The sequence below is a fragment of the Pseudorca crassidens genome, chromosome 2, assembly GCF_039906515.1.
Source record: "Pseudorca crassidens isolate mPseCra1 chromosome 2, mPseCra1.hap1, whole genome shotgun sequence".
Classification (NCBI taxonomy): domain Eukaryota; kingdom Metazoa; phylum Chordata; class Mammalia; order Artiodactyla; family Delphinidae; genus Pseudorca; species Pseudorca crassidens.
The window spans coordinates 16,299,336-16,539,971 of record NC_090297.1 but is presented as its reverse complement, the minus strand read 5'-3'; the positions used below and the strand labels follow the sequence as shown (position 1 = coordinate 16,539,971).

The following is a 240,636-nucleotide window of genomic DNA, read 5'->3' as shown; positions in this document are numbered from 1 at the left end:
GGCAGGGGGAGGCAGGGGCTCTGCCTGAGGCTGCTGGGCACTCCCCACCGGGACAAGGGCACAGGCCCAAGAGGTCAGGATCTCCTGACTGACGCCGGCAGCCCTGCTCCCTCAAACCTTTGCAGAGTTACAATCCCGACTCCTGCTTTCTGCTGCTCATCCGGCCCAGTGCGCGGTCGCACTGCCTGCCTTCACATCCTTCTCATCTCCTGTTAGTTGTGGGACTTCACAGAAGTTATCAGATTGCTCTCTGCTTCCTTTTCCTCATCTGTAAACCAGAGACAGTAACAGTCCCTGCCCTCGGAGAGTGGTTGGGCGGATAAATGAGTTAAGTGCGCTGTGAAGCACTAGGAAGGATGCTGGCGCTCAGGGAGCACCGTGGAAATGTCCACGGCTGTGCCTGTAGCCAGTGTTTCCAACACCTCAGCGACTCTAAGCCTCGGTTCCAGTGGGCAGGAGGGAGAGCCAGCACTGGCCGGTGGCGGCCCCACGCCCCGCCTGCCCCTGCTGGGCTGGTGGGTCATGTGCGTGCCCCCCATCCTGAGGTTGCGGGCAGATGGCCGAGGAGCCGGAAAAGAGCCTGGAGCCATGATCAAGGCAGCATCACAAGGAGGCCCCAGGAAGCCACACAGGAACTCGGAAGCCCAAATCCTCTTCTGAGAACTTAATCCCCCACCCCACCCCCAGATCGGCTGGTACTAGATCTTGGTGGGAGGTCTCAGGGTTAGCCACCAGGGCTAATTATAAACGCTGCTGCTTTGGGGATCTCACTACCTGATCGAAGGGCTTCTGTGGCTGATGGGGCTGGGGTTGTTTTCCTTGGAGAGATTAGCGCCTCGGAGGGCCTTGGAGGAGGTGGACTGGGGGTCAGGCAGACCTGGGTTCAACTTGCAGCTGTCACTAACAAGCCATGGAACAGGTCCCTGTGCCCTGCCAAGCCTCAGCTTCCTAATCTGTAAAATGGGGATGATATTGTCCAGCTCACAGGATGGTGGTGGGGTATGTGGATGTGTCTAGCATCTGGGGATGCTACTAACCGTCCTACAACTTCACTGCCATGTCTGGGGTGCTTAGTAGGGTGTGCGATGCATTGTAGGTCCCCTGCTCCCTCCTGCCTTCAATCTCAGAGCAGTAAGTTTGCTGACAATCTATCCACTTACATGCTGGTCCAGTTTCCTTCTTCACAAACAGGACTGAGACTCTCAGGCACAGGTCTGGGGACTGCTTCCTCCTCCCCACCTCCATGACCCCAGCTTCCCTTGCCTGGCCTCTTGCAGCAGACTTCCTTGTTGGTTTCCCAGCCTCTAATTCTTCTCAAAGCTGGCAGCCAAGATGATCTTTCAAAAATGATGCTCATGTCCCAGCTCCAGAATCTTCCATGGCTCCCCAGGGTCTTCAAGGTCAACCCCCGGCTTCTTGGAATGGCATTTGAGGCCCTCCTGCCCATCTTTCCCGCAACATTTCCTCTGAATTCCCCTCTGTAGCCTCATGCCTGCCTCAGTCCTCCTCGCCTTGTCAAGCCCCAGTTCATTCTTTGCCTTCTGTCTGTGCCCACCCCACTTGTGCCCCCAGCTGGTTAGGTGCCCCCTCCATGCCCCCACAGTTCCTTGCCTCCCCACTGCCCTGGAATTCCCCCTGGTGGTCTCTACCATGAGACATGAACTTCCTGAGGACAGAGTCCTGGGGCTATTCGCAGTTGTCTCCCAGGCGTGGCCCAGGCTATGGCCCAGAATAAGGCAGGGGCCACAAGCTCAGTTTCCACAACGACCAGACAAGTAACACCAGTCCAGAGGGGCTTTGCATAGGGTCCAGGGAACCCTGGGGACTGAGGCAAACAGGAGAGGTACCCCCAAGATGGGCAGCCGTCTCTCTGCTCCAGCTGACTACTGCCTTGCAGAAATGTGGGGCAGTGCCAGCACACCTTCCAATTTTTCAAAAAAAGCCAGAAATTCAAATCTTTTGTGCAAGTTCCCAATGTTCTGAAACACTGTGAGTTGGAAGGTGGCCTGAGCGTAAGTGAAGCTAAGACAAGACAACCCAAGCTTCCTACACCCCTTCCTTTCTGTGGAGCAAAGGTGCTCATTGTTGAGTGGGGTGGGGGGCAGTGGTCGCATCCCCTAGAAATCTAGTGAGGAGGGGCTGGGCATGTTGCTAACCATCCTATAATGCACAGGACAGTCCTCACAACAGAGCAGCACCCAGCCCCAAGTGCTGGTAGTGCCGCAGTTGAGAACCTGCTAGAGTTGTTGGTGGGAAACAGCCACTCAACTGAAGACTACATTTCCCAGCCTCCTTTGCATTTGATGGGATCATGTGACTAGTTCTCACCAATGCACCCTGAGTAGAAGGGACATATGTTACTTCCAGGAAGAAGTGGTTAAAAAGTGGGTCCCTCCCACCCCCCCATTGGTGAGCTGGTCAGATAGACGTTCTGGTTAGATAGAACATCTGGAATTTAGAAGACAGCAGAGCCACATAGTGGAAAGAACCTGGGTCCCAGGCACCTGACCAGAGGCACCACCAGCTGTTTGAGATAGAAATAAACTCTTATTGTGTTAAGTTCTAGATTTCTCTTTAACAGAAGACAGGGTTATCTGGATGACTAGAAGAGGACTTGTCAGCTTAGCTTCAGTCTTCCTCCCTGAGAAAGCATCTTACTGTCACCCTTAGCTTCTAGTTCTGCGGGTGGATGGGTGGAGCTGGGACCTCTGTCTGGACCCCTGGCCTGGATTAGGACTCAGAGCCACCAACAGTTAGACTAAAGGGGTGATGAGTGACGTGAAGGTGTGGGGTGCAGCCTGGGTGAGGGAGGCATGGGGAAGACTCTGGAGCAGTGGCGCCGGAGCATCCTTGATTACCCTTGAAGCAGACATCAGCCCACAGCCTGGACTCACGGCAGGAGGAGCTCCTTGTTTCTCATGGGATCCTAAAGGCTCAGTATGTGTTCAGCATGGTGCTGGGACTGTACATTCAGATGCAGGAATGGAACGTCAGCGAAGTTAAAGAACTCTCCTGAGCTCATGGCAACGAGAAAGTGATGGAGCAGAGACAGGAACCCCTATCTCTCTGACTCACAGCCCATGCTTTTGAACCCATCCCAAAGTCTAACAGATGTGATGGTGCTTTGTTTGTATCCTTTGAGCATTTACTGTTCTAGCACATGCTTGGGAGCTTTGTCTCAGCCCTTCCAGGGGCCGGTTGGAAGGGCCAGGGTGTTCATTTTCCTGGGAGCAGCCCTCAGCCAACGAGGGATTAGAGCTGGAGAATAAATACCCCAGCTCCCTCGCCCCACAGTGGTATAACTCTGAGATACATCTTCTACACAGTCTCCTGGAGGCCCACAGTGGGACTGAGCCCTAGTTGTCCAGAATGGTAACCTGCTTAATAACATATCCTTCCCTTTCCATGCTGACTCCCTCACTCTGCCTGGTGCTTTCTGGGTTCCTTTTATAAACCAGTTGTACTCAGATCCTTGTCTCAGAGTCTGCCTCTGGATAAACCCAACCTAAGAAGACACAAAGGATGGTTTGCATACCCCAGAGACGTGTAAATTGATTTTGGGTGGTACTGGCGAAATTTTTTAAAATTTATTTTTGGCTGCGTTGGGTCTTTTTTGCTGCACATGGGCTTTCTCTAGTTGTGGCGAGCAGGGGCTACTCTTTGTTGCAGTGCGAAGGCTTCTCATTGCAGTGGCTTCTCTTGTTGCGGAGCACAGGCTCTAGGCATGCGGGCTTCAGTAGTTGTGGCGCACAGGCTTAGTTGCTCCACGACATGTGGGATCTTCCCGGACCAGGGCTCGAACCTGTGTCCCCTGCATTGACAGGCAGATTCTTAACCACTGTGCCACCAGGGAAGTCCCTGGCAAACTTTTAAAAACAGACTGCTTAAATGTGAATTTAAAGAAGTGTTTAGGGGGACTCCCCTGGTGGTCCAGGGGGTAAACACTCCATGCTCCCAGTGCAGGGGATGTGGGTTTGGTCCCTGGTCAGGGAACTAGATCCTGCATGTATGCCGCTACTAAGACTTTGCATGCCCCAACTAAGAAGTCCGCATGCCGCAACTAAGGATCCTGCATGCCGCCAACTAAGACCCGGTGCAGCCAAAATAAATTTAAAAAAAGAAAAAAGAAGTGTTTAGGAAATGATAGTACAGAGATACGACAAAAATTGTGAGGATGGTATGAGAATAACAAATGAAAATGCTGTAATGTACAGCTGAAGATGAGGTCTCCGTCCTGGCGAGAATGTAGGCATGTAGTTTAATTTGTTATCCCAGCATCAGCTCGGCTGCGCTTCCCTTTTTGCTAGGACTGCTTGGAAACTCAAAGAGAAATCTGCTCAGCTGCATTTTCATTCTTGAAGGATGTCTGCTTCTGACATACAATTTCTCATCTTTCCAAGTTCATATTTAACTGGCCCCTGTTATGAGTCATTAGTATTGGCTGCCTCAGAGCCTGGTTGGCAGGAGGTCGGAAATGCATTATAAAGAAATAAAGCGTGTCATTAAGTATGGGAACTTTGTAATCAAATTCCAGCTCCACAACTTGAGGGACCTTGGGCACTCACATCCCCTCCTGCACACTTGGCTTCATCATCTAGAAATGTGGATGATGGAGGCCTACTTCCTAGTGAGGATTAAATGAACTGAACGCATACAAGCATCAAGCACAGAGATCGGCAGATGGTAAATGATCAATATTAATTGTTAGGATTAGTATCATTATTGGGACTTTGATTCTAATTGAGGAAAGAGGAGCAAACTTGGGCAACTCTGTATACCCCCAATATCGGGTGTAATCTTGAGTCTGGTACCCGGGCTTGACAATCAGGAATGGAAAAATCACAATCATCTAGGCTGAAGCTCTGTGAGGGCAACCACTAAATTCTTAGGACCTAGTACAGTGCCTGGCTCATACTCAATGCTTATTGAGTGAATGAATGGAGGAACAGCTACAATGGGCCAAGGTGGGCAGTTGTTTGTGAGCGCCATGCAGCAAGGGTGTCCCAGGGCCCTTGAAGGCCTTCCTGCCGTGGGTTTCAGGGCACCGAGGCAGTCTTCTTTAATCTTCATGGCAACCCCAGAGTGGACTGCCTCCCATTTTACAGATAAGGAAATGGAGAGGCAGAGACACAAAGGACTTTGTCCAAAGTCGCCCAGGTAATGAGCGGTGAAGTCCCCAGGTCAGCAGGAGACCCCTTTCTCCCCGTCCAACCCCACCTGTGCTCCTGGGCCCTGAGTCCAGTTCTTCCCAGAGGAATGATCTTATTTCAGTCTCTTCCTCACTGACCACAAAGACTCAGTCCTGTCCTCAGAAATATTTGGAAAGTTTTATTTAAATGTTTTGTGTTCCCTTTTAACCAACATCAAAAAGAGAAAAATTTTTGGCTGCTCCAAACAGGAGAGTCACTTCAGAGAGGAGCTGGCATGTGTGTTCAGAGCTGGGAAGTGTCTGCTCTGCCAGGCTGCCCTTCCCAGCCTGGGCCACCCTGGGCTGGATGGCCAGTCCCAGGAGCTGACTTCCTGGGAGCCCCAGGCGGCCTTGGAATGAGTGAGCAAACCCCCATCCTGAGGAGAAGGACTTGGTCTCCCCTGCAGTTAGGACTGGGCTTGGGGACAGGGACATGAGCCTGGTGGGGCCTGGTGGCTTCCAGAGGGAAGGAGAGGGGAGTGGGAGGGTCAATCCGGAATGTTCTGTAGAAGCTCCAAGGCCTCTGGGTCTGGAGAAATACGTCTGCTAGAAAAATCAGATGCTTTGAGAAGTTCTGCAGTCTATGCTCTCTGCCTGCCCAAGAGAAACCTACCCTGTTGGCCAAAGGGGCAGCGGGTGGGGGCAGAGGCTGGAGGCCAGCAACTGGTGGAGATTTCCAGCGGGGAGCGAGGTGGGCAGCAGGCAGACTTTGGTTTCCTGGGTCCCCTTTCTGGCAGCTGCAGAGGCTGTGGAGGCCTCTGCCTCCCCCCCCCGGAGGTGTGGGCTGCCGGGGGTGGGCAGCACTTGGAGAGGGAGGCCAGCCATCTGTCGTGGGCTGGTAGATGCCCAGGCCCTGGGCCCTCAGAACAGGATGGCCAGGGGGAGCAGGGCCAGCAGGAAGAGCAGAGGGCCTGGGGAGGGGCTGCCTGACAAGCTGGCGGAGGCACAGTGGTCGCGGTTGGCACCGATGCAGGCTGCGTAAGCCATCACGTGGGGGATGTAGTTCTGCTCGTGGACGCCGTGCAGCAGGTGTGCCATGGGGCCCTTGGCGAAGACGGCTACATCCTCCCCGCCATGGGTCTCGTGGCGCAGGGGCACGGCGGACTGTGCCTGGTAGTTGTTGTGAGCTGCGGGCCAGAAGAAACACTTGCTGAGAGCCTACCAGGGGCCTGGCACTATGCAGTAGCTTCCCCGTGCCCCTTCCAGGTTGGCTTGAATGCCCCCATTTTATAGAAGAGGAAACTGAGGCTCACTGGAGGGAAGTCATTTCGCACCAGGCCACAGGATTTGGGCCTGAGTCTGTTCTGACACAGAAGCCTGCACTCTCAACCCCCAGACCTCATCCGGGCTGTCTGGATTAGAAGGGAAGAGTCAACCCAGGAGAGCCTCTTACCATTGGCTGTGCCATTAGGCCCCCAGGGACCCCTGGGGACATCATGAACAAACATCCAACAATATGGAATTGCACAAGCAGACTGGGAAGACTCACACGCTGGAATATTATACAGCCAGTAAAAATGACAGTGTAACATAGCAAGTACCTACACATGCCAGGTACCACGCTAAGCTCATCAGATCTATCTAGTCCTTCAGACAAACTTGGGAGGCAGATATGGAGGAAACAGAAGCTGAGGAAGGTGAAGTTATTTGCCCAAGGTCACAGAGCTGCTAGATTTTAGGAGGGATTCAAATTAAGGTTGTTCTGACTCAAGTCCTGGCTATTCTGAGACACCCCCCCCCCGAGCCTTAACCACAGGACTACACTGTTTCCAAGCTCATCCCTAAGGGGGTGCCCTGTCCCCTCCCAACTCTGGGCCTTGCAGTCTTACCATAGTCCACCATGGAGACATTCTCTCGCTCACCGCCTACCACCTTGTAGCCGGGCCCGTTGCCATACAGGATGGCAGTGAAAGGCTTCTTGTCTGTGTCACTCACCATGGGGGCCAGACCTGCACAGGGAGGCACTGGTCCAGGGGTCATGTTGGAGTACAGTCCCCAGCCCCCAGCTTGGCAACCCCTGGGTCCCCTTTCAATGAAGTCGCCTTCCAAACCCAATTTATTTCCAACCAGCCACCCTTCAGTTTTCACTGTGCCCACATCCTCCCATCTGTTGGTCTGTCCTTCCATCCTTCACATCCATCCATCCATCCTCTCCTCTCTCCTGTCCATTAATCCATCCTCCCTCTCATTTTTCTACCCATCCATCATCCAGGTGGCCACCCATACACCCACCCAGGCATCACTTCACTCCATCCCCCATCCTGTGTTCCCCCACCTGTCAGTGACTTCTCCTCCCTGCCCAATTCTGAGTCTCACACGTGCCAGGCCCTGGGCTTGCCAGGTCTCCCACCCCACTCCTGCTCCCAGAGGGCAGACCCTGGGAGTGCCCAATGCCCACCCCAATGGAGGCCCACCTACCAAAAATAGAGTTGCCACGGGGGGTGTACCCGCCAAAGGTAAAGACGTGGGAGTGGTCGGCGGTGACAACGGTCAGCGTGTCTTCCACGGAGGTCATGGCGCCTGCCTGCCCGATGGCCCGGTCCATCTCCACCACCTCGTGCAGTGCCTGCTTGGCTTTGCCCTCATGGTGCCCGTGGTCAATCCTTCCCCCTTGGGACACCAAGGCAAAGGCCTCCAGTGAGGGGGCAGGGAAGGAGATCTGACCCCCAATTCCCATCCCATGATGGCCAGGGGACTCCCCTGGGCCAGGCACCACACGAGGCACTTGACACAGCCATTCGACCTTCACAGCACCTCAGAAGGCGAGTTGTTGGACCACAGGCCCACGCATGGAGAGTGCAAAGCCAGGGTTTAAAGCAGCCCCACCACCCCACTCGGCTCCCAGCACTGCTTCTTCAGCTTCTCGGGGTCCCTGAAGACCTCGGAGAGGGAAGGAAGGGACCCAACATGCCTGAATGGCTACTAGGTGCCAGGCATCATAAGCTGATGTCTTGTTTCCCTTTCACAACAACCGTGGGCAGAGATGGGTACGATTAGCCCCGCTTACAGATGGAGCAGCTGAGGCCGGGAGTGGGAAGTGATGTGTCCAAGGTGGGATCTGCTAGGATTTGATTTCAGGCGTGACTCGCTGTAAAGCCCTGTTTTTCCATCTCCGCTTTGAATACATCCCCTCCGAGGGTTAAGCACGCTCCTAAAGGGGAAAAACCCTCCATGCCTGGGCAGTGCCTACGGCAGCCTCCCATAAAGGCCCGGGGAAGCCTGCACCTCATGCCACCTCCCCAGACGAGCACAGGAGGCCTGGCGTTAAGCCTGGCTTAAAGGTCACGGCTAAGGCTGTGTGACTTCGGAGAACACCTTCCATCTCTAACAGGAAGACGATGCCTGGTGGACACTCCCGTCTCTGAGGCTCCTGAGCCTGGGGGCCTGGCCGCCCTCCTTCCTGCTAGCCTGGGCCTCACCACTCTGGCCCGGCAGGCTAGCAGGGTGGGTCCCTCCTTTGTTGTGGCTCTGGGAGCAGCTGGTCTGGCAGGCCCAGTCTTGGCCGCGCTCACAAAGAAGACCGCTCCCGGGGGAGCCCGTGCTCACCACTGGTTCCTGGTTGGTTCTTCGGCATCAGAGGCCCGTTCAGGGCCAGGCCGAGACCGCCGTGCTTCAGTGGGAACCCCGGGGCTTGGCAAGAGAGCCGCCGAGTTGGGCTGGCGGCCGCTGGCCTCTGGAGGGCGGAGGGGCCTGAGCGTGTGCGTATGTGTGGTGACAGGATGTGTGCAAATACGTCCGTGTGCGTGTGTCCATTTAGAACATGAAAGACAATAGTTGTTAGAACCTTGGAAGATTCTGGAAACTTTATCATTTCCTCTCACTTCCTATTGTGATTGACTTAGCTACTGTGTAATCATAATAATGATAATAACAGAAGCATAAAGGATTTATTCTCTTTTGGGCCCTGCTCCAAGTACATTATGTCTCTGAACTCAATGGATGCTAATAACCCTTCTTGGAGAGGGGGACTATTTTTGGCCTCGTTTTACAGAAATGTACAGGTAGAGGTCACAGAGCCAGTGGGTGGCAGCATCAGGACAATGACTCCAGGGCCTCACAACAGTGCTGGGAAACCCCAGGAATGTCGGCATACAGCACCGCTGCCTCCTGAAGGGTCTGGCTCTCCCAACCCAGGGGACCCCGGGATATCCCAGGGCCCGCCCTGGGCCTTCTCCTCTCTGACCTTGTTCCTACACGGGCCCAGTAACATCAGAGGTCTGCTGTCCAGCTGCGAGGGTTCCTGCAGACCGATGGGCACCTACAGAGGAGGACCCTGGGCCGGCGTCCTTGGGCCCAGCCAGGCAGCTGCTAAAAGCACATTTGTCTACCGGGGCCTGCTGATTTGTCTTTTGGGAGGAGTGAAGCTGAGGGGCCTGCACACCCCTCCAGAGCCAGGCCTTGGGGAGGTATTTCCAAAAGGAAGAAACTTGCCTCCTCTCTCAGGAAGCCTTCCTGGACTAGTAAGCCAGATGTGCCATCTCCACGCCCAGAGGAGAGCTGCTTGTTGGGCTGGGAACTTCAGCACCGCCCCCTTTTCCCCCCTCCCTCCACAACCCATCTCCCTAAAGGAATCTCCCTGCTCATCCCCAAACTGGACAGTTCTGAGAGCTGGACCGCCCTACCCCTGAACCCATCTGGAAGCTGCCAGGGAAGTGGCCCTGCAGTCAGGTCCTGGACCCCTACCTTCCACCAGCAAGAAGAAGCCTTTGGGGTTCTTGCTCAGGATCTTGATGGCCGTCTCCACCATCTCGGAGAGTGAAGGGTCAGTCACGTTGTTCCTGTTGAGCTCATACTGCATGTCCCCTGGCTCAAAGAGACCTGAGGAGGACCCGGGAGGATGTGGGTGTCTCCCCACACACAGCTTGGGGGTAAAATGGGGGGATGGAAGCTCATCTGGGTGGCTCTTGCGGGCCTGACTTGTGCCAGGTGCTTTGGGCGCACTTCCTCCTTTCATCTTCTTAGCCACGCCATGGTGAGAGGGACCACTGTGTCCATTTCACAGAGGAGGAGACTGAGCCTCAGGTGTTTAGTACCTTGCTATTTTCAGCTGCTAAGTGGGAGACCTGGGATTCCAATCCGTCAGCCCACCCTGAGCCCATAGAGCCCTGGACATGGCAGAGGATTGTGTCCTGGCCTCCACAAGGCAGCCTGGGCGTGTATTTACATGTCATTTACAGGTCAGCCTTGAAGGGCTCAGTGCCCTGTGCAGTGAAACAGAAGAAGGGTTGGGGTCACTGTCCCTTCTGTTCACCGAGCTCGGTTTTTTCCCTTGTGAAGTAAGGAGAGTGATTCATTTCTTACCCATGTCACAAGATTCCACAAGTACTGGGTTGGTGCTTCCAGTCCTGGATGTCCTTCCAGAACACCTTGCCCTTCCATAATTGCACGCAGCCAAGCAAGGGCTCCGATGAACAGAGTGCTTACTCTGTGCCACACGCTGTCCTATGTGCTTTGGAAGCACTTAGGCGCCAGCCTCCGAGATGGTGCCCAATAACCCTCCCTCCTGGAATTCATGCCCGCGTGTGCCCCTCCCTCACTGACTAGGGCTGGCCGGTGTATCCAACAGAACACTGTAGAAATGATGGCGTGTGACTTCCAGGCCAGGGCATAACACACTGTGGCCTCGGCCTTGCATACTCTTACATTTCTGGGGGAAGCCAGCTGCCATGTTGTAAGGACACTCAAGCAACTCAATGGAGAGATTCACGTGGCAAGGAGCTGAGGCCTCCTGCCAACAGCCTGCACCAAGTTATGAGCCATATGAGTGGCCCACCTCGGAAGCCCCAGCCCCAGACAAGTCTGCAGATGACTGCAACCTCACGAGAGACCCAGCTAAATCACTTGCAAACTCTCGACCCAGAGAAACTGTGAAGGAATAAACTGTTCAACAATCATTATAAATAAAACAACTTTACAGTTGTTTTAAACTGTAAAGTTTTGGGATAATTTGTTATGCAGCAACAGGTAACATGTATTAGCTCACTTAATCCTCATGACAACCCTGAGGGAGGCCCTATTGTTATCCCCATTTTACGGAGGATTCATTATCCTTATTTTATAGAAGAGAAAACTGTGGCACAGAGAGGAGAAATCACTTGCCCAAGGTTGCACAGCTCATGGGTGGTAGGAGCTGGATTTGAACCCAGCACTCTGGCTCTAAGATCCATGAACAGAACTTTCTTGCTCCATGGGTACATGCATAACTCTACACAGCCAGTGTGGGGCATGGGGTGTGTGCTGTGTGAGCCAGGCAAGTAGAGAGCTGTGTGTGTATCTGAGGGATCCTCCAGGTGCCCAGCTCTAAGCCCATAACTTCCAGTGACACACCCAGGACCCAGGGGCTGTGCTCCTTGAGAAAGATTTGCAGGAGGTCTTGCCACCACTTGCTTGGCCCAATAGCCAGAAGGGAAAGAGGACCCAGATGTCTGCATGGTGGCACTCAGGGTCTCATTCCACCTGGCCTGGAGCCGCCCCCAGGCCCCACACCTGTTTCCCATTCCCTGGGGAAATGGGGGTACCCCCCCCCCAGTCAAGACCACTGGCGACAATCTAGCTGGCTTCTGCCCTGGCAACGCAGCAGGGCTGGCTCTGGGTCCCCTTGCTCCTCAGTCTGGGATCTGTTTAAGTCCCAGCTCCAGCCAGGGTTCAAACTCACCTGTGCCCTAATTCTAACTGGCTGTGTGGCATGCCAGAGGTCGCTTCCTTTCTCTGAGCTTTGTTTCCCTTTGTGCTCAATGGAGCTATTCACCCTGCACAGCCAGCAGATTTCAGGTCTAATTCTATGAACCAGAACCCCTCCCTCACCCCTCCCAGGTCCTGGAGCCTGAGGGCGAAGGTCCCTAAGTAGCAGGGCAGCCTGGGACCTCGTCCCCGGGGCACCCAGCTGGATGTCCACTCCACCCCCCTCCACTTACCCAAGAGGTAGTCCACGGTGTAGGGGTCGAGGGCCAGGAGTTCGGTGCGGTTCCAGATATAGTGAGAGTGCTAGGAAGGAGGGCGGTGTCAGCCATGCGGGGCTGGGGAAGTCGGAAGGACTAACCCCAGCTGGTCTCAGAGTCTGCGGCATGTACTGGTTCTCTTCAGTCATTTAAAATCCCTCCCCGAAGACCCACCATCCCTGCCTTCAAGAAATGGCAAATAAATGGGAACATTTAATGCAGGGAGATGAGAATTTGGAGACCAGAGACCACTGTGAGCCTTGAGGCAGGATCAGAGACAGCTTCCTGATGTCCTAATGGGGCCTTGAAGGACAAGCAGGAATTGATCAGCCTGGGGTCAGGGAGCAGAGTTCCAAGCACGGGGAGGCATCAGGGAGCAAAGAGGGAGGCGCAGATCACAGGCGGCCTTGAGTGCCCACTGAGAGGTATGGGCTATGTGTATTCTGAGAGCTGTGGAGAGCCAGGGAGGAAGCAAAGCCCTAGCTCTGCCCTGGGGACCCCCTCCAAGGAGGAGATAAAGGAAGTGCTGTTTCCCCAGGGCATAGAGGCCATGGGAAGGGCTGGCCAGCTTGCCTGGTGATGGTACCATTCAGGCCTAGACCGGGGGGTCCCGAACTACTAGGAATCAGCTGTGTGTCCATTAGAGAGCCCCTTGCCTTCTCTGGCCAATGGCATTGGGATCAGAGGTTTCTGAACCTCAGGGGCTGCTTTGGGAAGGAGGGTGGGAAGGCTAAGAAAGTGGAGCTCCCCTCCTTCACTGAGATGATTCTCCTACGTTATCTCATTTGTCCCTCACATCACCCACCCAAGGTAGGTACTGTATTCTCATTTCACAGATGGGGACACTGAGACACACAGATTAGCCCATACTAAGGCACGATTTGCAAAGAATGTGTGGCTTATCTGAAACCTCAAAGTGATACCCTGTTCGGTCCAGTGATGTGGGTGCCTCTCTCCCTCTTGGTGTCTAGACTGAGTTCCAGGGTAAGCCCCCTGCCTGGGCAAGAAGAATTATAAGCTCCGGTCCCATGTTCCAGGTAGAGAAACTGAGGCTGAGAGTGGCGGTGTCTCTCTGACTCGGGCTGGGATGGGGCTCTGGTCCAGCCTGAGCTGACTCAGGAGTGGGAAAGGTTCAAAGCAGCTCAGTCCCACCCCTACCAGCCCCAGGGGGCCGTTTCCCAGCCCCTACCCCCCACCTCACTCTTGGCCCAGCCCTATCCCACAAGGCCTCCCCGGGGGCCAGTCCTGGAACCCTCAGAAACCCAACCCCAGAGTGACATCAAAGTGGCTGCCAGGCTGCTTCCCACTGTCTTCAGCCCTGACCGCAGTCATTTCCAGACCCCAGCTGCCCCAGGCCCAGCGGCCAGCAGATGGATTTTAAGGGCCAGAGCTGCTCCAGGGAGCCAGCGCCCAGGTCTTCCCACGCTCCGGCGGGCCAGCACGTGCCCGGCCCGGCCCCTCCCTGCCACCTCTGCCTGCAAGACCCTCCCAATATTGCCTCCTCCCCCTCCTCCCCCTTGTCAGGGCTTCTCAGCCCCACCCTTGTGGTCTGTCCCCTCTGGGTTCCCGTAGCTCCTGGGCGTCTCGCCATCCAAGCACACAGCATTCCACGTTTCCTTAACCATCTGACTCATCCTTTGGACCTCATGCCTAGCCAGGGGCCCTGCACACAGTAGGGGTGCAGGTGGACTGAATGTCTCTGCAGGTTTTCCTTGGCCTGCCTTCCTCCTTACCGCCTGAAGGTATTTCACTGTGGTCTTGAAGGAGGGAATTGATGGGCACCTACTATGTGCCATTCATATATCTGTAAGGCCCTCTGAGCCCGCTGAGGTAAGAATTATGACCCCATTCTACAGAAATGAACACGGATTCAGAGAGGACTCCCGCAGCCCTGCCCACTGCAGGCGTACCCTGCAGCCATCAGGCCCCCGGACAGGCTACCTTGTGTTTCGGTTTGAAGCTCTTCCAGATGTCGATGAGGTTCAGGCCGTCCAGCCTCGTGCCCCTGGCCTTCTCGTCCATCTCATACTCCACATCGGTTCTATTCTTGGGGAACATGTACTTCCGGCCGCCCCCCATGATCACCTAAAGGGGACACAGCCATGAGGAGCCCAGGGCGCCATGACATCCAGAGGCTCCAGAGGCCCCGCCTGGAGAGCTGGGCTCCTGGAGGCCCGGCGGGTGGAGTGGAAGCTTCTCCAGCATGGCGAGTCCTGGCTTCAGTCCACGCTGCCCTCCCCGAGCCTCCACGTCTCCAGCTCGGGGGCAGGGATGAAATCACGAGGCTATTGGGACTGTGATTCGGGCTTCTGGGTGAAATATTGGAGCTAACCTCCCTTATTCGGCTTTCCAGAAGCCCGACGCATAACTTGGGCTTCTGTGAGAATAATACCGTGTACAGAGTGTGTGTCAGGCACTAAGGACTTGAGATACATGATCTTATTCAACGTCATACCAAGGCTGTAAGGGAACCCGTGTCACCTGTTTTCCAAATAAAGAAATGGGTGTAGAAATGTGATTTCTTTCCCATAAGGCCACACGGCCAGTGAGGGGCAGAGCCAGGATTCGAACCCGAGCCTCCTCCAGCCCCGGCACCAGGGCCCGGCGGCGTCCATGGAGCTGAGGATGGGGACTCTGAGAGCCTCCTCCCCCCACAGCCAGGGAGGTCTTGGGGCAGCCCAGCTGGGAGCCTGGCAAACAGAGGACCAGTGCTCACGTCTGTGTAGTCACCGCCAGGCTAATTTTACCCACTGTGCTGACCCGCTTGGGCAGACGGACGCGGGACTGTTTGTTTTCCTGGGGAGTCCGTGTTTGAAGTCCTGGCTATTTTTAGAACGGAGGCCAAGAGCATACTAGCCGCCGCCCGCAGTGACCACCGCACCGGTGTCCTCCTGTCACCATGGGCGTCAGCCCAGGCCGCTGCCCCTGGCTGACACCTTGGGAGAGCAGACCCAGTGACAGCTGGCCTCAGATCCACTGGCATTTCATGCGCACCCTTCTCAACCTTCCATTCCAGCTCCCTCCTCAGAACCCAGGTTCCACAGGGTGGAGGGGGAGCCAGGAGTCCAGGCCGGTGGTACAGGTGGTACAGGTGAGGGGTACACGCTGGCCCCCAGGACCAGCCTGGATCCTGGGGAACCAGAAAGAGCTCTGAAGTCAGACTTGGGTTTGAATCTTGACTCTCCTGCATCTTGACCAAGGGCTTGTCACTTAAGCTCTCTGCACCTCAGTTTCCTCAACTATAACATGGCAGTAATGCCCACGCACAGGACCGTCCCAGCCACTGGACTGTCCCAGGAGGAAATGCAGTGACGCAGTGCAGTCCCGGCACCTGGGGCTGGCCTCCCGTGGAAGGTATTCTCAACGGCCAGAAGCAGTAGAGATCCAAGTAGTTCCAAGTTCCTCACTGCCAGCTCCAGCCAGGAGCTCTGGGGGCAGGGCAGGCTGTTAAAAAAGGAGAAGGGGACCCCGGGTCACTGGTCCCCCGCCCCCCCCCCAACTGTTCCCACAGAACCTGACCCCTTGCCATTTCCAGAATGGAAAATGAAGCCCCCAATCTTGTTGCCTGGAGCCTCATCATTTCCAGCCCCAGCACGCACTTCACACACTCATTAAACTCCCAAATAACAGACTTGCTGTTTGGCTTTGGGGTTTGGGTTTGTGTCTTTCATTTTTCTTTTTCTTTTTTTTTTTTTTTTTAGCAAAAGATATTTATTTTCAGGGCGGACACTAGGATTTTTGTTTCATGTACAGCCTGGGGGCTGGGGGGCTTTGGGGTGGTGCTGGTGCAGGGGCAGAGGGGAGAGGGAAGGACGAGGAGGCTGAGAGAGGACAGGGAGGAGGGGCAATCCTCACAGCTGCCCCACCTCCACACTCACGCCCTAGCTCATCCCCCAGTGGCCTCTGTGGCTTACCACCCCCCTAAACCCAGTTAACACCCCTCCCCCCCCCCAGAAGCCCTCATCTAAGCTCCTGTCCCCTTCTCAGGCTGTCGCTGCCAATCTCTCTCAAGAGCAGCCCCGTAATTACACCCTGTGCTTGTACAACAAATGTTCGCACGCCCGTGACCTCATCTCAGCCTCCAGTGGCCCTGGGAGGGGGCAGGTGGGGCTCTCGGCCCCTGTTGCACAGGTGGGGACACTGAGGCTTGGGGAGGGGAAGCGACTTGTCCCAGGACATGAGTCGGGTACAGGCAAAGTCAGAACGGCGGCTTTGCCTGACACGGTCGCTTGCTAGGAGCGATCAACGGGACTACGTGTCCCGAGAGGGGCAACTCAGTCCACTGCTCAGAAAAACAAGGGGTTGGAAGAGGAGCCACGTGGCACTTAGAAATTGGGGGGATGGCATGGGGGGCAGAGGGTGGGTCTGGGAGCCAGGAAGTTTGTCTGGTGGGGGTAGAAACAGAGGTAAGGGGTAGGAGGGACCTGGGGGCTCTCTGAGCCTCACTGAACCCCCATTCTAGGCTTGGGGGCCGAAGTCCCCTCACTCCCTCACCAGCCCCTGGCAGTAGGTAACAAGAGTCTGAAAAGGGAACAAGCCAGAGGTTCTCATTTAAGAACAGAGAGTAGGGACCCATCTGAACATCAGGTGGACAATGCTGGGGTGCACATGTGCTGAGCCTGCCCCGTATGTCAAAGCTGGTGTTTCAGGGCAGGGACATGAGGCTGCTCGTGCATAAATGCTGCCACTTTCTGAGCACTCACTCGGCACTGGGCCCAGGGCTAAGCTCTACAGGGATTATTTTATTTAGATCTTGCAATGGGCTTATAAGGTAGGTACATTTCACAAAAGGGCTGTAGAAGGGAAGGCTCAGAGAGGTTAAGTAACTGACCCAAGGTCACACAGCTAGCAAACAGCAGGGCAAGGATTGGAACCCAAGTTTTAAAAGTAAGAGCTCGGGCTAACCACGGCCCACACCACCTTTTCTCTGGGCATGCTGCCTGAGTGCACGGGACGCGTGCCTGTCTGTGCACGTGGGAATGTACAGGGCAGGTACTCCCCTGAGATGGCACTGTGTCACCCTCACGCTCCAGTGCAGTGCCAGTTTCCCATTTACAGAATAATCCCTGGGCATCTGGTTCTTGAGGTGTGGTGGCGGCCACATCAGGATTCATCCCTCAGCCCCACTGCGGAGAAATCCTACAGTGCCTCCCTGCCCCAACCGCAAATCCCCTAATGGGCTGGGAGCCCTCCCAGGTGTGTGGGGAGCCAGGCCAAACTGCTTTTCCCGTGCCAGTCTAGGCCTGAGGTCTCGGACCCACAAGCCCCTACTCTGACTGCACTCCCGCACTCGCCTCGATGTCCCTGACGTTGTGCATGAGCTGGTAGGCGATGTCCTTGCAGCCCTGGCTAAGGGCCTCCGGGGGCATCTCGTTGTCCGAGTACCAGTCCCGGTCAGCAGAGTGGGCGTAGGCGGCGCTGGGGGTGGCGTGGTTCACTCGCGTAGTGGTCACGATGCCCACGGATTTCCCTGGGGTGTGGGAGAGGAGGGGTTGGTTTCGCCTGGAAATGGGCGTGTCCAAGCTGTCTTCCCCCTCCCTCTCCTAGCTAAAGACAGGTTAGTTCTGCTGCCTGACTGGGCCCCAGTCTCCGCATCCGTACTAAAGGTGGGGTTGGTGGCTTCCAAATATCCCGGCAGCTCAGATACTCTGCCTCTGTGACCCTCCCCTGTCCTGAGGGCCCTTGAGCTGTGAACCCCTGGGCTGGAGCCCTCCCTTCCACCAAGGACCCTGCAGAGCCCCAGCCTGCAGGAAGCCCCCCCGCTGCCCTGCAGGAACACAAGGGCCCCTCCGAAGGGCTCTCAGGTGGAGTGTGGTTCCGTCACCTATGTCAGCCAGCCTCATAGCCTGACTCCAAAGTCCCTGGGGGCACGTGCCAGGGCCTCCCAATTCCCAGGAGGAAGGGAGAAGGGGTAGACATTTACTGGACTTCCACGGGAACAGTGCTGGGCTCGTTCCTGACCTCCCTCACACTAAACCTGGGAGGGGGCTACATTTTCATGCCCATTTCATAGTCAAAGGAATAGACTCAGGGAAATGAGCTGGGAGCAAACGCACACCTGAGTGACCCCCTAAACCACTAGCTTTCGCTGTCATGGAAAGGAATCCATGACTATTTCACAGAGGCCCAGAACCTCAGAGCTGGAAGGGCCCTGGAGAGCATCTTCTTCTTCCCTCTCCCCGTTGTACGGTTGGAAAGAGGCTCAGACAGGCCACAGAGCCAGGCCCATTCCCCACCACTCGCCCCACTCACCTGCGTCCTTGGCCCAGCGCAGGATGGAGGTGACCTCGTTGCCCTGAGTGGTGTTGCACTCGGTGCGCTGGGTCGCTGCGCTCACCCCCACGGTGCCCTCGTTGGCCTTCACCCCACACAAATAGGCGGTGGCGGTGCCTGCGCTGTCAGGGACCTGAGCGTTGGTGTTGTATGTCTGCAGGCGGGAAAGGAGGGTCAGGAGGTGGCCCGGCCTCGGCCCACTCTGCTGCCCTCCGACCCCCACTCACACCATGGGGCCTGGGCATGAGGGAGACACAGGCCTCCTGCGGCCTTGGCCGAGCCCTGCTACCCACCGAGGTCCCCCCAGAGCCACAGGATCACCTAGCTGCCTGCTTCCTGCCCACGCCCAGTGCCCTGGCAGCCAGGGTTGCAGGAAGGGGCGGGAACGCAATGTTCCAATATGTGGAGACTCGGTTGGCAGAGAAATGGGGGCTGGGTCAGCTCTCTCTGGGTCTGGGGCTGCAGAAGCCAGTAAGGGGGAGGGGGAGGCAGGTGAGCCGTGGAGAAGGGAGACGGAGAGGGTTCTTGAGGGAGTGAGGGAGGCTGGGGAAGGGGAGGGAAAGTTAGGGGGAGGCAGGATCTAGGATGGGGAAATGGGGACCCCCCCACTATTCAGACCTCTGGTCTGAAACTATCTGCCCGTCTCCCTGCCCCACCAGCCTGAGAGCTCCTTGAAGACCAGAAAACATTACGGTCCCTGCTTTCCCCCAGAAGGGAGCCCAGGGCCTGGCCCAGAGTGTCTAAAGGACCTTTATTATGTGACACCACGGCCACCAGCAATTACAACACCAGAAACAAAGCTACCACTTTCTATCTGAGCCGCCTTGGGAGAGAACGAATGTAACAGAACCCCATGCAAAGAGTACACACTGCGTGAACCCATTTACGTCAAGTACAAAGGCAGGAACAGCTAAGCTATGGTGTTAGAAGTCAAGGAGCAAGGACTGGAGCGGGGTGCGGGGGGACCCCTGGCTGCTGTCATGTTCAGTTTCTCACCTGGATATTGGTCATACAGACACGTGCCAAGTTTGTGAAAATTCACTCTGTACACCGGTGCACTTCTCTCTATGTATGTCATGTGTCAATAGATTTTGAAATCAATGAGCTGAAATCCCCAGAGTCTTAGGAAGCAGCCGCTACTGTCCTCAATTCACAGAGGGGCCACAGAGCCCCCGGGAGGGCTGACTGCATTGCCAGCAGGTTTGAGGGCTCCAGCGAATGCCATTCCCCTGCCCTTTCCTCCTGAGAGGTGGGAGGCTTGGGGCTGGAGCTCACCTTGGAGAGGGCCACGTAGGGAAACTTGTCCATCTCCAGCCTGGTCTCCTCCCCTGGGCTGTGGTGGAGCTGACCCTTGAGGATGCGGGCCGCCGTCACCGTGGAGACGCCCATCCCTGTGGCGGGGGGTGGGGAACGGGGGTCAGGGGGGCTCAGTCTCTCGGGCTCCCAGCCTCTCCAATCAGCTCTCTTGGGCACCCAGAGCTCCCTAGAGTTAGGTGCCAAGGCAGGCTGAGCAGTGGGCACCAGAGCATGACTGGGTGGTCCCTTTCCTCCTTCCCTCCCGAGACCCTTGGGGTTCACAGCCCGGCTCTCCCATCCTCTTCAACATGGCCCCAGGGCCCCAGCCTCTACAACACAGCCACCTTCACCTCTGCCTGGCTCCCTGGGCCCCCATCCAGCCCCTCCCTTTGGCCCCCAGGCCTCACCATCTCCAAGGAACATGATGACATTCTTAGCCACGTTGGTGTTGAGAGTCTGAAGCCTCAGGGCATTTTTCAGGGTCTGCTGAGCTTGGTCTCTCCAGTACTTGGGGTCTTTCTCTTTCTCTGTACCGACAGAGAGGCAGAGTTATTTGGGAGGGGGTGGGGCAGCTTCCCATCCCCAGCCACTACAGACACCGACTTCTCATTGCAGAAGGCTGCCTGGACTCGGCAGAGGAAGCAGTAGCTGTCCATCTCAGACAGCCATTGTGAGATCTGCAAAACCTATGCCAGTCCCATCCTCCAAACGAGCCTGTGGACCCTGGGTCTTCTACCTACAACTGAGACTGGAAAAACCAAGGCTCAGAGACACCAAGCGACTTGCCCAAGAAGGCCACACCGCTCTGGCAGACACTGGCAGAGCTGGGCTTCGCTCCAAAGCCCACGCTCTTTCCTTCCACCCAGCAGAGAGACATTGTGCTACGGCAGCAAATGAACTGTGCTAGCACAATTAGGAGGGTGATGTTTAACTCACTCAAGAGAACAAACTACTTCCAACTGCAGGAGCCCCCAGATGTATCCAGCCATCAATTATAAACCCTGCTTGGCTTATTCATTAAAGTAGGCTCCGCAGGAACCTGACTTAGCAACAGCTATTTAGCTGTGCTGGAAAGCAAGACTTGCCTGTTGTTTAACGTATCAAACTTAAAGTAGCCAAGAACAGCCTCCCTCCTGTAAGGATAAGTTAGCAAAGACGTTCTGTGTCCCTAATCTTGAGAAAAACTGGGAACCAGGAATGCCCTCTCCTCTCTCTCTCTCATGTCCATGAGTCTAGTCGTCAATTCTCCAGTGGAAAGAACACTCTAGTGCCCGACAGTCCTCAGTTAGAACCGCATCTGTGCCAAGCAGCAGCTGTGTGGACAAGTGAGTTCCCTGGACCTCAGTCTCCTCCCCGTCAGATGCAGGTGTTTGTACCTTCCTCTCGGGGTCTTCACGAGGACGGGATTTAGATAAGGAAAGCGACACACCTGACCCACAGGAGAGGATCGATGCCCCCCCACCCCAGTGAGTCCTGGAATCCCCTTTTCATACAAGCAGAGGCCCAGGATCCCTTTCCACGGGGGTGGGGGTCCCTGCCACCATCTGCTGGTTTGTCTTCTGTACTTGGGCCCCATCAAACCTGCCCATCAAAATACAGAAGCCTACAGAGGGGAGCTCCTTGGGGATTCTCTCTTTCAGTGGCCTCCATTGCATGGAAGGAAGGCTGAGGCCAGCAGAGGTGGGAGGGTCCTGTCCAAGGCCATGTTACACATTCATAGGCTGAAGACACAGGCCTCATCCCTTGGCCCAGCTCAGGCCCATGCTGTGCGGGTGAAGAGCACAGCTCTCCTTTCTTACACACTCATGGTACCCAGGCTCGTGCCAAGTGCCCCGTACACGGCAACAGTGCTTTCCCCTCCCCCCAGCCTTACAGGGTGGCTACCATTACTTCCTCCACGTTGCGGAATGAGGAAACAGGATTCTGAAACTGAGCCGCGGGGGAACCCACACATCTCCATGGCTGTGCTCCTGCCTGGGGCAGGTAGCGCAGGCAAGGAGATGGAAGGAAGCAGTTCTCCACCTCAAGCCTGGGACCTACCACGCCCCACTCCTCCCCCTAGAGGTCCCATCCCCACCCTGATCCCTTAGTCCCCCACCTTCACGCTGGCAGCCCCCCAGCGCCACATCTCTCTTCTGAAGCTCCCCAATTTCAGACCTCACGGGCGGAGGCCCCTGGCTGGAGCCCGGAGAGCCCTGGCCCTTCCATCCAGCTGTGCACCTTTAGGCAAGTTCCTGCCACTCAAGTTTCTGCCCCAGAAAAATAGGAGGACATAGCTACTCGCAGGCAGTTCTAGGATCAAGTGAGGTAAAGCCTGGGCAAGTGCCCTGAGCCAGTGTTTTTTTTTTTTTAAACTTGGGTTTGTTTTATTTCCAAATATAAGCTTTTCTTATAAATTTATTTATCTATTTTTAATTATTTATTTTATTTATTTATTTTTGGGCTGAATTGGGTCTTCGTTGTTGCATGCGGGCTTTCTCTAGTTGCGGCGAGCGGGGGCTACTCTTCGTTGCAGTGTGCGGGCTTCTCATTGTGGTGGCTTCTCTTTGTTGCAGTGTGCGGGCTTCTCATTGTGGTGGCTTCTCTTTGTTGCAGAGCACGGGCTCTAGGTGTGCAGGCTTCAATAGTTGTGGCACATGGGCTCAGAAGTTGTGGCTCACGGGCTCTAGAGTGCAGGCTCAGTAGTTGTGGCACACGGGCTTAGTTGCTCCGCATCACGTGGGATCTTCCCGGACCAGGGCTCGAACCCATGTCCCCTGCATTGGCAGGAGGATTCTTAACCACTGTGCCACCAGGGAAGTCCTATAAATTTATTTTTTAATTGAAGTATAGTTGACTTACAGTGTTGTGTTAATTTCTGCTGTACAGCAAAGTGAGTCAGTTATACACATAGATACGTTCTTTTTCATATTCTTTTCCATTATGGTTTATCCCAGGATATTGAATATAGTTCCCTGTGCTATACAGTAGGACCTTGTTGTTTCTCCATTTTACATGTAACAGTTTGCATCTGCTAACTGCAAACTCCCTGGGCTAGTGGTTTTCATCAGGGATCCCACTAGCTCTGGGCGGGTTTCAATCTCCCTCCTGCCTTCCTCCCACATACCACGGTGCCAGGGCTTTGGTCAAGGAGCTTCTTTGGCCATTTGGGTGCCATCTGGGTGGTGATGAACTTCTACCCACCTTGCCCTCCCCCAGCACCTGGCACAGCACCCCCGGGGCTGGGCTGCCATCAGCCTCCCCATTCCCGTTGCTACTTCTCCAGGTGAGCCCTGTTACCCGTTTGCCAGTTCCCTGCTGTGCCTGCTCCCTGAAGGACTGGGACTCGGGCAGAGCCCTTGTCTTTTTCACCAGCACCATCCCAGGGTCCGAGAAGGGTTCAGTGGGTGTCAAACTGACTTTATTGTCAGAGGACTGGTTTAAGCAATGGTGGCTTTGGACAAGTGAGTATCAGGAGGCCATTGTGTTTGGAGACCATTAAATGACACTCAGAAATGCTCGTGCTGTAATGAATGCTACGTGAAGAGTGCTTGTCAGTACGTACTGTATGACTCCATTTATACAAAGCTCAAAACAGGCAAAACTCGACTAAGGTGACAGGAGTTAGCCTAATCACTTCCTCTGGCTTGGGGCAGGGCAGGGCGGGGGCAGTGGTTGGGAGGGGCACAGGAAAGCCCTTGGTGTCCCATGATCAATATTCTTTCTTGATCCCAGTGATGGTTACATGGGTACAAAAATATGTCAAAACTCATCAAGCTATACATTTAAGATCTGTGCACTTTGCTGTAAGTTACACCTAATTTTTTAAAAAAAGTTAAAGACCATGATGTAACACCATTACACACCCATCAGAATGACTAAAATGAAACATGCAAAAAACTGAAGTGCTGAATATTTGAAGATTTTTCGTTTTGTCACTTTTTCGTCTTCTCACATTTCATCCATCTGCTCACCTTTTGCTCAGGTGGGTTGTGAGTGCTGAGAAAGCAGGGACTCGGTCCCAGAGTGACCTTGGGCCCCCAAGGACACAAGCCGAAAGGCATCATGGGATCGCAGAGGGAGCAGTGGCCTGGGAATCTAGCGGCTCAGGTTCAGTCCCCAGGGCTGCTACTGACTTGCTGTGTGACCTGGGAGGGCCAGTCCCTTCTCTGAATCCCAATTCCCTCATCTGTTGAAATATATTCTTCCTACGAGCACCCACTCCCTGCCTGCACTGTGACTGTCCCTTATAATTCCCACAACAGCCCTAAGGAGGAGAGATTATTATCTCCACTGGACAGATGGAGAAATTAAGGTTCAGGGAGGGCAAGTGGGGACTTCCAGCCACATGATGGACTGAGCCAAGGAGGGCTCCTCTCCTCCAACAGACACTAAAATGTTGAAAAAAAAAAAATCAAGAACAGTATATTACTTGAAAAAGGAAGAAAAGGGGGAAGGGAAACCCCCAGGAGGCAGAAATTCAGAGGGTATTCAAAACCAGAAAGGTAAACAGGAGCTGAGGCCGAAGGACCCTTGCAGTGTCAGACCAAACACAAGTCTAGGCTGAAACTTTTCAGGTACATGTTTTGCCTGGGAGCTATGGAAGGGATGGGGACAGAAAGCCAGTCATCAAAATGTGAACTCAACTCCAAATCTGCGCCTGAATTTATAGTGTAAGAACCAAAAACTGAGAAATTAACATAAGTACTCTCATAGAATTAGTTGAAGAATCAAACACAATACTGCACTGTAGAAACACTTTTGTACGAGTTTACAACAGGAAACAAATACAAAACGACAACAACAAAAGAACTGTTGAAGGTGAGTTTACAAGCAAGAATTACAAAATATAAGGAAATGTACTATCATGAGGGAGAGTTAAGCAGACGAAGCCAACAGGAGACTTAACATACCGCGACTTGGAAGAGTTTATAGAATAAAGTTCTATTTCAGATTCTTTGAGTTAAGAGAGAATAGAAACCCCAATTAAAGAATAATAAAAAGGGAAAAAGAGTGACCTTTCCAACACTAGCACGTGTAGAGGCTGGGATTTCCTGCTCTGAACATTTGTTTCCAGCTCTTAAATACTTTGGATGGTTCTATGACCCTGAACACAGACACTGCCCTCATCCTATCCTACCTGCACCATGTCTCCCCCTCCCTCCACCCTTGCCCCCAATCCTACCTGGCACTAAGGAGTTGGTAAGGCAGGTGCCAATGGCCAGCACTAAGAATGGTGAAATCATGGTGCACTCCAAGACCTGCTGTTTCTCTGGAGCCCAGAGGTATGATGGATATGGGTGGGAAGGGTGGGCTGCCAGTGGTCAGTAGTTAATTGATGTTCCAATCCTAGAAAAAAAAAAAAAAAAGACATGAAGGTCACAGCTCCAGAGTTCATTTGTTCATTCACTTATTTATTCGTTGATTCATTCATTATTCACCTATTACAAGACACTAGGCATTTAGATGCAAAGCCTAGGGGGTCCCTCCCTCAAGAAGCTTCATCACATAAACAGTTGTATAGACATAAATGAGTTCCATGCTGCAAAGCGGTTCCTTCTCCTTTCCCAAGTGAATTCCCACTTTCAATCCACCTGAAGCCCAGAACCCACCAGAGTTCACGTTCTGTGTAGTGCTTCTCAAACTGCAGCATGCATCAGAATCTTCTAGAAGGATTGCTGAAACAGATTCCAGTACCCTCCACCCCTCGCCCAGAGACTCCAGCTGCATTTCTAACAAGCTCCCAGGTGCTGCAGCTACTGCTGCTGCTGGTTCGTGGACCCCACTTTGAGAAGCACTGTTCTAGAACATCAGCCTTTAGCCTTGAATTACCCATGTCCCAAGCACATCAGAGACAAAACCAAGAGTCCACCTTTTCTTACAGGGACACCTACATTTGCTCTTACAGGACAACTGTATTTGCTACGTTCTACAGCTTGTCATTTATGGCGAGAGATATAAAAACTATAGGAGGGACATACAGGAAAAGATTCTTATAAATGTGGCCATTTCTGGGCAGTGACATTTTAGATGACTCATTATTTTTTCATTGTCTTTTTTGCATTTTCCAAATTTTCCTTCTGTGTTGAGATGTTACCTTTATAATTTTTTAAAAAAATGTTATTAAAAAAAAACTGGAAGGAAATACACCAAAATGTTAACTGGTTTTCTCTGGGCAGTAGGACTGTGAATGATTATTTCTTCTTTAATTTTTTTTTTGAATTTTCCAAATTGCCTAAAATGAGCATGTATTAATGGCCTAAGAATGTTTTTAAACTGTGGTCATCCTGTTAGGATCACATGGGATAATCCCATTGGCAGCTGCGAAATGTAAATACTAACCATGTTGCGTATAAATGTTACTGGAAGATGAGGAATTTTAAATGGTAAGAGTTTCACTGGGAAATAATGTTATTATTTCCACCAAAATCAAGAGAAAAATGATCATTTCATTTGTTGTGGGAAATGGCAGTGATACACAACATTCTACCATTAGACAGAGTGGGCTGTTAGGTAAGAAACCACTCTAACTGGAAAAAGGGCTTTTGATTCAACCTTAAAAATGTGCATGGAGGGAATTCCCTGATGGTCCAGTGGTTAAGACTCTGCACTTCTACTGCAGGGGGGCACGGGTTCGATCCCTGGTTGGGGAACTAAGATCCCACATGCCATGAGGTACGGCCAAAAAAAATTTTTTTTAAGTGCACTCCGGTGCTTTTCTACTGCGTTCCTTGTCCACCTGGCTCCTTACAAACCTGGCTTGGGGCAGGGACAGGTGGCGGGAAGGAAAGCACAGGAATTGAAAGGAAATACCTTTCATCTAACGTCTAACAGCATTTAACTCTGAGTGGTGGGATTTCAGACGACTTCTAATTCTTTAAGTCTACTTCAGTTTCCAAACATTACTAGAGTAAATTCTAACATCAGAAAAAAAGTTATTAAATTGATATACAATATCGGTACAATCACTGCATGTACCTCTCTGTTTTGAAAGTAATTCCTTCCTGGTCCATCTCACCTACCACACTGGGAGCTTCTAAGAGCAGAGACTTTGCCTTGTTCGTTTCCACTCCAGTGCCTGGCATAGTAAGTACTTACATCATCAGTTGAAAGTCAGTGCTCTAAGAAGTGGAGGTAGGGAGGAATCACCCCCAAATCCTCCCTTTGTGTGTGAAGAAAAGTCCAAGTGTTGGCAAGGAATTGGGACTACCAGAGCATCTGTTCACTGCTGGTAGAGTGTAGATTGGTACAACCACTTTGGAAAACTGACAGTACTACCAAGGTGACACCATACACATGCCCTCTGACCCATTTAACTTCAACAGAAATGTACATGTGTTCACCAAAAGAATATATAAGAATGTTCATATCAGCCCTGTTCATAATGGCTTCAAAACTCTGTCCAACTTCAGCAGGATGGATAAATCCATTGTATGGGTTCACAAGAAGGTAATCCACACACAACGAGAATGAATAATTGAGAACTCTATACACCAACATGGATGAATCCCGCAAAGGTGAGGCTGAGCGAAGGAAGCTGACCCGAGAGTATATATAGTGTGATTCTAATGATATAAAGCAGGGGTCGCCAACCCCGGGCCTCGGACCGGTACTGGTCCTCAGCCTGTGAGGAACCAGGCCACCCAGCAGGAGGTGAGCGGCGTGCGAGCGAGTGAAGCTTCATCTACTGCTCCCCATCGCTCGCTTTCCCACCTGAACCATTTCCCCCCGCCCCGTGAAAAACTGTCTTCCACAAAATGGGTCCCTGGTGCCAAAAAGGTTGGGGATCGTTGATATAAAGTATAAAACCCAAGGGGGGGGAGGGGCAATATAGGGGTAGGGGATCAAGAGGTACAAACTACTATGTATAAAATAAGCTACAGGGCTTCCCTGGTGGTGCCGTGGTTGGGAGTCCGCCTGCCGATGCAGGGGACACGGGTTCGTGCCCCGGTCCGGGAGGATCCCACATGCCGCGGAGCGGCTGGGCCCGTGAGCCATGGCCGCTGAGCCTGCGCGTCCGGAGCCTGTGCTCCGCGGCGGGAGAGGCCACAACAGTGAGAGGCCCGCGTACCGCAAAAAAAAAAAAAAAAAAAAAAGCTACAAGGATATATTGTACAGCATCGGGAATATTGCCTGTATTTTATAATTATAAATGGAAAATAACCTTTAAAAATTGTGAATCACTATACAGTACACCTGTAACTTACATAATATTGTACATCAACTATATACTTCAATTTAAAAGAATTTTTTGAAAAGTATAAAAACCAACTAAGGGTATTACAAGACAGGATAAAGGCAGAGGGAGATTTGACACAGAAGAGAAGGCTGAGTGAGGACAGAAGATTCATAGAAGGAAGATGCTAAGCGACTGGCTTTGAAGAAAAAGGCCACAAGCCAAAAAATACAGGCGCCTCCAGAAGCTAGAAAGGCGAGGAAGTGGATTCCCTCTGGAGCCTCCCCAGAAGGGAGCGGCCCCACCAATGTGTTGATTCTCAGCCCCAAAGACTCTCTTGGAGCTCCTGACTTCCAGAACTGAGGATAACTTTGTATTGTTTTAAGTCACTGTGTTTGCGGTCATTTGTTATGGCAGCGACAAGAAAGTGAATATTGAACATCAAAAAAAAAAAAAAAAAAAAAGGCACTCTGCCTTATATGGGTGGGTTCAATCTGAAAATCCAACATGCTGTCAATTGAGGATATAGACATTTTGCTGTATGTATGTTATACTTCAATAAAATGAAAGCACTACTCTCTCAGATTATATGAACAATCCCTAAAGGACACTGATAAAATGTTCACCGTAATAACTTATGTGGTAGACAGAGCTGTATGATCTCCTTTGTAGATAGGAAAAACAAGGCTCTGAAAGGAAAAGTGACTCGCCCAAGGTTACAAACAAGCAGGTAGCAGAGCTGAACTCTAACCACTAAGCTGCCAATTACAAAATTAGCAACGAGGTTACCACGGTGATCCCCCAAGGGTGGGATCACCAACTACAGGTTCACCAACTACAGGATGAAGGTTCTGAACTTTAACACATGGATAGATTCGTGGATATGGATATCCACATGGATATCCACCACAATCAGGATAGAGAACAGCTCTGCCAGCCCAAAAAACTCTCTTGTGCTTTCGCTTTGTAGTCAGAAGCTGCCCATGCCTGTACCTGGCAGCCACAGGTCTATTCTCCATCACTATAGCTTTTTTTTTTAACTAATTAATTTATTTTATTTATTTATTTTTGGCTGCGTTGGGTTCGTTGCTATGCGTGGGCTTTCTCTAGTTGCAGTGAGTGGGGGCTATTCTTTGTTGCGGTGCGCGGGCTTCTCGTTGCAGTGGCTTCTTGTTACGGAACACAGGCTCTAGGTGCACAGGCTTCAGTAGTTGTGGCATGCAGGCTCAGTCGTTGTGGCACACGGGCTTAGTTGTTCCGCTGCATGTGGGATCTTCCCGGACCAGGGCTCGAACCCGTGTCCCCTGAATGGGCAGGAGGATTCTTAACCACTGTGCCACCAGGGAAGCCCCATCAGTATAGTTTTGATTGATATTGTATTAAATCTGTGGATCAATATGGGGAAGATTTGCATTTTGACAATATTCAGTCTTCCAATCATGAACACAGTATGTCTCTCTGTGCGTTTAAATCTTATAGTCTTCATCATACAGATCCTGTTAGATTTATACTGTTGTATTGCACTTTGGGGGAAGCTATTAAAATAGCATTGCTTTTTTTTTCTTTTGGCCACGCCATGCAGCATGTGGGATCTTGGTTCCCCGACCAGGGATCGAACCCCTGCCCCCTACAGTGGAAGTGCAGAGTCTCAACCACTGGACCCCCAGGGAAGCCCCTTTTCTGTTTTGTTTTCTTTTTGGCCGTGCTGCGTAGCTTGCAGGATCTTAGTTCCCTGACTAGGAACTGAACCTGGGTCCTTGCCATCTTCTGTGTAGTCAATCATGTCATTGACAAATAGGGACAGTTTTAGTTCTTCCTATCCAATCTTTATGCCTTTTATTTCTTTTTCTTGCTTTATTGTGCTGGCTAGGACTTCCAGCACCATGCTGAATAGGAGAGGGAAGAGTGGACATCCTCACCTTGTTCCTAATCTTAGAGGAAAAGCATTCAGCCTTTCAGCATTTGGGGCGGTGTTTTGAGGTGTGAGGTGGAGTAAATTTGGTGGGGAAAATCAGGAACGTGGTTTTGGACATGTTGAGTTTAAGATGAAGTGGAGATGTTAAGCGGAACATTGCATATAGGCATCTGGCAACCGGGAAAGAGTTCTTGGCTAGAGGTATACACTTGGGAACCCTGGGCATAAAGGTGGCATTTAAAACCTTAATCAAACTTACAAGATCATTTAAGAAGAGGGAATGGGGGTGTACAGAACTATATGATAAAAGCCCTCAGAAAACCAGGAATTGAAATAATATTTTTAAATTGATAAAGACTTTATATATCAAAAAAACCCTACAGAACGATCATATTTATTGAAGAAACTTTTGGCGTGTTCCCTTTAACACTGGCTTATGATTAGAAGATTTGGGGGCAACCTCTAGGTCCATAACTAGGGGAAGGAAGTTATAAAGAGTGGTGGGGCAATAACTATGTGGCAGGAGTATTAAAACTAGAAGTAAAACAGTAGGATCGGTGGAGTTTAAAAACACAGGATTTCAGTAGTTCGTATGTCAGTGTAAACCACACTCATATACACAACACAGCGTTACTTGCAAGGACACTTATAAATTCAACAACATATTAAATAAAGCATATTAGCATGAAGACCTTTGGAGGGTGATGGGATTGGTACTGGGGAGCAGGTATGAAGGGGAAAATGAGCAAATAAAACAAAAACTGAGCTCATGATAGTACCCCACGCACTGAGGAATATGACTTGTTCAACCCTCTGCACCGCAGGTCCAAAACAAACACATAAATAAGGTCCAAAGCAAACACATAAATAAGGAAAAATAAAAGTGAAGCGTGGCTCCAGGAGCTCTAAAGGGCTCATGCAGCCCTGCACGGTTATTCTCATTCGTCTCTCTTCTCTGCTAGCCCGACACTCTGTGCGAGTAAAGACCATCTCTTCTCCATCTCTGACTCCCAACCCCGTGCACATAGAATCAGCTCTGAAAATGCTAACTTCATGAAAAGCTCCATGATTCAGGCTGGAATGCTTTGAATTTTGGCCCCAGAGATGTGGCATTGAGAAGGGCCTGTTCTGGAGACACTCAGGTGCCTTCTCCCATTGCCTCTGCCTGGAAAGGAGAATCTAGGAAACCCTTCAGGAGCCAGAGTCTCCCCTGCTGGCTCCTCTTCACGGCCCCCGTCCCTACTCAGAGGCTCCAGGTCCGCTCTCTGGCAGCCCTAGATGCTGGGCTCCGTGGGGCCCAGCCTGGGGCTGAGGGGCCCCAGCTGCCCACCACCCTCTGCCAATGCTCCACCAGTTCATAATGGAGCCTCCGGGTGTGTGCCAGCCCCATCGTTCCCCACCTCCCAGCCGAACCATCTCTGCCAGGCTCCCAGCTACATGCCCTGACTATTCATGACAAGTGTGCAGAAGCCCTGGCTGCGCTCTGGCCTTGGAGGAGAAACAGCCACTTGGCAGGTCAGGGGAGGGAGCGGAGGCTGGGCCTTGCCCCTGGGGACTGACTCAGCATCCTGGGACAGAGGGCACTGGAGCCCTTTGGAGCTGGGCAGAAAGCCAGCCCTGGGCTGGGTCTCAAAAGGTCCAGGACAAATGACAGAACAATAGGACTGATAAGAATCACTACCACTTCTTGGGCATCTCACTTGATCCTCACAAGTGTTATTAACTCCTGTTTTACCGTTTAGGAAACTGAGCAAAGGATCTCAGCTCGTCCATGGCCAAGTGCAATTCGATCCCAAGCTGACTCAACCTCTCTGGGCCTCAGTTTCCCCACCACGGAGAGGGAGAGAGACCGGCGCCCACCTTTCCACTATCCCTCAAGAGCAAATAGAAGCCAAATGAACTTAGGGCGGGAGATCTGGCAGAGGAAGGGGTCGGGCCGGGGTGAGTTCTACCTGAGCGGCCTGGCCAGGCGGCAGGTGAAGAAGCAGACCAGGCTCAAGGTCAGCGCCAGGAGGAGAAGGCTGAGGACCGCTGTGAGGACCACGTCCATGGTGGGGAACGGGAGGGCCATCTTGGGTGAAGAGAGCCCCACGGAGTAGCCAGCACAACCTGCAACACCTAGTCACAGTAGCCTTGGATGTCTGCTCCAAAGCTCTGGGTCAGTGGCGGTGACCTGGCTTTGTTCCCTGGGGTTAATCTTTGGGGCTTAGCTCAGGAGGGGTGAAATGGGAGGGAGGACAGTCCATGGGGCTCCCCTCCCCCAGCCCAGTCCTTCCCCACCTGAAGCTTGTTCATTCCTCTTTGTCCATTTATTCTTTATTCCCAAACATTTACTGAATACTTGCTATGTACCTGGCTCTGTTCTAGGTACTAAGGACTCAGTGCGGAGGAGGACAGACACAGTCTCCCTCAGTGGGGAATGGGAGGGGAGTTGGAGGGGGTCCTGCAACATCAAACTGGGCTGCAGCAGCTGCTCGGGGAGGGAGTGCCGCTAAAGGTCAGCCCAGGAACATCTCACCTGCAGGGTCAGAGAGAGGGAACATAGAACCGCCCAGCGCCTCCGGCAAGCCTTGCTGGTTGGGACTCTGTTCATTCACTGATGGAGTCATTTATGGCTGCCATAAAGCAGCCTCTGGGTGAAGGGCTCTGGAAGGAGTGTGTGCTGGTCAGAGTAGGCTGCAGGTCAGACCCAAGAAGGGACTTCCCCAGAGGGTGCTAGGCCAGGTGTTGGCATAGAGCAAGGCTCAGACCTCCAGCCGCTGCAGACAGCACCCCATCTCGACAAAAAAACAGAGGCGGGAGCGCCTGGGGAGGCTTGGCGTCAGCCCTGCCTGCTGCCAAGCCACTGCATCTTTAGGGCTGTGATGACAAGCCAGCTGTCCCTCTGAGCACCTCCAGCCTCAGCACCTCTGCACACTGCGTTCCCTGGTCTGGAATGTTCCCTGCTGTCCACCCGATAAAGTCCTCCCATCACCCTTCCCCCTTGACCTCAGCTCTGCTGGGCTGTCCTGCAGCCCAGCCCCAGCCCAGGCGGTAGTTACAGTTCCTCCCCAGTCTCCCAAAACCCAGCCGCTCAAGACCTTGGTCACGTTTATCAGAGTTGGAGAACCATGGGGTGAGCTCCTAGAGAGCAGGGATCTTGCTCTGTGGATGCTGGCAGCCCCACGGCTGGCAGAGCCGGGTGCACAGCCGGCTGGCCGGGCAGGAATGTGGGTAGGTGGGTGGAAGGGTGGCGGGTCAATAGTGAGTGACCAAAGAGGCAGCACGGCAGCAGGAAGCACGCTCTGGAGCCAGGGCTCCAGGCTCAGATCCTGCCTCTGCCCCTCGTAAGCTGAGTAGCTCAGGGCCAGTGACCCCACCCCTGGGGCCTCAGGTTTCTCATCTGCAAAGTGGGAGACGAATAAAATCCATAGGGTCCTTGTAAGGATTATATGAGTTAATGCACAGAAAGGCTTAAAACAGGGCCTGGGACACAGTAAGTGGGCAATGAATTCACCCAGCAGCCGTGATCACCGGGCAGGGGAGGATGGAGTGAGGGGTAAGTGGGCAGGTGAGGGCCTGGAGCTGAGAAAGGACAGACCCTTCTCTGCCCACTCGGCCAGCAGCCATTTACCCTTGTGCTCATCACAGACCTGCCCACCTGGAAGGCCCACAAGGTCTTTCCAGCTCCAAGGCTCTAGAAACCAAAAAGCTTACCTGGCTGCTATGCACCTCCACTTGGGGGAGGGGTTAATTAGGGGGTGGAGGTTCCAGTTCCTATACTCAAGGGGCGCTACGTTTCCTGAGAGGACCAGATTTTCTGTCTGCCTGTCTCTCTCTCACAGACAAACATCCCACCAGGAGGCCAGATGCTTTCTCTTCCTCTTGAAGGAGAAAGAGAAAGAGACCACCTAGGGTCAGCCGGGAAGCTTCCATGGAGTGGGTGGGAGGAGAGCCAGGCGGGAAGGATGGTAGGGTTGAGATGAACAGAGAGAGAAACAGTGCTCTCTACAGGAGAACCTGAACGTGCAAAGGCAAGGAGGTAGGAATGAAGTACTTAGAGGTCGGGGAGAAAGGCAGGAGCCGACAGCTGGTGACAGAGGACAGAGAGGCAGCCGGGACCGACCACAAAGGGCTTCTTCGCTCCCTGAGCTCAGCCTGGTCAAGAGCGGGCGCTTGGCGTCCCCGCCTGACTTACACGTCTCTTGCCAGCCCATTTCACAGGTGAGGACTTTGCAGCTCAGATGGTCTGCCCCTCGCCCAAGGCCACACAGCAGAGCTGGAATCGGAAGCCTCAGCGGTCTGGGTTCCAGAGCTAAAGATCTTTCTGTGGCTTCCTGGGGTGCCTGGCCGGTCTGGATGCCACAGACTGGCTCTGTGGGCAGAGGACAGGAGCCAGTCAAGGTTCATCTGGTGGGAGGAGAGCTGGCAGCAGGGAGGCGGGGGAGGGAGATGGCAGGGCCCAGAGGCACCGTGCCTGGGGTGGCTGGAGCGCCCGGGCAGAGGGGTGTCAGGGATGGCTGTTCCACGGGCACACAGGCTCCCACCATCCCACGCAGAGGACATGTTCTGTCCCAGGCCACCCTGCTCTGAGCCAAGCCTGGGAGCTGAGTGGTAGGATCGGGGGAAGGAGCATGTGCTGTGTTTGTCATCCCCTGCACTCTGGTACCTCACCCAGCACTCCTGCAGTGGGAGCCCCTCTGGTACCAGGAGACGTCGCTATCACAGTGGACAACAAGAAAAGGAAGGCACAGAGAGGGTATACAACCTGCCCAGGGTCACACAGCAATCATCAGCAGGGATAAGTCTCCCCACTAACCAGCTAAGATTTGGGAGGCTATTACCAGAAGCACAAGGGAGTCTGTGAGGCATAGCATGGATACCAGCGTCTTGGAATTCCCGAAATCAGTGATTTCTGTCAACTGAAAAGAACATTTCAAACTGAGGCTACTCTAGAGAAACCCTTACTTGATATACTTTGTCACTGTATTTGTACTAATAATAGCATACCTTTTACTATGTGCCAGACATTGCTCTAAACACTTTACCTATATTAACTCATTCAATCTCCACAACAACCTACTAGGTAGGCACTATTATTATACCCATCGTACAGGTAACAAACAGAAGCACAGAGACATCGTGCTTGCTCAAGGTCACACAGCCAGAATTCAGCGTCACCTGTAGATGTTTCTGTCCCAGGGCCAAGTATAAACTCCTGAAGCAGTCGGTAAGACTGAAGACAAACCACATTTGTTCTATCTGCAATATGTACATTATATGTTTGTAGATGAATGGAATACACACACCTACCATTTGACTTATACACTCTTCCCAGATGTCATTTTATTGCATGTGCATCACAGCCCCCTGAGGCAGGGCTTCTCATCCCCACTTTATGGAAGAGAGGTGAGGTGACTCGCCCCAGGTCACATAGCATGAGAGTGGCCAAGGACTGACTGAGTCCAAGTCCTTGATCACAGGTGGTCTGCCCTGCGGTGTGCAGCAGAGACGGGGGGCGGGGTGGGGAAGACCTCGGCTGGAGACCTGGCTCCACCCCTGGACAGGCCAGTGACCCTGGACACACCCCTCCTCCCCCACAATCTCCTACTTCAGCTGGTCCCCATGCAGGACCCTGGACCACCGTGGCTCTTCCCCCCTCCCTGCCCCCGATGCCCCATGTGCTCTGGCAGCCTTCCCCTAGGAGATGAAACCTCCATTCCATAGACAGCCCCACACAGGCCCTGTAAGAAGAGGCTGAGGCGGCTCTGGACTTCAGGGAAATAGGCCATGAACTTGTAACCTTCTGAGTGGCGGCCAACACAAGCAGTATCCCTGGGTGGCAAGTGCCCGGTTTCTCGAATGCCCAGCTTGCGTCAGAACAGGGAGTACACAGATGTTCCCAGAGACAGGTCTCACTGCCCTGGGCCCATGGTAACAGCACTCCTCGTATTCCCAGAGAACCTTCCAGCTGGTAGAGGCTCCTGGCACTATTACGTTTGATATCCATGGTGACCCTGGGAGGTACAGGGCAGGGATGCACCCCAACCTCCAGGCAGGAAATATGGACCCACAGAGGTGAGGGTCTCACCCAAGGGCGCACAGCTGAGCAGAGCCCCCAGATTGCTTACTGGCTTTATGACCTTGGGCACATCACTTCCCCTTTCTGGGCCTCAGTTTCCTCACTGGTCCAATGGGGATAATCACAGAGAGTGCCTATATCACTGTGCTATTATAAGAAGGATAATTGCACAATAAACAATGAGATCAAGGCCCAGGGCTTGGCCCATATTAAACACTCAAAATAAACGTTAGCTAGTAGTAAAGGTGATAACGAGTGTGCCAGGCACTGTTCTAAGTGCTTTCCAGGCATTCCTTCATCTACTCCTCACAACACCATGTGGTGGGTGCTATCATTGCTCCCACTGCACAGAGAAGTTAAGTAACTTGGCCAGGGTCACACAGCTATTAACAGGACACTATGAAGGGGGAAAAGGAGAAACTCAGAATGAATGAAGCCCCTATTATGTACTGGGAGGTTTTTGTTCAGCCTTCTAAGAAACCAGTCATGTGGGAATTATCAGCCTGGGTCAGAAGAGAAAACTGAGGCTCAGAAGGGAGAGGGAAGTGCGGGGTCACACAGCAACCATGTGGGAGAGCTGGGATGCAGGCCAGGCCTGACTGGCTCCGTATTCAGTGTGTTGGCTCCCCTGTCTCAGTCACATGCCAGAACAGCTTCCATCATGGTCACCATTATGGGCAGCAGACCCCAATGCCTTGGCCACCCCCGGTACAGGGAGCCCCACGTCAGTGTGTCACGTGACCTCCCTCTGCCTGTGTGGCAGTGTGCGTGTGTGAGTTTGTGTGCACGTGTATGCGCGCACATGCTGGGGTCCTGGCAGTGAGCGAGGCAGGGCTCCCATTGTGTGTGTACCCAGCCCCGTGACCAGTCCTCACATCAGGCTGTTCCCTCTGCCCACAGACCAGCTCCTCCTGGGCTTTCACATGATTGCAGCTTCCTGGGGACCTCTCATATCTGGAACGGGCGCTCCCTCTGTAAGGGGAGGGCCTTCAGTCACACTGGCTCCCTCCCGCCCAGGTCAGCCCCTCTGGGTTTATAATTTTACACAAAGAGGCTGAGGTGGGTGGGGGCAGCTCGGGGTTACAAGTCAGAGTCCTGGCCAGTTACTCAAGGGCTGTTTTCTCATCTGCAAAGCAGTGATAATAAGTGCCATTCTGCTTCCAATATTGGCTTCTTAGGAGGGAAGGAACTTTGCAAACTGTAAAGTGCTATGCAGATGTTTCTATGGCTTTCTGTTGTTTCCCCTTCTGATGACTGTAGTAGATACGTGCTATAATTTTTGGCCACCCAGAATCCATTCCCCTTTCCTAACAACACCACAAAGTTTCCTTGGGAAGTGGCTCTCCCTTTTCCAGCCAACTGGTTTGGGTAGGGCTGATCCTACCTCCAGCGGCTCCAGGTGGGTCCTGACTGACTGGCTTAAGCTCAAGGCTCTCTCCACCTGGATGGTGTGTTGTGAGGGAGTGAGGCGATGGGAGGGGCACTGTGTGCAGCCTGAAGATAAGGCAAGCTCTCAGAAGGTAGAGTAGAGAGATGCAGAGAATCTGAGTCTTTGATGATGCTGCTTGAGCCCCTGGATGCAGCCACGCCTGAAGCCTGCTTCTGAACATTCAAGTTACAGGAGCTAATTAATTCCCCATATTGCTTACCTTGGGTTTTCTGTTACTTGGAACACAGAGTCTGACCTCAGAACTCCAGTTCAGCCTGTTTTTCTCAGCCCCTTACATTGTAAGCAACCACATCATGTCACTCATCTAGTTGTTTCTACCAAAGGAAAAATCTTGCAAACAAGCTAAAGATGGGTCAATAAGTTTCCAGTGCATGGTAAAATGAGGCCAACCAATACAAGCTTGGTTTTCTTCTTGGAATCTATAAACTTGTAGAATTGTAGGAGGTCCTTGGGCAGGATTTGCCTAAAAGCCCTACTGTGTGCAGGACTCAGACCCTCCCCTTCCAAGGTTGTTGTCAGTTGAGTTTAACAACTCTTTGACCACTAGGTTCCAAGTGTCTACTGTGTGGCTGGCCCTGCACTAAGGGCCGCAGGTACAACTTCTGCCTTGTAGGCCCTTCAGTCTAGTGATGATTGGTCACAATACACATTTTTACTGTATTTTACACAAAGCCCTAGGAGGCTGGCATACAGGGGGGAAACTGCTACACCCATTTCACAAGAGGAGGAAACAGAGACTCAGAGAGGTGCGGTGATTTGCCGAACATCCCTCTGGTAAAGAGGGGCAGGGCTAGGCCATAACCCCGGATCTGCCTGCCTCCAAACCCAGTGCTTTTTCTTCTAGCCTTTGTGGTGGCAGGGATGGCACTGGGACTGACATTTCTTTGAGGTAGTCTGTTCCACTTAGGGGCCATCAGAATGGTTTAAAAAGCTAAAGAAAGCAGGGAAGCCAAGTATCATGGGCTTCCTGTTTGCCCCAAGAGTCTTGGCTCCATGAGAAGCCCCAGTACTCAGGCCCATCCAGCTTTACTCTCCTAAAGGACTCACCTCCTACAGGCTGTGGCCAGAGACAGCCCAGCCACAACCTTAAAATCCAGGCCCCAGTTGCTTTCATGGGCAGCCCTTGGCACCCCAAGTGAGCTGTCCTGGCTTCTCTCGTGCCTCTGTCCTGCATCTCTAAGATCCAACTGACACGGCCTCAACATCCCCTACCCCCTAGGGTCTTCCCTATATGTTATTCAACCAACATTCATATGACCTCTGTTTATTGGGCACCTACTATATGCCAGGGGCTGTTCTAGGTGCTCAAATCCCTGCTGGTGGGGTGAGCAGACAATAAGAAAGTAAGTAAAATCAATAGGATGCCAGGTAGTGGTAAGTGAGATGGAGGAAAAGAAGTGGGGGAGGAGAGGTGGTATTTGCAGTTTTAAATAAAGAGATCAGAGAAGGTCTCACCACGAAGTCATCTCACTGGAGGCTTGCAATAATCCCACGCAGGCAAGAATGTGATTCCCAAACTGCAGATACGGAAACTGAGGCTTCAGGATTAAATCGAGCCTACACATGCCAATCTAATCAGCTGTGGAGCTGAGGTTCTGGTGCAGGGCTACTGCCGCTCCCCCACGTACCCTCTCCCCTACCAAATGGTACTAGCAGCCCTTTTGCAGGCTCTGAGAGGTAAAGCCACGTATCTGGACCAGCAAGAGTACAGGGCGGGGCTGGAGTCAGCCCTAGTGCCACCCTCTGGAACTGCCTCTTAGCAAGACCTACATCTGCTTCCACAGGCCTCGCTCTTCAGCTTCAGCTCTGGGCTTGCTGAATCTCAGTCCTCCTCTTCGCTGACTCCGTGTCCTCCAAGACCACTGCTCTCTTTCCCAGAGCCCCTTTGGCTCTCTATCCCAGGTCACATGAGACGCTAATCGTCCAACCCACCCTTGTTCTGCCTCCTCAATTAACTTCTGGCCCATCATTAAATCTGCATTTGCATGAAACCTACAAAATACATCTTGTGGCCGGCCTAGGCGCACAGACAGCTGGCGTACATGTGTAACGGGGAGGGGGAGTTTCTCACCAAGCTTTTCCATCTGGATTTGTTCAGTAATCTCCCAAAACCCCAGACTAATCTTTCTGAACACTGTGGCATAGTGGAAAGGCCTTGACCATGGAGGAGCTGGATATCGGGTTAAGTCCTGGCTGTGTAGCTTTGAAAGTGACTTTATGTTTGGGGCCGCAGGATCCTTATCCATAAAACAGGGTTACAGATCCTCATTCTGCAAGGTTGTTTTAAAGATAAAATGCAGGGACTTCCCTGGTGGCGCGGTGGTTAAGAATCCGCCTGCCAATGCAGGGGACACGGGTTTGATCCCGGTTCCGGGAAGATCCCACATGCCGCGGAGCAACTAAGCCCATGCGCCACAACTACTTAGCCTGTGCTCTAGAGCTCACGAGCCACAACTACTGAGCCTGAGTGCCACAACTACTGAAGCCCGCACGCCTAGAGCCTGTGCTCCACAACAACGAGAAGCCACCGCAATGAGAAACCCTCACTGCAACGAAGAGTAGCCCCAGCTCGCCACAACTAGAGAAAGCCTGCGCGCAGCAACAGAGACCCAACACAGCCAAAAAAAAAAAAAAAAAAAAAGATCGGACTTCCCTGGTGGCGCAGTGGTTGAGAGTCCGCCTGCCGATGCAGGGGACACGGGCTCGTGCCCCGGTTCGGGAAGATCCCACATACCGCGGAGCGGCTGCGCCCGTGAGCCATGGCCGCTGAGCCTGCGCGTCCGGAGCCTGTGCTCCGCAACAGGAGAGGCCACAACAGTGAGAGGCCCGTGTACCGCAAAAAAAAAAAAAAAAAAAAAGATAAAAGGCAAAAGAGAGTATCTGTTAAGGAATAAAATTTGGTAGAATTTAAAAAAGCATTTAGATAGAGCCTGGCAGACAAACATCAAGATTTTGTTGAATGGAATGGGAAGTCTGTATAATGGTGAACAACCACCAACAGCACAACAGCTGCATTTATTGTGCTCCTACACTTGGAGGTAGGCACCCTTAATATCAACATTATTTTACAGAAGAGGGGAAAAAAAAGCACAGGGAGGCTCAGTAACTTGCCTATGGTCACACAGCAGGCAAGTGACAGAGATGGGATTATGAACCCAAATTGTCCAACCCCAAAGTATAAGCTGTTAACCATTATGCTAGGTTAGTAAATGAGCTTGAAACACAGCGATTAAGTCCAGAACTTTCTTTTTTTTTTTTTTTTTTTTGCCATACGCGGGCCTCTCACCGCTGTGGCCTCTCCCGCCGCGGAGCACAGGCTCCGGATGCGCAGGCTCAGCGGCCATGGCTCACGGGCCCAGCCGCTCTGAGGCACGTGGGATCCTCCCGGACCGGGGCACGAACCCGTGTCCCCTGCACCGGCAGGCGGACTCTCAACCACTGCGCCACCAGGGAAGCCCAGAACCTTCATTCTTAACCACTGTACTAGCTTGTCAGAGCTGAAAGGGGTTCTAGGACTAATCTAACCCAGCACTCTCATTTTTTTCCAGCAGGAGCCGAAGGTCCAGAGAGGTAGTGTGACTTTCCCAAAGTCACACAGTCAGTTAGTTGAAGAATAGGACAAGCACCCTGGTTTCCTAACTCTTGAACCCCATGCCATCACTGAGTATCGCAATGACCGTGAGAGGCCTTCAGGGAAGGAGTCTCGAGGATGTACCAGAATTTTTCCAGCAGAAGTGTAGGGAAGGCAGACTAATCAGAGGGAAGAGCCCATGCAAAGGTCTGGCGGCCATGAAAGTCTTTTTTTGGAGAAGAGTGAGCTGTGAGGTGCATGCAAAGGTTGGGGCTGGAACAGATGATAAGGCTGGTTTTCATATTAAACCATATTTCATATTTCCACATGGTTCTTTTATTGTTTAACACTTTCTCATTCTGTCTTATGTTGCTAATATACTTCCTTATTTCTTTCGTATGTTTCTAATGTTAATTAAAAATTCTTGGTCTATCTGTTTTAATGTCGCTGACTCCAGCGCTATCTCAAGTCAGTTTGCTGTTTTTCTTTTGAAGCCTCTGTGCTCCAGCTGCTGATACAGTGGGGTTGAGGGTGCTGCACATACCATCCCTAGAAACAGTGAGGGAAGACATACGGCTCCCGGCCCCTCATCCTCAAATCAACACCAGAGTAACAATAGAGCAAAAACGTCACTAAGCCTAGGAAATCCTAGAGAGACACGGAATCTCCTGCGGAGACGGAACGGGGTTTTAACTTGGTGTGTGCAGCGCTGGAGGGTGGGAACGCAGCAGCCAGGAGAAGGGGCAGGGCCTAGTCTTTAGCAGGTGGAGAATATTGTAGAAAAGACAATCGGATTTGAGCTCTGCTCTTGCCTCTTTGCATCAAGCCTTCCCCAGCACACCTCCCCACACCCCCTGCCCCCAAACATGCCCACGTGCCCTGGAGCAATCGAGGCCAGCATTCTCACTTGCACACGCGGGGCCCAGGCAGACGGTCCAAGTATATGCCGGAGTAAAATCAGGGCCGTGCAGCAGGCACCGTGGAATTGCAGAAATCAAGAGGGAACTAATGAGCTGACAGGCCTCCACGGTCACTCCACCACCCCTTCTCTTCTGGACCTGGAGGCTGGTGGATTCTGACCTAGGCAGACAGCCCTCTCCCTTGCTGCTTCTTCCTGGCATCCAGAAAGTGAGGCTCAATGCTGTAGAGTTAGTTACTTGGTGGGGGGGCTGGGGGTGAGGGTCCTGATGACAAACCCAGGGACGAACTATGCAGTTCTGACACCTGGGGGCCTCCACTCTGGGACTGTCATCTCCTTGGGCTCATCAGTGCTGACAGAGACCAGGGTCAGGCTTGGATTCTTACCCCAACATGCAGCACCAGACAGAATAGATGAAACCCTCCCACCCCGAGGAATGAGCTCACGGGTTACAGAACAGGGAATCCGAGGAGTACACTGGCTTCAAAAGAAAAACAAACCAATTAGAGATACCACTGGAATTGGCTGTGTTCAACAGATGGACTGAGAATTTTAAAATAAGCATTAGAAACACGCCAAAGAAATAAGGAAAGATATTAGTGAAACAAAACAGAATAAGAGAGTGTTAAAGGACCCAAGTGGAAATATTCTATATGAAAAAACAGTTGAAATAACAAACATAACAGGTAGAATTAACTGCAGAATGGATACTGCAGCTGAGGAATGAAATAGGGAACTGGGATATCAGACGGAGGAATATTTCCAGGAAGAAGCCAGGAAGGATTAAGAAATCGGAAATATGAAAGAAATGGTAAAAGATCTGTTAAAAGTTAAAACAGCAGCCCCAATCTTACTCCATTAATTTGAAATGGATCATAAACCTAATTGTACAAATCTTGTTTGTTTGTTTTTTTGGCCGCAACACAGAGCATGTGGGATCTTAGTTCCCCAGCAGTGGAAACGCCGCGGCTTAACCCCTGGACAACCACGGAAGTCACCATAATCCTAACTATAAAAGCCAGAACCATAAAGCCTCTAGAAGATAACATAAGCAGATACCTTTGTGACTCTGGGGTAAGGCAAGGAGTCCTAACTTCATTAAAAAAAATGATAATTTGGACTTCATCAAAATTTTACATTTCTGCTCATCAAAAGATACCATTAAGAAACTGAATAGACAAGACACGTAATGGGAAAGAATACGCACAATACACATAGCTCCCAAAGGACTTGTATCCAGTAAATAAAGAATTCCTGGGCTTCCCTGGTGGCGCAGTGGTTGAGAGTCCGCCTGCCGATGCGGGGGATGCGGGTTTGTGCCCCGGTCCGGGAGGGTCCCACATGCCGCGGAGCGGCTGCGCCCGTGGGCCGTGGCCGCTGAGCCTGCGCGTCCGGAGCCTGTTGCTCTGCGGCGCGAGAGGCCACGGCGGTGAGAGGCCCGCGTACCGCAAAAAAACAAACAAACCAAAAAAAAACGGAAAAAAAAAAAAAGAATTCCTAAAGTTGCCAATAAAATGATTAACAACCCCCACACACACAATGGGCAAGAGATGTACTCACTTCAAAATGAAAACATACGAATGACCAATAGTTCATGGTGCTCCACATAATTACCATCAGGTAAATGAAAATTAAACCCGTTTCACACCCACCAGAATGACTAAAACCAAATCAAAATGACTTGCAAAATCAAACATTGGCAAGAATGTAGAAAAACTCATGGTTATGTAATAAAGTACACTGACTTTGGAAAAGAGTTTGGCAGTTAAACCAACATACACTTATCACATTATCCAGCAATTCCACTCCTAGGTATTTGCTCAAAAGAAATGAAAATACACCCAAAGGGCTTCCCTGGTGGCGCAGCGGTTGAGAATCCGCCTGCCAATGCAGGGGACACTGGTTCGAGCCCTCATCCGGGAAGATCCCATGTGCCGTGGAGCAACTAAGCCCATGCACCACAACTGCTGAGCCGGTGTGCCAACAACTACTGAAGCTCGGGCACCTAGAGCCCGCGCTCTGCAACAAGAGAAGCCACCACAATGAGAAGCCCGCACACCACAACAGAGTGTAGCCCCGCTCGCAAGCAACTAGAAAAAGCCCCTGCGTGGCAATGAAGACTCAACGCAGCCAAAAATAAATTTATTAAAAAAAGAAAGAAAATATACCCAAAGAGTCATACATTAAGTGTTCATAGGAACTTTATTTATAATACCCCCAAACTGGAAACACGCTATTTATTTAATTTTTGGCAGCATGACATGTGGGATCTTAGTTCCCCGACCAGGGCTTGAAGCCACGCCCCCTGCATTGGAAGCACGCAGTCTTAACCACTGGACCACCAGGGAAGTCCCTGGAAACAGTTTAAATATTCACTAAGAGATCAATGAATAAACAATGGTGGTATATTAATTCAACGGAAAACCACTTGACTGAAAAAGGAGAGAACTATTGAGGCAACAAACATAGATGAATCTCAAAAACATTATGCTAAGTGAAAGAAGCTAGACATAGAAGATTATCTGCTGTATGATTCCACTTACACGAAACTCTAGAAAAGACCAATCTAATATATGGTAAAAGAAATCAGAATAATGATTGCAATTTGGGAGGAAAAATAAACTGGAAACGGTTGTGAGGGAACTTGCTAGAGAGATAGAAAAAATTTTTTAATCTTATTTTAAAAATTAAAAAAATTTTTTAAATCTTATTTAAGAAAAATTTTTAATCTTATTTTTAATCTTATAATTATTATTATTAAAATAATAATCTTATTTTAATCTTATTTTGGGGTTATGGTTACAAGGTAATGTAATTGGTCAAAATACCACATTGAATCGAACACTTACGATCTGTGCATTTTATTGAATGAAACTATACATCAACCAAAAAAAAGAGAGAGATGGAAATATAAGCACCAACATCTAGATATTAGGAGTCCCACGAGAGGAAAATAAATCCAAAGAAGAGATATTTGAAGAAATAATGAAGACAACCTTGGAACTGAAGAAAAATGATAGATCTCAGTTTGAAAGAATCCCAAATACATCAGACAGGATAGATAATGAAAAACCCACACTCAGAAATATTAGAGTGAATATCAGAAGACACATTCTCAAAGTCTAGAGAAAAACAGATCACTTACAAAGGAATAAGTAACAAATTGAATTGACCAAAGTACCAAAGGAAAAGAATTTGAACTGAGAATTTTATATCCAGCTAAACTGCCATTCAAATGTTAAAGGCTAAAAAAAAAAACATTCAATGACTCAGGTTTATACAAAAAGACACCCCCCCCAAAAAAAAATTTTGAAGTAACTACTTCAGTAATAGAAACAAATTCCACATATGATACTAAAGATATGTGAAAGCTGAGCAAATAACTTAGTTTAAAAAAAATCCCCAGATCAAAGAGAAGAACAAGACAAATATATAATATCTAAACAACTGAGAACTGTAAAACCGAGACAGTTTTAATGTGCTGCCATGGGGACTCAAAGGCATGTCACTGAAGAGTATAAGGGTTGAAAGGGAAGAGAGAGACCAAAGGGTATAAGAAAGCGCTAATCTTGTCTTTGCAGGGAAGAGCTACAGCTAACAATTCTTTTAAAGTAATAAAATATTAAAATGAAACAGAAAAAGCAAGATAAATTGAAATTAAAAAGTAGGATACACACATACTTTTCAGGAACACACAAACGTTTTAAAAATTAATCACATACCAGACCACAAAACAAGTCTCACATTTTAAATAACAGGTCTTCACATAGTCCACATTCTCTGACCATTAAATTTGAAGTTAGTTTTTAAAAGGACAAACAATTTTCCATACACTTAGAGATTTAAAAATCCCTAAATAACTCATAGATCAAAGAAATGTCATAGTAGAAATTAAACACCACTTAGAACTGAACGATAATAAAACACTATATATCAAAAACTGCAACGCAGCAAAGGAAGTCTAAAAATTAATGAGCTAAGTTTCCAATTTAGGAAATTAGAAAAAATAGAAACTCGAAGAGAATAAAAGGAGATTACAAAGAGCAGAAATCAACAAAACAGAAAACAAAGATTAAACTGAGAAGATCAAAGCCACAAGTTGGTCCTTTAAAAAAGTCAATAAACTTGAGGCAAGATTAATTTTAAAAACTAAACAGAGGGAGAAAGAGATAATACACAATTATTACGGAAAAGAGGAATACAATAAGAAAATGCTATAAGCAACCTTACACTGATAAATATGAAAATGCAGATTAAATGCATACATTTCTAAAAATACATATATAACATACCAAAACTGACTCAAGAAGAAATAAGGAAACTAAATTTAAAAATTGAAACAGTAGTTAAAATCTTTCCACAAAGAAAACAGGCCAAGGTGATTTTACAGGTGAGTTCTATCAGACTTCAAGAAGCAAATTATCTCAATTTTACCAAGACTTTTCCAGAAAACAGTAAAAGAGAAAATATTACCATCTACTTCTGTGAAGCCATTATTATTGCAATACCAAAGCCAGAAAAGCACAACATAAAAAATGAAAATTACAGACCCATTTTATTCATGAAAATTGATAAAATAATTCTAAACAAGATATAAGAGAATAACCAATATACAAGTTAGACTTATCTTAGGGCTGCAAGGATGGTTTAATATTAGAAGATCAAATAAGTAATTAACTACATGAACAGATTAAAGGAGAAAAACCATATAATCATCTCAAGATACTTTTTGAAAGCATTTAATGCAAATTAATTCAACACAAATTATTATTTTTAAAAAGCTCTCGGTAAGTTATGAATAGAACAAAGCTTCCTTAACCTAAAAAAAGCAATTTATAAAGAATCTTTAATACATATATATTAAATGGGGAAACATTAGAGCATTATCTCTAAAATAAAAAACAGGACAAAGATACCTAATACCACCTTTTAAATGTTTAAGATTGTACTGGTAGTCCTAGACAGTGTAATAAGATGAGAAAAAAAGTTAAAAGCATAAAGACCTAAAAAGACAAAAGAAAACTATCATTACTTGTAACTGATTGTCTGCATAGGATCTACAGACAAATAATTGGAAATAGAGTTTAGCAAATTAGCTTGATAAGATCAAATGCAAAAAAGCCTATTGCATTTTCATACATCAGCTACAAAGAGAACTGGAAAACATAAGAAAAAATGGGTACCCAGATGGGAAAAAAGTTGAATTGGATCCTTATCCTACACTATACACAAAATCAACTGAACGTGGATCAAGGTCTTAAATGTGAAAAACAAAACTTTGAAACATTTAGTAGAAACTGTAGGTGACAGCTTTCTGATCTTGGAGTTAAGGCACACTTTCTTAAATAAGATCCAAAAAGCACTAAATATTAAATAAAACAGTGCTAGATTCGACTCTATTAAATTTTAGAATTTCAGTTTCCAAAACATCAGTAGACTCAGAAATATAAAGAACTATTACAAGGGAGTTCCCTGGTGGCCTCGTGGTTAGGATTCCGGGCTTTCACAGCCGTGGTCTGGGTCCAATCCTTGGTCAGGGAACTGAGATCCTGCAAACCACACAGTGGGGGAAGGAAGGAAGAAAGGGAGGGAAGGAGGAGAAGGAGGGAGGGAGGGAGGAAGGAAGGACTATTACAGATCAATAAGAAAAGAACAAAAAAAGGACAAATAGAAAAATGGGCAAGGGACTTCCCTGGTGGTCCAGTGGTTGGGAATCCACCTTCTAGTGCAGGGGACGTGGGTTCGATCCCTGGTCAGGGAACTAAGATCCCACATGCCTCGGAGCAACTAAGCCTGCATGCCTCAACTATAGAGGAGTCTGCAAGCCTCAAGGAGGAGCTGGCGCACCGCAGCTGGGACCCGACACAGCCAAAAATAAATAAATAAATATTTTTTAAAAAAGAAAGAAAAAAATGGGCAAAAGACATCTCACACACACACATTCATACACACTTCTTCAACCTCATTGGCAATCAGGGATATGTAAATCAAATCTACAGTGAGAAATCGTTATGCTTGTTGGGTTGGAAAAAATAAGGAGTCTGACAACACTTATGGAAGATGTAGAACAACAGGATCTCTTATATGTTACTGGTGGGAGTATAAACTGATACAATCACTTTGGAAAACAGTTTGCTCTTATCTTGTGATACTGAACAAATATTCATATACCCTATGACCCCACAATTCCACTCCTAGTTATATATCAAGAGAAAATTTCTATATATATGCATTAGAAAGCATATACATGAATACTCATAGTGCTTTTTCTACACTAGCAAAAACCTGAAAACAACCCAAATGCCATCAACAAGAAGTTGACTAAATAAAAACTGTGGTGGGAATTCCCTCGAGGTCCAGTGGTTAGGACTTGGCGCTTTCACTGCCAAGGCCCCAGGTTCAATCCCTAGTCGGGGAACTAAGATCCCACAAACAGGGCAGCACGGCCAAAAAAAAAAAAAAAATTATGGAATACTCAGTGGAATATTATCCTGTAGTTAAAAAAAGGAATTACAGCTACATGCAACCATTGGATCAATCTCGGCAACGTAAGATTGAGTGAAAAAAGCAAGTCCCAGGAGATTATGTAAAGCATGATACACTTTCATAAAGTAAACAAATACATATTTTACATAATGTGTATAACACACACATATATATGACTTTAAATACTAATCAAAAAAAGGCAAAGCGAATGAGAAACTTCATATGTGTAACACGTATATCTGTGTGTGATAATAATACTAATAAAGTATTAATCAAAATTTTAAAATAATAATTTTAAAAGGCAAGGGAATGAGAAAGCCCAGACTCAGAAGAGTGGTTACCTCACATGAAGAAAGGTGGATAGGAGACAGATGGAGGAACCCAGAGGAAGATGTAAGGTATTGGATGATGGCTCATAGGCATTTAAAATTTATTTTTAATAATAAAATAGGGACTTCCCTGGCAGTCCAGTGGTTAAGACTCCACGCTCCCACTGCAGGGGACATGGGTTCGATCCCTGGTAGAGGAACTAAGATCCCACGTGCCACGCGGTGCGGCCAAAAAATAAAAATAATAAAATATACAAGAGGGCCATTATGAACCAGTGATAAATGTGCTTGAACAAGGATCATGATTAATCCACTGAGAGATCCCAGGGTCCATAAAACAACTTAAATGAAAATAAAAATGCTCAGTAAATATTCACATTTTGTCAAGCGCTATAGAAACTGTTCAACACGCTTCATATCTCATTGAATCCTCAACAGTTTTACGAGCTGGAAACCATTACTGTCCCCATTTTATGAGTAAACTGAGGTTCAGTCACTCGGCCAGGGTCAATCATCTGGAACCCAGGTCACCTCCTCCTGTCAAAGTAGGCAAGATACGTAACTTTCTTGGCAAACAGTAAGTGCTTAATAAGTGTTTGCCTTAATTCAGAGGGGCTGTGTGGGCATATTGGAGAGAAACTGGTTGGTGGCTAGGGGACCCAGATACAGTCCTACCACCGCCCTTCACGACCTGGGAGGGTCACTTTCCCTCTCTGTGCCTGGAGAGGGCTGGAGTGGCAAACCCCAAAGTCCATTCCTGCTTAAACAACCATTTAAGGGGCCACCCAACAAACAGGTCACCCTTACCTTACTTCTCCTGGCAGGCCCTGCTGATTCTCCCAGAGTCGGTCTGAGGTCTGCAAGCTTTGGGTCCAGCCCACCTTCTGACATCACCTCCTGGCCCCCTCCGCTCACCACTCAAACCTTCTGTGCTCTGTTCTCAGGGTTTTTGCACGGCCTGTTCCCCTGCCTGGAACACTCATCCCCAAGGTCTTGCTTGGATCACTCCTCATTCTTCAGGTCAAAGGCCACCTCCTCTGAGCTCCTACCGCACCCCAGTCTCTCACTATTTCACAACCCTGCTCATCGCTGGCTGAAATTAACCCAATTTTATTGTGTGGTCTGTCTTTTGCATTACAGAGGAGCTCCTGTATCCCCAGCGCCCAGAGCCACACCTGCCTGCAGAAGATGCTCAGTATTTGTTGGAAAGAGAGAGGAAAATAAAAAGGATGCTGCCTCCCGCAGAAACGCTTTGTGGTTGTTCTGCCTGAGGCTTGGTTAGATGGCTCCTCTGGTCCCACAGCTCTTGAACTTTCTCCTTCACCCTACACCACCTGGTGAGTGTGTCTGAATGTGTCTGTTTACATGACCATCTCCTGCACACACTGGTTGATCTTTGAAGGAAAAGCTAGACCAGATTCGTCTGCGAATTCCAGCAGCCAGCCTGGGGCCTAGAAGGCAGCTGGGCTAAGGAAATGTTTGTTGAATGAATGAATGAATGAATGTTCTGCACCCATCTTTCCCCCTTCCTGACTCTGCTCCCTCCTTTTTCCAGCCTGACAGGCGCCAAGAGGTGACACCCAGGTGAGCTGACAAGAAAGGCCACTCCAGCGTGAATTTTCTGAAGTGGGGACAGCCCCTCCTTCCACCAACCAGTAGTCACTCCAGACAGTGAGGGAACAAAGCCCAAGGTCAGCCCTGCCTCTGCCACAGGAACCATCTGGGGCCTGCCCAGCAAAGCCAATGGGACAGGCTTTTCTGTGCATCTCAGCCTCGCTGATTAGAGCGTGCTACAGGATGGGGAGGCTGGCAGGCCTGCCTCAGAGCCCCAGTGAGAGGCCGTGCCAAGTGAGCTCAGCCTGGCCAGGGGCCAGTGGGGAAATACTTGATTATTCCAATTAAGTCGCCACGCAAGAGGAAAGGATCTGCTTCCTCCAAAAGGACGAAGTGGGGCAGGCAGGCCAGTCCAGGGACTTGGGTGTCGAAGGGGGAAATTGCAGAGCACAGTTCTCACACAAACCAGGGCTCTGAGATTTGCCACCCCAGGAAGACTCTGGAAGCCTGAGACGGAACTCCAGGAGGGTGAGGTCCAAGGCCAGAGCCCTGGACTGAAGCTGGGGCCAGTCCCCCACTGAGGATTCTCAGTTAGCAGTAGCTCCAGCCAGGCTAATTACTCTGGCCTCCTTCTGACCCTGGTTCTGGAGACACCGGGACTGCCCCCCTGTGCTCCCCACCCCTGTCCGTTCCTCCCTTTGACCAGGATCACACAAGGGGTAGATAAACTCTGCATCCTCGGCTCAGGGGGCCAGGGAGTGTCCCGCAGTCTATTCCTGCCACTTGCTTAACTCCTGCCTTGCACCCCCTCTCTGAGTCAGGCTCTGGAAGAACCATCAGGTGCAAGAAGAGTTTATACATCTGACCTGCAGAGATTTATCTAATACTTATTAAGTGACTCAGGGCCCACACTCTGGAGCCAGGCTGCCCAGGTTCCAAGTCTGAGCTGCATGACCTTGGGCAAGTCCCTTCCCTTTTCCGTGCTTCTCCTTTTCACCTGTAAAAGCTGGGATTGGAGTACCTACTCGGTGGGAAGTTTAAGAGGACCAAATGAAAAAGGGTGTGTAAAACACTTATTTAGCAGGCCATACATGGGGATTCAGCAAATGACAACTCTTAGTATTATTAAACAAATTAAGATTGTTTGGAGGCAAGCCTAAGTCTCTGGACCAGGCATCCCCAAGACAGACAATTTTTCCCTCACCAGAGGCAAAACCAGTCAGCTCAGAGCAGACTGAAAAGCAGAGGGGAAAGCCCCCAGACTCTGGGTTCAAATCCCAGCTCCTCCACCCATCAGCTCTGCAACCCTGGGCAAGTTACTTAACCACACTGAGTCTTGTTTCTGCCTCTGTGTATTACAGACCACAGTAGTACCTCCCTCAGAACTGTCACGAATCTTCCCCATCGTGGGGTGGGGGGGATGTTAGTCCCTGTTGCTGTCGGCTCTGAGCAGTGCCAGGGAATTAGGGAGCTGACACGTGCAGGGGCTGCCCCAGGCAGGGGTAAGGTGATGGGCTGGTTTCCTTTCCTGAAAACCTCCGTCTGGGCCCAGTCTCAGGGTGTGATGTGGGGAAGGCTCCCCAGGAGGTGGGGAAACTCTCCTCCACTGCAAGGATCATGTAATATCAGCGTGTACACTCACCCAGGCCTGCCTGCCAACAGCCAGCCCTGAGCAGAGGCGAGAGGAACTGACAAGCAGGAAACTTAGATGAGCCTTTCCTTACAAAAGGAGGCAGTACGGCCAGACTCTATAGCCTGATGGCTGGGATTTACACGCCGGCCTGCCAGTTGCTAACCATTTCCCCGAGCAAGTGAGTTCGTTTCTCTGTTTCCTCATCCATGGGGTGGGGATGATTAATTATGGTGCTGCCTCCCACGGCTGAAGAGTTCCTACATCTAACACACTCGGGGCAGTGTCTGCTCCTAGGAGGTATGAGCTGATGCTATTATAGTCATTCAGGACTGCTTTAATTTCTTCTTGAAGGATCTCTTGGCTTTCTCCAGCAGACTCAGGTCTCCCTCCTTCTATACAGGGCAGGATCCACGCCTGTTACACGGATGAGGACCACAAGATCTACTATGTGCTCGGCACTGTGTCTTAACACATTTCAGCATATTTTATATCCATGGAGATGTTTCCTAGTCAGGGGGCAAAACCACCACTGGACTCACCTACTACTTATGACCACAGGCTCTGGGGCAGGGGCTTCTGTGCTATGGAAAGAGGTTGGGGGAAAATGGCCACCACATTATATTACTTGGAATACATGTGCCCTGGAAGGTATGAAAATATTTGCACTTGGTACCGACTGTGTGACTTAGGAGACATTACTTAGACTCTCTGGGGCTCAGTTGTGAGGAAAAATGAATAAATATAAGTGAAACACTTAAAACAGAGCCTGGTCCATGACATATTTAAAACAAATATCTATTGATATATATGTATCAATCACTCCTCCGGGTACCTCTCAGGGACAGAGGAGGAAACAGGCACGGAGGTCATACAAGGTCTTAGTTCCTAAGAGATGTTATTTCCTGCAAGTATTCACTCACCCATTCACCATATATGTATTGAGTGCATGCTATGCACCAGGATGCATGTTATATAGATTCGGCAAATGATGGCTGTTCCTATTTTTAAAGAAATTAAGGTTATTGGGCACTGAGGGTCCATCTGTGAACAAGAAGATTGGTCAGAGGTATGACGCTGGGGAAACTCATACCTGACTAAGGGTCTGAGCCACCAATAGGGAGACTGGATTGTCCTGCTTCCAATCATTAACCAATCATTCATGACCTGATGTCACTGATGGAGAGAAGAAGACACCAATGCAGATGCGGGAAGGGCAGCCAGGCTCAGCCTGGAGTGGCTCAGGTGTTAAACCCAGCGGGACAGCCTTTTCAGATTTCCCCATGGGAACCAAGCCCAGCTGGGCTGCAGAAACCCCTGCCAGGCGGGGCAGCCTTTCATTACGTTAACGTCATTGGACGCTTGCTGAATGAGGGTACCTTGCTAGACACTGGGATTCACGAATGGCTCAGCTGGGGTTCCTGCCCTCCAGAAACTCAACTCACACAGAGCCAGACACTACCTGGATGATCAGATTACAAAGGGCTGAAGATTTCCAAGCAAGATCTAGAAAAGCAGCCATGATGCCAACTGGCAACACAGGCAGGGAGGACACTGCAGGGGAGGGGACAGCAGGTACAAAGGCAAAGATGGGACAGGTTGGGGGACACATTTGGGGAAATATCTTTAGCCTGTGATCCTGACCTGAGTTTGAGGGCTGGTTCTGCCATCTGCTTGACCTGAGCCTGTTTCCATTCTGCAAAATGAAGATAATACTTTATTGGGCTGTTTCAAGGATTCAGCGAGTTCATGAATAAGAAAGAGCTTTAAAAATGGAAAAGTATAAGAGTCTGGATACTGAGGCTGGCAGTATCCAGTATTAAAGTTACTATTAAATGAGTGTTAACGTGACTCATCTGCGGTCCCATGGCTGATTAAAACAGGATCTAGTTTTGGTTCATCCAGGATGAGGGGTCAGCAACTCAACCCCACCTCAGCTGCAACACTCCCATGTTCCCATCCCCCAACCCAGGCTCCCCTGGCCAATCCAGGGCCCAGGGATAACCATTTCCTCACCGTGTGATCCCAGGCCCAATTTTCTAACCTGCAACATGGAGATACCATTTGCTGTGCTACTCCCATGTGTACACGGAAGGCTCTGCACGTGGAAGAGCACTTTCCACAGGTGAAGGAATGTCAGGGTCACAAATGAGAGGTGATGATGGTGAGTGAGGAAGAGCCAGTGTGGAAACTGAGCCAGGGAGGGGAGCCAGCTTCAGGGCTGGACGGATGTGAAAATTCCAATCTCAGCAACTCCGCTGGTTCACCAGCTGAGGACACTTGGGCAAATTATTTCACCTTCGAGTCATTTCCGTCACTTGAAAAATGGGCTGTTATAAGGATTAAAAGCATGAATGTATATAAAGCACTTAGTAGAGTGGCTTGGTGCATAACAAATATTCAGTAGCTGTTAATAACTCTTATTACTACTATTACTACTACTACGGATATTATCATGGAGGGTGGGGGAAGGGGTTAGCGAAACTCTTTCCGGGACGATCTGAAACCAGCCTCTTCCTTCTCCTTTTTACTTTAAGCCTGAGTTGTGACAGCCCCAGAAACCATTCCCCACCCTTCCTTGAGGAGTGAACCAGGGACACAGCTCCATGGAAGGTCTGCACCCTACACCAGAGGTGAGTTCTGGCACAGCCTAGCTCAGGAGTCCTCCTGCTTTCCCAGACCAGGAAAAGAAGACTGAGGAGCACAGTGACACCGACCTGGGCACCACCCTGGGCCTGTCCCTTCTCTGCCCCTGTTCACACAATGCCTAAGTCTAATTTGGTTCCGGGATGTCTTTCCATCTTGTGTGCCAATTCTAATGAGTGGATAATGGCTGCCTGTAGGACTGCATTTAGAAGGAACTTAAGGTTTAGAAGGAAAGAGAGCAGTGGTTGATTAGTCATGTCTGACATGTACAGGACAAGAGGGTGACAGCATGCATGCCAACTATTTGCCACACGTGAACTAGAAAAGTCCTAACCTTGCCTCCCTCAAACAAGCCATAGTTGTCAGGCAGGGTAACTGAAAGCCAAGAGGGAAAGGGATGTGTCCAAGGTCACACAGCTTGAAATGGCAGGGCTGGGATTCAAACCCAGGCTCCTCTGGCTTTCTGAGGATGCATCCTGCTAGGATTGTCATTTCCTTCCTCTTGACCAGAAGAGGAGGTGTCCAGGCCAAAACCCATTGTCTGGGAGAACAGAAGCGTCTATCCAACCAGGAGTGTGCCTGTGCTTGGTCCCCTCCCTCTGAGACCTCCCATATGACTTTGCAAACCCTAGAGACAGATGGTTCCACTGAAAACAAATATATACAGCAAGGTCCCCTGAGGGCTTGTATCCAGACAAAAAAATTGAATCCAGATGCTAATCTGATTGGGCAGGAAGGCATGAGACCTAAATTTGGGTCTCACCGCCTCTTTCTGGCTGTGTGACCTTGAGAAAGTTACTCAGTTTCTCTGAGCTTTAGTTTTCATCTCTATAAAATGGAGAGGACAACAAGTTAAATAGAATAAGGTCCTTAAAAGTGATTTGCTCAGTTCCTGACACAGAGTAAGACCTTAAATGTTAGTTGGAAGGATGAGGTCAAGGGGAAAAATGAAAACTCACAGCATTTTCACAAAAACTACTCAGGTGATTAAGGCAAGGCTCAAATGAGCTTTTGAGAGGAACTTGTTTATCTTTGATATCCTGATAGGCTAACTGAAGCTGAAATATGAATTACTATATTTGATCATTTCAAAATAAGCAACCACACTCTTCTAGGGAAATAGGGTGTGTCATTCATGTCACAAAGAAGGAAGTAACCTTGAGTGGGTGGATTGGCAATGGTAGGGGATGAGTGTGTATATTTCCGACTTTCAGGCTGAGTGATTTTGTGCCTCAGTCTCCTCATCTGTAATGGGATAATTGCACTTGCCACATAGGGCAGCCGTTAGACCAACTGAACAGTTCCAGGACAAGCACTGAGTACCACATGGTATGTGGCATGGCAACGTTAGCGGTGGTGTGTGGAGGTGGGAGGGGGGTGCTCGCTTAATGAGGCAGAGGAAACAGAGCAGCTATACAGGTGCTAAGAAGGAGCGAAGGAGGGGAGGGGGTCTCAGAGTCAGCTGACACACTTTCCACCCAGAATGGTGGCAGATGAGTACGTTATTAACTCCTGTATGTTAAGAGGCCAGTAAGTCAAAGTGGGAACAGGTGGAGTAGAAAGAGACAAATGATACTCAGAGAGGCCAAGCCTGACACAGCCAGCTTAGAGGATTATAGGACATGGAACTGACAACCTCAACCTGAGGTCTGGGAGAGTGCCCACCCTGCTGTTCTGTAGACAAAGTAAAAGGTGGATCAGAGAAGGCAAGAGCTTGACTTCACAAAAAGTCACATGGCAGATCCTTTTAAAAGTGAGATTTACGGGGACTCCCCTGGTGGCGCAGTGGTTAAGAAACCACCTGCCAATGGAGGTGACATGGGTTCAAGCCCTGGTCCGGGAAGATCCCACATGCCGCAGAGCAACTAAGCCCGTGCACCACAACTACTCAGCCTGTGCTCTAGAGCCCGCGAGCCACAACTACCGAGCCCGTGTGCCTAGAGCCCACGCTCCGCAACAAGAGAAGCCACCACAATGAGAGGCCCGTGCATGCAGCGAAGAGTAGCCCCCGCTCACCACAACTAGAGAAAGCCCGCGTGCAACAACGAAGACCCAACGCGGCCAAAAAATAAAAATTTCAAAAATTAAAAAAAAAATTTTTTTAAGTGGGATTTATGGTTTTTCAAGTAAAATCCACCTAAACACTTTTTTAAAGAACATAAAATGTTAGCTGGGCCTGGCCGGCAGCTTGCAGACCTGGCCAGCGGAAGTTCACCCACCTGAATCACAAACTGAGATCTGGGAAGATGAAGACGCTTCTCTCAAACAAGCCCTGGGTCAGTGCCTCACTACAGGGTCTCAGAGGAAATAGCCTCCCAGCCGCCATTCCCCTCTCTCCCTTCTCTGGGTCAGGGCAGGGTGACTGAGGCACCTCGGGAAGGGGTTTGGACCCAAGGTGTCCATCCCTTGAGTCTCAACTGCCAAATGGCAGGGGGTGAGGGGTAGGTGAGGTTCAAAGATGATGTGGAAAGTGCCTGGTACCCAGCGGGTGCTCACAAAATGCTACTTCCCACACAAGGTCATTCCTAGCACTCCTCTGCAGCTGCAGGGACCAGGGGCCCTGTGGCTCTGTCAGGAATCAGGGCTCCCCCTTGTTCATCTTGTACCCCGCAGAACAGCTGGCTTGTGGAGACCTTCTAGGATCTCATGCTAGACAGCTGACTCCAGAGCCTTCACCGTGAGCTTTAACCATAAGGTTTCATGGCCTCCTACACTGCCCTTGAGCTCAGACACGGCGATTTGGAGATCTGTGCTACAGCGGGGCTATGGCCTGTCCTCAACACCAGGCCTTGGCCCCCAGCAAAGGGGGCAGAACAGAGAGCTGTGGGTTCAGAGTGCAAGACGGTGTTTCCTGTCTGCGAAGTGACACCAATGCACAGGGCTACTGGGAGTATTAGGTGAGGTGGCAGATGTAAAGGGGGTCCCTCCCCTCAGGGGGCTGCATAATCTCTAGTCTGAAGCACCCCAGGTTGCCTGTCCCCTAGGGGGTGGGCCACAGGCCCAGCTTCCTAAGCACTGACAGGCTGATGCTCTGTTAGCCCCCAAACTCTAGAGCCCTTAGCCTCTTCCTGGGACCAGAAAAGCAGAAAGGAAGCTCCCTCCTCCTGGCTGACATGTTTCAGAGATGCTGCCAGGCCCCGGAAGAGGGGTTGGTGTCTATGTGTCCCACATTCCTAACCTGAGCCTCCTGAGGGCTGGCCCAAGCCTCATGCACCTAGCCCAGAAACTGCAAACTCAGAAGGCAGGCAGGGAATGGCAATGAAGCAAATGGGCTGGGTGCGAGAGCAGGGCACAGTGGGGACTGCGGTCAAGTGGGTGGAGCAGCTGCTAATCAGCTCCAGTCATGGTGGCCAGGCAGGGATGCAGCCCAGAGTGGCCACATCTTTTGATCTTTTGAGAGAAGCCAGAAACCCTTATTTTTATGTAAAATGCAATCACCAGCAATGAAATCAACGTTTTAAAATCACTGCAGGAGACTTATAGACATCGAAAACAAGCTTATGGTTATCAAAGGGGAAACGTGGCGGGGAGGGATAAACCAGGAGCTTGGGATTAACACATGCACACTACTATATATAAGATAGATGACCGACGGGGACCTACTGCATAGCATAGGGAACTCTACCCGATATTCTGTGATAACCTATATGAGAAAAGAATCTAAAAAAGAATGAATATATGTATAACTGAATCATTTTGCTGTACACCTGAAACTAACACAACATTGTAAATCAACTATATTTCAATAAAATTAAAAAAAAATCACTGCGGGAGTCAACAATGCCCCCACCCCCACCCTTTTCTGCCTCAGGAGGGCAGTTTGTGACTGACCTGCCATAACCTAAGTCACAAATGTTTGAGGACCAACTCAAATTAAATCAGACCCATTCCAAGTCTTAGGGATGTCCCAACCCCCCAACTCCTGCTCTTCAGGCAACTTGGTTTACAGATGAGGACACTGAGGCTCAGAAAGGGGAAGGGACTTGCCCAAGGTCACACAGGTAGTATATCAACAGTTCAAGGGCTTAAACTCTGCTCTGAGTTGCGGATCTTTTTCTACCAACTCACACCACCTGTATTCTCCCTTCAACAATTCTTTCTTTTTAAAAAATAGATATATTGGGCTTCCCTGGTGGCGCAGTGGTTGAGAGCCCGCCTGCTGATGCAGGGGACACAGGTTCGTGCCCCGGTCCGGGAAGATCCCACATGCCGCGGAGCGGCTGGGCCCGTGAGCCATGGCCGCTGAGCCTACGTGTCCGGAGCCTGTGCTCCGCAACGGGAGAGGCCACAAAAGTGAGAGGCCCGCATACCGCAAAAAAAAAAAAAAAAAAGATATATTAAGGATATGCTATGGAAATGATACACACCAAAATCAAGATAGTGGTTACTTTTAGGACAGTCATGGGTGACCCTGAGCAAGCCGTTCCCCTCTCTGGACCTCAGTCTCCCTGGTCTGCAAAGCAGCCGGTTGACAGAGGCAGCCTTTAAATGCCTTCCAGCTCTGAGGAATCTATGAGGTCTCGTCTCTGGCCAGTACTTTGTGACCTCAGATGAATATAAAATAGTAATAATAATAATAATGGGGAGGGCTAGTCCACGGTAGCCAGGAAGGAACACTACAATTTTAAGTGAAACTTGACTCCTGGTTACTGGAATTCAGAAAGAATGATCTTAATACCCAGGCAGTTTAACCACCATCCAACAGTTAAACAAAAACACATCTGGTTTAACTTCATTTTCCTCATCTCCTCCCCCCCACCCCCTATCCTCATCTCAAATTTTACCTCTTAATTTGAGAAGTCAAATTAAATGCAAACAATTGATTTCATGCCACAGTGAGGTTGAGAATTTCAGCATGGAAAACTTTAAGCATGAAGTTTTTCTGGGAGTAATTAGTAAATGTTGGGGGGTGGTACGAGGGGGGTGGAAAAATATGGAGACTATTCTTGAATGTTCTTTGGACACTGAGCATCAGAGAAGAGTTCCTGGGGGCCTACTATGAACCCAGCACTCAGAGAGGCCAAGTGACTTGCCTCAGGTCACACAGCTAGGGATTGGAACCCAAGATGCTGATCCCAAAGCCACCACTTTCCCTCCTGTCTAGGCCTTTGTAACCTACATAGGGCTTTCCCTCTGGCCCTTATGGATCACCTGGTAGTGGCAAAGAAACTGTCCCATAGGAAATATTAACTTCTCAACAACAATCTCCAACAGTGGGTCAGCCCCAGCTGAGCCATTCCATGGTGAAAAGCCATTTATGATTTTGCTGGCCCCACATATCAACTCTGCAAAGTACATATTATTAACCCATATTACAGATGATTTCCTTACCTGAGGCTCAGAGAGGGAAATAAACTTGTCTAGGGTCACACAGCAGTGCTGGGAATGAACCTCCAATCTACTGCCCACAACTGCCCTCTAAAAGTGAGGCCATCTCTAAAAACAAAACAAAAAAACACACCGCGCAGCTTAGCTCCAGCCTGCTGAGGATGAGGACGACGACGTAGCACGGGAAAGCTGAGTGTGCATTCCTGTGGCCACGCGGAGATTGCTGGGTGCCGGTTCTCAGCTCAGCTTGCTCACTCTCCCCGTAATGTTCTCTTCAAGCCCTGAGTTTTGTATTAATAACTCAAGGTGAGAACTCTGAGCTATGTCACGGGATCCTACCCCTCGATTAAGAGGCCTCATCCCCAAAGATGGGTACTCGTGAAGGTCGCTAGAGTCATCACCAGGGCTCCAGCCCCAGCTCCCCAGGTAGCATCTGTGTGTCCTTGAACAAGTCACTTCCCTTCTCCAGGACTGATTCCTAGTTTGCAGGGAATGTTGGGTATGTAAGCCATGGGACAGGCAGGGCTTGAGTTTGGTTTCACCTCATTTCAAAGCTGGGACACACAGAGGCAGAAGGCACTGTGGAGATAACAGCCCCAGGCCTGTTCCCAGCAAGGACCTCCAGGCTCCTGGCCAAGGCTGAGTTTAGGATGACAGGAGGTGGCACCTGAGTGTGGGCAAGGAAGACGCCATGCCACTCCACAGCACAACCCATGAGGGAAAGGACAGGGCCTAGGCAGGGGGGTGACAGGTTTCCAGGGTTCAGGGGCAGCGACATAACCCTATGCCCAGTCTCAGGGTTGCATTTTCTGCTGAGATTAGAGCTGATTATAGACAATATTTTCTTAGGCACAGACACCAGCTAAACACTTTGCATACATTAATCATACTATTTATTGATCTCCTCAACTTAAAGGAGGAGACTGGGGCATGACAGAGAACAGAATTTGTCCCAGGTCACACAGCTAGGTTGCCTTTTCTATTAGTGAAAACCAAAGGCTGGCTGATCAGTTTTACCCGTGTTATTGCATTTTAATCTCCTTCCTTGTGAACTGCTTAATTCCAATTCTAAAGTGTCAATTTCAGAGCCTGAAAACATTTTGTTACACAAGCGTCCAGATGGCTGTTTAATTTACCCGCTGCATTCTCAGCACCTAGAACAGGGCTTGGTGCATTCACAAGTATTTGTTAAATGAAGATAGCATTTTGTTTCTGGCCTCAGTTCAGTTTTTTTCCTCACAATAGTCTCATGAGAGAGGCATACTCCCTATTTTCCAGGTGGGGCCACAAATACAGACAGGGGCCATCACTCAAGTCTGTCTTACTCCAGGGGATGGGAAGTTAGGAAGCCATGTCCAGGAGCCTCTTCTGCTTAGGGAGTTCAGAGGCATGAAGTTCAGGAAGAAAAAAGGAGGCAAAGGGACAAGAAGAGCAGGGGCAGGGAGTGGAGTAGGTGGTGGGGGGGGGGAACAACACAGTGGGGAGGACTAAAGATTTGAAGAAGGCAGGTCTAGAGCATGGGCGGAGGTAAGCCTGAGCACCAGCAGGGCCAGAAGAGGAAAGGTCAGCCCCTCATCTCTTGGGTCACATAAAGGAAGCAGGAAGGGCTTCCCTGGTGGCGCAGTGGTTGAGAGTCTGCCTGCCGATGCAGGGGACACGGGTTCATGCCCCGGTCCGGGAAGATCCCACATGCCGTGGAGCGGCTGGGCCCGTAAGCCATGGCCGCTGAGCCTGTACGTCTGGAGCCTGTGCTCCGCAACGGAAGAGGCCACAACAGTGAGAGGCCCGCTTACTGCAAAACAAAAGAAAAAAACAAAAAAAAAGGAAGCAGGGAGCTAAGGTTGTAAGGTTTAGAGTCTGGGTTCACATCCTGGTCTCATATTTACATAACTTCCCCAGGCCTCAGTCTTCCTATCTGTAAACAAGATGATGCATGTGAAGTGTTGGAGTCTGGCACACAGTAGGCATTCAATAAACAGTTGCTGTCATCTTTGCTGGTGTGGGAGCCAACCCCTTGCTCACCAGGGAAGCCCGGCCCACCGGAGGAGTCTTTCTTTCCCAGGGCCCAGAGGCCCTTTCTGGCCTGAGAATTGCCCCCTTTTGATCTCCAGGGTTTTCCCCCTCCACCCTCAGGCCTTTGTAAAGCCCCCCCTCCCCCAATCCCATTACGCTTGGAAAAAGGGTCAGAAGGGACATTGTATGGGAAGGATGGGACTTTCCTTAGCTTCCCGCCCCACCATTGTTACCATGCCTTTAACACTTTCTTATCGAGACTAGGCTTGGGAACCAACCCTGAGCTATCTGCTCACCTGCACATGCCCAGAGATGGATCGCAAACTCCCTCAGCTTCCCAGGCTCCGGAGCTTTGCCCTAAGGCTGCTGTGGCCACCCCGGACTCCCAAACAGACTCCAACACGCCGGATGTCCGTTCCCCCACTCCCACCCCCCTGCGGCTCCCGGACCCAAGTGCCTCCCTCCCTCTACTGTTCCCAGCTCTGGCCCAAAGTACTTTGGAGCCCACCCAGGCAGACCAGCCCCCTCCCCGACTACTGTGGCAAGATCTAGAGATTACTAGGTGGTTGGCAGTTCTGGGTGGGCAACCTGACTCGCTTGATCTCGGACACAGGGGGTTCCGTAGAAGCCGCTCAGTCACGGAGCACCGGGAGGAGGTGCCTAGACTGAAGGTGGGGGTCTCGGGCAGCGGCCTCGGAGGTAGGAGACCCCAGGGCTGCAGCAGCGGTCGCGAGAGCAGTCCCCTTGACTCGCCGGCTCCGCGAGCGCCAAGTCTGATTTCCAGCCCGGCCCAGCGCGCCCGCCGGGAGCCTCGGATGCACGCGAGCACGGGAGCGGGACAGGTGGCTGGGGAGTTCCGAATGGGCTGCCTTGGGAGGTGTCGGGGCGCAGAGGTCCCTGCCCCGCCACTGATATCCGACCTCGCCACCGTCCCCAGGCGAGGGGAGGATGTGGGAGGGGCCGGGGAATCGACCACATCCCTGGGGCCGCGGGGAGCCTGGAGCCAGCGTCGAGTCTTTACCTGCGCAGAGTTCGTGGGCGAAGGTCTGTCCTGGCACAAGTGACGAGAGGTCGGTGCGCTGGGACGGAAGGCGCGGAGTGGCGGGAGCGCGACGCTACCGGGGCCAACTCCCCCGCGGGCTTATAAAGGCGACCACGGGGCCCGAGCGCGGCCGGGGCAGCCCTCCCCTGCTCCCGACCCCGCCCCCGGCCGGGGCCCCGGCCCTCTCCGCCCCCGCCCCGCCCCTCTCCGCCCCCGCCCCGCCCCCGGCCCCGGCTGGAGCGATACCCGCCGGTCCGCAGCGTGGCCAGGGCGCCCCCTGCCGGGGAGTGGGGGGCACCCTCCCCCTTCCCGCGCCCTGGCTCGGCTCGGGTCCCGCGTGGGGTTGGGGAGGGCTGGGGTGCCACTGTCTCCGTGTTCTCCTGCTCTTTCCGCCTCCGCGCTTCTCTCTCTGTCTCTCTCTCTGTCTCTCTGTCTCTGTCTCTCTGTCTCTCTCTCTGTCTCTCTCTCTGTGTGTCTCTCTCTCTCTGTCTCTCTCTCCCTGTCTCTCTGTCTCTCTCTGTCTCTGTCTCTCTGTCTCTCTCTGTCTCTCTCTCTCTCTCTACTTTCTCTCCACGAGCTCCAGCTCTGATTCCGTCTCTGTGCACGACTCTTTGGGGTTGTCTTTAGCTTTGGATCCAACTTCCTTCTGTGTCTCTTTGTGGCTGTCTTTCTCGTGCCCTCTGTCTTGTCTGGCCCTTTCTGTGTGTCTGCCTCTGTGTCTGACAACCTGTCTCTATTTGGGTCTCTGTCTCTACCCATCTCTGTCCACGAGCCTGTCTCTCCATCTCTGTGCACCTGTGTCTCTGACTCTCCTCACTGTCCCCTCTCGCCTTCCCACTCCAACCAGACCACTAGCCTGTCTCTCTCTCCCCTGCCCTTGGGCTGAGTCTTTTGCTAGGGGCTGAGGAAGCAGAGGGAGACCTAGAAGGGGGTGGCTTCGGGGAGGGGAGCCTCCCCTAGACAGGGCCAACTCTCCTAGACAGGGACTGTTCCCTCTTTCTCCTTAGAGCCAGCTAGGGTTCCTGCAGACTGCATCCCAGCCAGATCCTGAGAACCTGTCTCCTGGGTGACCAGAGGAGGAAGCCAACACGCCCCATGCAGTAGAAACAGACAGCCCAGGTTCAAGACTCCACCCTGGTGACCTTGGGCAAATCATTTGAGCCCTGTGGCATGGCCGGCCCCTTAATAGGCAGACATGATCTCCCCTGGCTTCCCTTATCACATGCTGAGAGGCAGATTAATATGAGACAGGGTTGAAAAGTGCACAGGAAACTCTAAAGTTCTAGATAAAGGGGGTTGGAGCTGGGACTGGAGGGGATTGAGGCCAGAGCAGAGCAGAGAAGGTGTCAGCACCAGCAGAACCAATACCAGCCCAGAATTCTCTCTCTTACCTACTCCATGCCAGCTCAGAGCAAGGCATCTTGCATACTTTATCTCCCAACAGCCCCATTTTAGGGAGGAGAAAACAGAGGTCCAGAGAGAACATGCAGGCGGCTTGTCAGTATAATTGGAACAAGAGCTGGGGCCTGGCACCAGAAACCAAGAATGTATTTATTTTTCTTTTTTCTTGTATTTTTAGCAACTGATACTGCTTCTTTATTTACAGGAGTGATATGAAGTTTCTTTTTTGACATAAATTTATGTTTTTAGAAAGTGAAGCAAAACATTCATTAAATATTATTTATTTATGTATTCAGTGGGTTAGATTATTATGGCAAAAATCATGGAGGTGGTAAATGACTCAAGTTTGGGAAACAACACTTTTGCATAAGAAATTGTGGGTGAAAGCATCCAGGACGTGGGAGGGGTTCTGTAATTGCTCACAAACTCCAAGGAAGGATTCAGGGATACGAAGAGGCTTGAGATGGTGTCATCCTCAGTGAGCCAGGGGTAAATCCCCAGGTATGGGAGGTCTGCCTGTCCCAGCCTGAACAGAGGCTGGGGGGCTGAGGCAACAGGGAGTTGGAAGGACCCCATTTCACCAATCTTGGGCCTCCATGCCTGCCCCTGACTTCTGAGCTCCCCAAGGCTGGGGGGGATGGACACTTCTGGTTGCACCACGTGGCCAGCATTGGGCCTCCTGTGTGTCGATGGTTTTTCCCCAGGTACCACCTTGGGAGCAAGACGGACCACTACCTTGCCAGTCCTGCTACCTTCCTCCCTCTCTCTCCCTACCCTGCTCCTGGGCTCTGTGCCCCAAGAATTCAACTGAGGTGGAGTCACCCAGCAGCCATTGCCTCCCCTGTTCCCTGGATGCCACCCCTCCTGGTGCTGTCAACACAGCAGGAAGGAGGCCCGAACTGGAAACCAGGAGCCCCATCTTCCAGCTCTGCTTCCTGGGTGAGCTGAGCAATCTCTTTCCCTGTCCAGGCCTAGATTTCCTCTGGCTGGCTGGACTGGACAATCTCTAGAATTCCAGGACTCCTGGACCACTCAGCTGTGAGAACACAGTTCATTATATTAGGTTTCTCTGCATCTACACATACCGTGTCTCTGGGGATTTGTTTCCTTCTAGAAAAAATAAGCAAATTGGACTGCGTGACCTCCAAGCTCCCTTTATTCTAAGAGCTGATGATCTCATTTGATTCTTACAACAGTTTTTTAAGGTGGACAGGGAAGGCATTTATAACCCTCATTAGAGATGAGGAAACCGAAGGCCAGAGATGTTAGTTACCTAATGGTCAGGGTCAGAGCTGGGGCTTTTCCTACTCATTCATTCACTCCATGTTTATTAAATGCATGCCATGAGCCCCCTGCCTTGAGCAAGGTCTGAAGCTCACCAGGCATCAGAAACTGAGTTAGAGGTGAAAAGACCCAGGAGCTCAGAGTTTTCTCATTTCCACTAATCCTGGGGAGGTTCCTACAGGGATAAAGGCTGAGATGGAGATCACAGGGATGTCAGGTCCTCAAGGTGAAGGATGAAGGAGAAAGGATGGAGAGAGAAGAACAAAACTCCAAGGCCTATTTATGGGTGGCATCGAGGAGTTAGCTGTGACCCAGCGCTGGAGGATGGAGCGCCTGAAATCTAGGGAGATACTTAAAGAGGAGGGAGTCTGGAAACCCTTTGTCTGTTTTTAGCCTTGGATTTGAGGAATCATTTTATCTTAAGCTTAAGCATAACCAAAGGTTCAACGATTTGACTCCCAGAGTCACCTCCAGCCTCTCCTTCAACTCAATAAAACAAGGACCCAAAAGCCTGAGATGGAAGGAACTAAGGGTGGTACTGCCCAGCTGACCTCATGTGAGGCTCTGACCTAATATGAGGCTTTGTACATATTAATCCAGCTAACCCTCACAACAACTTTTATTCCCACTTTACAGATGAGGAAACTGAGGCATATACGAGCTGTCATTTGCAGAAGTGCCCGCCAGCCTGGTGCAAAGCTCTTCACAGGCGAGATCTCATTGGCTCCTCCCTGCAACACCGAGGCAGCATCATTAATGTCATCCTCGCTTTTCTTTTCTTTTTTTTTATTAATTTATTTATTTCATTTTTGGCTGCGTTGGGTCTTTGTTGCTGTATGCAGGCTTTCTCTAGTTGTGGCCAGCAGGGGCTACTCTTCTTGTGGTGCATGGGCTTCTCATTGCAGTGGTTTCTCTTCTTGCGGAGCACGGGCTCTAGGCATGCAGGCTTCCATAGTTGTGGCGCGCGGGCTCAATAGTTGTGGCTCACGGGCTCTAGAGCGCACGCTCAGTAGTTGTGGCGCACGGGCTTAGTTGCTCCTCGGCATGTGGGATCTTCCTGGACCAGGGCTCGAACCCCTGTCCCCTGCATTGGCAGGCGGATCCTTAACCACTGTGCCACCGGGGAAGCCCTCATCCTCGCTTTTCAAATGAGAAAGCTCTCGGCTCAGAGAGACTTAACAACTTTATTCACTCAACAAATATCTATTGGATGCCTGCTCAGTGGCAGGCACCGTGCTAGGATCCGGGGACACAAGTGAACAAGATAAAGATTTCTGTCCTCATGGAACTGACATTCTAGCTAAGGAAGACAGATAAACAATAAACAGTATAATTAAGTAAATTATATAGTAAATGAGAAGATGTTAAGGGAATGAGTAAAGAACGAGCACAGATACAGGGGGAGGAGGAGTGCCAAGGGGGCCAGATGGTGGCATTAAATAGAGTGTTCAGGGGAGAGAAGATGGGATCAGAGCGAAGATGGAAGCCGAGAGAGGGCCTGCCTGAGACCACCCAGACAGTCAGGGAAGAACCCAGGCCGCCCATGGCTAAAGCCTGTGCTTTGAGCAGTATACATGCTCTCCCAGGACCAGCTCTAACCCCCAAGCCTCTTCCCAGCTTCCCAGCCCTGGCTGCAGCCCCAGGCCTAGACTTACCCACCCGCCCCAGTCCTGCCCTGGTCCCTGTGCTGTCCCGTCTTGAGGCTTGCCCTCGCTCAGCCATCGTCTTCTCTCTCTTAGGCCAATCTCTCAGGCAGTATTAACTCAAGCACACTTCCAGCCCCGTCTGTAGTCCCAGGCCCCACCCTCCACCACCACCCCCACCACCCCCGCAGTCAGCTCAGTGCTCAGGCTGAGACCGGAGGGTGTCCTCCAGCCCCGGCTGCAATTAAAGGAAGTCTTCCTCACAAAGGCCTGGGCAGCCCAACCTGTGAGAAAACCCCATTGTCCGAGGAACAGTGTCCCCATTTTGCCCTTTATTTCTAAAGGGACTTGTGAGCAGGCTCGAAGCTCCAAGAGGGAGTATGTTGCTTCCTCTTCTCAGCCCCTGAGAAGGCTGCAGGCCAAAAGGAAGGGTCAAGGCTGTCTGCTGGGGGCTGGATTCCAGAGGTCAGGGCAGATTCAGGCAGGCCCAGCCATAGCAGTTCCATGGCATTTCCAGAATGAAGGCAGGAAGGAAGCCATTCTGAATAAGCAGAAAGAGAGTTTGGCCGTACGCAGGACGGCGGAGAGATCTCCTCCACCCTCGCCCCCCTCTCCCCCATGCATATAATGGCTTTTATCATCACTGATAAAACCTTCCTGAAGATTCACCCATCCTCCTGGCTGTGCATCAGTCTGTCCATCCATTTCCCTGTCTTGGATGGACACTCCTGAGATGGGCCTTGGAGATGCTCTCCCTGGGGGCTGTACCACTTTAGCATCCCACTTCCTGTTAGATGCAAATTTGGGGACCCAAGAATACTTTAGGCCTTGGGCAATGGCAGGCTGATAATGGGCAGATTGGGGATTACTTTAGCAATGTTCTAAAAGGCTCAGTAGGTGTCTGACTTATTTGCTTTTAGCCAAATACATGGAGACCTTTGCCACTTATCTGTGTCTAGGACATGACCTGGGGATATTCGTCTCCTGACAACTAACGTTGGGCTCAGTGCACGCCCCTGCCCTTGGTTTAATGGATGGCTTCTTCCTTGACGTGTCAGAGCCATAGCAGGTGTGGAGAGATATTGCTAATTGACCTCTTGTCCAGAGTCTGCATCCCAGCAGAAGCGTGAGAGGAGGAGTTGGGTCTCCTTGTCAAACAAAGAATACTTGGGAATTCCCTGGTGGTCCAGTGGCTAGGACTCAGCACTTTCACTGCTGCGCCCCAAGTTCAATCCCTGGCTGGGGAACGAAGATCCCGCAAGTCGCTTGACGCAGCCAAAAAAAAAAAAAAAAAAATCATCTCAGACAAAGAATGCTTAACGGGATGAGTTTGGGAAGGACCTGAGGGGTCTTCAGCTTTATCTCCTGCCAAGTCCCCCGCCTCCTGCCTCTGCTTACACTGAATATAGCTGGGCATGGAGAATTCAGCTCTTTGGCTGTGATCCTGGACTCACTGTTAACTTGGATCACAGACCTCAGGTCTAAAGTGTCTAGTTCTTCTTTATCTTCTTTCAAACAGGCCAGTTTCAAAGGAACCACGCACGTCTCTTGTAGGAATTTACTAAAGACTACAAGACATGAGCAACCTCCAAAATCCTGAAATTTTCCCACAAGTCTCACAAAAGAGCAGCCTTGGAGGTACCTTGGTTTGAATTCCAAGATTCCGACTACAGCCTAACTGACTTCTTCACCACCAGCTCTTTGAGAATTGCCAACCTCCCAGGCAGAAGCCCTGGCTCCGCCTACACCATACCTCCCTCCTCAGCCCCACAAGTTCTGCACCACAGGGTCTATTATTTGCCCTATCCCACTTCAGGTCCCTGTTTCCTCATAGTTAGGAAGTTGTAAATAACAAAATCTAACTTCGCAAACCGGTTTTGAAAATAAAGGAAATTTACTGGCTTGTGAAACAGAAAAGTCTACATTCAGGAGAGGCTTTTTTCCCCAGCGGTTCAGTGATGTAATCAGGACCTGGTTTCCCTCTCTTTCCATTTCTCAGCTCCTTTTCCTCTCTTTTGGCCCCAATTTCACCCAGGTGGAGGTTCCCAGGTGACATATGGATGTGTGTCCCCTATAATATATCAAAAACATGGAAATCTGTTTCCCCAGACAAACACAAGCCTTGGAATTAAGTCTCGTGCACCAAACCTCCATCACGGATTCCCTAATCCAGTCACCACAGTGATTGATTTAAGCAGATCCAGGCCCACCTGTGGAGATGGGATAAGGTTTCCACCTACCCAATCTGCTCCAAGAGGAGAAGAGGGAAGTGGATGTGGGAGAGGCAACTCACAAATGGCCCCCCCACATGACTCTAGGACCTGGACAAGTACTCACACTCTACATTTATGGGCTCTGTACTTGCCAAAGCACTTTGAAGTAAATAATAATAAAAATATTTTATATGTGTAAAGTAAGATATATATATATATATATATATATATATATATATATATATATATATATATATATATATATATATTTAGCGGTACACGGGCCTCTCACTGTTGTGGCCTCTCCCGCTGCGGAGCACAGGCTCCGGACGCGCAGGCTCAGCGGCCATGGCTCACGGGCCCAGCCGCTCCGCGGCATGTGGGATCTTCCCGGACCGGGGCACGAACCCGTGTCCCCTGCATCGGCAGGCGGACTCTCAACCACTGCGCCACCAGGGAAGCCCGTAAGATATATTTTTAAATACATAAATCATCCATGTTCATGTCAGAAAGTTTGAATCCAAAAAACAAAAAGTGAATTAAAATGCCCTGTAGGCTCATCACACAGGGATATCCAATTTAACGCCTTGGTGTTTATCTTTCCCAATTTAAAAGCAAAACAGAACAAAAACTCTAAGAATGCGATCGTAGGATACATATGAAACAAAAAAGTCTACATTTAGGTGAGGCTTTTCCCAGTGGCTCAGTGATGTAATCAGGACATGGTTTCTCTCACTTATTGAGGAAAGCACAAAGGCCCCCACTTTTCTCACTTAATACATAAACATTTTCCCATTAACCTATTTTCTCCTCTGGGTAGGGGTTATTATAACCCCCATTTTACAGATAACAAATCCAAGGCTTGGAGATCAAGTTAGGAGCAGGCAGCCAGGGTGCAATTCCCAGCCCAGGCCCCTCACCATGGTGGCTTCAAGTGGGAGAGAGGATGCGCTGCTGGTCATTCGGGAAGTGCCCAGAAGCAATTCTGGAAGGTGAGAGTGACCACGTGCTGCACCTCCCGAACAGTCTTGTCCCCTTTCCAGCCTCCTTCGAGGTGGTTCCAGAGGTCTCTGGGCACTCAGAGGAAGGAAGACCAATGGGTTTAATGTTTACCACCCCAAAGTGCAGTGTCATGGAAACCCAGGGACTCTGGACTCTCCCTCTACTTCTGGGGGTGGGGTAGGCAGGGCAGGGGGCAGAGGGCAAGCACTCCCCCTCAGAGGCCAACTCCTCCAGCTTGAGTTTTCTGTGTGGGTGCAGGGCTGGAATGAGCATGTGATGCGGGGGCAGCTCAGAAGGCCTGAGTCCCCACCTCCCAGCAGTCTCAAATGAAAAGGCTGTCATAACGGACAGTGGCCCAGACTCTGAAGCCAGATGACCTGCGGTCAGATCTGGCTCCACTAGCTGTGTGACCTTGAGCAAGTGAACCTATCTGTGCTCAGTTTCTTCAGCTGTGAAATGGGAATAATAATACATACCCCTACAGAGTTGTTGAGGGGTTTAAATAAGATAATCTATATTAAACCCCTTGGGAGAGTGTATGGCATATAATAAGCATTCAATAAATATCAGCTATTATTATTATTATTTTATTAAATATATGTGTTAATGAGTATTCTAGTTGCAGGCAATAGAAAACCACTCCTGCTGGACTAACAGAAAAGAGGAATTTATTTATTTATTTATTTATTTTTTTGCGGTACGCGGGCCTGTCACTGTTGTGGCCTCTCCCTTTGCGGAGCACAGGCTCCGGACGCGCAGGCTCAGCGACCATGGCTCATGGGCCCAGCCCAGCTCCGCGGCATGTGGGATCTTCCCGGACCGGGGCACGAACCCATGTCACCTGCATCGGCAGGCGGACTCTCAACCACTGTGCCACCAGGGAAGCCCCAAAGAGGAATTTATTAAAGGGAAGATTGTCATGAAGGTAGGCAGCCAGGGTTCCAGAAGCGACTGGAAGCAGGGATTTTTTTTTTTTTTTTTTTGGCTGGGGGAAACATTCAAAAGCCTTTGTATTCAATTCTTTTTTTAATTGAGATATAGATGATGTACAATATTACATAAGTTTTAGGTGTACAGCATAGTGGTTCACAATTTTTGATGTTTCACTGCATTTATATTATTGTAAAATATTGGCTGTATTCCCTGTGCTGCACAATATAACCTTGTAGCTTATTTATTTTATGCATAGTAGTTTGTACCTTTTAATCCACTACCCCTATCTTACCCCTCCCTGTTTTCCTCTCCCCACTGGTAACCACTAGCTTGTTCTTTATGTGTGTGAGTCTGTTTCTTTTTTTGTTATATGCATTAGTTTGTTTTATCTTTTAGATTCCACATGTAAGAGATATCAAACAGTATTTGTCTTCTCTGTCTGACTTGTTTCACCTGGCATAATACCTTCCAAGTCCATCCATGTTGTTGCAAATGGCAAATTTTCATTCTTTTTTATGGCTGAGTAGTATTCCATTGTATATATATGTACCACATCTTTATCCATTCGTCTGTCGATGGACACTTAGGTTGCTTCCATATCTTGGCTATCATAAATAGTGCTGCTATAAACATTGGGTGCATGTATCTTTTTGAATTAGTGTTTTCATTATTTTTCAGCTATACACTCAGGAGTGGAATTGCTGGTCATATGGTAGTTCTGTTTTTAGTTTTTTGAGAAACCTCCATACGTTTTCCACAGTGACTAGAAGCAGGGATTTGATCAGTCACCAGTTCAGACCATTTTCAAACTTAGTTTCTTCTCTCTGTACCTGCTTCACTCTGCCCTCCCTGCAGACCCACTTTCTCTTCTTGCCAGTCGTTGCGGCAGGACCTGGCCCCCCAGGGCTATCTGGCAAGTACACTGAGTCATTGCAGTGCCAGCGCCCAGGAGAGAAAATTGGATAGTCCCGTCTGGGTCACATGTCTACTCCTGGTCCAGTCAACTATGGATGGGGTCGGGGTCATGCAGTGCCAACATGGCAGCTCTTAAAGAATTAGGGACTGGCCTGTGAAGGGGTCTGTACACTCAGATGATGAGAGGCTATCATCCCACTTCCTTCTGTTACAAACCACGTTTGCTCCTTGGTTCTCAAATTGAGAGAACAAACTCTCATTCCCACTCGACCACACTTACTTAGAGGGCCTGCTTGCAGCATCCCTCATCCCAGGGGAAACCCTACCACAGCATCTGTTACTCTAGGTAGCCACCACAACACACCCTTTCACACACACACACACACACACACACACACACACACACCCCTCTGGACGTAGCTGATCAGCTCAGGTTCAGCCAATCCCTAGACTTGTCCCCTGACTCCACAATCAATCAGAGTCTGAACCAAGAAGCACTAATGGGAGGGCAGTTGTTGACCATGAGAAAGGGAAGGCCAGGTTCTCCTGGGTGCCAGGGGCCATGTGGAGCTATGTGGAATCTGAGCAAGTGGAGTGTGTCCGCTGGATGAGAGGAGAAGGGAGCAGTTGCTCAGAAAGAAACTGAGGTACGAGAGACCTGCAGCCCAAGACACTGGGCAGGTAGCTTCAGTCTCCAACTCTCCAGTTCGCATGTCCAGCACCAGAGGGACCTGGCTGCGTTTAGCTTTTCTGGGCCCATGGAGCTCCCTGGAAATTCCCATATGGCCTCACAATGCCCTCCACCCAAGGTTTTGTTTCATGTCACCAAACGTGCCCTGCCCAGAAAAAATTCACTTTCTTATTTCTCCCTAAAACAAATAATCCAACTTCCTTATTTCTCCGAGGAGAGAAGACGCCACAACCAACCCACCCCCTTATTTCTCCTACTTAAAGCCCCATGGACATGTGTGCATAGAGCGTGTACCAGAAACACCCATTTAAGGACACTTAGAACAATGGTTGGTGCCACAATACTCTCCTTGTCCCGACGCCACCTGACCTCCCCCAGTAGAGAGAGGACAGAAAGCAACTTTGCCAAAATGGCCAGTAGAAACAATCGTTATGACTGCCAACTCCAGATTGTGGGCATGGCATCCCTGGGGGCAGAAGGGGAAGATCCCCAGTGTGCACGGCCCTTCTCCATGCCTCAGAGCTGGGCTGGTCATGGCACGTCAAAGTGGGGCCAGAGTAGGACTTTGAGGAAAATATCTCCTCCGAAGCACCACTCTCAGTGCTTCTGCACTTAATTAGATGCAGAAGTTGTTTGTAGACTAAGCAACCATTCACTGGGAGGGAGGTGGGTTAGAATCTGCCACGGAGGCCACCCCTCTCTCTCTCTTTTTAATATATATTTTATTTATTTATTTATTTATTTTTGGCTGCGTTGGGTCTTCGTTGCTGCGCGTGGGCTTTATCTAGGTGCGGCGAGCAGGGGCTACTCTTCGTTGCGGTGCGTAGACTTGTCATTGCAGTGGCTTCTCTTGTTGTGGAACACGGGGTCTAGGCATGCGGGCTTCAGTAGTTGTGGCACGCGGGCTCAGTAGTTGTGGCTCGCAGGCTCTAGAGCGCAGGTTCAGTAGTTGTGGCCCACGGGCTTAGTTGCTCTGCGGCATGTGGGATCTTGCCGGACCAGGGATCGAACCCGTGGTTAAGAATCCGCCCGTGGCAGGCGGATTCTTAACCACTGCAATACTGGAAGTCCCTAGAGGCCACCTCTCTCCCCACCACGTTCCCACCACGGGTAAGTAGCTCAACCAAGACCTGGTTCCAACTCCTCTCTCCTGCAGCAAATCAGAAGATTTATTTGAATTCAGTGATGATTTTTTTTTTTTCAGCCCATGGTGTGCTAGGACCTGCCCATGATTAAATTACACACATGCTAATTCCTCCTCGGCAGGAGACACTGTTAACACCGAAATCTTATTTCCTTATTTATAAAATGACAAGGTTGGACAAGGTATGGTCTCAGGCCCCGACTTGCTCTGATGGTCCAGAAATGAGGTATCTCATTGCTACCGTGTGTTATGACAGTGGATAGTAGACTGTTTTATTCTTGGGCCATTTTCTACACCTGTTTCCTGATCTCTTGGTGTCCCCAACACAGAGAGTCTGTGTGGAGTAAACTGATAATTGCTTGCTGAGAATCCAGCTAGTGCCTGTGAGATGAGACAGGTTCCTGTTTGGCTGGCTAAAAGCCTGATGTCAGACTGACAGCACAGAGTGATCCTGACAGGTGACATGGCAACATCCTGAGCCTAGGTGCAGCGGCAGTCCCTGGGCTGGGCCGGGTCACACTCCCACCTCATCTTGCTCCACACCCACCCTCCCTTAGCAGCTAGTGGTTAGGTGAAAAAAATGTGGCCAGGGTGCCAGAAAAGTGAAAGAAACACCCCCAGTCCAAACAATACCCGAGAACAGAAGTTCATTTCAACAATCCTATTCAAATTCTGCCATCAGTAAGTTTAAAATATGGAAATATAAGCTAATTTTAACTTTGGCCTATGTGTTAGGTGTTTGTGGTTTAATGTTATTTATATTTCAAATTACACGGGAAGAAGGTAGTAAGGGGCGCCACAGTGCTCAGACAACTAAAGGTCTAAAGCGGGCCCTGGTGCTGGAATTCGGGTCCGCAACCTTGGAACTGGTGGCCCCAAATCATCGCTTTTCTCTTTCTCTGGGTGGACGGCCCTGTCTGTTTTCTTATCACCATCTCTTAAAATATCTTAAGACCGTAGTTGCAAAACAACGCTCAACTCACCCAAACAACACTTAACTAGTTGAATCCAAGTGGCTTTGTTTATATTAACTTTTTTTCCCAGGAGGAGGGGTTGGAGGGAGGAAAACAGTCCCTGCAGAAATTAATACCAAGGTTGTTAATTGCTCTTTATCCCAAGCAGGTTGAGTTGATCCCAGACCAAAAGGAAAATCCTCCGTTCTCTGGAGTATTTTGGAAATAGGTGGGACAGGGATTCCACGGGACAGTCAAGAGCCTGTGGGGCTGGGCGGAGAGAGCTTGTTTCCTTTTGCTTACCGCCAGGTGGTTGTTGGCCTGTGTGGGTCACCACCTGTGCTATTACTGGTTGATACGCTTCTTCAAGTGGGTGCACGCTTACATTTTTCTAAATTCCAATAGATTCATTTTAGAATTAAATCACTATTTCAAATGGGAAACCAATTTCATTTGCCATAATTAGAAGCTAACCATGACCATAGATTCAATGAATGCTAGCTTGAATCTGTTGCCTGCCAAGGGCTTTTAACAAATGGTGGGGAGGTGGTGATGATGTATTGGCCCAGGGAGAGTGAAATAAAATTGAAAAAGGAAAGCTTTCTCAATATGTGATTTGAGGTTATTCAAGATCACATCTGGATACCACCCCAGATGTGATTATGGGTCATTTTTTTTTAACATCTTTATTGGAGTATAATTGCTTTACAACGGTGTGTTAGTTTCTGCTATATAACAAAGTGAATCAGTTATACATATACATATATCCCCATAGCTCTTCCCTCTTGCATCTCCCTCCCTCCCTGGGTCATTTTTATGAGGCTGTGAGCTCCCTGGGAGAGAGAGGTGGGTTGATGTCCTTGTTAGCAGAATGTCTTACGTATATTGAGTGCACGGTAAATATGTCTACGTGTTGGGTGCCCTGAGCACGAGGGCAGCCTGCCAGGGCTGTGACAGCCCAGGGGCCAGGTCCTCCCTCAGACTTCTAACTTGGTGAGAGGTGGAAGAGCCTATGGGTAGGAGTGGGGGATGGAGCTTCACGATCTTGAACTGCCAGTAGGTCCCAGGGTCTTACAAGCAGGGCAGGGCTGGGGTGAAAGTTCCCCACTTGCCTCACCCTGGTGTGACCCAAAAGGGTCTGGAGAACTGGGTGAGGCCGACCTCTTTTCTGGGAGAACAACGCCCAACACAATCCATGAATTGGCCTTTTGGTATTTGTAATTCTTAAAAGAACAATAATTTGTTGCCACTTTTCCTGTGGCCTCCAGCCAATGTTTGCTTTCTGCCTATTTTCAGCTTTCGCTGCTAATTTGAGGCAAATTGCCAAGTGTTTGAATAGGATGGAGTTACATTCCCAGCTTGCGAATTTTATCTCTTCCCCCACCACCCAGGAGCGGGGGAGGTGTTTTGGAACTTGAAATTCAACTTTGGCAATTATATTTCATCTTTTCAAATTTCCGAGCCCTGGGGGCTTCAGAACCAATCTTGACCTCTTTGTTCTGATACCTAGTTCCTGCCTTGGGTAGAGTATCAGCCCCGAGGCCCCCAGCCTGGAGGCTCTGGGCCCCCCTCAGCAGAGGGCCTTTGCTTACTGAACACCTACTGTGTACCAGGCACTGTGCACTGTCAGCCGGGTGGCTACTGCCAGGATATTCTTGTGCTCTTAGGAAACAGTTTCTTGGCTTCGTTCTCGCTGGCTCTGTCGTCCATCTGAGGTGTGAAGTTGATTCCAGAATGCCCAGACAAGAATGCTCCCAGATCTTAAGCAATGGAGCATTTCTAACTACCACCTCCACTCCCCACCCCACCCCTACACGCCAGCTGGAAATTTCCTCAGGCGCAGCAGGTGTTCAGAATAGCATTACCACCCATCCCCACCTCATCCTGCCATCTGGCCATAACCAGTCCCTTTACCTCACAGAACCTTGGCTTCTTCAGCTCAGAATGGTCTCCCGACCCCTCAGGTCTGGTCCCCACTAGGAGTTCCTACCTCACTGGCGTTGCCTTTTATCCATGGCTCACACCAGTGTCCTCCCTGGCTCTCCCTCCTTATGTCCAGACCATCTCCAAATCCTGTTTGTTTTACCTGATAAATCCCTAAATATTTCTGACCACTCCCCTTCATGCCCACCACCACCATCCTGCTCCAGGAAACCAGTTCCTCACCAAGATGAGTGCAGGTCCTCCCCATGGTCTCAGGATGTGACACTGCTCTCTCTTCTCAGGGCAGATCTGATCATATCATGTTCCTGTGCTAAAGACCTGATTTCTAACTACGGCTGCCTGAGCCTTGTGAGGTCTGGCCCTCACCACCTTCAGCCACATCTGGTCCTTGCTGTAGCTACCTGGGCCTTCCTTTGGTTCCTTGAATGCACCATGCTCTTGCCTGCCACAGGGCATTTGCACATCCTGTTTCTTCTTCCTGGAAAGCCATCCTTTACTCCCCCAAAGCCTTGCTTCATTCTGTCCTATTTACTAAGTTTTTAGCTAAAGGGTCACCTCCTCCTCGATGCCCTCTCTGATCAGCAGCCCTGAGAGAGTCAGGGCCTCATTATACCCTCTCAGAGCACTGGGGACTTCTTCACCTTACTCTAATGTGGTTATTTGATTAACCATCTTCTTGACTGTAACCTTCATGAAGGGAGGGACAGTGGCTATTTAAAGTCACATTGTTGTCCCAGAGCTTAGCACCTGACACACAGTAGTTGAGTGAATAAACGATCGTATGAAGGCTGTTCTGAGAAGCAAATAAAGAAGAGGGAGTGGGAAATGGAGAGGGAATTAATGTTTGGAAGGTGCCCACATGGTGCTAGGTGTTTCAGATACATTGTTCTAACTAATTTTCACGAACCACCAATTTTACATCTGAGAAAACTGAGACTTAAAGATATTAGGTAACCCACCCATAGTACACAGCCAATAAATGGTAGAGTTAGGATAAGAGCATATTCTATTTAACTCCAATGCTCATGATCTCCCCTGTTCCCCAGTCTGCCTCCAAGTTAAAAACGTGAAAGAATGTGTTTTGCAAATTCTTGAGATAAATATTAGTCTTTTATGACCATCCCCAGAGCTATCATTACCATATTCATAATAGATGTGGAGGGAGGAGGGGGAGTTGTTGGAAAGAAAAACATTCGGGGTAATGGAAAGGTCTGTATTCTGTTTGGAGTGGTGGTAGCACAGGTATGTATATATTTATTGTAATTCATTGAAATGTGCACCTTAGAGCTGTAAATTTTACCGTATATGAATTTTACCTCCATGCCACAGCTATGAATAGTTGGTACTACTGAGGAAATTTGACTATGTCTCCATTAGCTAATATTATTGTATCAATGCTAAATTCTGTCAAAGTTTAACCACAGAGTTACCATGTAACCCAGCAATTCACTCCTAGTACCTAAGAGAATTGAAAACACGTATACACCCACACACAAAAATTGTACATAAATGTTCATAGCAGCATATTCAGAATAGCCCCAAGGTGGAGATAACACAAATGTCCATCAGCTGACGAATAGATGAATAAAATATGTTTTTTTTAAAGTAGAAAGAACATGAACAAATAATTTTCAAAGAAAAAATCTCAACCTGAAAAAAATAAAAGTAAAACAAAATGTCAGCTACATATAAAAGAATGAAATTAGAACACTTCCTAACACCATACACAAAAATAAACTCAAAATGGATTAAAAACCTAAACGTAAGGCCAGACACTATAAAACTCTTAGAGGAAAAGGTAGGAAGAACACTCTTTGACATAAATCATAGCAAGATCCTTTTTGACCCACCACCTAGAAAAATGGAAATAAAAACAAAAATAAACAAATGGAACCTAATGAAACTTAATTTGCACAGCAAAGGAAACCATAAACGAGATGAAAAGACAACCCTAGGAGAAAGTATTTGCAAATGAAGCAACTGACAAAGGATTAATCTCCAAAATATACAAACAGCTCATGCAGCTCAATATCAGAAAAACAAACAACCCAATCCAAAAATGGACAGAAGACCTAAATAGATATTTCTTCAAAGAAGACATACAGATGGCCAAGATGCACATGAAAATCTTCTCAGCATCACTAATCATTAGAGAAATGCAAATCAAAACTACAATGAGGTATCACCTCACACTGGTCAGAATGGCCATCATCAGAAAATCTACAAACAGTAAAGGCTGGAGAGGGTGTGGAGAAAACGGAACCCTCTTGCACTGTTGGTGGGAATGTAAATTGATACAGCCACTATGGAGAACAGTATGGAGGTTCCTTAAAAAACAAAAAATAGAACTACCATATGACCCAGCCATCCCCCTTCTGGGCATATACCCAGAGAAAACCATAATTCAAAAAGAGTCATGTACCACCATGTTCATTGAAGCACTATTTACAATAGCCCGGACATGCAAGCAACCTAAGTGTCCACTGACAGATGAATGGATAAAGAAGATGTGGCACAGAGAAGCAAGAAGAACTACAATCCTACAGCCTGTGGAACAAAAACCACATTCACAGAAAGAGAGACAAGATGAAAAGGCAGAGGGCTATGTACCAGATGAAGGAACAAGATAAAACCCCAGAAAAACAACTCAATGAAGTGGAGATAGGCAACCTTCCAGAAAAAGATTTCAGAATAATGATAGTGAAGATGATCCAGGACCTCGGAAAAAGAATGGAGGCAAAGATGGAGAAGATGCAAGAAATATTTAACAAAGACCTTGAAGAATTAAAGAACAAACAAATAGAGATGAACAATACAATAACTGAAGTGAAAAATACAATAGAAGGAATAAATAGCAGAATACCTGAGGCAGAAGAACAGATAAGTGACCTTGAAGACAGCATGGTGGAATTCACTGCTGCAGAACAGAACAAAGAAAAAAGTATGAAAAGAAATGAAGACAGCCTAAGAGACCTCTGGGACAACATTAGACACAACAACATTCACATTTTAGGGGTCTAAGAAGGAGAAGAGAGAGAGAAAAGACCTAAGAAAATATTTGAAGAGATTATAGTGGAAAATTTCCCTAACATGGGAAAGGAAATAGCCACCCGAGTCCAGGAAGTGCACAGGGTCCCAGGCAGGATAAACTCAAGGAGAAACATGCTGAGACACAGAGTATCAAATTGGCAAAAATTAAAGACAAAGAAAAATTATTGAAAGCAGCAAGGGAAAAAAAGACAAATAACATACAAGGGAACTCCCATAAGGTTAACAGCTGATTTCTCAGCAGAAACGCTACAAGCCAGAAGAGAGTGGCATGACATATTTAAAGTGATGAAAGGGAAGAACCTACAACCCAGATTACTCTACCCGGCAAGGATCTCATTCAGATTCGCTGGAGAAATCAAAAGCTTTACAGACAAGCAAAAGCTAAGAGAATTCAGCACCACCAAACCAGCTCTACACAAATGCTAAAGGAACTTCTCTAAGTTGGAAACACAAGATAAGAAAAGGATCTACAAAAACAAACCCATAACAAGAAAATGGTGATAGGAACATACACATCGATAATTACCTTAAACGTGAATGGATTAAATGTTCCAACCAAAAGACGCAGGCTAGCTGAATGGATACAAAAACAAGACCCATCTCTATATAGGCTGTCTACAAGAGACCCACCTCAGACCTAGGGACACATACAGACTGAAAGTGAGGGGATGGAAAAAGATATTCCATGCAAATGGAAATCAAAAGAAAGCTGGGGTAGCAATACACATATCAGATAAAATAGATTTTAAAATAAAGAATGTTACAAGAGACAAGGAAGGACACTAGATAATGATCAAGGGATCAGTCCAAGAAGAAGATACAACTACTGTAAATATTTATGCACCCAACATAGGAGCACCTCAATACATAAGGCAACTGCTAACAGCTATAAAAGAGGAAATCGACAGTAAGACAATAATAGTGGGGGACTTTAACACCTCACTTACACCAATGGACAAATCATCCAAACAGAAAATTAATAAAGAAACACAAGCTTTAAATGACACAATAGACCAGATAGATTTAATTGACATTTATAGGACATTCCATCCAAAAACAGCAGATTACACTTTCTTCTCAAGTGCACATGGAACATTCTCCAGGATAGATCACATCTTGGGTCACAAATCAAGCCTCAGTAAATTTAAGAAAATTGAAATCATATCAAGCATCTTTTCTGACCACAATGCTATGAGATTAGAAATCAATTATGGGGAAAAAAACGTAAAAAACACAAACACATGGAGGCTAAACAATACGTTACTAAATAACCAAGAGATCCCTGAAGAAATCAAAGAGGAAATCAAAAAATACCTAGAGACAAATGACAATGAACACACGACGATCCAAAACCTATGGGATGCAGCAAAGGCAGTTCTAAGAGGGAAGTTTATAGCAATACAAGCCTCCCCAAGAAACAAGGAAAATCTCAAATAAACAATCTAACCTTACACCTAAAGGGACTAGAGAAAGAAAAACAAGCAAAGCCCAAAGTTAGCAGAAGGGAAGAAATCATAAAGATCAGAGCAGAAATTAATGAAATAGAAACAAAGAAAACAAGAGCAAAGATCAATAAAACTAAAAGCTGGTTCTTTGAGAAGATAAACAAAATTGATAAACCATTAGCCGGACTCATCAAGAAAAAGAGGGAAAGGGCTCAAATCAATGAAATTAGAAATGAAAAAGGAGAAGTTTTTCATAGGAGAGAAAAACAAATACCATATGCTAACACATGTATATGGAATCTAAAATAATAAAAAATGGTTCTAATGAACCTAGGGGCAGGACAGGAATAAAGGCACAGACGTAGAGAATGGACTTGAGGACGTGGGGAGGGGGAAGGGTAAGCTGGGACAAAGTGAGAGTGTAGCATTGACATATATACACTACCAAATGTAAAATAGATAGCTAGTGGGAAGCAGCTGCATAGCACAGGGAGATCACCTTGGTGCTTTGTGACCACCTAGAGGGGTGGATTAGGGAGGATGGGAGGGAGACGCAAGAGGGAGGGGTATGGGGACATATGTATATGTATAGCTGATTCACTTTGTTATACAGCAGAAACTAACACAACATCATAAAGCAATTGTACTCCAATAAAGATGTTAAAAAAATGTGGTATATCTGTCTAGTGGAATATTAATTGGGAATAAAAAGAAACAAAGAGATGTAGTGAAAGCAGTGCTCAGAGGGAAATTTATACCTATATATCCCTACACTATAAAAGAAGAAAGATCTCAAATCAATGACCTAACCTTCCACCTTAAAGAACTAGAAACAAAGGAGCAAACTAACCCCAAAGCAAGCATAAGGAAGGAAATAAAAAAGATCACAGTGGAGATAAATGAAATTGAAAAGAGAATAACTATAGAGAGGGTCAATGAAACCAGAAGTTGGTTCTTTGAAAAGATCAAATTTTTTGTCAAGAGGTTGGCAAAGCTTTAGCTAGACTGACCAAGAAAAAAAAAGAGAGAAGACTCAAATGACTAAAAATCAGAAATGAAACTGGGGACATTACTACCAAACTTATAGAAATAAAAAGGATTATAGGAGAATACTATCAACAAATGTATGACAATAAATTAGATAATGTAAATGAAATGGAAAAATCCTAGAAAGACACAAACTGTCAAAAAAACTAAAGATAGCACCACTATATGACCCAGCAACTCCACTCCTGGTTATGTATCCGAAGAAAATGAAAACACTAATTTGAAAAGATAGATGCACCCCAATATTCATAGCAACATTACTTACAATAGCCAAGATAGGAAGCAACCTAAGTGTCCATCAACAAATTAATAGATAAAGAAGATGTGGTATATATATATACAATGGAATATGACTCAGCCATAAAAAAGAATGAAATTCTGCTCTTTGCAATATCGATGGACCTAGAGAGTATTATGCTTAGTGAAATAAGTCAGACAGAAAAAGACAAATACTGTATGTTGCCACTGGTTTGTGGAATCTAAAAAATAAAACAAACAAATGAATATAACAAAACAGAAACAGACTCACAGATGCAGAGAAAAAACTAGTGGTTACCAGTGGGGAGAGAGGAGGAGGAGGGGGACGGGCAATTATAGGGGTGGTAGATCAAGAGGTACAAACTGCTATGTATAAAATAAGTTACAAGAATATATTGTACAGCACAGGGAAATATAGCCATTATTTTATAATTTTAAATGGAGTATAATCTATAGAAATATTGTATTCCTATGTTATATGCCTGAAACTAATATATCAATAATATTGTAAATTTAAAAAAAATCTGAATAGATACATAGTAAGTAAGGAGATTGAGTCAGTAGTCAAAAAATTTCCGGCAAAGAAAAGTTCAGGACTAGATGGTTTTACTGTTAAATTATATCAACATTTCAAGGAAGAATTAGCCAAAATCCTTCCAAAACTCTTCCAAAAAAATAGAGGAGGAGGGAACACTTCCCAGCTCATTCTACAAGCCCAGTATTACTCTGATACCAAAGCCATTACAAGAAAAGAAAACTACAGACCAATATCCCTATGAATATACATGCAGAAATTCTCAACAAAATACTAGTAAACCAAATACAAACCAAATATACCGTGACCAAGTGGGACTTTTCCCAGGAATGCAAGATTGGTTTAATACGCAAAAATCAATCGATGTAGGGCTTCCCTGGTGGCGCAGTGGTTGAGAGTCCGCCTGGCAATGCAGGGGACACAGGTTCGTGCCCCGGTCCAGGAGGATCCCACATGCCGCGGAGCGGCTGGGCCCGTGAGCCATGGCCGCTGAGCCTGCGCGTCCGGAGCCTGTGCTCCGCGGCGGGAGAGGCCACAACAGTGAGAGGCCCGCGTACCGGAAAAAAAAAAAATCGATCTATGTAATATACCATATTAATACAATAAAGGGAGAAAACCACATGATCATCCCAACTGATGCCAAAAAAAAGCATTTGAAAAGCTCCAACATCCTTTCATGATAAAAACACTCAACAAACTAGGAAGGGAAAGAAATTTTCCTCAACCTGATAAAGGGCATCTGTGAAAAACCCACAGCTAACATCAGATTGGTGATGCTTTCCGCCTAAGATAAAGAACAAGACAAGGATGTCTGCTCTCACCACTTCTATTCAACATTGTACTGGGGGTCCTAGCCAGAGCAAATAGGCAAGAAAAAGAAATAAAAAGCATACAGATCGGAAAGAAAGAAGTAGAATTATCTCTATTCTCAAATGACATGATGTTATATATGGAAAATCTTAAGGAATCCATTAAAAAAACTATTAGAACCAACAAACAAGTTCAGCAAGGTTGGAGAATACAAAATCAATATACAAAAATAAATTGTATTTCTATGTACTAAGCAATAAACAATCCAAAAATGAATAAGAAAATTCCATTTACATTTCATTGAAAAATAAAATATTTAGGAATAAACTTAACAAAGGAGATATAATATATGTACGCTAAAAGTTACAAAACATTATTAATAGAAATTTAATAACCCTTAAGTAAATAGAAAAATATCTCATGTTCATGGATTGGAAGACAATATTTATATGATGGCAATACCAGATTGATCTACAGATTCAATGCATTTCCTATGAAAATTCCACCTGATATTTTTGCAGAAATGGACAAGATAATCATAAAATTCATGTGGAAACTCAAGGGACCCAGAATAGCCAAAACAATCTCAAAAGAAAAAAAGAACAAAATTGGAGAATTCACAATTCCTGATTTCAAAACTTACTACAAAGCTACAATATTCAAGACAGTGTCGAACTGGCATAATGGAACAGATCTGAGAGACCAGAAATAAACCCATAAATCTATGGTCAATTGATTTTCTACAAGAGTGCCAAGACCTTCAATAGGGAAAAATGGTCTTATCAATAAATGGTGCTGGGACAACTGGATATCCACATGCAAAAGAATGAAAATGAAGTAGAACCCTTATCTCACACCATATGCAAAAATTAAGTAAAAATTGATCAAAGACCTACACATAAGAGCTGTAAGCATAAATTCCTAGAAGAAAGCATAGAGTTAAATCTTCATGACCGTGGGTTTGGAAATGGATTCTTACATATGACACCAAAAATACAAGCAACAAAAGAAAAACTAGGTAAATTGGATCTCATCAACATTAAAAAAATTTGTGCATCAAAGGGCACCATCAAGAAAGTGAAAAGACTTAACACAACATTGTAAATCAACTATATTTCAATAAAAAAGGAAAGTGAAAAGACAATCCACAGCATGGGAGAAAATATTTGCAAATCATGTCTGATAAAGTTCTAGTATCCAGAATATGTAAAGAATTCTTACAGTGCAACAACAAAAAGACAACCCAATTACAAGATGGACAAAGGACTTGAATTGACATTTCTCCAAAGAAGATATACAAATGGCCAATACCACATGAAATGAGACTCGGCATCATTAGTCATTAGGGAAATGCAATTAAAAACCATGAGATGCCACTTCACACCCACTAGGATGGTTCAGGTGTAAAACATTTCTATCATCACAGAAATTTTTATTGGCCAGTGTTGATATACATAGAGATAAAGCAAGTGTGGTAAAATGTTAGCAAATGGGAAATCTCGGTGAAGCATATATAGGTGTTTCTTATATTTCTGTCAACAGAGGATAATAAAATGGCAAAGAATTTCCAAAGTTCATTCCATGGGCCCAAGCACCATGTGAATCCAAGTTCTTTGGAAATTCCGAGATCCTTGTCCCAACAGCCTGTTTTGCTTATTAACGCGTTGTTCCCAGGAGCCTCTCCCTAAAGTGAGGTATGTGCATAGTACACAATGCTCTTTGTGCCCCTGTTCATCTACTTCCTTAGAGAGGAATTACAGGGTAGTGGTTTTGGAGCTAGTCAGACTCAGGTTTAAATTTCTGCTCTGTCACTTAATTAACTGTGTGACCTTGGTCACATTGCTTAACCTCTTAGTCATAGGTCTCTCACCTGTAAAAAGAGGCTGAGGATAGAGATTGACTCTTGCATTATGGAGGACACTTAGCTTTGGTCCTAGCACAAAGCAAGTGTTTCTTACAAGCAGCTAGGCTTGCTCTAGGGTGATGGAGAGATGGATCGGCTGAGACTGCGGGTTGAACTGCCATGGCTTCTTTGGTTTTTTGTTTGTTTTGTTGTTGTTTGGGCATTTTGTTGGGGTTTTTTTGGGCATTTCTTTTTTAAATTTTTATTGGAGTATAGTTGATTTACAATGTTGTGTTAGTTTCTGCTGTGTAGCAAAGTGAATCAGTTATACTAATATATATCCACTCTTTCTTAGATTCTTTTCCCATATACGTCATTACAGAGTATTGAGTAGAGTTCCCTGTGCTATACAGTAGGTCCTTATTAGTTATCTATTTTATATATAGTAGTGTGTATATGTCAGTCCCAACCTTCCATTTTATCCCGCCCTCCCTTCCCGCCTGGGTAACCATGAGATTGTTTTCTACATCTGTGACTCTATTTTTGTTTTGTAGATAAGTTCATTTGTACCTTTTTTTTTAGATCCCACATATAAGACATATCATACAATATCTGTCCTTCTCTGACTTACTTTACTCAGTATGAGAAACTCTAGGTCCATCCAGGTTGCTACAAGTAGCATTATTTCATTCTCTTTTAACGGCTGAATAACATTCCACTGTATATATGCACCACATCTTCTTTACCCACTCTTCTGTCAATGGGCATTTAGGTTGCTTCCATGTCCTGGCTATTGTAACGAGTGCTGCAGTGAACATTGGGGTACATGTATCTTTTCAAATTATGGTTTTCTCTGGGTATATGCCCAGGAATGGGATTGCTGGATCATATGGTAGCTCTATTTTTAGTTTTTTAAGGAACTTCTGTATTGTTCTCCATAGTGGCTGTTACCAATTTACATTCCCACCAACAATGAAGAAGGGTTCCCTTTTCTCCACACCCTCTCCAGCATTTATTTTTTTATTTTTTATATCTTTATTGGAGTATAATTGCTTTACAATGTTGTATTCATTTCTGCTGTACAACAAAATGAATCAGCTATATGTATACCTATATCCCCATATCCCCTCCTTCTTGAGCCTCCCTCCCACCCTCCCTATCCCATCCCTCTAGGTCATCACAAAGCATCGAGCTGATCTCCCTGTGCTATGCAGCAGCTTCCCACTAGCCATCCATTTTACATTTGGTAGTGTATATATGTCAATGCTACTATCTCACTTCATCCCAGCTTCCCCTTCCCTCTCTGTGTCCTCAAGTCCATTCTCTATGTCTGCATCTTTATTCCTGCCCAGCCACTAGGTTCATCAGTACTGTTTTTTTAGATTCCATATATGTGCGTTAGCATACGGTATTTGTTTTTCTCTATCTGACTTACTTTACTCTGTATGACAGACCGTAGGTCCATCCACCTCAACACAAATAACTCAATTCCATTCCTTTTTATGGCTATTCCATTGTATGTATGTGCCGCATCTTCTTTATCCATTCATCTGTCGATGGACATTTAAGTTGTTTCCTTGTCCTGGCTATTGTAAATAGTGCTGCAATGAACACGGTGGTGCATGTGTCTTTTTGAATTATGGTTTTCTTGGGGTATATGCCCAGTAGTGGGATTGCTGGGTCATATGGTAGTTCTATTTTTAGATTTTTAAGGAACCTCCATACTGTTCTCCATAGTGGCTGTATCAATTTACATTCCCACCAACAGTGCAAGAGGGTTCGCTTTCTCCACACCCTCTCCCGCATTTATTGTTTGTAGATTTTCTGATGATGCCCATTCTAACCAGTGTGAGGTGATACCTCATTGTAGTTTTGATTTGCATTTTTCTAATGATTAGTGATGTTGAGCATCTTTTCATGTGCATTTTGGCCATCTGTATGTCTTCTTTGGAGAAATGTCTGTTTAGGTCTTTTGCCCATTTTTGGATTGGGTTGTTTGTGGGTTTTTTTGATATTGAGCTGCATAAGCTGTTTGTATATTTTGGAGATTAATCCTTTGTCAGTTGCTTCATTTGCAAATGTTTTCTCCTATTCTGAGGGTTGTCTTTTCATCTTGTTTATGGTTTCCTTTGCTGTGCAAAAGCTTTTAAGTTTAATTAGGTCCCATTTGCTTATTTCCGTTTTTATTCTCATTACTCTAGGAGGTGGGTCAAAAAAGATCTTGCTTCGATTTATGTCAGAGAGTGTCCTACCTGTTTTCCTCTAAGAGTTTTATAGTATCTGGTCTTACATTTAGGTCTTTAATCCATTTGCCATGGCTTCTTACCTCAAGGAGTTTCTAGTCTAAAACAGAGGTTAGCCATCTGCCGGGGGACCAGGGTAGCTGTGCTGACAATTGAGCACATAATTTTGTCAGCAATAAAAGAACAAGTGTTATGACTATTCAATAAAATTAAGTATGCCCCTATGCTTGCATTAAAATGACCTTAATTTCTGGACAGATGGAGCTAGGTTGCCAGGAGTTGTGGTTTTTAATGACCTTATATGGCAATTCTACGTAAGTCCCTGTGTCTTTTGACACTGTACAGTCTTGTGAAATCCCAAGTCTGGGAACCACTTACTCAAAGGACACCTGAAGGGGGCTCAGTGGACAGGGAGAGCCAAACTTCCGAGTCAATAAATTGAATTCACTCAAGTATTTGCATGTTTATAACCAGTCAGTGAAGTAGTAGACATTTGCCTGTGGGAACGAGTTCCTAGGAAGGTTTTTTTTCTATTATCTTTTGCTTGAACAATTGTTTCTCTGGGGCTGGCATTTCCTTCCTGTGTCTGCCTGCTCCCTGTTACCCAGATTTGGGACAGAGAAGGGCAAGGGTGAGGTGAGGCTCTGCAGAGCAGGAAAGAGGCAAGGTTAGGAGAGAAGGCTGAGCTGGACCCCAAGGTGTCAGAATCGTATCCTGTCACTCTCCTGCTTTGTGATCCAGGGAACTCACTTCACCTCTCTGGGCCTCCATTTTCTCATCCATTAAAATAACATCTCTTCCCAGTGTTGGACAGTTTCTGCTTGTATGCTGAATTTTAAGGCTTAATTTCCTCAGCTGTAAAATGGGCATAAAAATCTTACCCACCTTATAGCATGGAGGTGAGGATTAACACTTTAGCACAGTTCCTGGCACATAGTAAGTGCTCAGGAAATGCTTGCTAATGCTGGCCATTAGCTTTTACTACAGATCTACAATCCCTTATCTGCAATTTGAAATTCATAAAGCTCTGAAAACGCAAGTGTTTTTGTAACTTGGCCACCAAAACTCATTTGATGGCAGAACCTGATCTGAATGGATGCCAGGCTATTTATAGTCTTAATGGAATAACCCACTGATTGTATGTTAATGTGGTGGATTACCAGGTGTGGTCCCAGAATAGGCACCAAATCACCTTTTTACAGTCTGAAAAATTTTGAATTCTGAATCACCTCAGGCCCCTAGAGTTTAGATAGAGGACATTGAGCTTATAGTAAGGGAGATATGATAGAGACATAAAATAATGGCTGGTTATAGCCAGGACTTGCTGGCTGCAGGGAGGGGGAGATCCTTTGTGCTGCAGGAGCCTTAGAAGTGAGAGAGAAGGACAACCAAGAAGGACCTAGCAGAGGGGGGTCTTGGTTACAACAGAAACTGACTCTGGCTAATTTAAGGAGCAAGGAGACTTGTTGGAAGAGTATCGGATTCATTCCAGGGTATTGGTAGGAGGGAGAACCAGGCTCAGAGGCCTCAAGGCCAAGAAACTACCGAAATCACCCACAGAACTGGCTAGGTGGATAACAGCCGAACCCCAGAGCCACAGCCTGCAGTGCCAATCCTGACCCACAACTGGTACCAGATGAGGGCAGCCACTTCCAGCCTAGCTGCGGCTGCCCCACTGGGCACAGTCTCTCTGTCCCTGCTTTAAATTCAAAGTTTAGAGTGGGAACATCTGATTGACAGAACCAGGTGACGTGACCATGCCCAGACTGCAAGGGAAGCTGGGAAAACAAACATCTAGAAATTTTTGCTTTTAAAATGGGAGGTAGTTCTGCCTCCTCCCACGACTCCTAAGGAAGAGACTCCTCTAGAATAGGAAAGAGGGTTCAGATGTCAGGCAGTCAAAACAAATAAGAACAGGCAAAGGCTCAAGCAACAGTTTCTCAGAGGAGGCATTGATTCTACCAGCGCCTTGAAGAGTGATCAGACTTAGTCTGGAAGGGGTATGAAGGGTGGAGGGGTTCAGACCAGGGCAGGGGCTTACGTGTCTGGCTGGAGAGTGCTTACTAGATGACAGTCACTGAGCTCAGCTCTTTATTCATACCTAATTCTCACAAATGTAGGCAGCAGGGGAACTATTATTAGCAACATTTTTCAAAGAACCTGAGGGTCAAAGTTGTTAGGTCAACTTGCCCAAGATCATACAGCTAGAAGGTGGCAGAGCTGAGATCTGAATGCAGGCAATCTGACACCTGGCCTATAATCCCTACACTCTACAGGAAAAAGGTTCCCTATTGAGGTCATACTCCTATCAATTGATAGTGGCTGCCTGGAGCCCTATGTTGAGAAGGATTCTGAGGTTGCCTCTGATATATAATGTAAGAAGGGCTGTGATCAATTAGTGATATTTTCTTAACAAATTTGACCTGAGAACTCAAAATTCACGTTTTCAAGTGAACATGCAATATTTATCAAAATTGACCATATACTGGCCCATAAAAAAAGACTCAACATATTTCAAAAGATTGAAATTATTCAGACTATATTCTCTAACCACAAAGGAACTAAACTATAAATCAATAACAAAAAAGAAAAATTAAAAACCCCAAGTGCCTGGAAATTAAACATTAAACTCATCAAAGGAGAAATCAGAAAACTTTTTGGACTGAATGATAATAAAGATACCTCATATTAAAACTTGAAGGATGTAGCTAATGCAGTTCTTAAAGGAAAATTTGTAGCCTCAAAATGGGTATATTAGAAAAGGAGAAAGATTTGGAAATTAGTGATTAAAGCATCCATCTCAAGAAGCTGAAAAGTAACAGCAAAGGGAAAAAAGAAGAAAAAAGGAAAGAAGGAAACAACAAAGATAAGAGCATAAATCAACAATGCTAATAGTTGGTTCTTTGAAAGTATCAATATTAACAAAAAATTGAGTAAGTCGTATCTATCATAGACAGGGTATTGAGGTAATGACAGAACATGTGCCAGAAAGTACCTATCCTTGGAACCCTCTACCTTTTATATGGTATATGCTTACAACAGTATTAGTTAAACTGAATTTGAACAAGAGCAGAGAGACACAATATTTAAGGGATGGTGAGTAATTCAGTTAAGTTGGAGTTGAAATGCTGTGAGGGAGACGAATTAGACTGGATTCTGTTGTAGGTGACAGAAGCCCATATCAAATTGACTTAAGCAAATAAGAGACTTTATTTGTTTGCATAATTGAAAAGTCCAGGGGGAAGTCTGGCTCTACGCACAGTTGGCTCTAGGTGTTTAAGTGCTGCTGCAGGAGTGGCTCTTTGTACTTTTTATCCTCATCTTTCTGTATTCATTTAGTTCTCAGGCAGACTCTCCAGCCTAGGCTGGAAGGGCAGTGAGCTACTTGGGTGTTTTCATGGTGATGGCAGAAGTGCAAGAGAACAAGGGCACAAGCATATTTCAGGCAGCTACGTGTGACTCATTTGCCAATACACTATTGGTCAAAGCAAGTTACATGACTAACCCCAAGGTCTAGGGCTTGGGAAATTCTCTCTGCCCATCCTGAGGTTGTGGCAAGGATATAAAATAAATAATTAGGAGCACTATTCAGTCTACATAGATTCTAACTCAGCATTGGGCTTTCTGAGTCATAGGGTACGTGCATGCTTAATTTCACTTACAAACTGCCTGACTGTTCTCCAGAATGGCTGCACCAGTCTACATTCCCACCAGCAATTCACAAGGGTGTCTCCCTGAATCCTCACCAATGCTCAGCATTATCCACTTCTCTCATTTTTTGCCAGCCTGATGGATGTGAAATGGCATCTCACTGATGGTTTACTTTGTGTTTCTCTGATTATAGATGCATCTAAGTATCTCTGCACCTTGTTAGTCATTTGGATTCCCTTTCTGTGAGTCGCCTAATCACATCCTTCACTCATTTGCCCTCACGTTTTGGTTCCTTTTCTTATTGATTTGCAGGAGTTCCATGTATAGTCTAGATACGAATCCCTTGTCAGCTTTTGACATTGAAAACATCTTTTACAAATCAGTTTTCCATCTGTTAATTTTGTTTACAGGGTCCTTCACAGAACAAAAATCTTTGATATAATCAAGTTCAACATTTCTTCTCATGGCTTTTGCTTTTTGGGTCTAGTTTAGGAGGTGCTTTCCCCCTTTCTAGATCACAAAATATTCTACATTTTTTTTCTTTCACGTCTAGGTCTTTCATACAGCTGGAATCCACGTTTGTGGTGGCCAAGGGCAAGGAGTCAGTTTTGTTCTAAAAAGTCTGTTCCTTCCTTCTTTGATTCATGGTGCCATCTTTGTTATATATCAGATCTGTCTATCATTTATTTTTATCTATCTATCATCACCATCATCATTGTCATCATCTGTATCTATGTCTATCTATCTGTGTATATGATAAGACAAGTTCTCCCATTTAGTTTTTCTTTTACAAAGTTGACTTAACTCTTTGTGGACCTTATTCTTGCATATAGAATTTAGAACAAGCTTGATGAGTTTCTCCAAAATGAAATCCATCTAGAATTTTGCTTGGGATTGTACTGATTCTGTAGCTCAATTTGAGAAGAACCAGCAAATTTATGATGTTAAGTTACTCTAACCATGAGTATGGAGTAGGTATCCATTTATATCTTTTTTTATATTCTTTAATAGAATTTTAAAAATTTCACCTTAGGGATCTTTTGCATTCCTTAAGTTAATTTCTAGAGACTTTTTTTTTTTTTTTTTTTTTTTTGAGGTACGCGGGCCTCTCACTCTTGTGGCCTCTCCCGTTGCGGGGCACAGGCTCCGGACGCGCAGGCTCAGCGGCTATGGCTCACGGGCCCAGCCGCTCCACGGCATGTGGGATCTTCCCAGACCGGGGCACGAACCCGTGTCCCCTGCATCGGCAGGCGGACTCTCAACCACTGTGCCACCAGGGAAGTCCTAGAGACTTTTAATGTAAATCTTAGGATTTAAAAATTTTTTTAAATAATCTTAAACATACAGGAGAGTTGTAAGAACAATACAAAGAGTTTTTTTCCTGAACCACTTGAGTTTTTGTTGCCAATCTGATGCCCCATCATCCTCACATACTTTATTGGGTATTCCATACAAACAAGGACACTCTTATACATAGCCACCCTGTAACCATCAACGTTGGGAAGTTAACACTGATGCATTACTATCATCTCATCCCCAGACCTCATTCAAGTTTCAACAATTGTTCCAATAATGTTCTTTTTTTAAAAAAAAAAATTTATTTATTTTATTTATTTAGTTTTGGCCGTGTTGGGTCTTTGCTGCTGCGCGCAGGGCTTTCTCTAGTTGCAGTGAGTGGGGCCTACTCTTCTTTGCAGTGCGCGGGCTTCTCATTGCAGTGGCTTCTCTCGTTGTGGAGCAGGGGCTCTAGGCACGCGGGCTTCAGTAGTTGTGGCACACGGGCTCAGTAGTTGTGGCTCGCGGGCTCTAGAGCACAGGCTCAGTAGTTGTGGTGCACTGTCTTAGTTGCTCCACGGCATGTGGGATCTTACCGGACCGGGGATCGAACCCGTGTCTCCCGCGTTGGCAGGCGGATTCTCAACCACGGCACCACCAGGGAAGCCCCCCAATAATGTTCTTAATGGCAAAAGGAATCACATGTTCGGAACACGTCTTGCATTTGCTTTTCATGTCTCTTTAATCTCCTTTGGTTTGGAACTGTTCCTCAGTCTTTCTTTGACTCACATGACCTTGATACTTTTGAAGATCACAGGCAAGTTATTTTACAGAATGTTCCTCAATTTAGATTTGTCTAATATTTCCTCATGATTAGATCCAGATTATGCATCTTTGGCAGGAACATCACAGAAGTGATGCTGCATTCTTCCTGTGGCATCCTCCCAGATGGTTCAGTTTGTCCTGTTGCTAATGGTGTTTACTTTGATTGCTTGATTAAGGTGGCATCTGCCAGGTTTTGCCATTGTAAAGTTACTCTTTTTCCCTTTGTAATTAAAAGTATTTTGTGGAGTGGTACTTTAAAATTATGTAAATAATCTATTTTCATGAAACTTTCAATTTATTCATGGTTTTCATTTTATTCAGGCCTTTATTATCATTATTTATTTTGCTCTCAGTTTGTCCTATTTTTGTCTAGTGGAAGCCCTTCCAAGTTGGACATGTCCTTTTGGCATGTCCTCATCATTCTTTGAGCCCTTCCTTGCTTTCTCTTATAACAAGATGATCTAGGCTCCTTTTCTACTTTCTCTGCCCGAAACCTGGAATCAGCGATTCATCTAAAGACACCTGGTTCCTTTTAGTGGAGAATAGTATTTAGAAACTAAGAGCTGAGAACAGGTGTGCTTATTGCTGCTGGAGTATCACTGCTCCCAGGCCCTCTCAAAGCTAAAGAATATATGTTGCTCTCTTCACCTGTCTCAGGCCCCAGCTTCTCATGCCAGGCTTGCCCCATGCTGGATGCCCTCCTCACCCCACTTGGGCCCCAACACCCCACACAGGCTGCCCCTCTGCACAGATGTCACTTTTCTGTGTGCCGCCTAATGGCTTTAGGACTGAATTTCTGGGGGAAGGGCAGGAAAACGAATAAAAAGGGAGAGGAAGCTAATTTCCCTGTTACTTTAGTATTTTATTTTCCTTTATATTTTTCAGTTGGCTATTGCTGATATGGAAAAATGCTTTCACTTTTTATAGGCAGGTCTTTTATGTGGTGATTATTGCATGGTTTTTCTGTGTAGGTGATTAGTAAATAGTCTGCACGTAATGACAGGTTTACCTGTTATCTTCTAATCCTTACATTTCTTTTGCTTTTCTTTGTAATGTGGGCTTAGAATCTCAGGGCTAAGTTATATAGTAGCTGTGATAGCAGGCACCTTTGAGTTGTTTCTGGTCTTAGAGGCATCTAAAGTTTGTCCATTAAGAATATATTTGTTGGACTTCCCTGGTGGCGCAGTGATTAAGAATCCGCCTGCCAATGCTGGGGACACGGGTTCGAGCCCTGGTCTGGGAAGATCCCACATGCCGCGGAGCAACTAAGCTCGTGCGCCACAACTACTGAGCCTGTGCTCTAAGACAGCCCATGAGCCACAACTACTGAATCCCGTGCTCCTAGAGCCCGTGCTCCGCAACAAGAGAAGCCACCACAGTGAGAAGCCTGCACACCACAACGAAGAGTAGCCCCCGCTCGCGGCAACTAGAGAGAGCCCGCATACAGCAACAAAGACCCAATGCAGCCAAAAATAAACAAATAAGTTTATTTTAAAAAAAAGAAAGAATATATTTGTTCTAAATTTTTGGCATATAATTGTTTGTTTGTTTGTTTGTTTTGTTTTGTTTTTGTGGTACGCGGGCCTCTCACTGCTGTGGCCTCTCCCATTGCGGAGCACAGGCTCTGGACGCGCAGGCCCAGCGGCCATGGCTCACAGGCCCAGCCGCTACGCGGCATGTGGGATCTTCCCGAACCGGAGCACAAACCCGTATCCCCTGCATCGGCCGGACTCTCAACCACTGCACCACCAGGGAAGCTCCTGGCATATAATTTTTATCAAAATTTGCAGGTTATTTTCTATTTCTAGTTTGTAAAGAAGAATTTTTTAAATCATAAATTATTGCTAAATTTATCAAAACCTTTTTTTGTGTATATGTGCCTATAATGAAACAAATACGATTTTTCTCCTTCAGTCTATTAATTAACATGGAAAATTTAAAGAAATAATTTTCTGATGGTTAATTCTCGTTTCTTTTTTTTTTTTTGTGGTATGCGGGCCTCTCACTGTTGTGGCCTCTCCCGTTGCGGAGCACAGGCTTCAGACGCGCAGGCTCAGCGGCCATGGCTTACAGGCCCAGCTGCTCCGCGGTATGTGGGATCTTCCCGGACCGGGGCACAAACCCATGTCCCCTGCATCGGCAGGCGGACTCTCAACCACTGCGCCACCAGGGAAGCCCAATTCTCGTTTCTTATATGTGATAAACCCCACTTGGCTGTGATTTTATAACATCAACAACATAGGATCCAGTTAGCCAATATTTTGTTTAGGATTTTCATCTTCATGTTCATAGGTGAAAGAACCTATAATTCTTGTCGTTTATTTTTCCAATTTTGAAAGTAAGATTATACCACCTCATCAAATGTCTTAAACAATTTCTTCTCCCCCTTTTCTCTGATCCCTCTGCTTGAGAATTGAAACTTTGATACCCAGAAAGAGGGATGGATTTAACAAAGATCACAAAAAGAGGAGAGTCTGTGACGTTTTCTACCCTGAAAAAAATCCCTCTTGGACATGTCACCCACCTGGGCTCCTTTGTCAGGCAGAAGTGCTCCAACCACTGCGTGATTATCTATACTTTGTGTGACCAATCAGGTAGAACACTGGGGCCTCAGGTTCAAGTGCTTGCTTTGCCGCAGGACTTTGCCTCTATGACCTTGTGCATTGCTTTCCTCCTCCTTAAAATGAGAACACGGGATCAGGCAACCCTGAGCCTGTTCTATCCCTGACAGTTGAGGCCTTTGTCATTCTCAGACACCCTCCTGGGGTTTTAGGCCGAGCTTTAGGGCACAAATAGAATCTGGTGAAAAGGGAAGTACTTGATGGGAGCATCATCTCCACGGGCAGCCAGGGCCTTGTTTGTGATTCCAGTCTTGGCCTTGATGGCAGCCGTGTGTGGATCTCCACATCTGAGAGAATGGGCTCTGGGTGATGTGTCTGCTGAGGCCATGGGCAGGGGAGTGAAGGACCTGGGAGAAGCAGCAGGAAGAACAGACTGCCTTACTACTGACTAGCAGCAGAGTCAAGCCTGCTGGAGCACCGGCCCCGCCCCAGGACCTCCCTAACCCTTCAGAGGCCTCGTCTGGGTAGAGGAGTGCTTGAGGCCAGGGGAGGCCAGCTCAGCGGGGCTCCGGCTGCTGGGTCTGGGACTCCAGCAGAAAACTGCATCTGGGGCCTGACTCTCCTCGAGGCCTGATTGGTTCTCCCTGGCCCTCCTCCTTTGGCACCTCCACCATGACTCCCTGCCCTAGCTCCTGGATGCCAGCTCAGCTTTCCAACTCCCAACTGCAAAGCCCATTTCACACCCCAAGCCCCAACCCCCAAATCCCAGCCTAAACTCTGCCCTTTCAATCCCAGTACAATTCCTTCCCCCAGACTTACCTAAACAAGGCTCATTCTTAACTGAGTTCTTCATCTCATTCTCCCCAGGGTGTCCTTGGTCACCCACACAGGTCTGTTTTGGGCCCAGGGAAATATCTAGTGTTGATCTACTTCCCTCTTGACTCATCCAGGCTGCCCATGAAGCTGTCCTAGCTATTCCCAGGGACACTCCATGAGTCTACCCGCTGGCTCCCACCCCACCTGAGCTGGGGCTCCCCCTCCTCTGCCACTCCTAACCTTATTACCTACCAGACTGGGGCTCCATGCTGGCCTGGGCCCCCTCCAGCCTGCGTCATTGCCCCCTTGAGTATACTACAACCTGAAGATTTGCACCAAGTCCTTCCCTCCATGGACATGCTGCCCCCTGCTGGTCAGTTGGTTATAAAACATGAACGGTTTTCCAGGCCCAGGGAGGCTTGCAGAGCTGCCCTGCTGCGCTCTTACCACAAGTTGTAAGCACTTAATATGCTTTATCTAATTGAATCTTCACAGCAGCTTCATGAGGAAGGTTCCGTTATTACCCCTATTTTACACATTGGGATGAATGGAGCTGGTTTTGCACCCAGTACAACTAGGAATAAGAACGAGAGCAGCTCATCAACCCAGCTCTTCCTTAGGATTCAGAACTGCATCAGGCCTTTCCAACGTGTTGTCTCCTTAAAACTTCTCTCCCACTTTCCACAACCTGGTATCAAAGGTTCTCCATGGGCCCCACACGGCAGCCACCCCGTCCACAAACACAGCCTGCATGGTCTCCCCTGCTCTCAGCTAGGGACCCTCAAACTGCCCACAACACGTGCGAAACTCCCCACACCTGCATCCCTCCTCAACTTCCTTCCCACTACCCACCGCAGGCCAGTCTGCCTCGGTCCCCTGGGTCCTATTCCTTCCTGTCGCCAACTAATTATCCCTCTTTCTCCAGCTCCTTCCACCCCCCATCTCAACCAAAACTTTCCCGGAGACATTTAAAATGCTGAAGTCTTTCTCCTCTTAAAAATATAAGCAAACATCCCTGGTGATGCAGTGGTTGAGAGTCCGCCTGCCGATGCAGGGGACACGGGTTCTCGCCCCGGTCCGGGAGGATCCCACATGCCGCGGAGCGGCTGGGCCCGTGGACCATGGCCGCTGAGCCTGCGCGTCCGGAGCCTGTGCTCTGCAACGGGAGAGGCCACAGCGGTGAGAGGCCCGCGTACCGCCAAAAAAAAAAAAAAAAAAAAGCAAACAACCCCTCCGCCCCCTGCTCTTGAACTCTAGCTACCCTCCTATTTCTCTGGAAGGGCTGTCTACACTCACTGTGCTCATTTCATCATTTCCTCCTCATTTTTCAGCCCAGGCCATTTTGGCTTTTGGCCCACAGCTTCAGCAAAGCATCCTAAGGTCACCACTCAGGGGACATTGTTCAGGCTCTGGGCACTTGATTTCTCTCTCAGCTGCGCATAACGCTGTTGGCCACACCCTCCTCTGGCAAGAGTCCCTCACCTGTGTTTCTGGCTTCTGGTTCTCCTCCCACCTCTCAAACGTCTCCGCCCCAGCCTCCTCTGATGGCCTGTTATAATTATCTGGCCATTAGATGCTGGCGCTCCTCTACACTCGGTCCTGGACCCTCTCCTCTTTTCATCCCATTCTCTCACCCTGGGTAATCTCATCCGCACCCATATAGATGCTGATGACTCCCAAGTGTATACCTCTAGCCCAGGGTCCCAACTGGGAGCAGTTTGGCCCTCCAAGGGACATTCAGCAATGTCTGAAGACATTTGCGGTTGTCACAACTATGGAGGGATGCTACTGACATCTAGTGGGCAGAGGCCAGGGATGCTGCTATACATCCTACAATGCACAGGACGGTCCCCACAGCAAAGAACTGTCTAAGCCGTCAATGTCAGCAATACCCAGGCTGAGGACCCCATTCTAGCCTAGCCCTTCCTCTGAACCCCAGGTTGGTACATCCAACCACTTGTACCACATCTCCACTTGGATGTCTCAAACATACCTCAAACTCAACTTGTGCAAGTTGAACTCGTGATCTACCCCAACCTGATTCTCTAACAATCTTCCCCACCTCAGTTGCACCCTGTTATGTGAGCTACAAATCTGGGAATGTCATCCTGGAAACCTCCCTCTCCCTTGCCTCAGTATCCAGTCCATCACCAGCTACTGCCCATGTTCTCTTACCATCTCTCCAACACCCTACTCCAGATACCATCATCTCCTGCCTAGGCTTTTATAAAAGCATCCTGTCTGGTCTCCTGGCAATATCTCAGGGGATTCCCTCCAATCTTTTCACCACACAGCAGCCAGAGTGGTCCACATCAAACTGCGGATCTGATTGTGACACCTCCTTGTTTGAAACACTGAAGGCTTCCCATTGCTCTTTGGATTAAGACCCAAAATCTTAACACAGCCTGCAAGGCCACATGTTCCGGACCCTGGCAATTCTCCAGCCTCTCGTAAAGCCCTTGCCCACCCCCCTCTCGGCACTCTAGTCACCATTGCTCTATTTTTCAGTTCTTCAAATCCACTGAGCTCCCTCCCACCCCAGGGCCTTTGCATATGCTGTTCCTCTGCCTGGACTCTTCTTCTGCTTCCATTCCCTTCACCTAGTTCACTCCTACTCATCCTTTAGATATATCAATAACTTCAGAGGTCACCACTTCAGGGAGATATTACATGACCCCAGCATCTAGGTCAAGTTCTATGGTAAACCCTATCAAAGAGACATGTTTCTTTCCTCACAAAACTTAGTTCAGCACGTAATTTCCCTGCTTATCCATGCAATGACCTGGTTAATGTCTGTCTCTCTGAGTTGATTCTGTGCCCACCAGGTGGGACCACATCTGTGCTTGTTCACCAGCCCCTAGCATAGGCCGAGCACTTAGAGGGGGTCAGTACAATCTCTGAAGGATAGAGTGAGTGAAATCTGATCTTTCCTTCTGGCAACACAGTGAATCACACCAAGAAGAAGCATCTGAGTCATCACCTTCTCTTTTCCCCTGAAAGGCATTGCTTCTATTCCTTCCTTATCACAAAAGCAATCCATGCTTGTGATGGTAAAATCAGAAATACAAATAAACAAAAGGAAGAAAATATAATCCTGCTGCACGTACTATTTCGCAAACTACTTTTTAACCTGAGCAATAAAGCATGAACAATAGGTATAGAGGTGTGTCAGGAGTTACATTTCTTTATTAATGCTTTTCCTGCATAATATCCCATTATGTACAGTGTATAGATTCTTTCTCAATGGACCCGCTGCATTAGAATACCAGGAAGCTCTTTAAAATACAGATTTCAAGCTCCATGCCCAGGAGACTGATTTGGGAGGACTTGGGTGGGTCCCAGGTATTTCTACTTTAAAATTTCCCCTGGAGATTCTACTGGGCTTGCCAGGGTTGGGAACCACTAATTGAACGAATCCTATATTTGGGACCACAAAGGGAGCACCCAACATTTTGTTATTCCTAGTTGTGCAGCAATGAGAATCCTTATGTCTGCACTAGCAAATGATCTCAGTTCTTTCAGAAAGCTGGTTCTCGGGGTGGCCTTGCACAGTGGTAAGCCTGGCTGGGCCATGCCGCCAAACCACTTTGAGTTTTCAATCCCCTTTCTCTTGATCAGGTCTCTTCTCCAACGTCAAGTCAAGACTGACTTGATCTGGGGAGGGTAAAGCAGTGGTGGGAGAAGCATGATTTTCATTTCTTTACTTTATGCCCTTCTGAATAGTTTGATTTTGTGATGACTGGCATGTATTTTTTAAATTACTTTTACACTAAGACTTGGGATTTACTTTATTTAATTTTAAATGTTTTATTTATTTTATTTTATTTATTTATTTTTGGCTATGTTGGGTTTTCGTTGCTGCCCGTGGACTTTCTTCTAGTTGTGGTGAGCAGGGGGCTGCTCTCTGTTGCGGTGCATGGGCTTCTCATTGCGGTGGCTTCTCCTGTTGCAGAGCGTGGGCTCTAGGCACACAGGCTTCAGTAGTTGTGGCACACGGGCTCTAGAGCGCAGGCTCGGTAGTTGTGGCTCGCGGGCTGTAGAGCACAGGCTCAGCAGTTGTGGCGCATGGGCTTAGTTGCTCCGTGGCATGTGGGATCTTCCCGGACCAGGGCTCGAACCCGTGTCCCCTACATTGGCAGGCGGGTTCTTAACCACTGCGCCATCAGGGAAGCCCGGCATGTATTCTTTTTGCAATTAAAAAAAAAAAACAAATAGGATTTTCTGAAATGTCAAATGAGCTTCCAGCCTGGATAGATTTCTTTTGCTGAGCTCTGACCTTGCTCTCCAGATGCTTCCTCGTGACCCTCAGTTGTCAAACAGACATCTCAAAATTGACACACATGTGAAAATTAACAGAGCCAAACTCATTCTCCCCTCTCAGACCTGCTTCGCCACAGCAAATTGTACCTCCGCTCACCTAGCTGCTTGGACAGAAGCAGGGAGCCCTCAGCACCCTCTCCCCCAATATCCATCCTTCCCAAGCCCTGGGGATTCTGTCTACAGATCCCATCTCACACTGGTCCAGTTCTCTCCATCCCCACCACCATCATCTTGGTCTAAGCTGTCTTCATCACTTGCTGGACTTCTGCATCTCACCCCCAAACAAGCCATTTTACCCGTGGTAACCAGAGTGGTCTTTCAAAACCTAAGTTATATCAAGACAACCTGACTCAGGATTTTCTGATAACTTCCTGTTGTACTTAGGATGAAATCCAAGTCTTGAAGGTGGCCTACCAGCCCCATGTGGTCTGGCCCTTGCCCACCTCTTCTTACTTTACTTCTCTCTCGGCTGCAACAGCCCTGGCCTCCAGTGACTCCTCCTGACAGGAGGTGAAGCTCCTTCCCACCTGAATGTCTTCATACATCTCTGGAACATTCTTCTCACCAAGCCTCACCTTCCCTTGGCTCTCAACTTGAGGGCCCTTCTCCAGGGGTTTCTCTGACCTGATCTAGAGTAGAGTCCCCCTCCACCTTCTTTCTAGCTGCTTGTGCTTCTTCATAACCCTCAGCCTCCATTGCAATGATATGTTTAGGTGTCTGATAATTGGCTATTGTTGGCTTCACTTACTGAAATGTAAGCTCCCTGAGAGAGTAGAGACATGGCTGTTTATTCACCGTGAATCCAGCAATAGCACAGTACCTGACACATGTAAGTTCTAAGTACATGTTCATTAAAGACGTTGAAGGACAAGAGTATCATTCTTCCTGTTTTAAAGGGGAGACAATACGGGCCTGAAATGTAAAGGGACTTACCTGATGTCATACAGCAAGTCAGTGGAGCTCAGGGAACTCACCCTGTAGACCCTGGATGCAGTGCTCCCCTACCATTTTAGGCTGCCCATCATTTAAACTTACCATAACTCTGAGAGAAAAGGGATGGTCTCCTCATGTCACAGGTAACTGTGCAAATTCAGGCCCACTGAGGTCATGTGACTTACCGAAGGTCACCGGGTTAAGAGAGTGGACACTGTACTCACACCCAGTCTGTTCTCTCTCTGTTCTTTCTCCTACAACAAACTACAGTCCACACATTTTTACTGAGTACCTACTAAGTGCCTGGCACTGAGCTGGGAGCTGGGGAAGTGGAGTGAACCAGAAGACACATCCCTGCTCCCCTGGCACTCACATCACTGTGGAAGGAGGCAGGATAGCACCGCAGAGAAAAGCCCACTAATAATTATGAGTTGTGATATCAGGTTTAGAAACCCAGCCAAGTGCTTTAGGCATCATCCCTGCCACCACCTCTGTCTCTGGACATCTGGAAGTTCTTCTGCTCCCAGCCCTTCCCCAGGGCCTCCCTAGCTTGCCAAAGCTGGCCCCTTACCAGAAATAATAAAGGTCAGAGTGGAAATAAATGAAATAGCAACTAAAAACAATTTAGAAAAGATCAATGAACAGAGCTGGTTCTTTGAAAAGGTAAAAACAAAATCAACAAAACTTTAGCCAGACTAACCAAGAGAAAAGAGAGAGGACTCAAATAAATAAGATAAGAACTGAAGGAGGAGAAGGTACAGCTGATAACTTAGAAATACAAAGAATCATAAGAGACTACTATGAACAATTGTACACCAATAAATTGGACAAACCAGAAGAAACGGATATTTTCCTAGAAACATACAATCTTTCAAGACTGAAACATGAAGAAAGAGAAAATCTGAATAGACTGATTACTAGTAAGGGGATTGAAACAGTAATCAAAACTCTCCCAACAGCAACAACAACAAAACCCCGGACCATATGGCTTCACTGGTGAATTCTACCAAACACTCAAAGAAAAATTAATACCAATCCTTTTCAAACTCTTCCAAAGTAGAAGAGGGGGGAATTCTTCCAAACACATTTTATGAGGTCAGCATTATCCTGATACCCAAAGCAGACAAAGATACTACAAAAAAAGAAAACTACAGGCCAATATCCTTGTTGAACATAGATGCAAAAATCCCCAACAAAATATTAGCAAACTGAATTCAACAATATATTAAAAGGATCATACACTATGATCAAGTGGGATTTATTCTAGGGGTGCAATGATGGTTCAGTATCCACAAATCAATTAATTTGATACATCACATTCACAAAATGAAGGAAAAAATTATGATCATCTCAATAGATACAGAAAGAGCATTTGACAATATTCAACATCCATTTATGATAAAACTCTCAATGAAGTGACTATGGAGGAATGTACCTCACCATAATAAAAGGCACATGTAACAAACCCATAGCTAACATCATACTCAGTGGTGAAAAGCTGAGACTTTCCCTCTAAGATCAGGAACAAGACAAGGATATTCACTCTTGCCATTTGTATTCAACATAGTATTGGAAGTCCTAGCCACAGCAATTAGGCAAGAAAAAGAAATAAAAGGCATCCAAATTGGAAAGGAAGAAGTAAAACTCACAATTTGCAGATGACAGGACTCTATGTACAGAAAACCCTAATGACCACCAAAAAATATTTAGAGCTAGTAAATGAATTCAGTAAAGTTGCAGAATAAAAAATCAATATACAGAAATACATGACATTTCTATACACTAATAATGAAATATTAGAAATTAAGAAAACAATCCCATTTACAGTTCATGAAAAAGAATAAAATGCCTGGGAATAGATTTAACCAAGGAGGTAAAAGACCTGTAAACTGAAAACTGCTAGATACTGATGAAATAATTTGAAGAAGACACACACAAAAAATGGAGAGATAGTCCATGCTCATGCATTGGAAAAATTAATATTGTTTAAAATGTCCATACTACACAAAGCAATTCACAGATTCAATGCAATCTGTATCAAAATTCCAATGGCACATTTCATGAACTAGACAAATAATTCTAAAATTTGTAGGAACCACAAAAGACCCTGAATAGCAAAAACAATCTTGAGAAAGAAGAGCAAAGCTGGAGGTACCACAATCTCTGATTTCAAACTATACTACAAAGCTATAGTAATCAAAACAGTATGGTACTGACACAGAAACAGACACACAGATGAACGAAACAGAATTGAGAGTCCAGAAATAAACTCAAACATATATGGACAACTAATTTACAACAAAAGAGCAAAGAATATACAATAGAGAAAGGATAGTCTCTTCAATAAATGGTGTTGGTAAAACTAAACAGCCACATGCAAAAGAATGAAACGGGACCGTTATTTTATACCATACACAAAAACTAACTCAAAATGGATTAAAGACCTGAAACCATAAAATTCCTAGAATAAAACATAGGCAGTAACCTCAATGACATTGGTCTTAGTGATATTTTAGTGGATCTGACTCCAAAAGCAAGGGAAACAAAAGAAAAAGTAAGCAAATGGGACTACATCAAACTAAAAATTTTGCACAGCAAAGGAAGCCATAATCAAATAAAAAAGGCAACCTACTGAATGGGAGAAGATATTTGCAAATTATATATCCAATAAGGGATTAACACCCAAAATATATAAAGAACTCACAGACTCAACAATAGAAGAACAAACAACCCTGTTAAGAAATGAGGATCTGAAATAGACAGTTTTTTCCAAAAAAGACAGAGAGATGGCCAACAGGCACATGAAAAGTTGTTCAACATCACTAACTACTAGGGAAAATCAAATCAAAACCACAATGAGATATCACCTCACACCTAATAGAATAACTATTATTGAAATGACAAGAAATAACAAATGTTGGAGAGGCTAGAAACCCTTGCACGCTGTTGGCAAGACTGTAAATTGGTGCAGCCACTATGGGAAAAGGTATGGAGATTCCTCAAAAAAAGAATAGATCTACCATATGACCCAGCTATTCCACTTCTGGGTATTTATCCCAAGAACAGGAAAACACTAATTCAAAAAGACATATGCACCCCTATGTTCATTGCAGCATTATTTACAATAACCAAGATATGGAAACAACTTAAGTGTCCATAGATGGATGAATAGGTAAAGAAGATGTGGTATATATAAAATGAAATACTACTCAGCCATAAAAAAGAGTGAAATTCTGCCATTTGCAGCAACATGGATGGAACCTGAAGGTATTACGCCAAGTGAAATAAGTCAGATGGGGAAAGACAAATACCATATGATCTCACTCATGTATGGAATCCAGGCAACAACAGCAACAACAAACAAACAAAAACAAACTCACAGATACAGAGATCAGAGAAGTAGTTAGCAAAGAAGGGTATTGGGAGGTGGACGAAATGAGTGAAGGGGAATCAGCTGTATGGTGATGGATGGTGACTAGACTTGTGGTGGTGATCACTTTGTAGTGTATACAGATGTCAAATGATAATATTGTACACCTGAAACTTATATTAAAAAAAAAAAAGCTGGTCTCTTACCCAGGTCTGTCCCCACCATCACATTTCCACATCGGACTACCACCAGGGGGCAGTTGTGCTCCATCTCAGATGGTTCCTCCACCAGCGCGGCTTGGGATGGGGAGAGAAGGGGAGAGAAGCAGATATCTAGGGGACAGAAGGGAGCTAAAAGGCTGCTAGACTCCCCAGCTATCGGGTGTCTTAGGGAATCGGCTGCCCAGATCTAGAGAAAAGTTTCTCAATTGTTTTTCCTCCCTTGTCTCCCTCCTACTTTTATGTCTCCTCATTCATTCATTTAATAAACTTTTAAAATAGGTTTATTGAGATAATTTCTATCCCATAAAAGTTCACCCCCTTAAAGTGGACAAGACAATGATTTCTAGTATATTTACAGAGTTGTGCAACTGTTACCATAATCCAATTTCAGGACATTTTCATCCCCCAAAGAAGCCTTGTACCCATCAGCAATCACTTCCCAGCTTTCCATTCCCTGTTCCTCTCCCTCCCTGCCCTAGGCAACCACTAATCTACTTTCTGTCTCTATAGATTTACCTATTCTGGATGTCTCCTATAAATGGAATCATAGAATATGCAGCCTTTTGCGACTGGCTTCTTTCACTTAGTGTAATGTCGTCAATGTTCAACCATGTTGTAGCGTGTGTCAGTACTTACTTCCTTTTTATGGCTGAAAAATATTCCATTGCATGGATAGACCACACTTGATCCATTAATCAGTTGATGGACATTTGGGTTTTTTTCTACTTTTGGGCTATCATGAATAACACTGCTATGAACATTAGCTTTCCAGTTTTTTTAATTGAGGTATAATTCACATACCATAAACTTCATCCTTTTAAAGACTACAATTCAGTGGTTCTTAGTATATTCACAAAGTTGTGCAACCGTCACCACTACCTAATTCCAGAACATTTCATCATCCTACAAAAGACCCCATACTCATTAGCAGTCATTCCCTATTTCCCCTTCCCTCTAGACCCTGGAAACCACGAATCTACTTTCTGTCTCTGTGTATTTGTCTATTCTGGACGTTTCATGTAAATGAAATCATACAATATGTGGCCTTTTGTGTCTGCCTTTTTTACTTAGTTTTTTTTTTTTTTTTTTTTTTTTTTTGCGGTACGCAGGCCTCTCACTGTTGTGGCCTCTCCCGTTGCGGAGCACAGGCTCCGGATGCACAGGCTCAGTGGCCATGGCTCACGGGCTCAGCCACTCCGCGGCATGTGGGACCTTCCCGGACCGGAGCACGAACCCGTGTCCCCTGCATCGGCAAGTGGACTCTCAACCACTGCGCCACCAGGGAAGCCCAGTGTATGTTTTTGAGGTTTGTCCATGTTGTAACGTGTATCATTACTTTATTCTTTTTGTTGCTGAATAATATTGCATTGTAATGATATACTACATTTTATTTATGTATTTGTCAGCTGGTAGACATTTGGGTTGTTTCCAATTTTTGACAATTATGAATGGTGCTGCTATGAGCATTCATGAACAAGGTTTTGTGTAGGCATGTGTTTTCATTCGCTTGTGTATATACCTCGGATTGGAATTGCAGCGTCATATGGCACACAAAACAGCCGCACCATTTTCCATTCCTACCAGCAATGTACGGAAATTCTAATTTCTCCGCATCCTCGCCCTTTTGATTCTGGCCATTCTCGTGGGTATGAAATGTTATCTCATTTACTCGATACGCTTTTACGGAGCACCGAACTATGTGTCAAGCCTGTTCTAGGTGCTAGAGATGAGCAGTGAACAGGACAGAGGTGGCCCTGCCCTCATGGGGGCCCAAGACCTACTATCGATTTAGATATTTAAGGAGTAATGAATACATTAACCAGACAAGTTCAGGAAGTGCAACGATGACTTGAAGCAGAGTATGGGTGGCAGGGCAAGGGCAGTGGTGGCGGAGCTGCCTCATCCGGGGGATCAGGGGAAACGGTGCCGCTGGGAAGGTGACATTTGTGATGAGACGTAACAGGTAAGAAGGGGCCATCCTGCTCAGCGCTGGAGGACAAGGTCCCGAGTACAGGGAACAGCAGGGGCAAAGGCCCTGAAACCTGATGAGTGTGGTGTCTTCTAGGGACAGCAGGAGAACAGTGTGGTGGGAGCTAAGTGAGCAAAGGAGAGGAGAGGAGGTGACAGGGGCTGTGCAGGAAGATCGCTCATGCCTTTGGAGGCTGCCATGAAGAGCCTGAATTTAATTCTGAGCTTGGTGAGAAGCCACTAAAGTTTTGAGAGCAGAGTATCTACATTCTCAGCATCTCCCTCTTTCTGCGTGTGGGGAAGTGGCTCTCGGGAGACAAGGGCAGAGCAGGGAGACTGATGAGGGCACCATTTGCACAGTGCAGGAGAAGGATGGCGGAGGCTGGGAGGGTTAGGCCTGGTCTGGATATGCTTTGGAGGTAGAACTGAACAATTTACTGGAGGATTGCATGTGAAGGATGAAGAGAGGAGAAGCGTGTTCTTTCTGGCCCCTCGCATTTGGCAAACGTGCAGTGAGGCCTCAGTGTACTGATTCGATCCAGTGGACCCACCGGGACCAGAAGAGGTACATCTTCTGCCTTCAGCCCGGAGAGCCAGGACTCTCCCCCACCAGAAAATTGCAGGCTGGCGGCCAGTCTTCATCAAGCTTCTGTGGCATCCTGGGTCCTACCCTTGGCACTGTGAGGGCTCAAAAGAAGACCCTTATTTTTGCCCTTAGGAGTTCAAGCCTCATGCCAATCCTACGCTAACTGCTTCTGGTCATCCAGAACACGCTGCCCAATTCATCTCCCTGGCGCCGTGCTCCCACCAGCTCATCCCCGACTCGGAGCCCTTCAGTAGGTCGCCGTGCCCCTAGCTGTGTTTCCCAACTTGAGTAATGTATAGGCAGGCTCTCCAAAAAGAAGCTGATCCTCCCATGCCAGATACTGTTGATTTAAAATGCTTTTTTTATACTGTTCCTTAAGATATAAAGCTAGGTCCAAACTCCAAGGGCTCCTATACAACCATAAAACCGAGTTATAAATTCAATACAAACACACTACAAACCTGGTAACACTCAGACGAATGTTGTTCATTTAATGGGCTGGATGATGTGGTTTTGCAGAATCAAAATCACCCCCTTGCAATTTTGAGCATTTTATTGGCTGTGCCAGTGTGGTGTTCTGTTTTGTCTTTGTTTGTTTGTTTGTTTTTACTTTGGAGCTCCTACACAACTGTGTGGGCTGAATTGATTTGCTCACTTCTTTTCTCATGTGGGTGAGGGGAACCCTCTCAAAGGGTGAGCACATAGCCCATCTTTTGGCTCCCTTGCTGTGGCCATGTCCATTCCTCTGTGTTTTAAGCCCGGGACTGTTACAAGGACCTTCATGGGCCCCCAGAATTCTTACCTTTGGAGGCTCCACCTCACCCCCTGTCAAACATATGAACATGTACCCACACTTCACATCAACTATACTTTTCCTTTTGGCTATTAAAAGGGATTTATTTTTATAATTCTGCAGTTGAAATTATTTCAAGGAACAATGTTTGCGGGTGTGTCTGTTATTTTAGTTGTTGTTGTTTGTTACTTCAGAGTCATTAACATTCTTTTCTCAGATGTGAAACACTGTCTGGGCCCTTGGAATTCTCCCAGGCCCAAGGGCTGAGCTCACAGTGCTGGAAGATAAACCAGCCAAGCCGAGGCCTGCTTCTTTCTCTCCTCATCAGCCCAAGACTATTAAAGTGGGGCAGTTGGCACCAGCCTGATCCCAAGCACAGACCAACACGGGCATGAAAATGGGGTTGGCTGCTCTGGGTTACGAGACCTGGGTCATTCAGAGGAGTCAGAATTATGCTTGTACTCGTTTTTAGATTATCAGTGAAATGAAAGCCCTAAATTATGAAAACCCTAGTGAAGCCAGATTACTGGGAACATGCCTGAGGTTCCCCAGAGGTCAGAGACCCCAGTTTGAGGCCCCTGGGCCTTCAAGGTCAAGTCGCAGCACCTTGGCCTGGGACCAAGTGCTGCACATTGTACGGCTGGTTCTCCTTTCCAGAGGTTTTGTCCTCATCACTCCCCTACCCGATACCAGATACAGGAGCTTCTCCACAGCCAGCCTTTGATCCTACTGTTGTCTCTGCTCAAAATGACCCCCTTACAGTTTTCAGACTATTTTATTTTTTTAAGGTTTTAAAACATTGTGCGGGTTATACATGTTAACTCTAGGAAAATCAGAAAATACAGGTATAGGAAAATAAAAAAATAAAAATGATCAGTGATCTCATCTCAGAGAAATAATCATGATGAACTGATTATTTGCTATATATACTCTTTAACTTCAGTTTTCCACATGCATATATTTATATTAACAAAATATAATGAGTGTGATTTTTCAAATGAAGTATCATAAGTAAATAAAAACAGGGAGAGTACTATAACATGTACTCCTCACAATAGAGTTTTGATAAAACTTAACACTTTTAGCATATTTGCTTCAGCGCCTTAAAAAAAACAAAAACAAAAACCTGACAGATGTGGCTGAAGCCCCCTCTACCCCTGACCTAGTGCTCTTTGGCAATCCCTCCCCTGCATCCCCCTACCAGAGTCAATCTCTCTTACAAATTTGGGGTTTAGCTTTCCCATCCACGCTCTAGATATTGTTAAACTTCAAATGAATTGCACTGTTGTGCATATATCCTTCTGAAATCTGCCTTTGGGTCTGACACTATGTTCTATAGGTGCGTTCGTGTTGACTCATGTCACCTAGTTTGTTCATTCACACTGCCATTCACAATTCCGTGGAATGAATGGACCACAGTTTCTTTACCAATTCCACTGATAATTGATTGTGCAGACTGTGCTACAGAACACCTTGGTACGTACAGTCTTCTTGTGTTGGGAACATGAATTTCTCTGGGATCAATACCCAAGACAGAATTGCTGAGTTGTAGGGCACATGCAATATCATAACCTTCCTTTTTCTTACTTCACTCACAATTCATGAACAGTTTTCCATTTCAATACCTATCCCACATCAATATATTTTGTTTGTTTGTTTGTTTTGTTTTTTATAAATTTATTTATTTATTTTTGGCTGCTTTGGGTCTGCCTTGCTGTGCGCGAGCTTTCTCTAGTTGCAGTGAGCAGGGGCTACTCTTCATTGCGGTGCGTGGGCTTCTCATTGTGGTGGCTTCTCTTGTTGTGGAGCACGGGCTCTAGGCTCGCAGGCTTCAGTAGTTGTGGCATGTGGGCTCAGTAGTTGTGGCTCGCAGGCTCTAGAGCACAGGCTCAGTAGTTGTGGCACACGGGCTTAGTTGCTCCACAGCATGTGGGATCTTCCCAGACCAGGGCTCGAACCTGTGTTCCCTGCACTGGCAGGAGGATTCTTAACCACTGAGCCACCAGGGAAGTCCTAATATATTTTTAACAGCTATAGAAGTTCTGCCCAAAATTTCTCAACATAATCAAGATAGGCATAATTAGTTTCTATTAAAATCTACTCTGTGAGGGAGTATCTTTGCAGCTATATTTTTATAGCATATCTTTATTTCTGTAGGAGGAACGCATAAAGGTAGAACTTCTGGGTCAAAAGGGATATGTATTTTCAAGACCAACTTCCCTGAGAATTCTTGAACCAACTGCTCCTTCCACCAGCTCCCACCTCCTACAAGGGTACGAGGGCCTGTTTCCCCTAAATCTGGCCCAGTCGCACCCTTAAAGCTTTTGCCTCTGGAAATACTGTCCTTACACCTTCACCTCTCCTGCCGCTTCTCCTCTTCCCTCGGCCAAAATCTGGCTTGCGGACTTTCAAAGCCCTTAATAACTCTTGTTTAACATTCATCACTTTCTCATTTCCTCCACAGCTATTTTGGTGTGTGATCTATCTTTGCTCCAGATATAAATATTTTAGTATCAGGAATTCTATTTTCTTCAATGTTATTCTTTCATAATTTATACACTTCCAAGTAACATATACAACATCTATAGTAAACTACACATGCAGACTGTTAAAAAATACATGGACTTCTGGAAAATATTTGATTAAAATGTTCTAAGTCAGTGAAGTTACTGCATTTCCATTCCATTCCACCCAACCAACATTTGTTGAGAAAGCTCTCCAGGATAGGAGCTGTGCCAGGCCCCAGGGAACCAGAGGCAAATAGGCCCTGGTCCCTGTCCTCCAGGAGTTCACAGTCAATTAAATGTTGCCCTGAGCATCCTCTCATGCAAGGCAAAAAGGGAAACATGATGTATTATCTCCAACTCATGATTAAAGAACGAAGGCTATTTCAGCTGTGAAAGACCCTTTAGCCTGGTGTTAAAGTACAAGAAGGATTTTTCACGTAAGTGCTGCTATAAGAACCTATGTTTTGAACAATCTCTTTAGCAGTCTTTTAGAGACAATGCAGAGATGCTCCGCTCCATGTGGATTTAATTCCTCCATCGTACGTCAGAGAGGCAAGGACATACTATCAAGACATCATTCAGGCGCTTTCCTGGTGGCGCACTGGTTAAGAATCTGCCTGCCGATGCAGGGGACACGGGTTCGAGCCCTGGTCCAGGATGATCCCACATGCTGCAGAGCAACTAAGCCCGTGCGCCACAACTACTGAGCCTGCGCTCTAGAGCCTGCGTGCAACAACCACTGAAGCCCACGCGCCTAGAGCCTGTGCTCCACAACAAGAGAAGCCACCGCAATGAGAAGCCCGCGCACTGCAACGAAGAGTAGCCCCGGCTCCCCGCAACTAGAGAATGCCCACGTGCAGCAACGAAGATCCAACACAGCCAAAAATAAATAAATATTTAAAAAAAAAGAAAGACATCATTCGGTAAAGGTCCTTCTGGGGGTTGAGGCTGGGGTTCCACCAACGTAGCCTGGGTATAAAGTGGCTTAATGTCTGCTGGCTTAATGTCAACCGCAGAGGAGGACAGCCACTGGGTGATTAGCACAGTGTTAGACGCCTAGTAGGGGTCTAACCACACGCCAGTTCAGCCAGCGTTTGTTTACTCACTTACTTAACTGACTGCTTACTCTGTGCCAGGCATTCAGGCTAAATCCTGGGGACATTTTGGTAGATAAAAGACATGTTGCCACCTCATACACTGCTGGTGGGAATGTAAAATGATATGGCCACTTTGGAAAAGAGTTTGACAGTCTCTGAGGAAGTTGAACATACACTGACCATAAAACCCAGCAATTCCATTCATAGGTATCCAGGTATTTACTCCAGCAAAATGAAAATGTGTGTCCACACGAAGACTTGTAGGCAAATGTTCATATCAGCATTATTCTATAGAGAAAACCGGAAGCAATCCAAAATTGAAAAGGCGAATGGATAAACAAAATGTCGCACAACCATGTTAGGGAATACGACTCAGCAATAAAAAGAAACAAACTTCCAATACTCGCAATACGGATGAAGCTCAGACTTCATGGTCAGTGAAAGAAGCCAGACACAGAAGGTCTCATATTATACTGATTCCATTTATGGGACATTCCCAGAAAAGGCAAAACTGGAGAGACAGAAAGCAGATGGGTGATTGCCTGGCGATGAGGGTAAAAGCAGGGATTAACTGCAGACAGGTCTGAGGGATCTTCTGGGGGTGATGAAAGTTCTAAAACCAGATTGTGGTGATGGTCATGCAATTCTGCGAATTTACTAAAAATCATGGAATTATACACTTAAAATGGGTGAGTTTTCTGGCATGTCTTGTAAAGAGACATGACAAAACAGAAAAGACACAGGCCCTGCATTCATGGGTTTTATCATCTAATTAGGGAGAGAGTAACCAAGCACCTAAGTATAGAATAATAAAGTCTGTCAAAGAGAAGGAAGGAAATACAGTGGGTGCAGTGACAGAGAATAAAAAGGGGAAGCTCCTTGGAGAGGCGGCCAGGGAAGGCCTATCTGAAGGGGTGTCATTTGGATAGAGACCTACAAGGAGGACAGATGGGAAGGGCACTCCAGGAGAGGGAACGGCATGGTCAAAGTCAGGGTTGGAAGCCCATGAGCTATACTTTTATGCATATTTTGTAGTGCTTCAAAGAGGTGCCCCGACCTACTAACCACATGGCGCATGAGCGATGGGGCAGGTGTTTAAAAGAAGGTCTGCCTGTGCCTTAAGTTGGCATCAGTTTTCCTGCCTGTTTGTTCCTGCAGCCATTGCGACTGCCCCAGTTACACAGAAGCTGCCCAGCATGTCCACACTGGCCTGCCACTGCCCAGGGCTTGGGACACAGTGGGTAGTAGAGGTGCCTGGCCACATGCTAGGCAAGGAGACGGCCAAGGTATGTGTGACCTGATGCTACCCCAGCACCTGCTTCCCAAACTGTAAGTCACGGGACAGGGATGACTGCAGGGTCCCCCTTGACAGACTCTGCCCGGGCTCAGGCAGTCCAGAGGGCCAGGGGAGCTATAGGCCTCAAGTGGACCTGCCTGCCTGCACCTCCTCTCCATATCTAGACCTAATGCCCCTGAGGGCCGACCTGGATTCAAACTGCCACAGCGGCACTTCTGAGCTGTGTGACCTTGGACTTCACTGAGCCTTGCTCTCCTCCTTTGCAAGATGAGGACGTTGGGGTATGGGAAAGAGCAGATCCAGGATTAGAACCCACACCCGCTTGGTTCTGAAGCCCTGGTTTCTCCGCCATGCCAGATGGAATGGCTTCTTGCAATGGGCCTCACTGAGGGGCTATCTGGATGTTCTCAGCCCTGACCGTGCAATCAGATCACTGGGGAGTTTGATGGACTTTGGGATCCACCCTCAGGGATCAGGTTTAATTGACCTGAGGTGGGGCCCAGGCGCCAGTACATTTTAAAAGCTCTCCAAATAATTCAAATAAATAGGCTGCCAGGGTTGAGAATCACTGATCCAACCCCTTCATTTTCTTTCCTTGTTTAAACCCCTTCATTTTAGAGATGGGGTGACTGATGCCCAGAGATTCTGAGTGGCTGGCCCCATCCCCAAGGTCCTCCAGCCATTTGAAGCTGAGCTGGAGTCTTTTGAATTCTCCCCTATGTGTGAAAGAACTATAGTGAGGACATACAAAGCCTCAGTCCAGAGCGGGACCTTTGTAATCAGATAGAGGTGGGTTCATTTCCAAGTTGTCACTTACCTACACACTGTGTGACCTGGGGCAAGTCACTTCACCTCTCTGACCCTCAGGAACTTCATCTGTGAAAATAGGGGTTATGTGAAGTCTAAAGCAGATAGTGTATGCAGAGAGGAGGTGCTCGTTAATCAGGCGGCATCCCCTAGAAGAGACCGTCAGTACAGTTCGATAGACATTTATTGAGCACCAGCTATAGGCTGGTGCCTGTTTCTGGGGCCACAGAGCTGGGATCAGACAGGGGAGACCGACAGAGGGAACACAGGAAACAGACTGGGCTAGACAGAGTGGAGGGGCGATGTTAGCAGTAACATAGGCTGTGGGAGCACAGGCGTGGGAGCCCTAATCACACTTGAGATGGGGCAGGGGTGTAGGGTATGGGGATGGTTCCATCAAAGGCCTCTTTCCTAGTACCCTGGGTTTGGGGAAGTGAATGTTCGTTGAAATAACTACTTTATGTTAAGTCTTTTGCTTTTGTCTACTCAGGATAGGTAACATTACTTGCATTTTAGAGATGAGGTTCAGAGAAGTACGGAACCTTGGCCAAGGTCCCTCAGCTGAGGTCAGAATCCACTCAAGGAGTCTGACTCCAGAGTGGAAGCTCATCCCATGGTCCCCAGCCCTAGTCACATGGCGTTTTTGGGGGGGGTCTTAGTCCACCATCCTTGGTTCTGACTGGCTGGGCAGCCCCTGGGGAGTTGTCCCCTGAGTCAGTGGGGCTGAGCAGCTGGTCTGCTTCAAGGGCACCTGGCTCGATGCTTTTCTCCTACCTGCACCTGCTCCCCCAGACCAAAGTCAAAAACACCCAGGAGTGGGAAACAGCAGCTCCCTGGGAAACCTCCTGAGAACACAAATATTCAGCCCTTAGGATAAAAGACACCTCCCTGAGTGGCAAGCCCTGGCTTGGCTCTACCACTCCCAGCCCCAGCTCACCACTGTCCTCACTTCTCTAAGCACTCCAGCCACTGGAGCCTTCTTCCTGTCCTCCAGCACCCTTCCCACTTCCGGGTCTTTGCACAGGTTGCTCCCACTGCCTGAGCCCTCTTCCCTTCTCTCTGGGTGTGTGACTCCATCCTTCACACTCAGCTACTCCCTCTCTAGTGCCCCTGACCTCCCCACCACGTGGAATATCTCCAGCACCAAGCACCTATTCCCCATGTGACCAAAGATATTTGCTAAGGGACTTCCCTGGTGGCGCAGTGGTTAAGAATCTGCCTGCCAGTGCAGGGGACATGTGTTCGAGCCCTGGCCTGGGAAGATCCCACATGCCGCAGAGCAAGTAAGCCTGTGCGCCACAACTACTGAGCCTGTGCTCCAGAGCCCGTGAGCCACAGCTACTGAGCCCGCGTGCCACAATTACTGAAGCCCGTGCACCTAGAGCCCATGCTCCGCAACAAGAGAAGCCACGACAATGAGAAGCCCACACACCGCAACGAAGAGTAGTCCCCGCTTGCCATAACTAGAGAAAGCCCGTGTGCAGCAACAAAGACCCAACAGAGCCAAAAATAAATAAATTAATTTAAAAAAAAAAGATATTTGCTAAGATGGTCTTGACATCCTCTCCCTCCTGCCTGATCCACCTTCCCCCACCTTGGCCCAGTCCAGTCCTATGCCCTATCCTATTTCTCTAGGACCCGACTCTCTCCAGTTGTCAACCAACAAATTCACATTACAGAATGTTTTTGTTTATGATCAAAATCTCCTCCATTTACAAAAATTCAGTGGAGCAGCTGCTCGGTGGTAAAGCAAACATTATAAAACATGGATTTAAAAGAGACTGAGGGCTTCCCTGGTGGCACAGTGGTTGAGAGTCCGCCTGCTGATGCAGGGGACACGGGTTCGTGCCCCAGTCCGGGAAGATCCCACATGCCGCAGAGTGGCTGGGCCCGTGAGCCATGGCCGCTGAGCCTGCGCATCCAGAGCCTGTGCTCTGCAACGGGAGAGGCCGCAACAGTGAGAGGCCTGCGTACCACAAAAATAAATAAATAAATAAATAAATAAATAAATAAATAAATAAATAAAAGAGAGATTGAAAGCTACTAGAAAGAGATAGGGAGAAATCTATCAGGCTTCTGTACCAAATTAGTAACTGAGGTTCAATATATAACTTACCTAAGAGCTTCCTAGCAGCCAAAGCAAAAGGGGAAATATACTGGGTTAGAGTAGTCTGGCTCTGGGGTGACTTGGTCTCTTGAAAAAACACATCCTTACTCCCCCCACTGAGAGGGGCTGTATATAGAAGAGCTGCTATTGGCAGGGAAGGCCTTTGAGCCTATGTCACTCAAATGCTCTTTCAAAGCTCAGCCTGCACTGTTCTTACCTCCTTGGTCCCTGCTCTAGCCTCTCCCATCTTTTCCCATCCAGCAATCTCTGCCCTTTCTCTCCTAGCTTGTTTGTTTCCCCTCCCTCCTCCTGTTACTTGGAGGGAGTGGTTTTCCATTCTCTCTGCACTCCTGTCCCTGCTGGCAGTCTCCGTGCTTGTCCCAGCTAATTCTCAAGCATTTCATCTGCTTCACCGCTCCAGCCTGGCCTACTTTCCCCGGCTCTGGGCTCCGCAAAAGTAGTGGGTTTTCCATCAGCAGAGGTGTTCAGACTTGGGCCATGTGACCTCTGTGGGGGAAGCAGCAGAGGAGATTTATAAATGGAAAGAGGGACTAGAATAGATGACTTTTCACATCTCTTTCAGGTCCAGCCCACAGGGTCTGTGACTCTGTGCCTGGGTGACCGAGATGTAGCCCAGATCCCCACCCCAGCTCCGGCTCCTGTATGGTCCTTCAGAGAAAACACAGTTGAGTTCAAATCCCATGACACAACTTAAAAGCTGCCTTACTCTAGATTAGTGAGCATGTCCCACTCAGCTTCAGGTTCTTAACATAGAAAACAGGGGTAACACTGACCGCAGGGAATTGTGGGGTCAACGACAGCGCATGCCTAACTTTTATTTATGTATATTCTTGCCCAATCACAAGCAGAAAGGGGTTTGAAGCTCCTTAACAAATAAACACACAAATAACAACGACAACAAAAACTGAGCAACTACATACCAGACGATTAAAATAATGGAAAAATTATCTCATCCCAGCTCCCCCACTTGCTGGCTGTGTGACCTTGGGCAAGTTGTTTCACCTCTCTGAGCCTCAGCTTCCGCATTTGTAAAATGAGATAATAGTAGTACCTGCCCCCATTGGGATATTATAGAATTAAATAAAGTAATATGGAAGAATATTTAGCACAATGCCTGGCATATAGTAAATAGTCAATACATTTTAGCAATTATTAATATTATGTAATCTCATTTTTTTGTTTATAAAAAAGTAACCTGGGTACAGCTGAGCCACTTTGAGGACAACCTCAAATCACTATTGAATTAGAAAGAAACACCAGTTCCTCCCCTCCCCCCACAGCAACAAAAAAATTGAAAGGCAATTTAAAGGGCTTTTTTTTTTTTTTTAATTTATTTTTGTCTGCGTTGGGTCTTTGATGCTGTGCGCAGGCTTTCTCTAGTTGCGGCAAGCGGGGGCTACTTTTCATTGTGGTGCGTGGGCTTCTCGTTGCGGTGGCTTCTCTTGTTGCGGAGCACGGACTCTAGGAGAGCAGGCTTCAGTAGTTGTGGCACACGGGCTCAGTAGTTGTGGCGCATGGGTTCAGTAGTTGTGGCACATGGGCTCAGTAGTTGTGGCGCATGGGCTCAGTAGTTGTGGCACACTGGCTTAGTTGCTCCATGGCATGTGGGGGTCTTCCCAGCCCAGGGCTCGAACCCGTGTCCCCTTCATTGGCAGGTGGATTCTTAACCACTGCGCCATCAGGGAAGTCCAAAAGGCAATTTAAATATTTATTCAATTCTTTTGAAAATGTTAAAGGTGATTTTATTCATAATCTCAAAAAAACTTCTTAACATTCCTTTTCCTCTTTCTGTTTCTTTTTCTTGTCTTCCCTCCCACCCTCTGCAGACAGCCTCCAAATCTGTATCCTGAGTCCTTGAAATGCTCTCTCAAAGCTCAGGCTGCACTGCTCTTACCTCCTTGCCCCCTGCTTCAGCCTCTCCCATCTTTTCCCACCCAGCAACCTCTGCCCTTTCCCTCTTAGCTTGTTTCCTTCCCTTCCCTCCTCCTGTTACTCAGATCCACAGAATAAAACCAGGCTGAAGCTACCTGAACTACAGAGTTTTCTTCCTCAAAGGCAGGGAGGAAAGGAGGCTATGAACAGGTGAATAATGTAATGTTCTTCCTCTCACAAAACAGACATACATCTGTTAATACAGCTAAATGCAGAATCTCATCAAGGAGTTAACAGTGGTTGATGTTTGAGGAGTAGGATTATGGGGGACTTTTTCCCTATTGTATTCATTTCCATATTGTTTACACTATTTTACAGTGAGCACATATTAATTGCACTTGAAATCAGGGAAAATAGCAGAAAGAGTAAAGCAAAAGCAGGGATAATGTGAGTATCCAAAATATATTCCACTGGTCCTGTAGTTAAATCATGCAAAGTGCCAACTATGGGGCCCAGCACACACTTGATAAATAGCAGCTATTGTTAGTCAAGACCTAATGGACCTCCAGCCCCTCATGGAAACTCAAACTGCCCAATTGAATCAGAGTAGCTGGTGGCCCAAGGAGAAAGGGATCAGGCTGCGACATGCCGGTCCCCAGCCCCACCCCAGGCAAACTCTCTGCAGGGTTGCAGAAATAGTCTGATTGGGTCTGACAAGTTCTGCTTGCTCCTCCCGGACCAGCCTCCTAACGGGCTCTTTCTGATGCTTACCTGATTATATCCTCCTAGGCTGGCGGGTGGATGTGTGTGATGGGGGAGTCTGTTCCTGGAGAGTCTGGTGATGCCCCCAGGAGCTCTAGACTATAGCTTCAGTTCAATTATGGAAGACAAAACAAAATAAAAAATTAAATAGTTCTCATAATGAGTCTCATCCTGTCTGCAGGCCATGGGCTGTCCAATTTGTCCAGACTCTCTCTGACTTGGTACATGGCATCAGCAACCCCCCACTCCCCCAAAAAATCAGTCAACCACTAAGGATTCTTTGGGTACCTACTGTATGCTAGACATTACTGAATGTCTACTCTGTACAAGATGATGACAGAGGCAAAGCAGAGGAAGAAGAATACCAATAATAACGGTTGCCATTTATTGAAGGCCTATGAAATGTAAGATTCTCCACAAATTCGGGAGGATTCTTCTTGGACCTTGGTGAGTCCTGAGGCTGGGATGGCTAGAAATCACAACTAGACTCAAATGCCAGGTACCTCTGAGGCCCTCACTCTCCATGGCCTGGCCAGTCAGAACCCTCGGTCACAGTGACTGGCCAAGGAATGGATACATGTCTCAGTAAGAGCCAATGAGACTTGGTTTGAGGAATGTTGTTGGAACTGTTGAGGCAAGAGTCCCTGTTTCTGTTGCAGCTGCTGAGAGACTAGGATGCCTGGCTGGTGCTGCTGGCAGCCACCCTGTGATCATGAGGAGAGAGTCTGCCAGAGGACAAGGCCAGCAGAGAGGGAAACAGTCTTGACAGACCAAGAGAATGACACTGAATCCTGACAATCATCTGAGCTCCTCAATGCAGCCATGACTAAAGCTAGCTCTACCCCTGTACTTTTCAGTTTAAGGGAGTTTTTCTGCCAGTTTGAGCCCAGATGCTCTGACTGCTGTGCCCAGAAACCTGAGTATTTGGAGGAAGCACCCTCACCATCCAGTCTATAGGAGCCTGACAAGGGAAACATGTTTCCTTCCACACAACCACCCAGGTTTCTGTCAGAGAGCACAGCAAGTCCACAAATGTCAACAGAAGCAGCATGATGCCAGCAAAGGACCAAATCCTCTTAGACTGGCTGTGCCACCTTGGGGAAGTCACTTTCCCTCTCTGAACATTAATTTTCCTCACCTGTAACATGGGGCTGGGGTGGGAATCATAGCATCTATAGAATAGAATTGTTCCTAGAAGGCTGTTTGGTGGAGGTGAGCTCTGAGGATCCTCAAGGAGCTGGAGGTTAGGGTCAGAGTTAGCAGCAAACCTTCTCACTGTTCTCCCCTGAGCAGCATAAGACCAGGGCCTGTCTCTCCCAGGCAGCCTGGTGGAATGGAAGAGACCGAGCCATAGCACTAGGAGTCCTTCATTCTAGTCCTGGTTCTGCTGCCAGCCCAGGGAGTGGCTCTGGGCAAGCCCCTCCCCTGCCAATGTGCCCCCTTCAGAGGTGAGAAAGCCACGCCCTTTCTCCTCTTTTCTTCATAGAGTCAGGATCACATCATGTTCACTGTTGTATCCCCAATACTCAGCCCGGTTCCTGCCTCGTTGATAGAGTATTCCAGAATGCCCATCGTGTGAGTGAATAAAATGTGGTCAGGATGCCTGACCTTTCTTTTCTTTTTTTTTGGAACATGTTGTTGTAGTATAACATATACAGAAAAAAATGCACAGATCCTAAGGCGTCTTCACAAACTGAACACAGCCCTGTCCCCAGTCCTTCCATCCCAAAACCACCTTACCAGCAGCCGGAAGTTCCCCTGTTGCCCCCTTTCCAGTCATTCCCTCCCCAAAGGCAACACTGGCCAGACTTCTGACAGTATCGAAGTGCTTTGAACTTCATATAAATGGAGAAACGCTTAACATTTTCCTGTGGTTCATAGCTTACAGAGGGCCCACGTGTACATTAACTCATTAAATCTTCACATCAGTACTGGGGGGTAGGCAGGAATTACAAATCCTATTTTACAGAGGAGAAAACTGAGGCTCAGAGAGGAGAAGGGAATCCCCCAGAATCACACCGCTGGCAAGTGGAAAGCTAGGATAACTGGTTCCATTTTCGTGTCTCCCTGGATTTCAGAATGTCCCTCCAGGCATCAGGAATGGTCACGAATCTGAAACCAGGAATAGTCAGGAATCTGAAACCAGTCCAGGCCTGGGCAGCTGAGGGTATAAGCTACCAGTCCTCCAGGATGGAAAGAGGGTCTGGGCATCCAAGTCCAGAGAAGTTCTGGTCACCTTTTGGGCAGGGCCCACCCCTCATTTCTAGTCTGTGGCACTCAACAAGCTTTGTAAATGCTGACAAGTGGCCTCTTCCCTGTCTCCCTCCCTCCACACTGGAGAATTCAGAGGGCTGTTGAATGGAAACAGGGAGAGTTATTTCCACAGCTCCCTCCCTGCCCTCCAGGTGGCCACACACACTGCCCAGGAGCAGATGGTCCCTTTGTAACCTTGCACTGTGTGCCCAGACCCCTCCTCTGCATGCTCAGAATCACTCTGGGCCAGCTCCTGACCACAGTGGCTGGCAGTAGATGCCCTGTCTTCCAGAATCCACCTCTGTCACCCGTGACTGGTAGGCAAGATTCCCCAGGTCTTTCCTTCTGGCCTCACGAACTCCTATACATCCTTCAAAGCCCAAACACCATCTCCTCTGGAATGTCTTTGTCTCTCCTAAACATCCACTTATCATGGTCCCTGCATATTAGTTTCTCTTTCTCAACACAACATAGAGATAATCACAAAGTCACATAAACAAAACACACATTTTCACCTCACCCACAATCTTTCTCTCTCTCTTTTTTGCAAACTGGGCTACACACACAGTTGTACCAAATAACAGCCTTGCCCCTCTCATGTGCACATGCTACACCACAACACCAGAGGGGTTTGGGCTCCACTTGTTTACAGCAGGGACACAAAGTCTCTTTCTACCACACCAACGTGCATGCAAAACAGGCCCCAAAAGCACAGATCACACATTCATACAAATACACAGACACACACCTCTTTCACTCAGGCAGTTACACAACCACATGTAGAGACAGTTTCTCCTCTGACATACAAACGTAAAGGCATAGAGAAACATCCATCCTTCTCTCTGCTTCCCTTCTACCTTCTCCTCTCAACCCTCTCACTCTTACACACACACACACACACACACACACACACACACACACACACACACACACACACACACACACACACACACACACACGGAAGCAGGCAGTAACAAACTCCCAAAATAGTCAGTCTCTGCCTTTCCGTCACACATAAACAAACAGGCACGCGGGATCCATCCCCCCTCCGCTTTTTCTGTCTCCTCCTCCCCTCTTACACACACACACACACACACCCCCCACATAAACACACACACGAAGCTGCAGCACGCTGGGTCACACTCCTTGCTGGCGCCAGGCAGGAGACAAAGGTCGCCGAGGCTCCCGGCGCCGCGCACCTGACACAGCTGAGCCGCTCCCCGGGCTCCGCCAGCCCCGAGCCGGTCTCGGCGAGGTCTGGACCCCGTACCCTGAAGCCGGAGACCCAGCCCGTTTCTGCCCTCGGGGGTCAGCACGCCACCTCGGCCCCGGCCCCAGTCCCAGCGCGCAGAGGGTTAAGACGCGGGCGCGGGCGGGGCAGGCGGTCCCCGGGCGTGATTGGCTGAGCTGCCCGGGCCCCGCGCCCCGCCATTGGCCCCTCGGCGGGCCCGCCTCCTGGGACTCGGCGCCGGTGCCGCGCTTAGCCTCGGGGCCCCAGCGCGCCGCCGCGGCACGCAGCCGCTGCGTCCGAGGTGTGCGGCCGGGAACTGGTAGTGGGGCCTGGGGAGCAGCGCGGGGCCGGAGCGAAGCGCGCGAGCTATGGTGAGTGCTGCGCCCGGCCCGCCTTGACGGTCCCCCGCGGCGGCGCCGGAGTGGGACTCGGGGCCCGCCCGGCTCGCGGGGGCTGGGCGCAGGCAGCAGCCCTGGGAGGGCGTGGAGTCGGGGGGCGCGCGGGCAGGGCTCGGCTCGCCTGGCGGCGCCGCGCTCGGTCCCGTCGGGGGCGGCCGCGCCGAGTTTGGTTCTGGGCGGCTGGACCCGGCCGGGTTTGGAGGTCTTGGGGTGGCCGATTCGGTTCGGGGTCCCTTGGTGCGGTTCTGGGCTGGGGCGTCCGGAAATCCCTGGACCCGGCTGGGCTTGGAGACCCTCGGCTGGTTCCGTAATGGGGTCGGGGGCAATCTGAAGAGGCTGTATTCGGGCCTCTGAGGTGGTTCCGGGGCTCGACTTGGGGCATCGTGGGTGGCGGCGCCGAGCGCATTCATAAGACTAGGTTGGGCGCCCTGGGACTGTGAATCCAGTATTCCCCTAGGGGCTTGAGAGTGGAGGCTGGGCAGCCAGGTTGCGGCTGTCAGAGTCCAGGGGCCACTTGGGGACCCTAGGCCCAGTGATCTGGTCTCCCCAGCATCTCCCGGTAATGGGTCTTCAGAGGAGGGGGTTGCTGAGACCAAGCACTGACTTGGATGGGCAGTGGTACCGGGGAGAAGGGAGCTGGGCATGGGGATTTCAGGGGGGTTTCTGAAGCCTTAGGAGAGAAACCCATTTGGTCGGGCCGGAGTTGTTGAGGCTGTGTTAGAGAGGAGGGTTGTCTCTGGAAGGAAAGCTAAGACCTTTCAATATCTCTCTGGGGCCCAGTGATCACGTCTCCATCTTGGGGGCCAAGGCCACCTACTTCTCTGTGGCTTCTTTCCCCAAGGACAGGCCCCTCTGATTCTCTAGTCCAGTTCTGTACCCTGCGGAGTGGATACAGGTCACCACGTAGGGCCTGAGGAGGGCACGTGCCAGTGATGGTGGCTGCCAGTCCTGGGGATGCAGCCACCTCCACTTCTCCGTGGCAATGCTGCCAAGCCTGTGGGGGCCCGGGTGGGGGCAGGATGGGATCCCCTGTAGACTGACGAGTCCCCCCAGGGGCTCCCCAGGACCAGCCCCTACTCTGCCCAGGGCTGGAGTGCCCTTACAACATCCCTTTCATCTTCCCTCCAAGCCAGTCCCCTCTTTTCTCGCTCCACGAGTGTCCGCCTCCCCTGTACCACCTGCCTCTCCGGAGTCAGTAGTAATGCAGGTATGGCTTGACTCTGCACCCAAAGGTGCTTAGAGACCATCTTGGATCCAGCCCACCTCGTAGATCAGGAACCTGCCCCTGGATTGCTCTGCTTGGACTCCCCGCGGACGGCACTTGATTTAAGGTCTCAGTATATGGGAAATAAAAGGGGTGTCGTTGAGGTTGAGGTCATATCATCCACTTTGCCTCCAAGCCCACCCTGACCTAAGTTACTCAGAAAGAGAACTGTTTTCTCCTTAAATATCAGTAAAGAAAGAGAGGTCACCTTGCGTTGGTGACACTTTTCAGAGCCTTACAACCTAAGAAGCCTCCCAGCCTGTCAGAGGGGCCCCTGGCTTTGGCATCAAACAGATTTGGATTTGAATTCTAGTTCCTCTACTTCCCCAGAGGGACAAATTACGTCATCACCTCCCAGTATCAGTTTCCTCATCTGTGAAGCGAGATGATGGGTCTTATCTCACAGGGATGGTGTACAGATTCAGTGAGATAACCCAGTGAGAGTGCTTTGCTCAAATACAGCTAACTTTCCTTTCTTGTACAACCGTAAGCTCAAGGTGGGAAGTTCTGCCTGACATCTAACCTATTTGCTAAGTCTGGAAGAAGGATTAAAATTCATCATGTTGTGGGGAGAAGGGAAGAGTGATACTTAGAGAACGGGTCATTGGCTTATCTTTTAACAAAGATTTATTGAACACTTACTATATGCCAAGCGCTGTCTAGGGAGGGAAAAACAGTCGTAAACACTGTGTCAGGAGAGCTTCCACCAGTTCATAAATGTCCACGCGATCCTCAGGCTAGGTGGCATATCTTTAGGAGAGGTAGAGAGATCCTGCCAGGTGAGGGCTCCCTTCTGTATGGAGAGGTGAGAGAAAGCTTCACCCAGCAGGTGGCATCTGAGTTGGAAAGAACATCCCAGCTAGGGGAACCTGTGTGAGCAGGGGACCAGAGGTGTGGGAGTACGGGAGAGGCCTGAATGGGGCTTGCCTGACACCTGGGCATCGGAGAGGCAGGAGAGAGGAGAGAGAGTGGGCAAGGGATGCTGATGGGGCTGGATGGCTGGAGGCTTAGGCAGACCGAGGAGCCAGAACTCCACTGTGGACTGTTGGTCCACTGCATGTGGGTGCAGAGGAGGCTGATGTCAGGCCTCCTTGGCCCCCGTCATTTTGGTTTCCCCTAAACCCTAGTCCCTGTGCTCATTCCTGAGGTGGGGGTGATTCAGGGCCGCTAGAGTGTTTATTCCTTGGATCTCCTGCTCCATGGGTTTTAAACAATTCAGCGTTCCCTCCATCGTTGCCAAGTTTCCCCTGGCCCCTGGGTTCCTAGTGGGGCTCCTTTGGAGAGTGTGTGGGCTGTTTCCTGTTGTCCTGGCTCAAGCTCCCTGATGGTTCCAAGCTCCCCACCCAGGTCTCTAACCCCTTGGCGGGGAGTCAGCGCTGTTCTCAGAGACCTCAGGTAGACCCCCCCAGTGCAGGCTTGACATGAGGGTTCTCAGGAGGCACAGCAGCAGGCACAGAGGGGTGAAGGAGATTGCCCAGGGTCACACAGCAAGATAGCGCCAGAGCAGGCACAGACCTCCTAGATGTTTGGAGGGTTACCAGATGGACAGGTTGGGGGAAGGAGGCCCAACCCGGCATTGCCAGTCCACTCTTGTGGCGCCTTGAGAATGTTCCTTTACATTCCAAACTAGGGGCCGAGCACAAAGCCACAGCTAAGGGTTGGGAATCATCTTTACCGTAAGTGGCTGAGTTGAGGACAGGTCCAGCTCCTAGGTTTGAATACTGGTTATACCACCAACTTGCTGCGTGACTTTGCATCAGTTATTCTCTCTTTCTACACCTCCTTTCCTACCAAATGGGGCAGATCTGCTCCTTCTGTAAGATACAATGTAGAAATGCTTCATTGCCTATTAAGCACTTGAGGGAAAAAGTATTATTAATTAAAGGTGGGAGGCCAGCCACATCCCCCCTGAACCAGTCTGTGGAGGGTTCCCGGAACACAGAAGTACCTTTCCCGGTGTGGCCAGAGCCTGTGCTCATAACTGGGTTATTGCTAACATTTTAGTAAATAGGCATGTTGTTAACTTTTGTTAAAGAATAAGTACGTTGTTTCCCAGACAGAACTGGAGAGACCAGGAGAGCAGCAGGATTTGAGGAGTAAGAGGGCTACAGGGTGGATTCAGCAGAAAGTTTCAGGCGTCAGCCAAGACATAAGCAGGTTGGCTAAAGTCCACACTTCGATGACAGCGAGGGAGGAACCATCAGCAAATGTTTACGACTTTTCGTTCCCCTCAGTTTTTTCTTTTTGGTTGACTAGCTAAGCACCTCGCCCCCGTCAGAGTGCTGCATTCATTCATTCATTCGTTCATTCATTCATTCACCAAACAAGTATGCGTGGCATAATGCCAGGAGCTGGGGCTGTGGGTGGTGTGAACGAGACGGGTAGGTCTGTCTTCCACAGTCTGGTGGGCAGGCAGATATGGAGCAGGAAATTACCAGTGTGATTTCTGTTACCAAGGAGACTTGCAGGGTGCCGAGGAACAGATAGGGCAACCTGGCCTGGGGATCAGAAGAGGCTCCCTGAGGACGTGACATTAAGGTTGTAGCCTAAAGAATGAACATTCTAGGCAGAGGGAGCAGTAAGTGGGAGATGGGACAAAACATGGTGCACTCGGGAGTTAATTCAGTTGCAGGCTGGGAGGTGGCCCCGGGGCAGGCGCACGCAGGGAGGGCCAGGTTAAGAATTCGGGGCTCGATCCTAAGGGCAGTGAGAGGAGTGATGTGGTCAGGTCTGCGTTTTGAGATGATGGTACAGGCTGCTTTCTGGAGAATGGGTAGGAGGGGTGAGGCTGGAGGCTGGGAGACCATTTAGGAGGCTGCCAGAGTGGCCCTAGGAGAGATGACAGTAGTCTGGACACCAGTCACTGCCCCATCCACCCCACCCCACATCCCCATCATGCTGCCCAGAATGGGCAGTGAGGAGAGGAGGGAGCTGTGGCCACAGAGGTCCCACAGCCCTGTGGACACTGACCTTTCTCTTCTCATGCTTTCATGCAGATAACTAGCGGGGCTCCTGGCCTCCAAGAACTTTGACCTAAAAGAGAGAAAGGTGAAGCTTCAGAATGGCTCTGAAACAAGGTAGAAAACAGGGATGCAGCTCCAGAGTCACCCTGGCCATGGAGGTGTATCAGGGAAGTCTTCCCAGAGGAGGCGGCATCTGAGCTGCTTCATATGGCAACAGTTAGTGGAATGGAATGCTTCCTAGGAGCCAAGCTTTGGAGACATGACAACAAGGAGATACTCTTCTGTCCTTAAAGAGTTATAGTCTGGGGGGCAAAGTTTAATGAGCAAGCAACACTGACTGAACCCCACTGCCAGTGAGAGGTGCTGGGGGTCTAGGCCCTGAGGGTTCTGCCCTTTCCCCAGCGGCCCTGAGGATGGGGTGCCTGGGATATCCGCTGGCCTGTCTCAGCTCGCTGACAAGCCTCAGAATGGCTCCCTCCTCCCCACAGGCTCCTGGAGAGGTGGGCGGTGGGGGGCGGTTTACCGACAGGGGAGATGGAAACAGAGGAACAAGTTTCTGGAGAACATTCAGGAAATTAGCTGAGGGAGGACCCAATGTCAGGGCCCAGAGATAGGGAGGTAGGCCTGGCTGCTAGATCTTCTTAAAACCTCGAATGCTTGTGTTAAAAGGGGATTTGTAACCGTCTAATTCAACGTCCCCGTTTTACAGGAGGGAAGACTGAGGGGTACAATGAGCCTCTACCATGTGCCTGGCACTTAAATGTAACCCTTTTGACTGTCACACCAACCACAGGAAGTAGGTTCATCCCCATTACAGAGCTGTGAAAGCTGGTGCCCAACGGCCACTTAGGGAATTAGGAGCTGGAACTGGGCAGCGGCCTCCTGATTCCTCAAGATTCTGGCTTCAGTCCCAAACTACCACTCAATTTAGCAGAAACTTCCTTCCTGGGAAAGCCCCCTGAGGACCTGGATGGGACTCCTGGGCAGTGGCCAGAGGCATTGGGAGCTGATTGGGGCCAGGCTGAAATACTGATTATCTTTCACCTTTGCACAGCACTTGACAGTGAAGTCCTCTCCTCCCCACTCACCAACTGTCCTTGAGTCCCACTGCCGGTCAGTGGCAGAGCTAGGACTTCAACCCAGGCCTGTGCTTCCCCGCCCAGACCCCCAGCTCCCCAGCTCCCGGCATTGCCCCAGGGGCCCTGGCCCACGTCTCCAGTGGCCCCTGACTGGAGATGTCCCAAGCTTCCTGACCACATGCCCCCGTGAGTGTGAGCCTGACACATAAGCCTCGCCTTCCCTGGGCTCCTCCCCACAAGCTCCTTTGCCTCCTTGGCTGTAGGCAGGAGCGGGGCGGGTGGCAGCCAGGAGGAGTAGGGTTACAAGTGTAAACACCGTCATGTCAATATTTACCTCTGCCTGGAACCAGAGCCTCTGCCTCCCACACGCTGCCCCTCTGGGTGCACATGGCCTGCTCCAGGCCGCTCTGGTCACTGAAGGCAAGGCCAAGGGTGGAGATACATGTAGCTTCCAGCCCAGCTCTGCCTCTATCTTTCCGTGTGGCCCTGAGCAAGACACTCTCCCTTCCTGAGCCTTAGTTTTCCCATCTGTAAAATGACATGGCTGGGATAGACCGATTCAAGGGGCCTTTTCAGCTGTGACCTGTAGGATCACAAGCGTAATACTCTGGTTCAGAGCACAGGCGTGAAGTTGGCCAGACGAGGGTTGCATCCCAGCTCTGCCGTTTCCTCACTGTGAGATTGTGGGCAAGTCAGTTAACCCCTTTGAGCTTCGTTTCTCCGTCTGTAAAATGAGATCCTAACATACCTGTTTTGGAGGGTCGTTGGTGAGGGTTAACGAGATGATGCATTAATGCGCATGGCTTTTGGCACAGGGTAAGAACTGAGTGATGGTGGTGGTGGCCGTTACTCCAGAGAAACATTTTATGATTCTCTGAATCCAGACGCTGGGTTGCGTCACTTGGGGACTGGAGCCAAGGGTGGGGACTCTAACCTCAAGCCCTCCTAGTACTCTGGGGCCACTGGCTGGGCTGGGGGGACCCAAGGGTTGGAAAATCCCCTTGGTTAACACCACACACACACACACACACACACACACACGGACACACACACACACACACACACACGGACACACACGGACACACACACACAGCTGAGGGTCCTTTTTTTGGATGGAGGTCCAGGACTGACCTCCGAGACTTGTGGCAGTGAGAGCAGCAAGGAAAGGTGGAGGAGGCAGAGCGGGGAGGAAGGATGCATTTCCAAAGCAGCTATTTCACAGAAGCTCCGAGTCCAGTACACACAGGACTGTTCCCTCCAGCCCTGGAGAGGAGGAGGCATGGGATGAGGCAGCTGCCGGTCAGCAGAAGTGGACCTACAGACCAGTGGGCCCAGGTTCAAGCCTGGCTCCCACGCTTTTTGCTCTGTCACTTTGGACAGCATGTCGCCTCTCTGAGCTGTGTTTTCCTCGTCGCTAATATGGAGATGCTGGGGCCTAGTTTGTACAGTAGTTGGAACAGTTTCGTCAGGTGCTGTTTCAGAAGAACCCAGCTCAGTCCTGGCACATGCAGGGGGCTCAGCCGGTATCAGCCTCACGAGAACCACACGCCAGTCCTGGTGCTGCTTGTGTGGGTGCTTCTTGAGGACAAGATTGTACGTTTTTTTAAAATTGTGGTATAATTTGCATAAGATGCACACATCTTGTACAGCTCAGTTTTTACAAATGTACACACCTACATAATCACCCCCTAGATCAAAACGTAGAAGCTTTCCACTGCCCCAGAAAGTTCCCACGTGCCCCCTTCTGTCAATCCCTGCTACAGGGGGCTGCTGACCTGCTTTCTATTCTCTGTTTTGCCTGATTTTTAACCTTATCTGCATGAATTCATATGTATGTACACTTGGGTCTGGTTTCCTTCAGCTTCAGTCAATACTGACCGTTTGTAGTTCTTTCGTGCTGTTGCCAGTATCTGGGCCTTTTTAGGCTCTATTGCATCCCACTGGGTAGATGTGCATGTAGATGTCCGTGGATGAGAATTTGAATTGATTCCAGTTTGGGCAGCTGTGACATTCCTGTGCGTGTCTCTTGGGTGGGTCTTAGGAGTTGAACTGCCGGGCCGTAGGGTCAGTGCGTATTTAACTTTCCTAGAAACTGCCACACAGTTCTCCAAGGAGGGTACTGTTCACCTCTTTGCCCAGGGCCCCATGGCCTAACCTAGAGTACTTTCGTGATGAATGTTTTTAGAAGCAGGATGGAATTTGAGTCCTTTCTTTGTCTTAATGCTTCAGATCCACACTGTCGGCCCTGCCTCTGCTGTCAGGGCCTGGCAGCCAGGCTGGGGCTCTGCCTAGACCCTGCCTGAGCTTTCTCTAGGCGTCTGTCATTTCTCAGGGCAGGGAGGGGGTCCTGGCCCTGGAGACCCCAGGCCATGAGGCTCTACCACTGATTGTCTGTGTGACCTTAGGCAAGTCCCTTCCCCTTCCTGGTCCTCAGTTTCCCCTTCTGCAAAACACTGTGTGGATTGAGGTTTCCGCAGCTCCCCAGTTTCTGGTAGGCTCCCCTCATTTGGGAGCCATTTGCTCCCAATTGCTCTGTGCTTTTCCACCTCCAGGGTTGCCCCTGTGCCACCTGTGAACCCCAGCTGTCCCGTATCTCTGAGAAAGGACCATTTGGGAAAGTGTGGGTAGGCTCTTCATCTTGGTACCCTCCCTACGCACCTCACTGTGAATCAGTCCTCCCTGGGTGAAAGCCCCCCAGAGCAGGCCTCTGGCCGTGGGAGCCCCACCCATGGAGGCTTTGCAAAGGCGATGGAGCGAACCCGGGTCTGTATCCTGCCACTTTGGGCTTTGTGACCTTGGGCAAGTCTCTCCACCTCTCTGAGCTCCTGAATCCTCATCTGCAGGGTTATAAGGACGAAATGAGGTCTTGCATCATTGTGGGGACAGAGGTGGATGGGGCAGCAAAGTCCCTGCCCTTAAGGAGCTACATTCTAGCGGAGGGAGCCAGAGACCAAACAGACAAACCAACCAACCAGAAAGATCACTTCAGAGAAAGGAAAGGAAAGAAAACAATGTGGCTGTGCGGTGGCGGGTGGGATACTCTAGACGTCCGGGAAGGATGAGGAGGGGGAAGCCAGGCAAAGATGCGGGAGAGGAGAGTTCCAAACAGAAGGAACAGCAGGTGCAAAGAGCCTGAGGCAGGGACGAGGGATTTGGCACGTTATGAGTGGCAGGAAGGCCGATGTGGCTGGGCAGAGGAAGCAAGGGGGAAGTGGGTAGGAAGAGGTGGCGTGGAGGGGCCAGGTCCTGCAGGGCCTTGTCAAGCACGGGGGGAAGCTGGCATTTCATTTTTAGAGTGACGGGAAGCCACTGCAGGGCTCCAAGTAGGGGATGACTCGCGTTTTGGTTTATGTTTTAGAAAAGCCCTGGCTGCTGTGTGGGGGGATGGCCTGTAGGGGGCAGGAGTGAGGCAGGGAGGCCAGTGTCTGGTGAGAGTGGGCCTCAGTACTTTCTCCTGTCCTGAGGGCAAGGAGGCTTGTGTTACTCTAGGATGTGGGATTTTAGCAGCTACTTCAGAGGACGGGCGAGCAGTAGTGGGGGCGTCCCAGGTGCTGCAGGATGTTCCTGGCAGCAGAGCATGGTGGGCAAAATTTGCCTTTGGAGCCAGATAGACCTGTCTTAAAACCTCCATTTGAACTCAGCCTTCCAGGGGGAGCTTGGGATTCTCCCAAAGTGACCCCTTTCCCACCACCCCAGGCCCTGAGGACCCAGGGACATGGAGCCAGAAGGGCACAGAGCCAGGGCCTGCCTCCCCCGCTTCCGCACACCCTGCCGAGAAGTGAGGCGGAGGAAGTGATGGCCTCAAAGGCACGCCTAGCCCCTCTGCCCTCGGGCTGCTGCTCCCACGGCCCGGCTCGAGGAAATCCTGTGGCTTGGTGGTTCCTGGGTGTCCCGGGCTGGTCTGAGGCAGGAGGCGGCCACGAGAAAGCAGTACTTCATTTTTCTCTGCCCCTGAGTGGGTGGTTACTCGGTATCCTGCTGGGCTTCCGCGGGTGGAGAGAAGGAAGAGGGAGGGCATGGGAGTTCACAGAGTCTCAGAAGATCTACATGGAAGTGGGACGTAGACATCATCTAGAACAACCTCTTCGCGGGGAGACAAAGCCTCAGAAAGGGAAAGAGGCTTTGCCTGAGGCCACACGAGTTAGAAGCAGGACTTAGACCCTGACTTCCGGGACTCCTAATTCGGTGCTCTTTCTGTTAAGATGTGGGTCTCAGAGCCAGATAGACCTGGGTTCTAGTCCCAGCTCTGCCACTTAATCCTAGCTGGGTGATCTTGGGCCAGGGACTGTTTCTGAGCCTCGGTTTTCTCCCCTGTGGAATGGGATGATAGTAATTCCTTTCTCATGGTGTTTTAAAGAGTGGTTGAAATGATTCTTGTAGAGCTCATAGGATGTGCACATAGTGGGTCCTCGGTAACAGGAGCTGTCAATAACGTAATGTTAGTAGGATTGAATAACGTGGCTATTGCAGTTCTGTAATTCTGAGCCTCGCGAAGAGCTGGAGAGACCTGCTGCGTGCTAGGCTTCGCTTGTGCTGTTTTCTAGTTCTGGTGAATGCAGTTAGGCTGGGGAGGTGAGGAGATTCCCATCATCAGCCTATCTCACTGCTGGTTTATTTTACTTCCCCATATAGTTGGGAGACCCTTTAACAAGGCCCTTAATTATCACCACCACCCCAACACACACACACACACACACACACAAACACACACGCACACACACACACACACACACACGTGCATGCATGAAAGGATTAGGTGGGGTGGAACGATTCTGTCTGCCTGCAGCCTGAATAGGGAGCAGACAGGCATTAAATGCAGGCCCGGGATGGAACCCTAGGCAGCTCCCACTTTTTGCGCCAGGTCCCTACTACACACTCACTGATTCTTGTTTGTGCAGCATGGCCTTGGGGCCAAGAGCAGGGGTTGAGGTATCAATTTGAACTTGAACCCTGGCTTCACCACTTATTTGTTGTAAAGGACCTTTGAGCAGGTAAGTTTTCCTCTCTGAGCCTTGGGTTTCCCATCTGTGGTGTGGGTAAACAACCTGCTCCGGGGCGTTTGCAAACATTAAACGGGGGAAGCTGTGCTCAGAGCACGTGTGGCATATTCAGCACTTGACTCTGCGAGATGGGCGTACTAATTACAACACACATATGTATGTCCCAAACCCGTTAGCCTGTTCCTCTTTCCACAGCTGTTCTCAGAAACTTTCTTGACAGTCCCCGGCCCACCCATCCCCTTTGATGGACGAAGGAGACTGTCCCTCAGCCCCCTTCATTCCCCACCCCCGACTGCCTTCTATCAGGCTACAAGTCACCTTGGACGGAATTTCCTGCTCTTTCTTGTCTCCTGCACCAATGCAGATCAGGAGCCGGTCTGCCTGGGTTTGAATCCCAGCTCTGCATTTACTTGAGCAACTTTAGGCAAATCCCTTTAGTTCTTAGCCTCTCTTTCTGCCTAACTGAAATGGGAAGAATAATAGTACTGAACTCATACAGCTGTTTAAACAAGCAGTATAATTCTTGTAAAGAGCCAGAGTCTGTGCCTATCATAATCTGGGATCCATACCATAAGTGCCTAGTAGATGTTAACTGATTTTATTATCGGATGGAGTTCTGAAGGAGCAGAGCCCCTACCTCTTTACATCTGTATTCCCAGCACCTGGCAAGGATGGGCTTGGAAGGGATTTGGTTCTGTAGGGATTTGCACCATGGGCAACAGAGAGTTGTATTGCCTTACCAGTGAATTGGGCCTCCCTGAAAAGACCTTTGTCAGGGACTCGGGTCATATTGTGAGCTTGTTTATGCCCATGTTGTGGGCAGACATTTCCCACAAGCCTACTCCGCATCACCCCATGCTCTAGACGGTGTGGGAGAAGGTGCAGACGCAGGGCTGCCTTAGTGAGCTCACAGTCCACAGGGGAAGCTAAGCACCATGGTTCTGATCCAATTCGAGCATGGTCAGCACTGGCCAGGCAGGCGACTTCAGAGAAAACTTCTGGGGTTGGTGACACTTGATGATTCCTTGGGAGAAATGATGTGTTAACTTCTGCCTACCTTTGATTTTTCTTCCATAATCCTTTTGTTCTTTCCTGCCATAGCGTTTACTGGTCTCAGCTATTACATAAAGATAATCAGGCTATCATCAAAAAATCCACAAACAATAAATGCTGGAGAGGGTGTGGAGAGAAGGGAACCCTCCTGCACTGTTGGTGGGAATGTAAATTGGTACAGCCACTATGGAGAACAGTATGGAGGTTCCTTAAAAAACTAAAACTAGAGCTACCATATGACCCTGCAATCCCACTCCCGTGCATATATCTGGAGAAAAACATGGTCTGAAAGGACACATGCACCCCAGTGTTCCTTGTAGCACTGTTTACAATAGCCAAGACATGGAAGCAACCTAAATGTCCATTGACAGAGGAATGGATAAAGAAGATGTGGTACGTATATACGATGGAATATTACTCAGCCTTGAAAAAGAATGAAATAATGCCATTTACACCAACATGGATGGACCTAGGGGTCATCATACTGAGTGAAGTAAGTCAGGCAGAGAAAGAGAAATACTGTATGATATCACTTATATATGGAATCTAAAAAGAAATAATACAAATGAACCTGTTTACAAAACAGAAACGGACTCACAGACTAGAGAATGAACTTATGGTTACGGGGCAGGGTGAGGGGAGCGGGGGAAGGGTGGGGGGAAGGGATAGTTAGGGAGTTTGGGATTGACATGTACACACTGCTATATTTAAAAAGGATAACCAACAAGGACCTACTGTATAGCATAGGGAACCATGCTCAATGTTAAGTGGCAGCCTGGATGGGAGGGGAGTCTGGGGGAGAATGGATACATGTATATGTATGGTTGAGTCACTTTGCTGTGCATCTGAAACTCTCACAACATTGTTAATTGGCTATACTCCAATAGAAAAGTTAAAAAAAAAAAGATAATCATGTTTCTTGAGTATTTACTGTGTGCTAGGCACAGTGCTAAGTGTTTTATGTTATCAGTTCTCTTAACTGATAACATCAGCCCTATGAAGTATTTATTATTATCCCCATTTTAGAGGTGGGGAAACTGAATCACAGAGAGGTAATGTATCTCTCTGAGCCAATAAGTGGTAGAGCAAGATTTGAACCCCAGACAGTTTGGCCAGAGCCCAAGTTCTTTTTTTTTTTTAGGTGTTTTAGGTATTCTTTTTTTAAATATTTATGTATTATTTTTGGCTGCGTTGGGTCTTCGTTGATGTGCACAGGCTTTCTCTAGTTGTGGACGGGCTTCTCATTGTGGTGGCATCCCTGTTGCGGAGCACGGGCTCCAGGCACGCGGACTTCAGTAGTTGTGGCTCACGGGCTCCAGAGTGCAGGCCCAGCAGCTGTGGCACATGGGCTTAGTTGCTTCGCGGCACGTGGGATCCTCCCGGACCAGGGCTCGAACTCATGTCCCCTGCATTGGCAGGCGGATTCCCAACCACAGCACCAGCAGGGAAGCCCAGAGCCCAAGTTCTTAACCACTACACTAGAGTGCTTTGTCTGTAACTGACTGTCCCCCACAGTCCTATGACTAGGCAGTCTCACAGATCCTGACTGCTTCCCCTTCCATGGGAGTCCTTTGCAGCCAGCAAAGATTAAGAAGTTAATATGAGGTCTTTCTGTATATCCTCCCTTAAGCATCAGCTCTGGCTTGAGCTGATGTCCTTTCAGGAGAAAGGGATCTGGAAGTTGAAACCCTGGAAAACAAAGGGCTTGTATCTGAGAGAGGAATAGGGATTAGAATAGAGGCGTTTAGTGGGGTGAGGAAGGGAACTCAGAAGGCTGAAAAAGTTGGAATTCAGACTGAACCAATATTTGCTGAATGCATCTTCTGTGCCAGGTATGGGGGTATCTCTGCCTTCAAGGAACTCCTAGCCCTGTGGGAGAGATAGACAAGTCAACTGGCCACAAGTGAAAGGCAACAGCCTTTAAAGGCTGGAGGAATGGATGACTAACTTGGCCCAGGGAGGTGATATTTTGAGTTGGGTCTTGAAGGATGATTAGGAGTTCACCAGCCAGGCAGAGCCAGTAGTGGCAGAGCCAAAATTTAAACCTGAAGAGTCTGTCTCCAGAGTCTGTGTTGTCACCCACCGTGGCATGCTTGGCTCCACTGCCCTGCGAGGCCTGGCCTTGGGAGAGTGATTCTTCTGGTCCTGGGCCACTCAGTGCGGGCCCTGGGCAACTGTCCAGCCATTTCCCATCCAACCCCTGCTTCTGTCCTCGCAAACCCTGCTACGTACCCCTTCTGCAAGGGTGGTGGGTGGTTGACCAGCCTTGCATGGAGAGTCTCTGCCCTCTCTAGATGGCCAGGACTTGTGTCCTGAGAAGGACACACAGATTCTACCTCCGGTGCACCTGCGGCATCAAAAGAGGCATGAGGAGTCGGTGAAGGATTTCCTGTTTTGTTTTGCAGCTCTCCGCATCTCCCCGCCCCCCAGCACCTGAAATGAGCTTTGCATAAGGCACTTCCTCAGATCATTTCCAGCAACCCCGGCAGGTAGAGGTTGGTTGTTACCATTTTACATCTGCAGAAGGCAACAGAGAGAGGTTGAGCTGCATGTCCAGGGTCACACAGCTACTAGGCAAGTAGAGAGTCCAGAATTTGTTCCTCAGCTTGTCTAACTCCAAGGCCTGTGCTCATGTTTTTAAGCCACGAGGAAGCAGAACAGTTCATGATAGGCCTGTGCCTTTCTGGTGACAGATGCTCTCACTCCCATTCCACATAACCTATGGGCTCCCAATCAGGGCCCCGGGAATTGCAGGTTAGTGGTAACAGTAAGACTGCATTGACTGCAGTGCTTCTCAAGCCCAAGTGTACATGAGAATCACCAGGAATTCCGGTGACAAATGCATATTTCATTGCCCTTGTCACAGACATTCTGATTCAGTATGTTTGGAGTGGGGTACAGGAACCTACATTTCCAGCGAACTTCCTGATTCTGACGCTGGTGGGCGAATGATCACACTTTGGAAATCCTGACTTATTACACGTATGCTCTGGGCCCAGCCCTGTCCTGGGCCTTTTGTTTTGTCACTTCAGCCATCAGAACATTGCTTGGTGAGGGAAATTGATGCAAAAGGAGGTGGAGAGTCTTGAAAGAGACCTCTACCAGTCATAATAAAGACATTTGTAATCAACGTGCTGTAAGTGTTAATTTAATCTTTAGATTAATTGGCTAGGAAACTGAGGCTCAGAGAGGTTCGGTGACTTACCCAAAGCCAAAAATCTCATCGAACAGAGCTGGAATTAGAACCCAGATCCCTCAGCTGCTGATGCCTGTGTTCTTCTCAGGCCCCCACACGGCCTCTTTTGCACACTCCCCCACATAGATTCTTAGAGGCATGGAATCTAGGTAAATATGAGAAGATTGGTGGTGGTGGTAACTACCATTTATTGAGCAAGTGCTCTGTGCCAGGCACAGGGTATAGAATGGTGAACACACAGAAATGGTCTTAGGTAATTGCATAGATTTCTGATTTCGAGCAGGATACTGTGTGACCTTATGTCTGAGGAGCCCGTCCCAGGCAGGGGCTGGCGGGAGAGCAGTGGCAGGGAAGACATCTCTCAGGAAGAAACATTAGAGAAGAAGTCTGAAGGGTGGGTTAAGTATTAACCAGGCAAAAAGATAGACAAGGATTCTAGGCTGAGAGAATGGCATGTGCAAAGGTCCTGAGGTGGATGACCTATAGCATGTTCAGCACAGCTGGAGTAGAAAGCGAAAGTGACCTAAGGTGAGGCTGAGGGGTCACCAGGGCCTGGGCCTCATGGGGTTATGTGGACCAGGTGAGTGTGTGTGTGTGTGTGTGTGTGTGTGTGTTTCAAATCAATAAAGTTTAGGCTTAATTTTCTTCTACACCGAAAGACCCCACTTAAGCCTGCAAAGGAAGAAAAGGCAAACATCTATAACTGGAAGGGTGGAGGGTCCACCTGGCCCTGCAAAGAGTGCCAGCAGGGAGATGGCAGGACCTGAATTGCCTTTTTTTAAACTCTCTCTGGCTGCCGAGTGGAGATGGCCTTGGGTGAGGGGGCAGGAATGGAGGTGGGAGATGGTGGTCCAGCCCAAGCCCGTGGTAGTGGTGAGGGAGAGGCAGACAGAGACACTGAGGGGTAGAGTTGACAGTCTTGGTGATTGATTGGGGCGGGACAGGGCATCCAGCCCATTGCTTTGACAGGTGAGAACTGAGCCCAGAAGGATGCGTGAGCTGCTCTGGGTCAGGGTCACACAGCTTGGTAGTGGGCCTTCCAGCTAAACTCTGACTCAAAGCCCAGCTTCCTGCTAGCTGCTTTTGCAGCTCTTCTTCCAGGCCTTCTGGTGGCTATACCCGCTCCCTGTGCCCCCCAGCTCTCCCACTGTGGAGTCTGCTGGCTTCAGAGAAGGGGGAGGCTTTATGGGCACAGATTCTGTCTTTGAAGCATCTAACGGGGGAGGAGCAGCTCTCTGCCCTCCGGATTCTTTCTCTGTGACCTCTGCACCCCGCTGCCCTCCCCAGACTTTGAAGGAGTCCACAGAAGTCGGGCTGGGGTGGGGACTGGAGTCGCTGTGCCCACACGGCCCCTCACTGGGCAGGGGTGGGGGCCTTCCAAGGACCTGAGGAGGCTCCCTGCCGTGGAGAGAAAGGAAACACAAGGGCCTCAGCCTGGGCCTCAGCCGGTGAGGTTTCCCCAGAAGTAGGAGATGCCCCCTCATCCAAACCTCTTGTACTGGAAGCTGGCCCTTTAAGATTTCTGTCCCCCTCCTGCCCCCTCCTCACATTAACTCTCTGGCAAGTAAAATCTCTGAGATGTTCAGTTAAATGAATTTCTAGCTCTGCAGGCCTCTCCCCACCTCCCCATCCTGGTCTAAAGTATCCGCTCTCGGGATCCAAGATAGCCATAGCTCCCCTGTCGTGGACCTCATTCCCTCTGTATCGGAGCCCCCATTTTCCTCTTTGGGGCTCAGGCTCCCCCTTTTTCTCTCCAGGTTCCAGAGCCCATTTTCCCTTCAGGATCCTTTTCCCTGGGAATTGCCCCTGGACTTGGACCCAGGCCTGCTCTCCCTCTGGGGACTGGGTCCCCTGCTCTCCTAGAGATGAGACACCTACACACACACACATGCGCACGCGTGCGCTCACACACCCACACCCCAAGAACTGGCACACAGTAGGTGTTCAAGAAATGTGTTCTCTTCCTCCTGCCGCCACGTTTTCCAGGCCCACCCCCACCCCCACATGGGTAGTTTTGCTCCGGGAGCTGCATGCGGTGTGGCAGCCGGTCCTGGGAAGCAGCTACTGTTAACTCAGAACGTCGGGTGGAAGAAAAATGAGGGCTGAGAAGGGACAGGGAAAGAGCTCAATGGTACCGGCTCAGCCCCCTGGTCCTGATGTCCTGTTGGATCGGGATGAGGCAAGTTTGGGACAAGTCGGAGGAAGTCCCCTTCCCACGGCCGGGAGCTCATTGTACTGGGATCATTGCGCTGGCAGGACATGGGCAGCAGGTTTGGAAGTGAGGTGGGGGGGGGTGGCCTAACAGTCACTGGCGGCTTCCTGGAGAAAGAAGCCAGGATCTCCTCGAGCCTCTGGCCGACGTCAGGAAGACAGTACCCTGACCCCTGGTTTGGTGCAGCTCTTTGTGGCACCTCTTCTCTCTGTCCTCTTTCCTGTCTGCTCCGCAGAGCAGGAGGGAGGAGCCGTAGTTTGGTGAGCGTTAACTTTGAGCCAGGCTCTGTGGCAAACGATATGTGTGCTGACTCATTTCATCAGAGTCAGATCTAAAGAGATAGTCCTCTTATGTCCCCATTTAACAGATGAGGAAGCTGAGGCTTAGTGAGGCGAGGTGACTTGGCCAAGGCCACACAGCTTAGAGCTGTAACTCCAGAGCCAGGAGTTTTTTGCAGGCTCCTCTGGAGCGTCTAACTTCAGGGCAGGGACTGGGTGGGCTTGTGGCTCAGAAAGGCTTCAGGCAGTGAAGAGAGAGGGGCCAGCCGAGGAGGACTAGAGGAAGGTTGCTCTGGAACTCCTCCTCGGGATCTCTCTGGAGGGAAGCAGGTGGTCCCCTTCGGGGAGGGGCCAGGCAGCTGGAAGCAAGTTTCGAGCTGCATGAGGAACTGGCACTGTTCTGTCCTCCGGGCACTCTCGCCCTTTAATTGTGCCTGTTACTTCTCTGCCCCAGAGGGGAAGCCCTGGAGGGCAGAGACCCTGGCTGTCTTGGCCCACCTGCTCTCAGCAGACACATGTGAAAGACTGAGTGGAGGGAGGGTGCCACCCCACAGGGCTGGAACAGGGGAGGGGGCGGGATGGGGAACAGCCTTCCTGTGCCAGGGCGACAGTCCTGGAGCCAGTGCATGGTTCATAGTGTTATTAGAGACATGTCTCTAAGCGTTAATGCCAGCTAACGGAGAAATAGAACTCAATATATGTAATTGCACTTTGCAAGCAATTCTGACCCCCATCTATTGTGTAATGTGTTTCTTTAAGGAACAAAAGCTGGAACAAAATGTCAGGGAGCATTTCTGCCGGTGATCTCGGATCCCTCCATTGAAGAGGGATTTTTCCTTCTTTGGTGATTTGTGAGTTTTCTTGCTGTCCCCAAGTGCCAGTGATTCAGCCGTAAAGCTCATTCAGGAAAGTCCAGAGGAATTTTCCTTCTCCATCAGGTTCCATTTGGGCAGTGCCGGGACACCCAGTGACACACTCGAGGTTGGGTGAGGAAAGCCGGGCACACTCCACCAGCCACTTGTCTCTGCCACCTCCACCTCCATTTGTCTTCCCTTCCTGGGGCCCAGAGCCATCTCAGCTGGATCAGGCAGGCAGGTCAGTGACCCAAGGGCTCTTCCAGCCTGACTCGGTACAGCCCTGGCCCTCTCTGGGGGAAAATGAGTCACTTCTTCAACCCTGACATGTTTCTCTTTATGTGGAAAGGAGTGGGGATGGGGAGAGCCCCTCTTGGTTCCCTCCAGACTTGTTTCTCTGGCCGTGGAGGGAGGGATTCCAGGGCGACTTGTTGGATGGGGCAGCCAGACCCAGGGAAGTCAATAAACTGCAGCTTTGACAGCGACCAGGGTCACCCTGGAAGGAACTGTGCTGAGCTGAGCAAATAGAACATCCCTCCCCTTGAGCGAGGCTGATCCCTCACCCCTTCCTCTGCCCACCCAGTGCCCTCGGGGCGGGGGGCATGCCAGTCCTTTCTACCCCTTAACCGGTCTTTAACCTGGTCAGATTAAGGAGGTATATGGGGGTGGGGGGTGTTAGTTAGCAGTGACTATTCTGAGGATTTGGAAATCTGACTTCAGCAAGGGAGAGAGGTGTGATGGATTCCATCAGTTGGTGATGTCTGCCAGGGCCTGGGGACAGGGGTGCAGGGTGGAGACAGGTGTTCCTGATCACCTTTCCTGGAGAGGAACTGATGGGCCTGGGTTCACTGCTCTCCCCCAGTTTCCCTGTTATTTCCTAGGTGACCTTAAGTAAGTCGTTTTACCTCTTTGAGACACTCTTCTCATCTGTAAAACAGGGCAAATAATACCACCCACAGTTGTGAAAAATAAATGAGAAAGCATCTACAAAGCAACCTCATTTCCTTTGTGTCGTTACCCAGATGTCACTTTCTCAGAGAGACCTTCCTGGCCACACTACTGAAAATCGTCCCTCCCCCCATTTTCTGTCCCTTCCCTGCTTGATTTTTCACTTTAGCACTCACTACAATCCAAGATACTCCGTATTTTATTTTATTTTTTTAAATTTATTTTATTTATTTATTTTTGGCTGTGTTGGGTCTTCATTGCTGCACGCGGGGGTGAGAGGGGGCTACTCTTCATTGCAGTGCATGGGCTTCTCATTGCCGTGGCTTCTCTTGTTGCGGATCACGGGCTCCAGGCGCACGAGTTTCAGTAGTTGTGGCACGTGGGCTCAGTAGTTGTGGCTCGTGGGCTCTAGAGTGCAGGCTCAGTAGTTGTGGCGCACGGGCTTTGTTGCTCTGCAGCATGTGAGATCTTCCCAGACCAGGGCTCGAACCCATGTCCCCTGCATTGGCGGGCGGATTCTTAACCACTGCGCCACCAGGGAAGCCCCTCCCTATTTATTCATTTTATTTCCTCTGTCTCTTCCCACTAACCTATAAGGGTTTCTGTGTGTCTTGTTCCCTGGTTTAGCCACCTAGAACAGTGCTGCTACATGGGAGGCACATAAATATTGGTAAAAAGAATGAGTATGTGAAAAAAATGAATGAAAAAATGAATGAAGGCACCTGAGCCTGGGCCACAGTCTGTAGCCAGTCGTAGGGCTCGGGTACCTCTTCCTCCTTCTCCAGCTGCGTTATTCTAGACAACAGAGTCCTTTCTCCCCCACTCTCCCTAGGTCAGTTGTCCACTTTTGAGGTTTCATACTTTGTATTTGAGCGTTTCATACCAGTGCACGAGATTGCCCTGGGGAGTACAGTGGGGGACATTTATAGTGAAATTAAAAGGTACTATTTTGGAGTAGAATGCAGAATTGGCATGAATTTTTAAGATTTTTGTTTAAATGAAGCTTCAACAAAGACTTTTTATTGTGTCCTCAGACCTCCCTGGCTACAGGGTCAGTCTCTGGGAACCTTTGGGAAGGTGTGAGGAGACTTGGTTTTGGAAGTGACCCCAGCCTCGAAGCCCCATGAAGCCATCCCTCCTGAGCCCCTGTCAGGGATTTCAGCAAACGTGCACGATTTCTACAGGGAGCAGATCCCAGCGCATCTAGTCATTCCCTGGGAATGACTTTATTTTTTGTTTTAAATAAATTTATTTATTTATTTATTTGTGGCTGCGTTGGGTCTTCGTTGCTGCATGTGGGCTTTCTCTAGCTGCGGCGAGCGGTGGCTACTCTTTGTTGCAGCGCCCGGGCTTCTCATTGCAGTGGCTTCTCTTTGTTGCAGAGCACGAGCTCTAGGCACGTGGGCTTCAGTAGTTGTGGCTTGCGGGCTCTAGAAGCGCAGGCTCAGTAGTTGTGGTGCACAGAGGCTTAGTTGTTCCGCAGCATGTGGGACCTTCCCGGACCAGAGCTCGAACCTGTGTCCCTTGCATTGGCAGGCGGGTTCTTAACCACTGCACCACCAGGGAAGTCCCGCTGAAACCCCCTTTCTTTATTTTATTTTATTTATTTATTATTAATTAATTAATTAATTTGGGGGGCTGATTGGGTCTTTGTTGCTGCACACAGGCTTTCTCTAGTCGCGGCGAGAGGGGGCTACTCTTCCTTGTGGTGCGCGGGCTTCTCATTGCGGTGGCTTCTCTTGTTGCACAGGCTCTAGGCGCGCGGGTTTCAGTAGTTGTGGCTCGTGGGCTCTAGAGCGCAGGCTCAGTACTTGTGGCGCACGAGCTTAGTTGCTCCACGGCATGTGGGATCTTCCCTAACCAGGGCTTGAACCCGTGTCCCCTGCATTGGCAGGTGGATTCTTAACCACTGCGCCACTAGAGAAGTCCCCCCCCTTTCTTTAAATAAGCATTTTATTTTGGAATAATTTTAGGTTTACAGAAAAGTTGCAAAGATGATACACAGTCCCTGTTTACCCCTCACCCAGCTCCCCCTAATGGTAACATCTCATATGACCATGGTAGGTTTGTCAAAACCAAGAAGCCATTATCGGTTCATTACAGTTAATTAAATCCACGCTCTGTTCCGATTTCACCAGCTTTTATACTTTTCTGTTCCAGGATCCCATCCAGAACACCACATGGCAGTTTGTCATCATGTCCCCTTAGCCTCCTCTGGTCTGTGGCCGTTTCTCAGGCTTTCCTTGTTTTTCATGACCTTGACAGTATTGAGGATACTGGGCAGGTATTTTGTAGAATGTACTGTGGCCTTCCTCTCTGTCTGCTGCACACTGGAGTGGTCCCCAAAGCCATGGCCTTCTCCTCTGCCCTGGACTCCGCCCATCCTCTCTTTCACTGATGCTGTCCTTCCATGGTGAAGGCCACCTCTGCACCCACCCTCCTGCCTCCCGAACCCGGCTTTGCCTGCCCTGCTTTCTCGGTCAGCGGCACCTCTGTTCACAGTTGCCTGCATGAAGTTCCAGGTACCAACCAGATGCCTTCCTGCCGTAGTTCAATCAGTATTCTGCCTCCCCTACACTTCTTTCCACCCTCGCCCTCTGTCAGCCTCCCTCTTGCCTGGATTAAGGCAAAGCCTCTTGCTTGCCCTCCCTGCCTCCAGCCTTGCCCCTCCAACCTTGCCTCCTCACTGCAGCCTTAGACAGCTTTCTGAAACACATGTCAAGCCCTGTTCCCATCCTGCTTAAACCCCTTCCAATGCCCCCCATTGTCCTGGAGGAAGTCAGACTCCTCCGTAGGAGGAGTTTTTTGTGACCTAGTCCTTGCCCGTTTCTCCAGCATCATCTCTGGCCTTTCCCTACCCTGTCCTCCCTGCTTCAGCCAAACAGAAATACAGTCTCCCCTCCCACCCCCCAGTGCAGCTTACTCTGCACTCCCACCTCTGCCCCTTTGCTTAGACTGTGCCATCTTTGTCTGTTTCCTGCCATTAGAATGTGAATTTCATGAGTATAGAGATCTTATCTGGCTTGTTCTCCACCTTCCTGCAGTACCGTGGACAGCACCTGCCACATAGTAGGTACTTGATAAATACCTATTAATCAATATAAGAAGAGCATGGAGGTAAGAAAATTCTTTATCAAATAATCTCAGATAAGCATGAAATTGCAGCAGTGACAAATACCATGAAGACAAGGGTCCTGATGCTGCACGTACCTGTAATAGGGGGATTTGACAGTAAAGGTTAGAGAGGGCCTCTCTGCAGATGTGACGCTCTAACTGCAATCCGAAGGAGAGGTGGTGTAACTAGGAAGGAAGGGAAGAGCGTTCCAGGTACAGGGTGTGTGCAAAGGCCCAGTGGTTTAAGGGAATGAAGGACTACAAGGAAAGCAGAGTCACTGGGGCCTGGGGTAGGGAGGGGGAGGGCATATTGTGAAATGAGGGTAAACAGGGTGGTGGTGCCAGAGCCTGGGGTGCTTGTAGTTTTATCTTTATCCTCAGAGCAGTATGAGGCTTTTGAATGGGATATGAAAGAGAGAGAGAGAAAAGTAGAGGGAGAAGACAGGGAGAGAGAAAGAATCATGATTATGTCTAGGCTGTGTGACCTTGGACAAATCATTTCGTCTGCCTGAGTGTCAGCCTCCTTGTCTATAAAATGGGGACAGAACCACCTACTTTGCAGGGTCATTGGGTGCATAAAATGATATAAAGCACTTTACCGCATTATGGTGCATATTTGGGGACCTGATAAATGTCCCGTTTCTTACCTCCCTCTGTCACGCACCGCACCCCCCTCCTGCCCGCCACCCCCCACCCCACCCCCACCCCCACCAGCTGCAAGCTGTGAAAGAGACATTAACAAGCCCTGTTCACAGCCCTGCCATCCTTTGCTCATGGTCCTTCCCCTTTTCCCTCCCATCTCAGGCCACCTCCAGCCTCTGCCCTGAAGGGAGGAAGGCAATGCCTGACTGTCCCTCCCAACCCAGACCCACCTCCTGCTCTGACCAGTAAGATGCTAGGATCCCTATTGCTTGCCTCTCCCTGAGTCCTGCAGGGACCAGTGAGCTACAGGAAAGCCAGCCGATCCGTTCGGCTCACTCTGGGGTTAAGGGGTCTGGGTGTGGAAGGGCTGTTCCTGTTCTGATAACTCGGGAACCTACCCAGCCCCTTCCTCCTGCCCACTTGCCCTCAGAGCGCCACCTGTCCTGCTCTGTGGCCACCATTTCTCAAGTCCCCTGCTGGAGATGCTCTGGAGTCATTACCCTGTTTAAGCCACAGGCATTCATGCAGGGGACGAATCAGCGTCCCCTTTTCACAGATGAGGAAACTGAGGCCCAGAGAGGTGACATGATATCCCCAGGGTCTCATAGATTATTGGTGGCAGAGATGGATTGAAAGCAGGTATACCTGACTCAGAGACCCGGTACTGTGCACTGCCTCTTGTTAGATTTGGAGGTCAAGGGCACTGGGAGGGTCCTTTGAGGTTAGCAGCCATTGCCTCTGAATGCAGGCACTCTTGGCATTTTGAGAGAGACAGTTTTTTATTATTTTGCAGGATTGTTCCACATATAGCAGGAAGTTAACAACTGTGGCCCCCAGGATTAAATGCGACTACTCCCCAGTCATTTGACAACTAAAAATGCTCCCACATATATACAAAAACCCCTTAGAGGGGCAGAACTGCCCCAAACTGAGACCTGCTGATAATTCAATAAAAAGTATGGTAATACTAATAGCAACTAATATTATTGAGAGCCTAGTATGGGCTAAATGCTTAACCTACATATTTTCATTTAATCTTATCAGATATAGGTACCATTAATAGACCCATTTTACAGATGAGGAAATTGAAGGTCGGAAAGGTTAAGTGATTTGCCCAAGATCACTCAGCTCGTTGATGGTAGAGCCAGGATTTGAATTTACGCTTCTGCTTTAAAGAGAAGGCAAATGATTTGCTCAGTGTCACACAGTAAGTGAGCATCAGGGATGGGTTTGAACTCAGGACTTCAGAGCAGTGCTCTTTTCATTCCACCTGATGCTTAGAAGGACAAGATGAGCCCCACTGGCTGGCAGCTGGCAGGAGAAGCCACTGGCCTACGGTCAGGGGAGGGTGTCCACCTCTGTAGCTCGATGCCTTGGGTCCACCACTGTCCCCTTCACCCAGACGACTTTGCTGTGTTTGCCTGCATCCCCTTTTTCTCCCTCCATCACCCCTGACCTTGTACCCTTGGGCTGGGCCCATCAAGGCCCTCCTCCAGCCTCACTTGCTCTCCTCATTCTTGGAATTTATCCTCATTTTTCATAGAGTGGGACAGTTTAGAGGATCGGGTGACAAAACTAATGTGAAGAAGATGCTAGTTTGATGCCAGGCATGTCCCACAGGCTCAGGCAATGCTTTCTAGCTCTGAACCCCGTTGTCCTTCTCGACTCCATTCTCTGACTGTGCCTCCGTCTGTCCTTCTTCCTCTCCTCTTCATCTCTGAGTTTTTCTGTCCTCACCTGGCTAGGTATTTAGGCCAGTTTCCAACTCCTAGTGCCAAAACGGCACCACCTCCCTGTCTCCTATGCCAACGGTTGGCACTGTCATTTTTGTCACAGGGCCTGGGGCCTTGGGGTGGAGTGCGTGGGAGGAGGGGCCCTGGCAGTCCCAGCTTTTGCCTTCGGCCTGCCCTTTGCACTGGCCAGGTGAGAAAGGCTAACTGGTCTCCTGCCCTTAGAGCATCCTCTGGTGTTTCCATGGCAGCCGTGCAGCCAGGATCCCTTGGCTCTTGCTGGACAAAGGGCCACCAAATTCCCCACACGTGCCCATGGTCCTGGAACGGAAGCATCTGTTAGGAGGCCAGAAGTGGGCAGCACTGACTGACCTGCCCCCAATTCTTGGAGAGGGAAGCAGTACTCAGTTCAGGCGGGTTGTGGGGTCTTCTGGTTTCATCCACACACACCCCGTCCCCAGTCCATCTCACTGGGAAGCTGCCTGTGACTTCTCTCAGCCTCGGTTTCCTCATCTGTAAAATGGGGATATAATGCTGATCTCAGAAGTCTTTCCAGCTGCCCACATGAGCCAGATGGGGACTGTGGTCAGTGAGCCTGGAGAAGCTGTCCTGGGAGCCTCAGACAGAGCAGGAGGGAGGCAGGACCAGACCAAAGGGACACAACTCTGTTTCATTAGGACTTGAGAATCAGACAGATCTGCCCCTTCCAAGCAGTATGGTCTTGAGGAAGCACCCTTCCTTCTCCAAGCCTCAGTTTCTCTTTCTCTAAAACGAAAATAATTCTTCCTGTATGACAGGATTGCTGGGGAAATGGCCCAGTATACAGTAGGTGCTCATTAAGTGTTGATTACCTGTGAAGGCACTGGCCAGTCACAGCCCCTCAGGGCAGGGTATTCCTGTGGTCAGCCCTGTCTGCACAGACCTGGGTCTTCAACAGACCCCCTTCCTGGGCACACTGCTGGGCGCCCCCAGGATGTGCTCTTCCCATGGGGAATTCCTCTTGTGTTATTCATACAGACTTCCCCAGGAAGGCCCGAGCCCCTCTCTGTAAATGTCCCCAGCCCCTTATCTGGCTTTCCCTGAAGGCCTTTATCGCTTTCTGGTTTGTGTTAGGTTGTTTGTGTCCTGTCTTATCTCCCCCAGGAGACAGGGGCAGCCTGCTGAGTCAGAGTGACCTGAGTTTGAGTCCCCAGCTCTGCCACTGATTAACTGGGAGATGCTGGGCAAGTGCCTTCACCTCTTGGAACCTCAGTTTTCTCTTCCGTAAAATGGGGATGATAATCCCTCCAGCACAGGGTGAGCATGAAGATTACATGAGAAAATGTCATTCGGCGCATCGCACGGGGTAGATGATGAGTCAGTGACAGCCCATCCCCCTCTTTTCCAAACCAGGGGCCCCGCAGCCGCGGGATCCTACAGGCTCTGACCCAGAGCCAGGGAAGAATGATCACAGATGATCAAGTCACCACCCAGGCAATGGGCAGGGGTAGCTGCACAGCTGAGCCTGCGGCTGCTGGAAGTTCCCAGTACCCCCATGGCCTAGAGGAGGCTGGGACCTCAGGAAGCTTCCTCAGAATGAAGGAAGGGTGGGAGGGAAGACACAGATGAGGCCCCTGCAGGGATGTGGGCAAGGGTAGAGGTTAAGAGCACAGTTTCAGGATCAAGCACACACTTCCTCCACCTACCAAGGGCTGTGTGACCCCATATAAGTGACTCAACCTTTCTGACCTCAGCATTCCACCTGTGAAACGGGTGATAATGATGCACCCCATCTCCTGGGGCTGCTGTGGAGGTGATGAGATGCTGCATGGAAAGTGCTTGGCACAGTCTGGCCAAAATTTTCCTATTATTTATTTTTAAGAAGTGTTCTCAAGGGCCCACCAACTGCTTAGCCAGACTCCTCAATTAATTACCCATAACATTTTTTTTTAATTTTAAGAGCTTATTTTTCTAGTACCTTTCAGGAGCCAGGCACTGTACTCTGTGCCGTCATCATGTCACCCCATGTATACTTCACTGTCACCTGTTATCCCCATTTTGCAGATGAGGAAATTGAGCCTCTGAGAAGCTGGGCCTCCTGTCCAAACCCACACAGCCCTTGACTCCCAGAGCTTGGCCCTCTCTCACTTTGCCCCTGTTCTGGAGACCATCAGGGCCTGGGTTAGGGTGTCTTGCCAGGTATCAGCTGGATGCAGCAAACCCCAAACATAATCCGTGGAGAGAACCTGTAAACAGAGGATCTGGAGTGGGCTGGAGGCTCCTGTGAGAGTGACGACCAGCCTGGGAGGCAAGCAGCCTGTCGGGGGCTGGAGACGGGAGCCTGTGAGCACGTGTGTTTATTCAGCCTGTTCCAGGCAGGGGGCCCTGGCTGGCCAGTGTAAACATCCGGACTGCTTGTGGGCCTGCTGAGGGAGCTGAGGCCGCCGGGGAACCAGCGTCCAGGGCCTCCTGGTGCCCGATGGGACAGCACTGCCTGAGCACCTCGTATGTGTCATGTCATTTACACGCATCTTATCCCTTTTTGGTCTCTTATTATGTTTACCTTACTGATGAGGAAACAGAGCCCCGGGAATGGCACAGCCCCAGCTGTCAAAAGCCCACAAAATTTGGTTTGCTGAGAGGGTGAGTTTGTGAAAGCCTAACAGTATTCCTTTGCATCTGCCTCTGCAGGTACCACTCTTCCCATGCAAACTCTGTTGAGACCCTAATTCACTTTCTCTCCCGCTGGGTTGTGCCCACCTGGGAGCTGTAGTTCTTGCTGTAAATCACCTCCTCTGGTTTAGTACTTTTTAGCGCATCACCGTGTGTGGGACTGGCCGGGCTGAGGAAGGCCAGCTCAGGGGTTTTGCCCCTTTCTCACCCAGGAAAGGGGATTTTGCTGACTCTGGTTATGCAGCCTTGTGGAGTGAGTCTGACAGATCAATAAGACCTTAGGTATCATCCCACCCATTTTATAGATGGAGAAGCAGGAAGCCCAGAGAGGAGAAATGTTTGTCCCAAAGATTCACACTGAGTGGCCGAGGCAGAACTGACGCCCGGGTCTCCAGGGAGGATGCCCCTCGTCCTCTGTTAATGGGGGTGGGACAGGGTTAGGAAAAGGCAGGGATGAAGCAAACACGTTCCCCAGATGCTTCATGATTTCACAGCCGCCCCCCTCCCTTCTTCGGCCCTCTCTAAGCTGTGCCCCAGAAATGCCCTTGGGCTCTCGGAAACTCTGATAAATTCCTGTGCTTGTGCCAGCAGGGTGGTTTCACTTGGTTCCAGTGGCTGGAAGCCCATGCCGGGCCCCCTGCTCCCCGCCTCCTGCCACGCTCTGCCCCGGATCTTGTCCTGCTGTATATTCACACGTTCCCCTGCCCGGGTTCATCTTGGCGTCCAGCAGAACTGCCACTTGGGTTGTGCCAAAGCCAGAGGAATCATTTAAATGTGGCAGCAGCCTGAGCCTGGGCAGCCGGAGTGACCCATCTAACACCTGTGGGGTGCAGCAGGGAGGCGCAGGTGTTCCCCGCCCCCACTGTGAGGGGCGGCGGTGGCCCCGGTCGAAGGTTGGGACCATTGAGGCCGCACCCTGCGCCTGGATTTGAACCAGGAGATGGACGCCCGGGCTCAACTCCCTTGGCCACACCTGTTGGAGCCTGGGGACCTGTGGAAGTCGCTCCAGAGGGTTTGTTTGGGTACAACGTGGCTAGGACTCCACCTGGAGAATGAGGAGTAGGATCTCGGGAGAGGCTGAGGAGAATTGGGCAGGGAGGGAGCCCAGCATTCCTGCCCAACTCACAGCAGGGACAGGCACCTAGAAGGCCAGAGACAGAGAGTCTGAGTAGGGGTGGGGCCCTAGAGGGAGTCCAGCCGGCCCAGGCCCATGACTTTCTTTTTGTGTCCTGGCCAAGGGACCAAGATTACCCAATCCCCAGAGCCCCATATGCGTCACCAGTTAAGAATCACTGAAGGCCAGCCTGGCCTTGGGAGGAGTAAACCCTTTTCTCCCCTTGATCTGAGGCCTGTGGACTGGCCCTTCACCTCCGTCCATTCATTTTGGGAGACTCTCCTGAGAGCAGTAAGAACAATAACAGCTGCTGTGCACCAAGCCCCCCAACAGTGCGCCAAGCCCCCAACGGTGCGCCAAGCCCTGCGATGTGCCAAGCCACCGTGTGCCAGGCCGTGCTGTGAGCCATCCTATCCCGCACTGTGCGCCAGCCCACCTGCCCCTGCACTGTGCGCCAGGCCCTTTACAAACACAACCTTGTTTGAGTCTCAGAAGAGTCGTCGTGGGAGCTAGCAGAGGGGTCTTATGATTCCCCACTTCACAGAGGAAAAAACAGCTCACACAGCAGCAAAGCCCGATTCCGGCTCTCCATCCAAGTGTGTCTGCCTCCAAAGCCCATGCCTTTTTTGGTGTGGGACAAAATATTTCAGACATATAAAAAGCATAGAGTTCAGCAAAAACAAATACTGGTGAACCCACCATCCAACTTAAGAACTAAAACATTCCAAATGCAGCTGAGTGTCCCACATGGGTCCCTCCCTGATCCCATTCCCTACCCACCCCTCTTCCAGAAGAAACTGTTTTCTTAAATGACTGCCTGCATTCTTTTACTAGATGTTTCTGTCCCCCCCAAATGATGCATAGCATTGCTCATGTGTTTTAAAACTTTAATTGGTACAAGGCTCTGTATTTCCCTCTGCAGCTTTTCTCTCTGCATGTCATGTTTGACTTTGTGTCCATGTCATTGCAGTGCCGTGTCATGTGTTTTGTCACATGAATCTACACAGTTATGCAGGCTGTGAGAGGTGGCCGTTTAGGTGTTTCTCATTCACTGTTTTTTATTTTAAACTTATTTATTTTATCGTATTTATTTTTGGCTGCATTGGGTCTCTGTTGCTGTGCACAGGCTTTCTGTAATTGTGGTGAGCGGGGGCTACTCTGTTGCGGTGCGCGGGCTTCTCACTGCGGTGGCTTCTCTTGTTGTGGAGCATGGGCTCTAGGCGTGCGGGCTTCAGTAGTTGTGGCACTTGGGCTCAATAGTTGTGGCTCACGGGCTTCAGTAGTTGTGGCTCGCGGGCTCTAGGTCACAGGCTCAGTAGTTGTGGCTCATGGGCTTAGTTGTTCCGTGGCATGTGGGATCTTCCCGGACCAGGGCTCGAACCCGTGTCTCCTGCATCGGCAGGCGGATTCTTAACTACTGCGCCACCAGGGAAGCCCTCTCATTCACTATTTAGATGATGCTGTGGAGCTTCCTTGTCCATGTCCCCTGGTGACCACGGGAGAGTGTCCAAGGTGTATATATGTTATTTATGTTACGGAGGGGGATCCAATAAGTCCACTGTATCATAGGACTCTTTGCTGAGAGAACTGATCGATAATTTGAGGAGGGTTGCTCTAAGAGTTTAAAAACCGCTTAATGGGGCTTCCCTGGTGGCGCAGTGGTTGAGAGTACGCCTGCCGATGCAGGGGACACGGGTTCATGCCCCGGTCTGGGAAGATCCCACACGCCGCGGAGCGGCTGGGCCCGAGAGCCATGGCCGCAGAGCCTGCGCGTCCGGAGCCTGTGCTCCGCAACGGGAGAGGCCACAACAGTGAGAGGCCCGTGTACTGCAAAAAAACCAAAAAACCAAAAAACCGCTTAATGACAGGAGTGTTCCTATTTTGTCTGCTGCTGTGAACAGCACGAAGAAGAGTGTCTGGCACATAGTAGGTGCACAGTAAATATATGTTGACTGAGTAAGTGCGTGTTCCAGGCCCTGTGTGAGGCCCTTGATCTTAATCAGTCTGCTGTGAGGAAAGGTTCTTCTCACTTCACAGATGAGCTGACTAAGGCTTCAGAGGTTGAGTCATGGTTCCAATGTCCCACAGCCAGTAGCCAAGTCAGTCAGCTCCAGAGCCTGCTCTCTTTCCTAAGCCTAGGCATCCCCTGAAATTATCTGTGTAGCCAGGGAGTGGCTTCAGAGGCCGGGAGCTGCTTCTAAAGCCTAGCTGCCTGGATAGACATGCTTTTAAGGTGGTCCGGAGACTGGTAGAGTGAGGTGGGCCCAGCTGGTTGGTCCCCTTTGTCCTGGAATGCCACAGTGGGGTCGGGGTGAGTAACATCTCACCTCTGGGGCTGATCCATGGGGGAACTACAAAGGTTGGGACCATGCTAGGCTCAGAATTCTAGTGCAGTCAGTGGGAAGGACCCATCATGGGGGAGGCAGTCTGACCCCACCAAAGAATCATTTGCGTGGGGCTTGAGCAGACCCAGATTCAAATCCCAGGACTGCCACTTATTAGCTGTGTGACTTTAGGTAAGTCTCTCAGTCTCTCTGAGCCATATCATCTCCATCTGTTAAATGGGGATATTAACTTTCTCTTGCAGAATTATTGGTACATTTAGAATTGAGTGTAACAATCTTGCATAGAAACTACAGTGCAGGAGGGAAGGACATTCTGTTAGCAATACATACAAATCACTACAGGTGCACAGAGATGGGATGGTTTAGGACACAGAGGAGGACTTCATGGAGGAGATGATATTTGATCTGGGTTCTGAAGGGTGAACAGGAGTTCTCCAAGCCCAGGAGTATACTGTGAGTCAAGCAACTTCTATGTGTCCTGACTAGACTTGGTGTTGAGAGGAACATCATAGTGTTGCTTGGGGAAAAAAACAAAACAAAACAAATGCGAATTGCTTACAATTTGACAGAGATACATGATCCTGTGACAGTGGTATAGACCAAGTGCTGACTACATAGACAAAGAATCAGGAATCAGTGGTATTGGGATCAGAGGAACATGTGAAAACTGTGGGCTAGGGCAGTCAGGAAGTCCTGGGGGTGAGGGGTAGGGCTTGAATGAGAAAGGAAGACAAGAGGGAGAGGGGCTGCCTGATTCTTGGTTTCCTGGCTGGGCTGGGTCAGGAAAGGGGCCTCCCCAGCCTGGCAGGGGACTAGGGACCGATCTCATGGGTTCCGGCAGAAGCTCTGCTGTGTCCGTCTCACCAAGGCTTGTACTGTTTTCTCCTTTGGAAGAGAAGAAAAGTTGTTCCTAATTGTTAATTGTGCAATTGCGAATTGGCTCCTGAGCCAGGCTGAGCAGAAGCCAAGACCCAGAGGGAAGGAGGAAGAGCCCAAGCTGGACGGCCACAGAGCCAGGAGTTTAGGGGCCCAGGAGGGGGTTTGGGAATGCTGCTGTGTGAGTGTCCCAGGCAGGGACACGCGCCTGGCCTAGTCAGGCCTCCCTGCCCAGAACTCCCTCCATTCTGCAGGATCCTGTGGTGCCCAAGAGTTGGGTAGACCTGGGTTTGAATTATATCCTCACCCCAGCTATGTGACCTTGAACCAGTTACTTAACCTCTCTGTGCCTCTACTTTCAAATCTCTCACCTGCGGTTGCTGTGATGGTTAAACCAGAAAACACATGTAAAGTGCTTAGTAGCACAGGGCGTGGATGAAGTCATTGCTCAAGGAATTGGTTTTATTGCTGCTGCTGTCATAGTTGTTGTGATTCAGCAGCAGTAACAGCAGCACCCTTGTGGCCAATACCCGCCATCACGCCTCTGTGGCCCAGGCCAGGCTGTTGCTCAGGGTGAAGCCCGGGGTCATCCCAGCTGCCCCTGCCATCTCCTCATGAGCCGGGACATTCCTGTGCCGTCTTATTAGCGTCCAGCATCACAGCCTGTGCCCTTGGCAGTGCCCCTCTTAGGAGGAGGTGGAATTTGAGTTCCTGTGTGCCTTTTCATGGATTACCTCTTATTTCTCACCCTGTGAAGTAGGTTCAGATGACCGCATTTTATAGATGAAGAAACATGCTCAGAGAGGTGAGGTGACTTGCCCAGGGTCACACAGCAGTAAATTACAGGATTCAAACCCAGGTCTCTCTGCTCTCAAACCTTTGCTCTTCCCACTCCAGGATGGGGGAGTGGCTTGTTCCCATAGAAAATGAGCCTGGCACTCTCCCTTCCCGCAGTCACCCTCCACTCCCTTTTTTGTCACGTCCCCCCCGTCCCTGCTTCTCCACCCCCTTGGCTCTGCTCTGCGCCTGGGCACCACTCTGGGCCAAGACTGCAGATGGGGCAGCTCGTGTCTCCTGGAGCCAATACAGCCATCGCTCCCCCACTGTCAGCAGGAGCCAGGCCTCCTCTCCCCACCAGGCGTTTCCTCCCGGGCTCCCCGGGAAGCGTGACACATGTGTGCTGAGGGGGGGTAATGGGGACCAGATGGGAGGCTGAGCCTGGGGTGGGCTTTGTTAGGCGGACATTCCTGATCACTGAGGCAACGCCAGCTCAGTAGCATCTGGTTTGGCCGAGGGGCCACCCCGATTGGCTGGGGCTGGACTTGGGGAGTTGCCCTCCCATGAGGCCTTGGTGTGGTGGCAGGTGGGGACGAGCACTTCCTGCTGAGACAGGATTTCAGAGTCCAGGAGGGAATAACAGGGAGCAGAGGGGCAGAGAGAGAACAACAAGGAGTTCAGAGTCAGACCTGGCGCCCAGTCCTGGCTCTGTCACTTTCTGTCACTGTAACCCAAGCAAGTCACTGCCTGTCTCTGGGCTGCAGTTTTATCTTCTGCAAAATGGGAGACAGTGGTAGTACTTACCCCATGGATGCATGAGGGACTCAAATAAAAAGCACCAGGGTCAGAATGCTTTGTATATTTTAATTCCTTTCATCCTCACAGCCACCCGTGAGAGTGGTGCTGTGATGATCTCTGTTTTACTGATAAACCGAGGCACAGGAGGTCATGCCACTTGCCCAAGTCAGACTGGTAATAGGAGGCAGAGCTGGTATCTGAATCCAGGCTCCCTGGGTCCCAGGTCCACCACGCTCTGCTGCTCCACTATCCTGCCTCTCGGTGATGTGTGTGATGACATAAGAGAAAAGTGCCGTTTCGGCGGGCGATGCCACATGGTCTTTTTCCTGCTTGCCCCAGAAGCCAGTGCCTTCGGTGGCCTGTGGGACAGGCCTGCTGAGCTCATAAGTGGGTGAACAGAGGAGTGGGTGGACGCTGGGAACATCCCTGCACGTTGGGCGAGGGGAGGCACCAGGGCTGTGACTCTCAGTACTCTGCGGTCTGGGCAGCCAGTTAGACCCACTGGTTACCCTGAGAGGAACAGGGAACCCAACTCTGGAAGCAACAGCCCCCATCCCTCAGGCCCCGGCTTCACTCCACATACTTTGTCCGCGTTCTCTTCGTCTGTCATCTTGCCCAAGATCGTAACGTGTGTCTTCGGAAGAAGCTGGTTTTGAACATAAGTCCAGCTGACTGCAAAGCCAGAGCCCTACCCCTACAGGGCACCAGTCTGGGGTCCATCTCCTGCTTTCTGAGGGATGGGTTCCAGTCTCCTTGTCAAGGAGGGTTTTTCTGAAGATGATTTTTGATGATTGTGGGTGGAGGGAGGAGGCTGCAGGGTAGGGTCAGAAGAGCCTAGACAACGATTCGCATCCAGGTTGGCCCCTCGGGTGACCCCTTTTACTTCTTGAGCCTCTTTTCCCTCGTTTGTTGAAAGTTTCTTACAATTAGAGGGCAGAGTTGAGTGCTGGAGGGCCCAGATGACCAGAGCCGTGGCCCTTGAAGATTCCATGGCTCAGTGGGCAGCACAGCCACATACCCAGTCCCCATGGCGTCCTGTCATCCGGTAGCAGGTGGGATCTGGTGGAGGGGTGTGCAGAGTGCCAGGGGAGCACAGAGCAAGGAAAACTTGCAGGGCCAGGGTGTCAGGGGTGATGGCATGGACACGGGTTGTATCCGTCAGCTTCCCTACCCACTCTGTCTGCTAACAGCAGCCCCTTCCTTTGGAAACTGCTCCTCCCCCGCTCCTTGTGCTATCAATTGGGTGCCAATCACAGGATCTTGCCCCACCTCTTCCCAGGGAGGGCACACGAACCAGGCCTGGCCAATCAGAGTTCTTCCCTGAGACTTTATAATTCAACACAGGGAGAGAGAAGGGTTCTTTTCTCTAGGGCTCTTAGCTGCCAGTACGTAAGCCTGGCCCAGTTCTCTGGGCCTGAAGGATGTCTAAACTCAGGAGATAAGAAGGAGGGTAACACACAGAGGGAACTTGAGGGATGGGGTCAGACAGAGGGAGAGACCCCAGCAGCAGCATCTGAACTGTATCTCCTCCTGCCTGATGCCTGATCCTCCCTCCGTCCCAGGCATTGCAAGCCCAGGCGTTTGCTTGAACTGAGTTACAAAACTCAGTTCAAGCTGGGTTTCTGTCACTTACAACCCTGAGGGGCCTGACTGAGGAGGCTTCACAGAGGAGATGGCATTTGAACCACGTGTCAAAGGAGTTCTTGGGATAAACAGCAATAGTGAGGTTGTTCCAGGCAATGGAAGCTGGTGGGAAGGGCCCAGTCGCGACTTGCCTGGGTGATGGCAGAGGGTGAGGTCTGGGCAGTGCCCAGTTACATCCTCCTAACAACCCAGTGAGGTACGCACTATTATTTTACCACTTTACAGATGGGGAAATGAAGGCACAGAGAGGTTAAGTAACTTGTTTAAGGTCACATAGCTGGTAAATGACAGAGCTTGCATTTGAACCCAGGCAGTCTGGCTCCGGAGTTATTTTATTAATCACAGAGTGGAAGTGACCACCCCGTGACTGCAACGCCCTGACTGCAGAGTTCTTTTCGTGGAACTCCACGTCTCGTGGCCCATTGGGGGTGGAACTGCAGTGCCCATGCTTGGGATGTGGCTCCAGGACCCCAGAGCCCCAGTGTGGCCTGGGCAATGGGGAAGAGATGGGGGGGAAGGCCCTGTGGATTCTTTCAGAGGACGTGGGTGCTCTTCTGGCCCAGTTGCATCCCAGGCTAGCAAGGAGCTGGGGCTAGGTTCCTGCCAGGCGCCCTGCCGTTTCTGTGAGCTGTGATGATGGGCTCTGGCTGCGCCCAGCTAAGCCCTCAGCAGGAGCTCAGTAACTTTAAGAAGCTCTGGCTTCTAGCCAAGGTGCTGGAGAGTTTTCAAACCACTCCCAGCAGGTGAGGCCCTGGGCGGGCAGGGAGGGAAGAAGTACTCCGAGCTGCGGCCTTTGAGAATGGAGCCCTGGGAAGCGTCAGCGTCAGTCCACAGCTCCAGGTTGCCTCAGGGTCAGGCATCTCCCGTGTGTCAACAGCTTTTACCTTATACCTACGGAGTTAAGGAGCATCAGCCCCATTTTACAGGTGAGGAGGTTGAGGCTCAGCAAGGCTAAGCGACCTGCCCAGGGTCACACAGCCAGAGTTCCCAGGTCTGGTCTATGTCCAGATTTCCTGGACAGCCTCACTCCTGCCTCTTTGGCCTCATCCCTGAACTCAAGGATTTCTGGAACACATGCCAGAGCTCCCTCAGGTCTCCTGGCCCTTCCCACAAGACACCTTTTTTCTTCTTACCACAGGACACCTTCCTTCTTACCACCAATTCCACAGAAGGGATTTTTTCCCCCATGAGACAGGACTTTCCCATTCCTCCAAGGGAGGAGCCCAGCAGCCCCTGGGATTCCTACACAGGTGGCCTCTGGGGCAGAGGCTGGGAACTAAGGCTTCCAACTGTGCCCCCGTGTCCGGGCCCTGGCAGGATATGTGAAAGGGAGCCAATCTTGCTTGTTAGACTGAAGCTCCGAGGAAGGATGACTTCAGCTGGGGACAAAGGAAAGGCCCTTTAGGCTGAGCCTCAGGTTAGTCCTTAGAGAGTAGAGCAAGGAGCGAGGCTCTCCAGGTGGAGGAAACGGCGCAAACAGAGGTCCAGAGGTGGAGAAGTAGGTGTGCTCTAGGGGGAGGCTGGCAGTTCCCACGTGGGTGGAGGGGCTGGATTGTGGCACCAGGCAAGAGCGGGGCAGGCACGTTTCTAGAAGGATCCAGAAGGTATGTGACCCACTGGGGTCTTAGGAAAACAGGCTCCTCTCCTGTCCTGGCCCAGATCTCTGCCCCACAAGGATGCTTAAGGTGGGCTCAGACCCGCAAGTGGACAGGGGCCTCTCCCCTGGGCCTGGCTGCCTTTCCCAAAGGCTTATCTGTTCCTTCCCGTTTCCTGTCGAGCCCGGAGCCCCAGAGCAGCAGCCCCCTTGTGGGCACAGCCTGGCCATCACAGCAGGTCCGGTCCCGGCCGGCAAGGCAGAGAGAGCTTCCACCTCCGGCCCTCGCTTGTTTTCCTCAGCGGTGCAAAGAACCCCAAACTCTTTGCTCTAGAGCCAGAGTTGTAGACCGGGTGGGGACAGGTAACCAGAAAGTCTCCTGGGGTGCAAGGAAAGCTCTCCTGGCTGTCCTCGTGCCCCTGACCTCCTCCCATCAGCGACTGTGACGATGAGCAATGCCCTTTCTGAAAGCCCTGCTCTGTGCCTGTCCCTGCGCTTGGCACTTTCCACCCAGGGTCTCATTGGACACTCAGGACAACCCTGCCAGGAAGCCACTGCTCTCCTCCTTGTGGGGTGGGGGAAACTGCAGCTCCGAGAGGTGACGTAACTTGCTCAACATCATCGTCAATGAACAGCTAAGCCAAGTGCGTCTGACGTCAGTCTGTTTTCCCGTCCATGACGTGGCGATGCTAACTCCGAGCCCTCGGGGTTGCTGCGCACAGCAGAAGCAGACATAGAGGAGTGATAAAGCAGGGAGTCCAGTGTTGTGCAGCCTGGGCTGGACAAACGGGGACAGGTGACCTGAGCAGCGAGTCCAGGAGCTGACACACTGGACCTAGAAGGAAGGCGGGGATCTGGGTGCAGGGAGACAAGGGCCCATCAGCGGCCCTCAGTCATCCTAAGCCCAAGTTGGCTCCTTCACCACCACCGAGCTCTTAGCAGCCGTGGCACAGGCATGCGGGGCTCTGGAAGGAGTGTCCAGAGGCCTGTCTTCTGGTCCTGGCTGTGCCCCTGGTGCAGCTTACTCAGGGGACTTCCTCTGGACCTCAGCTAGTTCATCTGTAGAATGGGATGGCGTGGGCGTGGGGGTCGGACAAGGCTCACCCCTCCGGCCACACTGCCCTTCTTCCTGCTCCTCGATCTCTGCTAGGTCCTACCTCCGGGCCTTTGCTCTGGCTGTTGCCTCTGCCTGAAGCAGCCCCCTCACCGCTGACACCCCATCATTCTGGTTTCACGTGACGTGTCACCTGCTCACAGAGGTCTTCTCCACTCCTCCGCAGAGTTCCCCACCGCACCGCCCTGCTGTCCTTTCTCTGTAACACAAGTCACTCTCTGAAATGAGGCAGTCGAGGTACTGGTTAGGGTTAGGGACTCCAGAGTCAGACTGCCTGGGTTCAAATCCCAAAGTTCACCACTTAGAGCTGGGTGATCTTGGCTGTAACCTCTCTGTGCCTCAATTTCCTCACCTATAAAACAGGGTCAATAATAATATATATTATTATTTTTGTAAGGATTAAATAAGAAATGCATTAAAAAGCACAGTGCTCAGCACACAGTAAGCACTCATTACATGTTAGATGCTATTATTATAATAACTCTTAGCAACATTGTTTAGGGTCCCTCCTATTAAACTTCAAGCTCGTGAGGGCAAGGACTTTGTCTTATTCAGTGATATACATCAAGCGTGGAGCCATTTCCTAGCACACAGTAGGTGCCTAATAAATATTTGTTGAATGAATGAATGGACAGATGAGCGCTGACATTCCCAGCTCTTAAGAGGCTCTGTATGGCTGGATATAGAGAAGGATGGATGCAGGGAAGACGACCCTGGGCCAGCCCCGGCTCAGGGCCCAGCCCTCTCTGCTCCCAGCAGCCCGCATGGTGGGCCCCATCCCGGCCTGCCCGGCTGGGAGTCCACCTCCTGAGGGGACAGAGGGGTCTCTGGGAATGGCGGTGGCTCCCTGTACCAGACACCCTGACCACAGCCACGTCTGTGGGTGTCCGATGCTGGTTCCCAGCTCAGATTCCGGCAGCCGGGCATGGGGGCTAATGCAGATGTTGCCCTGTGCTCAGCAGCCCTCCCTCTCAGACCCACAGAGCTGGGCCCAGCTTGCCTTATCTTTACCGCTGCCCGTGCCCACCCATCCCACCCCAGAGCATTTTCAGAAACAACCCTAACAAACAGAAATGCCCCCAGCCGCCCCTCCCGCCACTCCCATGCCTCCTACTTGTTCTAGAATGTTCAGAGGGGGACTGCTGGCACATCAGTTCCCCTGCAGGCCTTTCTTGGCTTCCGGTTCTCTGAGCACCCCGAGAACATCGGGTTAAGTGCCCAGTCCTGAGAGCGAGGGAGAGCTCGCTACTGCCCTCTGTACAGACAGCACCGAGGCTCAGAGGGCAGGTTTGCTGGAGGCCCTGCAGTTGGCGAGGGCCAGGGTCAGGGTTCAAACTCAGGTCTCGCCATTTGCTGCTTCTATTCTCATTCATTCATTCAGCTCAGTTACTGAACAGCTACTGTGTGTCAGGCGCTGTGCAGCAGTGATCACAGTGCCTGCCCTGGCCTAGGGCCCAGAAGTTAGCCCAGCTACATAGCCAGCGTGTACACCAGCGCTGTCCAATAGAACTCTCTGTGCTACGGAAATGTTCCGTATCTGTGCTATTAACCATGTCTGACTATCGGGCACTCGAACTGTGGCTAGTGCAAATGCAGAATTGAATTCTTCATTTTAATTTTATTTTAATTTCAGTAGCCACATGCAGCTAATGGCTACTGGGTTGGACACTATGGGTCTGAGAGTCCTTTGAGATCAGTCATTCGTGGCCTTGGACGGTAGGTCTCAAGCTCAGATGTGAGCAGGGGCACTGCGTTGATTTCCCCGGGGCGCACCTTAGGTTCTGTCTTCTTTCCCAGCTGTCAGTATATTAAACTCACAGGTGTTTGCTTCACACCCACAAAGGAGTCAGACAATGTTTTCTTTGAAACACGAGACCCTCCTAACCCATTTTAAGGCTTCCACTTTTTTTTTTTTTTTCTTACTGAGGTGTCACTTGTACAGAGTAAAATGCACGGGCCAGAAGCAAACAGTTTGACGAATTTTGACAACTGTAGACACCCGTGTAACCACAGTGGAATCAAGGTATAGGACATTTCCAGAACATTTGCATTCCCCCAGAAAGTGCCCTCGTGCCCCTTTCCAGTCAGTCCTGTCCTCAGAGGCAGCTGCTGTTCTAACGTCCGTCACCATGGATTAGTTTTGCCTATTCTTAAGCCGCACAGAAATCATTTTCCCACTTTTGACTAAGCCAAGATGATAAGAAATATCTCTTTTGTCTTTGTTGAAGTAGAGTACCAGCATGATGAAAAGTGGCAGCTGAGCCTGGGCTACCATGAGGAGGAGACAAGAAATGGGGAGGGGTGGGGGGCTGTAGGACCCTGGGGATTCGTGGTCGGTCCAAAGGGCACAGCCGCCCCTCAGCTCCAGCTGGCTGTTGCCACTTGAGAATGTGGGCCCAGCACTGCCAAGTCTTTTTTTCTCTTTTTTTTTTTTCTTCTGCCAAGTCTTTTTTAAAGGAAAGCTGAAAATACTGATTTTCATGTACAATCTCCTTAATGTTGGTATTTGGAAACCTGTTACAACACTACAGGCCAGATATTTCACACGTGTGGGCCAGACTTGACCTGTGGACTGCCAGGGTGTGCGCTGGGCCTTGGGCTGATCAGAATGTTACTTACAATAGTAGCTGGTATTTGTGGACTGGTTCCTTTGCTTCAGGTCCTGTTCTAAGTACTCAATGCTGTTAAGTCATCTAATCTTCCTAACAGTTTATTAATGCATCCATTTTACAGATGAGTAAGCTGAGACGTAGAGAGGAATTAAGTGACTTGGCCAAGGTTACAGAGTACTTGGCTGGCATTTGAACCCCGACTGTCTGCTTCCTGGGTCCCCGCTCTTAACCACTACAGAAGCGGGGATGGAGGGCGAAGCTGCCTGGGATGGCTATACCATTTGGGGTGCAGCTTTGCCAGCCAAGGGTGCTACCACCCTGAACGAGCGGTGAGAGAGGCTCGGCCCCACCCGCTGGGACTGCCCTGGCACAGGTCGTTTTCAGGTCCAGGCACCTTGGCTGTCAGTTGATGGAGCCCCAATTTTAGGATGTGCTGGGAAAGCAGCCAGGGGTGGGGTTGGAAGGATGGAAGCATGGCTGATGCTTGATGAGGGTGTCAGGGAGCACTGGGCAAGTAAGGACAGAAGCAGCAGGAACCTGGCAGGGAGAGGGCCCAGGCCCAGAGGGTGGCAGGGGAGAGGAGGAGGTGACAGCAGAAGAATCAGCCAGCCGACCCAGGGCCAGGCCAGGCTGCCGCTGCGGAGAGCTGGTGGCTGGGGCATCTCCACCCACAGGCGCTTCGTTCAGACAAGCCTGTCCCCTGGGGAGGTTGGAAAGGGGAAGATAGGATCACCAGGCCGAACAGTGCTGCATTTCCACTGACCTCTAGCACATCCGCGGGAGAGGAAACTGAGGCTCAGAGAGGGCACAGCCAGGACCAGACCTGGACTTCTAGCTCCCACTCCCGTGCTTTTGCTGCTCCATTTGGCCGCATTCCTCAGGACCCGGAGTTGTGGGGAAAGAAGGTCTGTGGTCACTGCAGGGAAGTGTTCCAGAAGCCTGAGGGACATGACAGGGAGAGGCCAGACCCTCCCCTCTGGCCCTTGCCTGTGTCACTGAGCCAGGACCTGTCCTGAAGTAAGTGCTAAATAAGTGTTTGCCGTTATTTTTTTTTTCCAATTAGGTCTTCACACCCACTTTTGAGAGATGTACTCTTATTATTACCCATATTACCAATGAGAAAGCCGAGGCTCAGAGAGGTAGAGATCACTTCCAGAAAGTCGTTGGTGGGATTGAATGAGTGATGAATGCAGAGTGCTCACAACCGTTCTGGTGCACAGCAAAGGGTCGTGGGCCGTGGGCTGTAGGAGGGATGACATGGCAGGGCTGGGCTGTGTTCACTGGCAGGGAAGTGTTTCGGAAGCCTGAGGGACATGACAGGGTGAGGCCAGAACACCACTACCCACCAAAACACCAAGTAACATGGGCTGGTACCCCAGGGCCCTCACAAGCCTTCCAGCAGCCTCCACACCAGGGGAGCCCCCTGGGCCTGGCTCCAGATCCTGTGCATCATGAAGGGGCAGCCTGGCCTTGAGGTGCTCATGTCACCTCTCTGAACCTCAGTTTCCTCATCTGTCAAATGGGTACAGTGCTACCTACCATGCAGGGTTATGGTGAGGGCCTGGCATATGATAGGTGCTCAATATCCAGGCATCACAGAACCTCTAGGAAACAGCTATTGAATTGAATTGGACTTTAAGGACAGAGGACAGGCATATCCCCAGTGTAGCCCGGGAAAGCTTGCTCCACACTTCAGCGCAGAACCAAAAAATCTCAACTACAGCTTTTGAACTTGCATGCTTTACAGGGTCAAAAGGAGCCACTCACCTCTCTTCAACTATGTCTACACTGGATGAGGGCACTAGGGAGCAAGTTTGCCGTTAGTTATTGTTCCCCGCACCAAGAGCAGCAGACACTTATTGAGCACTTACTGTGTGCCAGGCACTATGCTAAGCCTTTCCTTTATGTCGTCATTTTACACAGGAGGAAACAGGCTCGATAATTGGACCCTGGGCCCTCAGCCAGTACATGGTGGCATCGAGATTTGAACCTACATAGTCTGGCTGCAGACTCTGTGCTCTTAGGAAGGGAAAATAATCTACCAGAAATAAGTGAAAATATTGATTTGGGCCAGTCTTTCACAGTTGCAAAGCCTTTACATGCATGTGGTTCAGTTTGGTCCTGATGTCGCTAGATGAGAACGATGTTATCATGCCCATCTTATAGTTGAGGACAGTGAGGCCCAGAGAGGTGATGCGACTTGACCGAGGCCATGTGGCTGGGCTGGAATGTGGGTCCATCCACCTGATTCCAAGTCCAGTGCTCTTTCCCCTGCTTCTCAGTCACCTCTTGGGGAAACAGCTATCTAGCTTGAATGGTGACAGCCAACAGGCCCCAGTGAACTCTGCCATAGGTGTGGCCCAGTCTGTCCCACCCACACTGGGTGACACCATCCCAGCCCCAGACCACCATTGCCTGCATCCACCTCACTTTGATATCAGAGCTTTAGAACCATTAATTCTCAGAGAGAAACATAGATGAGGGATTTTTCAAACTCTCTTTCTTGGAACCTCTGAGGAAACCAGGCTCAGGGTCAGGATATGGGGTCATTGAATGCGTAAGTGGCAACTCCACTTATATCTCTTTGGTATTTTGGGTTGCAGTGTTAAGTTTTTAAAAACAAAGGGCTCTGGGAATTCCCTGGTGGTCCAGTAGTTAGGACTGCACACTTCCACTGCAGGGGACCGGGTTTGATCCCTGGTCGGGGAGCTAGGATCCTGCAAGCCGTATGGTGCAGCCCAAAAAAACAAAACCAAAACCAAAACAAAACAAAAAACAAAGGGCTCTACAGGACCCAGACCCACCCACCAGCAGGCCAGCAGGCCCTGCACAAGGCAGGGCCTGGTAGCCAACTGGTCCCCCACCTACCCCACCCACAGTAGTTGGCCCTACCACAACAGAAGGGCTCACACAGCCCACAGAGGGGGAATCCCTAGAGTATACAGCTCTGGTGACCAGTGGGAGTGTTCTGCTGGCTTCATAAGACATCTCCTACAAAAGGCCACTTCTCCAAGATTGGGAAATGTAATAAACCTACCTTATACATGGAAATAAAAACAGAATTATGCAAAATGAGGCAACAGAGGAATATGTTCCAAACAAAAGAACAAGATAAAACCCAAGAGGAAGAACTAAGTGAAATGGAGATAAGCAGTCTACCCAATAAAAAAATTCAAGGGAATGATCATAAAGATGATCAATGAATTTGGAAGAAGAATGGACGTACACGGTGAGAAGTTTAAGACAGAGTTAGAAAATAGAAAGAGGAACCAAACAGCTGAAGAATACAAGAACTGAAATTAAAAATGCACTAGAAGGAATCAGCAATAGATTAGATGATTCAGGGGAATGGATCAGTGAAGTGGAAGACAGAATAGTGGAAATCACCCAAGCTGAAGAGAAAAAAAAAGAAGAATTTTTAAAAAATGAGGTTAGTTTAAGGAACCTCTGGAACAACATCAAGCACACTAAGATTCACATTATAGGGGTCCCAAAAGGAGAAGAGAGAGAGAAAGGGGCAGAGAACCTATTTGAAAAGATAGTAGCTGAAAACTTCCCTAACCTGGGAAAGGAAACAGATATCCAGGTCCAGGAGTACAGAGTCCCAAACAAGATGAACCCAAAGAGGTCCACACAAAGACATTGTAATTAAAATGGCAAAAATTAAAGATAAAGAGAGAATCTTAAAAGCAGCAAGAGAAAAGCAACTATTTAAGGGAACTCCCATAAGATGATCAGCTGACTTTTCAGCAGAAACTTTGCAGGCCAGAAGGGAGTGGCATGATATATTTAAAGTAATGAAAAGAAAAACATACAACCAAGAATACTCTACCTGGCAAGGCAGTCATTCAGATTTGAAGGAGAGATACAGGGTTTTACAGATAAGCAAACGCTAAAGGAGTTCAGCACTACTAAACTAGCTTTACAAGAAATGTGAAAGGAACTTCTCTAATTGGTAAAAGACCACAACCAGAAATATGAAAATTCCAAGGGGAAAAATCTCACTGGTAAAAGCAAATATACATAAAGGTAGTAGATCAACCACGTATAAAGCCAGTAGGGAGGTTAACAGACAAAAGTAGTATAAATCATCTATATCCACAATGAGGGATACACAAAGCAAACAGATGTAAAATATGAAGTCAAGAACATTACGTGTGGGGAGGGGAATTAAAAATGCATGGTTTTTAGAATGCATTTGAACTTAAGAGATCATCAATTTAAAATACTCATATAAATATCATATTCATATATGTGTGTGTGTGTGTGTATATATATGTTGTTATATATAAACCTCATGATAACCACAAACCAAAAATCTGGAATAGGTAGACACAAAAGAAGATAAAGGAATCTAAACATTAACTCTAAAGATAGTCATCAAATCATAAGGGAAGAGAGCAAAAGAAGAAGAAAGAAACAAAAAACTACAAAAACAACCAGGACACAACAACAAAAAAAATGGGAATAAGTACACACCTGTCAATAATTACTTTAAATGTAAATGACTAAATGCTCCAATCAAAAGACATAGAGTGGGGCTTCCCTGGTGGCTCAGTGGTTGAGAGTCCGCCTGCTGATGCAGGGGACATGGGTTCGTGCCCCAGTCCAGGAGGATCCCGTGTGCCGCGGAGTGGCTGGGCCCGTGGGCCGTGGCCACTGGGCCTGCACGTCCGGAGCCTGTGCTCCACAACGGGAGAGGCCACAACAGTGAGAGGTCCGCGTACAGCAAAAAAAAAAAAAAAAAGACATAGAGTGGCTGAATGGTTTTTTTTTTAAAAAAATTACCCATATATATGCTTCCTACAGGAGACTCACTTCAGATCTAAAGACACACAGACTGAAGGTGAGGGGATAGAAAAGATATCCATGCAAATGGAAATGGAAAGAAAGCTGGGGTGGGGAATTCCGTGGTGGTCCAGCGGTTAGGACTCTGTGCTTTCACTGCTAGGGGCCTAGGTTCAATCCCTGGTCAGGGAACTAAAATCCCACAAACCATGCAGGGTGGCCAAAAACAAACAAACAAGACAGCTGAGGTGGCAATACTAATACCAAACAAAATAGACTTTAAACAGAGACTGTAAAAATGAAAGAGACACAGAAGGACATTACATAATGATAAAGGGATCAATTCATCAAGAAGATATAACAATTGTAAATATATATGCACCCAACATAGGAGTACCTAAATATATAAGGCAAATATTAACAGACATAAAAGGAGAAATTGACAGTAACACAATAATAGCAGGGACTTTAACACTCCACTTACAGATTATCCAGACAGAAAATCAATAGGGAAACACTGGCCTTAAATGATACATTAGGGCAGATGGACTTAATAGATATATGTATATAGAACATTCTATGCAAAAGCAGCAGAGTATACATTTCTTTCAAGTGCTCATGGAACATTCTCTAGAACAGATCACATACTAGGCCACAAAACCAGTCTCAATAAATTTTTTTTTTTGCGGTACGCGGGCCTCTCACTATTGTGGCCTCTCCCGTTGTGGAGCACAGGCTCCAGACACACAGGCTCAGCGGCCATGGCTCACGGGCCTAGCCGCTCCGCAGCATGTGGGATCTCCCTGGACCAGGCCACGAACCCGTGTCCCCTGCATCGGCAGGTGGACTCTCAACCACTGCGCCACCAGGGAAGCCCCCAGTCTCAATAAATTTAGAAACACTGAAATCATATCAAGCATCTTTTCTGATCACAATGCTATGAGACTAGAAATCAATTACAAGGAAAAAAAACTGCAAAAAACACAAACAATGGAGGTAAACAATATGCTACTAAACAACAAATGAGTCACTGAAGAAATCAAAAAAGAAATTAAAAAATACGTGGAGACAAATTAAAATGGAAACACAATGATGCAAAATCTATGGGATGCAGCAAAAGCAGTTCTAAGAGAGAAGTTTATAGTGATACAAGCCTACATCAGGAAACAAGGAAAAATCTTAACCTAACCTTACACCTAAGGGAACTAGAAAAAAGACAAACAGGACCCAAAGTTAATAGAAGGAGATAAATCACAAAGATCAGAGCAGAAATAAAGAGAGACTAAAGAACAATAGAAAAGATCAATGAATACAAGATGGTTTTGAAAACATAAATGAAACTGATAAACATTTAGCCAGACTCATCCCCCCAAAAGAGAAGAGAGCCCACATACATAAAGTCGGGAATGAAAGAGGAAAAGTTACAACCAACAGCACAGAAATGAAAGGATCTTAAGAGATTACTATGAACAACTATTTGTCAATAAGGTGGACAACCTAGAAGAAATGAATAGATTCCTACAATCTCTGAAGACTGAATCAGGAAGAAATAGAAAATATGAAGACCAATTACCAGTAATGAAATTGAATCAGTAGTAATAATTAAAAAAAAAAAAAACCTCCCAACAAACAAAACTCCAGGACCAGATGGCTTCACAGGTGAATTCTACAAAACATTTAAAGAAGAGTGAACACTTATTCTTCTCAAACTATTCCAAAAACCCTTGAAGAGGAAGGAATGCTTCCAAACTCATTTTAGAGGCAAGTATCACCTTGTTACCAAAAGCAGACAAAGACACCGCACAAAGGAAGGGAGGGAGGGAGGGAGGGAGGGAGTGGGGGGGAGGAAGGGAGGAAGGAAAGAAAGAAAAGAAAAAAATTATAGACCAATATCACTGATGAACATAGAAGCAAAGATCCTCAGCAAAGTATTAGCAAACCAAATTCAACAATACATCAAAAGGATCATACACAATGATCAAGTGGGATTTATCCCAGGGATGCAAGGATGGTTCAATATTTGCAAATCAATCAATGTGATACATCGAATTAACAAATTGAAGAATAAAAATCATATGATAATCTCAATAGATGCAGAAAAAGCTTTTGACAAAATTCAACATCCATTTATGATAAAAACTCTCAATGAAGTGGGTGTAGAGGGAACATATCTCAACATAATAAAAGCCATATATGACAAGCCCACAGCTAACATCATACTCAATGTTGAAAAGCTGAAAGCATTTCCTCTAAGATCAGGAACAAGACAGGATGCCCACTCTCACCACCTTTATTCAACATAGTATTGGGAGTCCTAGCTGCAGAAATCAGGCAAGAAAAAGAAATAAAAGGAATCCAAACTGGAAAGGAAGAAGTAAAGCTGTCACTGTTTGCAGATGACATGACACCATATATAGAAAGTCCTAAAGATCTTATAAAAAACTATTAGAACTAATAAATGAATTTAGTAAAGTTGCATGATACAAAATTAATATTCAATAAATTATTGTGTTTATATGCACTAACAATGATTTATCAGAAAAAGAAATTAAGAAGACAGTCCTGTTTACAATTGCATCCAAAAGAGTAAAATACCTAGGAATAAGTTTAACCAGGGAGGTAAAAGACCTACACACTAAAAACTGTAAGACACTGATGAAATAAATTGAAGAAGACACACAAAAAATGTAAAGATATACCATGCTTATGGATTGGAAGAGTTACTGTTGTTAAAATGACCATACTGCTCAAGGCAATATACAGGTTCAATGAAATCCATATCAAAATACCAATGACATTTTTCACAGAACCGGAACAAATAATTCTAAAATTTGTATGGAAACAAAAAAGACCCCCAGATAGCCAAAACAATCTTGAAAAAGCACAAAACTAAAGATATCATGCTCCCTGATTTCAAACTATAATACAAAGCTACAGTAATCAAAACAAAGAACAAGTGTTGGCAAGGACGTGAAGAAAAGAGAACCTTCATGCACCATTAGTAGGAATATAAATTGGTATAGCCACTATGGAAAATAATACGAAGGTTCCTCAAAAATTCAAAAATAGAACTACCATATTATCCAGCAATTCCACTTCTGGGTATTTTTCTGAAGAAAACAAAAACACTAATTTGAAAAGATATATGCACTCTAGCGCTCATTGCAGCATTATTTAAAATAGTCAAGATATGGAAGCAACCTAAGTGCCCATTGATAGTTGAATGGATAAAGAAGATGTGGGGGCTTCCCTGGTGGCGCAGTGGTTGAGAGTCCGCCTGCCGATGCAGGGGACACGGGTTCGTGCCCCGGTCCGGGAAGATCCCACATGCCGCGGAGCGGCTGGGCCCATGAGCCATGGCCGCTGAGCCTGTGCATCCGGAGCCTGTGCTCCGCAATGGGAGAGGCCACAACAGTGAGAGGCCCACGTACCGCAAAAAAAAAAAAAAAAAAAAAAGATAAAAAAAAGAAGATGGGGTGTGTGTGTGTGCGTGTGCGTGTGCGTGCGTGCGTGTGTGTATATAAAATGGAATACTACTAAGCCATATAAAAGAATGAAATCTTGCCATTTGCAACAACATGGATAGATCTAGAGGGTATTATGCTAAGTAAAATAAGTCAGACAGAGAAAGACAAATACAGTGTGATTTTACTTACATGTGTAATCTAAAAAACAAAACAAATGAACAAATGTAACAAAACAGAAACAGAGTCGTAGATGCAGAGAGCGAACAGGTGGTTGACTGAGGGAAGGCAAGTAGGGGGATGAGTGAAATAGTGAGGGAGATTAAGAGGTACAGACTTCTAGTGGCAAAATAAAAGAGTCACAGGAATGAAATGTACAACATGAGGAATATAGTCAATAATATTGAAATAATTTTGTATGGTGACTGATGCTAGCTGGACTTACTGTGGTGATCCTTTTGTAATGTATAGAAATATCAAATCACTATATTGTACACCTGGAACTAACATAGTGTTTAGGTCAGTTATACTTCAAAAATAAATAAAATTAAAACAAAATAAAAACTGGATGTGTTAACTAAAAATAATAAATAGAGGGCTCTATGGGGTTAAAAAGCATATGCTTTCAAACCACTGTTTGAATCCAGTAACTACCTCCCCATTTTACAGATGGAAAAACTGACTCCAAAGCATGTGCCTTTCCCATAAATGATGATAATATTCAGGCATTGTTCTGAGTTTTTTAACTTAACCCTCACAACCCTATGAGGACAATACTGGTCTCCATTTTACAGATGAGGACACTGAGGCTTAGTTGGTTAAGTGGCTTGCCCAGAGCTTAGAATCCCAGGAGCCTAGCTCCCAAGTTCACACTCTCAGCCACTCCCAGCCTGACAGGCACACTTTCTCTTTTTGTCCTGCAGAGGGGAAGTCACTAGCTGAGGCCCAGGGTAAGGCAGTGTTGGAACTCAGTCCAGAATACAGATCTCCTGCCTCCCAGCCCAAGTCCTGATTACTTCCTTATGTCTAGGACATCACTGGGCTGGAGGGGAAGATGGGCAGGCCTGTATGGACCCTGGCTCTGTTCTTCACTGGCTGTGTGACTTTGCACAAGTGAAAGGACCTCTCTGAACCTGTTCCCTCGCCCTAGAAAAGGGATAATGGGGCCCACATCATGGAGTTATCATGAAAGATAAACAGGATTATCCACAGGAGTCGGTTGGCACAGGACCTGCCACAAAGTGTGAGGGCCCTGGCCACCTCTGTTTAGGGATCCAAGGAGTCCCCAAGGCTTCCTGCCCCGCCTGCTTCCTCCCCCTCATCCCCGTCATCAGCATCCCACCTGTGTAACACAAATACTAATTATAACCAGTTCCATGAACTGCTTCCTGGCTGCGCCTAATTACTGGGCAGCTCAGTCATCACCATTATAAATATCACTAAGGGAGACAGATTAGCTTTGTCCGAAGTTTTATGTGATTATATCGACAAATGCTTGGGCATGCTTGGTCTTCCCGGCCTGGGACTTACCCAGCCTGGTCATCCTGCACAGCTTAGTGCCCGCTGCATGTTCCTGGTCTGCCTTGAACTTGGTGCTTGGCTGTAAGAGTGGACAACCCAGCCCCTTTAACCCGGCCAAGAGGTGGTGCCTGAAGTGGTAGGGATGGAGCAGGTTGGGGCTGACATCGTATTTGTCATAATGGCAAAACCACAAGTTTTGGGAATAGATACACCTGGGCTCCAGCCCAGGCTTTGTTAGTTACCAGAAGTGTGACTTTAGGGAAGTTTTAGACCTTCCTTGTATTACAGTAGTTTTACGCTATGTAACCGGGAAGAGTCAAGGAGACCAGGCGCGGTGCCTGGCGTGTCATAGGTCCTCCCAGTTCCTCCTCTTCCCATCTTCCATCATCTTCAGTGTGACCTGAAGAGCCAGCCCTTTCTGAACCCACCGCCACACACACTAACATCTACTGAGCACTGCTTCTCTGTGAGGCACTGGACTGAGGACTTTATGCATCTTGTTGAATATGTATAAAGACCCTATGGAGTGGATGCCATAATCATTTGATAGATGAGGAAACCAAAGCGCAGGAAGCTTTGTCAAGGTCACACAGCTGCACTTGGCTGCTGGTCACTCTGGTGGGATGAGATGCTAGAAGGCTGTGTAGCTGCCTTTGGGTAGCATAGAGCAAGGGTCACAGTAAAGTCCAAGAAGGCTGCCTGTAGGAAGATGCCTGGGAGCTGAGGGGTTAGCCAGGGGAGGGAGGAGAGCAAAGGCCAGGCAGAGGCTGGTGGACATGCAAAGGCCTGGAAGAGGAAGCATGGTGTGTTTAGGGGGCTGACCATGTTTTACTGAGGTTCGAGCATGCGAGGGAGGGTGAGAGAGGCTGGAGAGGCGCCAGGAGCCGATCAGGGCCTGGGGTGGGTGGGGGGGCAGTGCTGGAAGCCCAGCCAAGGCTCATGCTTTCTTCTGCCAGTTCCAGGAAGCCTGCGTGAGAAGGAGAGTGACTGGATCGTATCAATTAGTTTAGAAGGTTCTGCTGGAGCCAGCTGGGAGATGGCGGACTGGGGGTCTAATCAGGGAAGGCTTCCAGGCAGAGGCGGGGCAGAGCCAAGTGGGCCTGGACAGAGGGGCAGAGGTGACAGATGGAGACCATCAGGACGGTGGGGTGGAGAGAGGCATGGTAGGAGCCTTGCAGGGGGCCTGAACGGTCGGTGGTGTGGTCGGAGGGCCTACGCGGGGAAGAAGGAAGAGGTTGCTAGCCAGGTTTGGGGCTTGGGTGTGGGCGGGCCTCCTGGGCAGGCGCTGAGGCATGGTCCGTCGGCAGCACTAGGTAAGGCTCTCAGTGCCTCCGGGGCCCCCAGGCAGGTGAGTCAACACCAGGCCAAGTAGGTGAATGTTTTTCAGTTCCCGGCATGTGTAGGCAAGTCTCCCACTGCCGGCACGTTAAGGGGAGCCCAGCCTGGGACTCTGGTCCAGACTAGGGTGATCGACTCATTGGCCGGCAGGGTTGCTGCCTCCCAGGAGGAGGTGGTTAGCAGCCTTGACCTCCCATGTATGCTCTGTGCCCTTGGCCTTCCAGTCTTTCTCACCTTTAGGCCTCCCTTAACTCCTAACAAACCTCTCCTAACTGCACCCTAGCTCCTGCCCACCTTCCTGCTTTCCATGCTCAGGCCTCCAGCTCCATCTGGCACAAAGTGGAATCTCCCTTCCCAGCCCCCCACCCCCGCCGTTATATCCCTCCCTATTTCCCACATCCCGAATGGGCAGCCTACAGTCTCCAGAAGAGGTCAACCTGAAAAAGAGGAAGAGGCCCTGAGAGGGTCAGGAAGATCTGGGTTTGAGTCTCAGGTCTGCCACTAACAGGCAAGCTGCTTCCTTTCTCTGGCCTCAGTCTCCTCATCTGTAAAATGGGGATCCCTGGGCTTATTTCACAGGGTGACTGATCATGAGACACAAATAAGATGAGGGTATAAAAGAACCTTGAGAACTGGGCAGTGCTGGGCTTGTGTCAGTGCCGACAACTTTGTTTTCTGTTTTAGGGAGCAGCCAGTTATTTTTTTTAACAAATGTTTTATTTTGGAATCGTTTTAGATTTATAGCATTATTGGGAAGATAGAACAGAGAGTTCCTTTACGCCCCACACCCAGTTCCCCTATTATTAATATATGGTACATTTGTCACAATTAATGAACTGACATTGATACATTATTACTAACTAAAGTCTATACTTGATTCACTTTTCTTTAAGTTTCTGCCTAATGTCCTTTTTCTGTTCTAGGATCCCACTGAGGATACCCCATTACCTTTAGCTGTCATGTCTCCTTAAGCTCCTCTTGCCTGTGGCCGTTTCTCAGACTTTTCTCGTTTTGATGACCTTGACAGTTTTGAGGAGTCCTCAGCAGATATTCTATATGTTGTCCCTCAATTGGGATTTGTCTGATATTTTCTTAGGGTTAGACTGGGGTAATGTGCTTTGGGGAGGAAAGCCACAGAGGTAAAGTACCATTCTTATCACATCGTATCAAGAGTACATACTATCTTTTGGTAATTAGACTTATTGCTGATGTTAGCCTCAACACCCAGGAAGTCAGTTGGTTTTGCCTGGAGTACAGCAACAGAGCTAAATTCTCTCCAAATGTCAGCTGAACTAAGGCCAAGATCAGAAAACCTGGATGAGAGCGGAAGCAAATGGGAAAGGTGACGAAGGAAAATAAAGAAAAGCAATTTATGAGGTGGGTGCTGTAGTGTGTCCCCCAGGTGCCAGGTCACTTGGGAGTGGGACACTCTATGCCAGGCAATTTGTTTCAGCTCATTTAATCTTTACACTGAACCTTTTCATAAATGAGGAAACTGAGACCTTAGAAGGGAAATGACATGGTCACATGAGCCAGGGAACCTGGAGTTGGGCCCAGGTCTGTCTTTATTGCCTCACTCCCACTGTTGAATAAATATTTTGAAGTTGCATTCCCAGGAGAGTAGAGTAGGGAAGGTATGTTCCTGATACAGGTTTTTTCTAATTCACTTTATTCCACAGAGGATTCCTGATGGGTTATAACTGAAACACATCCAATATAATGATATGCAATAGAAATGAAAAATCAGGAGCAGAGAAAATAGAGTGGAAAATGTGGACAAGGACAAAGCTGAACATAAAGACCAGAAAAGTGCCCATAGGTGAGCTTCTGATCTGGCTGTGAGCTTCCTCAGCCAATTCCTGTGATTCCTGTAATCAAAGAGCTAAGAAGCAGTTCACTCCTCCAAGAACTTGGTGGTAAATTTAAAAAGAAATTAATCACATGGAAATTTCTCATGCAAAAGACACTGAGCAATGTCACAGATAATGTAATGGTCGTAATAGATGTTACATGGTGTCATCTTCAGGAGTGATGACTATATTTTTACTATATGCCCCTTGCCCACAGTTGTCCTATTTGAATTTTACATGGTCATCAAGTAACTAAACTCCACTGTTTCTTCTTTGCTGAACTCACAGATGCCTTTGCCTTGGTGAAAATCTTGGCTACAAATTAACCAGTTATCTATATACCAGGTTCTGTGCTGGACACCAGGGATGGAGGGAAATAAAATGATTGCTGCCCATCCCCCCGAGGTCCATCCCTGGGATAAAGACAGCGAGACAGAAAGGCCTGAACAAAATGCAGGTGCTATGCCGGGGGTACACCAGAGGGAAGGGCATAATTCCCTCTGACTGAGGCGGGGGACTTCATGGAGGAGGAGGTAAGCCAGTCATGGAGAGCAGTAGTTGGGGTGGAGGGGGCACAGTCTTGGGAAACATAGGTCCCTTGAGGGTAGGGACCAAGTCCTGCTCAGGGCTGCCCCCTCAGCTTGCCGCACAGGGCCTGACAAACATCAAGGTCTCAGAAAACTCCTTTTGAGTGAGGGATAGATCAGGGGTCAGGGTGACGGCCACACACCTGAGAGGTACGTGGAAAGGTTGAGTCTGGAGAGGTAGGTTTGGGCCAATTGCCAGGCGGCCTTGAATGCCAAGCTAAGGAGTTTGGGTTTTGTTCTTTAGGTGGTGGGGATCTATTGCAGGCTTTTGAGCCTCGTGTTTGATAAGAATTGATGGTACAAATAACAACAGGTAACACTTGGTGGGCACATGCTGTGTGCCCAGCACTGTTGTAAGCACTTTATATTAACCATTTAAGTATCACAACAGTCCTACGAGGGAGGTGCTATTATTTTCATCCCCGTTTTACAGATGAGACAGCTGAGGCACAGAGAGCCTGTGTCACTTGCCCGGGCTCACGCAGCTGGGAAGTGGCATAGTGGGGATCTGAACTGAGGTTTGGAACTAGAGCTATTACTCACTCTATCATTGTGCTTGTTAAGTGTAAGTATTTAACTAACATATAACCTGAGTGTGTATTAGATGACATGTAAAGATTCAACAGATCTCAACTAATTACTGGCACGAGAGGCAAGAACTGATGGGGCCTTTGGCCACAAAGGGCAGCATCCCTAAGGAGCTGAAACTTAGAAACAGAATGTGAAAATGGCTCAGAGGATGTGGCCACGGAGTCGCAAGCCTCTGAATTTCACTTACAGCTGCCTCTGACGGGCTCCTAGATTTCTTGGAAGATAGCCCCGCCCTTGAGCAAACCAACCCCAAGAGCCATCTGAGTGACTAACATAGTCGGGGCAAATCCCCGGTGGGATCACACCCAGTGCCCTGCCCCTGGGCCAGAGGCCTTTGTCGTCAGAAACACACGAGCATTTGTAATACTTCTCATTTCTGTTCACCCCAGGCCTTTGATTTGCACAGGGTGGGGTTTCCAGAGCTGGGCTTTCCTCACCTTCTCTGTGTAGCGGGAGGACTGGGGACCATGGTTCCCACTCCTCCATTCTTGGTCTCCGCCAAGCCCTTCTCACGCGAACACCAGGCCCACATTTCACATCCAGGGGCTCAGCGGAGCTGGGAGAGGAGCGAGCAGATCGAGGCAGAGACTCCCCCCAGAGCAGCAGAGGTTCTTCCCCTTCCCTGAAGCTCCCTGGCTGCGGGCATCCCCACAACCGCAAATGAGGAAATTAGGGAGAACGGCGCTGGCTGCCCTGCCACTCAGCGCCTCTGGACTCCACGAGGTCCCACCTGAAGAAGCAGCTCCCCCTCCACAAAGAGCACGGGACCAGGGGGCCAGGACCCAGGTTTCAGGCCCAGCGCTGCCCCTCACTAGCTGAGTGCCTGGGGTTCTCTGGAGGCAGCGTGGTGAGGTCACATCCCGGCATCTCACTCTCTAGCCAGGTGACTTGGGGCAGGGGTGGGGGGCAGTAGGGGCGGGGGACGGTGTGTGCCGCCACCTCCCCAGTCCTCAGTCTTCTCCTCTGTAAAGTGGAGGTGGTGATCGCCACCTCACAGGGCTTCACGGGGTCGGGAGAGATACATTGGGCCCAGTGGCTCATTCTAGGTGTCTGGTCTGCCCAGCCCCTCTCCCTGCCTAGTCCCCTCCCCCTTCTAAAAGGGAAGTGATACCTGCTGAGGTTGGGGCTCTTGGTGGGTGTGGGGATCCAGCAAGACATTGTGTGGAAGGCCCCGCCCAGAACCTGGCAGGTAAGAGATAGGGCTGCCCTGTCGTTGGAATGTCACTTGCTGACTGGGGCCCACTGTGCTCCCCATGGGGCAGAGCCAGCTAAGCCATTCCCACGTCTGAGGTGGGTTCAGTTTCACTCCCCAGCCCCGGGCCGGCAGCATTTCAGGAAGGGCCCCTCATCTTTTGTGTGCTGAAAAATAAACAGCTCTTCATCTCCGCGGATTTCTGGATTTCTGCTCGGGAGGTATGTGAGCTTCCCTCGTCACCCCTCCACGGACAGGCTGGCCTCGGCCCCTGGGATGGGCTGCCAGCCTCCTCCTTCGCTTCTCACCTTCGCTCAGATGCCTGTGGAGGCTCCAGCCCCCGACTAGGCCTTTGGGGATGTAAGGCCTGACGAGACCCAACCCCTGCCTTCAAGGTTCTCCTACTTAAGGTGCTGTGCGCTTTCAGCAGAAGGAAGCATGGGATGGGGGGCTTGGGGAGGCGGAGGATACAGAACAGGAGGCCAGATGGTGCTTGGGATCAGAGAAGAACGGTCAGGAGAGCTTTCCGGAAGGGCTGACCTCTGAGCTGAGATGGAAGGAGGAGCCGTTGCTTCACTACCCCTGGGCAAGTTACTTCCCCGAGCCTCAGTTTCAGGTTCTGTAAAAGGGGCCAGGAATACCTGCTTCAGAGCCAAGAGCTTAAATGAGATGACGGATGTAGAAGAACTGACAAACACCTCATACCCCTAGGTGCCTAGGAAATAGTAGCTGCTGTGCCAGGCAGTAGAGACGTTTGGTGACTTGAATTTCTTTTTCAAGGGTCTTTTCCTGGGGCAGGTAACACCTGTGGCTTAGCGTAGCTGAGAGTCCTGATTTCAGAAAAAGCCCAGCTGTAGCCCAGCATGAAATGAAGCAGCCTGGGAGCCCTTTCTCTCTCTCGGGTGGGTAATGGGAAGTCCTGCACCCAGTGGGAGTGGAGCAGAAGACCCCAGAATTCAAATTCTCCCCACGCACCCTGCCTCTCCCAGGGTGCTTAGACATGTTTCCTTTGTCTTTGGGCAGTGCAAAATTAGATGCACAGGGATTCAAAGGCACTTCCCCAGAGTAATTTTCACTTCCCCTCTAATTGTTCTACCATTCATTTTAAGTTTATTGAGCACCTGTGGTATGCCAGGTGATGGGGATTCTCTGTGCCAGACAAGGTCCCAGCCCTGATAAAACTCACAATTCTGGGGAGGGGGAAGGAGATGGACCTAAAAACCAACATAAATAAATAAATAACAGAGTGCCGTAAATACTATGAAGGGGAAAATGGGGTGCCGTGATCGAGAATTTGGGTGTCTACTTGGGATGGTTGGGATATTTGAGGAGGCGACATTTAAACTGACATCTGAAGCAGGAGCCGGCCGTGGGAGGAGTAGAGATGAGGAAAGAATGTTCCAGATAGAGGCAACAGCGCTATAAAGGTCTTGAGGGAAGGAGAAACTTGAAGAATCTGAGGAACAGAGGAAGGGCCAGAGAATTTGGGGCCTGAGTGAGTGAGGTGGGAGCAGCACAAGATGAGGGTCAGGGTGAGCAGGGGCCATGGGGGACTGGTAAAGGGACTGTCCCTGCAGAGTTTGAAGCAAGGGTAACAAGATCAGAATTTCCTGTTAAAGGCTCGCTCCGGCTGCAGAGAGGGCTATAAGAAGGCAGAAGGCGAAGCCAGGAGACCTCAGGAGCTGTTACTGTGTCTGTGACCCTGGATGTCACCTCAGCCCTCTGTGCCTGTTCCTTCACACACGTGTGACTGTGAGAGTCAAATATGGGAATGAACAGAGGCGCACTTTGGAAAGCTGAAAAAAATGTATAAATGCGGGGGATCCCAGGTCTCACTGGATACGGAGGGTCCTTTGGGAAACTGCTGGGTAGGGTTGTCTGGGGTCTCGGGTGGGAGGGAGAGTGCCTGAGCACCCCACATCTGAGGGAAGGGTCACCTTCCTGATTTTCAACTAGGCCCCAAGCTGTTAATGTTTTGAGGGTAAGGTCACACCTGTGAGCCTGGAGACAAGCATGGGATTCCCCTCCAGCCACCCAAGCGCACACACGTAACATTTTTCATTCTAGGTCAGGAGAGTTCTCTGGAATTTTCTGAGATCATCATGAGCTCTGACTTAAAGACCCCTGAGCTAGAGGATGGCGGAAATGAGAGGGGAGACACATGCCTTTTTTTATACCACCTCTTTTTTCCCCCCTAATCTTTCTAGCTCCAATGGGCAAGACCGCTCTTGGGGCCCCTAAGGGACAGTGGTGAGGAACCTCTTTCTTGACTGTTGTAGGCCAAATTAGGGGCACTTTCCTAATACCTGACTTTTGGTATCTGCCATAGAGGTTTATTTGAAGGGGAATTTAATGTTTCTTCGAAGGAGGGGCTGCTGCGAGCCCCCTTCCTGCCTGCTGGGGTAAGGCCCCTCCACCCCATCTCTGGGAAAGGGAGCAGCCTCCATCTCCCCGGGGACTCCGGCCCTGGGGTGGTCTCCCCCGCGCGGCCAGGGAGGGAACCGGAGCCGCGCCGATCAGGCCCCGCCCGCGAAGGTGGTGCGAAGCCTGGCCCAGCCTCACATACGGGCCCGCCCGGGCCAGACCCGAGGGCGCGCGGCGGCGGCGGCGGCGGCGGCGGCGGCGAGGATCCGGGCGTCGCGGGGGGCACCATGCGGAGCCTGTGGCCGCCGTGGCCGGTGGCAGCCGCGCTGTCGGCGCTGGGGGTGAGGCGCGGTGTTGCATAAGCGGGGAAGGGGGTGGCGGAGGGAGGCGGGAACCCCCCTCCCCCGCCGCGGGCCGGTCCGTGGGCCGGTCTCGGTGTCCCGGCCGGGGCGGGGCGCGGCAGCGGAGGCGGCGGGTGGCCGCTTCCCCATTCGGGCGTGAGAGCCATGGAGGCGCTAAGAGAGTCCGTGCTGCACTTGGCCTTGCAGATGTCAACCTACAAGCGGGCTACGCTGGACGAGGAGGACCTGGTGGACTCGCTCTCCGAGGGTGACGTGTACCCAAACCACCTGCAGGTAGGAACCCGGGCCCTCTGTGAGCCCCCAGCCCAGGCCCACCAGGCAGTCGCGCTGTTGCCGCCCCCGCCCCAATCCTGCCAGTCGGGAGGCAGGGGGCCAGTGCCAGACCGGCAGCTCTGGGCTCCTTGTCGAAAAAGTCTTTCTGGATTAGGAGTGCCCCTGAGGCTCTGGACTCCCCCCACCGGCCTCCCCTCCCCAGCCCTGCACCTCCCCAAACCCTCCTGACGACCACCTGCTACTGGGGCTACAGGCCAGGTGGCAGAGTTGAAGCATCCTGTAGAGGTGAGCTGGTCCAGTTCTCTTTTCACAGAAGAGGCCGTCCCTGAGTACTGAGAGACCTGCCCAGGGTCACACAGCCCGTTACTGGCAGAGTCTAAAACTGTCCCAGTTGTAGCATGGAAAGCCCTGGAATCCCATCAGTCCTCGGCCAGCTGGGGTGGTTGGTCACCCTGTCTGGTGGGCATTACCCCATTCTTCCTCTTTCCTCCCAGTCCCTGAGTTTGCTGAGGGTTGGAGCCCATCCTCTGCTCCCCCTTTCCCTGCCCTTTCAGCCTCCTCAGGAAGCCCAATTCCTCCCCCACCCAGGGTCTGCCCCTATGGGATTCCAATATGCCCACTGCCTCCCTGCCTGGTAGCAGACCAGTGAGTGTCACTTCTTTTGCTCTTCTTCCCCTGTGGGGCTGAGTTGGGACAGTCCTGACCAGGACCTCAGCCCTGGTTGGGTTTGGACTCAGGCAGGTGGATGGGAGCGAGTTGGAAATATGAAGGATGCCCAAGGGGGGCCCTGTGACCTGACTTCTGAAAAACTGGCTTAAAGAGAGGCTGGAGCAGTCCAGGAGGACTTCTGCCAGGTTGACCAAGGGGGGCATTGAGGAGAGTATTGGGGCTGCCCAGTGAACTGACAACAAATCACAACTCCTCTGAAGGGCAAACTTAGGGTGTGTGGAAACTTAGGCTGCCAGGCCCAGCCCTACTCAGGCTCTTAGAAGCTGGGATAATAATATTAGTAAAGGGAAACAGTGTTGATTGAGTCCCTCCTCCAGACTGGTTAAATAGGCCCAGGGAGATCCAAACTCATGATCCCAAGTGGTCTGCCCACTGGAATAGAGCACCTTTACCTACATCATCCCACTTAATTTCAGGACCACCCCCATGAGCTATAGGGATTACTGTTCCCACTTACAGATGAGGAAACTGAGGCTCCAGAAGGGGAGACAATTTGCCTTAGGTCACAGAGCTAGAAATCTGGGAGTGAGAAATCAAACCCAGTCTGTCTAGACCCTCTTCCCCGTAGACCCTTCTTAAGAGGCTAAATCCAGCAGGAAATTAGATTCCTGTGGCAGCACTTTTCCCTTCCCAAATCAAAACAGAGTCTAATCAGCAATCTTTTTCAGTCTCATCTTTCACAGAAGGTTCTAAATATATCAGCACAGAAGCATTTTGGAATTCACAACAAAATAATATGCTGTGTTGTCATCATCACAACAGCAGCCCACGTGGGTATAGCCTTTTTTCAGGTCACAAAGTACATTCATCCGCCTGAGGCTGCCTGGCAGAGTGGAGGCAGCCCAGTCTCTGAAGCCGGGGGCCCACCTTTGAATTTGACACCACTTGTGATCTTGGGTGAGCAGCTTAATCTCTTTAAGGCGCAATTCCCTCATCTTTAAAATGGAGTTAGAGAAAATGGATGTAATACATATTTCTGGGCCTGCTAGGATTCTTGTTTTTTCTTCTGGTCATGAGGTAAGGGCCCCTGTGGCTATGCTACACATGACAAAGCTGACTCTCAGAGAGGTTGGGGACATTCCTGTGGTCACACAGCTATCATGTGGTTGGAGTGCTAACTGCCACTGGTTGGCAGTACACCAAACTGCCAAACTGGGTAAATCGCCCATTTTTACTACAGGAAAAGCCAAAAAGCTTGCCCCAAGGATTTGGAGGCATTTCTGTGGGTACCCAGCCTGGCTTTCCTTGAGACTCCCCGACTTCCCTAAAGCAAACATGAACTAGCTAACAATCGTTCTTCTAAGAGTCAAGAACCTATTTATCTCATCTTACAAAGCAGAGTTTTCTATTAATTTTATGTTTTTAATCATAGGGATTTTTTTTCCAGTATAAAAACTTTGCATGCTCATTTGTGGGGAAAAAAAAAAAGAGTCAAGTATAAAAAAAGATTTACAAAGAAACAGTAACCCCACCACTCAGAGATAACCGCTTCTAGTTTTTCACATTTGCTTATATATATTTTAGAATATAGTTGAGCTCACTCTAAGTACACAGTATTTTGTCCTGCTTTTTTCATTTAGTGCCACTTCATAAGCATTTTTCTATGTTGTTAAAAACTTCGAAAACATCAACTGTACCTCAATTTTAAAAGTACTTCCAGGGAATTCCCTGGCGGTCCAGTGGTTAGGACTCGGTGCTTTCACTGCCGAGTGCCCAAGTTTGATCCCTGGTTGGGGAACTAACATCCCGCAAGCCATGTGGTGGGACCAAAAAAATAAAATACAATAAAAAAATACTTCCAAAACATGCTACCAATAAAAATCATAATACTTTACGGTACCAATGTATAAAAGTATACTTACTCAATCTGCTACAATTGGACAGTAGGCCCAATATCTCTAACACTGTGGGTGACCATTTTCTAGACTTTCGAATAATTTCCTGTGAGTGATGGCTAGAAACGCAACTGCTCCCTCAATTTTAGGCTTTTTAAAATGGACCCAGTCCCCCCAAATCTCCCTCTCTTGACGGGCAGCTATAAAAATCAGCTGCTTGATTTTTTAAGGTTTGGAAGCCCATTGGTTCTCGGAACTTCAAAGTCATCGATACCAACACTAGTAAATGAAAACTTGCATCTTTCAGCCAAACTTGCCACCTTTTTGCCTGAACATGCTGACAAAGTGCTGTATTTAGCTGGAGCAAATTTCTACCTGTACCTCACCTGAAAGAAAGGATTTTTCTTTCCCTTGATCTCATATTTGAGGTACAAGTTAATTACAGTCAACTAAAATTAGTCACTGTGGACTGAGTACAGAATTGAAAGCCCCATCTCTAACACGGAGCCCCAGCTTCGCCTCTCGTGGGCTCTGAGACCTGAAAACTACTCACTTAAACCGCTTTTTTTGGCAAGATGGGGTTAATATTAATCCACCTCTCAGAGCTGTTGCAAAGATTGAAATGAGACAATATAAGTGAAAGCACCATGTATAATGCAACAGAAAATGCATTTGGTTGTTACCAGGATCATTATCAAAACTCACCAGGCATGGTATCTCAGGGATGCCCTAAATATAATACCTTTGCCTCTGCTCTGCTCAAACTGGCTGCCTGGTCTCCCCACACCCCAGTGGCCCAAAGAGAAATAGCTAAAGATACACTTGCAGCCTAAACTGGGGAGCAGAGGGCCCCAACTGTTTACCAAAACCTTTGAAACTCATCCAGTTAATCCTAAAAATCAATTTTTTCAAGAAAAAGGAAAGTTGAGATATTGAATTCTTAGTGGTGGTTTTCTCATTTTTCTACCCCTGCCCCCCGCCATGCACAGAGCTGTCTTTAGCAGGTGATTTCAGAGACAGTCCCACTGAGTGCTTTACAGAGACCTTTTTGCTTACCAGGAGACCCTTTCAGCTCTACCTGCCTGTTAGATCTTTATGCTTCTGGCCTTCGAGTTGTTCTGGGATCTGAGCTGGTCAGACCTGGCACCTCATCCAACTTCCTCATTTTAAAAATAGGTGACTGAGGTCCAGAGGCCGCCCAGGGACGCATGAGGGATCTTGAAAAAGTCAAGGGTGACCTTTGACTTCTCGGATTGGTGCCCTTTCTCCAGTGCCGTCGTGTCATCAGCAGCTGGGTGTTTCTCTGGGAAGCAAAGAGAGCTGGAAAGTGCTTCTTTTAAATACTAGACTTTGATCCTGTTTATATATAAGGAGTCCCCTCCCTCCCAACAGGTACTATACTATAAGCTGTTCTCAGTCATTGGAAGAGAGTCAGGCACAGGGGCAGAGGGGCAGGTAGGGCTCAGGAGGGAAATGGGGAGGACAGGAGGGCATTCTAGTTTCCCTCTGGCCTGGCCCCAGTGGCCTCAGCCAGAAGCTCACCGTATAGAAACTGTGCTAGAAGAAACTTCCCCAACCTGACACCCTGACGGAGGCAGGATATCACGCAGGGCCAGGCTGTCCTGGTCTGTCTGCTCCAAAAGGCTGACTTCAAGGCAGGCAGCCAGACCTCCCTGCCAGCCCCCACGGAGTGGTCTGGCCTTCGGGCTGCAGCGGGTGCGCTCCCTGCCAATCCTTTGGCCAGACTGACTCCTGTGCGCTGCTCCACTCAGCCAGGTCGCTGGGGGGCCAGGCGGTGACTCAGGAAAAGACTCTGCCTTCCCTCTGGAGCCCCTGTTTCCTCTGAAAGCCAGGCTCCCCGCGCCTTCTGCTGGCTTGTCTCCTGGGCCCCGGGCGTGGTGTCCCATCCTCGCCTGCAGAACTCGTTCTTGCAGAACCTTGCCGCACCAGGCCCTCACTTCTGTAACCGAATATCTGTCCCTCATCAGGGCTTTGTTCCCTTGGCTCTGGAAACCCTGGGAACTCCTGGGCTGGACAGCTAGACAGTTCCTCCCTCTTTCTCATTCTCCAGCTCTGTTTCCTTCTCGGTCTCCCTCTCCACCTGTCTTGCCGGCGCATCCTTTCCTCTCTGTTTCATTCTCTCTCTGCCTCACACGACAGTCGCTAGGATGTTAAGCCTGCCAGTGAGCTGAGCGTTCACGGTCATCCTTACCCCATCTTCCAGACGTCAGCTCTGCGCCTTAGCTGATGCCCCTTCCCTGTTACCTCTCCAGAGACCAAGAGGGCTGCCCGTCACTAACCTCCCGACCCTCCACGTCCCTGCAGACCCTTCTCTCATGATCAGCACGCCCTCATTTCCAAAAGGCCGGCTCTGAAGGAGGCAAGGTGGGGACAAGAGGGGCTCAGGGAGGAGACAGCACGGAGCCAGACGGCAGCTCAGACCCACAGCCCCGGCCCCGTCCGTTGCACCCAGGAGTTGGACAGGCTCTCCTGGAGAGGCCCCTTGATCCCGGCGCAGTCTCCCGGTGACTTCTCCTGCCACGGGAGGATGCCTCTGGATTTCTGCCCTCAGACGTGAGGCTTGTGCAGAAACCACGAGGCCCGTCAACCTGGTCGTTCAAGTCGAGCAGAGAACAGCACAGAGGCTAAAAACCCTATTTTCAAATTCCGTTTGCCATTTCTGCCTAGAAATAGGAATTTTTAATTTAATTCTGACTTAATTCTGTTTAAGTTTTGCAGCGAACACCATCTGTTTGTTTGACGTTAAACAATGAGGCTCAGCTCGGCTCGCGGCTCCTGGGGGCAGCGTGGCCACTCGGCTGAGGCCGTGGGTTCGGGAGGGACGTGGGTTTTCTCACGCTGTCTCCTCGCCCCACTTCCTGTGTTTCTTCTGGAGCTAGTACTCATACCTACTCTTAGGGATGTTGTGAAGATAGAATAGCATCATCTAGCGACAAAATAGAATGAACGTGATGCCAGAAGCACAGAAAGCCCTCAAACAATCCCTGCCATGATTACTCTTTTTTTCCTTCCCTCCCTTTGTCTTTCATCCTCTCCCTTTTATTTCTTCTTTCTCTCCCTTTCACCTCCTCAGCTTCCCTGCACCTCGGTATTGCTCTGTCCACATAAGAGAGGGTTTTCTGCTTCCCCAGCCCTGACGGCTGTGATCCTTGGCCTCCGAGGGGACGGGATACCTGTTACACCAAGATCGCTCCATCTCTTAGCTTTTCACCCCTCTCCCCCCACGAGCTGAGCCTTGGTAATGGGGGCACTGAGAGGCCCAGAGTGGGAGGCAGAAGGTGAGACCAGCTCAGGGGCCCAGGAAAAGTAAATGTCAGCATCCCCAGACAGGGCAAGTCCTTTGGGGGCCCTCTGAGATGCCGGTGCCCAGGGTAAACTGCGTGAGAGAATTGATGCCTCTGAAAAAGCACTTTATAGACGTCGATTGCTGTGAGCATGTCAGCTCGTCCCAGGCTGTGTCTGCACCAGTAGCGTGGTCAGAATCTGCATGTCTCACGCTTTTAAAAAGGTTCTTATGGGATTCCAGGAGGCGACCTGCCCTGACCCCCGCCTGACACAGCTGCTTCTGTGTCCGAGCCTCCCGGACCTCCACAGCATTGTCACCAAGCCTCAAGTTCCTTTTCTCGGTTGTAGGACCCACCTTTTTTTTTTTCCACAAAAAGTTCTTGTCTTCCTCTTTCTCTAGAGCAGTAACCCCCAGTCATTTTCTTTCTTTTCTTTTTTTTTTGCGGTACGCGGGCCTCTCACTGCTATGGCCTCTCCGTTGCGGAGCACAGGCTCCGGACACGCAGGCTCAGCGGCCATGGCTCACGGGCCCAGCCGCTCCGCCGTGTGTGGGATCCTCCCGGACCGGGGCACGAACCCGCGTCCCCTGCATCGGCAGGCGGACTCTCAACCACTGCGCCACCAGGGAAGCCCCCCCAGTCATTTTCTGTTCACAAAATAGCCAGTGATGACCGTGAGGCTGTTCAATGCCCTTCCCTAAGGTGACCAGCCTCAGATTCCCCAGGCGCCAGTGTGAGGCTCCCTGAAGGCTGTGACCTGCTCCTAGGGGCCGCCATCCCCTCAGCTGTTGGGGGGCACTCGCAGGTCAGAGGCTGGGTCTCCTCATCTCCCCTGACATCACCCCCTTCACCTCCTGGCAGGCTGTGGGTCTCCCTGCCTGCATGCCTGCTCCCCTCCAAGCCTTGCTCCTTCCACCTTGGCTTTTCCAAAGGGTAAATCTAATCGTATCACTCCAGCCCTCAGGAGGAAGTCCCCAGTCTTTCACCTGGCTTACAGCACCCCTTAGGATCCAGGCCCCCCTTTTCCTTTCCCCTCCCCATTCACCTGGCCAGCTTCTAGTTATTCTTTAAGACCCAGCCCAGGCATCCCCACCTCTAGGAAGCCTTCCCAGACTGAACCTCTGCCCACCCCAGTCTGTTTCTTTATCTGCCTCTCTGCTGGGCAGTGAGCAGCTGAAAGCAAGGGAGTCTATCTTCCCCCTCGGTCTTTCCAACGTGGCCCTGAGTTGGTGCTCGACTGTTGGCCACAATGTCACTAAACTGAACCCCACCTTCAGGGGACCCTTCCTGTCCCGCGGCCCTGGCTTTTGCAGGAAGCGCCTCGTAGTACAGAGGGGAGCCCCCAGCTGGCCTTGGGTCTGAGGGCCGGGCCGAGGACTCTGAGTGCTATAGACTGGTGGGTTCCTCCTCAGCCTGGAAGGCCCTGTCACGCCCTCCACTTCCTCCCATTGTGCCTCCTTTCCTGTTTAGCTGCTGTTAGGCTGAGGACATTTTTTCCTCCCTTTGAGGACCTGCTCCAATGGAGCTATTTCTCCATTGCATCTCCCCTGACATCTCCCAAGACTCTAATCTCTGACCCACAGGCGGGCTCTAGAATCAATACACTTGGGCTCAAATCCGAGCTCTACCCATTTAGCTGTGTGATGAGAGGCAAGGGTCTCACCTCTCCGGACTTCGGTTTCCTCATTTGTAAAAAGAAACTAAGAACACAGCCCTCGTGGGATGATGACGGTTTCGACCGCTAAGGCTGTCTGTGCCCCGGGAAGTATGCACTGTGGTTGTGTTATCATGGGGGTTGTGTCACCCCCGGCCTGTTGAAGCTGGGGCTCTGGAGAGAGCCCAGCTGGATGTCTGCTGGATGCCTGCGAGTCCAAACATCCTGGTTTTTTTTTGAACTCCTTACTGGAGAAACAGGGAAAAGCTGATCTTTTTTTTTTTCTTCTACCCGTATCAGGTGACACAAAAAACACAAGCCCAGCTGGGTTGACTGCTTAACTCGGATGTTTAGCAGCGAATCTGAGCTGCCGAGCAGGGTGCTGGTTCCTTTCCTGGATTAGGACCGATTCCATGGGAACCAGACCACCCCTGAGGCAGGAGGGGACATCAGGCAGCCCTGGTGTCTCCCCAGGGCTGGGTTCTGCCGTGGAGCCCCCTCCTCCTGGGTACTGGGGACCCTGGGCTCACGTTCTCCTCGCCCCGCCTGTCTCCTTCCCTACAGGTGAACTTCCGAAGCCCCCGGAGTGGCCGGAGGTGCTGGGCCGCACGGACCCAGCTGGAGAAGCGGCTGGTGATGCTGGTAGCACTTCTGGCGGCAGGAATGGTGGCCTGCTTGGCAGCGCTAGGCATCCAGTACCGGACAAGTAGGTGCACCCGTGTTGCATGATGGGCTTCACTCACTCCCGCCCCAGGCTGTGTCCACTTGTAGAAGGGGGCTTCCCTGCTCAAGCCAGGACTGGCCTCTGAGGCCAAGGAGAGAGCTGGGTCTGGAGGCTGGGGTTGCTGCAACAGACCAAGACCTGGGAGCTGGGCAGATGGGTGATGTTAAGGTTTTGGGGTCAGAAGGACATGAGTTCAAATCCTGGCCGGGCAACTTATTGTCCATGTGACCTTGGACAAGTCACTCGATCTCTCAGAGCCTCTGTCTTCTCTACTTTAAATGGAGAAAATAGTGCTCAGTTTGGGGTTGTCTCTGAGGATTCGAGATGATGTCTATCACATACCTGGTGCCCAATAGGCCTTCTCTAGCCTTAGCTCCAGGTACTATTATTGTTAGGATGTGGGCTGGTTCGACACAACACACGGGCTGGCCCTGTCCTCCATCCTTAGTTCCAACAAAATAGCAATAATGGCTTCCGTTTGCTGAATACTTTCCATGTACCAAATACCAGCCCTCTCCTTTACGGATGTAATCTCATTGCCTCCTCACAGCAGCCCTGTGAGGTGTGGTTGCTTCTGGCCCTGTTTTCCGCACAAGGAAACTGAGGCAGTGGCACTAAGTAACTTGCCCAAGATCACGTGGCTAGTGCGAGAGGGAGTGGGGCAGCTGGAGTTCAACCATGGGCTGGCGGACCCCAGAGCTCAGGCTTTGTAATTCGTGGTGCACTCCAGCGTGGGTTAGTACTCCCAGAAAATCTGTCCTTCTGTGAGCCAGGGACCTTTGTGTACCTCTGTCATCTCATTTCTCTGTCCTGCCTTGTATATGATCAGACCCCACTTCAATCCCACTGTCCGCGGCCCGAGGCTGGTTCTCTGTGTCTGGCTGAGTGTATGTAGCAAGTGTCTTACACAGAATCAATGATCCATGAACTCTTATGGACCTGGAAAGGGCAGATCCAAGTTAAAAATAAGGATGGGAGTTCAGTCAGTTCCAGGATCTCTCCCCTGGGCCCCAAGATCCAGCTTTCTCATGACAGTAGGCCACCTGGTTGAGTAGCCTCTGGGCCTCTGCCAAGAGTTTAACCCCATCAACTTGGTCACCTGGTACTCATCCCATCAGAGCCATCGTGAACCTTCACAGGATTGGGGAACGTCAACTGCAGGTTTTGTTGAGCCTTCTCCACTGTGAATTTCCTGGCCTGTGTGGGTGGCCATGCTGCACTGGAATGAGGAAGGAATTTGGGGGCCTGGAGGGAGGGCAAGACTTCATCTGAGTCATCCTTACATCGCTCCTGGATCAAGCACTCATTCATTCATTCATTCTTCCTTCCACAAACATTTAATGAGAACTTAATCTATGTCAGGTGCCTAAGTGGTACCTAAGAAATAATCACTTAATTGTTTAACTGACTATTTAATGATTTGTAGATTTTTACCAAATGCGCCTAGCACAGCAGGTGATTAATGCATATCTGATTAATTAATTAATGATTTCTTAGCCATATGTGCTTAGCATAGTGCCTGCATGCCATAGATGTGCAAATACTTTGGAAAATGAATAAGTAAACAATTGAATGAACGAAGAGCAAGAAGGAGGATTAAGTGGGAACAGCCTTTCTTTTTTTTTTTTGCCACACCACAAGGCATGTGGGATCTTAGTTCCCCTGCGAGGGATCGAACACGCGCCCACTGCATTGGAAGCGCGGAGCCTTAACCACTGGACCACCAGGGAAGTCCTGCTGCAGCCGCCATCTTGCTTCATGCTAAATCAGGTTTAGTTCAGAACACCCTGCCTGGAAGTATAGGCCCTAGCCAGCCTCGTCTGCCCAGCTCTTGGCCCTGTGAATGGGGAGCAGGCTAGACTCCAGCAGGCAGTATTGCCCTGAGATTGCCCCTAGGAGTTCCCAGGCTGTTTCTCCATCAGAAACCAGAAGGGAGCCCCCAAGGCCTGGCTTCTAGTGGTTGGGCCCCAAACACTTCTTTCATTGCCAGGTGGGGCCCGCAGGGAGGAATCCTGCTTCTGTCTGTCCCTTCCACCTCGGGGCTGCAGAAGGGTTTTCCCCAGGCTGGACCTGGGTGAGGGGAATTCCTCCCCCAGGGTGGAGCTGGGCCGGGGATCCGGTGACCTTTGAGCCAATTCATGTGTCTTCATCAGCTGCCTGGGCCTGGGAAAGCAGAGGCCTCCCCAGATATTGACAATAACCTCATTACCCAGCAGCAGGTGCTGGCTGGCATCAGCCACATCTGTGCAAACATCAGTCAACGCAAATTCTGGTGATTCTGAAAGACTCACCTTTAAGTTATGTCTGGGCACTTAAATACATATTTATCCACCTTCCTGCTGCACCATCCTTTCCAGAAACTTACAGATGCTTTGCAAGCAGTGACAGCAAAACAAACGATAAATTCTCTGGAAAATACTCTGAAGTGTCTTACTTAGTGTCGAGGCCAGGCACCATCCGGACGAGTCTGTGAGCTGGATCTGGGACCTGCTCGACAGATCATTCACGTCCTAAAGGGAAGAAATATCTTCTGCATCCACCGGTGGTGACCAAGGCCTGGACAAAGCTCTTTTATGCACTCAGCCATTCATTCATTCAACAAACATGTACTGGGGGGCTTCCCTAGTGGTGCAGTGGTTGGGAGTCCGCCTGTGGATGCAGGGGACATGGGTTCGTGCCCCGATCCGGGAAGATCCCACATGCCGCGGAGCAGCTGGGCCCGTGAGCCATGGCTGCTGAGCCTGTGCATCCGGAGCCTGTGCTCCGCAGTGGAAGAGGCCACAACAGTGAGAGGCCCGCGTACTGCAAAAAACAAAACAAAACAAAAAAACCCATGTATTGGATAGCTGCTAGGTGCCAAGTTCAATGCTGGGCAAAGGAACTATAAATGCAAGTAAGATGCTGGCTCTACCCTCAGGCTCACATTCTAGTGGGGGATGTAGACAAGGAGACGGCCATGACATAGCGTGGTCTGTGCTCAGATAGCGGACACCCAGGCAGCCAAGGGGCACAGAGAAGGATGAGGGTCTGGGAAGTTTTCCCTGAGCAGAGGGAGCCTGAGCTGAGTTTTGAACGTGTTGACAGGAGATTAGGGGGCCTGGAAACCGTGTATTAATTAATCACATGTACATTTAGCACCTGCTAGGCCAAGGATAGTTGGTAAAGCATCTACAAACCAGTAATAGTTAAATAATCAAGTGACTGTTGCTTAAGTACCACCTGGGTACCTTGCAGTGTGCCTAGCAGATTAGGTGCTTAGTGGAGAACTCAAGCCTCTCAGACTGATTCCTGGGGGCTGGCTTCTTATTTTGGTTTAAAACCAAGTCCCCCTATGATAACTACAAATACCTCTCTCTGACTCACACACACACACACACACACACACATATTCTGATGTGTCTTGCTCCCTGAGAATCACCCTCTTAACAGCTGGCTTCTGGGTTTTCCCACCAGCAAAGTATTTGTCAAGCTTTACTTCCTGCAGTTTGTTGTATAAAAACAATAGGTATTCTTTTCCTTTTCCAGATATGAAGTTATATCATAATAGTGAATAGGCTTTTTCAAACTACACAGAAATTCTTTCCCCCCATCCCCTGCCCCCATAAAGATTCTGGTACGTTCCCTTAGTCGGGAAGTGGGGCATGCGACTCAAAGTTCTCATTTAGAGATATTTTAAATGGTGCCGTGTCCCCTACCATTTCCTTTCTCTATTTTCATGCCTAAGGGCTCAATAATCTTTCATTGTTGTACGGTCATCTCAAAACAAATAATTACCTCGACATAGAGTCGCCCTGATTTTTGTGCTGTTGTGCGACTGTTCTGAGCCCTTTGTCAGCCTTCAGGACTTTGGGTTTGTCATCAGATGTTAATAAGCACACAGGCTGCCCAGCCCCAGCTGGCATTGTGTCTCCGAGTGAGAGGAAGACCACCCTGCCAGCCCATGCATTCTCTTCTGCTCTCTGAGGATTGGCCTGGGAACACTGGACCCTAAGACTCCAGGGAGCTGAGCCCCCCGCCCAGCCATGAGATCATCATCACCGTGAAACTGGTTCTACCGTCCTTCCTCATCTCCAGATGGAGAAACCGACCCTCAGAGAGACGAGGCCACTTGCGCGAGGCCAGAAGCAGAAAGCTGGGATTTGAACCCAGGTCTAAGAAACAGCCCCTGACGCCTGCCCTGCTGCCTTCCTCCCTGTGCAGTGGGGAACTGAAAGCGCCAGAAGGGCTGCAGCAGCCCCTGGCACGACTGGCCAAGGGGTGGTGAGGGAAAGTGGGAAAACCCCAGCCTTGGCATTGCCGAAGCAGCCTGGAGTGGGGTCAGCCTGGGCGCTCCCACACCACAGAGCGACCTTGCTCCGTTCACTTGCTCAGAGCCTTGGCGTCCTCATCCTCCAACGGGGGTGTCGCCCCCGTATCAGGAAACGGTCCCTCTTGTTGCCAGTCAGCTTGGGTCAATGGGCGGTGCGGCTGGGCCTGTGTGCTTAGCCACAAGCCTCCATCTCCTGCAGTCAGCTTCATCTCGTCACCTGGGGCTGGGCCACGGCTAAGGCTGCTCACCGTTTGCTTGCTTTGCTTGAGCCCACCAACCAACCTCGCCTCGGGAGTCCGGCCCCCTCCTCTTGCCTCTGCCCCATGTCCTGTGAGAACCGGCTCAAAGGAAGCTGGTTCCTCTGTGCACTGTGTGTTGGGGGCACTTGGAGGATTTGGCAGCCCTCCACGCTGCCCACCTGCGCCAGCTCCCATCCCTCCTCATGGCAGCACCTGACAGATGGGGCTGCCCTGCCTCCTGGGCCAGTCATCACCGGGAGGGCTCCCTTCCAGGCCCATAGCAGGCATAGCAGAGAGAGGCTGGGGTTCAAACCCCAGTGGCCACTGAGCAGGGTACTTAGTCTCTCTGTGCCCCAGTTTCCTTGTATGTAAAGATGGCCTTAAAGTGATCTCTTAGGTTGTTTCACTTTTATTTTTTTGAAGATTCAATGAGATAACTCTGCTGCCTTGTACTCAGTGGGAATGATGTTTCATAGTTCCTTCTATTCCTAAGACTCTTTCTTTCTTCCTGAGTCCTGGCACCGTATTGTCTGCATCACCCATTTGGCGTGGACTAAGTATCCTCGGTCTATGTTGGTAGAATAAATGACAGACATTTCTCCTACTGTTGTCTTTTTACTTTTCTTGTATAATGTGTGTATCCCCAACTAAATTATTAACTCTTGGAGGAAAGGACTATGCCTTTTATATCCCCACCACACACACACACACACACACACACACACACACACACACACCCCATACACACACACGACACACACACCATACACACACACCACACACACACCACACACACCACACACACACCACACATACACACACACCACACACACACACCACACATACCACACACACACACACCACACACACACACACCACACACACACACCACACATACCACACACACACACCACACACACACACCACACACACACACACCACACATACCACACACACACACCACACACACCACACACACACACACCACACACACACACCACACATACCACACACACACACCACACACACACACACCACACATACACACACCACACATACCACACACACACACCACACACACACCACACACCACACATACCACACACACACACACACACAGACACACAGACACACATTCTGCAAAGAACCTGGAAGATACTCAGTAATTATTTTGTTGAATAAATGAATGCATGAATGAGCAAACAAATTTGTTGAACATCAGGGAATAATAAAAAAATCAATGAATATTTGTGGAAGGAAGGACTGATTAAAAGAAGTACCTTGGTTCAGGGTAATTTTTAAAGCCATAGAAAGGATTTTAGGCAGCTAGACAGAAGTCTAATTTTACACATCAGGAGATCGTAAATCTCCTGAAATCTTTCCTCCATAGTGGTCTAGTGACTGTCCAGTTCCAAATCTGTTTGGTCAGGGCTGGGGTGGGGCATGGCACCCCAGAGCCCCAGGCCACCTGCGCTGTATTGTCATAGCCTCTTCCCTGCCTTCCCTTCACTGGCCTCTTGTCCTTGACCCCTGCCAGGAACCCCCTCGGTGTGCCTAAGTGACGCCTGCATCTCGGTGACCAGCTCCATCTTGAGCTCCATGGACCCTACGGTGGACCCCTGCCAGGACTTCTTCACCTATGCCTGTGGCGGCTGGATCAAAGCCAACCCCGTGCCTGACGGCCACTCACGCTGGGGGACCTTCAGCAACCTCTGGGAACACAACCAAGCCATCATCAAGCACCTCCTCGGTAAGCACCCGGCAGCGGGGCCAGTGGACGGGCTGCAGAGGACGGCTGTCCGCTAGACCTACCTGGCCAGGCCCGGTTGAAGGAAGAGCTTGGCAGGATGGGGAGACGAAGGGCTGTGGAGTAGGTGAGACTGAGTTAAATGTGCCCCATCATTCATTGCGTGATCCTGAGCAAGTCACTTATCTCTGAGCCTTACTTTCTTCATCTATGAGAACAGGATTAATAATACCCAAACTGCAGAGGTTCGAGAACGAGTGAGCACATGTGTGAAGCATTGACGTGGCATGTGTGGCATGTAGTAGGTGCACAAGAACTGGTAGCTGTGGTCATTGCTCTTCTGGCTTTAAGCTCTTCCTTAGGTTTTGACTAGTACTGACTGTGAGTTTTGCAAGTTACGAGCAAAAGGAATGAACGCGGAGCACACTAGATCAGATTTTAAGGTTGTGAGCTGATCAGAGTTCTAACAACGGTTTTATCTGAGAGTTATTCATTGTAGGCAGAAGTCTTCCTTGGCCTCATGGTAATCGAGCTTGCGTGATAAGCCATCTAACCGAAGTTCTTCTCTTTATACCTTGTTAGGCCTTCAGCACCTCTAGTTGACCTTGTTGTTGGTTGTTTCATCCTCAGGTTAGAATCCCATGTTGGTCTTGTTTGAAGTTGTATCTTTAGTTAATGTCTGTTGAATTAACATCTGCCTGTTGGGTGCTTCTCCATGTGGAATCAAAACACCCTGTGCTGTAATTTATAGAGGTCCTGACTTAAACCCTTGAGGGCCGAGACCTTCACCATACCTGTCTCCTGCTGACCCCTGCCCCATCCTGGGACCCTAAATGCTGGGAGAGACTAGGTCATGAAAAGCCAGTCAATTAATCCCATCAATGACAGAACTTAGATTTGACAAATACTTATTCAGTTTAAAAAAAAAAAAGCATCTTGATACTCAAAAGTAGGTAAATTGAAGAAGATACCTAAAAGGGGGCAGATCTTCCCAAAGGGACAGAAACCTTCCCATGAGATAGGAAAAGAGTCTAATTTGATGATAATGAATTTCAGGCAACTGTGTCTTTAAGACGAAAGTGGAAATAAGCAAACTAGGTTAAGGAGACCTTTGCTTGTTTACCCCACCTCAGCCCCAGGGGGCGTGACTGCTGCGGGTGAAACCCACCCACCACTTCTTGGCCCCCAGCAGCTGCTGGGCAGGGCCCCCTGGCAGCCCCCTGCTTGTCTCCCTGAGGGACAGAGCCGGGTGGTATGTGAAGGCGGGGCTGAGGGAACCCCATATGTCAGGAGCAGCAAAGCCCCCTGTGCACTTTGTGCTACCCGAGTGCCTTTGCAAGGGGACCCAGCCTTTTATTTCAGAACTAAAGGCAAATATGTCTGTGGTAGCCAGACTGGCACTCAGGGATGTCCCTTCTCCAGCACCTAAAGACACAGCCAGGGACTGCGCAGGGACCATCAACCAAAGCAGGGGAACAGTCCAGATAGGATAACGAGATGGGCTAGTGCCTCTGCTTCAGTCACCGGGACCTGGGTTCAAGTCCTGGTTCTGCCACTTACTGTGTGATCTTGGGTCAGTTACATAACCTCTCTGGGCTCTTGTCTCATCAGTACAATGGGAACCATGCCTCCTCCAGGTTTGGAAAATTAAATGGGAAGATGTCTTTAAAGCGCTTTACCTGGGCCAGGTGTATTGTGGTGGCTGCTGTCTGTGTTGGTTTTACCATTATTATTTACCCTTGACCTTTGCCCAGTACTTTTCAGTTTACAGAGCTCTTTTGTAGATATCACCCTATGTGACCCTGTAGGGTAGGAGCTAGGAAACTGTTGCTCACCCTGCTTGATAGACGAGGAAACTGAAATCCAGAGAGCTCCTCAAGGCAGGCTAGCAGGTGGCAGAGCTGGGACTGCCTGACTCCTGGTCACGTGTCCTTTCCCTGTCCCACACCACCTCCAGCAGGTGCCAGGGGCAGTACGGCTCCCTGCCCATCTTGCTGGGGAGAGCCTGCAGGAAGCACGGAGCTCTGAGAGTCTGAAGGAAAGAAGGAAAGAGGCTGGCATTTGCTGAGTGCCTGCTATGTGCCGTGCTCTGTACCAGGCTCATCATATCCACTGCCTCCTTAATCCTCACAGCTACCCTGGGACTTAGGAACTGTGGTTCCCATTTTATGGGTGAGGAACCTGAGAAAAGTTAAGCTTGCCAAGGACACCCTGCCAGTCCAGGATGAAGAGGGTCTCCAGCCAGGGGAAGCAGTTAGCACCCAGAGGGGATGGGGGAGAAAGGCAGACGGGCCCTCTAACTCCCCAGTCAGGTCCAGAACTGCCCCTTGTGTAGGACCCCCATGGGTCCTGATCCTGCTGGTTCTAGGAGGATCTTGGGTCCTATCAGGAAGACCTTGGGTCTAGGCCAGGACCGAGCTCATCCCCCTCCCCTACCCCGCAGGCAGCAGTCCTGGGCTCTGGCCTTACATCCCCGCTGTCCCTGAGGGTCAAGGTAGGGGTGGGGGAGTGCACTGAGCCGGGCACGGAGCAGCCGGAACCCTGACCCCGGGGTCAGGGCCCAGTGGTATCAGGAGTGAGCCCTAGCATGCTAGCTTATCACGTGTGGCCTTGGACGAGTGACCCGGCTTCTCTACAACTTAGTTTCACTCTCTGTGAAATGGGAATAACGATGCCACCTAGCACTCAGGGTTACTCTGGGTATTGTCTCACTGTGATGGGTCAGAGCGCTTAGCACAGAGTGTAGCACCTAGTAGTGCTCGGCAGAGTAGGACTGCCCTTCTCGGTGGTGGATGAGCTCCAGCCCAGACGTCTCCCTACAAGCTGTGTGACTACAGAGAGCCTGCTCAGCCCGCCTCAGCCCTTCACCTGTGGAGTGGGAACCAACTCCGAGCATTGGCAGGTGTGTTCTAAGGATTAATTGGGTGGTTGAAGAAAGAGTAATTATTGCTTATTTTATTTCTTATAGAAGCACTGATAGAGCTTCTCATCAGGAAAGGAGGGATGGGGTGTATCCATGACTATGCTGGGTTGTTTACTTGTATTATTTTATTCACGCCATGGAGTATATGCCCATTTTACAGATGAGACACAAATACAAAGGAAACATATTTCCTAGGAAATGGTGGAGCTGGAATTCAGTCCCAGACCTGTGAGGCCTCAGACCTGTATTCTTTCTTTACTGATTCAGCGGTCACAGGGCAGCCCACAAGTGTGGTTTGCCAACCTCCTTGCCCCCAAGGCCGCTTGATATTGTTCTCCAGGCCAGGCGAGACCTGGCCGAGGCCTGATGAACACAGTAGTTGGGGTCACCTCATGTCGTAGTGACCGAGAGCTTCCCCACAAGGCATATCCTGGCATCCCCTCTCCCCGGGCTCACTCCTGGAAACCAGTCTGGATACGGCGCCTCACTTATGGGCCTTGATACCTGGGACTTTGGTACCTGGAAACTCCCGAAGAGGCAGGAAGTAGGTGAGTGGGTGACCAAAATATGCAGGAGTGTGGGCCAGTGCATTCTTGGGCTTAAGGCCAGGCTGGTTTCAGCTCCCCCAAGACAAAGGGGTCAGCCAGCAGGCCTCAGGAGGGAGCTGGAGCTGGTGGGGATTGGAGCACACAGGGGTGCCCTGCTGTCCAGGCTGGCTTGGGGAGCAGCTTCTCTAGGAGAAGAAGGACAATTCAGAGGCGTAAGGATTGTGTCACCTGGCCAGGCAGGACAGCTGTTACCATCAACTTGCTGTGTGACCTTGGGCAAGCCACTTCTTTCTGTGAACGGTGAGTTGACTCCAGCGCCCTCAGAGGAAATCCAGGCAGACCTGTAGCAGGTGGGTTGAACTGGGCCAGGCGCCACCGTGGCATGTTCTGGCTGCCTGCTGGCTGGAGGGGGGTGACCTCAGCTGCACAAGACACAGACGCCTCTCCCAAAAGACACTCTGCCATCCACCCAAGCTGCCAGCTTGGGCTGTCCTCGTAGGCTCTGGGGAGACAAGAGTGTCCTCACTTCATCACAGGAAAGGTACAGCTGGACCCGTCACCCCTTAGGCTGGGCCTTGCCTTAGGGCTTTTAGCACAGACTCTTCTGCCATCTGGAATACCTCCCAGTCCTTCAAGACTTTGGTCAAACCTGCTTCTCCCGTTATGCCTTCTGTGGATACCCAAGGGCCTCTCCGGCTTGAGCTACAGTTATATTTTGTGTACTTGTCATATTTACTACATTTTATATTCTAAGATTAATCACGAAAAAAAAATCGATGCCTGCTTGTTGTAACAATTCAAGTAACACAGATTCCATAAAGAAAAAGTTAGTGGTTTCCCTTTCTTCTACTCCTGACACCAGTCTCCCTGAGAAATACACACAGAATCATTCCAGTAGCATTAAATTTGTCCATGTGACTGTCAGTGACTTGGCAGTTAATCATGTCACGCTGTGACATCTCTTCTATTTTCATTTTGATCTTTTTACCAATATTTACTGTCTAATGTAGTTTCATCTTCCTGTACACATTGGAAATTCTACAGACAAGCTCTGCATCTGAAATGCTTTCTATCCAATATCACGCCTGCAGCAGCAGGCCTTGCTTTTTCTTTCATGCTTGGGGAGTGGTGAGATGGACTGATTGATAAATTGATCCAAGGATGGGAGTGGGTATCCAGGGCTTCTTAGGGGTGGCTGGACTGCTTCAGATCTACCTCTGGTTTTCCAAGCCAACCTGCAGAAGAGGAAAGGGAAGCAGAGAGAGCTTAGGCCTCTGCTCTGGCCTCAGCCACTCGCTGGTGTGACCTTGGACCAGTTACCCAGCTTCTTGCCTATAAATTGGCACCCGCTGGTGGAAACGGCTGTGACAAGATACACACATGCAGCCATGCCCACACACAGAGGAAGTAGCTCGTTTTCTCCGGGAGGCTTAAAAGTGCGTGGGTTCAAATTCCGGCCTGCCGCCCATTAGCTCTGCCTCCATAGGCGAGTTCCTTTGTCTCCCTGGACCTCATTTTCCTTCTGTATGAAACGGGGTGGCCGTGTCCACCTCAGGGTGTCAGTGTGGTGATGAAAAGATCCCAGCACACGGCCTAACGAGCGGTAGTCACCAGTAAACGGGAATGGTCTTATCATGATTTTTGTTCTTCTACAGAAAAAGGCACTGCCTTATCAGCTCCCCCTCTTACCCTCACCGGATGGGGCTCCTGAGACCTGTGACTGTCTGAATTGTGTCTGTGGTTTTATCTAAAACAAACGCTGGTCCTGCCCTGATGTGGAGTCGGGGCCCCACAGGCTCCTGGCCAGCCGGTCTGGCCGCAGCACGGGGGGGGGGGGGGGGGGGGCGGTGGCAGTGCCACAGAATCCCAGGAACCCCCATCTCTGTAGCCTCCCGGCTGCTGGAGCATTTGTTTCCTCCCCAGGGGTGATGTGGGAACTGGTGTTCCAATAAAAACTCCCAGAGGAAGAAGCGGGCCGATTAAATGGTATGCTGTCTTTCCTCTCTGGGACTTTGGGGAAGTGACTGAGGAAGTTTCTGGAATTTGGGGTCCCTAAAAGGAAGTACCCAGGCAGTTGGGAGTCCTATTATCTGGTCCTGGGCTGCCAGATTGTTTCCAGACCACTGGGGCCCTGGGAGTGCCACCATCTCAAACACGTGGCCCCTGCTGGGCCCTGGGCGCTGCCCTGTCCATCCCTCCAGGCGGCTCCCTACTTCTGAGAAGTAAACAGGTCGGGGGGTGTCTTAAAGGAAACCAAGCTTTTCCTCAGGAGAAAATTAACTGGGCCTGACTTCACTCTGAAACCCAGCCTCCTCCCTCAGGCTGAAGTGATGGATGCCTTTCTCTGTGGCGCTCCCAGACACGCCTTCATTCACTGTCTCAACAGTTGCATACTGTCTACTAACTGTGTGCCGGCATCCCTAGGTGCCTAGGATCCTGTGAGGAACAACAGTCTTTTCTGTGTGTGGAACTTACATTCTCACAGGGGAGACAGACAATAAACAAATAAATGAGTGAATAGATAACATGGTTGTGAACAGTTAGGGCCTTGAAGAAAATCAAGTAGGATGCAGGGCCAGAGAAGGGAGAGGTCATGGTAGCCACGGTGATCAGGAAGGATGGGTCTGCAGAGAAGGGGACATTTGAGCAGAAGCTTGAATTGAGGCAGAGAAGAGACCACAAGGATGTGAGGGGCAGAGTGTGGCCGGCAGGAGGAACAGTGAGCACGGTGGCCCTGGGGTAGGAGCATGGAATCGAGAGGGGAGGAACAGAAGACAGGCTAGAGCTGGCAGCCAGGAGGTGGCAGGGCCCAAATCATCCAGGACTGTGTCTCTCAACCTTTTTTAATGACTGCTTCCTGCCTAAAATTTTAATACCACGGATATACTGTATGCTTGTTTCTGTACTGTATGTATGCATAAAAAGAATAAGATGTTTCTGGGGGACTTCCCTGGCGGTCCAGTGGTTAGACCCCACACTTCCACTGCAGAGGGCATGGGTTCAGTCCCTGGTTGGGGAACTAAGATCCTGCATGCGGTGCGGTGTGGCAAAAAAAAAACAAAAAAAAAACAGAGTAAGATGTTTCTGTCATCCAAGAACTAATTCTCTCCCCGCCTTTAGGAGCAATATTGTCCCAGTTGAGAATGCATGCTATAGGGCCTTCTAGGACATTGTAAGGAATGTGTATACTCCAGTGCCTATTTGAACTGAAAGTATTCAAGACAACAGCTCTATAAACTCCCCCCAGGGTTCCACTTGGATGTTTAATAGACATCTCAAACTTAAAACATCTAAAACCGAATTGCTTATTCCAGTCCCCGAGCCTACCCTCCATCCCCAGTTTCTGCATCTTAGCACCCCCTTGCTCAGGCCAAGGAAGCCTGGCAGCATCTTGACTCCTGTTTCTCTCGCGTTCCCCCTGCTTCTCACCCCTTCTGTGCTGTCACCCTGGCCCAAGCCCCCACCATCACTCCATCGCTCACCTGGTCTGTTGCAGCGGCCTCTTACCTGGCCATCTCGCTTCGATTCCTGTCCCCCAAGGAGCCTGCCAGGTAGTAGGTGCCCTGTGAGTGAGGAGGAAGGAGAGGAGGTGGAGAATGTGCCATGGGTTGTCCTGATGGGCACAGGAGCCAGGGGGCGGCTGTGGGGCAGTGGAGGAGCTTCACCTGCTCCTGGGGCTCCTGCCCCAGCCAGCATCAGCGTGGGAAGCCAGGGTGAGGGAGGGGGAGGACATGTGCTAACCCCTGGTGGGGCTCACACTCCTGTCCCTTCCTGCCCCACCTGCCTCATTTCCTCCCCGTGCAAGCCTCCAGCGGTACCGGGCTCATCACCCTCTCATCCCCCAGATAGGGCATCCGTCCTCATCAGAAGCAGATCCTGAGCTCTGTTCTTTCATCAAGCGTCGCTGAGGGCCACCGTGTGCCCGCCGGTGCTGGGGGAACAGGGGCGACTAGGATATGGACTAGTGGGCGAGGCAGCCCCAGCACAGCCCCCGCTGCCGCTCCACATGCAACTCATCCTTCATCCCCAGGGCTCCAGCAGGGAGTTCCCAGGCCTCCCCCTGCCATCCTCTCCAGCCCCCCTGGACTTTCTCCTTATAGCAGTCGCCCCACGTATAATCAGATGCCTTGCGATGCTCGTACTGCTGTCCGCCTGACCCGCCAGGCTGGCCCCGTGCCCGTGGCCGTGTTGCCTGCTGCCTCCCCACACCCAGCCCGGCAGCCTCCAAACCTTCAGAACTTACTAAACATTTGTGGGAAAACAAGCGGAGGTAACAGCCAGGGTGTGGAGATGAGAGGAAGGAAGTTTGACCTTGACAGTGAAGGAGAGAGGGAGGCGATGCTTTCCCCCTCCTCTCAGCGATCATATGGGGCTCGTGTACAGGTGTCGGGGAACAGGGGTTCCGCCTGGAACTCGCTGTAATCAACACAGCTGGGCTGTTCCTTGGGAGTCTTTCTTTGGGCCTCTTATCTTGGTGGCCTTGGGGCCATGGAGGAGGGAGATGCCAGGCCCTTTCGTGGGCCAGAGCACACAGGACGCGCCTCCCCCGACACTGGCCTGGCATTTCAGGGTTATGGCCAGAGTCAGATGCTGCTTCTGGAGTCTGGTGAGCAGTGATGATTCTTCAAAAGCCTAGGTGATATAGCTGATTCACTTTGTTATACAGCAGAAACTAACACGCCATCGTAAAGCGATTATACTCCAATAAAGATGTGGAAAATAAACAAATAAATAAATGAAGCCTAGCTGCTGGGGGCGGGTGTTGTCACAGAAACAAGGCCCCTGGGAGGGGTTTTGCTTTCCCTCATGTTGTGCTCCGTTAGTCTGAGAAGCAGGGCGAAGTTCAACTCTCCCCACGTCTGCGCTCCCCCTCCGGAAGGCTCTTCTCATGCTCCAGTAGGGCCTGGGGCACACTCGGGTGTTTCCGGGGCTCAGCAGTGGTTGCCTGTGGGCTCCAGGGCTGTGTGTGCCCTCCACAGACCCTCAGCACGCAGGCCCCTGGACCTCTGTCTCTGTATCTCCCTTCAACTAGCCCCAGGCTTGTCCCATGCCCTGTTGAGGGCTGTCACCCTGACTGCAGCAAGACGGGGCGCTGATGCTCTCTGACCATTGACACCAGTGATGCTGTTCGTGGTAAGAACTGGGGGGCAGAGGAACTCTCGGGAGAGGGGCTGGGAAAGCTAATTAGGCTCGTCAGGAAATGACTCCAGCCCTTCTGAAACAGGCTACACCAAACATTTCTTTTCTCCCATGCCCTTTGATGCTTCCTTGCTTTTCCTCATACTGTCCACTCCCCCCAAACCCAGTACCCTTTCCCCTCATTTCTACCTGGTGGGTAACTTTTCATCTTTCAGAACTAGCTCAAATCGTAGAACATCCTCTGGAGAAACGCCACCCCCTGCCCTCCCCACTCCACCAAAGGGTGTGACTTTTCTCTGGGTTCCAGAACCATTTGCGTTAGTCAAAGCACTGTCTTGTCTTGGGGTCATGTCTTTGCATGTATGTGTCACCATTTGACCATGCGCTCCCTGGAGGCAAGAGCGGGTCTTACTTGTGTCCATAAAACCTAGTGGCCAGCCCAGTGCCTGGCACCCATAGGTGCTCAGTGTTGAGGCCCTTCGTGAATGAACCTCTCAGGAGAAGCTTCATAGGCAAGATGGCCTCTGAGAGGCCTTGAAGGCGGAGTAGGGTTTGACAGTATCCTATGCAGAAGGCCAAGGGGAGCTCTTTCTTCATGTGTTTACTTGTTTGTTACTTGTGTCCTCACACTGGAAAGGAAGCTCCATGGAGACAGGGACGTTGTCTTTTGTGTCCCCAAAGCTGGCACAGAGCCTAACACAGAGTGAGCAGCTAGTACCCACTTAGTGAATGAATGGATAAAGCTCTGCCGGAAAAGGAAAGCAAAGGAAGGGGTTTCGGGGTCCAGGAGGGATGAGAATGAAATGAGGAAAAGCGGCCAGAGCAGTGAGGAGTTCCCCAAGGCGGAGCGGGAGCGGAGGGAACCGGGGGCCCGGCGGGGTGGGGGTCTGGAGCAGGGCTCTGCGAGAAAGGCGGATCCTCTGTGCCCTGGCTGCAGATGGGACACTGCCCCCACTTGTGCCCGTGCAGGAGCGTGGCCTCAGCGGGTGGCATCCCAGCCAGGGCATCAAGGACAAGGAGAAGGGACAGAGGCTCCCGGGTGTCCTGGTGTCAGGAACTGAGTTGCTGCTTGTGGGGGACGGGAAGGGACATGGCAAAGGGCCTCTGAGTCAGCTCTCGGTCTGATGAACATGCCCGGCCCCTCTGAGGAAGAAGCGGAGAGTCAGTTTGTAATGAACGAGGCCTTAAAGCTTCCGTCCAAGCCCTGTCTTTACCACAAGAAAGGTTCTCTGGGATCTGAAAAAAAAAATAGACAGGTCTCTGTCCCACACACCGGGCGGGGGTATCTGGGTCACACGCTAGCCGGCAGGGAAAGCAGACTGTCCTCCCGTTGGGTGGCCCGTGCTGCCAGGCCAGGGACACGTCTGAGAACCCATCCAACAGACAGGGAGAAGCACAGTCTCCTCTCCTTACCTATGCTCAGTGAATGAAGAGCCCTCCAGTCTGCCCACGGCAGTCAGATGCCCACCGTGGCGGTTCCTCACCTGCACTGACAGGCCCAAGTCCCAGCTCTTGTCACAGCTGAGAACACCGAGACTCCAAGAGGGACTCGCCCAGGGCCACCCAGTGTGCAAACTGCTCTCCCTTGTCGTTCCAGAAAACTCCACGGCCAGTGTAAGTGAGGCAGAAAGGAAGGCCCAGGTATACTACCGTGCATGTATGAACGAAAGCAGGATTGAGGAGCTCAAGGCCAAACCCCTGATGGAGCTGATCGAGAAGGTGAGCCCCTACGCCCCATCTCCTCCTGCCCCTGCCCCCTTCCCCCATCTCCTCCTGCCCCTGCCCCCTTCCCCCATCTCCTCCTGCCCCTGCCCCCCGTCTCTTGCCCCTGCCCCCATCTCCTACCCCTGCCCCCCATCTCCTACCCCTGCCCCCGCCTTCCATCTCCTACCCCTGCCCCCTGCCCCCCATCTCCTACCCCTGTCCCCTACCCCCCATCTCCTACCCCTGTCCCCTGCCCCCATCTCCTCCTGCCCCTGCCCCCATCTCCTCCTGCCCATGCCCCCTGCCCCCCATCTCCTCCTGCCCCTGCCCCCTACCCCCATCTCCTCCTGCCCCTGCCACCTGCCCCCATCTCCTCCTGTCCCTGCCCCGTACCCCCCATCTCCTCCTGCCCCTGCCCCCTACCCCCATCTCCTCCTGCCCCTGCCCCCTACCCCCATCTCCTCCTGCCCCTGCCACCTGCCCCCATCTCCTCCTGTCCCTGCCCCGTACCCCCCATCTCCTCCTGCCCCTGCCCCCTACCCCCATCTCCTCCTGCCCCTGCCCCCTGCCCCCCGTCTCCTCCTGCCCCTGTCCCCTGTCCCCATCTCCTCTTGCCCCTGCCACCTGCCCCCAGCTCCTCCTGCCCCTTCCCCGTACCCCCATCTCCTCCTGCCCCTGCCCCCTGCTCCCATCTCCTCCTGCCCCTGCCCCCTACCCCCATCTCCTCCTGCCCCTGCCCCCTGCTCCCATCTCCTCCTGTCCCTGCCCCGTACCCCCCATCTCCTCCTGCCCCTGCCCCCTACCCCCATCTCCTCCTGCCCCTGCCCCCTGCCCCCCATCTCCTCCTGCCCCATCCCCTGTCCCCATCTCCTCTTGCCCCTGCCACCTGCCCCCATCTCCTCCTGCCCCTGCCCCGTACCCCCATCTCCTCCTGCCCCTGCCCCCTGCTCCCATCTCCTCCTGCCCCTGCCCCCTACTCCCATCTCCTCCTGCCCCTGCCACCTGCCCCCATCTCCTCCTGTCCCTGCCCCATACCCCCCATCTCCTCCTGCCCCTGCCCCCTACCCCCATCTCCTCTTGCCCCTGCCACCTGCCCCCATCTCCTCCTGTCCCTGCCCCGTACCCCCCATCTCCTCCTGCCCCTGCCACTAGCCTATGCCCCTGGCTTCTGCCCCAGCTCTCAGCTGCCACCAGGGCCCAGCCACCTCACACCTCCAGCCACCTTGACCAGCTGGATCATGGAGTCTGTCTGTCTGCTGACATGTGTCAGATTGTCTGAGTGAGTGTGTATGTGTGTGTGTGCGTGCACATCTCTGTGTAGGTGGGAATGTCTGTATGTATTTATGTGGGGCTGTCTGTCACATGTATATGTCTCTGGGCGTCTGTGAGTGGGACAAGGGCCCTATTTACAGGGAAGATGTTTCTCTACGTTGCTACTTCCATTTCCTCAGGGGGCATGTTTGTGTGTGAGGAGGGGTATGTTCTGGAAGGACCAACAGAAAGTCTGGGATCAGAAGCAGAGCCCTCCCTGTGAGGAGGGCCACGCTGACCCGGGCCCCCCGTCACCCTGAGCAGAATGAGTCTTCTTCTTCCTGGGCACCTTCCAGTCAGCCTTGGATGGACTTGGGGGTCGGGGGGGCGCCCAAGGCTGGCCGCACTGCCCAGTGCACACAGAAGGGTGGCCGTGGGTGTTTTCGGGGGAACTGCTGCTCCCCGGGGGCCCGCCTCCTAGGTGGGCTCAGGGGAGGCACTGCAGCCAGGTGGGGAGCTGTGGGCATTGGGGACGGGACAGCCCCTCTCCGCTGGCACAGGCCTCACGTGCCAGCACGTGCCCAACCAGGGAAGACTGAGGAGATGAAAAGCATCCCAACTCGGAGAGAAACTCTGATAGACCTTAACTCACCAACCTTTTAAAGAATAAGGACCCTTTTTTTATAGGCACAACTGAATTTCTGCTTTAATAGGAATTACATTCCTGTGATGGAGTACGCAAAAGTGAACAGAGCACAGGAAAATTCTCCTTCCCATCCCCATCCCCAGCTGCCTAGGGAGTAGCCGCCATATGTTTTCATGACTGGTCAGAAACCCCTAATGAAGACACACCAGGGGCTTCCCTGGCGGTCCAGTGGTTAGGACTCTGCGCTTCCACTGCAGGGGGCGTGGGTTCAATCCCTGGTCGGAGAACTAAGATCCCACAAGCTGCGCAACATGGCACGTCCAGAAGAAAAAGAGAGAGGGAGGAAGGAGGGAAAGGAGGGAGGGAGGGAGGAAGAGAGAGAGAGACAGAGAGAGGGAGGAAGGAAGGAAGGGAGGGGGAAGGGAGGGAGGGGAGGGGAGGGGGAGGGGGGAGGGAAGGAGGAAGGGAGGGAGGGGGAGGGAGGGAGGGAGGAAGAGAGAGAGACAGACAGAGAGAGAGGGAGGAAGGAAGGAAGGGAGGGGGAGGGAAGGGAGGGAGGGGGAGGGGAGGGGGCGGGGGGGAGGGAAGGAGGAAGGGAGGGAGGGAAGGAGGAAGGGAGGGAGGGGGAGACAGGGAGGGAGGAAGAGAGAGAGAGAGACAGAGAGGGAGGAAGGAAGGAAGGGAGGGGGAGGGAGGAAGAGAGAGAAAGAAAAAAAGAAGGAAGACAGACCAGCCCTTTCATTTACTCCTGAGGCTCAGAGAGGTCAGAGGACTGCAGAGGGTCACAGAGCAAGTCAGCAGCAGAGTCAGAATCCACACCCAGTCTCCCCCGACCCCGCCTCATCCCCTCCCCGGCCCCCCTCCCTCCCCACAGCTCGGGGGCTGGAACATCACGGGGCCCTGGGACAAGGACAACTTCCAGGGCATGCTGCAGGTGGTGACGTCCCACTACCGCACCTCGCCCTTCTTCTCTGTCTACGTCAGCGCAGACTCTAAGAACTCCAGCAGCAACGTGATCCAGGTGAGGGGCCGGGAGGCCGGGGGAGAGGGCCGGGCCTGACCCCAGGGCCTGTTTTGAGTTTACCAAGCAGCCCGTGAGGGCAGACCTGCCCTTGGGCGACAGGCTTCTGGTTTCTGAGCTTGGTTATCTCTGGAGGCTCCCAACTGTGAGATTTTTGCAGGAAAGTTGTGAAAGGGCAGGCTTGCCTTCCTTGGGTAGGTGGGGGTCACTGCAGCACAGGTGAATCTTTGGGGTTCTGACTGGTTACTGTGGGTCCCAGGAGTGATGTCAAGTCCTGGGCACAGCTGGAGTCACCTCCCGGTCACCCCAGCTCAGTCTCTGGCCTTTGTGGCTCTGCTCGGAATAGCTTTGAGTCCACCTCTTCCTGCCAGAGCCTGCCCCAGACTGAGTACCAGCACACCCAGGGGACCCCAGCCCTGCTCTGCCCACCCTCAGAGGCAGAAGCAAGAAACTGGGTTGGGCCTCCTGAAGGCTAAGTTCCCACCCACCTCTGCCACTCACTCACTGCGTGACCATGGGCAAGTGCCTCGGCCTCTCTGAGATGCAATTTCCTTGTCAGTCAAATGAACTACAGCAATACCTACTCTAGGTATGTCAAGGTGCGGCCCAAGGCTCTGATAGGAGCTATCAGGGATTGGCCCTCCCTACCTGCCCAGCACCCAACAAGGCCCTCACTGGCACTCTTTCCTTGAATCCTCATTCCAGCTCTGCGGGTCAGATAGTTCCCCTATTTTCCAGGTAAAGAACCTGAGGATCAGAAAGGTTCGGCAACTTGACCAAGGTGACACAGCTGTGAGTGGCTCTGGACTGCTCACCACCTTGGGAAGTGTTCAGTGAAGCAGAAGTGCTCTGCCGAGCCTAGAAGGAGTTTAAAGAGGAGGGTGGTTCCGTCTGACCTTCAGAAGGGCCCCAAATCCCCACGGCTGACCACATGTGTGGGAAGGAATGTAGCCCGACATGTGTCTGTCCCCTCGCTGGGGGGCCCATCCCAGGGGTGGCCTCGGCTACCAGCTTGTGCTCCTGCTGGGGTCTGAGCTGCTCCTCCGTTGCCACATGCCTGCCGTCCCTGGAGCGAACAGAGACTGCGTGCAGGTGTGCGTGCGCAGGTGTGCGTGCGCAGGTGTGCGTGCGCAGGTGTGCGAGCGCAACGGGAGATCCCCTCTCACCCCCGCCTTTCTCTTCAGGTGGACCAGTCTGGCCTGGGCTTACCCTCGAGGGATTATTACCTGAACAAAACCGAGAATGAGAAGGTAGGTGTGCCTCTTCAGAGAGTGGCTCCCGCCCAGACTACCTCTCTCCGTGGTTCGTCCCCCTCGGTGTTCCCTCAGTGTACACACCTCTGCAGGTCTTTGAAGCTAGAGGAGCATAGAGGTGTCCCTTACCTGGCAGTCCCTGGCAGGGGAGGGGTATCATTTGTCCCCATTCTAGAGTAAGGCTCTTCCATATTCAGGCACCGTGGGCACAGGGGACAGGTGTCATTTGTCCCCGTTCTAGAGCGAGGCAGTGATAATGCCCACCTTATATACACATCACCTCTGGCCTTCCCAGTCACCCTGCAGGTACTGAACATCTCTGAACTTCATTCGCCTTATGTGTCACATGGACATTATTTTTACCTGGCCTGTTACAGAGGAGGAAATAAGGCTCAGAGATGCTAAGTGACCTTATGAAGGTCACACAGCTAGTCGTCAGTGGTGAGGCTGAGATTCTCATCCAGATCCGCTAACTCCAAAGCCCACACCTTTCCCTCCCCCTGGCTGCCTCCTGTGATGTCCCAGGGAGACCTGGCCTGAGGTTCATTGACTGTCCATTCATGATTCCACCCACTGTATTGAGCAAGTGGCTACCAAGTGCCTGATGCTAGGGAGATAGTGATGAACAAGACCAGCTTGGTCCCTGCCCCATGGGGCTTCGAGTCTAGGAGGGGAGGCAGATGTTAAGTAACTAACCACCCGATTAGAGGCATGATGATAAATTGTGAGAAGGGAAGGGTGAGCTGAGAAAGTAACCTGGAGACCTAATTCAAATCTGGGGGCCTGGTAGAGCAGGTGGATCAGAAGTGCGTTCCAATAATTGAGCGATGGCCCAATTGGTGGCTTCCATGTGATGGGCGTCCAGGAGGGAGTGTGGGCTGGGACAGCAGGGACCAGCCCACTTCGGGACCTTTGTGGGCTTTATCCTGAGGGCCATGGGGAACCAGTGAAGGAGTGCACTGCCAAAACCATTCTTGAAGCTAGTTTCCGGCGGGTATCCTGGATGAAACCCCCCAGCCCCCTGGCTCCCTGCGCAGGGCTGCAGCTGGCCTGCCCCACCCTGCCCCCCTTGTCCAGTGAGCAGTGGGTAGCAGCCACTGACGGATGGGGGGTGCTGGGTCCCACAGGTGCTGACGGGATACCTGAACTACATGGTCCAGCTGGGAAAGCTGCTGGGCGGAGGGGACGAGGACACCATCCGGCCCCAGATGCAGCAGATCCTGGACTTTGAGACAGCACTGGCCAACATCACCATCCCCCAGGAGAAGCGCCGGGACGAGGAGCTCCTCTACCACAAAGTGACAGCAGCCGAACTGCAGGTAGCTGAGCTCTGCTGACGCGGAGGCTGAGGCAGCACAGAACTCAGGATGGAGGGCACTAGGCTGGGGTGTTGACACCCCCTTCACCAGACCCTCAGAACAACCCCGTGAAGCAGGGGTGGTTGTTGTCCCCAGTTCACAGACGGAGCTGAGGCTTAGGGAGTTAGAGTTGCCTGCTGAAGGCCACACAGCCGGAGACCAGCCAAAGCCAGTCTCTTGCCCTACGCCAGGCTGCTTTTCTGCAACCGCAGCTACCTGGGGAGACTCTGTGGTCGTGATAATATTGGCTCACATTGACTGGGCATTTCCAGTCTCTCAAGCTCAAGTACATCAAGCCTGGTGCACAATAAACGTGAATGTTGGGTTCTGATGTCACCTCCCTTTTCCAAGCCGGGAGGTTAGGTGATGTGCTCAAGGCCTCTAGGCTCCTAAGTGGCAGGGGAGCTGGGACCTGGACTCAGGCTTGGTTCACTGGAGCTCTGCTTTTGACCACGACCCTGGTGACCTCCTGGAGCTGTAACAGGGTTGGGGTCAGTCGCCCTCTGCACTGGGTGTACCCATCTGAGAAGTCGATGTCTCGTCTGTAGGTCAGCCTCTATCAAAGCCTGCCCCCTGGTGGCTGCTTGGGACTTGCAGGTAGTGAGTTGATTGCCTGCCAGTTCCTTCTTTCCAGTTCGTGGCATGTTGGTGTCCAGCCTTCCCCCAGGCTCTGGGGTCGCCGAGGAATCAGCAGAATGGCCTTAGTCAATCTTCCTGTTTCCTGCCATCGCCCAGGAATGCTCGGCTAGGCCGTGCTTCCCTGCTCGGAAGGATGTCCAGGCCACCTGTGTGGAGGCTTCACTCTTCCTCTGCCCAGCCGAGTCCTGCCCATCCATTAGAGTTTGGCTCATCTCTGCTGCTTTAGGGAAGAACACCTAGGTCCCTACCCCTTTTTCTCCCTCCATCCCTCCCTCCAACAGGTGTCTGTGGGTCTACCTTGGGGCCTTGCTCTTGACGTGCTTCCAGGCGAGTAAGGGACACCAGCGAGGAAACAAGCTCAATCTCATTGCCGAGTGCTTTGGACAAAAGAAGCAGGGCACTGGGGCCAGGGGCAGAGCTAAGTCAGGGAGGGTGAGTCTAATGAATAAGTGAGCAGGGGCCAGGCTGACTGAGTGTCCCAGGCGGAGGTGCAGCCCACACAAAGGCTGGGGATGAGGGCAAGAGAGCCTGGCCTCCTTCTGGGTGCCAGCTGCCCTTTAGGTCCCCAGAGAAGCTGGCATCGGGGGGAGTGGTGCTGAGTGGATTGTTATGGAGATCAGCAGCCTGTGCTGGGCACCATCTGGCACTGTTTTTCCGCTCCGAGGCCAGGAAGTCGAGGGAGATGCTGTTTGTGCAACATGGTTTGGTTTGCTCCAGCTGCCCAGTTCTCAGCCCAGAAGGGCTCCAGCAGTCCCTCTCCCCCCTGCAGTGGCCACGAAGGCAACTGACAGCCCGAGAGTGGCCGAGAAAGCACAGCAGCCCTGGGCACATCTGCCCCAGCGTGGCTTCCAGGCTCTGCCCCTAGATGTCTTTTCACCATTGCTTTCGCTCTGTTCTTCCAAGCAAGCAAGGAAAGGCTTTTCCTCCCTCCCAGCTACAGAGCTCCCAAGGTGGGGAGGATTTTAGCAGAGGCAGCAGCCTGGAGTTGTGTGAGTCCTGGGCTTGGAGTCAGAAGACTGCTCTGGCCCAGCCCCACCGTGAGCCTTGGGCAAGTCACATAACCCCCTCTTTGAGCCTCGGTTTCCTTCCTTGTAAAATGGGCTTTGCTTGCTCATTTACACCTGCTCCATTGCAGAACACAGAGACAAATGAGGGACAGCCCCTGCCCTCATAAGGGGCAGTGGTTCTTAACTTTAAGTCACAGAATTCTTTGAGGACAGGTTGAAAACTGTGGCGCGTCTCTCAGGAGAAATGGGCATGGTTACGTATAAAAATATTATATCTAGTGTTTAAAGAAGTCCTGGACCCCTGAAGCCTGGTGTCCTGGATGAGATTTGGCCTGCCCTGCCCATGGGGTTGCATGACGGTGAGATAAGGCAAAGGATGGGATCTCATCTTGTAAACTGACATGCAATTCGAACATATTACAGTAATCGATCTTAGTATTATTCCTGTGTCATCGGTGATGACAGCCCACGTCTCCAGCCCTAAACCAGTTTGATTCATTCCACCCTTGGACAGAGAATGTCTTTTTGTTCCCTGGTATCTGGAAATTTGGTGTTCTTCCCAGACTCCAGGAGGCTCAGGGAAAGACGCCCCAGCCTTTCACAGTGTGGTTCTAGGAACACACGGCGGTTCCAGGCAAGCCCCCAGCAGCAGAGTCTGAATTCAGACCCATGAATCCAACATCCTTGTGTTGCTTCTCTAGGGGCTTGAGGACCTTCCTGTTCCTTTCTAGGACCTTCCACACCAAAAATTGATTGGGAGTGAGCCCCATCCTCTGCTCTAAATTCTTCAGCTGAGACAGAGCCTGGGAGCGTCCTCGTTCCTCTCCCACGTTGCAAGCCTACTTGAGCTGGGTGCTTGGTGACCAGCAGTGCTCTTTGGCTGCAAGTGTGGAAAATAGAGCTCATCTGTGTGCCCCAAAGGCTTTGAGTCACAAGTGGAATGTCCTGGTTGGTTAAAACAGCCGTCTCCATGGAGATGGACCCAGGCACTCGGGTTTAAGTGAAGTGTTCACTAAATCAGTAAAGATTGAAAATGTGAAAATCCTGGTATTCAACACGCACTCTGTTTCAGAGTTGCGGGAATTTACCTGCACAGAACACCTGCTCTCCCGAAAGGAACAGGCTTGTGTTAAGTATACGGGGATTTATCATCCCCTGTATCTGTACCCTGATCAGAGAGTTCCAATCACCTGCAGTTTAGGAAGCTCTTGTTAATTGTATAAACAGCGACATTTTGTAAACTTGGCGATTTTCCCGGGGGGCTTTGCCAGCAGGTCACACTGTCAGGTAGCTCTAAGTGTTGAGCCCTGTTTGACCATCTCACCTGGACACCTTCAAGTTTTGCAGCCACAGAAATTTGATGGGGAGCCCCAGAGGTCACCTGCTTAAGGAGCTCTTGCCAGGAAGAGAGGGAGGAATGGACAAGCTACGGGAAAAAAGAAGCTCGATTTATTGTATAAGCTGTCCCGAGAGGCACAGAGTAGCCCACCCTTGGCAGGGATTTTTTTTTTTAATTTATTTTTATTTTTATTTTATCTGTGGCTGCGTCAGCTTTTTTTTTTTAATTAATTTATTTATTTATTATTTTTGGCTGCGTTGGGTCTTCGTTTCTGTGTGAAGGCTTTCTCCAGTTGTGGCGAGCGGGAGCCACTCTTTATCGCGGTGCGTGGGCCTCTCACTGTCGTGGCCTCTTGTTGCGGAGCACAGGCTCCAGACGCGCAGGCTCAGGAGTTGTGGCTCACGGGCCCAGTTGCTCCGCGGCATGTGGGATCCTCCCAGACCAGGGCTCGAACCCGTGTCCCCTGCATTGGCAGGCGGACTCTCAACCACTGCGCCACCTGGGAAGCCCCTTGGTAGGGATTTTTGTCTCCATTTGAGAGAAAGGCTGCAAAGTGACTTGAGATCCAGAGCTGGTTCATGGTGGGGACCCCAATCTAGGTCTTCTCCAAAACAGGGCTCTTCCAGCTCACCTTGGTCCCAGGCAGATGGGGATGTATTGGGGCAACTGAGCACAGCTCTTCCCAACTCTGTGGGTAGTTTGCAGTAGGTCATGGTGGGAATGCAAATTATCCGGCATCACTGAGAGCCAGTTGTTAAATGTTTACCAGCACACCACTGCCCACGGGACCTGCCCTCCTCAGTCCTTTTAGGTCCTTGTTCCCCAGCAGCTGAGCTGCCCTTTAAAACCAGAGAGACTGTCAAGTGGGAGGTTTTTATGGCTGCCTCTGTCACTGAGGACATTATAAGTATTTACCAGCAGGTTATAGATTCATCGATGTCACTGATTTTACGTTCTTAATTGATCTTCCTGTGTGAAGGCCATTTATAAGGCATCTCTCGCTTCCTTTATTTGTCTCACATTTTGCCCGTTTTCAAGGAAACAAAGGTCAGAATTTGGAATCAGTCCCAGGACCACTCTTGGGAGACTTTGAGCAGTGATTACAATAGCTCATCAATGATTATAATAGCTAACACTGATTGCTTGCTAAATGCCAGATACCATGGACGTTACAGGCATTTTTGCTGTAACACAGTATATGCAGTCCTGAAAAACCTTGCATCCTGTAAAACTACAGGACTGAAAAGAACTAAAAACAACAGAACATATGGGGAAAATAGGACTAGAGCAGTCCATTCAAAAGTTGTGTAACTTGAGGACATTATGCTAAGTTAAATAAGCCAGTCCCAAGGACAAATAGACTGCATGGTTCCACTTAGATGAGGTACATAGAGTAGTCAGGTTCACAGACAGAAAGTAGAATGGTGGTTGTCTAGGGCTGAGGGAGGGGGATGGGGGAGTTATTTTTAATAGATTCAGAGTTTCAGTTTTGCAAGATGAACTCTGTGGATGGATGGTGGTGATGGTTGCACAACGTGAACATATTATACTTAATGCCACTGAACTGTACACTTAAACATGGCTAAGGTGGTAGATTTTATGTTACCACAATTTTTTTTTAAAGTTGTGCCACTTGGTCATCAAAACACTCACAAGACAGTAATTGGAACCTTGAGAAATAGCTCGCATGGCTGGAGGCTGCCTGGTGGGAAATGGAACTCCTGGCTGTGGCGCCCGAAGATAGACAGATGGGAGCTCTATGCAGTGGGGCTGCCGTTAGGTGGGCCAAGGGCAAGTGCAGCCCTCTGGGAGCTGAGAGTTATGCAAAGTGGCATGTGCCTCTGTGGGGAGGGTTGTGTGCAGGTGCTCCTTTTAAATTATCTTAAAATAGAGCTGACTGGCTTCCTGTGTGGGCATGGGCTAAGCTGAGGGCTTTTCCTCTCTTGCTGGGGTTATCATCCTATGCTTGCTTTTCCAGATCCCATGCCTGAGAAAGACCTCCTGTGGACCAGAGAATTCTATGCACTCTACTGCTGTTATTCTTGTAGTTACCAATCATACAGAAGACTGATCATATAGAATCTAGTTGATGTTACAGGACCACATGTTGAGTAGAACAGACAGGATTCCTTGTTTAATTCTCACACCAACCCTGTGGGGTGGGTTTTATGATGATGATGAGCCTTACTTTTCAGATGAGATCCCGAGGCACAGAGGGCTCATCCACTTACTCCAGGTCACACAGCTGGTAAGCGTATGAACCCAGGCAGTTGGCTCCCGATTCTACACACATCCATTGCAGATCCCTCTGAGGCTCAGTTTCCTCATCAGTAAAATGGGGATAATGGTACCTACTGCCTAGGCTTGTCGTGAGGTCCAACTGAGAGAAGATGTGTGTCACTGATGGTGGCCCCTGGCCCAGGAGGGGCTTGACCAGCAGTGGCTGCCGCTGCTGTCACTGTGTCTCCTCTTATTCCATTTCGAGTTACAGTTTGGTGTTTGGTGCCTTACGGTTCTATACGTACAGCGTCCCTGACAACAGTCAGCCAGCCTGGGTTTGACATCGCATCTGCCCAGTGCACCGTCAGCCAGCGCCCAGCTCTTTGCTTTGTCTGCGGAGAGGGCTCAATGGCGCCTTCTTCAGAAGAACGACCTAGAGTCCTGGGCTCTGAGGAGAAGCAGCCCAGCCAGAGTCACGCTGTCTGCTTCCCTTCCAGGCCTTGGCGCCCGCCATCAACTGGCTGCCGTTCCTCAACACCATCTTCTACCCCGTGGAGATCAACGAATCCGAGCCTATAGTCGTCTATGACAAAGAGTACCTGAGCCAGGTCTCCACCCTCATCAACATCACAGACAAATGGTAAGGGCACCCGGCCGGGACGGGGGCCACACTGACTAGGAACATGGGCCCTGGGCTGGCTTCTGTGAGAGGCTGCAGGGTACCCAGGCTCCTCCGCCCGCCAGCTTGGTAGCCTTGGGCACGTTTCTTTCCCTTTTTCGGGTTCATTTTCCTCATCCATAAAATGGGGATACAAATACAGAGAACTGAGTGAAATAATCTGTGTGAAGTATTTTAACACAGTGCCTGACACTGAATGGGACTCAGTAAATGTTAGCTAATAATTTAGTTAATATTTATGATTTTTAAAAAATATTTATTTAGTGGGCTTCCTTGGGGGTGCAGTGGTTAGGAGTCCGCCTGCCAGTGGAGGGGGACGCGGGTTTGAGCCCTGGTCCGGGAAGATACCACATGCCGCAGAGCAACTAGGCCTGTGTGCCACAACTACTGAGCCTGTGCTCTAGAGCCCGCGAGCCACAACTACTGAGCGTGTGTGCCACAACTCTTGAAGCCCGCGCACCTAGAGCCCATGCTCCGCAACAAAACAAGCCACCACAATGAGAAGCCCGCGCCCCACAATGAAGAGTAGCCCCCGCTCGCCGCAACTAGAGAAAGCCCACGCACAGCAATGAAGACCCAACGCAGCCAAAAATAATAAATAATTTTTTAATTATTTATTTATTTGGCTGCGTCAGGTCTTAGTTGCGGCACACGGGCTCTCTAGTTGTGGCATGCAGGCTCTAGAGCGCACAGGCTTAGTTGCCCCCCGGCATGTGGAATCTTAGTTCCCCGACCAGGGATTGAACCTGCGTCCCCTGCATTGGAAGGCAGATTCTTAACCACTGGACCACCAGGGAGGTCCTATGATTTTCTAATTGTAAAGATTTGTTGCAGAAATGTTTTTAACTACAGAAAAAAATTCAAATTACCCAAAACACTCATGTTGATCTTATGGGATGTGTATATGTGTTTGTAGAGAGAAGCAGGTATGTGAGAGAGAGAGCAAGAGGTGGATTTTCTAACACAGAGGTGGATTTTTTTCGCCATCATCGTGACCACGTGTATAGTCTGCTTTTCCCTTGACCTTTACCATAAGCACCTTCCCCATGTCGTCCCAGACCCTCTGCAGGTCTCATTTTTCATGGCTACATAATATTCCATCAAGTATAAATATGATTATTTACTCACTGTTCCCCACTTGTCAGACTTTCAGGTTGGTTCCAGTTTGAGGCTGGATGTCCACCATAGTGAACACTATATCTATGTGTGAAGGTGACTTGTTTGCAAAGGTGACACCAGCCACAGATGGTTCTCTGTGCCCTGGGGATGGGGGCAGTGAGAGCTCTCATTCATAGAGAACTTGGCCTGGCTGGCCAGAGCTTCCTTCCTTCCCCTCCGATTCTTAGGCCCGCTTTCCCATCTTTGGCCTTCTGGCTGGGTCTTCCCCAAGCATTGGAAATGGCCACTCCTTCCCTTCTTCAGCCCAGTACCACACAGCATCCAGGGTACATCTCCGTGGGCGCCCCCTAGAGGCCAGTGGGGGGAATGCTGCTGTGCATCCAACCTGGGGCACTTCTGAGCCTGTCTGTCATCTTCTTGCCCCAGCCTGCTGAACAACTACATGATCTGGAACCTGGTGCGGAAAACAAGCTCCTTCCTCGATCAGCGCTTTCAGGACGCCGACGAGAAGTTCATGGAAGTCATGTACGGGACTAAGAAGGTGAGCACCTGCTGTGCGCCAGGCCCTAGAACTCGCGAGGGAGGTAGATGACAGGCAGGGGATGAAGAGGGCCACTGAAGGGATCCCCCATGGTGTCCCTGGGCGCACAGGAGGGGATCTAAGCCAGCCAGGGTGGGCAGAAGTTTCCAGGAAGAGGTGATTACACCGTCTTCAAGTGTGAAGAGGACTCTCAGTGATTTAGCTAATTTACAGCAAAAGGTGGCTTCTGGGCTTCCCTTCCGCCTCCTTCTCAATGGTGACGGTGATGAGGCTTTCCTTGTGTAACTCATGTGACTGTCACATCCCTGCAAGGTGGGTATGCCCATCAGCCCCCTCTCACACAGGGACCCCCCCAATAATACTACTTCTTCACCATAAATTTAAAACCCTCGGAGCAGCCCCTGACTCACGGTAAGTACGACACGAGTGTCCACTGATACCATTCTCCTCCCAAGCCCCAGACCAGGTGGTTTCCACCAGCTTTATTTTATTTTATTTTATCTTTTAGTACTTATTTATTTATCTTTATTTGGCTGTGCCAGGTCTTAGTTGAGGCCCGCGGGATCTTAGTTGAGGCACACGGGATCTTAGTTGAGGCACACGGGATCTTTTTTTTAGTTGCGGCATGTGGGCTTCTTAGTTGCAGCACGCATGTGGGATCTAGTTCCCCGACCAGGGATCAAACCCGGGCCCCCCGCACTGGGAGCCCGGAGTCTTAACCACTGGACCACCAGGGAAGTCCCTTCACCAGCTTTAACTGCCCCACTGTGACCCCTGCCCTCCAGCTACTTCCACCTCCCCAAGGAAGTGGAGGTCATTGTGTCGTTCACACGGCCAGCTAGTGCGTGTTCACTGACGCCCTGCCACCATGTGCCAGACTCTGAGCCCAGTACGGAGACACTGAAATGGGTTCTGTGCCCCAGGCCCCCACGTCTGCTGAGGGGGCTGAGAGAAACCGATCAGTCCTCACGTGCTGAGGGGATACACCAAGCCGGGACCCCTGCAGGCAGCTAGGAGGTGCCCCAGCCACAGAGCAGTGGAGGCTGGAGTGCCAAACCCCCCTGCCCCGGCACACCCTGCCCACGCCCAGGACCGCAGCTAGCAAGACCCCAGGGGGCGAGCAGAGCTGGCGCCAGGTGGACTCTGCTCCTGCAGCCCCTCCCAGAGTCCAGGGCAGTGGGCAGAGCCAGATGAGGACTGGCAGAGAATGGCAGCATGTGGGCCCCGGAGTTGATCCTGGGGAAAGTTCTGTCTCTCCCTCCCCTTGTACACCCACCTCTGGCAGGAAGGGGACAGAGGGAGAGGGAGGCTGGGAACAATCCCTGTTCCTGACAAGAGGGGCTTGCTCAGCCACGAAGGCCACCCTGGGCCCGCAGAGAAGGGCCAGGGGAAGAGCTGGCTGCCCTGCCCTCCTTCCTGCCCCACCTGCTGCTATCTTGGACCAGCCCTGGGTGAGCGCCTGGGTCACAGACACGACAAGGCAGGGACTCTGTCCCCTGAATACGTGGTCTCCCAGGAGACTTTATACGGGAAGGGCCTGACCAGGACCCGGGATGGTAGTTACAGAGACGGCTCTGTGTCGGGGGCACACGCCTCCATCATCACTTTATCCCCACCCCGGGTTACAGATGAGGAGACAGAGGCTCAGCGAGGTAAGGGGTTTCCCTAGTCACTCAGCAAGGAAGCAGCCAAGCTCAAATTCACACCCAGGTCTGGATGACTACATTTGGCACTTTTGGCTACTCACTATTAGTGATAATGAATAAACTATATCGTCACTGGATGTTTACTTTTTATAGGCATTATCTCACCAAGCTCCTACAACAGTTCTGTGTCTTGGAAACTGTTATCTCATTTTACAGATGAGGCAACTGAGGCTCAGTGAGGGGAAGGGACTTGTTCAGTCACGCAGCTTGTAAGTGGAGTGGCTCTGAAACCCAGCACATCGGATTCCACAGCCCGTACCCCTGAGCTCTGCACCACTCAGCCTCTACTCTGCAGGAACCAAAAGTTAAAATTGGGCTTCCTGGTGGTTGCCAGGGGCAGCAGGTGGGGAGAGGAGAGTGGGGAGTTGTTGAATGGGTGGAGAGTTTCAGATTTGCAAGATGAAAAGTTCTGGAGATTGGTTGCACAGCCAGTAGATATAACACTACTGGACTGTATGCTTAGAGTTCCCGGACCAGGTTCAACGTGCAGCTGCTGCGCTGACTAACGAGGTGCTGAAAGCTGGTGGGACACAGGAAGGCCTTGGCAGAAGCAAGGGCAGCTGGGAGACCCTGGACGTGGGAGGCTCTGAGCTGGGGCTCACTAGATGCCCCGGGGCTGAGGGGGGAAGACACTGCTCATCTGTTTCTCATTCTCTGGCCCTCCCCACTCCCCACCATGGCTGCTTCTGGGTCCAGGCCAGATCTGTCCAGCTTGCGTCCTGCACAACTCAAAGCACAGCCCCGCTGTGTGACCTTGGGTAGTCTCCTTCCTGCCCTACCTGCTGCTATCTTGGACCAGTCCTGGGTGAGCGCCTGGGTCACAGACGCGACAAGGCAGGGACTCTGTCCCCTGAACACGTGGTCTCCCAGGCTCTCTGAGCCTCAGTTTTCTCATCTGTTGTTTGGGATCATCCCTGACCTCATCTCACAGGACCCTTGGGAATGGCCTCCATTTGGGAAAACACTTTTAATTTGTAAAGCCTTATAGAGCATCCAGGTGCCCATCCTTGTAGGGAGGTAATAGCACAGAGCTCTGGGTCAGAAGTTCTGAGTTTGCAGTGCTTCCTCTAACCATACAGCCTTGGGCAAATCACTTCATTGGATCAGGGAGCTCAGTCTTCCCATCTGTAAAAAGGGGTAACTCATCACTGCCCTATTTACCAGAGGGTTGTCTGGGATTACATGAGGGAATCCCTGCAAAGTCTGCTGCGAAGGCTACCATACTGCACACCGTCTTCTTCATCTGCAGAAAGGAGCACAGAGGGTACCTGCCTCGTCGGGTTAACAGCGAGGATTCTGCAGGGTAGGGCCCTGCACCCAGTAAACACTTACTAAACATTTACTACTATTGCTGATGCTGTTACGCTTTTTATGCACCTGTCTCTCCCCCGAATGTTCTGGGCATTTCAGCTGAGCCCAGAGGGCAAGACCTAGCACCGTCAGGGCACAGCAGAACTGCTCAGAGAACACTGGTTGTGTGAGTTAATGAACGCGTGCGTGAATGAACGGGTTTACGCGAAGAACCCCCTGAGAAGACAATAAGAATCAGTCCGTGATTCAGCCGTCCCAGCCTGGAGCCCCCACAGAGCCCAGGAGTTAGAATCCCCCTGGGCCCAACCTCCTGTGGGGTCAGGCTCCGCCAGGTCCGGGTACAGCCCGTGTCCAGCTGTAGGCTTTGAAGCTGAGGAAGAGCAGTGGGTGGGGTTGCGGGGAGGAGAGGGGCGGCCAAGTGGACACACGGCTGGGAGAGTTTAAAAGAACTTAGAGGGGCTTCCCTGGCGGCGCAGTTGTTGGGAGTCCGCCTGCCGATGCAGGGGACATGGGTTCGTGCCCTGGTCTGGGAAGATCCCACATGCCGCGGAGCAGCTGGGCCCGTGAGCCATGGCCACTGAGCCTGCACGTCCCGAGCCTGTGCTCCGCAAGGGGAGAGGCCACAACAGTGAGAGGCCCGCATACCGCAAAAAAAAAAAAAAAAAAAGAACTTAGCGAAGGCTGGAGTGCCTTTTTCTTCCTTCCTTTCTTCCTTCTTGCCTTTAAGAAAAATTTTTAAAAGGTGTAATTTACACACAATAAAATGTATACACTAAGTATACAGGTTAGTGAGTTTTGACAAATGAAATCACTCCTGTAACCACCAACCCAATCAAGACAGAGAACATTTCCATCAGCCGTTTGTCCAGCGTGCTCTGCACAGGAGGGTCCCTTGCCCGCCATTCCCATCAGTCTCCCCGACCCAGCATCCCCAGAGGTGGGCGTAGATGGGACCACGCAACTGTGCGGGCTTCTTTAGCTCAGCAAAACAGCTGTGAAATTCATCCATGTTGTGTACATCAGTTGTTCCTTCCCTTTTGTTTCCAAGTCGTGTGCTGTTGTATAAAAATACCACGTTTTGTTTATCCATCTGCCTGTCGATGGGCATTTGTGCTGTTTCCAGTTGATGGCTGTTATGAAGCAGGCTACCCTGAGCCTGGGTGGTTTTTACCACCTGCTCTTCAGGGTTAAGAAGACTGGGCTTCCTCTGCAGCACAGGGGTTTATGTGAGCAGGGCCACCACTTGTGGGACTGTCCACAAAGACTGCCAGGGCAGGGGAGCAAGTGGGGCTGAAGCTAGCGCCTCACCGGGGGGTAGAAAGTTAACTGCCCAAGGCTCTCTGCCACCAGGATCCTCATCCTCTTCCAGAAGGGGCGTGGGATGTGGAATCAGGCACGTGAGAGTTCCGGTGGCTGGGGGCCTCTGGACCAGCGGTTTCCCCTGGCTGAGTATCTGTTTCCTCATCAGGCTCCCAGGTTCATTTTGATGGCTCCGGAGGATACCATCAGCATCTGTGAAGTGCTCTGCAGGAAGTAGTAGATGCCGGTGATTAGGGCTATCCCGTGGCCTCTTGGTCCAGTGCCTAAAATAACTTCCACTGGGTCAGAAAAGGTCTCCCTCAAGTTCTGGACAGGAGCACGGGCCTAGCTGGTGCTACCTCCCAGACAGCCAGGGGTTGGGAAGAAGGATGGGGGCCAAGTAACCCCTCTGACTTGTGTTTTCCAGACCTGTCTTCCTCGCTGGAAGTTCTGCGTGAGTGACACAGAGAACACCTTGGGCTTCGCCCTGGGCCCCATGTTCGTCAAAGCGACCTTCGCCGAGGACAGCAAGAACATAGTAAGTGTCTCCCTGTGCACACAGGCTGTGACATCACTCCTGCCATGGCCCCTCACGAGCCTGACAGCCCACGCTCTGGTCTGCTCTGGACCTTCCCTACCCCAGGCCAGGGCTCCAGCTTTAACTCCAAGGTCCTGTTTTCTAAAGCCTTGAATAATCTGAGTTAGGCACAATAGCTACTATGATCGGTTACCAGGCACTTTATCTGTAGTAGCTCATGTAACCCTCACCGCAGCCCGGCCAGGTTATTCCAGCCATCTCCACCTCCAAGGGGCAGGCAGGACCCAGAGAGGTAATGTTGACAGAGCACCCTGACCTCGAGGGGTGACGGACAGAGGAACCTCATGGCTGAGCACCAGGCGACAGCCAGGCCCCAGCTCAGATCCTGGCTTTACCTCTTCCTGGCTGGGTGACTTGGGATAATCTCACTCCGTGAACATGGAAGTGGGAGTGTCCATCCTGCCAGTGGAGACTAAATGACATAGTGCACACAAGAGGGCACCTGGCACAGAAGAAGGGCTCAATAAATGGTAGCTGTTACGTCCTTGGTACCACTTTTATTTCTAAGTTTAACTGCATAGATATTATTTGCAGTCAGAGGTTAGCAAACTGAGACTCAAATCTATTACGTGACTGACCATGACCTACCTGTTAGTGGCTGATGCCATCAGTCCCTCTGCTCTTTCTGCTGACCGACTCCACCTTCCCCTGCCCTAGAGCCTTCAGTCTCCGGGTCTGCTCTCGACGTTATCACCCTCAAAAGCAGCCATTCATCTCCAGCCCAAGCAGAGCATTTCTGAAACCGCTCCTCAGAACTCGACCTCTCTAGATTTTAAAGCCCAGTCCATCAGAAAGGAATTCTGTGGTCCAGTACATCTGAGAACAGCTACATATTCCGGCATCTCTAAAAAGAGTTGCAGCGCCTGGTACCCAGTAAAGGCTCTGAAAAGTCCCACAGCAAAGAGACTTTTCCAAAGCTTGCCCTGAGTGTATTTGACCAGGGAGCCCTGTTTACAGAAGTCCAGTCTCATCTCACAGGATGTTAGTGTTCAGAGGAACGAGTTTGGGGGAACATGGCTGTGGCCCCCCTCCTTAGCCCAGCACCTTGGAGGACAAGGCCTCGAGCCAGGATCTGAGTTGAGTCTCTGGCCTGGCGTCATCCTTCTCCCTGGGATGCCCACTGCCTTTAGGCAAGTCCAGTGCCCAGACCTGACTGGTTCAGCTGCTGTCTCCTCAGGCCAGCGAGATAATCCTGGAGATCAAGAAGGCGTTTGAAGAGAGCCTGAGCACCCTGAAGTGGATGGATGAAGACACTCGGAAATCAGCCAAGGAAAAGGTGAGGCTGGACGGGTGCTGGGAGGGGTCCCGCACAGAGGGCAGCAGCCTCAGAGAGACGAGGGTGGATGAAGGAGGGACTAGTTTTATCCAATGAGCGCAGCACGGTTGCTGTCCTGCGTTCAGGAGGTGGAAAGTCCAGCACGATGGAGGGACAGCCTTGAACACATGATCGGATTAACGACTGTATGAAAACAAACTGTGCTAAGTGCGCAAGGGAGGTGTGACCATGGATGAGATGCAGCCCAGCAGGGGGTGGTGACCAGGGAAGGCTTCCCTCGGGACATGACATTTAGGCAGAGACCCCAAGGATAAGTGGAAGTTAGACAAGAGGAAGGGACGTGAAAGCTCTGAGATGGGAGGAGCTGGGCCGTTTCCCCTTGGCCCAGACCCTGAGCCCGGCACCCACAGAGCACTGCTGGGCGTTCACTGTCCTCTGTGTCTCTCCTGCCCAGGCGGATGCGATCTACAACATGATAGGCTACCCCAACTTTATCATGGACCCCAAGGAGCTGGACAAAGTGTTCAGTGATGTGAGTGGCTCCCACCCTGCCCCCTTGCATTCCTGAATACCCATGGGGACCCCGCTTGGGAAAGGGCAGAGGCTGGGTCTGGGTGGGCCACTGGAGGCACCATGACTGTCAAGACATCTGGAGTTGATGTGCTGTGGGGTTTGGGCATGGACCGCGAACTAAGGAGCCGTTATCTGCTCCTTCCTCTCCTGGGCCAGCCGGTGACCCCCACCTCCCCAGAGCCGCTAGCAGTCAATGACCAGCACAGCACAGTCAGCTCTACTGAATGAGTGGGAAATAACGGGGGAAAACAGATCCTAGAAGGTGTAGAGAGAATCGGTGTCCCTAAAGCATCAGGGGGCGGAGTACAGAGTGGAACCCCTCATACACTTCCCAGACCCCCGAGTTGCCTTCTATCCCCAGGCTTCTCCCCAACCTCCCCAGAGAAACCTGGACCTCTCATTCGGACTTGGAAATGCTAATGGGAAAGAGGAAGAATAAATCCCAAGTGCACATTTAAGCTTAATTTAGGCAACAAGCGTAGTTGATACATCCCTGGTGGTTAGACCTTTGGGCAAATCACTCCTTTAAACGGATTGTGCTTCTGCCCCGAAAGATAAAGTTTTATACCTTATAATTGAAATTTGTGAATTCAGGCATTTTAGAAATTGTAATAACCGCTCATCATGGTTATATTTAAAACCAAAGAATATTAAAACTACTTCTGAGAATATGGGACTCATTCTGCAGCCTTTTTCCTTGAGAGTAATTTTAGATGCTCCAGGGTATCATGATATAAGACGAGGGGCTCCTGGAGACAGCCCAGGCAGACCCCACGGGATTGGAGTCATGACCCCAAGGGCCTAGCATTTTACCAGAGCCCTGATGTAAAGCCAAAAAGTCCTAGAGCAGATCTAAGGGAGAACCTTGCCCCTGGCAAGAGCTGAAAGGCGGGGCTGAGTGGTGAGGAAGGTGTGCAGTAACGCCTGTCCCCTGAGGTTTCACAGATCCCAGCTGGATTTATGAGGTCTGTGCTGGCCAGCGTGGTAGCTACTAGCCACAGATGGCTAATTAATTAAAATCAAAATGAATTAAATGATTAAGTTAAAAGGTTGCACTAGCCACATTTGAAATGCTCAGAAGCCACATGTGGCTGCTGTCGACCGTATCCGACAACATAGGCGTAGAACATGTCCATCATCGCAGGAGGTTCTGGACCCCACTGGACATATTTCCCACCTAAGGCCCTGGCACGGCTGCAGGGGCTTCCTGGTGCCTTGAGACACTGTTGGGTGCTGGGCAGCCCTGGGTAAAGCTCTTGGTGTGTCCTTGGAGTAGGGGGTGGGGGGGGGCAGGCCCCAGGAGGGTGAGGGCCAAGGGAAGAGCCCAAGCCTGCAGCTCTGAGCCCTCCGTTCTAGTCTCTGCCCTGCGGACCAGCCCCCTGACTGCATGGGGTCTCAGTTTCCTCGGTTTTAGAAGACACGGTTTGCGTTCAGGGACCTGAGTGGGCTCTGACCCTGTGGCTTGCTCCCGCCTGTCCAGTACACCGCGGTTCCAGACCTCTACTTCGAGAACGCCATGCGGTTTTTCAACTTCTCATGGAGGGTCACTGCCGACCAGCTCCGGAAAGCGCCCAACAGAGATCAGTGAGTCCCCGGGCCTCGCTGGGAGGGCACGGGCTCCTGCAGGCAGGTATGGGGGCCCAGCTCTCCTTCAGCACGAGTAGGGTGCGGGATGTGACTGTCACGAGGGCCCTCTGAGGAGCGCGGGCGGCTGTTACCCCGCTCAGAAGCCGGGAGCTGAGATCAGCCCGAGTCTGTGTGCCCTTAGAGCCCAGCCTGTTGCCAGACGGAGCTTCGTCCCTGGAGTTGAGCGGGCCTGGCATCACCGCCCAGCTCCACCACTTCAGCGTTCGGAGCCTTTCCTTCATTATCTGTAGATAGGATGGGGGGAGCTTAATAGCCTCCTAGAAAACTCAGATGTAATCAGCCTAGTACTAGTTCTCAGACTAAACTCCCTCCATGCCTAAAACATTTTGCAGGGTAAATCTTAGAGAAAAGAGAAGGCAACTTCTTTGCCTCTGGCTCCCTCTTGTGGACAACAGGGGTTTGAGTTGTCTTCAACCAGGGCTCCCCATAAACGTACAAGAAGGTGGTTTTTGATCTCCAGAATAAGGCACAGGCACTGCCCCAGTGCTGTGAATTTATTTGAAGTCTTTTAATTGAGCTTAAAATTTTCCATCTAAAGTTAGTCTCCTACTCATTAATATACCCACCCCTTAATACATCTCTGTGGGGCTTACTGGAGGAGACATAGTGACTGTCGAGGCTCTTGGAGAAAATATCCTTTCTGTCTCACTCCACTCCCCACTGGCCCTTCCCACCAGAAAAACCATTTGGAAGCCAAGTGTTTCATTACTATCTACCATCAGGGCCCCTTCTACACTCTTAAAATTATTGAACCCCCAAAAGCTTTTTTGTTTATGGGAGTTATATATTTTTTTTTTTTTTAACAAATTTATTTTATTTATTTATTTTTGGCTGCGTTGGGTCTTCGTTGCTGCACGCGGGCTTTCTCTAGCTGTGACGAACGGGGGCTACTCTTCGTTGCAGTATGCAGGCTTCTCATTGCAGTGGCTTCTCTTGTTGCAGAGCACGGGCTCTAGGCACGCAGGCTTCAGTTGTTGTGGCACATGGGCTCAGTAGTTGTGGCTTGCGGGCTCTAGAGCACAGGCTCAGTAGTTGTGGCGCACGAGCTTAGTTGCTCTGTGGCATGTGGGATCTTCCCAGACCAGGGCTCGAACCTGTGTCCCCTGCATTGGCAGACAGATTCTTAACCACTGTGCCACCAGGGAAGCCCTATGGGAGTTATATTGATTTCTCTGAAAATTTTATGAAAAAGAAAAATTTTTTTTAAATTTATTGAGAAGAGAGGTATTGTTTTACTTTTTGCAAATTTCTTTAATGTTTGGCTTAATAGAAGACAGCCAGATTCTCACATCTGCTTCTGCCTTCATTCTGTTACAATATATTGTTTTTGAAATATATAAAGAAACCCTAGGACTTCCCCAGTGGTCCAGTGGTTAAGACTCCACACTTCCAGTACAGGGGACACAGGTTCAGTTCCTGGTTGGGGATGTTCCACATGCGGTGTGGCCGAAAAAAAAAAAGAAAAGATAGGAATAAAGAAATTCTAGCCTCACACAGACATGTAGTTAGAAAAGGGAGGAACCTTTGAACAGGCTTTTTGGTACATGTGCACATCCTTCGTTGATACTATACCAAAACGCGACAGGTGTAACTTTCTTAAAGGTTAGTTGCACCGCCCTCCGAAACCATATTCATAAACTTTTCATATTCTGTTACACTAAAATCCGTCGGTCTGTCTTGCGCTTTGAATGAATCTTTTACCGCGATATGATTTTGTAACACCGTGCATTGGTCATTGGGAAAACAGTGCTTCACTGAACTTCACATATCTTCCAAACAGTAACTTCTTCATTTTAGAATATCAAAAAAAATCCACCTTTGTTAATATCACTGCTGACCTCCAGAGAGAAGTCTTTAAATGTTGGGCAGCTATCAAGTTTGTGGTGGCCGATACCAGTTTTTCAAAATTTTGCTTGAAACTTCAGGTTTTTGGAAACCTTGCATTTTTATCATTGGCAACAAATGGTGTCGGTTGTTTTCCTTGAGGTGATGAGTTCACGCTATTCATTTTCAAGGATATGTCTGTCAAACACCCGTCATCCTCTCAAGTACAAATGGTGTTCCATGAAAAAAACAGAAATGCTTATGAGTGGTTCCCATCTGGTCACGCATAATATTCAGAGACTTGTACTCAAGGGTCTAGATTTAATGAAGTTAATAGTTATGCTGCGTCATCAAGGATGTTCTTAAGTGAAAATGACTTTTTTTTCTGGTGAAGAACACGGTGACCAATTGAACAGCCGGTACCACCAGCTTGACTCAGCTCTAGGACTCCAGCAGTTTTACCCAGCGTTGCTTTTACACCATCAGTGTAACGTCAACACGATGGGAAAGGCGAATAACATCTTAACATTATTATGAAAACAGTTTGACCTCACAGAACCCCTGAAAGGGAACTGAGGGATTCCCATCGCGCCAGGTGTCCACAGAGCACACTTTGAAAACTGCTGACCAATACATTTTGAGCCTGGATTGTAACGACTTTTTAGTATGTAATGATCTGTTTTGTTCTTTTTTTTTTTTTTTTATGCTCAACATTTTTTTAATTTTGTATTTGACCACGCAGCATGGCAAGGGGGATCTTAGTACCCCGACCAGGGATTGAACCCGTGCCCCCTGCGGTGGGAGCGCAGTCTTAACCACTGGACCACCAGGGAAGTCCTGAGATGCTCAGCATTTTTAATAGTCAGTGAAATGAAATTAAACATAAAGTAAGATTTCACGGTACGCTTGCTAACGTGGCTAAAGTTAATAGTTTCTGGGACTGTTGTGTGCTTGTGTGGCCTGGGGCCTGGGGTCAAGGGGAATCCACACTCTTAGGGCTCTGGACACTCTCCAGATGGGCCGTCCCCACCTGCGCTCCCCCAGCAGGCTCTGAGCTTGCCCCTGTGTCTCGCTTGCAGGTGGAGCATGACGCCACCCATGGTGAACGCTTACTACTCGCCCACCAAGAATGAGATAGTGTTTCCGGCTGGAATCCTGCAGGCACCGTTCTACACCCGCTCTTCACCCAAGTACGCGATGCTTCTGTTGCTCCCGCCCCGTCTCCTCCCCCCACCCCTCAGTGGATCCCCCGGCCCAGCCCAGCCCTGTGGCCCACAGCTGACCCCACGTGCACACCCACCTCGCTGAGAGCTCCTCGTCCCACCGGCCAGGAGATGTTGCCATGGAAACAACAGCCTTACTCCCTGTGCCTCCCTCTGGGGTCGCAGGGACCGGGGAAGCCTCTGCACGGTGGGAACTTGGGGGTTGGAGCCACATATAGGGAAATTCCCCTCTAACAGCGTTCTAGAACAGTCTCAGCTGGGAAGGTGGGAAGAGTGAGGGCACTGTCTCAGAAATGAAATCCACACAGGCCTGGGTCCGAATCCCAGGCCTGCTCTCTGCTGATTGTGTGGCCCTTGGGCAAAATGCCTGAACCATTCCACGCCTCTGTCTGCTCATTTATAGAGTTAGTTACCAAGGCCTAACTCCTTGGGATGACCAAAGAGGACCGTGCGGTGCCACAGAGCACCTGGCACAGTGCTTGGCATCCAGCGGGCACAGGCAGGGCACAGCAGACTCACCAGGCTCTGACTGGCTCGGGGGCCTGACTGGAGCCCTGCGGGACTCTGCCGTGTCTCCAGGCTGGGAAAGCAGTGGTCCCTCCCCACATGGCATCACTCTCACCTTCGTGTCCTCCCCTTCAGCGCCTTAAACTTTGGTGGCATCGGTGTCGTTGTGGGCCACGAGCTGACTCATGCTTTTGACGATCAAGGTACAGGTTCCTTGGGGTCCCCTTCAGATGATTCCCCCACCAGCTTCCTGGCCCCACTGCTTCTGCTTTTGCTGCCTTCACGTCTAAGGGTCTTAGCCTTAGAGACAGAAGGATCTGGGTTCATATCCTGGCCTGGCCACCTGCCAATTGTGTGGACCTTAGCAAGTCCCATCAGTTCTGCAGGCCTCTGTTTTCTGCTCTGTAAAATGGGCATGATGCTTGTGTGGTGGTTGTGAGGACAGGGCAGACTCAAAGGGGAGCACCCTGCTTCAGGACGGTGTGCAGTGCCAGGGGTGGGTACCAGTAGTCAGCGGGGAGAGAACATTTCTCCACCACTCCAGAGATTTCTCTGGTCCAACCACAGTCAGAAGAGTTAGCACCTCACCAGCTAATGTCCAGAATCCTCCTCATTGCCTCCTGCCTTGGGGACTCCAAGGCCAAGGAGGAGGAGGCAAGGCCTTGGAGGCCAGGCCCTGTCCCATGACCCTAGCACTGCTGGCTGCATTCACCTTCTCCTGGCTCAGGGTCAGAGGCCCTTCACCAGCCTTGACAGTGAATCCAGCTCCACCGAAGCTTTGAACATGCTGGTCCTTTGCCGAGATCAGGTTCCTCTATCCCCCACCCCCACCCCAGCAGCTGATTCATGCAGCTCCTTTAGCACCCAGACCGGCCTCATCTCCCCGGTGCTGGGTGGTAGATGGGTGGATCATTTCTCCCTGGGAGGAGAGGCACAACCAGCAGCACGGGTCCCGGCTCTGCCTCTTCTCCCCCTGACCTGACACTTTTGTCGACCCCGCAGGACGGGAGTATGACAAGGACGGGAACCTTCGGCCCTGGTGGAAAAACTCATCCGTGGAGGCTTTCAAGCAGCAGACCGAGTGCATGGTGGAGCAGTACGGCAACTACAGTGTGAACGGGGAGCCGGTGAACGGCCGGCATACCCTCGGGGAGAACATCGCTGATAATGGGGGCCTCAAGGCGGCCTATCGGGTAAGAGGCCCCCTCCTCACACACCCCAGGCCAAGGTTGGGACTGTCCAGCTGCTTCTCAGTTAAGGGTGGTTGTAGACAAGCTGGGGCAAGCGCAGCAGCCCTGCGAGCCTCAGTTGCCACATCTGTGGAATGGGTGGCAGTGAGGACTGATTGAAAGGGTCTATGAAGCACCTAGCACGGAACTGGCACATAGAAGGCTGTCTACTCTGAGTCCAGCCCGACTGAAGGTCACCAGAAAGGGCTTGGGCTAGACCCACCTGAAGACCTGCCTGTTCTTCCCTTTACAGGGGAAGCCGCCACTGACTCAGGCAGCAGTGGGCCCGGGAAAGGAGGGAGGGGTCAGTGGTCTTAGAGCCACTTCCGGCTCACGTCCTGGTTCTGGAGTAAGTCAGTCAGCCTCCTTGAGCCTCAGGATACATGGCTGTGGCTACCTAGTCCCTGCATCGCTGGGTGTTAGAAAGATAGCATGTGACTACTTGGGCTCAGGGCCTGTTCCGGAGTGGCACTCGGAGATGTTAGCTGAGTTGGAAGGGAGATACCAGAGGCCAGTGCAGAGCCTCCAGCTCCCCGTGGTAGTGAGAGCAGAAATCCTGCGAGGTGCCCGGTATTGAGGCCTTACTGTGCGCCAGGCGCTGTGCTCAGCGCCCCCGACAGCTTTACAGTTAGGAATCACAAGCCCGTTTTGCAGGTGAGGAAACCAACCCAGAAACATTCAGCAACTTGCCTGACGTCCCTTAGTCAGTGAAAGGGAATCGCGATCTTTCTACCCACCGTGTACTGTTGTTGGCGCTGGAGATTCTGTGACAAAACAGACAGGGATCCTGCTGTCCTAAAGCTCGCAATTTTAATGGGGTGGCGAGGGGGAGAAAGGCAATACATACCTACACAAATAAATGAGGCAACCTCAGGTATTGATAAGGAAAAGAAGAATATAAACTAGGCCAAAGAAATAAAGGAAAATGGGGGGAAGGATGGCCAGGGGAAGCCTTCTGGAGGGGATGACATTTGAATTGAGACCTAAATGATGAGGAAGAGGCAGGGAAAGCTGGGAAAGGAGAGTAAGTACGGAGGCCATGAGATGGACCCAGGCCTGGCATGGTCAAGGACAGGAAGGAGGACGGGGCAGCGTGGAGGCAGGGCAGGGCCCAGGGCAGGGGGGAGGCCGGAGGAGGGGCTGGGCCAGGCTGCCGGCCTCTGCCGGCTGAGCAAGGAGCTTGGGTTTTATTCTGGCGACAATGAGAGCCGCTGCAGGGGTTTTAAGTAGAGGAATGAAATGATCTAAGTTATCCTGTACGACAGGGTCAGCAGACCTACAGTCCCTGGGCCACATCCGGCCCTCGGCTGGATAAATCAATAAAAACAAATAAAAAGGGGGGGGGACACAGCCATGCCCATTCGTCTCCATGGTGCCTGTGTCTGCTTTCACACAGTGGCACCCTTGAGTTGCTGTAGAAAAGAGTGTTTGGCTTCCAAAGCTGAAAATATTTACTCTCCGGCCCTTTACAGAAAATTCTGCCAACGCCTGCTTTACAAGGATGACTTGAGTTGCTAAGTTGGGAGGGGATTGGAATTGGACCAGTTTGAGTCACGGAGACTAGTTAGAAAGCTGCTGTGAGGTTGTCCAGGCAAGAGACAGGATAGAGCAATGGGAAAGGTGAGAAGTGGTTAGATTTGGGTTGTTCGGTTGATTGAAAGAGAAGAATCAAGGGAGAGTCCTGGGGTTTGGGCCTGAGTAACTGGGTGGTTGGTGATGTCACTTACTGTGATGGGAAAGTGATATGTGTGTGTGTGTGTGTGTGTGTGTGTGTGTGTTAAGTTTGGGATGCATCTTGGATATCCAGCTGGGGCAGTTGAATATACCCAAGAAGAGGCTGGAGCTAGAAGGGTGTGCATTTGAGAGCCGTCGGTATTTAGATGTAGATGGTATTCAAAGCCATAGTGTTGAATGAGCTCCCCTCAGAATGAGTGCAGGTAAAGAGGACGGCTCCTCTAGGCTAAGCTGAGGCCACCACCAGAAGCTAGTCCCTGTCCCAGCTGGGTAGACCTTCCCTGATCTCCCATGGTAGCCCCCACCCCACCCCGCTCGCTCCTGTGTCATGGGGACCCTGAGCTCTGTTCTCTCCCCCCAGGCCTACCAGAACTGGGTGAAGAAGTACGGGGCTGAGCAGACGTTGCCCACCCTGGGTCTCACCAATAACCAGCTCTTCTTCCTGGGGTTTGCACAGGTGAGTTCATTAGAGAAAAGCCAAACTCAGACACAGTCTGCCGTCTTGAGTTCCAGGAGCTCTGAAAATCAAAAGGCAAGTTTCCTCAAATTGGGAAGCCCTAGCTCACTGGTCCGTCCGCAGGGCAGTTACCCTGTAAGGAGGTGAGCTTCATCATTAGCGAAATTCAAGGAAGGGCCAAGAATGCTGTTAGAGGAATTCCTGCATCAGGTAGGTGAGAGGACGAGGTGACTGCTAAGGGCCCTTCTGCTTCTGGGGTTCTAGCAATGTCTTGAAAACTCAAGACGTCCCGGGCTGTTCCTTGAGCTGGCATTCAGCATGTAGCCTTCTGTTGGTGCCCGGAGCCACCAGGCCATTAGACAGTTTGATCTGGACTCAAAGTGGTTTGGGGGCAGAATCCTTCGTTCAGGTGAAATGTCACAAAGATGCCCGGAACAGACAGAGAGCTGCTCTGGTTGCAGCAGAGGAAGCTGGGATGGGGTCCCACCAGCCCCTGTCTCTTCCTAACCCACTTGACAGGCTCTCCTGGCCCCCCGGGGTCTCAGAACCAGGCGGGGCCCTTATTTCCCTGCTGTGGTGATGGGGCCAGTGGTGACCCCGGCCTCTCCCATGTCTCTCCCCCGAAGGTCTGGTGCTCCGTCCGCACGCCCGAGAGCTCGCACGAAGGTCTCATCACCGATCCTCATAGCCCGTCCCGCTTCCGGGTCATCGGCTCCATCTCCAACTCCAGGGAGTTCTCGGAACACTTCCACTGCCCGCCCGGCTCACCCATGAACCCTCGTCACAAGTGTGAAGTGTGGTGAGAGGGGTGGAGCATCAAGAGCCAAGGAGGAAGCAGGGCAGGGGCTGAGGACCGCCCCCGGGGCGGGGCCAACAAGGCTGCCCGCTCCTTCCGGCGCCCAGGGCGGCGCCTGGCCACCACGGGCCCCCTTCCTCTCGCTGGAGGGTTTTCAGCCCGAACCAAGTCTGTGATGTGGGTTCTCACATTAATCCGAGATTTGCTCCCCTGTGAAGACCCGGTCATCCCAGGCACACGTGTGTCAACTCTGATGGGCATTTGGGTGTCAGGCCGGTTGCTCACCAGGCCTGGGCCCCACGCCGACACGGGCAGCGGGACACAGCCTCCTGCCCACATCCAGCGCCAGATACACCACAAACACCACTGTGTCAGTGCTTTAAAGATGTATTTTTGGGGAAACTATTTTTTAAACATTGTGGAATACACTGGAAATCTTCAGGGAAATAACGCATTTGAAACACTTTTTTTTTTTTTAAGGAAAGGATTGGTATATTTATTATGTTCTGTTTTTCTAAATAACCTGTGGACAAGCCCCACTGATTTACCCCCCCTCGCTTCCTCACTTGCTGCAAGGTTGGGCTGAAGCAGGATCCCCAGCCACTGAGCAGGTCCCCCAGTGGAGAGCTGCCTCAGTCCCTGGGGTATGCGGTTCAGCCTCCTCCCCTGGTTCTTGGTCCCCTGGTGCAGAGAGGAGAGGCATAGAGGCCCGGCAGAGGGAGGGGCCAGCTCGTTGGTACCACCCCCTCAGTGTGCCTGCCTCTGTCCCCAGAGTCCAACAGTGGGAACCCCAGCAAGGAAGATCTGACCCCGAAGTCACAGCAGAGGACTGATGGCTGCATGAGGCCAGGTCAGGGCCCTCAAACCCTGTCTGGAGGTGCCCGAGCACCCTGGATCCGGGTCACGGGAGCCCTGCGAGGCTGAGACATCCCCATCAGGTGTACTCTGCCGTGCCCTAGATGTCCTCTTTCCGTCCGCCGCCTTCTGACTGCCCCCTGTCAGTCCTGGGGCCTGTTGTCTCTCTGCAGCATCCTGCCATCCCAGCCACTTTGGGGTCTCTGCCTTGCACACCCTCTTCTCCCAGAGAAGAAGGAAAGGGAAAGCAGCTCTCATTGCCCAAGGGCCCAAATCCTCCCTTCGAGCTCCGTCCTCTACCACTAGCCCGGGCCGGGCTCCCAGGACCGCAGCCAGGCCCGCCCTCCCTTCTCTAGTGCCTTATCCAAGGCTGCGCCTGGGCTCCCCACAAGGAGACAGCCCTCCGCCCCCAGGGGCCCCTTGGCCTCCTCAGTGAAGCCCCCCAAGTGTCCTGACTGGAACACAAGGCCATACCCCCTACTCCAGTGCCACACAGCTGCCCCTCATAGCCACCCGGAGGCTCTGACCTACAGGTCTACGGCACTGAGGTCAGGAATCTGAAGAGCCCCTGAACTTGCCCTGGGCTCCAGCCCACCCTCAGCCCCTTGGGCTGAATCAAGACCATACTTGTAGCAAGATCCACTGCTCTTCTTGGGGGATGCTCTTAGCCACGGGAGGCTGCGAGGGGAAGGCTCCCCCAACCTGGTTGGTCTGGCCTGAGGTGTTAGGGGACCAGGAATGTCGTCCCCTCCCTGTGGCCTCATTTTCTCTGGACTCCCCCACCTGGTGGAGCTTATGTAGCCCCAGGCTGGCCCTGAGGAAGCAGGCAACCCCTGACCAAGGCAGGAGCTGCCTCAGCCCTCCTGCCTGGTAGCCAGGCCACCGGGCCAGCCCCGCTCCCACAGGGAGCCAGAGTTCTCCTCGCCCAAGATGAGCAGAGGCTCAGCCACTGCCTCGCCCACCTTCAGGTTGGCCCTGGAGCTGGGGCAGGGGTGTTGGCAGTGGGCTCCAGGTGAGGCCCCTGGCCCCCACCAGAGGCAGGCCTGCTGTCTCTTCAGAGGAAAGGGAGGACAGGAGCCAGAGAAGGAGCTGGAGTCGGGAGCCCGCCATGCGCACCTCACCACGGAGGGACCGGCTCTCCTGGGCCTGGCGCCCTCCCCTCCCTCACCCTCCCGCCCTCCGGCCTTCCCCGAGGAGGGTCGCAGTCCCGGCACCATGGACTGGGACCTGCCAGCCAGAAGCAGGGGTCCTAGGGCTGAGGGTCCAGCCGGAGGGAACGTCCTCTGCCCTCATTGCTTCAGGGAGTGGGAGGGGGCAGGCCGAGGAGGACTCGGGACCAGCGGGGATGGAAGCAAAGGAAGCACTCCCACTGCCTCCCCCGCAGAGCCTTGGGCAGCTGCGCTCTGAGAGGCCCCTTCCTCCTAGGCCTGGGGAGCCATCGGGGCGGCTTCTCCGTGGGCACATGGACGTGGGGTTTGGAGCTGGGAATCTATTTTTTGTATTATCATGTTTTGTGCTACTGTAGTTTGGGTGTGGCACTATTGTAACTGAAATAAAGTACTTGTACCGAGGGCCATGTTGGTCCAAGTGTGTGTCCTGTGGAGCTGAGGGAGGGCGCCTGGCCAGCACAGAGCTGCTAGCACCCCCAGGGCCTACTGCACCTCCTCTCCAGAGCAGAGGCCTTGGACCCTGACAAATGCCAGAAGGTTACGCAGTGCCTATGCCCACCTGGCCACACTTCATCCCTATGACCCTGTAAGGGCCCCCTGCTGGTGAGAATGATGCATGTCACCACATGAGCTCAAGGGACCTCCTGGTAAAAATAATTTTTCCATTATCTTGGAGCAAAGGATGTCAACAGTGGGTTTCCAGGCCTCAGGTGCTTGGGCAGGGCCAGGCAGGAGAAGGGGCATTCGAAGAAGTTCAAGGAAGAGTCTCTGACATACACTCATGCCTCCTCCTGGGTTTTGCATGTATTCTTCCCTCTGCCTGGAATACTCTTCGCTGACTTCTTTTGGCTGATAAACTCCTACCCATCCTTCAATGCCCAGCTCAGCATCACCTCTAGGAAGCCATTCCTGACCTCCAGTCCCGATCAGGTGGCTCATACAGGCTTCCCTCTCCTACCAGAGTGTCTTAGTGCCAGGGCTGCCATAACGAACTATGACAACGTGGTGGCTAATACAACCGAAATTTATTGTCTCACAGTTCTGGAGGCTAGAAGTCTGAGACTGAGGTGTCAGCAGAGTTGATTCCTGCTGAGGAATGTGAGGGAGAATCTAGGCTAGAAGCCTGGTTTCTGGTGATTTGCTGGCAGTCTCTAGTGCTGCCTACTTGTAGAAGCATCACTCCAGTCTGTCTTCATCTCACATGAAAATATGAGAGGCTGCTAAAAACAGTACCGCCTCGGGAAGCGCGCGCGCACACACACACACACACACACACACACACACACACACACACACACACAGGCTGAAGGTGCAGAAGGGAGACATTTTGTCCTGCAGAGGCCCATCTTACTGACACTCTCCCCCTCCCAATGACCGAGTGAACAGGCTCCTTTCTCTTCCCCACTCTGAGCCCTGGGGCCCCTGCTTCTCCCTTCCCGAACTGCCTCCCTTTTTTGTTAGCAGCAGATCCTCCGCTTCCAAAGCATGCCCCCCTCCCCAAGCAGGAATTAAAACCCCAGCTCGACCCTCTAGGAGTTTATCCTACAGTTAAGGAGATAGAAACACATGCAAGATGCGATTGAGAACAACTAGAAAATGTATACAACCTATAATAACAATTAATTGTGAAAGCAACAGGATTCAGCAGAGACTCTCCATAAGTGTTGAGGAACTGCAGAGGGAGGGATGAGACAATATTCTAAACTTTAAAGAATCTACACAATAATAAAACAATGAAAAATGGGTGAGACCTTTACAAAGAAAACTAAAACTTTCCAGAAGACCATAAAAGAAGACCTGAATAAATGCAGATGAATACCCTTATCATGAATGGAAAAGTTCAACATAATAAAAGATGTCAGTTCTCCCCCACGTTAATCTATACTTTCCATGTACTTTCAACCAAACTTCCAAGATAATTTTCATGGAATTTGATAAGCGGATTCACATGGAATAGAAAATGCACCACGGCCAAGACAATTTTGAAAAAGAATAATGAGGGAGCTGGTTCTCTCACAATATGTTATAAAGCTTTAGTAAGTAGTATGATGTCATGTTGGTGTAGGATCAGAGAAATGAAACAACATGGATAGATTAGGGAGACAATTCTATGTATACGTGGGAACTAGTATAGGATAAAGGAAGCCCTTTAAATCAGTTGGGAAATGATGAACCATTTAATAAATCGTGTTAGGATATCCACTTGGGAAAAATGAATCTAGATCTTGCCTCTCTCACACAGTTCTCACACACAGTGATCACAGTGATAAATGCTACACATATGGAGACCTAAACATGCAGTAACTATAAAAGTATTAGATGAAATATTACAGAAGATGTTCGTGACTTTGGGTAGGCAAAGTCATCTTTGAAAAGACACTATTCATGAATATGAAGGTAATTGTAGAATTTCTAAAAATATTTTTTAAAAAACTCTAGGGAAGAGATATGGGAACATATGTATATGTATAACTGATTCACTTTGTTATAAAGC

General features: G+C 50.1%; 2 protein-coding genes, 1 long non-coding RNA gene and 1 other non-coding gene across 6 annotated transcripts; 2 read left to right on the top strand and 2 right to left on the bottom strand.

The window, feature by feature from the left end:
* Positions 1-5,315: 5,315 nt before the first annotated feature.
* On the bottom strand, positions 5,316-62,941 carry ALPL (alkaline phosphatase, biomineralization associated). Of its 2 annotated transcripts, none has more exons than XM_067723045.1 (12): positions 62,774-62,941; positions 24,860-25,023; positions 20,103-20,222; positions 19,675-19,790; positions 18,379-18,553; positions 17,421-17,596; positions 14,068-14,211; positions 12,103-12,172; positions 9,872-10,006; positions 7,607-7,798; positions 7,018-7,137; positions 5,316-6,315 (listed from the first exon to the last, which is right to left on the bottom strand). In XM_067723045.1, the coding sequence occupies exons 2-12, from the start codon at positions 24,918-24,920 to the stop codon at positions 6,050-6,052; spliced, it is 1,575 nt and encodes a 524-aa protein (XP_067579146.1). In that variant the 5' UTR covers positions 24,921-25,023; positions 62,774-62,941; the 3' UTR covers positions 5,316-6,049. The 2 variants fall into 2 exon arrangements, with proteins under 2 accessions (XP_067579146.1, XP_067579154.1); XM_067723053.1 differs by lacking the exon at positions 62,774-62,941 and adding an exon at positions 59,743-59,853.
* Positions 26,254-26,327, top strand: TRNAR-UCU (transfer RNA arginine (anticodon UCU)). The gene has a single exon. It is a non-coding gene; the product is annotated as a tRNA-Arg (tRNA).
* A 55,713-nt stretch (positions 62,942-118,654) lies between the features above and the next one.
* Positions 118,655-123,553, bottom strand: LOC137216906 (uncharacterized). Its single transcript, XR_010939885.1, has 3 exons — positions 123,391-123,553; positions 119,948-120,043; positions 118,655-118,974 (listed from the first exon to the last, which is right to left on the bottom strand). It is a non-coding gene; the product is annotated as an uncharacterized lncRNA (long non-coding RNA).
* A 104-nt stretch (positions 123,554-123,657) lies between these two features.
* On the top strand, positions 123,658-238,544 carry ECE1 (endothelin converting enzyme 1). 2 transcript variants are annotated; one of them, XM_067723028.1, is made up of 19 exons: positions 123,658-123,793; positions 181,923-182,009; positions 190,097-190,238; positions 196,342-196,554; positions 206,759-206,880; positions 209,637-209,783; positions 210,968-211,033; positions 212,164-212,355; positions 218,097-218,239; positions 219,824-219,938; positions 224,682-224,792; positions 226,030-226,128; positions 226,583-226,660; positions 228,182-228,285; positions 231,252-231,362; positions 232,038-232,105; positions 232,905-233,095; positions 235,227-235,322; positions 235,949-238,544. In XM_067723028.1, exons 1-19 carry the CDS (start codon positions 123,791-123,793, stop codon positions 236,123-236,125), a joined length of 2,265 nt encoding a protein of 754 aa, XP_067579129.1. In that variant the 5' UTR covers positions 123,658-123,790; the 3' UTR covers positions 236,126-238,544. The 2 variants fall into 2 exon arrangements, with proteins under 2 accessions (XP_067579129.1, XP_067579119.1); XM_067723018.1 differs by lacking the exon at positions 123,658-123,793 and adding an exon at positions 181,595-181,715.
* The last annotated feature ends 2,092 nt before the right edge of the window (positions 238,545-240,636 follow it).

Bases quoted from the DNA above. Each gene is read 5' to 3' on its own strand.
- ALPL (XM_067723045.1), bottom strand. From the start codon at position 24,920: ATGATTTCACCATTCTTAGTGCTGGCCATTGGCACCTGCCTTACCAAC. The intron at 17,597-18,378 runs GTGAGTGGGGCG...CCCACACCCCAG, and splicing joins GCGCTGGGCCAAGGACGCAG to GGAAATCCGTGGGCATCGTG. The intron at 6,316-7,017 runs GTAAGACTGCAA...TCTGGCCCGCAG, and splicing joins TGTCTCCATGGTGGACTATG to CTCACAACAACTACCAGGCA.
- ECE1 (XM_067723018.1), top strand. From the start codon at position 181,662: ATGCGGAGCCTGTGGCCGCCGTGGCCGGTGGCAGCCGCGCTGTCGGCG. The intron at 228,286-231,251 runs GTGAGTCCCCGG...TCTCGCTTGCAG, and splicing joins AAAGCGCCCAACAGAGATCA to GTGGAGCATGACGCCACCCA. The intron at 233,096-235,226 runs GTAAGAGGCCCC...CTCTCCCCCCAG, and splicing joins GCCTCAAGGCGGCCTATCGG to GCCTACCAGAACTGGGTGAA.